Consider the following 288358-nt stretch of genomic DNA (forward strand, 5'->3'; position numbering starts at 1 on the left):
AAGCGATGCAGCATGTGTAAGCACAAGACATTGCGGCCGAGACAAACGAAACTACCGTTGTAAAGCAGAAGTCTCTCACCCACCCGCTGGACAACCGCTCTGTATAGATAGTCCTCTGCCTCTGTATAGATAGTCTGGATTAGATGCCTCTGTATAGGTAGCCAGGATTAGATGGCTCTGAATAGGTAGCAAGGATTAGATGCCTCTGTATAGGGAGCTAAGATTAGATGCCTCTGTATAGGTAGCCAGGATTAGATGCCTCTGTATAGACAGTCAGGATTAGATGCTTCTGTATAGGTAGTCAGGATTAGATGCCTCTGTACATATAGTCCGGATTAGATGTCTCTGTATAGGTAGCCAAGATTAGATGCCTCTGTATAGTCAGGATTAGATGCCTCTGTGTAGGGAGCTAGGATTAGATGCCTCTGTATAGGGAGTCCGGATTAGATGCCTCTGTATAGGGAGCTAGGATTAGATGCCTCTGTATAGATAGTCAGGATTAGGTGCCTCTGTATAGGTAGCCAGGATTACATGCCTCTGTAGAGGTAGCCAGGATTAGATGCCTCTGTATAGGTAGCCAGGATTAGATGCCACTGTATAGATAGTCAGGATTAGATGCTTCTGTATAGGTAGTCAGGATTAGATGCCTCTGTATAGATAGTCAGGATTAGATGCCTCTTTATAGGTAGCCAGGATTAGATGCCTCTGTATAGCCCAGATTAGATGCCTCTGCACAGGTAGCTAGGATTAGATGCTTCTGTATAGATAGTTAGCAATAGGTACCTCAGTATATATAGTCAGGATTAGATGCCTCTGTATAGATCAGGCATGGGCAAACTTGACCCTCCAGCTGTTAAGGAACTACAAGTCCCACAATGCCTTTGCCTTTATGAGTCATGACTGTGGCTGTCACACTTCTGCAATGCATTGTGGGATTTGAAGTTCCCTTAACTGCTGGAGGGCCAAGTTTGCCCATGCCTGGTATCAGAGGCGTTACTAGGGTTGGTGGCACCCGGTGCGAAAACTTGTGGTGTCCAGATCACAACTCAACCGCAGTTGTTGAATCAGTTAGAACTGAGTATGGAATATGCCACCATGAAGCATTTACAAAAGCAAGCGATGCAGCATGTGTAAGCACAAGACATTGCGGCCGAGACAAACGAAACTACCGTTGTAAAGCAGAAGTCTCTCACCCACCCGCTGGACAACCGCTCTGTATAGATAGTCCTCTGCCTCTGTATAGATAGTCTGGATTAGATGCCTCTGTATAGGTAGCCAGGATTAGATGGCTCTGAATAGGTAGCAAGGATTAGATGCCTCTGTATAGGGAGCTAAGATTAGATGCCTCTGTATAGGTAGCCAGGATTAGATGCCTCTGTATAGACAGTCAGGATTAGATGCTTCTGTACATATAGTCCGGATTAGATGTCTCTGTATAGGTAGCCAAGATTAGATGCCTCTGTATAGTCAGGATTAGATGCCTCTGTGTAGGGAGCTAGGATTAGATGCCTCTGTATAGGGAGTCCGGATTAGATGCCTCTGTATAGGGAGCTAAGATTAGATGCCTCTGTATAGGTAGCCAGGATTAGATGCCTCTGTATAGACAGTCAGGATTAGATGCTTCTGTATAGGTAGTCAGGATTAGATGCCTCTGTACATATAGTCCGGATTAGATGTCTCTGTATAGGTAGCCAAGATTAGATGCCTCTGTATAGTCAGGATTAGATGCCTCTGTGTAGGGAGCTAGGATTAGATGCCTCTGTATAGGGAGTCCGGATTAGATGCCTCTGTATAGGGAGCTAGGATTAGATGCCTCTGTATAGATAGTCAGGATTAGGTGCCTCTGTATAGGTAGCCAGGATTACATGCCTCTGTAGAGGTAGCCAGGATTAGATGCCTCTGTATAGGTAGCCAGGATTACATGCCTCTGTAGAGGTAGCCAGGATTAGATGCCTCTGTATAGGTAGCCAGGATTAGATGCCACTGTATAGATAGTCAGGATTAGATGCTTCTGTATAGGTAGTCAGGATTAGATGCCTCTGTATAGATAGTCAGGATTAGATGTCTCTGTATAGGTAGCCAGGATTAGATGCCTCTGTATAGTCAGGATTAGATGCCTCTGTATAGATAGTCAGGATTAGGTGCCTCTGTATAGGTAGCCAGGATTACATGCCTCTGTAGAGGTAGCCAGGATTAGATGCCTCTGTATAGGTAGCCAGGATTAGATACCTCTGTATAGTCAGGATTAGATGCCTCTGTATAGATAGTCAGGATTAGATTCCTCTTTATAGGTAGCCAGGATTAGATTCCTCTTTATAGGTAGCCAGGATTAGATGCCTCTGTACAGATAGCCCAGATTAGATGCCTCTGCACAGGTAGCTAGGATTAGATGCTTCTGTATAGATAGTTAGCAATAGGTACCTCAGTATATATAGTCAGGATTAGATGCCTCTGTATAGATCAGGCATGGGCAAACTTGACCCTCCAGCTGTTAAGGAACTACAAGTCCCACAATGCATTTGCCTTTATGAGTCATGACTGTGGCTGTCACACTTCTGCAATGCATTGTGGGATTTGAAGTTCCCTTAACAGCTGGAGGGCCAAGTTTGCCCATGCCTGGTATCAGAGGCGTTACTAGGGTTGGTGGCACCCGGTGCGAAAACTTGTGGTGTCCAGATCACAACTCAAGTTGTTGAATCAGTTAGAAATGAGTATGGAATATGCCACCATGAAGCGTGTACAAAAGCAAGCGATGCAGCATGTGTAAGCACAAGACATTGCGGCCGAGACAAATGAAGCTACTGTTGTAAAGCAGACGTCGCTCACCCTTCCGCTGGACAACCGCTCTGTATAGATAGTCCTCTGCCTCTGTATAGATAGTCTGGATTAGATGCCTCTGTATAGGTAGCCAGGATTAGATGGCTCTGTATAGGTAGTCAGGATTAGATGCCTCTGTATAGGTAGCAAGGATTAGATGCCTCTGTATAGGGAGCTAGGATTAGATGCCTCTGTATAGATAGTCAGGATTAGGTGCCTCTGTATAGGTAGCCAGGATTAGATGCCTCCGTATAGGTAGCCAGGATTAGATGCCTTTGTATAGATAGTATGGATTAGATGTATCTGTATAGGTAGCCAGGATTAGATAACACTGTATAGATAGTCAGGATTAGATGCTTCTGTATAGGTAGTCAGGATTAGATGCCTCTGTATAGGTAGTCAGGATTAGATGCCTCTGTATAGATAGTATGGATTAGATGTCTCTGTATAGGTAGCCAGGATTAGATGCCTCTGTATAGTCAGGATTAGATGCCTCTGTATAGGTAGCCAGGATTAGATGCCTCTATATATATATATATAGTCAGGATTAGATGCCTCTGTATAGATAGTCTGGATTAGATGCCTCTGTATAGGTAGCCAGGATTAGATGGCTCTGTATAGGTAGCAAGGATTAGATGGCTCTGTATAGGTAGTCAGGATTAGATGCCTCTTTATAAGTAGCCAGGATTAGATGCTTCTGTACAAATAGCCCAGATTAGATGCCTCTGTATAGGTAGCTAGGATTAGATGCTTCTGTATAGGTAATTGAAAAAGGTAAGGGGAAAAAATAACACTCTAATGAGCGTGTATGTCCAACAAACCCACTGTGTTGTCACTTTATTAGTGCATTAGAAAAAGTTAAAGTGCATAGTCAGACGAACATCTAGTAAAATATCTGACAGATTTGTCAAAATATTAAAAACAATATGGTCGGCCCATGCTGTAATGCTATTCACACACCATCTACAACTACCTGCCAGGAATGGTCCGCTGGACTACACCTACTAGCTATGAGCAACAGTTCAGAGAGCAGGTATCCCTGGTTGCAATTCCCAGATATTCATTTGGTAATAGCATCAAGCACAATTCATGTTGGAAAAGCAATGATGCTTGGCGCCTAAACTGATGCTCTCATTCCTCAAACAATTGCCATTGCAATAATTCCGGCAGTGTCCGCACTATTCCAGCAGAGTGTCCAGATCACAACTCAATCGCAGTTGTTGAATCAGTTAGAACTCTTGAGTATGGAATATGCCACCATGAAGCGTGTACAAAAGCAAGCGATGCAGCATATGTAAGCACAAGACATTGCGGCCCAGAGACAAACAAAGCTACCGTTGTACAGCAGAAGTCTCTCACCCATCCGCTGGACAACCACTTCCTATCTGGTCTCAAGATGCTGCTAAATCCATAACACAGGGCTTCAGCTCAGAGCCGTATAGATAGTCTGGATTAGATGGCTCTGTATAGGTAGTCTGGATTAGATGCCTCTGTATAGGTAGTCAGGATTTGATGCCTCTGTATAGGTAGTCAGGATTTGATGCCTGTGTATAGGTAGTCAGGATTTGATGCCTCTGTATAGGTAGTCAGGATTTGATGTCACTGTATAGGTAGTCAGAATTAGATGCCTCTGTATAGATAGTCCGGATTAGATGCCTCTGTATAGGTAGTCAGGATTAGATGCCTCTGTATACATAGTCCGGATTAGATGGCTCTGTATATGTAGCCAGGATTAGATGGCTCTGTATAGGTAGTCAGGATTAGATACCTCTGTATTGATAGTCAGAATTAGATGCCTCTGTATAGATAGTCCGGATTAGATGCCTCTGTATAGGTAGCCAGGATTAGATGCCTCTGTATAGGTAGCCAGGATTAGATACCTCTGTATAGGTAGCCAGGATTAGATACCTCTGTATAGATAGTCAGGATTAGATGCCTCTGTATAGGTAGCCAGGATTAGATGCCTCTGTATAGGTAGCCAGGATTAGATACCTCTGTATAGATAGTCAGGATTAGATGCCTCTGTATAGGTAGCCAGGATTAGATGCCTCTGTATAGGTAGTCAGGATTAGATGCCTCTGTATAGATAGTCTGGATTAGATGCCTCTGTATAGGTAGCCAGGATTAGATGCCTCTATATATATATATATATAGTCAGGATTAGATGCTTCTGTATAGATAGTCAGGATTAGATGCCTCTGTATAGGTAGCCAGGATTAGATGCCTCTATATATATATATATATATATATATGTCCAACAAACCCACTGTGTTGTCACTTTATTAGTGCATTAGAAAAAGTTAAAGTGCATAGTCAGACGAACATCTAGTAAAATATTTGACAGATTTGTCAAAATATTAAAAACAATATGGTCGGCCCATGCTGTAATGCCATTCACACACCATCTACAACTACCTGCCAGGAATGGTCCGCTGGACTACACCTACTAGCTATGAGCAACAGTTCAGAGAGCAGGTATCCCTGGTTGCAATTCCCAGATATTAATTTGGTAATAGCATCAAGCACAATTCATGTTGGAAAAGCAATGATGCTTGGCGCCTTAAACTGATGCTCTCATTCCTCAAACAATTGCCATTGCAATAATTCCGGCAGTGTCCGCACTATTCCAGCAGAGTGTCCAGATCACAACTCAATCGCAGTTGTTGAATCAGTTAGAACTCTTGAGTATGGAATATGCCACCATGAAGCGTGTATAAAAGCAAGCGATGCAGCATGTATAAACACAAGACATTGCGGCCCAGAGACAAACAAAGCTACCGTTGTACAGCAGAAGTCTCTCACCCATCCGCTGGACAACCACTTCATATCTGGTCTCAAGATGCTGCTAAATCCATAACACAGGGCTTCAGCTCAGAGTCATATAGATAGTCAGGATTAGATGGCTCTGTATAGGTAGTCAGGATTTGATGCCTCTGTATAGGTAGTCAGGATTTGATGCCTCTGTATAGGTAGTCAGGATTTGATGCCTCTGTATAGGTAGTCAGGATTTGATGCCTCTGTATAGGTAGTCAGGATTTGATGCCTCTGTATAGGTAGTCAGGATTTGATGCCTCTGTATAGGTAGTCAGGATTTGATGCCTCTGTATAGGTAGTCAGGATTTGATGCCTCTGTATAGGTAGTCAGGATTTGATGCCTCTGTATAGGTAGTCAGGATTTGATGCCTCTGTATAGGTAGTCAGGATTTGATGCCTCTGTATAGGTAATCAGGATTTGATGCCTCTGTATAGGTAGTAAGGATTAGATGCCTATGTATAGATAGTCCGGATTAGATGCCTCTGTATAGGTAGCCAGGATTAGATGCCTCTGTATAGGTAGTCAGGATTAGATGCCTCTGTATACATAATCCGGATTAGATGGCTCTGTATACAGTGGAGGAAATAATTATTTGACCCCTCACTGATTTTGTAAGTTTGTCCAATGACAAAGAAATGAAAAGTCTCAGAACAGTATCATTTCAATGGTAGGTTTATTTTAACAGTGGCAGATAGCACATCAAAAGGAAAATCGAAAAAATAACCTTAAATAAAAGATAGCAACTGATTTGCATTTCATTGAGTGAAATAAGTTTTTGAACCCTCTAACAATAAAAGACTTAATACTTAGTGGAAAAACCCTTGTTTGCAAGCACAGAGGTCAAACGTTTCTTGTAATTGATGACCAAGTTTGCACACATTTTAGGAGGAATGTTGGTCCACTCCTCTTTGCAGATCATCTCTAAATCCCTAAGGTTTCGAGGCTGTCTCTGTGCAACTCTGAGCTTGAGCTCCCTCCATAGGTTTTCTATTGGATTAAGGTCCGAAGACTGACTAGGCCACTCCATGACCTTAATGTGCTTCTTCTTGAGCCACTCCTTTGTTGCCTTTGCTGTATGTTTTGGGTCATTGTCGTGCTGGAACACCCATCCACGACCCATTTTCAGTTTCCTGGCAGAGGGAAGAAGGTTGTCGTTCAGGTTTTTACGATACATGGCTCCGTCCATTTTCCCGTTAATGCGATTAAGTTGTCCTGTGCCCTTAGCAGAAAAACACCCCCAAAGCAAAATGTTTCCACCCCCATGCTTGACGGTGGGGACGGTGTTTTGGGGGTCATAGGCAGCATTTTTCTTCCTCCAAACACAGCGAGTTGAGTTAATGCCAAAGAGCTCTATTTTGGTCTCTTTAGACCACAGCACCTTCTCCCAGTCACTCACAGAATCATTCAGGTGTTCATTGGCAAACTTCAGACGGGCCTGCACATGTGCCTTCTTGAGCAGGGGGACCTTGCGAGCGCTGCAGGATTTTAATCCATTGCGGTGTAATGTGTTTCCAATGGTTTTCTTGGTGACTGTGGTCCCTGCTAATTTGAGGTCATTCACTAACTCCTCCCGTGTAGTTCTAGGATGCTTTTTCACCTTTCTCAGAACCATTGACACCCCACGAGGTGAGATCTTGTGTGGAGCCCCAGAGCGAGGTCGATTGATGGTCATTTTGTGCTCCTTCCATTTTCGAACAATCGCACCAACAGTTGTCACCTTCTCTCCCAGCTTCTTGCTAATGGTTTTGTAGCCCATTCCAGCCTTGTGCAGGTCTACAATTTTGTCTCTGACATCCTTGGACAGCTCTTTGGTCTTTCCCATGTTGGAGAGTTTGGAGTCTGCTTGATTGATTGATTCTGTGGACAGGTGTCTTTTATACAGGTGACTAGTTAAGACAGGTGTCCTTAATGAGGGTGACTAATTGAGTAGAAGTGTCTAACCACTCTGTGGGAGCCAGAACTCTTAATGGTCCGGATTAGATGCCTCTATATAGGTAGCCAAGATTAGATGCCTCTGTTTAGATAATCAGTATTAGATGCCTCAGTATAGGTAGCCAGGATTAGATGCCTCTGTATAGATAGTCCGGATTAGATGCCTCTGTATAGCTAGTCAGGATTAGATGCCTCCGTATAGATAGTTAGGATTAGATGCCTCTGTATAGGTAGCCAGGATTAGATGCCTCTGTATAGAAAGTCAGGATTAGATGCCTCTGTATAGAAAGTCAGGATTAGATGCCTCTGTATAGATAGTCAGGATTAGATGCCTCTGTATAGATCAGGGGTGTCAAACTCAAATAGACGGAGGGCGGAAATTTAAAACTTAGACCAGGTCGAGGGCCAACAGTCATATTTAACCCCCCCCCCCCTTTTCCATTTGGAATGATCGCACAGACCTGACAGTGTACCGCATGTTATAGCTATGGTGAGACAATAAGAAAAAAAAAACACCCTCAGTATAAGTAGGTAGCCAGGTACAGCTGGAGTGTATAGGAAGCCAGGTATAGGTGCCCCCAGTATAGTTTATTCAGGCATAGGTGCCCCATGTATAGGTTAGCCAGGTAAGTACTCCCAGTTCAGGTAGACATAGGTGCATCCAGTATAGTTTAGCTAGGTAGGTGCAACCCGTATAGGTTAGTAAGGCATAGGTGCCCCCAGTATAGGTTAGCTAAGTAGGTGCCCCCAGTATGGGTTAGTCAGGTAGGTGGCCCAGTATAAGTAGACCAGCATAGGTGCACCCAGTATAGGATAGCTAGGTAGTTGTCCCCAATACAGATTAGCTAGGTAGGTAGGTACCTCCAGTATAGATTAGCTAGGTAGGTTTCCCCAGTATAGATTAGCTAGGTAGGTGCGTCCAGTATAGATTAGCTAGGTAGGTTTTCCCAGTATAGGTTAGCTAGGTAGCTGTCCCCAGTATAGATTAGATAGGTAGCTGTCCCCTGTATAGATTAGATAGGTAGCTGACCCCAGTATAGGTTAGATAGGTAGCTGCCCTCTGTATAGGTTAGATAGGTAGCTGTCCCCAGTATAGGTTAGATAGGTAGCTGTCCCCTGTATAGACTAGATAGGTAGCTGTCCCCAGTATAGATTAGCTAGGTAGCTGTCCCCAGTATAGATTAGCTAGGTAGCTGTCCTCCAGTATAGATTAGATAGGCAGCTGTCCCCTGTATACATTAGATAGGCAGCTGTCCCCTGTATAGACTAGATAGGTAGCTGTCCCCAGTATAGATTAGCTAGGTAGCTGCCTCCCAGTATAGATTAGATAGGCAGCTGTCACCTGTATAGATTAGATAGGCAGCTGTCCCCTGTATAGATTAGATAGGCAGCTGTCCCCTGTATAGATTAGATAGGCAGCTGTCCCCTGTATAGATTAGATAGGTAGCTGTCCCTTGTATAGAGTAGATAGGTAGCTGTCCCTGGCCCTGTATATAGAGTAGATAGGTAGCTGTCCCCTAGTATAGATTAGATAGGTAGCTGTCCTCTGTATAAATTAGATAGACAGCTGTCCCCTGTATAGATTAGATAGGCAGCTGTCCCCTGTATAGATTAGATAGGTAGCTGTCCCTTGTATAGAGTAGATGGGTAGCTGTCCCCTGTATAGAGTAGATAGGTAGCTGTCCCCTGTTAGATTAGATAGGTAGCTTTCCCCCAGTATAGATTAGATAGGTAGCTGTCCTCTGTATAAATTAGATAGGTAGCTGTCCCCAGTATAGATTAGATAGGTAGCTGTCCCTTGTATAGAGTAGATAGGTAGCTGTCCCCTGTATAGAGTAGATAGGCAGCTGTCCCCTTTATAGATTAGATAGGCAGCTGACCCCTGTATAGATTAGATAGGTAGCTGTCCCCCAGTATAGATTAGATAGGCAGCTGTCCCCTGTATAGATTAGATAGGCAGCTGTCCCCAGTATAGATTAGCTAGGTAGCTGTCCCCAGTATAGATTAGCTAGGCAGCTGTCCCCTGTATAGATTAGATAGGCAGGTGTCCCCTGTATAGATTAGATAGGCAGGTGTCCCCTGTATAGATTAGATAGGCAGGTGTCCCCTGTATAGATTAGATAGGCAGCTGTCCCCTGTATAGATTAGATAGGCAGGTGTCCCCTGTATAGATTAGATAGGCAGCTGTCCCCTGTATAGATTAGATAGGCAGCTCTCCCCTGTATAGATTAGATAGGCAGCTCTCCCCTGTATAGATTAGATAGGTAGCTCTCCCCTGTATAGATTAGATAGGTAGCTGTCCCCAGTATAGATTAGATAGGCAGCTGTCCCCTGTATAGATTAGATAGGTAGCTGTCCCCCAGTATAGATTAGATAGGTAGCTGTCCCCTGTATAGATTAGATAGGTAGCTGTCCCCAGTATAGATTAGATAGGTAGCTGTCCCCAGTATAGATTAGATAGGTAGCTGTCCCCTGTATAGATTAGATAGGTAGCTGTCCCCTGTATAGATTAGATAGGTAGCTGTCCCCTGTATAGATTAGATAGGTAGCTGTCCCCAGTATAGATTAGATAGGTAGCTGTCCCCTGTATAGATTAGATAGGTAGCTGTCCCCAGTATAGATTAGATAGGCAGCTGTCCCCTTTATAGATTAGATAGGCAGCTGTCCCCTGTATAGATTAGATAGGCAGCTGTCCCCTGTATAGATTAGATAGGCAGCTGTCCCCTGTATAGATTAGATAGGCAGCTGTCCCCTGTATAGATTAGATAGGTAGCTGTCCCTTGTATAGAGTAGATAGGTAGCTGTCCCCAGTATAGATTAGATAGGTAGCTGTCCCCAGTATAGATTAGATAGGCAGCTGTCCCCTGTATAGATTAGATAGGTAGCTGTCCCCAGGTATAGATTAGATAGGTAGCTGTCCCCTGTATAGATTAGATAGGCAGCTGTCCCCAGTATAGATTAGATAGGTAGCTGTCCCCTGTATAGATTAGATAGGTAGCTGTCCCCAGTATAGATTAGATAGGTAGCTGCCCCCAGTATAGATTAGATAGGTAGCTGTCCCCTTTATAGATTAGATAGGTAGCTGTCCCCTGTATAGATTAGATAGGTAGCTGTCCCCAGTATAGATTAGATAGGTAGCTATCCCCTGTATAGATTAGATAGGTAGCTGTCCCCAGTACAGATTAGATAGGTAGCTGTCCCCAGTATAGATTAGATAGGTAGCTGTCCCCAGTATAGATTAAATAGGCAGCTGTCCGCTTTATAGATTAGATAGGCAGCTGTCCCAGTATAGATTAGCTAGGCAGCTGTCGCCTGTATAGATTAGATAGGCAGGTGTCCCCTGTATAGATTAGATAGGCAGGTGTCCCCTGTATAGATTAGATAGGCAGCTGTCCCCTGTATAGATTAGATAGGCAGCTGTCCCCTGTATAGATTAGATAGGCAGGTGTCCCCTGTATAGATTAGATAGGCAGCTCTCCCCTGTATAGATTAGATAGGTAGCTCTCCCCTGTATAGATTAGATAGGTAGCTGTCCCCAGTATAGATTAGATAGGTAGCTGCCCCCTGTATAGATTAGATAGGTAGCTGTCCCCAGTATAGATTAGATAGGTAGCTGTCCCCAGTATAGATTAGATAGGTAGCTGTCCCCTGTATAGATTAGATAGGTAGCTGTCCCCAGTATAGATTAGATAGGTAGCTGTCCCCTGTATATATTAGATAGGTAGCTGTCCCCAGTATAGATTAGATAGGCAGCTGTCCCCTTTATAGATTAGATAGGCAGCTGTCTCCTGTATAGATTAGATAGGTAGCTGTCCCCAGTATAGATTAGTTAGGTAGCTGTCCCCAGTATAGATTAGATAGGCAGCTGTCCCCAGTATAGATGAGATAGGCAGCTGTCCCCTGTATAGATTAGATAGGTAGCTGTCCCCTGTATAGATTAGATAGGCAGCTGTCCCCAGTATAGATTAGATAGGTAGCTGTCCCCTGTATAGATTAGATAGGTAGCTGTCCCCAGTATAGATTAGATAGGTAGCTGTCCCCAGTATAGATTAGATAGGTAGCTGTCCCCTTTATAGATTAGATAGGTAGCTGTCCCCTGTTTAGATTAGATAGGTAGCTGTCCCCAGTATAGATTAGATAGGTAGCTATCCCCTGTATAGATTAGATAGGTAGCTGTCCCCAGTATAGATTAGATAGGTAGCTGTCCCCAGTATAGATTAGATAGGTAGCTGTCCCCAGTGTAGATTAGATAGGCAGCTGTCCCCTTTATAGATTAGATAGGCAGCTGTCCCCAGTATAGATTAGACAGGTAGCTGTCCCCTGTATAGATTAGATAGGAAGGTGACCCCTGTATAGATTAGATAGGTAGCTGTCCCCAGTAGATAAGATAGGTAGCTGTCCCCTGTATAGATTAGATAGGCAGCTGTCCCCTTTATAGATTAGATAGGTAGCTGTCCCCAGCATAGATTAGATAGGCAGCTGTCCCCAGTATAGATTAGACAGGTAGCTGTCCCCTGTATAGATTAGATAGGCAGGTGACCCCTGTATAGATTAGATAGGTAGCTGACCCCAGTAGATAAGATAGGTAGCTGTCCCCTGTATAGATTAGATAGGCAGCTGTCCCCTGTATACATTAGATAGGCAGCTCTCCCCTGTATAGATTAGATAGGTAGCTGTCCCCTGTATAGATTAGATAGGTAGCTGTCCCCAGTATAAATTAGCTAGGTAGCTGTCCCCAGTATAGATTAGATAGGCAGCTGTCCCCAGTATAGATTAGATAGGCAGCTGTCCCCTGTATAGATTAGATAGGCAGCTGTCCCCTGTATAGATTAGATAGGTAGCTGTCCCCTGTATAGATTAGATAGGCAGCTGTCCCCTGTATACATTAGATAGGCAGCTCTCCCCTGTATAGATTAGATAGGTAGCTGTCCCCTGTATAGATTAGATAGGTAGCTGTCCCCAGTATAAATTAGCTAGGTAGCTGTCCCCTAGTATAGATTAGATATGCAGCTGTCCCCTGTATACATTAGATAGGCAGCTCTCCCCTGTATAGATTAGATAGGTAGCTGTCCCCTGTATAGATTAGATAGGTAGCTGTCCCCAGTATAGATTAGATAGGTAGCTGTCCCCAGTATAGATTAGATAGGTAGCTGTCCCCTGTATAGATTAGATAGGTAGCTGTCCCCTGTATAGGTTAGATAGGTAGCTGTCCCCTGTATAGGTTAGATAGGTAGCTGTCCCCTGTATAGATTAGATAGATAGGCAGCTGTCCCCCAGTATAGATTAGATAGGTAGCTATCCCCTGTATAGATTAGATAGATAGGCAGCTGTCCCCCAGTATAGATTAGATAGGTAGCTGTCCCCTGTATAGATTAGATAGATAGGCAGCTGTACACAGTATAGATTAGATAGGTAGCTGTCCCCAAGTATAGATTACATAGGTAGCTTTCCCCCTGTATAGATTAGATAGGTAGCTGTCCCCTGTATAGATTAGATAGGCAGCTGTCCCCTTTATAGATTAGATAGGTAGCTGTCCCCAGTATAAATTAGCTAGGTAGCTGTCCCCTAGTATAGATTAGATAGGCAGCTCTCCCCTGTATAGATTAGATAGGTAGCTGTCCCCTGTATAGATTAGATAGGTAGCTGTCCCCAGTATAGATTAGATAGGTAGCTGTCCCCTGTATAGATTAGATAGGTAGCTGTCCCCAGTATAGATTAGATAGGTAGCTGTCCCCAGTATAGATTAGATAGGTAGCTGTCCCCAGTATAGATTAGATAGGTAGCTGTCCCCAGTATAGATTAGATAGGCAGCTGTCCCCAGTATAGATTAGACAGGTAGCTGTCCCCTGTATAGATTAGATAGGAAGGTGACCCCTGTATAGATTAGATAGGTAGCTGTCCCCAGTAGATAAGATAGGTAGCTGTCCCCTGTATAGATTAGATAGGCAGCTGTCCCCTTTATAGATTAGATAGGTAGCTGTCCCCAGCATAGATTAGATAGGCAGCTGTCCCCAGTATAGATTAGACAGGTAGCTGTCCCCTGTATAGATTAGATAGGCAGGTGACCCCTGTATAGATTAGATAGGTAGCTGACCCCAGTAGATAAGATAGGTAGCTGTCCCCTGTATAGATTAGATAGGCAGCTGTCCCCTGTATACATTAGATAGGCAGCTCTCCCCTGTATAGATTAGATAGGTAGCTGTCCCCTGTATAGATTAGATAGGTAGCTGTCCCCTGTATAGATTAGATAGGTAGCTGTCCCCAGTATAGATTAGATAGGTAGCTGTCCCCAGTATAGATTAGATAGGTAGCTGTCCCCTGTATAGATTAGATAGGTAGCTGTCCCCTGTATAGGTTAGATAGGTAGCTGTCCCCTGTATAGGTTAGATAGGTAGCTGTCCCCTGTATAGATTAGATAGATAGGCAGCTGTCCCCCAGTATAGATTAGATAGGTAGCTATCCCCTGTATAGATTAGATAGATAGGCAGCTGTCCCCCAGTATAGATTAGATAGGTAGCTGTCCCCAGTATAGATTAGATAGGCAGCTGTCCCCTTTATAGATTAGATAGGCAGCTGTCCCCTTTATAGATTAGATAGGCAGGTGACCCCTGTATAGATTAGATAGGTAGCTATCCCCAGTAGATAAGATAGGTAGCTGTCCCCTGTATAGATTAGATAGGCAGCTGTCCCCTTTATAGATTAGATTAGATAGGTAGCTGTCCCCAGTATAAATTAGCTAGGTAGCTGTCCCCTAGTATAGATTAGATAGGCAGCTCTCCCCTGTATAGATTAGATTAGATAGGTAGCTGTCCCCTGTATAGATTAGATAGGTAGCTGTCCCCAGTATAGATTAGATAGGTAGCTGTCCCCTGTATAGATTAGATAGGTAGCTGTCCCCTGTATAGATTAGATAGGTAGCTGTCCCCTGTATAGGTTAGATAGGTAGCTGTCCCCTGTATAGATTAGATAGGTAGCTGTCCCCTGTATAGATTAGATAGATAGGCAGCTGTCCCCCAGTATAGATTAGCTAGGTAGCTGCCCCCCAGTATAGATTAGATAGGCAGCTGTCCCCTGTATAGATTAGATATGCAGCTGTCCCCTGTATAGATTAGATAGGCAGCTCTCCCCTGTATAGATTAGATAGGTAGCTGTCCCCTGTATAGATTAGATAGGTAGCTGTCCCCAGTATAGATTAGATAGGTAGCTGTCCCCAGTATAGATTAGATAGGTAGCTGTCCCCTGTATAGATTAGATAGGTAGCTGTCCCCTGTATAGGTTAGATAGGTAGCTGTCCCCTGTACAGATTAGATAGGTAGCTGTCCCCAGTATAGATTAGATAGGTAGCTGTCCCCTGTATAGATTAGATAGGTAGCTGTCCCCTGTATAGATTAGATAGATAGGTAGCTGTCCCCTGTATAGATTAGATAGATAGGCAGCTGTACACAGTATAGATTAGCTAGGTAGCTGCCCCCCAGTATAGATTAGATAGGCAGCTGTCCCCTGTATAGATTAGATATGCAGCTGTCCCCTGTATAGATTAGATAGGCAGCTCTCCCCTGTATAGATTAGATAGGTAGCTGTCCCCTGTATAGATTAGATAGGTAGCTGTCCCCAGTATAGATTAGATAGGTAGCTGTCCCCAGTATAGATTAGATAGGTAGCTGTCCCCAGTATAAATTAGCTAGGTAGCTGTCCCCTAGTATAGATTAGATAGGCAGCTCTCCCCTGTATAGATTAGATAGGTAGCTGTCCCCTGTATAGATTAGATAGGTAGCTGTCCCCAGTATAGATTAGATAGGTAGCTGTCCCCAGTATAGATTAGATAGGTAGCTGTCCCCTGTATAGATTAGATAGGTAGATGTCCCCTGTATAGGTTAGATAGGTAGCTGTCCCCTGTATAGATTAGATAGGTAGCTGTCCCCAGTATAGATTAGATAGGTAGCTGTCCCCTGTATAGATTAGATAGATAGGCAGCTGTCCCCCAGCATAGATTAGATAGGTAGCTGTCCCCTGTATAGATTAGATAGATAGGTAGCTGTCCCCCAGTATAGATTAGCTAGGTAGCTGCCCCCCAGTATAGATTAGATAGGCAGCTGTCCCCTGTATAGATTAGATATGCAGCTGTCCCCTGTATAGATTAGATAGGCAGCTCTCCCCTGTATAGATTAGATAGGTAGCTGTCCCCTGTATAGATTAGATAGGTAGCTGTCCCCAGTATAGATTAGATAGGTAGCTGTCCCCAGTATAGATTAGATAGGTAGCTGTCCCCTGTATAGATTAGATAGGTAGATGTCCCCTGTATAGGTTAGATAGGTAGCTGTCCCCTGTATAGATTAGATAGGTAGCTGTCCCCAGTATAGATTAGATAGGTAGCTGTCCCCTGTATAGATTAGATAGATAGGCAGCTGTCCCCCAGCATAGATTAGATAGGTAGCTGTCCCCTGTATAGGTTAGATAGGTAGCTGTCCCCTGTATAGATTAGATAGGTAGCTGTCCCCAGTATAGATTAGATAGGTAGCTGTCCCCTGTATAGATTAGATAGATAGGCAGCTGTCCCCCAGTATAGATTAGATAGGTAGCTGTCCCCTGTATAGATTAGATAGATAGGTAGCTGTCCCCTGTATAGATTAGATAGATAGGCAGCTGTACACAGTATAGATTAGATAGGTAGCTGTCCCCAAGTATAGATTACATAGGTAGCTTTCCCCCTGTATAGATTAGGTAGCTGTCCCCCAGTATAGATTAGATAGGTAGCTGTCCCTGTATAGATTAGATAGATAGGCAGCTGTACACAGTATAGATTAGATAGGTAGCTGTCCCCCAGTATAGATTAGATAGGTAGCTTTCCCCCTGTATAGATTAGGTAGCTGTCCCCCAGTATAGATTAGATAGGTAGCTGTCCCCTGTAGGTAGCCAGCCTGCCACCCCTTTTTCCCTGGCCGCCGCTCCATTACCTCCTGGAGTCGGCGGCCCGTCCTGCACAGAAGTCTACTCCCCTGATGCTCTTCGCATGCCCAGCGCCATGGCATGCAGCAGTGATGTGAACACAGCAGAGCGGCTCCGACACAGAAGGCGCGTATACAGGAAGTATTTCCTGTATACGCGATGTTACTGGGGGAGCCGCCCTGCTGTGTTCACATCACTGCTGCATGCCATGGCGCTAGGCATGTGAAGAGCATCAGGGGAATGGACTTCTGTGCAGGACGGGTCTCCGACTCCAGGAGGTAATGGAGCGGCAGCCAGGAAGTAAAACCCCTCATGTCATTAGTTAGGTGGAGCAAGCGAGTGTTTGAGCGTAATCACGCCCTATCACTCATACAAGGAAGGAGGGCAGCGCAAACTTACTGTGGGAGGGGGCGGAGCCGGGAGCATGGCCACGGGCCAAAATCAATGTAAAATCAGGAAAGCACTTGCGGGCCAAGTTTTCTGGCGCTGCGGGCCAAATTTGGCCCACGGGCCAGAGTTTGACACGTGGTATAGATAGTCAGGATTAGATGCCTCTGTATAAATAGTCAGGATTAGATGCCTCAGTATAGATAGTACTAGATGCCTCTGTATAGATAGTCAGTATTAGATGCCGCTGTATAGGTAGTCAGGATCAGTGGGGAAGCAGCAGCAGCTGCTCAGCAGTCATTAGATACTCACTTCGGCCATGCTCCATGCGCTGCAGCTACAATCTTCTTCCTGTTCTTGTGTTCCATCTCACAGCAAGAGCGTCCCCTAGGAAGCACTCTTAATGTGAGATGGAACACAAGAACAGGAAGAAGTTTGTAGCTGCAGCGCATGGGCAAAGTGAGTATCTGATGACTCCCTCAGCGGCAGAAGTTTTATTTTATATTTAAATCTACTTTTTAAGTTTTTACTGTTTCATTGTCTCTGCTCAATAACCCTTCATTGAAGTATGCCAGAGCTAAAGTCTATGAACTGTTGACCCTTTTTAATCTATTTTCTGCTCTCAGAAGCCATTTTCTGTATTATGGCTGTAATTCCTTATCACTGAGGGTTACGCTGTGGTCCCATCCAGTCCCAAGCCAGTCACTTGCATTCCTGATGTTTAACTCTTTCAGGCAGGGAAAGAAAAAAAGGAACACAGCATAGTTATTTGTATATTTGGCGCTGTACATAGACATGTCTACAGTGGCTTGCAAAAGTATTTGGCCCCCTTGAAGTTTTCCACATTTTGTCACATTACTGCCACAAACATGAATCAATTTTATTGGAATTCCACATAAAAGACCATTACAAAGTGGTGTACACGTGAGAAGTGGAACGAAAATCATACATGATTCCAAACATTTTTTACAAATAAATAACTGAAAAGTGGGGTGTGCATAATTATTCAGCCCCCTGAGTCAATACTTTGTAGAACCACCTTTTGCTGCAATTACAGCTGCCAGTCTTTTAGGGTATGTCTCTACCAGCTTTGCACATCTAGAGACTGAAATCCTTGCCCATTCTTCTTTGCAAAACAGCTCCAGCTCAGTCAGATTAGATGGACAGCGTTTGTGAACAGCAGTTTTCAGATCTTGCTACAGATTCTCGATTGGATTTAGATCTGGACTTTGGCTGGGCCATTCTAACACATGGATATGTTTTGTTTTAAACCATTCCATTGTTGCCCTGGCTTTAAGTTTAGGGTCGTTGTCCTGCTGGAAGGTGAACCTATGGACAGATTCCCCCACCTGAGCTGTAGATCTCTGCAGCTCGTCCAGAGTCACCATGGGCCTCTTGATTGCATTTCTGATCAGCGCTCTCCTTGTTTGGCCTGTGAGTTTAGGTGGACGGCCTTGTCTTGGTAGGTTTACAGTTGTGCCATACTCCTTCCATTTCTGAATGATCGCTTGAACAGTGCTCCGTGGGATGTTCAAGGCTTTGGTAATCATTTTGTAGCCTAAGCCTGCTTTAAATTTCTCAATAACCTCAATAAGGTTATTATCCCTGACCTGTCTGGTGTGTTCTTTGGACTTCATGGTGTTGTTGCTCCCAAGATTCTCTTAGACAACCCCTGAGGCCGTCACAGCGCAGCTGTATTTGCACTGACATTAGATTACACACAGGTGCACTCTATTTAGTCATTAGCACTCATCAGGCAATGTCTATGGGCAACTGACTGCACTCAGACCAAAAGGGGCTGAATAATTACGCCCACACCCCACTTTGCAGTTATTGTTTTGTAAAAAATGTTTGGAATCATATAGGATTTTCATCCCACTTCTCACGTGTACAGTACTTTGTATTGGTCTTTCATGTGAAATTCCAATAAAATTGATTCATGTTTCTGGCAGTAATGTGACAAAATGTGGAAAACTTCAAGGGGGGCAAATACTTTTGCAAGTCACTGTATCTCATCATGTCACCTCATGTATCCTTTCAAGGGTACCTGAAGCGAAAAAAGATAATTGAATACTTACCTCAGTAGTGGGAAGCCTCTGGAGAGTTCAGAGTCTTCTCAATCCTCCTTGATCCCACCGATCCAGAACTTATTCGACAAAGGCCTGTGGAGTTATGGAAACAGTACATTTAATTTATAAATACTGTTAAATACCGTTATAAATGTTGATTTATATTAAAATATGAATTACTCCATTAACATAAAAACATTAGTTCAAGGTGGTAATTTAGGAATATATAAACTATATCAGCGCAATCATATAAATAAACTCTGAACAGTTAGAAAATTCTCATTGAGATAAGCTGCCACAGTTCAAAACACTCCAGTTCTGTGTCCTTCCAATAAATAAGATGTATAACTTCGGCGCTAGTCTCAAATTCCTCCACCAATATTGCACCACAAAACAAGTGCGCTTACCAGATTCTATCAGACCTTAATTACAGGGTCTGAAACAGGGCATCATAGGACCAGCGGCCAGTATCTTCCCAGCTGGTCTTCTAATTACTGGGCTAAGATGTCCACGCTCACTCAAATAGTAGTACCCACGGTGGTTGCATGCAAAGAATATATGAGAACTCATCTAAGCGTATCTCTCTTAAAAGCATTTATTTCAATAAAACTCCCAATAAAAAACATTAATGAACAATCACTCACATCAGGGACCTTGTGACAGGGACCCAAAACGATATACAGCATATAAACTCACAGGACGCCGTTCAGCCAAATGTCCGCCTCACCCGACCGGCATGAGTTTTAGAAGGTATAAATATGCCGTTTCAGCCTTTTGCTCTTTTAGCCCCTGATGAAACTTAACAGTGAAACCGGTCGGGTAGAGTTTTATTGAAATAACATATCAGAAAATGCAGCACGTTAGCCAGTATAGAAAATGCAGTGCATACATGTGAAATCTGCGCCGGTAGACTTGGGCGCAGGACACAGCCAGTACATGGCTGATCCTGCTTCTGCACAAGTCCGGGCCATGTTAATTACTATTCCCCCTCCAGGCCACCATGGATGGGGGGGGGGGGGGGGGGGATGATATAATTTGGCTTCCAGCGATTGCTGGAGGCCGAATTCTTGTGTTTTTTAAGCAACTTCAGCTCCGTCTTTTGACGGCCCCAACGTTACTCACTGAGCGCTGTGTGATGTGATTCCTATAATAGTCTATGGTGGCGCCGGCTGCGCTCAAATCTAGCAGCGCTGAAAAGCACTGCTCCGAATGCAGTCCATATATAAAATGCATCACATTGGCCCATATGGAAAATGCAGCACGTTTAGCCCATATAGAAAATGCAGCTTGTTAGCCGATGTAGAAAATGCAGTCCATTAATAAAATGCAGCACGTTAGCCCATGTCGAAAATGCAGCACTTTAGCCCATATAGAAAATGCAGCATGTTAGCCCATGTAGAAAATGCAGTCCATATATAAAATGCAGCACATTGGCCCATATACAATATGCAGTCCATTAATAAAATGCAGCATGTTAGCCCATATAGAAAATAAGCAGGTTAATCCATATAGAAACATCAGCCTATAAATGAATTGCAGCACATTAGCCCATACAGAAAATGAAGCACATTAGCCCATATAGAAAATGCAGTTCATATAGAAAATGCAGCATATCCTACTAATATTATAAAAGGGGAAGTGCGGATGTTTGTTACTTGATCACGCAAAAATGGCTAAAGGAATTTGAATGAAATTTGGCACACACATAGTACATTACCTGAAATAACATATAGGATACTTTTTATCCTCATAACCAAAAAGTGGGCGGAGATAAATACAACATTCACTGGGAAAATGTAAACTGCAGCCATTCTTACACTGTTAATGGAAGGGTTCTCAAACTTTGCCCAATTGGTCACTGTGTGACTGGGATTGATATGCAATAGAAATAATCTGCACTCCTCAATAGTACTGGTGTGCAGCTACCAGGACAAAAAGCATCATACCTTAACCATAAAAAAGAAAAAAGAGGTCTTGGAAATACAGGCTGCACCACCATTCCAAATGTAAACAATCTTTATTGGACACCATGCAAAGAACACATAAAATAATTAAAAAAGTTACAGCTAACAAGCAGCAACTCACCACAATACATCAATTGCGGACCAATGATCAATAAGAAGTGTCTCACCACCTATGTAAACAATCAGCCCTGTAACTGCTTAAATTGTCAAAAATTGGGTTCAATGTTTGAGCCCAATGTAAGGCAATCCCAGACCCCGGTCAAGACCTGAAAATGACATGCTACAGTAATAAGCCCTATAGTGACCAAAGTGCTAAGAAATAAGGATAGATATAATGCTCAAAGAACATGAGTGTTCAGGTAAAAGTGCATGAACAGTGCATATAGGGATCAGTAATGCAAGTCAAAAGTTATTTATGGGGTTGTAGCATACATATACCGATACTGGAGGGTCCTGGAATTGATAGCAGCATTCAGATGAGGGCCAGACGCTCCACACGTGTCGTGGTTAAAGATAACCACTTCCTCAGGAGCAGTGTATCATAAGAAAAGGAGTTGCTTCAAGGGATACTTAAGTCAAAAATGAAAAATGCGAGTGATTCTCCGCGTTCCCAGCCGCTATATCACCCTCTATGCAGCAAAAGCGTATATGTTATACGCTATAGCAACATAGAGGGGGATATAGCAGCTGGGAACGCGGAGAATCACTCGCGTTCCCAGCCTGTCAGCGGCTGTCGCCGAACCCGGAAGTAGCCGCCGGTGGGGACAGGTGGATCGGAGCGAGGCTGTGAGGGCACCATACAGTTTCAGGGGGCTGAGGGATGCCCCAGGTGAGTAAAAATCATTTTTTATTTTTGACTTAAGTATCCCTTTAAGAGCTGGGGACCTTCGTGGATGGAGCGCTCTGATAGGACAAGCTGTCCGAGTGAAGAACGTCATCAGCTGGAGCGCAAATATATCCGCCTTCCAAGCGGTGTTGAAAATGAGTCATGGAGCGCAAGAGTCCACGTGATTCCCTTCCCTGTAGCGCATCCATTATGTCGCTGTGTGCTGGTCTATGCCCATCAATGGCAAGCGCACATGGGTAACCAAGCCCGGCAGCCAGAAGTGCGTCACCGTCAAACGGAAATGCGTCACTTCAGGAAGTGCTATGCCGGCTTGGAACGCAAATAGTTACCAGGGCTGATTACAATGTCCCTAAATTAAAAACAACTGTTTTTTCACAAAGTGTCACTCAATATTAAGGATTAAACAATGTTATATCATGGTACACAAGGGATAATATACATGTAAATAAAGTGATGAACAAATTAATAATATTGAAATTACAGCAGGAAAATCGGCACAAAATGCAGAGCAGAGACATCCCAAGTAAGGGGCATTACTGTTTGACTCAAACAATAAGTAAATGCAAAGCTATATGGATACAGCCAATCAGGTAAGAGGCACTAAGCATAGCGTACATGTCCTACCCAATTCAATGTTTGAAATGTGGTATGCGCCACAAGCATAGTGTCCATTATTTATGTATACTCAGAAAGAGAGAGGAGGGGGATTTTTTGTTGTTTGGTTGCCAAGAGGGAGGTAACAAGACACAAACAATGTTAAGTAAAGTGCATGCTTCAAAAGACACCAACAGGGGGAACTTCCTCAATCAATGTGATTGGGTATCATTCATAAATGTTGTCGGTAATGAGAATCAGTGCGGGAAAACACAGCTGTCGGTATTTTAGACTTCTGGGTGGTCATTCATAAAAATGTTGCCTGTTGCGATACAAGTGCAGAGATTTTCCGAAGAAGGCTGTCGGTAGGCTTGCGGAAACAGAGAAGCTGCCTGAGTCCCTCCGTGTGCTGCTCTCTCTGCTGCTGCTTGGGAGGTCTGTCCTATTCACTTAACATGCATTCCGCATGCTTATCGTTACTGCAGAGGAAGCGCTAAACCACGTCCGCATACCGCTTGCTCTAATGTTTATGAATGGACATTTTGTTACTTTTTCTAGATAAATCTATATAATCACCGCACAAGGCGGAAATGTATCGCTCTGCACGGGAATGTCAGCTTTCATGCAGAAAGAGCCTTTATGAAAGGAGATTTTGCCAAGTGGTCAGTAAGGTCAGCTTTTTTCAGCATTTCCGCACACGGAAATGCTTTATGAATGATACCCAATGTCGGGTCAGGGAGAAGTAAGAGTGGGCTCTGGGGGGTGGGAGAGGTTAGTGTGAGTGGTGGGGGAATGGAGAGGTCAGTGTGGTTGTCAGTCAGGGAAGGGATAGGTTAGTGTGGATTGTGGGGGGTGGGAGAGGTTAGTGTGGGGGGTGGGAGAGGGAGAGGTCAGTGTGGGTGCTGGTGGGAGGGAAAGGTCAGTGTGGGTGATGGTGAGGTTAAGGTGGGTGGAGGAAGAGGTCAGTGTGTGTGTGTGTGGCGGGGGGGGAGAGGTGATGGGTCAGTGTAGGTGAATGGTGGAGGGTGAGGTCAGTGTGGGTGTGGGGGGTGGATGAGGGAGAAGTTACTGTGGGTTCGGGGGGGGGGGGGAGGGTCAGTGTTGGTGATTGGTGGAGGGAGAGGTCAGTGTGTGGGGAGCGGGGGGGATGAGGGAGAAGTTACTGTGGGTTCTGGGGGGGGAATCAGTGTGGGTTGATTGGTGGAGGGAGAGGTCAGTGTGGGTGGGTGAGGAAGAAGTTACTGTGGGTGCTGGGGGAAGAGGTCAGTGTGGGTGTGTGGATGAAGGAGAAGTTACTGTGGGTGCTGGGGGGGGGGGGAGGAGGGGTCAGTGAGGGTGATTGGGGGGGGGATCAGTGTGGGTGCTGCTTTGGGGGGTGCATATTCTCACCTGCTCCCAAATTCCTGTCAGGGCTGCCTCTCCAAAGTGTTCCAGATTGGGGGGCGGAGCTTCTCGGCGCCGGGGGCGGAGCTTTCGGCGCCGGGGGCGTGGCTTCTTGCAGCCTTCTTTGCTGTAAAAAAGGCATGGGGGGGGGATGTGCCAGAGCCCCTCCCCTCTGCACGTGAGGAGCCGCATCTGAACCTCCAGTGCCGACTGCCGACAACTCCAGGGTCACGTGACAGCCTCTGTGCTTCTTCAATCACACTACACTGCTCATAGCTCCCCATCACCGCCCCCTGGAGGCCCCAAATAACATTACACGTGTCTGCCAGAGACCCCTCGTCCACCCCCAGCAGCGATCTCCCCTCTCTGCCCCCTCTCACCATCGCAATCTGCCTCCGAACAGCTGTCTCCCCGCCGCTAGCGCTGTGACCGCCAGGGGGCGCCCATGGATCGGGGGATTTCCACATGAAAGCGGCGGCATTCCTCCGGGATTCCTGTTCGGTTCTTGGGTGGGGAGTCCGGAGATGTAGATATGTGGGTGGTCCCGGGTTTTGGGGTCGCCGATCGCCTGAAATCCCCGCAAAGAGGCGGAAGAAGAAGCACAAGTGTGGCGCAGCGGCGCGCGGGGTCTGTGTCTGTTCTCAACGTGGTCCGCTCTGTGGCTTTAAAAGGAAGCTCCGGTGCGGGAGCGAGGCATTCGTCTGGAGACCGCCGAGCCGAGCAGCGCTGATCGCAGCTCCGATGCCGCAAACCGAAGGAAGGAATGTTTGAGTAATTAATTATTTAAACAACAATCATAGTCACATAAGAATTTCAATACAGCAATTATGGTAATGAAAGATATAGTAAATATAATCAAATCCCTAGTACAGAATACATTATCAATTACATGCAAATAGTCCTGACATGCTGTAAATTGTCTTTCCAAATGAAAACTTGACTGATCAGTTACAGCTGTTTTTTTCCCCACCTGATGACCTCACAATACTCAGCTGGGTACAAATAAAGGATGCTGGGATTACCTAATGACCTCACAATACTCAGATGGGTATAGAGGATGCTGGGATTACCTAATGACCTCACAGTACTCCGCTGGTTATACATAGAGGATGCATATAGGAGGAATAAGTATATGGAATAGAGAACATACAGGCTTGGTGAACACTTAGCAGAAACGCTAACGTTGCAGAACAAACGCTGCGTTTTTGTCGCTAATGGAAGCCGATGAGCCGCAGGAAAAAATGCATATAAAAACGCATATGTGTTTACAAACATGCATTTTTAAAATGCATGTTTTTTGCATAATATTAAAAAACGCACATAATGAAAGTCAATGGGAACGCAATGGTATGCAATTTTTATGTTTGCGTTTTACATGCGTTTTTATTTTAAAAAGTTGTTTTTTGATGCATTTCCGCTTCCTAGGGATTAGCATAAAACGCAATTGAAAAGGGCATACAAAACGCATATGGGTTTTGTATATGCGAAACACATGCATAAAAACGCACACAAACACGTGAAAAACGCATCTGCAAGGGAAAACCGCAAACGTACTAAAAACACACAAAAAAACCCCACACATGACAGAAAAGGCAACCTTTCACGCTCTGTTATGTGTGCACCCAGCCCCAGTCAGTTTTAAAGGAAAGGTTCAGGCTGGGGATTAAAAAAATAAAAATAAATTTCCACTTACCTGGGGCTTCCTCCAGCCCGTGGCAGGCCGTAGGTGCCCTCGCCGCCGCTCCGCAGGCTCCCGGTGGTCTCTGGTGCCCGACCCGACCTGGCCAGGCCGGCTGCCAGGTCGGGCTCTTCTGCGCTCCATTTCCTGGGACTTCTGCGTCCCATGCCGGCGCGCTGACGTCATCGGACGTCCGCCGGGCTGTACTGCGCATGCGCAGAACTACTGCGCATGCGCAGTACAGCCCGGCGGACGTCCGATGACGTCAGCGCGCCGGCGTGGGACGCAGAAGTCCCAGGAAATGGAGCGCAGAAGAGCCCGACCTGGCAGCCGGCCTGGTCGGGTCGGGCACTGGAGACCACCGGGAGCCTGCGGAGCGGCGGCGAGGGCACCTCCTGCCTGCCACGGGCTGGAGGAAGCCCCAGGTAAGTGGAAATTTATTTTTATTTTTTTAATCCCCTCCCTGAACCTTCCCTTTAAGCACTGAGTATGAGCTGAGTGTAAAGGTGGCCATACACTTATAGATTTGCAGCAATAGCAATAGATTTGCAAATCGCAATAGACTTCAATGGGGATGCGAACTTTGAAAACAAGAAACATTTATGCTGCCCAAAAAAGTGACGGAAAAGATGTTTCAAGGGGTCTAACACCTGGAGGGGGGCATGGATGGGTGAGATAGACACCTAAAGCCCAGGGGAAAAATCTGGATTTGACGCAAAGCAGCGTTTTAAGGGCAGAAATCACATTGAATGCTAAATTGCAGGCCTAAAGTGCTCTCAAACATCTTGCATGTGTATAAATCAATCAGGGAGTGTTATTAGAGTACTGCTTCACACTGACACACCAAACTCACTGTGTAACGCACCGCAAACAGCTGTTTGCGTAGTGACGGCCGTGCTGGACTGGTGCGCACCATGGCGTGAGTGCAGGCCATGGCGGTGTTTAAGCCCATACGGTCGCCGGGCTGTGGTAGCTCAATGATAGAACAACAGTGACTGTCCAGCTGATCAAATTGGTCTGTCCACAATGGAGCAACGACCTTATTATCTTCTTGTATGTAGGTAGGCATAGGTAGGAGTCCCAGTACAGGTAGGTAGGTGTCCCAGTATAGGTAGGTAGGTAGAAATAGGTATGTGCCCCAGTAGTTAGCTAGGCATAGGTAGGAGTCGCAGTATAGGTAGGTAGGCATACGAGGTGTCCCAGTATAGGTAGATAGGCATAGGTAGGTGTCCCAGTATAGGTAGGTAGGTGCCCCAGTAGTTAGCTAGGCATAGGTAGGAGTCCCAGTATAGGTAGGTAGGTGTCCCAGTATAGGTAGGCATAGGTAGGTGTCCCAGTATAGGTAGATAGGCATAGGTAGGTGCCCCAGTAGTTATCTAAGCATAGGTAGGTGTCCCAGTATAGGTAGATAGGCATAGCTAGGTGCCCCAGTAGTTAGCTAGGCATAGGTAGGAATCCCATTATAGGTGGGTAGGCATAGGTAGGTGTCCCAGTAGTTAGCTAGGCATAGGTAGGAGTCCCAGTGTAGGTAGGTAGGCATAGGTAGGAGTCCCGGTATAGGTAGGTAGGCATAGGTAGGTGTCCCGGTATAGGTAGGTAGGCATAGGTAGGTGCCCTAGTATAGGTAGGTTGGTAGGCATAGGTAGGTGTCCCCATATAGGCAAGTAGGTGCCCCAGTAGTTAGGTAGGTGTCCCAGTATAGATAGTTAGGCAGGGCCTGGCTGGCACAGTAATAGCAATTACCAAGGTCCAGGTGCAACAGATAGGGCTGTATAATGCAGTGTCAGTGGGCAACACACACAAAAAAAAACACAGCAGGAGAACATTAGCTCTCAAAAGAGCTTTTGAGGGGTGCTATTTTAGCAATAACAATCAGCCAGGAGCAAGTTAACAAGCCTACAAGAGCCTAACTAATCTTTCACTATGAGAGTCTGCCAGCAGCTGTCCCTTCACTAATTACTGCAGGTACACGAATGAGTGTAATGGCCAGTGCTGCCTGCCTTTTATAAGGGGGAGAGTGGCTCCAGGAGAGAGTGTAGCCTAATTGGCTACAATGTGCCTGCTGACTGTGATGTAGAGGGTCAAAGTTGACCATAATGGTGCACTATTGGGCGAACTGAACTTCCACAAAAGTTCGCCTTTGCTGGCAAACGCGAACCACCGAAAGTTCGCCTGGAACAGTTTGCCGGCGAACCGTTCGGGCCATCTCTACTACCTATCTTACCTATATTGCAGGTACCTACCAATCTAACCTATACTGGGGTCAGCTTCCTATCTAACCTATATTGCTGGTACCTACCTATCTAACCTAACTGGGTGCAGCTACCTATCTCACCTATATTGCAGGTACCTACCAGTCTGAAGAAACCAGACGCCGGGTGAAACGCGTCACGTGAGGCTGCGATCATGTGACGGATCGCTGTGTACGGCCTCGCTCTCTCCCCCCGGCATCCTAGTTCCTGCTTCAAAACGCCCAAAACGGCAGAAGTAGCCGGTGCACATAAACGGACGGCGGCAGACGAGTGGCACGCTAGGGAACCTGGCATATGGATGTTGCTAATGCCGGAAGTACCCACCATTATAGCGTAATACGCTTATACAAAAGGACAGGTGAGTCCCGGCGAGTGCCGGTCTGCTTAGAAAATATGCTGGGTATGTTATGCATATAAAAAGTGGAGCTAAAGTAAGAGGCTGAAGTCTATTCATCATATGCTATCCATGACATATGGCACATGACCCGGATACCTATAGAGAACATCACAAGGATTAATAGCATCCTGAGTTTACATAAAGGGGGCCCCCAAACAAATACGCTATTGGTAACTGTTGTTTATGCTTGAATAATTGGAGTGCACTCCAAATTCATCTAGCGCTAGGCCTAACATCCTCTATGGGAACTGCAGCCATTTTTATGGTTTTAAATGGGGGAGGAGGGAGTTTGTTCACACTATGCTTTCGGAATACAAAAATATTTTTGATACGTTGTAACCTATACTGGGGGCACCTACCTTTCTAACCTGTACTAGAGGTACCTACCTATCTAACCTGTACTGGAGGTACCTACCTATCTAACCTGCACTGAGGGCACCTACCTATCTAGCCTTTACTGGGGGCAGCTACCTATCTTACCTATACTGGGGGCACCAACCTATCTAGCCTATACTGCGGGCACCTACCTATCTAGCCTATACTGTGGGCACCTACCTATCTAGCCTATACTGGCGGCACCTACCTAGCTAGCCTATACTGGGGGCAACTATTCTGGCTACCTATATTGGAGCCACCCACCTAGCTAACCTGTACTGGGGGCACCTACCTATCTAACCTATAGCGGCGACACCTGCCTATCTAACCTATGCCGGGACAACTATACTGCATACCTATACTGGAGGCACATACCTGGCTAACCTATACTGTAGGGACCTATAGCTGGATACCTATACTGGGGCACCTATGCCTGGCTACCTATACTGGGGGGACTTATAGCTGGCTACCTATACTGAGTGCAACTAGACCTTGCTAACCTATACTGCGGGCACCTATACCTGGCTCCACGTGGAGGGGGGGCACTTTTCACACCCCCGCCCTGGGTGTATTTTTGCCTAGAAACTGCCCTGGTCAGGATTACCTGATGACCTCACAATACTCAGCTGGGTATAGAGAGGATGCTGGGAGCCTCTGGCACACGCCCTCTTAGGTGGTGCTTTTCACTGCTGTTCTACTATGGATGCACATTGGGGAAGAGGACGGAAAGGAAAGCAGATCCTGGCCACTCTGCAGTACTGGAGGCCGGGTTTTGGATTCTGCAGAGAATACATCCTGTAAGACAGTCCTGCAGCTCTACAAATGGGAGAGGTACCCAAGTGTCATTTCTCACCATTTGACTGACCGAGCGTGACTGTATACCGCCCTGAAACATGGTCACACTTGATAGTAATCTGGTGTTAGAATTTATAGGCTGACAGGGTGGCAACAATTCTCCAGTTCATGCAACAGCTATGAATTGCTGCTATGAATTATTACTCTGTGCTAGTATATGGTCCTTAAAATTCATCACACTTGATAGATACATTTTCCAACAAGCATACACACTCCAACTTAGGCCACTCCCACATCAGCCTCTGGCCAAGTTGTGCTCCTCACTAGGAAACCTAAAACCACATCACCTCTTGGTATACATGTTGTTTACTACCCCATCCCCCCAATTCCCATAGATTGTAAGCTCACAAGGACAAGGCTCTCTCAACATGTTGTGTCTTGAAATGTGTTATACGTTTTATTCATCATGTAACATTTGTCACTGTAATTACTTTTTTTACCAAGTCTGAATTTTGAGCCAGTGCGTTTATATTTGGGATATACATTTTTCTGTATTACAATACACCCCATGTTTTTACTTACTTTGTATCGTGCACAGTCATTTGTTGGTGCTTGGAGTGCTTTTGGTGGGGAGTGTTTCTGCTCTTTGCTGATAAGCGGTATTCAGCAAAGCAATGTGGTAAATCCTTGCAGTGCCTGCGGTGTGCATATGACGCAAAGGTACACTGCGTGCAACATTGCGGTGGCAGTTACAATGCCATTCACATTCTCTGGAATGAGACTCGAAAAACGCAATCACTGCAGCATGGAGCCACAATTGCTTGGTAAAAATGCAATCACACTCCATAGGCGATTGTGGTTTGCCTTTTGCGATCCCAATGTTGAACCAGGCCTAAGGTGGACCAACTGGATCCCAATTATTTATCAGGTGGTCGTCGTGTTTCCAGACTTTACACTTGAAGGTGTAAGAGTGTTACCCATGATGACCATCTATCCCCCTTATCCCTCTTCAAAACTGCCATCCCCTATACCTCTCTTACTCCCTTACCCCAACCTGCCCTAAGAGTCTACCTTGCCATGGTGGGCCGGCTTACAATCCTATTGGCCAAAATGCGATTTACTTTTAGCCAATTGGATTAGCCAGAGTACTCTGCCCAAAAAAAAAATATATAATAAACCATCTTAGAGGGAGATCAACTTATTAGAGGCCTTTTGTATTAGGCACGTTACGATTCAAAAATTGTATCGTGCCCATTTTGCCAATAGCAACAGCACGGCGATGAACATGTAAATTGCATTGCCGGGTTTTTGTTAGTGCAATTGGTATTTTCCAGAATTACGATTGTTGGCCTGCATCATTTTTGTTTTATTTGCGCTTCTATGCTTTGTAACTTTTTGGTGAGGATTGGTATGGCTGTGTGGAGGAGGAGGCCATAAGTAGAAATTGAGGGTATATTTAAATCATTTTAAATATGCCCCTGAGTTCTACACTGCAGGTTGCAACAATTTGTAATCCCTAATCAAATTCTCTCTAGGGCCAGTTCACACTTGGTGTGCTTTTGTTGGGGCGCGTTTTTGCTCTTTGCTACATATGCACACCGCAGGCACTGCAAGGATTTACCACAGTGCTTTGTTGAATACTGGCTATCAGCAAAGGTGCACTGCATGCAACATGTTGGTGGCAGTTAGAATGCAATTCTCATTCTCTGGAATGAGACTCGAAAAATGCAATCACTGCAACATGGAGCCACATTTGCTTGGTAAAATAGCAATCACATTCCATAGGCGATTGTAATTTGCCTTTTGCGATCCCAGTGTTGAACATGGCAAGAAGAAAGCCATTGTTAACAGAAAAGCATAAGAAGTCCCATATGCAAATTGCCACAAGCCATGTGGGGGACACATGTGGAAGAAGTTGCTCTGGTCAGATGAGACCAAAACGAAACATTTTGGTCAAAATGCAAAACACTATGTGTGGCGGAAAACTAACACTGCACATCACTCTGAACACACCATCCCCACTGCCAAATATGGTGGTGGCAGTACCATGATCTGGGGGTGCTTCTCTTCAGCAGGGACATGGAAGCTGGTCAGTGTTGATGGGAAGATGGATGGAGCCAAATACAGGGCAATCTTGGAAGAAAACCTCTTGGAGTCTGCAAAAGACTTGAGACTGGGGCGGAGGTTCCCCTTCCAGCAGGAAGGGCTGCTGAATAATTACGCACACCCCACTTTGCAGTTATTTATTTGTAAAAAAATGTTTGGAATCATGTACTGTATGATTTTTGTTCCACTTCTCACGTGTACACCACTTTGTGTTTTCACGTGGAATTCCAATAAAATTGATTCATGTTTGTGGCAGTAATATGACAAAACGTGGAAAACTTCAAGGGGGCCAAATACTTTTGCAAACCACTGTATATGCACACACAAGTGTGTGTACCCCGGGTGGGCATAGAGTTAATTATGCGCATAGATCTTCCTGATGGTATATTGCCAATGTGTAAAATAGGGGATAAATCTGATTATCTTTCTCCTGCTGTATGTTGGCAGAGAGAGGAGAAAGATTGTCTCCTATGCTGCGGGTGTGGGGTGGGTAATATAAGGGGGGGTGGGTAATACAGGGGGGGGTGGGTAATATAAGGGGGGGTGGGTGGGTATTTGGGTTCACAGAGGGGAAGGATCTGGGAGGGGGGCCGGGCTGGACTAGTATTGTAGTATAGAGGAGCGTGGGGTCATATAGAGTGTATTTATATCATCACCTTGACCAGGCGCCTCTTAACCCTACCAAACCTAGTATTACAAATGTGCAGCTGTCACACACACAGGTACCTTGAACAGGTATGCAGTGACTAGTATTACAAATGTGCAGCTGTCACACACACAGGTACCATGAACAGGTATGCAGTGACTGCTATATATAACACTGCGTGCTGCTGTCACTCAGGTGCAGTAAACATGAACAGTTATGCAGTGACTGGTATTACAAATATGCAGCTGTCCCACACAGGTGCAGTGAAAAGGTAGTCACTGAATGTGCTGGGCCTTGCACAGTATAGCAATTAGGGTTGCAACGGTATGAAATTCCACGGTATAAAAACCGTCAAAAAAAATACCACGGTATACGGTATTGTACAATTATTTGGACCTGGTGCTCGCAGGATAGGTAGCCAGGGACAGGTGTAGTCAGTAGTAGGTGCTCGGAGGATAGGTAGCCAGGGTTAGGTGTAGCTAGTAGTAGGTGCTCGCAGGATAGGTAGCCAGGGACAGGTGTAGTCAGTAGTAGGTGCTCGCAGGATAGGTAGCCAGGGTTAAGTGTAGCCAGTAGTAGGTGCTCGCAGCATAGGTAGCCAGAGATAGGTGTAGTCAGTAGTAGGTGCTCGCAGGATAGGTAGCCAGGGTTAGGTGTAGCCAGTAGTAGGTGCTCGCAGCATAGGTAGCCAGGGACAGGTGTAGTCAGTAGTAGGTGCTCGCAGGATAGGTAGCCAGGGTTAAGTGTAGCCAGTAGTAGGTGCTCGCAGCATAGGTAGCCAGGGACAGGTGTAGTCAGTAGTAGGTGCTCGCAGGATGGGTAGCCAGGGTTAGGTGTAGCCAGTAGTAGGTGCTCGCAGGATAGGTAGCCAGAGACAGGTATAGTCAGTAGTAGGTGCTCGCAGGATAGGTAGCCAGGGACAGGGTGTAGCCAGTAGTAGGTGCTTGCAGGATAGGTAGCCAGGGTTAAGTGTAGCCAGCAGTAGGTGCTCGCAGCATAGGTAGCCAGGGATGGGTGTAGTCAGTAGAAGGTGCTCGCAGCATAGGTAGCCAGAGATAGGTGTAGCCAGAAACAGGTGGCTGCAGCACAGAGAGCCGGGGGAGGGAGAGGGGACGCAGCAGCAGGGATAAATACTCACATGCCGGCAGCCAGGTCTTTCACCGATGTACGGGCTTTCATTGTACTTCATGTTCTTGCATCATCTTGTAATAGCACCCAGGGGGCGCTGTTTCAAGGAAATGTGATGCAAGAACAGGAAGTACAATGAAGCCCAGGTACATCGTGAAGGACGGAGCTGGCTTCTCGCAAGTGAGTATTTGTATCCCTGCCGCTATTCGTGGGCTCATCGCTGCGTCGCATCCCCGCCGCTACGTTGCCCCGCCCTCCCGGTCGCCCCACCCCCTAAAACCGATAAACCAGAGATTGTGCACGGTATGGTTACCGTGCACAATCATACCGCGATATATCTTAATACCGGTATATCGCGGCAACCCTAATAGCAATTACCAAGGGCTAGCTGCGACTGACAGGGCTGTACATGCAAGTGTCAGTGGGCCACACACACAAAAAAAAATCACATCAAAAGAACATTAGCTCTCAAAAGAGCTGTTTTGGGGTGCTTCTTAGCAATAAGTATCAGCAAGGAGCAAGCTAACAAGCCTAACAGCCTAACTAAGCTTTCCCTATGTCTACAGCAGATACCTCTCCCTTCTCTAATTACTGCAGCCACGCCGAGTGAAATAATGGCCGACGCAGCTGCCTTATATAAGGGGGGGGGGGGGGGGGCTCCAGGAAGGAGTGTAGCCTTATTGGCTGCCCTGTGTCTGCTGACTGTGATGTTGAGGGTCAAAGTTGAGCCTAATGATGTAGTATAGGGGGCGGGTCAAACTCGCATAAAGTTCACGGTTCGCCGCGAACGCGAACCACCCAAGTTTGTGTGAATAAGTTCGTGTTCTAACAGTTCGGGCCATCTCTAGTCTTGACTACGCAGAGTAAATTCGCAGAGCGCTTCCGGCCACGTGTTTAAGGAGGTGTGCTACCGAGCCAACGCCTGCTCACCACTGCCGCAACCACTGCCGGTTCATTTACCTTCATATTAACATTTTAAATTTAGTAATATATCAATTTAAAGAATGGGAATAAAGTTTAGAGTCAGTCAAACACATTTTTTAGTAAAGAAATATGTATATGTACATGGAAAGAGGGACAAAGTCCTAAAAGAGGGACAAATGAGGTAGACAGAGGGACCGAGGGACAGGGCTCCCAACTGTCCCTCCAAAAGAGGGACAGTTGCAGGGAAGTACTGGGACCTTTTGGCCTGGGGGAAAAACAAACTAGAGGCCCATTATCATGGCAGCCCCAGCCCAAATGACGTCACACACGCACCCCACGTCGTATATGCCAGTAGTCACGTGGAGCGCCAATGCGGAAATACAGCAAGGACACTCTAGGGACAGTGTGATGGGTAAAGTACAGGCACCGGGGGCACATAATACATTTTGAGGAACGGCCAGGGTTTACGTCATGTCTTAGATTCGTGGTTATCGCACGCCGTGATTATCGTACCTGACAACCACATTGGCCCAAAATTTCCCAACATATCAGATCGATACATTCAACCAATTTCCACCAACATTTTTTTTTTCCGATTTGATAATATCAAACAGTTGATCGTCTGTCAAGTCAACAGATGTATGGCCACTTTAATTCCCCAAGGCTCATTCCTCCCTCCCTCCCACACTTATGTCCTTCCTCTCACCAAAATCTCTACTAATCCCTCCCTCAAACAAGCCCCTCTTCCATCTCGGGTGTCCCCTCCTCCTTTACCAGACCACCATCTCCCTCAGTCAGGTAACATCTTTACTGACCTCCCTCCTGGCACCATGTTCCCTGCCTCGGTAATGCTAATTTCCAAAGTTTCAGTACCCCTCCTTCCATCACTTTTTTTCACTCCCCTCCTCCCCCCCAACATTCATGCCTTGCTTACCTGCTTTTTATTGCTGGTCAGTGTAGTGCATCTCTGCCTGCCCACGACCCACTTTACTATAGTATAAAACCCTACAGGCCACATCCATACTCAGTACTGACAGGTGGAAAAGTCATTATGATTCGATCATAGTGAAAGAATCTGTCAGTAACAATTGATTTATGTATGGCCAGCTTTAGGTTATGGTTTCTAATAACAAGAATATAAAGAGAAGACAAAGCAGGTCATTTTGGTGCACGGCGCTCAGCACCGGTTACCCAAACCAGGAGCCCCATAGCAGCAATAATAAGCTGCGCGGGGCACGAAAGGGTAATTCGGGGCTCAGGTGATCAGCGTACCCCAAATTACACCTCCTTCCGAGTTACAATGACTCAGAGGGGGAATAGTATTTAAGCTGCCTGGTGTTCTGATTCCCGTGGCCCGAACGTTTTTTTGTGCATAATTTTTTTTTTGATCATGTAGCTAGTCTAGCGCTAGCTACATGATTCCCCCCTCCCTGCTTCCTCCCTCCCACCCCTCCAATCACCGCCGCCACGAAGACCCATCCGGAAATCCCGTTCTGAACGGGATTACCTTCAGGGCTTCCCCCGTCGCCATGGCGATGAACAGAGTGACGTCATCGACGTTGTGACGTCACAGGGAGTCCCGATCCACCCTTCAGCGCTGCCTGGCACTGATTGGCCAGGCAGCGTACGGGGTCTTGGGGGGGCGGGGCCTGTATCGCGGCGGATCGGCGGCGAGCGGGTAGGACACGCAGCAAGCAAAGTGCTTGCTGCGTGTTTTTTTTAAAAAAAAATATTCAAATCGGCCCAGCGGGGCCTGAGCGGTAACCTCCGGTGTCTCTGGACGAGCTCAGCTCGTCCAGAACGCTAGGGAGCAGCACCAGTGAGTTTAGTGGCAACAGGAAGAGCCGTCATTCAGCGCTCGGTGCCCAACTCACCCGCAGCGTACAAATACTAAGGGCTCAGATACACTATATGCACTTTTCTGAGCACTTTTAGCTTTTTTAAAAACACTCCCATTGATTTACATTAAAATCATGGTAAAATTGCAATCGCTGTAAAATCACTCAGAAATGCGCATATCAGGGGCGTAACTAGAATCCCCGGGCCCCCCTGCAAGAATTTTGATTCACAAAAGAGTGCTAACTGTTAGCACGCCCATTTTCGTGCAAAATCGTAATCGTTTGCACGTGGAAACGATAACGATTTTGCATGAAAAATTCACGTTTGCAAGCAAAAATTCACGATCGCGCGCAAACGGCCGTGCTAACAGTTAGCACTCTTTTGTGCATCAAGCCCTATCTGTATTGCAGTCCCACATCAGACAGAGACTACTTGCCTGTAATAGGACTCCTGTCCCTGCCAGTCTCACACGCAAGTCAGAAAGCAGCCCTCTTGGAGTCTAGGGACTGTCAAAAACTTTTCAACTTGTTTAACACCTTATCCACACATGCAGTCATAACAATGGGGAGAGACCAGACAGATTTTTGACCATGGACCCTCCAGGCAAGTTCTGCATCATGCTGTGTATATTTACCAGCTTGCCTGGCCTCTAATTGCACTTTTATCAGCTAGTCTCTATGGTGGGTACATACAAGCAACAAATGTAGCTGGTCGCTAGCACAAGGGAGCATGTGCGCGACAGATCGGCGCCAGGTCCCTTCGCATACACATGGCGGAAGAGGGATTAGTGATGCGACAGAAGCTGTCGCTGACGTTCCTCCCCCCCCACCCCCCTGCCGAAAGCTCCGTGTATTGCCTATGGGTTGCTGTCACTAGTCCGCATACACACGCGGACTAGCGGCAAAGTTGCGGCGGCGCCAATCGCCCGGCGACAGCTCTGAGTAGCGACGGTTCGGGGCGCGCGCACCATACACACGGGCGACCTGTCACCACAACACGTGGGGAGCTATGCTATTCTCTATCTATTTTAAACTTCAAATCCATGGTGAATCTATCATTCTGAGTGAAGGTGGATATGGTGTGGCAAGAGGGAGGCCAGCAGGAGGGATGCCAGCTGCAGGCCCATAGAAGCTTTATATAGACCCTGTAATTAAGGTCTATGGATTTCTGGTAAATGTATCTATGATCTTAGTGGTGTTTTTGGTGGAGGATCTCAAGAGTCAGACAGATCAGAAGGGCTGCCAGGCAACTGGTATTTAAAAAATAATAATATGGCATCCTCCATATTCTTCTCACTTCAGGTGTCCTTTTAAAGGGAAGGTTCACGCAGGAGCTAAAAAAAATAAAAATCCACATTCACTTACCTGGGGCTTCCTCCAGCCCGTGGTAGGCAGGACGTGCCCTCGCCACGGCTCCGCAGGCTCCCAGTCTTCTCCGGTGGCGCACCCAACCTGGCCTTGCCCGGTTGCCAGGTAGGGCTCTTCTGCGCTCCAAAATGCGCCTCACGGGGGCGCGCTGACGTCATCGGACGTCCTCCAGGCTGTACTAAGCAGGCGCAGACCTACTGCGCCTGCGCAGTACAGCCCAGAGGACGTCCAATGACATCAGCGCGCACCAGTGACACGCACATTGGAGCGCAGAAGAGCCCGACCTCGCAGCCGGGCCTGGCCAGGTTGGGTGCGCCACCGAAGACCGGGAGCCTGCGGAGCCGCTGCGAGGGCATGTCCTGCCTGCCACGGGCTGGAGGAAGCCCCAGGTAAGTGGATTTGGATTTTTATTTTTTTTTAGCTCCTGTGTGAACCTTCCCTTTAAAGAGAATGTCCAAGAAAGATAAAAAAATGAGTTTCACTTACCTGGGGCTTCTACTAGCCCAATGCAGCCATCCTGTGCCCTCCTAGTCACTCACTGCTGCTCCAGTCCCCCGCTAGCAGCTTGCTGACCTCGGAGGTCGGCGGGACGCATTGCGTACATTTTTACGCATTCCCGCTAGTGCAGGAACATTAACACATACATTTTTACGCATTACTGGTCCAATGCGTAAAAATTTACGCATTGGACCAGTAACGCGTAAAAATGTATGTGTTAATGTTCCTGCACTAGCGGGAATGCGTAAAAATGTACGCAATGTGTCCCGCCGACCTCCGAGGTCGGCAAGCTGCTAGCGGGGGACTGGAGCAGCAGTTAGTGACTACGAGGGCACAGGATGGCTGCATTGGGCTAGTAGAAGCCCCAGGTAAGTGAAACTCATTTTTTTATTTTGCTTGAACCTTCCCTTTAAGCTTTGCATGATTTACATCTATTCCTAAATTATTAGTGACCGTGTAGCGCTACGGATATGAAGAATGCCATATTTATTTACATTAAAGTAAGGGTTGGTTGGTTTACACTTGCTTAAAGAGCATACCCATTCGGGAACATTTTTTTAAGCTCCGCTTGGCGCAGGGCACGGATCCTAATGGTAAAAACAGGATCCGTCTCAACTTGTTAAACATATCCGTTTGGCTCGTTGTACTAAGCCAGTGATCTGCAAACTTGGCTCACCAGCTGTTAAAGGGCAACTGTAGCGAGAGGTATATGGAGGCTGCCTTATTTATTTCCTTTGAAACAATACCAGTTTCCTTGACAACTCTGCTGCTCTATTTGGCTGCAGTCATGTTTAAATTGGGCCAGAAACGAGCATTCAGCTAATCTTGTCAGGTTTGACAGAAACAACTGATCTGCTGCATGCTTGTTCAGGGTCTATGGCTAAAAGTATTAGAGGCAGAGGATCAGCAGGGAAGCCAGGCAACTAGAATTTATTAAAAGGAAGTAAATATGGCAGCTTCTATATACCTTCAACTACAGTTCTCCTGTAGTTCTAGTTTAAGGAACTACAAATCCTACAATGCATTGCAGAAGTCTGACAGCCACACTCATGATTCATAAAGGCAAATGCATTGTTGGACTTGTAGTTCCTTAACAGCAGGAGAGCCAAGTTTGCGTTCCTCTTAGCCCAGTGATCTGCAGAGTCTGAACTTGGCACATTTAACTGGACGGGAAAATGTATGCTATGAAATTGGGTTGAAATGGTAGGAAATTCCATGGTATGATAACAGTCTAAAAAATTGCCACTGTATTAGGGTATCATACAATTATTTGGACCCCGGGCCCCTCCACCCCAGTGTGGGGTGCCCCACTCCCTTGGCATACATATGATTAAGCTGCACCGAGATTTGGGGCACCGGTTAAAACTGTAAAAAGGCTCACCCTGCTCCTGCAAAAGTCCTGGTGGTGTTAGAGATAGGTGTAGCCAGTAATAGGTGGCCTCAGCATAGGTAGCCAGTAGTAGGTGGCCGCAGCATAGGTAGCCAGGGATAGGTGTAGCCAGCGATAGGTGGCCGCAGCATAGGTAGCCAAAGATAGGTGTAGCCAGCAGTAGGTGGCCGCAGCATAGGTAGCCAGGAATAGGTGTAGCCAGTAGTAGGTGGGCACAGCATAGGTAGCTAGAGATAGGTGTAGCCAGTAATAGGTGGCCGTAGCATAGGTAGCCAGTAGTTGATGGCTGCAGCATAGATAGCCATGGGTAGGTGTAGCCAGTAGTAGGTGGCAGCAGCATAGATAGCCAGGGATAGTTGTAGCCAGTAGTAGGTGGCCACAGCATAGATAGCCAGGGATAGGTGTAGCCAGTAATAGGTGGCCGCAGCATAGGTAGCCAGGGATAGTTGTACCCAGTAGTAGGTGGCCACAGCATAGGTAGCTAGGAATAGGTGTAGCCAGTAATAGGTGGCCGTAGCATAGGTAGCCAGTAGTAGGTGGCCGCATCATAGATTGCCAGGGATAGGTGTAGCCAGTAGTAGGTGGCCGCAGCATAGGTAGCCAAAGATAGGTGTAGCCAGCAGTAGGTGGCCGCAGCATAGGTAGCCAGGAATAGGTGTAGCCAGTAGTAGGTGGGCACAGCATAGGTAGCTAGAGATAGGTGTAGCCAGTAATAGGTGGCCGCAGCATAGGTAGCCAGTAGTAGGTGGCTGCAGCATAGATAGCCAGGGATAGTTGTACCCAGTAGTAGGTGGCCACAGCATAGGTAGCTAGGAATAGGTGTAGCCAGTAATAGGTGGCCGTAGCATAGGTAGCCAGTAGTAGGTGGCGGCATCATAGATTGCCAGGGATAGGTGTAGCCAGTAGTAGGTGGCCACAGCATAGGTAGCTACGATAGGTGTAGCCAGTAGTATGTGGCTGCAGCATAGGTAGCCAGGGATAGGTGTAGCCAGTAGTAGGTGGCCACAGCATCGGTAGCTAGGGATAGGTGTAGCCAGAAGTACGTGGCTGCAGCATAGGTAGCCAGGGATAGGTGTAGCCATTAGGTGGCCGCAGCATAAGGTAGCCAGGGATAGGTGTAGCCAGTAGGGGGCCGCAGCATAGGTAGCCAGGATAGGTGCCCGCAGTATAGAGAGTTGGGGGGGGGGGGGTCGCAGCAGCGGGGGTACAAATACTCACTTGCGGGTCCTGCACACATGTACTGGTTTAATTCTTCTTCCTGTTCTCGCGTTTCATCTCCTTGTAACAGCACCCAAGGGGCGCTGTTTCAGGAAAATGGAACCCAAGAACAGGAAGAAAAAGCCAGTACACGTGTGCAGCACCCGGCCGGCAAGTGAGTAGTATGTGCCTGTTTGTTTATATGCCCGCCACTTAGTCGCATCCCCACTACAACATACCAGTCATACCAGTATACTGCGGAAACCCTACAATGAAAGCCTATCTTATTAGGCTAGCTGCTGTGTCCGCTTCACCCATTTCGTAATACCAGGGGCGCCATCACAAATTTTGGGCCCCCTCATACATCATCAGGCCTGGGCCCCCCTCCCTGGGCCACCCACGGGTTGCTGTGCCTGCCCACTAGCCACCCCACCCCCATGTCCGTGCAAGAAGTACACTGTTGCAAAAAATGTGCATGGCTCCGACACTGAAGAAAGCGGCATGCACAGCGTGATGTGGCAAAAAGTGGGCATGGCCATGGGATGTTGTGGGTGGAGCCAAATACTAGCAAAATACAGGTAGTCTCCAGTTAATAAATGAGATAGGGACTTGTAGCTCCAGTCTCATCTTTTATCCATTCTCTTTTGTCCCCCTCTTTTCTTCCTGTGCCTCTTTTGTCCCCCTCTGTCTCACCTCAGTTTGCCTCTTTTGGGTCCCTCTGTGTGACCTCATGTTCCAGACTCATCTCTTTTCTCCCTGTGCCTCTTTTGTCCGCCTCTGTTCTCCCTGTGCCTCTTTTGTCCGCCTCTGTTCTCCCTGTGCCTCTTTCTGCCTCAGCTCTTCCCCCTGCCCTAGCCATGTATAGGTGCCCCCACTATAGGTATCCAGGCATAGGTGTCCCCAGTATAAGTAGCCAGCTATAGGTGGTGCCCCAGTATAGGTAGCCAGGTATAGGTTCCCCCAGTATAGGTATCCAGGCATTGGTGCCCCCAGTATAGGTAGCCAGCTATAGGTGGTGCCCCAGTATAAGTAGCCAGCTATAGATGGTACCCCAGTATAGGTAGTCTCGTGTTGACGTCCCTGGTGTAGGTAGACTGGTATAGCTGGGGCCCCATTATAGGCCAGCAAGATACAGGTGCCCCAGTATATGTATTCAACTATAGATGATGCCCCGGTATAGATAGCCTGGTATAGTTGCCCCAGTATAGGTAGCCTGGTATGGGTGGTGCACCAGTATAGGTTAGCCAGGTATAGGTGCCCTCAGTATAAGTAGGAAGCTATAGGTGTCACAGTATAAGTAGCCAAGTATAGGTGGTGCCCCAGTATAGGTAGTCAGGTACAGGTGGTGCACTCAGTATAGGTAGCTAAGTATAGGTGGTTCCCCAAATATAGGTAGCCAGGTATAGGTGGTGCCCCAGTATAGATAGCTAGGTATAGGTGGTTCCAGCCCAGTATAGGTAGCCTGTAGCCAGATATAGGTGGTTCCCCAGTATAGAAAGTTTGCTGTAGCGGGCTCACTCATCTGCTCCCCACGTTCAAGCGCTGATGCCACTCTTCTCTCAGTGCTGGAACGCGGTGTGCTGGTTAGTTAGCCACAGGCCCGCAGCCAGCACATGCGGGCCTTCCAGCGCTTGGGGGGGGCAGGGCCCCCAGAAGCCCTGGGCCCCTCACTGCAGTGTCAGTTGCCCCCCCCCACCCCCTGATGGCTGCCCTGCGTAATACTCTGGTCCCGCCACCGCTTGGTCCCTCCTATACAGCCTGGTGGCCGGCATAAGCATGGGAATCTTCATCGGGCTGTAGAAGACCAATGGGAATCCTAAGCAACAGAGAGAACTCTCATTGGTTCATGGAGGACCACTGAAAATTCTCTGTTGCTAGGGAGAATTGGCCTAATGCAGCCTATGGAGAGCCCCATACTCCTGCCGGCCACCAGACTGAATATGGATGGACCGATTGGCTTCGGGACAGGTGAGCGGCACTGCGGACTTGATTGATGAAGGAGCGGACAAGGAAATTTGTTGCAAGCGGATGCAAAACGGGCGGGAAGCAACCACTGGCCCTAATGTGTCGTAATGCGCTAATGGTCCTAATTAGCTATTCACTTTTGTATACTACTTTGACTTATGTTGATCTGGGCTACGGTATTTGAGCCGTTCGTATTTAAATGCTTTAGTTTTATGCAACTGTGTCAAATAAGTGAAATTGAGAATTAATTTAAATAATGAATGAGGTTAAATGTCATCAGTGACCATACACCCATACTGTAAATCTGGTACAGCATTTTGACCAATGCAGGGCATTTATTGGGATCGATTCTCTAAAGCGTGATAACAGCTATCACAGCAGTTATCACGTGAGCTGCCGTGCACAAAGGTTTGCACGCGAACACCATTACTTCGCGTGATAAGCAAAGGTTTGCGTGCAATCACGAGCGCTTTTCATGTGAAAAGCAAATGTGATCGCACACAAACCTTCACTTATCACGCGAAGTAAAGCTTGCACCTGGCGTCTCGCGTGATAACTGCTGTGATAGCAGTTATCCTGCTTTAGAGAACCAAGCCCCTTACTGTATGTGAAGTACTCCTCCCATGTGCAGCGTTTACAGAAAAGATTGAATCATGACACATCACTTTCAAATCCGGTGTGCAGAAGTATTGAACAGACAAAATAAAGAGCATCTGCTCCACTTGTCACAAAATGATTGCATCAATCACATGGACAGTAAAAGACCAATTTACATTTTAATAAGACTTTATTATATGTGCTGTTTCCTCCTCAGTATAGTTATCTTTTATACATAGTGCTGTGAAAAGTATTTGCCTGTTCTTAATGTACATTTTTTTTCCAAATTGAACGGTTCTTAATCTATTAAACATGCAGTACGTAAAGGGTGTCTTAAGTTCACAAATAAAGTTATTAAAGCCCTAGTTTAGGCTTGATTTGAATACACATGGCACATCATTTTTCTTGTTTTATGTTTTTATTGAAGTACAGTTTCAAGTACAACAGTTGGATAAGTTAGCACAGAAAAGTGTAAAATCTATAGCGTCCCAGTTGTTACACTATTATTGATTTATAAAGTGCCAACATATTCAGTGGCGCTGTACAAAGTAAGAAACAAACGGGGTACAAAATACTACAGACAATGGTATACACCAATATACAAACTACAGAGTTGGTACAAAGTACAGAATTGGTAATTACAGTGACAAAATTAATCTGAATAAATGAGTAACAAAATCCAAAAGGGTGAGAGAGTCCTGCCCTTCCAAGCTTATAATCTAAAGGGGGGGGGGGGGAGGGAATCAAGAGATGCGGTAGTATACAATAATCATACCTAGAGGCAGTGTGTTTTAGGTTATCTTGTAGGAAGTACAAAAGGTGAAATGGCCTAAGGTAGAGCATATGCTTGACGGAAAAAAGTGAGTTTTGAGAGAGAGTGTTTAAAGTAAAGCAGAGACGTCACATTCTATAGATTAGATACTTACCCAGGGCTTCCTCCAGCCCCATAAGGTCGTCTGAGGCCCTTGCCATCCTCCCGCAGTCTGCCATTCAGCAGCTTTCAGCCCCGGTAACTGTCTCAGTCGCATCAGTCCTGGTCTACTACGCATATATGGGAGGTCCGCGCATGCGCAGAAGACCCAGACTGGACCCAAATGAGCCAGCCTCTAAATCCCTCACTTAAGTTGTCCTTTAACCACCCTGGCGTTCTATTAAATCCGCCAGGGTGGCGGCGGAGCACTTTTTTTAAAAAAATGTTTTTTAAATCATGTAGCTAGCCTAGCGCTAGCTACATGACAGCCGCTGGGCAGCGGCATCCCCCCACCCCTTCCGATCGCCTCCGGCGATCAGAGAAAACAGGAAATCCCGTTCAGAACGGGATTTCCTGTTTGGCTTCCCCCGTCGCCATGGCGATGATCGGGATGAAGTCATGGCGACTGGGGGAGTCCCGATCCACCCCATAGCGCAGCCTGGCGTTGATCGGCCAGGCTGCGCAAGGGGTCTCAGAGGAGGGGGGTGGTGTCGCCCTCTAACGCGGCACGAGCGGCGGCGATTGGTTTGTACACGCAGCTAGCAAAGTGCTAGCTGCGTGTAACAAAGCAAACCGTGTGAAAAATCAGCCCACCAGGGCCTGAGCAATCCACCGCGCCGGTCATGGACGAGCTGAGCTCATCCATACCGCTAAGGTGGTTAATTAGGTTATTTGTGGACATGTTGATGTCATTTGTGATCACGTAATTGCAAATTTTTATTTTGAGAATATAGTTACATAATATAGCTGTTTAACCCTCCTGGCGGTTTGGCAAAATCCGCCAGGGGGCAGCAAATAGGTTTTTTTTTTATTTTATTTTTTTCATGTAGCGCGACGAGGTCTCGCTACATGATAGCCGCTGCTCAGCGGCATCCCCCCAGCCCCTCCGATCGCCGCCGATCGGAGATCAGGAGATCCTGTTCAGGCTCAGCGGGGCCTGAGCGGTGCCTCCCGGGCTTACCGCCAGGGAGGTTAAAGTAAACCTAAAGCGAAAATAAAAAAAAAGTTTAACTTACCTGTGGCTTCAACCGGCCCCCTGCAGCCGCCGTGTGCCCGCACTGCGATTATGTGATGCTCCAGTCACCCGCATGCACCTCTTTCAGTCAGACAACCTAGCGAGTCAGTGGCCCCTGCGCATGCCCGGTGCCAGCCGCTCACATCCTCGATAGCGCTCCGTTGCCGGGAGCGTTCTGTGCATAAGAAGTATAGATTTTCCCGCGCTACACATGTGCAGAGAGTTCCCGTCCACGGGGGTGCGATAAGGAGGTGCGTAGACCGGGACTGTGCATCCAGCTGAAAGAGGGGGCTGTGGGTGACTGGAGCATGGCAGGATCACAGCATGAGCACAGGACAGCTGCAGGGGCTGGCAGAAGCCCCAGGGAAGTGAAGCCCTTTTCCACAGGCGGTTGAACTGTGCGCTCAGTGAGCAGTTACCAGGCAGCTAGTAAGCAGTTGCTAGGCAGCAGCACACAGCGGCATGCAGTTGTGAGAGTTTGACAGCCTTTTCACAGCCTATCAGCTGCTCGTAGAAAAGGGCCCTTAAATGGGCTCTGAACTCTTGCACAGGACAGAAGGAAAACGGAGAGAAATGCACCCTGTATGTATTTAGAGAGTTTAGCCTGTCTAATTCCCCTTCATTTGTGTATAATCACAAGAGGTAATCTGATCTCTCCCCTGTGTCACATGACTGCCAATTAGCAGAGATTGCAGATAAGCCCATTTGAAAGCCCTGGATGTTAAAGCCCCATACACATGCTGAACAGTGGTCTTTTATGCAGCACTGCATAAAAAAACCGCTGTTGAGCGTGCATATGAGGCTTAACAATATGTCTGCCTCCATGAATCAGGAAGTAGAAACAATGCAGATTTATTCTAAGATTTGTATCAGCTGTAAGAAAAATGTTTTTATGTTTAAAGGTTTTTATGCTGTTGTGTATCTTTTAGAGCAGAGAGGACTTCTGGGTTCAGGTCCGCTTTAATCACCTGATTTGGAAGACACACTGATGTTATTCAGGGGACATGCTGCCTGTCATTTAAAGTGACACTTAAAGGGATACTTAAGTCAAAAATAAAAAATGATTTTTACTCACCTGGGGCATCCCTCAGCCCCCTGAAGCTGTATGGTGCCCTCGCAGCCTCGCTCCGACCCTCCTGTCCCCGCCCGCGGCTACTTCCGGGCTCGGCGACAGCCGCCGACAGGCTGGGACCGCGAGTGATTTTCCGCGTTCCCAGCCGCTATATCACCCTCTATGCTGCTATAGCGTATAACTACAGCCAGATGAAGATATTTATACATAATTATTATTAAAAATGAAGCACTTTTTTTTATTACATTATTTTCACTGGAGTACCTCTTTAAGTGAAGAGGTAAACAAATGTATATATCCTCCTACTCCTAAAAAAATGACTTAGATATCCCAGTTTTATTTTAAAAACTTTAAAAAAAAGCAGAATTATTGTTTTGTCTCAGCTGACTGTAACAGTCTGTCTCTGTGTCTCAAGGTGTGTACATACGCACTACCACTGGCAACGACAGGTCCACCGAATCCTCCCGCTGGGCGGATCTTCAGCCAACAGTATCGTTCAGAAACAGCCTCATCAGTCTGCCTGAAAGACTGTACACACGCACTACTGTCGCTGGAACGTCCGCCCAGCAGGAAGGTCCGGTGGACCCGTCGTTACCGGTGGTAGTGCATGTGTACGCACCTTCAGAGTTCTAGAATACAGCATATGAACTATTGCATTTTTTTATAGCTATCCTCTCCTGGCAGAGGACTGGGCTTCCTAGAGTAAAGTAGTTTATGGCTGTAAATCCTTATCAGTAGTCTCACTGGGTCCTGACTGGAAAAAAACCTGTTAAGGTTCCCATACATCATGAGATCATGGGCAGATTCGACAAAGACAAATTTAACTCTAATCAAATCTGATTAGAGATAAATGTGTCTGTCCATTGAAGCTGCCCATATACTGCAGGCCAATTCCCGTACGATTTCAGCATTAAATCTTAAAGGACTACTGTAGGGGAGTAGGCAGAAAGAGAGTTGAGCCTACCTGGGGCTTCTGATGGTCCCCCGCAGACGTCCTGTGCCCACGCAGCCACTCACCAATGCTCTGGGCCCCGCCTCCGGTTCACTTCCAGAATTTACGACTTTAAAGTCAGAAAACCACTGCGCCTGCGCAGTCCCGTCCTGGCTCCCGCCACCGAGAGTGTACTGCACAGATGCAGGCAGTACTGGGCCTCCGCATTACACTCCCGGTGAGGTCAGCAGGAGCGAGGATGCGGCCACACAGGCGCAGTGGTTTGGAGTGAACCAGCGGCGGGGACTGGAGCATCGGTGAGTGGCTGTGCAGTCACAGGATGTCTGCGGTGGACAATTAGAAGCCCCAGGTAAGTTCAACGTTTTGTCCCCTACCCCCCTACAGCAGTACTTTTAAGGGAATTGTCTGTAACAAGCCACCCCCCCCCCCTCCGCATGATGCCTGTAACCCCCGGGAGGCTCTCCATACACGCAACTGGTGCATAACGTCTAACAGAGGCCACATGGAAGGTTACGTACACCGCGCAGAGGCTGCTACAGGACAGGTAACGTATAATACAATATAATAACATTTCCATAGCGCTTTTCTCCCATATGACTCAAAGCGCTTAGGCTCTCTCAGACTCAGTAAGGCCTCTTGCACACTGCAAGTGATTTCGATTCAGATTCCGCTTTTTAATCCGTTTTTACATCCGATTCCGATTTGCAGTGTGCAGGGAGAAAACGGAATCGGATGTAAAAACTGATTAAAAAGCGGAATCTGAATCGGAATCACTTGCAGTGTGCAAGAGGCCTAATTGGTAGTAGGATGAAGTTTTCACACAACAAAAGTTATATTTCTGTAAATACCAAACTGAACAGGTGGGTTTTCAGTCTGGATTTAAACACGTCCAGGGTTATTGATATATAAAGCGCCAGCATACTTTGTGGTGCTACCTAGGAGATGCTACCTAAGGGCTGGTTCACACTGAGACTTGCTGTGCATTACATTGTAACATAATGCTCCTATACCTACATGACTGGTGGCATAGCCAAAGCTATAATACACCTGGGCACCTTCTTATAGGCTCTGATGTATACTTCTACTGCTTAATGAATTGTATGCACCTGACTTATGAAGTGTTGTGTATTGCAGCTGATTTATTACACAAATGCAATATAAAGTAGAGTAATTATGCCGCCGAGAGCAACCAATCAGGGATTAACTATCAAATAAAATAGAAATTCTGACTGATTGCTCAGGACAACTGCAACACTTTTGCATCAGTTTTCCTTGTGCTGGTCTTGACAAATCAGGCCCACTGAGTACTTACACAGTATTGAAACTGTACAGTTTAGAAGATAGTTCCGCGTACCTGAGACTGCGGGATAGAGAACATTCATACATACCTGGGGCTTCCTCCAGCCCTCTTAAACGTGATTGCTTCCTCTCCGCCATCCTACGTCTTCTGGATCCTCTGTAAGTGCTTCCGTAAGTACGGCCAGTTGCGCATGTGCAGTGCGGTTGTGCGTGCTCCTCCATTGCACTCTCGTGGCTGAGAGTGTTCTGCGACTGCATGGTACTGCACAGGCACAGAACGCTCCCAGCTATATGAGCGCAATAGGGGTGTGTGCGCGGCCAAACTTATGGGAGCCTTCACGGTAAATTCAAAAGGCGGAGGATGGCAGCGAGGATCAGGCCGAAGGGGGCTGGAGAAGGCCCCAGGTATGTATGAATTTCTTCTATCCCCCATCTCAGGGACCCTTTAAGGCCAATTTGACATACAGGCCTTGATTCACTAAAGCTACCGCGGACAAACAGTCCCAGTTAATATTAGCACGAGGTCCCATCAGCGTAGCGTGCGTTCTCAACTTATGTGCAATGCTTTTAACTTCTGCACGATGTGCTTGTAGCACAACCGACAGAATAACTCATTATCTTTTTTATGTCATGAATACGCTTCTATTTGTGGTACTGCGATACTAGCGGAGTATCGCAGTCGCACTACAAGCACATCGCGCAGCAGTTAGAAGCATCTCGCGTTAGTTAAGCGCACACACTTTGCTGACAGGACTGCGCGTAGCACCTGTGTGCTAATAACCCGCGCTGTTTGTGGGCAGTAGCTTTAGTGAATCAAGGCCATTGTTCAGTGCAGTCATCCTGCAGCAGGAGAGCTCAGGGTGCACCATTTCCCCAGGTATATTACACTGCGGCAAAGTGCCTCAACAGGGTAATATGTGTAGTGCTTCCCCCGCGCAGTGATGTACTTCCTGCTGGACAGTACATTTTTATAAAGTGTCAGTGATGCCATTACATGTACGGTATGCTGCAGCAACTGCACACACGCCATTTCACTCATCCTTTAGCAATACTTACTGTGATCTGATATGACCCAGATAAATGTTGCAGAACTGTTAAAAACCCAGTAGCGGTTAGGTTCTGAACACATGGTACGTGTACCCCCGGGTGTACAGTATAAGAATTTGTGAGGCTTAAAAATGATAATATACAAATACATCTGAACAAGTATTAATAGTGAATTAAAAATCATCAAGCAATGCCAGAAACAGTCTTATGGCTCATACACATGAGGCCACCGCTGTGGCAAGAGCCATAATAAAAAAAAATAAAAAATTAAAAAAAAAGCCAGTGACAGCTCGTCGCCAGGTCCCTCTGTGCAACAGCCATACACACGGCGCACAGAGGGACACAGATTCAGCGGAAGCTGTCGCCGAAGGTTCCTCCTCCCCGCTGTCCCCCCCACCGGAAGCTCCATGCATTGTGTATGGAGTTGCTGTCGCTAGTCCGCATACACACGGCGGACTAGCGACAGTTGCGTCGAAGTTGCGGCGACAGGGGTCGCCAGGCGATTGGCCAAGTCAATCGCCTAGCGACAGCTCTGACAAGCGACGGTTCGTGGTGCGCGCCTTATACACACGGGCGACCTGTCGCCGCAACACACGCGTGCCACGTGGTTACAGCGACAGTTGTAGCCCGTGTGTATGAGGCTTTAGACTGGGAGAATGATAGAAAAGTATTATTTCACAACTATGGAGTACTCCTAGTAAATATATCTTTTTTCATTTAATTGTTCCAGTGCTGAAAACCAAAAATATATGTAATATTGGAGATGTTCCTGAATGCACAGTTTTAACGAATGTTTAGGCTGGTTTCACAGTGGGACGTTAAATTCCCACGTTACAGCAGCCAGTAACGCAGCCTAACTCACAGCACTGTAAAATCAATGTGCTGTTTAAGTGCACACCTTGTGTTAGGGTATAACGCTGCACATTAAATGAAAGTACAGCATGCTGTACGTTATTCCCGTTAGACTGCTTACACATGATCAGTGACTAGCCACATGGCTAATTAATATTCACTGCACTGTGGTGACTCCTGGTGGGACTTGTAGTGTTGCCCAGATCATGAACGAATAGTTCATTTGATCCGGATCTTTTTTTGTGAGTCGAATCATCCGGATCATCACAATGAAAGATTCGGTTCACAGTGGATGTCTGTCTGGAAGAAACACTAACATACAGAATGTACAGTGCAGGGAAAGTCCTGTCCTGCTAGTCATTTCACCCAGTCTACCTCCCTAGTAAAATGATTCGGTTCAAAGATCCGGATCTTTTCAATGATTCGATTCGAATGATCCGAATCCTTAAAAAGATCTGGACTTCCCCATCACTATCCTGGAGCGGCTGCTTTGAGAGCCACATAACGCGGCTCAATCTGACGTCCAACTTTAACACCACCACGCGTTGCGTTAGGGGCACGTTATGCGACCTTAACATCCCCTAAAACGCAACGTCTTGGTGGAAGAGAGGCCTTAGTATTAACTATGCAGCAGAAAAAAAAAAAAAAAAGGAAAGCAGCCCCCAAAGTAAAAAGTGTTTTTCTCTTTTTCACAATATATGCAGCCATGTGCTGCCAGATACTAGAATGAGGTAGCTATACACCCCACAATACCAGAATACAGCAGCCATACATCCCAGACATTACAATTGAGCAGCTTTGTTTCCCAGTCCCCAGACACCAAAATTAACTAGCCATGTGCCCCCGGGTATCAGAATGAAGGAACTATGTGCCCCAGATGCAGTATTTAGGTATCCACATACCCACCTGATACCACATCTAAGTAGCCAAGTTCGGTAGTCACGTGCCTTAGAAGTAAGAAGTCATTTGCCCCTTGAGAATGAAGTTCTTCCAGTCATTGCAAAGTAAACAGCAGGCGGAGTGTGCTGGACTTGTTCAGTCGTGTTTGAACCTCCCAATATTTCCAGCTGTAATGAGATGACACAACATAATTATTTCCCATTGGCATGTTGAAATCAATGTTACATGCTGGCAGCATTGCCATGGTGCAGTGACTGGACAGGAAGAAAGATGAATGCACTGGCAAGGCAGGTGCATTCTGGGAGCATTGCCATGGTGCAGTGACTGGACAGGAGAAGGATGAAGGTGCTGGCAGGGCAGGTGCATGGTGCTTGAAAGTGGACCAATCAAATTCCACCTTCATGAGATTGGATTGGCCCATTTTCAAGCTGCATACATTTACAATTGATTCACACTTTGCATAATCCTACATCAACTAGCAATTATTGCACCTCATTGACCATCCCTAGTCTACATTGAAGACTATTTCCAGCTATGTGCTTCATTAGGACCCACACCTTCATTTTTAACCTGAATCCATACTTAGGCCTGGTGCACACCAGAGGAGTTTTTCTGAGCGGTTTGAGTTTTTAAATCTGCTGCTAATGTTATCCTATGTGTCTGTGCACACTGGAGCAATGAGGTTTTGTAAAAAACCCCATAGCATTACATTGGGAAGAGCTTTTGAAATCTCTAAAACAGGGGTCCCCAACCTGTGGTCCGCGGCCCACTGCTGGTCCGCGGGACGTTTGCAGTTGGGCCGCGGGACAGTCCTCTTGCCCCCCGCCCGTCCCCCACCCCCCGCGGCCGCCACTGCTGTTACGTTAGCCGGCGGCCACTTATTCCCCTCTCATGTCCGGGCCGGCGTGTAGTGATGCACAGCAGCGCGCCCCACGGCTGCTGTGAGGAGGAGGAGACAGAGGCAAGAGAGAGAGCGGTTCCCATAGTAACGGCGATACACATCGCCGCTACAGGAAGCCGCTCTCTCTTCTGCTCCCTGCCACTTCCTCACAGCAGCCGTGGGGCGCGCTGCTGTGCATCACTTCACGCCGGCCCGGACATGAGAGGCGAATAAGCGGCCGCTGGCTAAGGTAACAGCAGCGGCGGCCGCGGGGGGCCTGTCGGGGACTAACTATTACTGGGCACTGTACTAGCTATACTGGGTACTATACTAGCTATACTGGGGCTATACTGGGTACTATACTAGCTATACTGGGGCTATACTGGGTACTATACTAGCTATACTGGGGCTATACTGGGTACTATACTAGCTATACTGGGGCTATACTGGGTACTATACTAGCTATACTGGGTACAATACTAGCTATACTGGGGCTATACTGGGCACTGTACTAGCTATACTGGGGCTATACTGGGACTATACTACCTATACTGGGGCTATACTAGTTATACTGGGTACTATACTAGCTATACTGGGTACAATACTAGCTATACTGGGCACTGTACTAGCTATACTGGGGCTATACTGGGTACTATACTAGCTATACTGGGCACTGTACGGGCTATACTGGGTACTATACTAGCTATACTGGGGCTATACTAGCTATACTGGGCACTTTACTAGCTATACTGGGGCACTACCTACCCATACTGGGACTATACTAGCTACACTGGCCACTATACTAGCTATACTGGGACACTATACTAGCTATACAGGGGTAACTATACTAGCCATACTGAGGCAACTATGCCAGCTATGCCGCCAACCCCCCACCGCACAACACTATCCACCAGGACGCACGCACGCACTCCGTCCGCCCCCACCGCACGACACTGTCCACCAGGACGCACGCACTCAGACCGCCCCCCCCCCCCCCCCCCCCCCCCAGCGGGCCCCGAACAAAAATTCGGACAAAAAGTGGTCCCCGGGCCGGAAAAGGTTGGGGACCCCTGCTCTAAAAGCTCTTCCCAATGTAATGCTATGGGGTTTTTTACAAAACCTCATTGCTCCAGTGTGCACAGACACATAGGAGAACATTAGCAGCAGATATAAAAACTCAAAATGCTCAGAAAAACTCCTCTGGTGTGCACCAGGCCTTAAAGTGAACCTTAAGCCAGAAAAAAAAAAAAAAAAAAAAAAAAGAGTTTTACTCACCTGGGGCTTCTACCAGCCCCCTGCAGCTGTCCTGTGCCCTCGCAGTCACTCACTAATCCTCTGGTCCCCTGCTGCCAGCTAGTTTCGTTTTTGCCGACAGGCCCGTCAGGACTGGCCACGCATAGCTTTTTCCGCATTCCCGACTGTAATTAGCGCTATTGCGGACCGCAACGCGTACAAAAATACGCGTTGCCGCATATCTATGCATGCGTAATGCGGCAACGCGTATTTTTGTACGTGTTGCGGTCCGCAATAGCACTAATTACAGTCGGGAATGCGGAAAAAGCTACGCGTGGCCAGTCCTGACGGGCCTGTCGGCAAAAACGAAACTAGTTGGCAGCGGGGGACCAGAGGATTAGTGAGTGGCTGCGAGGGCACAGGACTGCTGCAGGGGGTTGGTAGAAGCCCCAGGTGAGTAAAATTCATTTTTTTTTTCCGGCTTAAATGTCTCTTTAAGCCGAAACACTGTTCCCCCTCTGTCCCCGTGCCCCCTTTAACTGCAGTGTCCCCCTCTGTGCCACCTGATGCATGTCGAGGTGCATCCCATGGAGTCGCATATAAGCATGGTGGTGGTGGTGGTGAAATGAGATGGATTTTGGCTGACAGGTAACACCATCGCATGTCAAATGTGACGTGTGTGGCGTTCACAAACGCTTCCATCCAGCTGCATGTAATTGCAACCAAATGGCACTTGTATCCAGCAGCCAGGAGGCTGAACTGTGCGACAAATGAGAACTTCAGCCGCCTGTGAAAAACAGGCCTAATAAGGGTGCATACACACATCCAATTTCACCAAACTCGCCAGCTTCCATCCCCCTCCCTTTTTCTCATCTTCTCTTGGGCTCTGGTATTCTTTAAACAGAATATCCCCAGCCAGAGGCGTCCCAGCCACCAGGCAAGGGCAAACGGTGGCCTGGAGCGCCGGGTGGGGGAGGGGCACGGCCACGGGTGGGGGATGAGGGAAAGTGCCCACCTTCCCCCGCCAGACTGTGCGACCCCTGTGGTGAACTGGCTGCAGCGTCTACTAGACTCCGCACCAGTTCATCCCCGCAGCTCACTGTTACAGCTTGCATAGTCTTCCGGCAGGCAGAGCAGGGCTACGGGAAGATGGCGTCTGAAGCCATGTACTGGAGACTGTGGCCCATATGCAATTCACTTTTTCTCCCAAGTTTTCTCCTAGGTGATATTTTCACAACTTGTCATAACATGCGTTTTAAGCCACCAGCAAGCAAGAAAATAACCAAAATAAATTTGATATTGCTTTTTCAACAACTTTTAGGTACTTTTTCAATTTTAAAATGCTGAAAATGTAATTTTAAAAGAAGTTGAAAATTATCTCCTAGGAGAAAACTCAGGTGAAAAAGTGAATTGCATACAGCCCTGTGTCTCCAGTACAGGGCTTCGGACGCCATCTTCTTGTAGCCCTGCTCATCAGCGCGGAACTTTCGGAGGCTGGCTGCGCTGCTGCAGGAAGATAGTCGGGGGAGCTTCGCCCAGGGAGAGGAGTCTTCTACAGGTGAGTAAATGCTTTTCTTTTTACAGGTAATTATACATTTTTAGTGAAACGCTGCCCACATTAGGATAATTTTCTGGTGAACGCTGGCCACATTACGATTATTTTCTGGTGAACACTGGCCACATTACGGTTATTTTCTGGTGAACGCTGTCCACAGACGATTATTTTCTGGTAAACGCTGGCCACATTACGATTATTTTCTGGTGAATGCTGGCCACATTACGGTTATTTTCTGGTGAACGCTGGCCACAGACGATTTTCTGGTAAACGCTGGCCACATTACGATTATTTTCTGGTGAACGCTGGCCACATTATGATCATTTTCTGGTGAACGCTGGCCACATTATGATCATTATGATTATTTTATGGTGAATCATTGCTGCGTTATGATTATTTTATGGTGAAAGATTGGGGGGGGGGGGGGGCGCCACAGGTTTTCTCGCCTGGAGTGACAAAATGGCTAGAGACGCCCCTGTCCCCAGCATATCACGCCTTGCTAAGAAGAATTGCTGATATCTTATGGCTCAGCAGCTATACAAATGGAATCTGAGGGCTGCTTTGTGGTACAGCTGAAGCAGCATTGATAACTGGGGAACAGGGAAAATAAAAGCCCAGTAGAGATGGAGGTGAGCTCAGAGTTAGATAGCCCTCCTATAAGCTGAAGTGGACTGTGTTATCAGTGTAAGGCTAGTCCAGCAGAATGAGAAGTCCCCAGTAACAGCATAAACGTATTGTACACCTAGTTGCAGAAACAAATATAAAGCTGTGCTTCCCATTTACAAAGACAGGCAATATACTGTATGCTATGCCTAGTATATAGCATCGATTACTGTAGTACGCAATGTTATCGTATACATTACATATAGGAGAGCGAGATTCACAACTCTACGTCACCAGCGCGAGGCATCTACAGCAGCAGCGGCGGCACGGGACACAGACATCCGCGGACACAGCACGCTCGAGCGATTCCCAGCCGGAGGAGTCTCCGCTCTGCACAGCTGAGGAGGAAGAGAGTCCGCTCTCTGGAAGCATCACACTGAGCAGCCAGGATCCAGGAGTCCGTATGTAAGCCGGCAGCATTGTTTTCGGAGCTCCCTCTTGTGGCCGGTACTGTAAAATGTCCATTGCACTTGTGTGTGGAGCTCCCCCGTGTGGCCGCTATAGAATATCTTTATGTAATTAGATGCGGTTAGGAGCCAGTTCTATGGGAGGGCTGCGAGAACCTGTGTGTGTGTGTGTGTGTGTGTATTGGTGGTCTCTGTAATGCCGTAGTTAGGCTCCTGGAAGGGACAGGACTGCTGGAAGGGACAGGGCTGCTGGAAATGGATGCAGGTGGCTAGGCTGCTGGAAGGGGCAAGGCTGCTAGAAATGGATGCAGGTGGCTAGGCTGCTGGAAGGGACAGGGCTGCTGTAAATGGATACAGGTGGCTGCAGACTGAGCTGCACGTGATCAGGGGCTGGTGCACATGGCAGGCTACTTAGGTAAACACAGTGCAATAGCGGGTTTACTCATCAAAGCAAGGTGACTGCTGGGTACATCAGTGACTGCAGGATAGGCCTGTGTTGGTGGGGTGGGTCACTGCGGGGAAGAAGTACTGTCCACAGCAGGCTGCCTGTGCTGCTCATACCAACCCCCGACGCTACAGGTGATAGGAGCCTCCCAAGCTTCCTGATTCTGCCTCTGTAGTATGGCTGCAGGGCCCTACCACTGAGCAGACAGGTGTGCTCTCCCCGCCAGCCAGCAGCTCATACTGGTACTACTTTATCTAATCTACTATATGGTAACATGATGCATGTGGGTGGCGCAGTATCAGTCAGTGCCAGTGCAGAGATGGTGCCCATAGCAACCGCATCAGTCAGTGCTAGTGCAGAGATGCTGCCCATAGCAACCGCATCAGTTATATCAGTGAGTGCAGAGATGCTGCCTATAGCAACCGCATCACTTATATCAGTCAGTGCAGAGATGCTGCCTATAGCAACCACATCAGTTATATCAGTCAGTGCAGAGATGCTGCCTATGGCAACCGCATCACTTATATCAGTCAGTGCAGGGGAAAGCATGAAAGTGGAACTACATTTTCAAAATCCATTTTTAAAGAGAACCCGAGGCAGAATTATTAAATCTTAATAGGATCTGCATTTTCCTGTAGCTTGTCAATGATCGTTCTCCTCCATTACAGGCTCCCCCCGCCGCTCTCCCCGCCTTCGCTAGCTTCCTCCAATCGGAAGCTAAGCACTTACTTTGGCACAAGCTCTGTGTACCCTTGGGCCTGATTCATCAAGCTGCACTCCTTAGCAGCGCAGCTTAATGTGAAGGAGCGGCCGCTTTGCCTACCGCGCATAACTAACTGCAGGTGGTCCTGTAAAGTAACGTTATCGCAATACTTCACTTGCAGCTGCTACTATGTTAACTTACATAGTTACAACTATGTAAATGAACATAGTAGCGGCCGCAAGTGAAGTATCGGTGTAACACTACTTTACAGGACCACCTGCAGTTCAAGTTATGCACTTTTCTATGTAAGCAAAGTAAAATACAAAAAAACCTCACGCGCAAAATGTAAACGCTAATGCAAATAAAACGCACTCAAAATGCTAATAAAACGCATTAACACATATGCAGCAAAACGCAACCTTTCACGCATCGCCTAGTGTGTTCCCAACCCTCAATGAGATCTTTGGACAGTGCTAATCCTATTAGAGGGTGAATGGTTAATTGAAAATTAGGTGTGTGCACAAAGCTCGGATTTTGGCAATGTTTTTGGATCGCCGGCGATTTAAAAGAAAAAACTGTTTGCCAATGTATTTAAATAGTGGAGAACCCACTAGTGCGATTGCGATTAGGGTTAATCACAATCGCATGACATGCAGCATTTTGGGCACCCAATGCCATGTATAGAAACAGTTTTCAAAAAGCAATTTTGCAGTGATTTGGGGGCTGAGCGCTTTGAATTTTAAATAAAGCTAATTATACTTACCGGGTGTCTCGATGTCCGGCTTCTTCCCATAGCCCCGCCCCCTAGCAGAAGAGGTCACAGAAGCTTCTCTGATTGGTCCTAGAGAAACACCTATGACCTCTTCCATTAGGGGGCAGGGCTACAGACGAAAACCTCTCATTTAAAATTACAAATGCTCGCCCCCAAATCTCTACAAAATTGACTTTCAAAGTGATTTTGCAGTGTTTCTATACTTAGCGTTGAACGCAAACACACTCAAAATGCTGCATGCCCTGCGATTGCGAGTAACCCTACTCACAATCGCACTAGTGGGTTCAGCCCTATTTAGATACATTGGCAAAGTTTTTGGGAATCGCTGGCGATTGTCAATGATCCCAAAACACTGCCAAAAATGCCATAGCGGGTCCCAGCCCTTAGGGTCACTTTATGGCTGGGTTTACACTGGCAGCTGATCACAATTGACACGCTTTAACTGATCAGTTGTTCTGTGCTCTCTCTTCCAGATGCTGTGCATTTTCATGCACTTTTGTATGGACAAATGCATTGCATGCAGCAGTTATAATGCATATATGTAAGCTAAACCTTAAAGAGAACCTGAACTGAAAATAAAAAGTCATTATAAACATACACAGGTCATACTTACAGTACCTCCCATGAGGTCTACTCATCAATCTCTTTCTCCTCTCCTGCGTGACGTCCTGTTTGTCCACTGTGATCGATGGAATTCTCCGTCCTCCATTTTGAAAATGGCCATTACCCCATAACAGCTTCCTTGTCAGCACACTGTTAAACTGTTATATTGCCCACTTGAGCCATAGGGAAACATGGACATTACCTTACACATTTAGTTGTAACTGACAGCAGCTGATATATAATTGACAGCAACTGGTATATTTCATTTCTGACTTAATCTTGTCAGAACTGGAAGGGATCACTGTAAAAAGAAAATGGTGAGATTCTGAGAGGAACTGACGGTGAGGTAAGTATGTAATATTCATTTGCAGCTACATCATGTGTTTATTTTAAATAATTTTACTCAGTTCAGGTTCCCTTTAAGCCAGGTACACACTTTCAATTATGATTGGTCAATCACTGACCAATTTTACCATCTCGGTGTAGAAATGAGAGATTACCTATGCAATCTGTTCATAGAATTCAATATCTGTTGAAACTCATACTACATGGAGGTGATAAATTTGGTCAGTGATTGGCCAATCAAAATTTAAAGTGTTTACTGGGCTTTAGGGAAAGATGGAAAATACCTTCACCTGCGCTGGACATCAGCTGTACATTGCGATATAGCTGAAAGCAGCTGATTCTGTGCAAACCAGGGACCCTGAACAGTCATTAAAAATGAAATTGGTACTTAAGTGGGGCTTCCACCAGCCCAGTGTAGGCTGCGAGGTCCCCCGGCGTCCTCCTGGCTCCTCTCCCGGTCCTGCTGGCAGCTCCATTAACGGCGACTTTCGGGCTGAAAGTGGTCCGTATACTCCCAGGAAGTCCACACTCCACGTCATCATGACGGCCAGCATGACAGTCCTATGCATGCGCGGTTTCTAACTCTGAGCTTCGCATGCGCAGGACTGAAACGCCAGCTGGTGTGATGACACGGAGTGTCTACTTCCTGGAAGTATACGGACTGCTTTCAGCCCGAAAGTCGTCGTTAACGGAGCCACCAGCGAGACCGGGAGAGGAGCCAGGGGACCTCGCAGCCTATGGTGGGCTGAAGGAAGCCCACCCACCATCATTTTTTAACGACTGCTCAGAGTCCCTTTAAATAAAAGCTTTTCACAAGGCGCTACTGCATGTATTTTTTATGGCCCAGTACATACAAATGTGCATAAAAATGCACAGCAACTAAGGGTTGCTAACAAGAGCGCAGAACAACTGATCAATTAAGATGCATTATCTGCCGGCAGTGTAACTCTACAGCTCCCATATTTGTTTAGCTTCTGCAAAGTTCAGGTTCAGCCTCACAATCCCAGAGCCGGCATTTCCATATGGGAAAGCTGAGGGCCCCTGAGCCCGCTGCCACACTATTACACTATTGGATGCATTGCAAGCCTCTCTATGGAAGAGGAAATTGCTCCATAGCGAGGCTTGCAACGCGTCCATTCGGACGCTTGCACCTCATTGAAACGCTGAACGAAGAGCAGCATTAGGGGTAATTAACTCTGCCGCATCTAGCCGCTCAGCTGCGGTAATTAGAGCTAATTTGAATCACGCGTAACCACCGTGGTTACTCGTGATTAATCCGTGGAGAGCAAGGCTGGTGTCTGAGTCAAAACCCTGGAACAAGCATATGGCTAATTCAGTAAAACCTGTGTCAGCTGAATCAGAGTATCTGATCTGCTGCATGCTTGTTCAGGGTCTATGCCTTAATGTATTAAAGACACAGGATCAAGAGGACTGCTAGGCAACTGTTATTGTTTAAAAGGAAATAAATATGGCAGCCTATACCTCTCAATTCAGGTTCTTGGGGGACATCATGCAGCCTAATTAAAGGAAAACTGCAGTAAGAGGGAAATGGAGGCTGCTATATTTATTTATTTCCTTTTAACCTCCTGGGCGATACAATAATATCTTACTTAAAAACACACTTCGCGCTGATATGGGGTTGGTTCAAATCACACTCTTCCAATAACTGTTTTGCCGGTTCGCCACCTCTTTAAAAAAATTTGAATTATATTAAATAAGAGGCTGGCGCTCACGATCTTTCACAGTACACAGCTGAATACTCAATGTGTTCCCCTACATGAATAATACACAATAAGCAATATGCATGAAGTAATTCACTACATTAAAGTCCACACAGTTCCACTGGATGAAAAAAGTCATTTAAGCTCAACACACACCATACAATCTTGGTTGTACAGATTTACCAAAACTATGTAGTATAAGGGCCAACAGATTGAAAATACATTGAATGATTGATTGGATAAGCTCTTATACTACATGAAAGTGGTAAGATTGAACAACCAAGATTGTATGGTGTGTGTTGAGCCTTATTCACATCTACACTGGACTTCTTCCTGCTCCACCAGTAATCACATCAGGCACATAGATAGAGATAGCCTTCACCACACCCCAGTGAGATAACACTCACCGTGTGCTAAGACCCACTGTCAGGTCAGATGCCGCCTTTGGGACCGTTACAGGTCGTCCCCCACCACTCACGATCGATTCCCCTTCACTTCCGGTGTTCCAATTCTTCTTTATATGCACCTCAATAAAAACGCCTCAACATAGCGTAATACTGTATTTTTAATAAAACCGTATAAAACACAATTGCACTTACAATCTTCTTGATATGTCTATGGCACGGAGTTTTTCCACACGGGCTCCCCCCCTGTATTGTTGGCCGGCTGGCATGCACGGCCATTCACAGCTAAGGATTCCTGACCGCTGCGCGCTCGGTCTCCATGTCCTCCTCGCCCGGGATCACGCCTACCACGTTTGTATGAAGTGTAGCGTCTTCCGCATCTAGGCCTCGCCTGACATGTTTCGTCACAATTGACTCAATTGGGAGCTGCGGAGCGGGGTTTGTACCATGCATATGCAATAGGACTCTTATGTGGGGTAGCCGGCCATGAATGTGGGGGCTATGCTGAGTGAGGTCTGTGCGCTGAATGGCATGCACTCAACTCCACAGTACAGGATAGAACGGGGTCCCGGGGAATCCCTATGCACTAAAAGGCAGTGTGATCTAAGAGAACTATGGTAGGAGGCAGGCATATAGGATACTTACGGCGGAGGAGTAAGCATGTCAAGGAGGGGGCGAAGCTGGGTATTCAAATAGCGTCTTCATGGCATCTAGCCCCAGCTTCTGATGAGTCAATTGTGACGAAACATGTCAGGCGGGGCCTAGATGCAGAAGACGCTACGCTTCATACAAACGTAGTAGGCGTCGTGATCCCGGGCGAGGAGGACACGGAGACCGAGCGCGCGGCGGTCAGGAATCCTTAGCTGTGAAGGGACGTGCATGCCAGCCGGCCAACAATACGGGGGGGAGCCCGTGTGGAAAAACTCCGTGCCATAGACATATCAAGAAGATTGTAAGTGCAATAGTGTTTTATACGGTTTTATTAAAAATACAGTATTACGCTATGTTGAGGCGTTTTGTTGAGGTGCATATAAAGAAGAATTGGAACACCGGAAGTGAAGGGGAATCGATCGTGAGTGGTGGGGGACGACCTGTAACTGTCCCAAAGGCGGCATCTGACCTGACAGTGGGTCTTAGCACACGGTGAGTGTTATCTCACTGGGGTGTGGTGACGGCTATCTCTATCTATGTGCCTGATGTGATTACTGTTGGAGCAGGAAGAAGTCCAGTGTGTAGATGTGAATAAGAGACTTTTTTCATCCAGTGGAACTGTGTGGACTTTAATGTAGTGAATTACTTCATGCATATTGCTTATTGTGTATTATTCATGTAGGGGAACACATTGAGTATTCAGCTGTGTACTGTGAAAGATCATGAACGCCAGCCTCTTATTTAATATGATACAATAATATCGCCAGGGGGCGGCGCAGCACATTTTTTTTTATTACGATTTTTTTTAATCATGTAGCTAGCCTAGCGCTAGCTACATGATAGCCGCTGTGCAGCGGCATCCCCACACCCCCTCCGATCACCTCCGGCGATCAAAGCAAACAGGAAATCCCGTTCAGAATGGGATTTCCTTTTTGACTTCCCCCGTCGCCATGCCGACGATCGGGGTGACGTCATCGATGTCAACGACATCGTGACGTCAGAGGGAGTCCCGATCCACCCCTCAGCGCTGCCTGGCACTGATTGGTCAGCCTGCGCACGGGGTCTGGGGGGGGGGGGGGGCGGCACGGCGGGTAGCGGCGTATCAGTGCGGAGCGGTGGTGATCGGTATATACATGCAGCTAGCAAAGTGCTAGCAGCATGCAACAAAAAAAAATTATGCAAATAGGCCCACCAGGGCCTGAGAAATGATCTGTGGCGGCTTACCCCGAGCTCAGCTCGGGATTATCGCCCAGAGAGTTAAGCAATACCAGTTGCCTGGCTGTCCTGCTGATCCTCTGCCTCTAATACTTTTAGCCATAGACCCTGAGCAAGCATGCAGTAGATCAGGTATTTCTGACATTATTGTCAGGTCTGACAGATTGGCTGCATGCGTGTTTCTGAGTTAATTCAGACACTACTGCAGCCAAATAGACCAGCAGGGCTGCCAGACAACTGGTATTGTTTAAAGAGAACCCGAGGTGGGTTTGAAGAATTTTATCTGCATACAGAGGCTGGATCTGCCTATACAGCCCAGCCTCTGTTGCTATCCCAACCCCCCCTAAGGTCCCCCTGCACTCTGCAATCCCTCATAAATCACAGCCACGCTGCTGACAAACAGCTTGTCAGAGCTGGCTGTGTTTATCTCTATAGTGTCAGTCTGCTGCTCTCCCCGCCTCCTGCAGAACTCCAGTCCCCGCCTGCATCCCTTCCCTCCCTGCTAATTGGAGGGAAGGGACGGGGGCAGGGACCGAAGCTATGCAGGAGGCGGGGGAGCAGCTGAGACTGACACTACAGATGGCTGTGATTTATGAGGGATTGCAGAGTGCAGGGGGACCTTAGTGGGGTTTGGGATAGCAACAGAGGCTGGGCTGTATAGGCAGATCCAGCCTCTGTATGCAGATAACATTCTTTAAACACACCTCGGGTTCTCTTTAAAGGATACCACAGCTGAACAAACAGAAAGATCCAGTGTGTAGGGGGTTAAAATTACATACTGTGACCTCCTCCTGCCCCCTCCGTCTGCTGCCGTTCGTGGAAGACTCATGCCGGTGTCCCAGCGACTTGCTTGACCCTTGACCTGGATATAAATCTTCGTCTCTTCACTTCTGGTGGCGCATAGCTATGGGCTCAGAAGCACGCTGTCCCCTGCGTCTACTCTGGGCTGCGTGTGCGCTCCATTACACCAAGTTTCACATGATTAATCAGACTGAAGGCGGAGCTAAGCTCCGCCTACTGAGCAGGAGATGCGCGTGCAGCCTGCGCGCGATCTCCTGCAAGACAGAGCCCCAGGACTTTACGAAAAATCGGCGTTAGGCGGTCCTGGGGCTGCCGCCACGGCCACGCCCCTCAGCGTGACGCGGTCGGGAAGAGGTTAAGAATCTTTTTAAGGAAGATTACAAGTTTTGATTAATAGAGCGCAAGACAGAAGGCTGAAATCAAAAGACGGAAGAAAGAAGACAAAACAAAGAAGGCTAAAGGCGGAAGACAGAAGACTGAAGGTGGAAGACAGAAGTCGGAAGATGGAAGATGCAAGATGTAAGACTGAAGGCGGAAGACGCAAGATGGAAGACGCAAGACGGAAGACTGAAGGCGGAAGACGCAAGATGCAAGATGGACGACTGAAGGCGGAAGACACAAGACGGAAGACGCAAAATGGAAGACGCAAGACGCAAAATGGAAGACGGAAGACGGAAGACTGAAGGTGGAAGACGGAAGATGCAAGACGGAAGACAGAGGATGGGAAACTGAAGGCGGAAGACAGAAGACTAAAGGCGGAAGGCTGAAGGCGGAAGACGCAAGACGCTAGACGGAAGACTGAAGGCGGAAGACGCTAGACGGAAGACTGAAGGCGGTAGATGCAAGACGGAAGACTGAAGGCAGAAGATGCAAGACGGAAGATGGAAGACGGAAGACTGAAGGCGGAAGACGCAAGACGGAAGATGGATGACGGAAGATGGAAGACGGAAGATGGAAGGCGGAAGACGCAAGGCGGAAGACGCAAGACGTAAGGCGCAAGACGGAAGATGGAAGACGGAAGATGCAAGGCGGAAGACGCAAGACGTAAGGCGCAAGACGGAAGATGGATGACGGAAGATGGAAGACGGAAGATGGAAGGCGGAAGACGCAAGGCGGAAGACGCAAGACGGAAGGCGCAAGACGGAAGATGGATGACGTAAGATGGAAGACGGAAGACTGAAGAAAGGAAGACGGAAGAGGAAGATGGAAGAGGAAGACGGAAGAGGAAGACGGAAGAGGAAGACAGAAGACGCAAGACAGAAGAGGAAGCAGAAGACATAAGACGGAAGACGCAAGACAGAAGATGCAAAACGGAAGACGGAAGAGGAAGACGGAAGAAGAAGACGGAAGATGGAAGACGGAAGACTGAAGGAAGATGGAAGAGGAAGATGGAAGAGGAAGACGGAAGACGGAAGAGGAAGACGGAAGAGGAAGACGGAAGAGGAAGACAGAAGACGGAAGAGGAAGACGCAAGACGGAAGACGCAAGCCGGAAGATGGAAGAGGAAGACGGAAGATGGAAGAGGAAGATGGAAGACGCAAGATGGAAGAGGAAGAGAAAGACGGAAGAGGAAGACTGAAGACGCAAGACGGAAGAGGAAGACGGAAGACAGAAGATGCAAGATGGAAGATGAAGACGGAAGACGCAAGATGGAAGAGGAAGACGGAAGAGGAAGACGGAAGACGGAAGAGGAAGCAGAAGACGCAAGACGGAAGAGGAAGACGCAAGACGGAAGAGGAAGACGCAAGACAGAAGATGCAAGACGGAAAAGGAAGACGGAAGAGGAAGACGGAAGAGGAAGAGGAAGATGCAAGATGGAAGACGGAAGAGGAAGACGCAAGACGGAAGTGGAAGACGGAAGACGGAAGAGGAAGACGGAAGAGGAAGACGGAAGACGCAAGATGGAAGAGGACGAGAAAGACGGAAGAGGAAGACGGAAGACGCAAGACTGAAGAGGAAGATGGAAGACAGAAGATGCAAGACGGAAGATGGAAGACGAAGACGGAAGAGAAAGACGGAAGATGCAAGACGGAAGACGCAAGACGGAAGAGGAAGATGGAAGAGGAAGACGGAAGACGCAAGACGCAAGACAGAAGAGGAAGACGGAAGAGGAAGATAAAAGAGGAAGCTGGAAGACGGAAGAGGATGACGGAAGACATAAGACGCAAGACGGAAGAGGAAGATGGAAGAGGAAGACGCAAGACGCAAGACGCAAGACGGAAGAGGAAGATGGAAGAGGAAGACGGAAGACGCAAGACAGAAGACGCAAGACGGAAGAAGCAAGACGGAAGAGGAAGATGGAAGAGGAAGATGGAAGACGCAAGACGGAAGAGGAAGACAGAAGACGCAAGACGGAAGAGGAAGATGGAAGACGCAAGACGGAAGACGCAAGACGGAAGAGGAAGACGGAAGAGGAAGACGGAAGAGGAAGACGGAAGAGGAAGACGGAAGAGGAAGACGCAAGATGGAAGAGGAAGACGGAAGAGGAAGACGGAAGAGGAAGACGCAAGACGGAAAACGGAAGACGGAAGAGGAAGACGGAAGAGGAAGACGCAAGACGGAAAACGGAAGACGGAAGAGGAAGACGGAAGAGGAAGACGGAAGAGGAAGATGGAAGAGGAAGACGCAAGACGGAAGATGGAAAATGGAAGAGGAAGACTGAAGAGGAAGATGCAAGACGGAAGGCGGAAGAGGACGAGAAAGACGGAAGAGGAAGACGCAAGACCGAAGAGGAAGAGGAAGACGGAAGACAGAAGACGCAAGACGGAAGAGGAAGACGGAAGACGCAAGACGGAAGAGGAAGAAAGAAGACGCAAGACGGAAGAGGAAGACGCAAGACGGAAGAGGAAGACGGAAGACGCAAGACGGAAGAGGAAAGACGCAAGACGGGAAGAGGAAGACGCAAGACGGAAGAGGAAGACGCAAGACGGAAGAGGAAGACAGAAGACGCAAGACGGAAGAGGAAGACGCAAGACGGAAGAGGAAGACAGAAGACGCAAGACGGAAGAGGAAGACAGAAGACGCAAGACGGAAGATGGAAGACGCAAGACGGAAGATGGAAGACGCAAGACGGAAGAGGAAGACGCAAGACGGAAGAGGAAGACAGAAGATGCAAGACGGAAGAGGAAGACGCAAGACGGAAGAGGAAGACAGAAGACGCAAGACGGAAGAGGAAGACGCAAGACGGAAGAGGAAGACAGAAGACGCAAGACGGAAGAGGAAGACGCAAGACGGAAGAGGAAGACGGAAGACGCAAGACGGAAGAGGAAGACGGAAGACGCAAGACGGAAGAGGAAGACAGAAGATGCAAGACGGAAGAGGAAGACGCAAGACGGAAGAGGAAGACGGAAGACGTAAGACGGAAGAGGAAGACGCAAGACGGAAGAGTAAGACGCAAGACGGAAGACGCAAGACGGAAGACGCAAGACGCAAGACGGAAGAGGAAGACGCAAGACGGAAGAGGAAGACGCAAGACGGAAGACGCAAGACGCAAGATGGAAGAGGAAGACGCAAGACGGAAGAGGAAGACGCAAGATGGAAGAGGAAGACGGAAGAGGAAGACGGAAGACGCAAGATGGAAGAGGAAGACGGAAGACGCAAGACGCAAGATGGAAGAGGAAGACACAAGACGGAAGAGGAAGACTGAAGACGCAAGATGAAAGAGGAAGACGGAAGACGCAAGACGGAAGACAGAAGACGGAAGAGGAAGACAGAAGACGGAAGAGGAAGACGGAAGAGGAAGACGGAAGAGGAAGCAGAAGACGGAAGAGGAAGACGGAAGAGGAAGACGGAAGAGGAAGACGCAAGACGGAAGTGGAAGACGGAAGAGGAAGACGGAAGAGTAAGACGGAAGACGCAAGATGGAAGAGGAAGAGAAAGACGGAAGAGGAAGAGGAAGACGCAAGACGGAAGACGGAAGAGGGAGACGGAAGTGGAAGACGGAAGAGGAAGACGGAAGACGCAAGATGGAAGAGGAAGAGAAAGACGGAAGAGGAAGACGGAAGATGCAAGACTGAAGAGGAAGATGGAAGACGCAAGACGGAAGAGGAAGACAGAAGACGCAAGACGGAAGAGGAAGACGAAAGACGGAAGAGGAAGACGCAAGACGCAAGATGGAAGAGGAAGATGCAAGACGGAAGAAGAAGACGCAAGATGGAAGAGGAAGACGGAAGACGGAAGAGGAAGACGCAAGACGGAAGACGCAAGACGGAAGAGGAAGACGGAAGAGGAAGCAGAAGACGGAAGACGGAAAAGGAAGACGGAAGAGGAAAACGGAAGAGGAAGACGGAAGAGGAAGACGCAAGACGGAAGAGGAAGACGCAAGACGGAAGTGGAAGACGGAAGAGGAAGACGGAAGAGGAAGATGGAAGACGCAAGATGGAAGAGGAACAGAAAGACGGAAGAGGAAGACGGAAGACGGAAGAGGAAGACGGAAGAGGAAGACGCAAGACGGAAGACGGAAGAGGAAGACGCAAGACGGAAGTGGAAGACGAAAGACAGAAGAGGAAGGCGGAAGAGGAAGATGGAAGACGCAAGATGGAAGAGGAAGAGAAAGACGGAAGAGGAAGACGGAAGACGCAAGACTGAAGAGGAAGATGGAAAACAGAAGACGCAAGACGGAAGACGGAAGAGGAAGACGGAAGAGGAAGACGCAAGACGGAAGAGGAAGATGGAAGAGGAAGACGGAAGACGCAAGATGGAAGACGGAAGAGGAAGACGCAAGACGGAAGTGGAAGACGGAAGAGGAAAACGGAAGACGCAAGATGGAAGAGGAAGAGAAAGACGGAAGAGGAAGACGGAAGAGGAAGACGGAAGAGGAAGACACAAGACGGAAGACGGAAGAGGAAGATGCAAGATGGAAGACGGAAGAGGAAGACGAAAGAGGAAGACGGAAGACGCAAGATGGAAGAGGGAGAGAAAGACGGAAGAGGAAGACGGAAGACGCAAGACTGAAGAGGAAGACAAAAGACGGAAGAGGAAGACGGAAGACAGAAGACGGAAGAGGAAGACGCAAGACGGAAGAGGAAGACAAAAGACGGAAGAGGAAGACGCAAGACGGAAGACGCAAGACGGAAGAGGAAGACGGAAGAGGAAGCAGAAGACGGAAGACGGAAAAGGAAGACGGAAGACGGAAGAGGAAAACGGAAGAGGAAGACGGAAGAGGAAGACGCAAGACGGAAGAGGAAGACGCAAGACGGAAGTGGAAGACGGAAGAGGAAGACGGAAGAGGAAGATGGAAGACGCAAGATGGAAGAGGAACAGAAAGACGGAAGAGGAAGACGGAAGACGGAAGAGGAAGACGGAAGAGGAAGACGCAAGACGGAAGACGGAAGAGGAAGACGCAAGACGGAAGTGGAAGACGAAAGACAGAAGAGGAAGGCGGAAGAGGAAGATGGAAGACGCAAGATGGAAGAGGAAGAGAAAGACGGAAGAGGAAGATGGAAGACGCAAGACTGAAGAGGAAGATGGAAAACAGAAGACGCAAGACGGAAGAGGAAGACGGAAGAGGAAGACGCAAGACGGAAGAGGAAGATGGAAGAGGAAGACGGAAGACGCAAGATGGAAGACGGAAGAGGAAGACGCAAGACGGAAGTGGAAGACGGAAGAGGAAAACGGAAGACGCAAGATGGAAGAGGAAGAGAAAGACGGAAGAGGAAGACGGAAGAGGAAGACGGAAGAGGAAGACACAAGACGGAAGACGGAAGAGGAAGATGCAAGATGGAAGACGGAAGAGGAAGACGAAAGAGGAAGACGGAAGACGCAAGATGGAAGAGGGAGAGAAAGACGGAAGAGGAAGACGGAAGACGCAAGACTGAAGAGGAAGATGGAAGACAGAAGACGCAAGACGGAAGACGGAAGAGGAAGACGGAAGATGGAAGAGGAAGATGGAAGAGCAAGACGGAAGAGGAAGACGGAAGACGCAAGACGGAAGAGGAAGACGGAAGAGGAAGATGGAAGAGGAACACGCAAGACGGAAGAGGAAGACGGAAGAGGAAGATGGAAGACGCAAGACGGAAGAGGAAGACGGAAGACAGAAGACGCAAGACGGAAAAGGAAGACGGAAGACGCAAGACGGAAGAGGAAGACGCAAGACGGAAGACGGAAGACGGAAGAGGAAGACGGAAGAGGAAGACGCAAGACGGAAGAGGAAGACGCAAGACGGAAGAGGAAGACGGAAGAGGAAGACGCAAGATGGAAGAGGAAGACGGAAGACGCAAGACGGAAGACAGAAGACAGAAGACGGAAGAGGAAGACGCAAGACGGAAGACGCAAGACTGAAGACGCAAGACGGAAGAGGAAGACGGAAAAGGAAGCAGAAGACGCAAGACTGAAGAGGAAGACGCAAGATGGAAGAGAAAGACGGAAGAGGAAGACGGAAGATGGAAGACGCAAGACGGAAGTCGATAGACGCAAGACGGAAGACGCAAGACGGAAGAGGAATATGGAAGAGGAAGATGGAAGAGGAACGCGCAAGACGGAAGAGGAAGACGGAAGAGGAAGATGGAAGACGAGGGACGGAAGACGGAAGACGGAAAACAGAAGACGCAAGACCGAGGAGGAAGACGGAAGACGGAAGAGGAAGACGCAAGACGGAAGACGCAAGACGGAAGACGGAAGAGGAAGACGGAAGACGGAAGAGGAAGACGGAAGACGCAAGACGGAAGAGGAAGACGGAAGAGGAAGACGGAAGAGGAAGACGGAAGATGGAAGACGCAAGACGGAAGAGGAAGACGGAAGAGGAAGACGGAAGAGGAAGACGGAAGATGGAAGACGCAAGACGGAAGACGGAAGAGGAAGAAGGAAGACGGAAGACACAAGACGGAAGACGCAAGACGGAAGAGGAAGACAGAAGATGGAAGAGGAAGACGGAAGAGGAAGGCGGAAGACGCAAGACGGAAGACGGAAGAGGAAGACGCAAGACGAAGACGCAAGACGGAAGACACAAGACGGAAGAGGAAGACAGAAGAGGAAGACGGATTGAGAAGACGGAAGAGGAAGACGGAAGACGCAAGACGGAAGAGGAAGACGAAAGAGGAAGACGCAAGACGGAAGACACAAGACGGAAGAGGAAGACGGAAGGAGGAAGACGGAAGACGCAAGACGGAAGAGGAAGACGGAAGAGGAAGATGCAAGACGGAAGACGGAAGAGGAAGACGGAAGAGGAAGACGCAAGACGGAAAATGGAAGAGGAAGACGGAAGATGAAGACTGAAGAGGAAGACGCAAGATGGAAGACGGAAGAGGACAAGAAAGACGGAAGCGGAAGACTGAAGACGCAAGACGGAAGAGGAAGATGGAAGAGGAAGACGGAAGACAGAAGACGCAAGACGGAAGACGGAAGACAGAAGAGGAAGACGCAAGATGGAAGAGGAAGACGCAATACGGAAGAGGAAGACGGAAGACAGAAGACTAAAGAGGAAGACGCAAGACGGAAGACGCAAGATAGAAGAGGAAGGCGGAAGACGCAAGACGGAAGAGAAAGACGGAAGAGGAAGACGCAAGACGGAAGAGGAAGACAGAAGACGTAAGAGGAAGACACAAGACGGAAGACACAAGACAGAAGACACAAGACGGAAGACGGAAGAGAAAGACGGAAGACGGAAGACACAAGACGGAAGAGGAAGACGGAAGAGGAAGAAGCAAGACGGAAGACGGAAGAGGAAGACGGAAGAGGAAGAAGCAAGACGGAAGACGGAAGAGGAAGACGGAAGAGGAAGAAGCAAGACGGAAGACGGAAGAGGAAGACGGAAGACAGAAGATGGAAGATGAAGACAGAAGATGGAAGATGAAGACGCAAGACGGAAAACGCAAGAGGAAGACGGAAGACGGAAGAGGAAGATGAAAGACGCAAGACGGAAGAGGAAGACGGAAGAGGAAGACGGAAGAGGAAGACGGAAGACAGAAGACGCAAGACGGAAGACAGAAGAGGAAGACGCAAGACGCAAGATGGAAGAGGAAGACGCAATACGGAAGAGGAAGACAGAAGACTAAAGAGGAAGACGCAAGACGGAAGACGCAAGATAGAAGAGGAAGACGGAAGACGCAAGACGGAAGAGAAAGACGGAAGAGGAAGACGGAAGACGCAAGACGGAAGATCAAGACAGAAGACGTAAGAGGAAGACACAAGACGGAAGACACAAGACGGAAGACACAAGACGGAAGACGGAAGAGAAAGACGGAAGACACAAGACGGAAGAGGAAGACGGAAGACAGAAGACTAAAGAGGAAGACGCAAGACGGAAGACGCAAGATAGAAGAGGAAGGCGGAAGACGCAAGACGGAAGAGAAAGACGGAAGAGGAAGACGGAAGACGCAAGACGGAAGAGGAAGATAGAAGACATAAGAGGAAGACACAAGACGGAAGACACAAGACAGAAGACACAAGACGGAAGACGGAAGAGAAAGACGGAAGACGGAAGACACAAGACGGAAGAGGAAGACGCAAGACGGAAGAGTAAGACGGAACAGTAAGACGGAAGAGGAAGACGGAAGAGGAAGACGGAAGAGGAAGACGGAAGACGCAAGACGGAAGAGGAAGACGGAAGAGGAAGACGCAAGACGGAAGACGGAAGAGGAAGACGGAAGAGGAAGAAGCAAGACGGAAGACGGAAGACGGAAGAGGAAGAAGCAAGACGGAAGACGGAAGACGGAAGACGGAAGACAGAAGATGGAAGATGAAGACGCAAGACGGAAGACGGAAAACGCAAGAGGAAGAGGGAAGACGGAAGAGGAAGATGAAAGACGCAAGATGGAAGAGGAAGATGGAAGAGGAAGACGGAAGACAGAAGACGCAAGACGGAAGAGGAAGACGGAAGACAGAAGACGCAAGACAGAAGACGCAAGACGGAAGAGGAAGACGGAAGACGCAAGACGGAAGACGCAAGACGGAAGAGGAAGACGGAAGAGGAAGACGCAAGACGGAAGACGCAAGACGGAAGACGGAAGAGGAAGGCGGAAGACGCAAGACGGAAGAGGAAGACGGAAGAGGAAGACACAAGACGAAGACGCAAGACGGAAGACACAAGACGGAAGACAGAAGAGGAAGACAGAAGAGGAAGACGGAAGACGCAAGACGGAAGAGGAAGACGGAAGAGGAAGACGGAAGACGGAAGAGGAAGACGAAAGAGGAAGACGAAAGAGGAAGATGCAAGACGGAAGACACAAGACGGAAGACGGAAGAGGAAGACGGAAGAGGAAGACGGAAGAGGAAGACGGAAGACGCAAGACGGAAGAGGAAGACGGAAGAGGAAGACAGAAGAGCAAGACGCAAGATGGAAGAGGAAGACGCAATACGGAAGAGGAAGACGGAAGACAGAAGACTAAAGAGGAAGACGCAAGACGGAAGACGCAAGATAGAAGAGGAAGACGGAAGACACAAGACGGAAGAGAAAGACGGAAGAGGAAGACGGAAGACGCAAGACGGAAGAGGAAGACACAAGACGGAAGACACAAGACGGAAGACACAAGACGGAAGACGGAAGAGGAAGACGGAAGACACAAGACGGAAGACGGAAGAGGAAGACGGAAGAGGAAGACGGAAGAGGAAGACGCAAGACGGAAGAGGGAAGAGGAAGACGGAAGAGGAAGACGCAAGACGGAAGAGGAAGACGGAAGAGGAAGACGGAAGACGGAAGAGGAAGACAGAAGAGGAAGACGCAAGACGGAAGAGGAAGAAGCAAGACGGAAGACGGAAGAGGAAGACGGAAGACGGAAAACGGAAGAGGAAGCCGGAAGACGGAAGAGGAAGATGAAAGACGCAAGATGGAAGAGGAAGATGGAAGAGGAAGACGGAAGAGGAAGATGGAAGAGGAAGACGGAAGACAGAAGACGCAAGATGGAAGAGGAAGACGGAAGACGAAGACGGAAGAGGAAGATGGAAGAGGAAGACGGAAGACAGAAGACGCAAGACGGAAGATGGAAGAGGAAGACAGAAGACGCAAGACGGAAGATGGAAGAGGAAGACGGAAGACGGAAGACGGAAGACGCAAGACGCAAGACGCAAGACTGAAGAGGAAGACGGAAGACGGAAGAGGAAGACGGAAGAGGAAGACGGAAGACGCAAGACGGAAGAGGAAGACAGAAGACGGAAGAGGAAGACACAAGACGGAAGACACAAGACGGAAGACGGAAGAGGAAGACGGAAGACACAAGACGGAAGACGAAAGACGCAAGACGGAAGACGGAAGAGGAAGACGGAAGAGGAAGACGGAAGAGGAAGACGCAAGACGGAAGACACAAGACGGAAGACGCAAGACGCAAGACGGAAGATGAAGACGGAAGAGGAAGACGGAAGAGGAAGACGGAAGAGGAAGACGCAAGACGGAAGACGGAAGAGGAAGACGGAAGAGGAAGAAGCAAGACGGAAGACGGAAGAGGAAGACGGAAGAGGAAGACGGAAGAGGAAGACGGAAGAGGAAGACGGAAGAGGAAGACGGAAGACAGAAGACGGAAGATAAAGACGCAAGACGGAAAACGGAAGAGGAAGACGGAAGACGCAAGAGGAAGACGGAAGACGGAAGACGGAAGATGAAAGACGCAAGATGGAAGAGGAAGATGGAAGAGGAAGACGGAAGACAGAAGACGCAAGACGGAAGAGGAAGATGGAAGAGGAAGATGGAAGACGCAAGACGGAAGATGGAAGAGGAAGACGGAAGACGCAAGACGCAAGACGGAAGATGGAAGAGGAAGACGGAAGAGGAAGATAGAAGACGTAAGAGGAAGACACAAGACGGAAGACACAAGACAGAAGACACAAGACGGAAGACGGAAGAGAAAGACGGAAGACGGAAGACACAAGACGGAAGAGGAAGACGCAAGACGGAAGAGTAAGACGGAACAGTAAGACGGAAGAGGAAGACGGAAGAGGAAGACGGAAGAGGAAGACGGAAGACGCAAGACGGAAGAGGAAGACGGAAGAGGAAGACGCAAGACGGAAGACGGAAGAGGAAGACGGAAGAGGAAGAAGCAAGACGGAAGACGGAAGACGGAAGAGGAAGAAGCAAGACGGAAGATGGAAGAGGAAGACGGAAGAGGAAGATAGAAGACGTAAGAGGAAGACACAAGACGGAAGACACAAGACAGAAGACACAAGACGGAAGACGGAAGAGAAAGACGGAAGACGGAAGACACAAGACGGAAGAGGAAGACGCAAGACGGAAGAGTAAGACGGAACAGTAAGACGGAAGAGGAAGACGGAAGAGGAAGACGGAAGACGCAAGACGGAAGAGGAAGACGAAAGAGGAAGACGCAAGACGGAAGACGGAAGAGGAAGACGGAAGAGGAAGAAGCAAGACGGAAGACGGAAGACGGAAGAGGAAGAAGCAAGACGGAAGACGGAAGACGGAAGAGGAAGACGGAAGACAGAAGATGGAAGATGAAGACGCAAGACGGAAGACGGAAAACGCAAGAGGAAGAGGGAAGACGGAAGAGGAAGATGAAAGACGCAAGATGGAAGAGGAAGATGGAAGAGGAAGACGGAAGACAGAAGACGCAAGACGGAAGAGGAAGACGGAAGACAGAAGACGCAAGACAGAAGACGCAAGACGGAAGAGGAAGACGGAAGACGCAAGACGGAAGACGCAAGACGGAAGAGGAAGACGGAAGAGGAAGACGCAAGACGGAAGACGCAAGACGGAAGACGGAAGAGGAAGGCGGAAGACGCAAGACGGAAGAGGAAGACGGAAGAGGAAGACACAAGACGAAGACGCAAGACGGAAGACACAAGACGGAAGACAGAAGAGGAAGACAGAAGAGGAAGACGGAAGACGCAAGACGGAAGAGGAAGACGGAAGAGGAAGACGGAAGAGGAAGACGAAAGAGGAAGACGAAAGAGGAAGACGCAAGACGGAAGACACAAGACGGAAGACGGAAGAGGAAGACGGAAGAGGAAGACGGAAGAGGAAGACGGAAGAGGAAGACGGAAGACGCAAGACGGAAGAGGAAGACGGAAGAGGAAGACAGAAGAGCAAGACGCAAGATGGAAGAGGAAGACGCAATACGGAAGAGGAAGACGGAAGACAGAAGACTAAAGAGGAAGACGCAAGACGGAAGACGCAAGATAGAAGAGGAAGACGGAAGACACAAGACGGAAGAGAAAGACGGAAGAGGAAGACGGAAGACGCAAGACGGAAGAGGAAGACACAAGACGGAAGACACAAGACGGAAGACGGAAGAGGAAGACGGAAGACACAAGACGGAAGACGGAAGAGGAAGACGGAAGAGGAAGACGGAAGAGGAAGACGCAAGACGGAAGAGGGAAGAGGAAGACGGAAGAGGAAGACGCAAGACGGAAGAGGAAGACGGAAGAGGAAGACGGAAGACGGAAGAGGAAGACAGAAGAGGAAGACGCAAGACGGAAGAGGAAGAAGCAAGACGGAAGACGGAAGAGGAAGACGGAAGACGGAAGACGGAAAACGGAAGAGGAAGCCGGAAGACGGAAGAGGAAGATGAAAGACGCAAGATGGAAGAGGAAGATGGAAGAGGAAGACGGAAGAGGAAGATGGAAGAGGAAGACGGAAGACAGAAGACGCAAGATGGAAGAGGAAGACGGAAGACGAAGACGGAAGAGGAAGATGGAAGAGGAAGACGGAAGACAGAAGACGCAAGACGGAAGATGGAAGAGGAAGACGGAAGACGGAAGACAGAAGACGCAAGACGGAAGATGGAAGAGGAAGACGGAAGACGGAAGACGCAAGACGCAAGACGCAAGACTGAAGAGGAAGACGGAAGACGGAAGAGGAAGACGGAAGAGGAAGACGGAAGACGCAAGACGGAAGAGGAAGACAGAAGACGGAAGAGGAAGACACAAGACGGAAGACACAAGACGGAAGACGGAAGAGGAAGACGGAAGACACAAGACGGAAGACGGAAGAGGAAGACGGAAGAGGAAGACGGAAGAGGAAGACGCAAGACGGAAGACACAAGACGGAAGACGCAAGACGCAAGACGGAAGATGAAGACGGAAGAGGAAGACGGAAGAGGAAGACGGAAGAGGAAGACGCAAGACGGAAGACGGAAGAGGAAGACGGAAGAGGAAGAAGCAAGACGGAAGACGGAAGAGGAAGACGGAAGAGGAAGACGGAAGAGGAAGACGGAAGACAGAAGACGGAAGATAAAGACGCAAGACGGAAAACGGAAGAGGAAGACGGAAGACGCAAGAGGAAGACGGAAGACGGAAGACGGAAGATGAAAGACGCAAGATGGAAGAGGAAGATGGAAGAGGAAGACGGAAGACAGAAGACGCAAGACGGAAGAGGAAGATGGAAGAGGAAGATGGAAGACGCAAGACGGAAGATGGAAGAGGAAGACGGAAGACGCAAGACGCAAGACGGAAGATGGAAGAGGAAGACGGAAGAGGAAGATGGAAGAGGAAGACGCAAGACGGAAGATGGAAGATGGAAGAGGAAGACGGAAGACGGAAGAGGAAGATGGAAGACGGAAGACGCAAGACGGAAGATGGAAGACGCAAGACGCAAGACGGAAGATGGAAGATGAAGACGGAAGACGGAAGAGGAAGATGGAAGAGGAAGACGGAAGACGCAAGACGGAAGATGGAAGAGGAAGACGCAAGACGCAAGACGGAAGATGGAAGAGGAAGACGGAAGACGCAAGACGCAAGACGGAAGATGGAAGAGGAAGACGCAAGACGCAAGACGGAAGATGGAAGAGGAAGACGGAAGACGGAAGACAGAAGACGGAAGACGGAAGAGGAAGACGCAAGACGCAAGACGGAAGAGGAAGACGGAAGAGGAAGACGGAATCGGAAGACGCAAGACGGAAGAGGAAGATGGAAGAGGAAGACGGAAGACGGAAGAGGAAGATGGAAGACGGAAGACGCAAGACGGAAGATGGAAGAGGAAGACGGAAGACGCAAGACGCAAGACGGAAGATGGAAGAGGAAGACGGAAGACGGAAGAGGAAGATGGAAGAGGAAGACGGAAGACGCAAGACGGAAGATGGAAGACGGAAGACGCAAGACGGAAGATGGAAGAGGAAGACGGAAGACGCAAGACGCAAGACGGAAGATGGAAGAGGAAGACGGAAGACGGAAGAGGAAGATGGAAGAGGAAGACGGAAGACGCAAGACGGAAGATGGAAGAGGAAGACGGAAGACGCAAGACGGAAGATGGAAGAGGAAGACGCAAGACGCAAGACGGAAGATGGAAGAGGAAGACGGAAGACGGAAGAGGAAGATGGAAGAGGAAGACGGAAGACGCAAGACGGAAGATGGAAGAGGAAGACGGAAGACAGAAGACGCAAGACGGAAGAGGAAGACGCAAGACGGAAGACGCAAGACGGAAGAGGAAGACAGAAGAGGAAGACGGATTAGGAAGACGGAAGAGGAAGACGAAAGAGGAAGACGAAAGAGGAAGACGCAAGACGGAAGACACAAGACGGAAGACGGAAGAGGAAGATGGAAGAGGAAGACGGAAGAGGAAGACGGAAGACGCAAGACGGAAGAGGAAGACGGAAGAGGAAGATGCAAGATGGAAGACGGAAGAGGAAGACGGAAGAGGAAGACACAAGACGGAAAATGGAAGAGGAAGACGGAAGATGAAGACTGAAGAGGAAGACGCAAGATGGAAGACGGAAGACGACAAGAAAGACGGAAGAGGAAGACTGAAGACGGAAGACGCAAGACGGAAGATGGAAGACAGAAGACGCAAGACGGAAGAGGAAGACGGAAGAGGAAGACGGAAGAGGAAGACGGAAGACGCAAGACGGAAGAGGAAGACAGAAGACGGAAGAGGAAGACACAAGACGGAAGACACAAGACGGAAGACACAAGACGGAAGACGGAAGAGGAAGACGGAAGACACAAGACGGAAGACAGAAGACGCAAGACGGAAGAGGAAGACGGAAGACAGAAGAGGAAGACGCAAGACGCAAGATGGAAGAGGAAGACGGAAGACAGAAGACTAAAGAGGAAGACGCAAGACGGAAGACGCAAGATAGAAGAGGAAGACGGAAGACGCAAGACGGAAGAGAAAGACGGAAGAGGAAGACGCAAGACGGAAGAGAAAGACAGAAGACGGAAGAGGAAGACACAAGACGGAAGACGGAAGAGAAAGATGGAAGACGAAAGACACAAGACGGAAGACGGAAGAGGAAGACGGAAGAGTAAGATGGAAGAGGAAGACGGAAGACGGAAGAGGAAGACGGAAGAGGAAGACGCAAGATGGAAGACGCAAGACGGAAGAGGAAGACAGAAGAGGAAGACGGAAGAGGAAGACGCAAGACGGAAGACGGAAGAGGAAGACGGAAGAGGAAAAAGGAAGACGGAAGAGGAAGACGGAAGACAGAAGATGAAGACGGAAGACGGAAAACGGAAGAGGAAGACGGAAGACGCAAGAGGAAGACGGAAGACGGAAGAGGAAGATGAAAGACGCAAGACGTAAGAGGAAGATGGAAGAGGAAGACGGAAGACAGAAGACGCAAGACGGAAGATGGAAGAGGAAGACGCAAGACGGAAGAGGAAGATGGGAGAGGAAGACGGAAGACAGAAGACGCAAGACGGAAGAGGAAGACGGAAGTCGCAAGACGGAAGAGGAAGACGGAAGTCGCAAGACGGAAGAGGAAGACGGAAGTCGCAAGACGGAAGAGGAAGACAGAAGTCGCAAGACGGAAGAGGAAGACGGAAGTCGCAAGACGGAAGAGGAAGAAGGAAGTCGCAAGACGGAAGAGGAAGACGGAAGAGGAAGACGCAAGACGGAAGACAGAAGACGGAAGAGGAAGACGCAAGACGGAAGACGGAAAATGGAAGAGGAAGACGGAAGAGAAAGACTGAAGAGGAAGACGCAAGACGGAAGACGGAAGAGGACGAGAAAGACGGAAGAGGAAGACGCAAGACCGAAGAGGCAAGATGGAAGAGGAAGACGGAAGACAGAAGACGCAAGACGGAAGAGGAAGATGGAAGACGCAAGACGGAAGAGGAAGACGGAAGACGCAAGACGCAAGACGGAAGAGGAAGACGCAAGACGGAAGACGGAAGACGCAAGATGGAAGAGGAAGACGTAAGATGGAAGAGGAAGACGCAAGACAGAAGAGGAAGACGGAAGACAGAAGACTAAAGAGGAAGACGCAAGACGGAAGACGCAAAATGAAAGAGGAAGACGGAAGACGCAAGACAGAAGACGGAAGAGGAAGACGCAAGACGGAAGACACAAGACGGAAGAGAAAGACGGAAGACGGAAGACGGAAGAGGAAGACAGAAGACAGAAAAGAAAGACGCAAGACGGAAGACACAAGACGGAAGAGAAAGACGGAAGACAGAAGACGGAAGACGGAAGAGGAAGACGGAAGAGGAAGACGGAAGAGGAAGACAGAAGAGGAAGACGCAAGACGGAAGACGCAAGACGGAAGATGCAAGACGGAAGAGGAAGATGGAAGACGGAAGACGCAAGACGGAAGATGCAAGACGGAAGAGGAAGATGGAAGACGGAAGACGCAAGACGGAAGACGCAAGACTGAAGACGGAAGACGCAAGAGGAAGACGGAAGAGGAAGACGGAAGACGCAAGACGGAAGAGGAAGACGCAAGACGGAAGACGCAAGACGGAAGACGCAAGACGGAAGACGGAAGAGGAAGACGGAAGAGGAAGACGGAAGACGCAAGACGGAAGAGGAAGACGGAAGAGGAAGATGCAAGACGGAAGACGGAAGAGGAAGACGGAAGAGGAAGACGGAAAATGGAAGAGGAAGACGGAAGATGAAGAATGAAGAGGAAGATGCAAGACGGAAGACGGAAGAGGACTAGAAAGACGGAAGAGGAAGACTGAAGACGCAAGACGGAAGAAGAAGATGGAAGAGGAAGACGGAAGACAGAAGACGCAAGACGGAAGAGGAAGACGGAAGACAGAAGACAGAAGAGGAAGACGCAAGATGGAAGAGGAAGACGCAATACGGAAGAGGAAGACAGAAGACTAAAGAGGAAGACGCAAGATGGAAGACGCAAGATAGAAGAGGAAGACGGAAGACGCAAGACGGAAGACAGAAGACGGAAGAGGAAGATGCAAGACGGAAGACAAAAGAGGAAGACAGAAGACACAAGACGGAAGAGGAAGACGGAAGACGCAAGACGGAAGAGGAAGACAGAAGGTGGAAGAGGAAGACACAAGACGGAAGACACAAGACGGAAGACGGAAGAGAAAGACGGAAGACGGAAGACACAAGACGGAAGAGGAAGACGGAAGAGGAAGACGGAAGAGGAAGATGGAAGAGGAAGACGGAAGAGTAAGACGGAAAAGGAAGACGGAAGAGGAAGACGGAAGACGCAAGACGGAAGATGAAGACGGAAGAGGAAGACGCAAGACGGAAGACGGAAGAGGAAGACCGAAGAGGAAGAAGCAAGACGGAAGACGGAAGAGGAAGACGGAAGACGGAAGAGGAAGACAGAAGACGGAAGAGGAAGACGCAAGACGGAAGACAGAAGACGGAAGAGGAAGACGCAAGACGGAAGACGGAAAATGGAAGAGGAAGACGGAAGAGGAAGACGGAAGACGCAAGACGGAAGATGGAAGAGGAAGACGGAAGACAGAAGACGGAAAATGGAAGAGGAAGACGGAAGAGGAAGATGGAAGACGCAAGACAGAAGATGGAAGAGGAAGACGGAAGAGGAAGACGGAAGACGGAAGATGGAAGAGGAAGACGGAAGAGGAAGACGGAAGACGGAAGATGGAAGAGGAAGACGGAAGACAGAAGACGGAAGAGGAAGACGGAAGACGCAAGACGGAAGAGGAAGACGGAAGAGATAGACGGAAGACAGAAGACAGAAGAGGAAGACGCAAGAGGGAAGTCGCAAGACGGAAGACGCAAGAAGGAAGAGGAAGATGCAAGACGGAAGAGGAAGACGGAAGACAGAAGACGGAAGAGGAAGACGCAAGACGGAAGACGCAAGATGGAAGAGGAAGACGGAAGACACAAGATGGAAGACGGAAGAGGAAGACGGAAGACGGAAGAGGAAGACGGAAGACACAAGACGGAAGAGAAAGACGGAAGACACAAGACGGAAGACGGAAGAGGAAGACAGAAGAGGAATACGGAAGACGCAAGACAGAAGACGGAAGACGGAGGAGGAAGACGGAAGAGGAAGACGCAAGACTGAAGAGGAAGCAGAAGACATAAGACGGAAGAGGAAGACACAAGACGGAAGATGAAGAGGAAGACGGAAGAGGAAGACGGAAGACGCAAGACGGAAGAGGAAGACGGAAGAGAAAGCAAAAGACATAAGACGGAAGAGGAAGACGTAAGACAGAAGATGCAAGACGGAAGACGGAAGACGGAAGAGGAAGATGGAAGAGGTAGACGGAAGACGGAAGACAGAAGACAGAAGACAGAAGACAGAAGACAGAAGACAGAAGACAGAAGACAGAAGACGGAAGACGGAAGACGGAAAACGGAAGACGGAAGACGGAAGACGGAGGAGGAAGACGGAAGACGCAAGACGGAAGAGGAAGACGGAAAACGCAAGACGGAAGAGGAAGACGAAAGACTCAAGACGGAAGATGCAAGACTGAAGAGGAAGACGGAAGATGGAAGAGGAAGACGGAAGATGGAAGAGGAAGACGGAACACGGAAGAGAAAGACGGAAGACGGAAGTGGAAGACGGAAGACGAAAGAGGAAGACGGAAGACACAAGACGGAAGACGAAGACGAAAAATGCAAGACGGAAGACGAAGACGCAAGATGGAAGACGGAAGAGGAAGTAGCAAGACGGAAGACGCAAGATGCAAGACGCAAGACGGAAGACGGAAGATGGAAGACGCAAGACGGAAGTGGAAGACGGAAGACGAAAGAGGAAGATGGAAGAGGAAGACGGAAGACGGAAGACAGAAGAGGAAGACGAAAGGCGCAAGACGGAAGACACAAGACTGAAGAGGAAGACGGAAGACGCAAGACGGAAGAGGAAGACGGAAGTGGAAGACGGAAGGCGGAAGAGGAAGACGCAAGACGGAAGAGGAAGATGGAAGAGGAAGACGCAAGACGGAAAAAGGAAAGCGGAAAAGGAAGACGGAAGAGGAAGACGCAAGACACAAGACGGAAGACACATGAGAGAATAGGAAGACGGAAGATGGAAGAGGAAGACGGAAGACGCAACACGGAAGACGGAAGAAGAAGATGGAAGACGGAAGACGGAAGACGGAAGATTAAGACAGAAGAGGAAGACGCAAGACGGAAGACGAAGACGGAAGAGGCAAGACGGAAGACGCAAGACGGACGATGGAAGACTAAGAAGCAAGACGGAAGACGCAAGATGGAATACGAAGACGGAAGACGCAAGACGGAAGAGGAAGACGAAAGACGCAAGACGGAAGATGCAAGACTGAAGAAGAAGACGGAAGATGGAATAGGAAGACGCAAGACGGAAGAGGAAGACTGAAGACGGAAGTGGAAGATGGAAGATACAAGACGGAGAAGGAAGACGGAAAACGCAAGACAGAAGAGGAAGATGGAAGACACAAGACGGAGGAGGAAGACGGAAAACGCAAGACGGAAGAGGAAGACACAAGATGGAAGACGGAAAAGGAAGTAGCAAGACGAAAGACGCAAGATGGAATAGGAAGATGGAAGACGCAAGACGGAAGACGCAAGATGGAAGAGGAAGACGCAAGATGGAAGATGGAAGACGGAAGAGGAAGACGGAAGTTGGAAGAGGAAGACGGAAAACGCAAGACGGAAGAGGAAGACGCAAGACAGAAGAGGAAGACGGAAGACGCAAGACGGAAGACGGAAGAGGAAGATGGAAGACGCAAGATGGAAAAGGAAGACGAAAGAGGAAGACGCAAGATGGAAGAGGAAGACGGAAGAGAAAGACGCAAGAGGAAGACGGAAGACGGAAGAGGAAGACGCAAAACGGAAGATGCAAGACGGTAGATGCAAGATGGAATACGAAGACGGAAGACGCAACACGGAAGACGTAATTGCAAATTCCTACAGTAAATCCTACAGTAAATCTTGCTCACAAACTCACTAAACATCCCCAGTTGTAAGTCTTTTGCTAAATCATTTTAGGATTTGAGTCCAATGCGAGAGACAATGCCATATAGATGACCACCACAGTGGAGCGTCGGAACTGCTGCTTTGTAAATCAGAATGTCGCATTGCAAAGCAAAAGCATGTTGACCTGCATGCAAATTTATTTCTCATTTATAGCAGGGCCGGCCACAGACTTTTTGTCACCTGAAGCAATACATTGTAAGGACCCCCCCCCACACACACACACACAGATGTCTGTGCAAAGCCGGACCAGACAGGAGAGACACATCGGGCTGTACATTGCAGGCACTGGCACTCGCTTACCTCCCTCTGCGTCCAAGACAGCATCTCCTCCCTGCTGGCTTGCAGCATCTGATTCCCAGGATGCCAGGTATGTGCTGCACGTCACCTCATCCACCCGCCTCCAGCAGATTAGCGATGGGTTCACCAGTCCCACATGAAGTCCTGCCTCCTCTCTAACTACAGCGGTGCCTCATGTGACCCGACCTGTAGCCATGGATACTTGACTCTGGATGGAGATCCCATCGCTGGAACGCTAAGAGCAGGTGAGTGAAGCGGCGCTGCGCACCCAGGGAGGGGGAGACGGGGAGCGTGAGGAGGGGAGACATTTGGTGAGGGGCCACCCTCTAATTGTTGCCTCCCTGAAGCCCGCGTATCACATTGCTTCATGGAAGGACAGCCCCTGATTTGTAGGCAGCTTGGAACTGTGCCAATCAATTTCAGCATTAGGTGCATTTGGTTTAATTCAAGCTGCATAACATTTTTGCATGCAAGCCAGATTTTTTTGCCAACATATTTGCCATCTCTCCTGTCTGCTATAATGAGTTGAAGTCGGTAATAGTTTATTGTAACTGATGTCATTGCAAGAAGATGTACCTTGGTTCTTAGGCCTCTTGCACACTGCAAGTGATTCCGATTCAGATTCCGCTTTTTAATCAGTTTTTACATCCGATTCCGATTTGCAGTTTGCTCCCTGCACACTGCAAATCGGAATCTGAATCGGATGTAAAAACTGATTAAAAAGCGGAATCTGAATCGGAATCACTTGCAGTGTGCAAGAGGCCTTAAAGAGAGAGTTGCCTGGCAGTTCCCATGATCCTGTGTCTCTAATACTTTAAGGCTAGGAGCACACTAGGCAGTGCAAAAAACCATGTGTTGTTTACATTTTGTTTCTACAGTTTAGCGTGCGTTTATGTATGCAATTGCATTTTTCATGCATTTTTAGTGCATTTCCCTTTTTCAATGGAGTAAATGACAGCATCATATTTAATAAGAAACGCATCAAAAATGCATGTAAAACACAGTCCTGTGCGTCTACACTGAAATACCTTATGTGCTTTTTCCATGCATTTGTAAAATGAAGATATATGCATTTTTTAATGCCGCCCCTAGACTTTAATTGTGGGCAAAAAAAAGCATGGGTTTTCCGCAACGCTAGCGATTCTGTCCACCGTGATCCTAGCCTGAGGCTGTGTTCACACTGAGACGTTTTCCTGTATTACTTGTATATCAGGAAAGCAACAGAATGGAATGGTAGTATTGCACATTATGGCCACAAAGCGTTGCATACAGTCAATGAGAAGTGTACTACACTGTACCTGTTAACCTGCATGCAGTGCATTACCATACCACAACCCTATTATCGTCTGTTAACGGCGCATAGGTGGTGCATTGCAGCACAGTAAGCCCCATTATAAAATGGCTGCTACACCACAACACACCACTGTACACGTGGCCTGAGCCATATACCTTGAACAAGCATGCTGTAACAAACTTATCTGGTGTGGTCTCTGGAGGCTGTTTTGATAGCGTGGAGCAGCTGGAGGAAGCTTCCTCTTCCTCTTTGGTCAGTCGCATCCCCGGCTCACCTGTAGACGTAAATTAGCATGTTCGCATCCCTGGCTCCCCTGTAGATGTGGGTCAGCGTGATGTTTCTGGAAGTCTCTAGAAGGACGCGCACAGCTCAGACCTGCCTTTATAGGTTAAGGAGGCGTGTCTGAGGTGTCAGCTGATTCCTGCGGTCAGATTACACTTGCTGCAGGGATGTTGCTGATTGGTGTAACGATTGGTGTCAGCAAAACAGATTTTCTGATTATTGGTGATCACCAATAATACAGATTCTATACCTGAATATGTAGTGATCTGCAGAATCACCAATAATGCTAGTATAGCCAGACACAGGACAATCAATGTGAGATAGTGTTTGGTGCAACAGTAATGAGTAAGAGGAGATCTCCCGAAGAGTGGGTGACTCAGACAGTGCAGCAGCCAATGATCACCTGAGGAGCAGGTGATTCAGACTGTACTGCAGCCAGTGGACACCTGAGGAGCAGGGACCACTGACTGTGCTGCAAAGGATGTTCACCTGAGGAGCAGGCGATTAAGACTATACTGCAGCCAGTGGACACCTGAGGAGCAGGGACCACTGACTGTGCTGCAAAGGCTGATCGCCTGAGGAGCAGGCGATTAAGACTATACTGCAGCCAGTGGACACCTGAGGAGCAGGGACCACTGACTGTGCTGCAAAGGATGATCACCTGAGGAGCAGGTGATTAAGACTCTACTGCAGCTAGTGGACACCTAAGGAGCAGGTGTTACAGACAGTGCTGCAGCTGAGCTTCACCTGAGGAGTAGGTGAAAGCTACTACAGATCCCTCACCAGTGACTAGGCCCAGGAAGGTCAGACAAGCAGAGTAGGCAACGTACGGACAGATAAAGTACAAAGACAGAAGGCTGATTCAATGTCACGTTCAGGCAGAGTCGGCAACAGGAATCAGATGGGCAGAGGTACAGAGTCGACAAGCAGGAGAATAGTCAAAGGAAGCAGAAGGTCATAACAGATAATACAATGCAATTAGTACTTTAAGCTATCAACAGAATTTGGCTAAGTGTGGATCCCCAGCTCCAGCTGGTTCTAGTACACTTTAGGATCTGACTAGGGTCTGAGCGCTAACACGTTAGCATTCGCAACAGCAGACACGGGGCAACTGACAGACTAGTACTATATATACAGAGATGCCCCGCAGCGCCGCCCCCATCACTCAGCCAATCCAAAGTACCGTTGGAGTCAGCTGACTTGGCAGATAAGCTGACTCCCCTTCTATTCGCATAAAGATCCTGTCGCCTGGCGTGTGCGTAGCCCTCAATCTATGTGCAATAGAAGGACCAGGCAGAGCAGCAGCATGTAACTGCGCGGCAGAGGCCGCCGGCTGATACGCGGAGATAGCCGCCATGCCGCCTGCCTCTGTGGCGGTATCTCCGCTATCCATTACAATTGGTCTGATTTTCCTGGGGGCTTGGTCTGTGCTCTATTCCTGCTAGATAAAACCCGGGCATTCAGTTACTCGCTGTCCGTTATAGCTATTAGGTCACTAAGCACTGGACCTTGCTTTGCAACTCAGTCTAGTTAAAGTTCTGCTGAGATTATTATTATTATTTTTTGTATTTATAAAGCACCAACATATTACACAGCGCTGGACATTAATTTAGGCTACAGACAATATTTAGGGGTGACATACAGCAATAAGACAATACGCATAGATGTCAAACCGGTCCTACAAGGGCCAAGGTCCTCACACATTTTTGACACAGCTCAAATGAATTGATGGGTTCAAATCAGGAAAGGTGTGGTCTATCAGGTAGAACACATTCCTCTCTTTCTCAGTCCATCCTAAACACTGGCACGGATCTGGCCCTCCAGGCCTGGAGTTTGACACATGTGCAATACAGGAATAAAAGAAAACCAGATCACACAGCACAGTATGAGTACAAGGTTATGCTTAGTCAGTTACTGGATGAGAGCATGGAGATTAGGCAAGTTAGGTTCACTCAAATGCATAGCATGGGTTTACAGTAATGGAGGTGCATGATCAGGTAGGACACAAAAGGAGGTGGACCCTGCCCAAAGGCTTACAATCTAGAGGGAGAGGTAGGGGACCAGAGTTCAGCTGTGGGTTTAGAGCAATTGTGAAGGGTGGAAGGCCAGAGTGAAAAAGTGAGTTTTGAGGGCCTTCTTGAAGGTGTTGAAGGAGGGGGCTGCCCTAATGGGTGGAGGTAGGGAGCTCCATAGTGTTGGAGCGGCTCTTGAGAAATCCTGGAGGCATGCATGGGACTGGGTGATGCGGGGGACGGTCATGCGAAGTTCATTGGAGGAGCGGAGTGAGCGGCTTGGTGTGTATCTCTGAGTAAGATCAGAAATGTAGGTTGGACAGGTTTTGTGGATGGATTTGTAGGTCAGACACAATATCTTGAATCTGATTCTGGACTGGATAGGAAGCCAGTGGAGGGATTCACGGAGGGGAGCCACCCTGGTGGAGCGATAGGAGGAGTGGATAATTCTGGCTGCCGCATTCATGATGGACTGCAGTGGGGCTATTCGGGTCATACAGAGACCAGACAGAAGGGCACTGCAGTAGTCGAGGCGGGAAATTATGAGGGCATGGATGAGAAGTTTGGTGGTGGCAGTGGTCAGGAAAGGGCGAATCTTACAGATGTTACGAAGGTGGAAGTTGCAGGACTTTGTGAGGTTTTGGATGTGGGGAGTGAAGGAGAGTGTGGAGTCCAGGGTGACACCCAGACAGTGGGCTTGAGAGGTAAGGTGAATGATAGTGTGGTTAACAGTGACTTGCACATCTGGGAGGTCCAGGGATGACCGGGTGGGAAGATCATAAATTCTGTTTTGTCTAGATTTAGTTTCAGGAACCTAGCGGACATCCAGGAGGAGATGGCAGATAGGCAGGAGGAGACCTTTTCCATGGTAGTGGTGGATATGTCAGGGGTGTGGAGGTAGATTTGGGTGTCATCTGCATACAGATGATAGTTAAAACCCATGGAGGAGATAACCTTGCCAATGAAGGATGTGTATAGGGAGAACAGTAGAGGGTCCAGGGTCGAGCCTTGGGGGACTCCCACTGAGAGGTGTTTGGGGGTGGACGAGGACTCATTGAAGGGGGTCGTGAAGGAGTGGTTGGAGAGGTAGGATGAAAGCCAGGTCAGGGCGAGATCGTGAATGCCCATGGACTGGAGGGACTGGAGGAGTAGGGGATGATCTACTGTATCAAAAGCTGCTGAAAGGTCAAGGAGGAGGAGACTGGAGTATTTACCTTCAGCTTTAGCTAAGGCAAGGTCATTGACCACTTTGGTGAAAGCAGTTTTTGGTTGAGTGGGCAGGCCGAAATTCAGATTGCAGTGGGTCTAGTAGTGAGTTGGCATTGAGGTACTGGGTCAGGCGTTTGCCTCAAAACTACTTGAGCGTCTGGTTCACAAAGGGGAGGAGGGAGATTGGGCGGTAGTTGGAGGGTAGCGAGGGGTCAAGGGAGGGTTTCTTGAGCAGGGGCAGTACTGTGGCCTGCTTGAAGTCTGAGGGGAAGGTGCCTGTGGATAGGGAGAGGTCAAACAGGGTAGTGAGGACTGGGGTCAAATCCGTGAAGTGAGGCAGAAGTAGATCAGAAGGGATAGTGTCAAGGGGGGAGGTAGTGGTATGGGAAGTCTGCAGTAGGTGGTTGACTTCCTCAATGGTAGTAGGAGTGAAGGATGTGAGGGGAGGAGGAGTTGGTTGTGAGCCGGTGGGAGATGAAGATTGGAGAATTCCTGATGGATGTAGACTATTTTGTTGGTGAAGTGGGTGGCTAAATCTGTAGCAGAGAGGGAGGAAACTGAAGGTGGGGGTGGGTTTAAGCAGGGAGTTGAAGGTGCCAAAAAGATGCCGGGGATTGGAAGCTTGTGCTCCGATGAGCTTGGTAAAGTATTCCTGCTTCGCATGAGCAAGGGCAGTGTGGAACTGCAGCAGGTTAGTCTTGTACTGTAGAAAATCCTGGTTTAGTCGAGTTTACCTCCATTTTCATTCATTGGCACATGTTTCCCTCTGGAGGTTGCGAGTATAGGTAGTGCGCCAGGGCTGGGGGTTAGGGGGTTCGGTTACGGCGGAATGTTGGCGGAGCAGCTTTCTCTAGGGTTGATGAGAGAGTTTGGTGATACTGAGCTGCAGCAAGTTTAGGACAGGTTAGGGTGGGGAGAGTGGAGGAGAGGGCATGGAGGGAGTCAGCAAGGACGCCAGGGTTGAGCTTGCGTAGGTCTCGCTTCCATCGACCAGGTGGGTGGGCGGGTAGTTTGGAGGTGCCTTCCGTGAGGAGGTTGAAGGTGAGAAGGTAATGGTCTGAGGGTGGAAATGGTGCGATGTCGAAGCCTGCACTGGTGGTGGATTTAGTGAATATAAGGTAAAGAGTGTGACCTGCAGTGTGAGTGGGGGCGTTGGTGTGTTGTACTAGGCCATGTGAGTTGGCTATGGTGAGTAGCCGGATCACAACAGAGTTCTTGGGTTCATTGATGGGAATATTGAAATCCCCGAGGATGATGGTGGGGAGGTCAGAGGAGAGGATGTGTGGGAGCCAGGAGGCAAGGTTGTCAAGAAATTGTCGTGTGGAGCCCGGAGGGCGGTATAAGACTGCAACAATGGTTGGGAGGGGATTGTAGATACGGATAGTGTGGGCCTCAAATGATGTGAATTGTAGGGAGGGGGGTGGAGTGAGGACACGGAAGGTGCAGGATGGGAAGAGGAGCAGACCTACCCCTCCCCCAGTCCTGTTGTCTGGTCTGGGGGTGTGACTGAAGTGAAGCCCCCCTTAGGAGAGGGCAGCCTCTGCAGCACAGTCAGAGGGGGTGAGCCATGTCTCAGGGAGTGCGAGGATGGTGAAGGATTTGGAGAGGAAGAGGTCGTGGACCGCTGTAAGTTTATTGCGGACGGATCTGGCATTCCAGAGACCGCAGAGTAGGGGGGAGTATGTTGTGAGTGGGATAGATGGAAATAAGGTTGGGGCGACCATGGATGTTGAAGTTATTTGTGGACAGAGAGCTGTGAAGCAGGTCAGCAGGGGATGCTTGGCTGTGTCCCAGGGTTAGGGGATATATCACCAGCTGCAAGTAAGAGTAGGAGAGAGAGAGTAAGCAAATGTAAATGAGATTTAAATGTTTGTGCGGTTTTTGAGCTGCTGGAGGGAGAGAGAGATTTCAAGAGAGCTAACAGTTTATGTAAAGCTGAATAAGGCGAGGAAAGCAGAGCAGGTGAAATGAATATAGAGTGTGGTACACTGGGAGGATGCATGTTGCAATGCAACTTGTAGAGGTTTGCAAAAAAATTGCAGTAAACATGGTAAGTGTCAATGATTATCAGCAGGAAATTTCCAACCCCTAAACAGTTTATATGAGTATGCAGTTAGTGCAAGCAAACCTGAGTACATAAAGAGTCTACTTGGCTGTGCAACATATGTCCAGCAGTGGCATTTTGAGCAACAGCATTGGAGGCAGTTGTGGATGCAGAGTAGTAGTATTCAGCAGTGTCCTGTGGCAGTTGAATCCTGTTTAAATTCCTGGTAAATTCCTGGTAAATTCTTGGTAAATTGTTACAAAGCACTTTGTAATAAATGGCACTAAGGAATTAAATGGCACCAAATGACCTAGGCCACAAGTGACCTTCTTGCAGCATTTAAATAGGTATGATAGCTGCCATGGCTGAAATGGAAGTGATTCTCAATTAGAAATTGGGAAAACAGTTCAGCTGGGGATGGGAGTGGCTACCAAAAACAGCCCTACTGCAATAAATAATTGGTGGTCACTGGGCTGGAACACAAGGATTCACAGGATGTAATGAGATAGATATATATGCAGGGTTTGTGATATATATCTAACGTTAGTTGGTATTGTATATTGTATTATTGTGATTGTACTGTGTGTATGACCCTGCAAGCCCTCCACTTTGATTAAAGTCTCATCCCGTGTGCTACTGTCACCTGATACTCGATATTGACCTCGGCTAGCCTAACGACCCTATCTCTGCCTTATCCTTAACTGTATCTCAACCATCTGACCTAAGTGTATGACTTCGGCCTGAATAACGTTTTCGCACCTGTCTTAGCCTACTGTACTTTAGACATCTGATTACCAGTGTATGATCCTAGCCTGTTATGGACCTTGCTCTGCCTCATGTCTGTGTACCACATATCTCTGACTTCACGTGTATGACCTCAGTTGACGATCTGAACTCGATTATTGTATATTCAGTGTACACTCCATAGCCTGCATCACGGCCAGCGTTACACATGCAGATGTGGTGCTCTGACTGAAATCTGTCTGGATAAGCTACTTGAATCAGGTGTGTGATTCGGATACCATTGCAGCCATAGAGATCAGCAGGACAGCCAGGCAACTGGTATTGCTTAAAAAGGAAATAAATATGGAAACCTCGCTTTAGGTTCCCTTTAAAAAAGGAGTCTATAGCATAACGAAAACAAAAAAAAAAATAGGTATATACACCTGAGGAGGTCTTATAGAGCCTTCCCGTTACTCTCCTCATCCAATCGTTCCTCCGCAGGCTCCCCTGTTAGTCTCTAGTAGTGTTGGGCGAACATCTAGATGTTCGGGTTCAGGCCGAACAGGCCGAACATGGCCGCGATGTTCGGGTGTTCGACCCGAACTCCGAACATAATGGAAGTCAATGGGGACCCGAACTTTTGTGGTTTGTAAAGCCTCCTTACATGCTACATACCCCAAATTTACAGGGTATGTGAACCTTGGAAGTGGGTACAAGAGGAAAAAAAAATTAGCAAAAAGAGCTTATAGTTTTTGAGAAAATCGATTTTAAAGTTTCAAAGGGAAAACTGTCTTTTAAATGCGGGAAATGTCTGTTTTCTTTGCACAGGTAACATGTTTTTTGTCGGCATGCAGTCATAAATGTAATACATATAAGAGGTTCCAGGAAAAGGGACCAGTAACGCTAACCCAGCAGCAGCACACGTGATGGAACAGGAGGAGGCGCAGGAGGAGAAGGCCACGCTTTGTGAGACACAACAACCCCGGCCTTGCATGAGGGCAAGAAGCGTGCGGATAGCATGCTTTGTACCGCCATGCAGTCATAAATGTAATAAAGATAAGAGGTTCCATAAACAGGGACCGGCAACGCTAACCCAGCAGCAGCAGCAGCAGCAGCAGCACACGTGATGGAACAGGAGGAGGCGCAGGAGGAGAAGGCCACGCTTTGTGAGACACAACAACCCAGGCCTTGCATGAGGGCAAGAAGCGTGCGGATAGCATGCTTTGTACCGCCACGCAGTCATAAATGTAATAAAGATAAGTGGTTCAATAAACAGGGACCACGCGGCAACGCTAACCCAGCAGCAGCAGACGTGATGGAACAGGAGCAGGCGCAGGAGGAGAAGGCCACGGTTTTTGAGACACAACAACCCAGGCCTTGCATGAGGACAAAAAGCGTGCGGATATAGCAGCAATGCTTTTTGCCGCCATGCAGTCATAAATGTAATACAGATGAGAGGTTCAATAAACAGGGACCGGAAACGCTACACCATCCCAGATGTTCATTGGTCATGTTACTTGGTTGGGGTCCTGGAGTGTTGCGTAGTCATTTCCAATCCAGGATTGATTCATTTTAATTTGAGTCAGACGGTCTGCATTTTCTGTAGAGAGGCGGATACGCCGATCTGTGACGATGCCTCCGGCAGCACTGAAACAGCGTTCCGACATAACACTGGCTGCCGGGCAAGCCAGCACCTCTATTGCGTACATTGCCAGTTCGTGCCAGGTGTCTAGCTTCGATATCCAATAGTTGAAGGGTGCAGATGGATGGTTCGACACAGCTACGTCATCTGACATGTAGTCCTTGACCATCTTCTCCAGGCGATCGGTGTTGGAGGTGGATCTGCACGCTTGCTGTTCAGTGGGCTGCTGCTGCATGGGTGTCAGAAAATTTTCCCACTCCAAGGACACTGCCGATACCGTTCCCTTTTGGGTACTAGCTGCGGCTTGCGTTGTTTGCTGCCCTCCTGGTCGTCCTGGGTTTGCGGAAGTCAGTCTGTCTGCGTACAACTGGCTAGAGGAGGGGGAGGATGTCAATCTCCTCTCTAAAGTCTCCACAAGGGCCTGCTGGTATTCTTCCATTTTGACCTGTCTGACTCTTTCTTCAAGCAGTTTTGGAACATTGTGTTTGTACCGTGGATCCAGAAGGGTATAAACCCAGTAATTGGTGTTGTCCAGAATGCGCACAATGCGTGGGTCACGTTCAATGCAGTCTAGCATGAATTGAGCCATGTGTGCCAGAGTCCTACCAGAATCCTCATCATCCTCTTGTGAGCGTTGTGATAGTTGTTGTGATGCATCATAGTCGTCACCTTCCTCCTGGTCTGCTTCTGCTGACCATTCGCGTTGAATTGTGGAAGTCCAACGTGCACCGCTCTGGCCCTCGTCAGTGGTGGCATGAAATTCCTGCTCCAACTCCAGCTGTTCCTCCTCCTCTTCTTCGTCATAGCTGCTAGGGCCAGCGTTCCCTGAGGCGGATGGCCTGATGTTGGTACCATCACGCTGATCGTTTTCTCCTTCAGATTCCCCCAGTTGCATCATGACAGCTGTTTCCTTGATTTTTAACATCGACCTCTTCAGTAAACACAGCAGTGGTATGGTAATGCTGACTGAAGAGTTGTCACTGCTCACAAGCAACGTGGATTGCTCAAAATTTTGGAGGACTTGGCAGAGGTCCAACATGTTGGCCCAATCGGATCCACAGAAGCTTGGCAGCTGGCCGGATGCGCCTCGGTACTGCGCCGTCATGTACTGGACCACTGCACTCTTCTGCTCGCAAAAGCGGGCTAGCATGTGCAGCGTAGAATTCCAGCGCGTAGGGACATCACACAGCAAGCGATGGTGGGGGAGATTGAAGCGCTCCTGCATCTTGGCGAGTGCCCCCGAAGCAGTACTGGAATTTCTACAATGTTTGGCCACTCGACACACCTTCAACAGAAGATCGTCCACGCCTGGGTATGTCCTCAGGAACCGCTGAACTACTAGTTCATCACATGCGCCAGGCAAGGGATGTGTGTCAGCTTAGCCAACCTTAAAGCGCGAATGAGATTACTCCCATTATCACACACAACCATGCCCGGTTTCAGGTCCAGCGGTGCCAGCCACAAATCCGTCTGTTCCTTTATTCCCCTCCAAATTTCCTCCCCTGTGTGCTGCTTATCCCCAAGGCAGATTAGCTTCAGCAACGCTTGCTGACGCATGCCAACAGCTGTGCTGCACTGCTTCCACGATCCTACTGCTGCTGGGTTAGCGTTTCCAGATGAGGTACAGCTTTGAGATGCGTTGGAGGAGAAGGAGTCAGAGAGGTAGGTGCTGCTGTTATCCAGTGGGAGGGACGGCGGTGCAGCTGTTTGTGGCGTGGGCAACACCCGTGCCGTAGCAGGTGAGGAATCGCTGCCAGGCTCCACAAGGTTCACCCAGTGCGCGGTAAGGGAGATGTATCGACCCTGGCCGAACGCACTCGTCCAGGTGTCAGTGGTGAGGTGAACCTTGCAGGCAACGGCATTCTTCAAGCTTCGGGTTATTTTGCTGACCACGTGCTCATGCAACTCAGGCACTGCAGAGCGCGCAAAGTGGTAGCGGCTGGGAACCACGTAACGTGGGATGGCCACTGACATCATGCCCTTGAAGCTGTTTGTCTCCACCACTCGATATGGCAGCATTTCGCAGGCCAGAAGCTTGGCTATGCTGGCTGTTACTGCCACGGCCCGGGGGTCATTTGCTGGCAATTTCCTCTTGCGCTCAAACATCTCCGACACAGACAACTGAACCGTAGCGCTGCACACGGAAGGGCTGTTGGTTGTTGTGTTTGATGAACACTGGGAGACCTCAAGAGCACTACTCCGGAAAGTGACAGTGTCAGCGTCGTCTGATGTTTGTGAATGTTGTGAACCACGCAATGGCTGGGCTACTGCTGCTGCTGAGGCGGGTCTGGTGGTGAGTCTGGTGAACCCAAGGGAGGCAGTGTTGTTGCTGGTACCCTGTCCTGACGCGTTTGCCCACAGAGTGGGATGTTTGGATAGCATGTGACGGCTCATGCTGGTGGTGGAGAGGTTGTTAATACTTTTCCCCCTGCTCAGGCGGGTCTTGCACACCTTGCAAATCGCCATGGTAACATCCTCAGTGCAGTCTTCAAAGAAAGCCCAGACTTTGGAGCACCTGCCTCCTTGCTGGCGATTTCTGTTTGCTCCTCTTTTGCCTCTCACTTGAACTTCCACGCTTGTGGTGCCTGAAATTGCGCGCCGCCTACCTTGTGGCACAAGGCGAACTCGTGCAGCAGTGGGTTCTTCAACAGACTCATCTGTGCTGCTGCTACGACGGCGATGTTCTCGTTCACAAACAAAATCTGGGTCTCTGTCCACATTGTCCATACCCTCCTCTTCCATCTCCTCAAACTCGTCATATGTCATTGTGGGCCGCCGCCGTGGAGTAGAGCTCCCCACAACAACCTCTGCGCAGCACACTCCAACGTCGTCTTCCAGATCTTGTCGGCCGACCTCCTGCAATTGCAACCCCTCCTGCCCAAATTGCTCTGGGATTTGGGTTTCCGAGTCCTCCTCGGACTCGCCTTGTATTTCAGTGCGCGGTGCATTTCCCACAGTTAACGGTTGTGAATCCAGGAACAACATTTCTGGCTGTTCCTCCATTGACCTTTGAAAGGTGGAAGTTTGTTGGGCTGGGAATAGCTCCTGCGAATACCCCATTGTGTCCTGAGGTAATTCATCGGACTGGTTATCTGGCAGTTGTGTGCGTGGTGTCGCTGCCGGTTGTGTCAGCTTTGTGCCCACTGGCTCCTTGTAACTGGTTGAGGACTCGGACCTCGTGCGTGATGTGCTGGTGCTGCTTAACCCACTGCTGGACGCTTGAGAGGTCATCCAAGTAATTATCTGGTCCTGTTCTTTTGGATTTGTGAGGGTTGTTGTCCTGGACAACATGGGAGGTATTGAGTGGGTTTTCTTGGGTGCTCCCCTGTGGCCTGTACGTGAACCGTCAGGGGAAACACCTCTTCCCTTGCCCCTCCCTCTTTCACCGGATTTCTTCCTCATTTCACTTATCCTTACAGTACACGCTGACTGGCAGCAGTACAATGGCAGTACAGAAATGCTATACAGTACCACTATTCCCAGCAGCGACACAGAGCACAATGCTATACAGTGACGGGTGAGCGGTGTACCACTATTCCCAGCAGCGACACAGAGCACAATGCTATACAGTGACGGGTGAGCGGTGTACTACTATTCCCAGCAGACACAGAACAGTAAACAGAATGCTATATAGTGTGGCTGAGCGAGCGGTGTACCACTATTCCCAGCAGACACAGAACAGTAAACAGAATGCTATATAGTGTGGCTGAGCGAGCAGTGTACCACTATTCCCAGCAGACACAGAACAGTAAACAGAATGCTATATAGTGTGGCTGAGCGAGCGGTGTACCACTATTCCCAGCAGACACAGAACAGTGAACAGAATGCTATATAATGTGGCTGAGCGAGGTACACAGAGTGGAAGTAAACAGAATGCTATATAGTGTGGCTGAGCGAGTGGTGTACCACTATTCCCAGCAGACACAGAACAGTGAACAGAATGCTATATAATGTGGCTGAGCGAGGTACACAGAGTGGCAGTAAACAGAATGCTATATAGTGTGGCTGAGCGAGCGGTGTACCACTATTCCCAGCAGACACAGAACAGTAAACAGAATGCTATATAGTGTGGCTGAGCGAGCGGTGTACCACTATTCCCAGCAGACACAGAACAGTGAACAGAATGCTATATAGTGTGGCTGAGCGAGCGGTGTACCACTATTCCCAGCAGACACAGAACAGTAAACAGAATGCTATATAGTGTGGCTGAGCGAGCGGTGTACCACTATTCCCAGCAGACACAGAACAGTGAACAGAATGCTATATAGTGTGGCTGAGCGAGCGGTGTACCACTATTCCCAGCAGACACAGAACAGTAAACAGAATGCTATAGTGTGGCTGAGCGAGCGGTGTACCACTATTCCCAGCAGACACAGAACAGTAAACAGAATGCTATATAGTGTGGCTGAGCGAGCGGTGTACTACTATTCCCAGCAGACACAGAACAGTAAACAGAATGCTATATAGTGTGGCTGAGCGAGCGGTGTACCACTATTCCCAGCAGACACAGAACAGTAAACAGAATGCTATATAGTGTGGCTGAGCGAGCGGTGTACCACTATTCCCAGCAGACACAGAACAGTGAACAGAATGCTATATAGTGTGGCTGAGCGAGCGGTGTACCACTATTCCCAGCAGACACAGAACAGTAAACAGAATGCTATAGTGTGGCTGAGCGAGCGGTGTACCACTATTCCCAGCAGACACAGAACAGTAAACAGAATGCTATATAGTGTGGCTGAGCGAGCGGTGTACCACTATTCCCAGCAGACACAGAACAGTAAACAGAATGCTATATAGTGTGGCTGAGCGAGCGGTGTACCACTATTCCCAGCAGACACAGAACAGTAAACAGAATGCTATATAGTGTGGCTGAGCGAGCGGTGTACCACTATTCCCAGCAGACACAGAACAGTGAACAGAATGCTATATAATGTGGCTGAGCGAGGTACACAGAGTGGCAGTAAACAGAATGCTATATAGTGTGGCTGAGCGAGCGGTGTACTACTGTTCCAAGCAGCGACACAATGACAGGGGGGACCCTGGCTAGCGTGGCTGGAGCGCGAACTACCCTGCCTGCCTACCCAAAGCTAAACCCACAGACAAATGGCGGAGATATGACGTGGTTCGGGTATTTATTTACCCGAACCACGTGACAGTTCGGCCAATCAGAGCGCGTTCGGGTCCGAACCACGTGACCCGTTCGGCCAATCACAGCGCTAGCCGAACGTTCGGGGAACGTTCGGCCATGCGCTCTTAGTTCGGCCATGTGGCCGAACTCGAACATCACCCGAACAGGGTGATGTTCTGCAGAACCCGAACAGTGGCGAACACTGTTCGCCCAACACTAGTCTCTAGCCCATGACAAATGGGAGACTGCTTTCTTCTGCTGTGGGTAAGCTTCGGAAGTCTTTAGGAGCACTTGGGCTCCAGAAGATGGGCCACACTACATACGAGCGAGCACCACCTCTCGCATGTGTGCAATACAGAGCCGCACGTCTTTGAAAGTACTCGGGCTCCTGAAGACTCTCAAAACCTCCCACGGTGGAGATTTAAACAGAGGGGCCTGCGGGGAAACACGGAGATGAGCGGAAAGGCTCTATAAGACCCAGAGCGGTTTTATTTTAATTATGCTTCAGATTCACCTTAATTCATAGCATCAACGAACATATGGACAATACTCCAATTAAAACCAACCTTGTCAATCACATGGTAATCTACATAATCCTAAAGACAGGAACTCAAACCCAGACAACCTAATACGGCTCAAGGCAAAAACTAGAATTTGGAGTGAAGAAATATAACCCCATAACTTTTAAACTCTCATCTAGATCATCTGCACTGGACAATGTAAAGCAGGGCCCAAGTATGATTTTATTAGACTCATTATTGAATGCCACCAACAAGGTACATTGCCTCAATTCACTAACCTTAACTCCTGTCTTTAATAACTCTTCTGAGCTGTTTTACAGTTATCACCATGGTGATATAATTGTGATAACTGTAAAACAGCTCAGAAGAGTTATTAAAGACAGGAGTTAAGCTTAGTGAATTGAGGCCAATATTGTCTTTAAAACATTTGATTCATGGTTTTTATTTCTGTTTTTAAAATGTGTTTTTTTTTTTACATCTTATTAAATTTTCTTTTATTAGAAATAAACGAGACATTTTGTTTATTTTTACTAGCAATGTGAGCAGAGGTGGTACATCGCATGTTTAAGCATAAAAATAAAAAGTCCTCAAATTGTAATACCAAATAAAACGCTGAAATGGCAGCAATTTTCTCATAGAAAAGGATTTATTAAAACATTATTTGATGAAGCGAACATTTGTAATCAATTAATTGACTGATTTGATTGTACTATTTATTCAGTCATTTTGTGGTACAGTTGGATAGTACAGTGCATGGCCAGAGTTCCCATTCGGATTTTGGCTCCCCTCCCTGTCACAGTCTGTAGGTTTCTGTGCAGTGTGAGCACTCATAACATCGACTACAATAGTCATCTCCACTGCTTAGGCAGGGAACACACTTGCAGGGCCATTTTCCCCATCAATTTCTGGGTCTCCGTTGGCTTTTAAGTTTGCATTTTCTGCTAACATTTTGCCGCTATTGCTCTCTCTTATTCTGCGTTTCTGGCAAAATATACTGTATGCAAATGTGCACATCGTGCAGGGAAAAGCAGAAAGATGTGATATTTAAAAATGCATGGAAAAATGCAAAACACGATGACCGTTTCCCGAACAAGACTAAGGACTTCAATAGCCTGTGGAATTGTGTGCGTTTTGCCTTCTGGGCACATGCACAATTGCATCTAGTGTGTTCCCTGCCTTAGAGAGAAATATTATAGGGCCAGACTTCCCAACCCTGTCCTCAAGGCCCACCAACAGTCCATGTTTTGAGGGAAATAGCAAATATTCACAAGTGAGATATTTAGTGCCTCAGCAGAGCTGATTAAATACTTCTGTGTGTATTTCCACAAAACATGCACTGCTGGTGGTACTTGAGGAAAGGGTTGGGGAACACCGTTAAGGTACAAGAGGAAGCTTTAACTGGTTGTAACGTCACATGGTTAGAACTTCAGTGGCCCGGGCCACCAGCAAAAGCCTTACGGTAGGACCCCCACCCCGCACCGTGGCCAGATTCCCCTTCCTTGTAAAGTGCAGTTATATTTACCTAGTCCACGCTGAATCTGGTCTACTCTTCCTCTGTGCTGTATACTGCCCCTGGAGGCTCATGATGGCATGCCATGCATTAGGCGTCTGAGGATCTCAGCATAAAGCATGCAGAAGCCCGAAGGAAGGAAACCAGAGGAAAAAAGGAGCACATTGCACTCTCGTGGCAGGGGGACAGGAGCACGATAGGGGAAGCGCGCTGGGGAGCGCATGCCCGATGAAGGGCTGAATTGCCAGTGTCCGGAGCCACCCAGGGAGATTGTGAGGGATGAGTGGCCTCAAGGATGCCCCAGGTAAATATGGAACATGAGACGCTTCTCATCTCAGGTTCTTTTTAAGCGAGGAGCACCAAGCACCTTCCTTTAGCACCTGTGTGAAACGGCCTTTAATGTGAAAATGCTAAACAAATATTAACTGTTTTCAACAGCACTTTGGTCCATTACGGGTGGAGCTAGGATTCAGTGGGGCCCCGGCTTGCGCAGCAGTAACAGCTGTCTATTGGCTTTACTGATGACGGGATGATGGGGATTACAAAGTACCGTGCAGATTGCCAGAGAGGCGTAGAGATGTCCTATACACCTGATGTGCATTCAGACCCTGTCTGGCTGCCAGATCCAGTGAGTCGGGTATCGAAGGGGGGAGCTCGTGATTAAATGAGACCCTTTGTACCTGCATAAAGTAACTGATTTATGAGCGCTTGATACCCTACATACTTTACTCACTTTGGTCTTATAGTCTTCCCTTTATCTCTTAATTCAGAAGTAATGAATCGGGATGATACCAATTACCCTGGACTTGTCTGCACAACAGGTGAATTTTAGTGGATCATGTATTATATTATCAAACATGAGGTGTGATCTGCATCTCTGAGGATCCATATAAGTAATCTTCATGGAAATCGGCCATTCTCTTCAGACTGAAGTCCCTCAGAGTGGGAATGAAAGGACTCTGGTTTCAAAATCTCCACCAATTCTTTAGGCATCTTTGTTCCTAGCAAAATAAATAAGTGACAAAAAGTAAATGGTGGTGTAACAGACAACCAAGCCTTTTTTAAGGAAATATACCATATGCGGTTGCAAAATATATATAGGGGCCATCCAAATAGGTGCTGTAGCTAAGATAAGGGTCTAGAAAAAGAATGATGAATCCCCACATCCAAAATCATAGAACTTTAAAGAGGGATTCGGGTTGTCACAACATCTTATATTATGGATGGGCGGGAATTGCAGTTGGTGGGGTGGGCAGTTAGGGTTAGGCATCACTTGGGTGGTCGATTAGGCATTTTGTGGCGGGGGACAGGTTAGGGATCGGTAGAGTGACAGCTTGCTTAAGAACAAGGTTAGGTGAAAATGACTGATCTTTTAATATCCAAATTAAGTAGTGGATTATTGGAATATTTTTCCAATATTTCAATAGCAGCTTTCTCTGGCCCCCTAATTACCCCAGTGCTCTTTAACATATGCAAAAAAAAAATCCATTGTGTAGATATGACCCCACCTCCCGTGTTTTCCCTTGTTGCTATTCTCCAGTCAAGTCTGCCATTAGTTTCAGAAGAAAAAACAGACATGTTTGTGATGGGTGTATTCCAGCGCTTAATAAGGCTTTGTGGTTGAAAGGACCTGATTGGCAGTTTCTTAGGGATGGTCGGCAATGGCAATTTCCAATTCCAGGGAAAATCGGATTACTGAAAATGCAGATTACACATTTCAGAGGAAAGTCTTTTTGTCATTTTGTTAATAAAGTTGGTTAATTATAATACTTGAGTATTGGACCAATCAGAGAATGCAATCGGAATATCAAACATTTTAGGCCAATCAAATTATTTTATGAAATATTAGGTAGTATCCAAGTCTTGTGTCACATCTGAAATAACAGTTGTAATATGATTTTCGCTGAAAGAATTCTCCATTCTTTAATTGGTCCAATGCTTCTTAGTTCTGTAATTGGGCTAAAATTACAAGTTGCGGTAATGCAGCATTCCTGCAGAAATCCTCCTCTCTCTATAGTACCGGTTGGTTACAGTTACCTCAGATGACAGTTTTGCAGTGCTATGGCCATGATGTCATCTCCTTGTTGACGCAGATGTAAAGCCATGTTACAAAGGGGATGGCAAGAAGTAGCCTGAGTGCTCAAAAATGCTGCCTGTAAGAAACGGTAAGCTACACAGGAATGAAAAACGATCAGATATTATTTGGTGCACTGTGCTGTTGGTCTGCAAATGACCCAGTTGTCTCTTGTCCTATTCTCCTCAGTTGTCTTTGTTTCGGGTTTTACATGTAGACAGACAGATAGACATAGACATAGATATATATTTATTACTTAAAGGAAACCAGAGGGGAAAATAAACTGATAACATATGATGAATGCATGAAATGTTTTGACCTGCAATTACAAGCTGATCAGACAAGACATATCTGACACTGATGAGAGGACATATTAACATGCTGAGTGTGGGAAATATTCCGACCAGCAAATTTCAGCAGGTCAAATGTGAAATATCTGACACTGGAGGACACATGTTAATATGCTGAGTGTGGGAAATATTTTTACCTGCAATAAGAAGCTGATCAGCCATGAATTATAGGACACTGGTCAGAGGACATATTGATATGTTAAGTGCGGGAATGGTTTTAACCAGCAAATATCCGCTTGTCAACGCTGAAACATCTGACACTGTTGAGAAGACATTGAAATGCTGAGTGTGGGAAATTATTAGACCAGCAAATAGCTTGTCAGCTGAAATAACTGACACTGGTGAGAGGACATATTGATATGCTGAGTGTGGGAAATGTTTTAACCTGCAATAGTAAGCTGATCAGACATGAAATATCTAACAACGCTGAGAAGACATATTGATTTGCTGATTATGGGAAATGTTTTAACCTCCAATAATCAGCTAGTAAGAGCTGAAATAGCTGTAAGAAGCATATTGATATGCTGAGTGTGGGAAATGTTTTGACCAGCAATAATAAAACTGAACAGACATAAAATATCTGACACTTGTGAGAGGACATATTGAAACGCCCAGTATGGGAAATGTTTTGTCCTGCAAATAATAGATTTGTCAGAGCTGAATTATCTGACCCTGGTGAGAATACATTGATATGCTGTGTGGCTAATGGTTTTGACCAGCAATATTAAGCTGATCAGACATGAAATAGCATATCTATATGTCCTCTCGCTATTGTTAGATAAGTATGGGAAATTTTTTGACCTGCATTAATAAGCTGATCCGCCATGAAATATCTGACACTGGTAAAAATACATTGATATGCTGAGTGTGGGAAATGTTTTACCTGCAAAAATCAGCTGATCAGACATGAAATATGCGACACTGGTTTGTCGGAGCACCCTGGGATGTCCGCTTACTGCCAGGGCACCCTGGGATGTCCGCTTACTGCCAGGGCACCCTGGGATGTCCGCTTATTGTCAGAGACATAAGATTTGCCCAAAAAATATCTGCGTTCCATTGTAAGTTTTCAAATGGGCAAACAATGATGTGGGCTATATATAAAAGCCCACTGTAATGCCCACTCTGTCCTTCTCCTCCAAGTCCAGTTCTGATCACACACTACAGAAAAAAAAGGAGGGCTCCAATAGGGTATTACCGTTTATTTTCACAATTCAGGCATCTAGTAAGTGCTTTTCATCTTTTTTTTTTTTTTATGAAGACAGTTCGCTTATCAATGCAACGGAATGGCGGAGATGTCCTGCACAGTTTGTCTGCCCGGTGCCGTGGCCTGCCGTTACCAGCTTCCGATGGTGGGTATGCTGGATCAAAGATGCCTCACGTCATATTTCAGTGTCCTTCCATCTTTGTCAGGTCCTTTGTCACTTTCCGGACGGACAAACGCCGCAGAACATCTTTTGCCATTGCGCATTGAAAGGCAAATTATCTGACATTTTCTAAGTACTTTAAATATATTTAAATATACTGTATATTTAACAAATAATGAATAAAAGGTAATGCCCTGTTGGAATCCTCCTCCACTTGTTTCTCCCAATTGTAAAGCTGAATACTCCCCTGGCGACGCAGGAAGATGGATCCCTGCCTTCCTTGTTGGTAATTGGATCTGGACCATGCCCCTCTTCACGCACGAATGTGGCCATACAGCGCCTGTGCGAGATTGACCAATCCTGAGCGATAAGGCACTCTTGCATGGGCTCCGTGCTACGGCACAGACAGGCCACATGCAGGAAGAGGAGTGCGGCTCTGATCAGCTGAAGAGTCCGCATGCGGCAACAGGGGACCAGAGGACAGTAAGGAAAGCTTCATTAGGATCCAGAGGCTTCCCACTTCTTAGTGCTTAAAGTGGATCCGAGGCAAACTTTTACGGATTTCATTTTTGTGCCCCCTACATATAGTTTCTGGGACTTTCTTCCCCCAAAAGCTTATTTTTATTATATGAAATACTATTTAAACTAATAAAACTACTAGAGCCCCGCCCCCAGTTCTTTCAGCGCCTCGGCGCTCCATGGGGCTGAGCTTTAGCGAGGAGGCACGTCACATACTTATTTGCATTTGCCTGCACCACTGTGCACCGATTGGGAGAGACGCACCGGGCTGCAGTGGAGGCAGGAAGCCGCTGTCAGGGGGCCATGAGCAGCGCACACTAGGATCCAGGCGGGCGGCCGATTCCCCTGTAACTGATTCAATTCCCCACCGCCAGCCACTACTCTGACCGCATAGCAAAGCTACCCGATGCGCAGTTATGACAGGACAGCGGGTCGCCTATTAGCACGCATACAGGAAGCCCTGTATGCATGCTGATAGGCGACCCGCTGTCCTGTCATAACGGCGCATCGGGTCGCTTTGCTATGCGGTCAGAGGTCAGAGTAGCGGCTGGTGGTGGGAGATTGAGCCAGTTACAGGGGAATCGGCCGCTCGCCTGGATCCTAGTGTGCACTGCTCATGGCTCCCTGACAGCGGGAGATTGCAACAGTAACGGTGAAGCGGCCACCGAAGTTAAGTATATCGTCGGCCCCTAGGGAAGAACTATACTAACCGTATACTGACCGGGGCAACAGTACTATCTTCACTGGGGCTACTCTGCTGTATATACTGCTAGTCGCCCCATGCACTGCAAAAAACACACGCGCCCCCCCCTATATACAGTGATTTCAGAGGGGGCGGAGAGGGGAGTGGCTGAGGGGGTGGAGATTTGCCTGTGTTGCTGATAACAAGCAAAACATGGCCGCTCTCATTGTATCACAGGAAGAAATAAATCCTATACGGTTGAAGCTGTTTGCAGCTAGATTTGCTGTGTAAAACATCTAAACTTTAGATAGGATATATAGACAAGTCACTTGCTATAGTAATTTTTAATTAAAGAGAACCAGAGATGAAGCACCCTCTTGTATTTTACCTTATAAATCAGTGGGAACACAGTAAACACCTAATCTGCTCTTTGTTTCAATGTTTAATCTGACTGTTATCACCTCTGATAAGAATTCCCGACTGAGCACTCAGTCTAGCTTTGCTACGGAAAGATTATAGCTGAGTCTGACTTCTCTGGTGTCTTTTCAAGCCCAAGCCTGCCCCCTTGTGGCTCTGCTATAATGACTCAGCTATAATTATTCCCTGCAAAGCCAGACTGAATGCGCAGTCCGGGATTCTTATCACAGCTGATAACAGACACTTTTAGCAGTGAGGATGAAACAGAGAGCATGGTGTTTTCTCTAATGTTCTTACTGATATATATGGTAAAATACACAATGGGTGCTTCGTCTCTGGTTCCCTTTAAGTAGGTTTTTATAATACATTTTGGCCTCAGGTTCTCTTTAAACATCATCATCAACATGTCCACCTGATGACCTCACCTTGTCATGACTGTAGGAAATCAGACCAGATAATATGTAGAAGGAAGGAGGCATGATGACGCAGGACACAAAGATAAGGAGAACAATGCTCTTGGTGAGCGCTCAGATAAGATGACCCGCCACTCCAGATCTAAAGCTGGGTCTACACAGAGCGATCCGGATCGACTCTTCCGCATCCCCGCTCGTCCGTCGGATTCGATACCCACTCATCCCCGCCGACGCCGCTCATCTTCCCCTCGATTCTCCGCTCGCGGGGAATTGGCTGCGGCGAGAGCGGACCTGTCGGATCTTATCAATGAAGCCGCTGATAAGACACATCGTGCCGTGTAGACCCGGCATAACAGTGACAACACTAGGGAGGATCGGTGGCTGAAATACACAAGCCAGATTCTTGGCATAGGCAGCCCCCACCGGCCAAATTAGGCGAGAACCATCTGGTGTGTGAATAAGGCTTTATGCTGACAACTGGTGGATGAAAATCTAATGTGTGCTAGCATAAAAGAAAGGGATTACACACTGCTTACAATCTCATATTCTATCGATAAATCATCCAAAATGCTTTAGAAGCTCATCTGTGGACAATGCGGTAAAGAGCTAAATGTAGGCGTTTTACATTGAATCGGTTGATGGAATAATACAGGCTTTACTCCTTTGACTGCAGTCATAACTTGGCAGACACTCGTCATGAGCTGCACTAGGGGTGACAGATCTGAGAATCAGATAGTATAGGAATGAAGAGTGAATGAAGTAGTGCAGTGAAGGCAACACAGAGGAAATGAACAGGTGGCAGGAGTGTGAAGTGATACTGAGCGCTCAATACAAGCATCTGAGAATGTCGCTCCTACGTACCCCTTATCAAAGAACGTAGTGTGCCCGACCTGGGAGAACTTTGTTCCGCTGCTTAGTATGTGGTTTGTGCTGCTGCTGTTCATGCTTCCTGGGATGCAAGACTTGCACAATGCCTGGTCCTTGGCAAAGTTCCTGCATGCAGCAAGCTTGGATTCTAAGGCCTGCAGAGGAGACAACAGAGCCAGTTAGAGGGAGTGACTGATCTCACACAACCTTACAGATGCCAAGCCTGATATAGCCGCATCATTTTATAAGACCTCATAGATCAGTCCATCCACAGCTTAATACCTTGCCATGCTTCCTGACAGAATGGCACCAAGTGTGAATATAGCGTGTGAAAAGTACCCAATTAGAAAATTCCTAAATGAACCGTGCCTTAGAGAGCTTATAAAAAAAAAAAACCTCACCTAGATCACTATTTAATTTTATCCAGAAATGCTGCCATGTTTTGCCAGGAACCCATCCTGAAAATTAGCCTTCTGACCTACCAGCAGGTTTACTTGTACCCTGTAAGCAGGAAGTTACTCCACCCATGCCTCACAGTGACGTAGCTCCCCACCCACCTTCCTCGTCAGGGCAGGTATGGGCGGAGCAACATTCTGTTTCCGGGGAACAGCTTAACTGCCTCCCTGCAGTCAGGTCAGAGGTTTATTTTCTAAATGGTCTTCTGGCAAAATTGGCATTCCAGGATGACTTAGGACAGCTTAAAGGACTTACGAGGTGAAAATCATAAAGAAGAAAAAGAAAAAAAAAAAAAAAAGAGAAATACCTATTGTTTTCTATCATCCTTAGGGAGCACACGAGACAGCCGGGAACAAAAACAGAGCTGGAGGAGGACTTAGAGCTGCACAGTCGCACTTGCGGCTATGAGAACTGTGCAGATGTGGCAGGACTTGGTGGCCATCTTAATTGAGGCAGCTGAGGACGACCCGAGGGATCGGGCCGGGACCCAGCCGCAGCCTAGGAATTACAATACAGACACAGCGGAATGAGATGAGGGGGGGGGGGGGGGCGCGGATCGAACACTTAATTCAGCGCAGGAGACTTGGGTGCAGCTGGCGCCGCCATAGGCCGTAATAGGTATTACGGATATAGCAGCGCACAGGTAGTAACTTCAGAAGACGGAGCTGAAGTTACTTTTAAGACAATAATTTGGCTTCCAGCAGTTGCTGAAAGCCGAATTATTTCATTCCCCACCATCCATGGCGGCCTGGAGGGGGAATAGTATTTAATACGGCCAGGAACTTGTGCAACAGCAGGATCAGCCATCTATCGGCTGTATCCTGCGCCCAAGTGTCCTTCGCAGATACCTCTCATACGCGCGCGGATTGCGTCCCCTAAGGATGATAAAAAACAATAGGTATTTAACTTTTTTATGATTATTGCCTTGTCCTGAAATGAGAGGTATATGGAAGCTGCCATATTTATTTCCTTTTAAACAATACCAGTTGCCTTGCTGATCTATGTGGCTGCAGTAGTGTCCAGAAACAAACATGCAACAAATCTTGTCAGATCTGACAATGTCAGAAACACCTGATCTGCCACATGCTTGTTCAGGGGCTATGGCTAAAAGTATTAGGAGGCAGGACAACCGGTATTGTTTAAAAGGAAATAACTTACTTTCTATATGTTTAAAGATGGGGAAGTTGACCCATATGTGAGCGAGGTTTAGTTTACAGTATAAATGCAAATGCTTGTCCATTATGCTGCTGTAAAAGGACACCCCCGATCACAACAGTGAATAAGGTCTGGAGAAAGGATCAGAAGTGCATTGCCATTGCAAAGCATTACGTGCATTTCACATTGTGTAAAATCATATGCGATTTTAACGCTGATCGGCAGCCGCAAGGTGGCTCCCCCAGGACTGCCTAACGCTGATTGGTGTCAAGTCCTGGGGGAGGAGATTAGCAGGGATTACATGCATATTCCTGGTTCAATTATGGAGCTCCACTCTGTAGAAAGCCTGCTAGCCCGTGATCGCGGCTAGCAGGCTGTTAGAAGGAAAAAAACGTTTTTCTTTATACAGCACTGCGATCCATCAGTGGCTAAGCCATATGACCGCACATGTAAACACTCCGAGGCATGATGTCACTTTCACAAGGTGAAGGGTTTCTCACTGAGTAGTTAACTTCACAGCCATATAAAAAGGACTACTACTGCTGCTGGCTGTAAATATAGATGTACACGAATTAAATGGTTTGTAAAAAAAAAAAAAAAGGTTGCATAAAGCTAGAGCTATTTGCAGAGAATATGCACAGCTGTTCTGACCGCTCCAATGATTGTTTATGACATTTTATTACAGCAGAAGCTGCTGTGTTTACCAGATTGAAAAAAAAAATTACGTCCATCAATTTGAACCCTTTGAGTCTCCCTGCCCATTAGAGTGCACTATACCCTGCATCAGCCTCACCTTACAGATCAGACTGTGACCCCTTCTCAAAGTCTCCCTTCTCACCTCTGAGGGCATTCATTTTTAGGGGATTCCACCTCCTGGCCACACAGTCCACATAGCCAAAAAACCACCAACCACTTTGGTACTGATCAGTACAGACCCATCCACAAATACCTTCCCATATAGCCACGCTGTATTCCAAGAGCCTCTGTGCTGCTACAGCACTGGTGCGAGTACTCTCCCCACCAACACCAGGCAAATCCTCCCCTCTCTAACCTTACCCTCAACGCGCGAGGATACATTGCCATGTGAAAAGCAGGCCACTGTGGTGATACCTAATATTAGTACAGTGTATTGATGGTCAAGGAGATGCAAATCATTTCCAGTTGATGCGGGACTATGCCAATTTTGCATGCAAATGTATGCAGCTAGAAAATGAACCAACTGGATTTTACCTCAGCAGGATTTGATTGGTTCATGTTCAAGCTGCATAAATTTACACAATGCTGCATCACCTCGAAATTTGCATCTCATTGACCATCCCTAGCACAGTGTTCCTTATTAACCCTTTAGCAGCCCCATGTGAGTTATTTTGTGTACTAAAGCTTGGGACAGGGCTGCTGCAACCGGCTATATATGGGTTGCCTCCCCCAGCAAAGCAGCAAAGGGAGCACAATATTAACCTAAACTACAAGCAGGTTTGGCTCTCGTCTCCAACCACCGAGTGGCGCTGTAATGTTGACATCATCCTTTACATCCAGATCACGATATGATGTGATCGGTACCCGAAGGAGGCTTTCAGTGTTACAGCGCCACTCGGTGGTGGAAGAGGAGAGCTGATCCTGAATCCAGATCAAGTAAATATCATGTGCCGCTCTGCATTACGCTGTGGGAGTCTCAAACCAATGTGGCGCTGCAACGCACGTAATAATAATAATAATAATTAAAAAAAAAAAAACAGCAGTGTAAGGGTTAAAGGATTTGTATATTAGTCTAGTTCTCCCAATTCAGGGAGGCCCTGCCCAAAATGAGTATAGAGTTTTAACCTCCCTGGCGGTCTATTAAAACCGCCAGGGGGCAGCGCAGCGCTTAACATTTTTTTTCTTAAATCATTTAGCTAGCCTAGCGCTAGCTACATGATAACTGCTGTGCAGCGGCATCCCCCCGCCCCTTCTGATCACCTTCGGCGATCAGAGCAAACAGGATGTCACGTTCAGAACGGGATTTCCTGTTTGGCTTCCCCCGTCGCCATGGCGACGATCGGGATGACATCATCCACGTCATGGCGTCGGAGGGAGTCCCGATCCACCCCTCAGCGCTGCCTGGCACTGACTGGCCAGGCTGCGCAAGGTATGCGATCATATAGTACACGCAGCTAGCAAAGTGCTAGCTGCGTGGAACAAAAAAAGATTTGTACAAATTGGCCAAACAGGGCCTGAGAAATCCTCTGCGGCGGCTTAGCGCAGCTCAGCACAGGCTTACCGCCAGGGAGGTTAAATAAAGGTGGTCCAACCTAGAACTACCATAGAATTGATAATAGAGACCCTGATCAGTAGGAGTATATAGTGTAGCTATTAAAGTTCATCTGTAACAGGAAAAAAAACAAACAAAAAACAGCCCATATGGGGTACTTACCTCGAGAAGGGGAAGCCTTAGGATCCTAATGAGACTTTCCCCATCCTCTGTAGCCCTGGGGATCCAGTGCTGGCTCCCCCAAAAATGAGCTCGACAAGCACTACGCAGGCACAGCAGCACACGGCAATATTTACCATCAGGGCTCCAGCGCAGCGCAGTAGAGGCTCTCTGTTTGGGCTCTGGCAGAAAAAGCCGAACCCGATCGGGTCTGCTCTACTGTGCAGGCAAAGAAAGGCAACTCACACCTGTGCAGTAGAGCAGGCCTGATGGGGCTTGGCTATTTCTCCTGGAACCCAATCAGAAAGCTTCCACTGCCCCTGCACTGGAAGCCAAAAAGGTAAAAATATTGCTGCGCATGGAGTTCGGGGGCATTCTGTGCTGGATCAGGCAGAAAAGGACTGAGGGGTAAGCATCATAAGAATCCAGAGGGTTTCCCTTCCCGAGGTAAGTACTCCATTTTTTTTTCAACCAATAGTACCATACAATGAATTTAACAAGACATAGACAGGGCTCAGCAACCAATACAATGCAACGTACTAACCAAGACATGGACAGGGCTCAGCAACTAATATCACGCAATGTACTGGCCAAGACATGGACAGGACTCAACAACCAAAAGTATAATGCAACATACTAACCAAGACAGGGACAGGGCTCATCAACCAGTAGTTACACACAATGCACTAACCTAGACATGACTCAGCAACCAATAGTACCACACACCGTACTAACCAAGATTATGGACAGGACTCAGCAACCAATAGCACAAAAGCAATGTACTAACCAAGACATTGACAGGACTCAGAAACCAATAGTACCACACAAGGTAGTAACCAAGACATAGGAAGGGCTCCACAACCAATAGTACCACACAACATTTTACACCAGTTTAATACAGTGAGCGGCATTTGGTCTGAGCACTGACAAGCTGACCACCCAACCCTTCAACCTCTGCAGCAATGCTGCCAGCACTCATATGTTTATTTGCAAAAGACAAACTCTGGATTTGACATTGAGGACATGCACGCAACTACTTACGTCAACCATGTCGGGGCCTGTTCTAAGTGGAACTTTTCTTCTTAAACTGCTGTATGGTGTTGGCCAGAGAAAGCGCAAAAGCTGCCCATGCCCAGCGTACTCAAAATGCAGGAAGTAACTGACGTCACTTCTGCATTTGCAGTAAACTAGACGCGAGTAGCGTGTACCTCTCTGGCTTGGCTGTTGCCCAGGATTCTGAGGTCTATTACTATGAGTGAAAGAGTGGGGCTCAGGCAGCAGCGGTGGGGACTGAAGCACAGCGATCAGTGGTGGTGGTGGGCACAGCGCGCGTGTCCTCAGAGACCACATGCTGCCTCAGGCACCTGTGCCATGGGTTCGCCATCACTGCTATAGGCACTAGTGTATAGTCTTATCAGGATAGGAGGGGGCCCTCCATAAACTGTTCCCACAACGTTGGGAGCAGGAAAGTGTCCGAGTAGCTAAGATAAAAGGCCATGTCTGGCGAACTGCAAGGCAAACTTGCAGGCACACCAAATTTGCTGTGCACTCTCTGGGTGCCCCGAGGGCTCTGCACAGCAATTTTGGGCCCACTGGCACCAACAGAATGGAAGTTGCTTAAAGTGCCCTGCCCACCCAAAAATGGACATCGGTGCCCAATGCTGAACTCTGGGGGCCAGGGGCCCCAAGCTTGGCATGCAGGTGGTCCCCTACCTGGTGAAGACACATGCCATGTTTGGGGCCCCTGGCCCTAAGTATGCCTGAAGCTGTTTTGGGTTATTTTGAAAAAAGTATACAGTTTCGGGTCTTATTTTGAACCCAATATCTCCGGCTCTGGAGGAGTCAGAAACACCAAATTTGGAGTGCATGTAGAACATGCTTTGATCTAGGCACTGGCATTAAAAGCTAAGCTCTGAGCCCTGGGGTTCAAGACCAACAAATGCCCAAACTTGGACAATCCAAAACAAACAATTTTCTTTAAATTTTTTAGGCTGCAGTATCTCCAATTATGGGGGGCTGCCGTGACCCCACCTGTACGCATGTGTAGCCCCCAAAGTTTAATAACTAAATATAAATATGGCCTCCCAAAGAGGGGGCACCCAGGCACAAAATTCAATAAAATGTGGGGGCATATCTCCAGCTCTGGGGGTGCCAGTGACCCCAAATTTGGAGTGCAAGAAGGTGAATATGCCTTCTACATACATGCCAAATGTCAACAGCCTGGAATGTTCCTAACAGAAAAGGCCCCTAACCCATAATTCCTTTTTTGGGGTGCGGTATCTTTAGTTCTTGGGGGCTAGCATCACCCCGATTATGCCCACGTGTAGCCTTGATCCTCTGCTACACACACCTGAAATTTGGGGTCTCTGGGGTGAAGGGCCCCAGAGATACAGTCTCCCAAAGATGTGGAACCTGGACCAGAGAACGTGCTCCATTATTTATGTATTGTATTTATAAAACGCCAACATATTACACAGCGCTGGACATTAGTTTAGGTTACAGACAATATTCAGGGGTGACATACAGCAATGACAATACAGGAATGCAAGAAAAACCAGATCACGCAGCACAGTATGAGTACAAGGTAATGCTTAGTCACTGGATGGGAGCATGGGGAAAGGCAAGTGGAGTTCACTCAAATGCATAGCATGGGTGGGGTGCAAAGTAATGGAGGTGCATGATCAGGTAGGACACAAAAGGAGGAGGACCCTGCCCAAAGGTTTACAATCTAGAGGGAGAGGTAGGGACACAGAAGGTAGGGGACTAGAGGGGACTAGAGTTCAGCACTATTGAGGGGTGGTAGGCCAGAGTGAAAAGGTGAGTTTTGAAAGTCTTCTTGAAGATGTTGAAGTAGGGGCTGCCCGAATGGGTGGAGGTAGGAAGTTCCATGGTGTTGGAGCAGCTCATGAGAAGTGCTGGAGGCCTGCATGGGACTGGGTGATGCTGGGGGCGGCCAGGCAAAGTTCATTAAAGAAGCGGAGCGAGCAATTAGGTGTGTACCTCTGAGTAAGATCGGAAATCTAGGTTGGACAGGTTTTGTGGACAGATTTGTAGGTCAGACACAGTATCTTGAATCTGATTCTGGACTGGATAGGAAGCCAGTGGAGGGATTCACAGAGGAGAGCAACCGTGGTGGAGCGATGGGAGGAGTGGATAATTCTGGCTGCCCCATTCATGATGGACTGCAGCGGGCAATTCGGGTCATAGGGAGACCAGACAGAAGGGCATTGCAGTAGTCAAGGCGGGAAATTATGAGGGCATGGATGAGGAGTTTGGTGGTGGCAGAAGTCAGGAAAGGGTGGATCTTGCACTCTCCTTCACTCCCCACATCCAAAAACTCACAGAGTCCAGGGTGACACCCAGACAGCAGGCTTGAGAGGTAGGGTGAATGGTAGTACGGCTAACAGTGACATGCACATCTGGGAGGTTCAGCGATGGCCGGGGTGGGAAGATCATAAATTCCATTTTGTCCAGATTTAGTTTAAGGAACTTAACAGACATCCAGGAGGAGACCTTGTCCATGGTAGTGGTGGATAGGTCAGGGGTGTGGAGGTAGATCTGGGTGTCATCTGCATACAGATAATAGTTAAAACCCATGTAGGAGATAACCTTGCCAACGGAAGAGGTGTATAGGGAGAACAGTAGGGGGTCTAAGGACCGAGCCTTGGGCGACTCCCACCGAGAGGTGGTTGGGGGTGGATGATAAATCATTGAAGGAGGTCGTGAAGGAGCGGTTGGACAGGTAGGATGAGAGCAAGGCCAGGGTGAGGTCATTAATGCCCATGGACTGGAGAGACTGGAAAAGTAGGGGATGGTCTGGGGGTGTGACTGATGTGAAGCCCCCATAGGAGAGAGCAGCCTCTGCGACAGAGTCAGATGGGGTGAGCCATGTCTCAGTGGGGGTGAGTGTTTGACAGTGATCCACGACCTCTTTCTCTCCAAGTTTATTGTGGACGGATCTGGTATTCCAGAGACCACAGGGTAGGGGGAGCATGTGTTTGTGGGTGGGATGGATGGAAATAAGGTTGGGGCGAGGATGGATGTTGACGTTATTTGTGGACAGAGGGCTGTGAAGTGTGTGAAGCAAGTGAGCAGGGGATGTTTGCCTGGCAGCAGGTTTTGAACCGGGGGTTAGGCGATATATCACCAGCTGCAAGTAAGAGCAGGAGGGAGAGAGTACGCAAATGTGAATGAGATTTAAATGTTTGGAAGTTTTTTGAGCTGCGGGGGGGAGCGAGAGATTTAAAGAGAGCTAACCGGTCATGAGAAGCTGAGCAAGGCAAGGAAAGCAGAACAGGGGAAAGGAGTATGGAGTGTGGTGCATGTAGCAATACAGCTTGTAGATGTTTGCAGACAGACAGAACATATGAAAAAGTGCAGTAAACATGGTAAATGTGTATGATTATAACGAGAAAATTTCCAACTACTAAGCAGTTTATATGGGTATAGAGATGGCCCGAACGGTTTGCGGCGAACTTCCGGGGTTCGCGATCGCGGAGAACCGCGAACTTTTCTGGAAGTTCGGTTCGCCCCCATAATGCACCATTAGGGTCTACTTTGACCCTCTACATCACAGTCAGTAGGCACATTGTAGCCAATCAGGCTACACACACTCCTGGAGCCACTCCCCCTTCTAAAAGGTAGGCACCATCCGCCATTACACTCACTCGTGTTCCTGCAGTAATTAGAGAAGGGACAGCTGCTGAAGACTCTCATAGGGAAAGATTAGTTAGGCTCTTTTAGGCTTGTTAGCTTGCTCCTTGCCGATTTCTTATTGCTAAAATAGCACCCCACAACAGCTCTTTTGAGAGCTAATCTTGTTCTTGTGAGCTATTTTTTTTTTTGTGTCCCACTGACACTTGTGTTGCATAGACAGCCTTGCTAATTCATACTGTGTGTGTGCCACTGCCAGCCAGGCCCAGCACATTCAGTGACTACCTGTGTGTGTTAGACAGGTGCACACATTGTAATACTCTCTACTGCATATACCTACCTGTTGTGTTCAGTGAACCCACATACCTTTGTGAGTGCACGCAGTGTGATATACACCTACCTACGTGACTGCACGCAGTGTGATATACCACTCCGTGCATACCTGTTAACTGCACATTGTATTAGTCAAGTAAGTGCATACCTTTCACTTCATCCCCCCAGATATGGACAAAACAGGTAGAGGAAGAGGTAGAGGCAGACCTAGAGGAAGGCCACCCGGCAGGTCTGTGCGAGGTCATGTTGATGCGATTTCATGCGGCCCCGGCCCAAAGTACAGTGCTCAGAAGAAGGCACGTGCCATCAACTCCCAAGATTGTCAGGACGTGGTTGACCATTTAACACAAAACACCTCATCTTCCGCAACCACCAGCGCTACTACAAGCACCACATCCGCTGCATTTGACACTTCGCAGGAGTTATTTGGTGGTGAAATCACTGATTCACAGCCACTACTGCAACAACAAGATGAAGGCGCTAAGCAAGTTACACCACCTCATATGTGTGAGTTAGGTGACAGTATGGACGAAATGTGTGAGGAGGAGGAGGATGATGATGAAGTACCTGCTGTTGGTGCAGTTTTAGAGGTATCAGGCAAGCGAAGCTGGGCAGGATGATTATGATGATACGGATCCCACATGGGTTCCTAAGAGGCTTGACCTGTGGCCAGAGCTGGCCCAATTTGCCATCCAACTTTTGTCTTGCCCTGCCTCAAGTGTCCTGTCAGAAAGGACCTTCAGCACAGCTGGAGCCATTGTCACTGAGAAGAGAAGTCGCCTAAGTCACAAAAGTGTTCAGTACCTGACCTTTATCAAAATGAATGAGGCATGGATCCCGGAAGACTAAGTCAGTCCCCACACATAGCATCTCTGCCAGCAGGCCGCTTGCCTTCTCCGCCACCACCAACAGGGTCCAGGACTCCGGCGGATTCCTGAATTTTTAAGGCCGCTGCTAATTTTTCTGATGCGTGTACATGCCTGCCTAATTTTTCTGGCTGCACTGCAGCTGCAACAACAAAACAAAAAGGCATGTACATGTGTCCATTCCCCTTCGTGATCATTACCTTGCCGCGGTGAAGGGGCTTGCGTATCACAATGAAGCAATGACCGCAGGCTATATGAGTGTCTCGGGGGTGGCACACCAAAGATAAGGTCGTTGCTTCATTGTGGGCACACCAAATTTGATCAGCTGGACAGTCACTGTTCTGTCATTCAGCTACCTCAGCCCGATGACCATATGGGCTTGAAAACTGCCACAGCCTGCACTCTCGCCATGGTGCGCATCAGTCTAGCATGGTCGTAACTACGCAAACAGCTGTTTGCGGTGCGTTACACAGTGAGTTTGGTGTGTCAGTGTGAAGCAGTACTCGAATTACACTCCGATTGATGTATACACATGCAAGATGTTTGAGAGCACTTTAGGCCTGCAATTTAGCATTCAATGTGATTTCTGCCCTTAAAACAATGCTTTGCGTCAAATCCAGATTTTTCCCCGGGACTTTTGGCGTGTATCCCACTTTGCCATGCCTCCCTCCAGGTGTTAGACCCCTTGAAACATCTTTTCCATCACTTTTGTGGCCATCATAATTTTTTCTAGTTTTCAAAGTTTGCTTCCCCATTGAAGTCTATTGTGGTTCGCGAAAGTTCGAACGAACCGAACTTTCGCAGGAGGTTCGCGAACCGAAAAGTGGAGGTTCAGGCCATCTCTATATGGGTATGCAGGTAGTGCAAGCAAACCTGTGTAAATAAAGAAGCAGATTCTACTTGGCCGTGCAACATAGAACAATCAGCTGCAATGACTCTTGGAACTTCTGATGGGTTGAGGACTTCGATGGTACCTCAAAGCTAATTTACTGCAAGATTCACATGCAGCCATCTCTAGTAATTATAGAGATTTGACCGCAAAAGGAAAACACCCAATGATCACAAAATGTGTTGAGCTGTTGACTGCCTTTACACACAAGTAAACTTAAATGCCACCCTGTTTTTAATTCAAAGTTTTTTTATATTTTAATTGGCAGTGGCTGGATAGTGTAATGGTTAAGGGCTCTGCCTCTGACACTGGGTTCAAATCTCAGCTCTGCCTGTTCAGTAAGCCAGCACCTATTTCAGTAAGGAGTTTCTTGGGCAAGGCTCCTTAACCACTTCCCGACCGCCGTATTGACAATTGGCGGCCGGGAAGTGGACCCCGCAAGGACCGCCGTATTGACAAATGGCGGCGGTCCTTGTAGGGGCATGGGCGGAGCGATCGCGTCATCCGTGACGCGGTCCTCCGCCGGCGCCTGTCTCCGCTCACCTGCCGCAACATCCCGCCGGCCATACGGAAGCGCCGGCGGGATGTTAACCCGACGATCGCCGCATACAAAGTGTATAATACACTTTGTAATGTTTACAAAGTGTATTATACAGGCTGCCTCCTGCCCTGGTGGTCCCAGTGTCCGAGGGACCACCAGGGCAGGCTGCAGCCACCCTAGTCTGCACCAAGCACACTGATTTCCCCCCCCCTGCCCCCTGATCGCCCACAGCACCCCTCAGACCCTCCCCCCCCGCCCACCCCCAAGACCACTGTTTGCACCCAATCACCCATCAATCACTCCCTGTCACTATCTGTCAACGCTATTTTTTTTTATCCCCCCCCCCTGCCCCCGGCTCCCTCCTGATCACCCCCCCACCCCTCAGATTCTCCCCAGACCCCCCCCCACCCATATACTGTATGCATCTTTCCCCCTGATCACCTGTCAATCACCCATCAATCAGCCCCTAACCTGCCCCTTGCGGGCAATCTGATCACCCACCCACACCAATAGATCGCCCGCAGATCCGACATCAGATCACCTCCCAAGTGCAGTGCTTACATCTGTTCTCTCCTCCAAACACCCACTAATTACCCATCAATCACCCCGTCACTGCTACCCATCAGATTAGACCCCTATCTGCCCCTAGGGCATTCAATCACCCGCCCATACCCTCAGAACGCCCTCAGACCCCAGCCCTGATCACCTCGCCAGTGCATTGCTTGCATCTATTCCCCCCTCTAATCACACCTTGAGACACCCATCAATCACCTCCTGTCACCCCCTAGCACACCTACCCATCAGATCAGGCCCTAATTTGCCCCATGTGGGCTCCTGATCACTCGGTCAAACCCTCAGATCCCCCTCAGACCCCCTTCCGATCACCTCCCCAGTGCATTGATTGCATCTATTTTCCCCTCTAACCACCCCCTGAGACACCCATCAATCACCTCCTGTCACCCCCTAGCACTCCTATCCATCAGATCAGGCCCAATACAACCTGTCATCTAAAAGGCCACCCTGCTTATGACCGGTTCCACAAAATTCGCTCCCTCATAGACCACGTGTCATCAAAATTTTCAGATGCTTATACCCCTGAAAAGTCATTTTGAGACATTTGGTTTCCAGACTACTCACGGTTTTGGGCCCGTAAAATGCCAGGGCGGTATAGGAACCCCAAAAGTGACCCCATTTTAGAAAAAAAAAAAAAAACACCCCAAGGTATTCTGTTAGGTGTATGACGAGTTCATAGAAGATTTTATTTTTTGTCAACAGTTAGCGGAAATTGATTTTTATTGTTTTTTTTTCACAAAGTGTCATTTTTCACTAACTTGTGACAAAAAATAAAATCTTCTATGAACTCACCATACTCCTAACGGAATACCTTGGGGTGTCTTCTTTCTAAAATGGGGTCACTTGTGGGGTTCCTATACTGCCCTGGCATTTTAGGGGCCCTAAACCGTGAGGAGTAGTCTACAAAACAAATGCCTCAATATGACCTGTGAATAGGACGTTGGGCCCCTTAGTGCACCTAGGCTGCAAAAAAGTGTCACATGTGGCATCGCCGTACTCAGGAGAAGTAGTATAATGTGTTTTGGGGTGTATTTGTACACATACCCATGCTGAGTGGGAGAAATCTCTCGCTAAATGGACAATTGTGTGTAAAAAAAAAAAAAATCAAAAGATTGCCATTTCCAGAGATATTTCTCCCACCCAGCATGGGTATGTGTAAAAATACACCCCAAAACACATTATACTACTTCTCCTGAGTACGGCGGTACCACATGTGTGGCACTTTTTTTACACCCTAAGTGCGCTAAGGGGCCCAAAGTCCAATGAGTACCTTTAGGATTTCACAGGTCATTTTGCGACATTGTTGGTTTCAAGACTACTCCTCACGGTTATAGAAGATTTTATTTTTTGTCACAAGTTAGCGGAAAGTGACACTGTGAAAAAAAACAATACAAATCAATTTCCGCTAACTTGTGACAAAAATAAAATCTTCTATGAACTCACCATACTCCTAACGGAATACCTTGGGGTGTCTTCTTTCTAAAATGGGGTCATTTGCAGAGTTCCTATACTGCCCTGGCATTTTAGGGTCCCTAAACCGTGAGGAGTAGTCTGGAAATCAAATTCCGCAAAATGACCTGTGAAATCCTAAAGGTACTCATTGGACTTTGGGCCCCTTAGCACAGTTAGGGTGCAAGTGCCACACATGTGGTATCGCCGTACTCGGGAGAAGTAGTACAATGTGTTTTGGTGTGTATTTTTACACATACCCATGCTGGGTGGGAGAAATCTCTCTGTAAATGGACAATTGTGTGTAAATCAAAAAATTGTCATTTACAGAGATATTTCTCCCACCCAGCATGGGTATGTGTAAAAATACACCTCAAAACACATTGTACTCCTTCTCCTGAGTACGGCAATACCACGTGTGGCACTTTTTTGCAGCCGAACTGCGCTAAGGGGTCCAAAGTCCAATGAGCACCTTTAGGCTTTACAGGGGTGCTTACAATTAGGCAACCCCCAAAATGCCAGGACAGTAAACACATCCCACAAATGACCCCATTTTGGAAAGTAGACACTTCAAGGTATTCAGAGAGGGGCATGGTGAGTCCGTGGCAGATTTCATTTTTTTTTGTCGCAAGTTAGAAGAAATGGAAACTTTTTTTTTTTTTTTGTTTTTTTTTTTGTCACAAAGTGTCATTTTCCGCTTACTTGTGACAAAAAATAATTTCTATGAACTCACTATGCCTCTCAGTGAATACTTTGGGATGTCTTCTTTCCAAAATGGGGTCATTTGGGGGGGTATTTATACTATCCTGGAATTCTAGCCCCTCATGAAACATGACAGGGGGTCAGAAAAGTCATAGATGCTTGAAAATGGCAAAATTCACTTTTTGCACCATAGTTTGTAAATGCGATAACTTTTACGCAAACCAATAAATATAGGCTGAATGGGGTTTTTTTCATCAAAAACATGTTTGTCCACATTTTTCGCGCTGCATGTATACAGAAATTTTACTTTATTTGAAAAATGTCAGCACAGAAAGTAAAAAAAACAAACATTTTTTTGCAAAAATGCATGTCTTTTTTGATGAATATAATAAAAAGTAAAAATTGCAGCAGCAATCAAATAGCACCAAAAGAAAGCTTTATTAGTGACAAGAAAAGGAGCCAAAATTCATTTAGGTGGTAAGTTGCATGAGCAAGCAATAAACCATGAAAGCTGCAGTGGTCTGAATGGAAAAAAAGTGCCTGGTCCTTAAGGGGGTTAAAGCCCACGGTCCTCAAGTGGTTAACACTGCTACTGCCTACTGAGTGCGCTCTAGTGGCTGCCTCGCAAGCACTTTGAGTCCGACAGGAGAAAGGCGCTATACAAATACTGCAATTATTAATTATATAACAATCATTTAATGCACATGCATTGATGTTGGATAAGGCGGCAAGGCTCACAGTCCCTACTTCATCCCAAAGGTGCTCTCTGTGGGGTTAAGATCAGGACTTCATGCAGGCCAGTCATCCATGTCTTTATGGACCATGCTACAGGCACTAGTGCATAGACCTATCAGAATAGGAAGGGGCCCATCCCAAACTGTTCCCACAATGTTCGGAGCAGGAGACTGTCCAACATGTGGTGCTAAGTAGTCTGGGAGAAAAGGCCATATCTGGCAAACCGTAAGTCACAGCCACACCAAATTTACTGTGCACTCTCTGGGTGCCGCGAGGGCCCCGCACAGGAATTTGGCTACCGCAGGCACCAACAGAATGGAAGTTACTGAAAGTGCCCAGATTTTTAGGGCTGCATAGCCTGGCTGGACAAATTGCTGGTACAGTATCCATGGCTCCTTAAAAATTGCAGCAGTTACTGAATAGAGGCAGCCACTCGCTTCCTGTGAGTGGCTCAGATACCTCCGGGGGTGGGACTTGCAACACGTGCCTTGAAGCACCAGACTGAAGAGAGCAGCAGACCATGGGTGTCACACTGACATATGATACATGCACCGCCCACTGTTTACTATATCCAGAGACAGCATCATGTAGGGGCCAAAAAACAGGTTTACTGTAACAGAAGTTTTATTATATCAGTTTACTATACCAGGCGTTGCTCCCATTGACTTATAATGGAGATTGGCCGGGACCTGGGGAGGTAGTTTACTATACCCGAATTATAACAAGATTATGCTGTAATAAAAGAATCCACTGAAAACCACGTGTGGAAAACACAATTGTAAAATGAAGAAAATGCATGAAAAACCTAAAATCCCAACAACACGTGCACTCCCTGCCTTGCTCGTGCACCGATACAATAATCTAAATTTTTTCCCCATGTAGCCGCATCAAAGCAAGAAAAATCCTTTTAGCCGTAAACTGTAACTCAAAGCGAAATGTTTCAATTTTAGCCCTTAATATTGATCAAAATACGTGATTTATAGTTTCACTTTTACGTTTTGTCTAATTGAAATCCCCAGTTTAGATAAACAGATTTATGAGATCCTTGACAACCGATGGAAGTTCCATGAAAAGTTCACAAAACTGCCAGCCATGACTTCGCTCATCTCTAATCAAATTATTATTTACTGTGTGCGCAATGTATGCTGCGTATTCCTGTGACCACAAGGACATTGCAAACTGGGCTTATTTTTGGGGTTGAGCTTATATTGCGACCTTTCTAAAAAAAAAATCATGCATCTTATTGTCAGGTCTTAAAGTGAACCTGAGGTGAGAGTGATATGGAGGCTGCCACATTTGTTTCTTGTTAATCAGTGCCAGTTGCCTGGCAGCCCTGCTGAGCTATGTGGCTGCAGTAGTGTCTGAATCACACCAGGAAGGAGCATACAGCTAATCTTGTCAGATCTGACAATCATATCAAACACCTGATCTGCTGCATGCTTGTTCAGGTTCTGTGGCTAAAAGCATTAAAGGGGAACTGAAGAGAGAGGTATATGGAGGCTGCCATGTTTATTTCCTTTTAAGCAATACCAGTTGCCTGGCAGCCCTGCTGATCCTCTGCCTCTAATACTATTAGCCATAGCCCCTGAACAAGCATGCAGCAGATCAGGTGTTTCAGACTTTAAAGTCAGATCTGACAAGACTAGCTGCATGCTTGTTCCTGGTGTTATTCAGATACTACTGCAGAGAAATAGACCAGCAGGGCTGCCAGGCAACTAGTATTGATTAAAAGGAAATAAATATGGCAGCCTCTGTATACCTCTCTCTTCAGTTCCCCTTTAAAGGCAGAGGATCAGCAGGACAGGCAACTGGTATTGCTTAAAGAGACTCAGTAACAAACAAACAAACAAAAAAAAGTCCCCTGGGGGTACTCACCTCAGTAGGGGGGGGGGAAGCCTCAGGGTCCCAATGAGGCTTCCCCCTTTGCTGTAGCAGCAGGCAGTCCAGCGCTGGCTCCCCCGAAGTGTCCCGGAATCCTCCCCCGACAAATGCCAATTTATTTACCTTTCCTGGCTCCAGTGGGGGCGCTGTTGCGGCAAACTGTACGGAGATAGGTGGAAATACCCGATGTGCAGTATTTCCTTTCTTCTGCCCTGTGAACACGCTCCTCCATCTTTCCTAGTCACGCCCACTCGCTCCCATCCTGCAGGCATCTGCGCGCTTCACAGCCCTCTGCAGTAGGGAAGACGGAGGAGCACGTTCACAGGACAGAAGAAAGGAAATACTGCACATGCACGGGGCAGTATTTCCATACTGGACACTCTGGTCGGGAGCTGCAATGGGGGTTTGAAACGGGGGAAATGGAGCCACGCAGCTTGAAACAGAGGGAGCGGTGAGTAAAGTATGACACCATCCCACCTACACAACAACGTTTTTTAATAACAGGACGTTGGGCTCCAGAATCCTTTAAAAGGAAATATGGCAGCCTCCATATCACTCTAGAAAATTAGTAAAAATGCACGTGCTCAACCACAAGTAATGCACCCACACACTGCAATGCTTGCAGGAATGACGGCTACCAAAACACCATTTAAGTACTATGCAAATAAAGGTGCCATCACTCTGCGATACGCAAAAATACAAAAAGCGAACTTTATTGGGAATTCAGTATCACAATGTCCAAAATACACATATAAAACCATTTAAAATGAAAGGTAGAGCGCTCCACATAAACCAGTACACAGCACATACCATACACTCACTCCCCTTGCCGGTACCAGCATTCACACACTCAGTGTCACTCAGGCACATCTGCTGTGGAGTGCCTGCACGAAAATGCCTGTTTACTACCAAGCCATACAGGTACTGTCTCACCAGGTCCCAAGGGATTGTTGCCGCATAAATCTTCTACTGGGACATCCAGGACTTCACTCCTGCGGACAACTTGCCCTGCTGGATGTAACACGGGGTAAATAGGGTCTGGCAATGTCTCTATAGTCCAAGAGAGATCCGCAGATCCATCCGTGTTCACACGGTCCACAATGGCAACAGACAAGCCATATGCTGTAAGGGGAGTGCTCCACCAGACTTCCACTGGGTGTAGCCCCGCCCACTGACACGTTGCACCCGCCCTCTGCGAGCTTCAACTGGGTGTGTCTCCATATCACTCACCTCGTGTTCACTTTAAGGTACCCATACATTACTCGAGTTTCCATCAAGTAATCAACTACAGTGTGGTTGATGGAAAGTCGATTTACTAGGTCCCCACACACTACAAGCAAGATCTTATATGATTCTCCTTCACTAATCAAGCTGAACCATGTGTTGCCTCCTTGCTCCAATACCAAAAATCCTATTTATGTATTGAAATCATGTGAACGTTAGCAGATTCCATTGCGGTCGACCAATATTTTCCATCTTGCCCGATTGAGTTGATTTGACAATACATCGGTCAAATTCCATCAATCAAGCAGAATGGAAAATAATCTATTCTCCTCTGATTCGATAAAATGATTGAATGGTTGATCAAGCAGGAACATTGAGTGGTGTATGGGCAACAAATCACCAGAAATCACAATTACTGTCTACATCAGTTATAAATGAGGACGATACCATTTATTGGCTAACTTAAAAAGGAAAAAAATAATAACTGTGTTCCTGCAATAAATTCTGAAGAAGGCTGATCAGCCAATGTCTAAAGGTGGCCATACACCTATAGAATTGCAGCAGATTCGACCATCAGATAGATTTCTGTCAGATGCCTATCAGGTCAAATCTGACAGGAATGTATCTGATGTGTGCCACACAGTAGGAATCAAATTTCAATAGATTTCAGAATTAAATCTATTGAAATCCGATTAAAATGCAGTGTTGCACCATTCGATTCAATGCAACCCTCTGGGCCATCGATCGGCTGCCAATACAGTGCTGCCCATAATTATTCATACCCCTGGCAAATTTTGACAAAGTTACTTTTGGAAAATGACATAGGTTTCTCCCAAAAGAGAAGATGATGTGCAAGAAGCATTATTGTGGAGGGGAAAAAAATAAAAATTCTCAGCTTTTATTTACATTTAAGCAAAAAGTGTCCAGTCCAAAAATATTCATACCCTTTACAAATTGTCACAGACTGTGGGGAAATCCAAAGTTCAGTACCATTCCAAATAGTCCAAGCTGTTCTAAAGCTTCCTAATTACCCTGATTAATTGGGAACAGCTGTTTTAACCCTCCTGGCGGTTAATTTTTTTTGCCACTTAGGCAAAAATCCTTTTTTTTTAATTTTTTTTTTTTTGTTTCATGTAAAGCTACCAGAGTGGTAGCTACATGAAACACCACTAGAGGGCGCATGTGTCCCTCTAGTGCGATCGTCGCCGGCATCAAAAGCAAACAGGGGAACGCGTATATAACGCGCTCCCCTGTGTGGCTTCTCCTGTCGCCATGGCGACGATCGGAATGACGTCATGGACGTCAGCCGACGTCCTGACGTCAGACGTCTCCGATCCAGCCCATAGCGCTGCCCGGAACTCATTGGTCCGGGCAGCGCAGGGCTCTGGTGGGGGGGCCCTCTTGTGCCGCTGCGTGCGGGCGATCGCCGCAGAGTGGCGGCGATCGAGCTGTACGCGCGGCTAGCAAAGTGCTAGCTGCGCGTACAGCAGTTTAAAGTGTGCAAATCGCCCCACCAGGGGCTGAGATATCTTCCTGCGCGGCATAGCCCGAGCTCAGCTCGGGCTTACCGCCAGGAAGGTTAATCAACTCAACAGGTGAAAAAAAGCAGCTCTCTGCAGTTGGTTTGTGGAAAGTCATAACTAAGACTAAGGAACTCAGTAAGGACCTGCAGCTACAAGCTACAAGGCCATTTCTAAAGGTTTTCAAGTTCCAGTGGCTACAGTGCAAAGTAGTATTAAAAAGATGTTCTGCACTGTAGAAAATCTCAGAGGACGTGGTCGGAAGCCAAAAGTGACACCTGTGCTGTCCAGGATAGTGAGAGAGGTCAAAAAAAAATCCAAGGATCACCACCAGAGCCATCCTGGGGAATCTGGGCACTTCTGGTAGCAATGTCTCAAGGCAGACAATCCAACAGACACTGCACACTGCTGGGTTCCACAGATGCAGACCAAGGAGGACGCCACTTCTCCAGATAAGGCACACAAAAGCTCGCTTGGCCTTTGCAAATGCTCATCTGGACAAAGAAAAGACTTCTGGTCTTCTGTGTTATGGTCTGATGAAACAAAAATTAAATTGTTAGGTCACAATGATGTTTCCTTCATTTGGCATAACAAAAGAATCCTTCAACCCAAAGAACACCATCCCCACTGGCAAACATGGTGGTGGGAACCTAATGCTTTGGGGGTGTTTTTCAGCCAATGGACCAGGGAACCTAATCACAGTAAACGGCACCATGAAAAAAAACAATTACATGAGGATTCTCAACGACAACATCAGACAGTCTGCAGATAAACTTAATGACCCAAAACACAAAGCAAAAGTGCTGAAGAGATGGTTAGCAGACAACAACATTAACGTTTTGAAGTGGCCCAGCCACAGTCCTGACTTGAATCTAATTGAGAATCTGTGGAGGGAGCTAAAGATCAGGGTGATGGCAAGAAGACCCTCCAACCTGAAAGATTTGGAGCGAATTGCTAAAGATGAATGGGCAAAAATACCTGTGGAGACATGCAAAAAGCTGGTCTGCAATTATAGGAAGCGTTTAATTGCTGTATTAGCCAATGGAGGCTTTTCTATTGCTTATTGAGAAGGGTATGAATAATTTTGGACTGGACACTTTTTGCTCAAATGTGAATAAAAGCTGAGAAACTATCCCCCCCCCCCCCCCCCCCACACACACACAATAATGCCTCTTGTACATTGTCTTATCTTTTGGGAGACATCTATATCTTTTTGCATCAAAAAAATGACTTGCTGGTTGAATAAAAGTAACTTTAAGTCAACATTTGTCAGGGGTATGAATAATTATGGGCCGCACTGTAATTAGAATCATTCTGATTCAAATCTTCTTGCTTTTACTGCTGGCTGACATGGTACGATACTCTACAGTCTATATCAGTGTCACCGGCCTTCAGAGAGCTTTCCCAGGCCAGGGTTTGTCTGACTTACCTTAGAAATGATAAAGAGGAATTTGAAGGCCAGGTGGAAGAGATCAGGCGAGGAGGATTTATCCTGTATAATAATTTCCAGCAGTAACTCCAACATCCACTCTGCAAAACAAAGCAGGACTATTATCACTGCACTGAGCCGATGAGAGCTCTGGAGCCTCCTAGTGGTAAAACATGAGTAATGCACCTATCAGCACACTGCTATGCAGGACTGCAGACACACAAAAACACCCAACTACTTGTGAGTAGAGTTGTAGCGAACGGTTCGCCGGCGAACGGTTCCAGGCGAACTTTGGGGGTTCGCGTTCGCCTGCACCAGGCGAACTTTTGCGGAAGTTCGATTCGCCCCATAATGCACTATGAGGGTCAACTTTGACCCTCTGCATCACAGTCAGCAGGCACATTGTAGCCATTCAGGCTATACTAAGCCCTGGAGCCCCACCCCCCCTTATATAAGGCAGGCTCCGGCGGCCATTAGCCTCACTCGTGTGCCTGCTAGAGACAGACTAGGGACAGCTGCTGCAGACTTGTTCTTCTAGGGACAGATTAGTTAGGTTCTTGGCTGCTTAGCTTGTTCCTGGCTGATTATTATTGCTTTTATAGCACCCCTCAACAGCTCTTTTCAGAGCTCATCCTGTACTTTTTTTTCTGTGTGTCAAACTGACACTTTTGTTGCATGCACAGCCTTGCTAATTCATAGTGTGTGTGCCACTGCCAGCAGCCCAGCACATTTAGTGACTACCTGTGTGTGTGACAGGGAGCTGCACATTGTACTACCCAGTACTGCATATACCCAGTACCTGTTGTGTTTACCTAACCCACCTCATCACTGCATATACCTAGCTTTGTGTTGAGTAAACCCACCTCACTGCATATACCTAGCATCCCCCCGAGATGGACAAAATGGACAAACCAGGTAGAGGAAGAGGTAGAGGCAGACCCAGAGGTAGGCCACCAGGCACCGGCAGGTCTGTGCGAGGTGGTGTAGCTGTGATTTCGTGCGGACCTGTCCCAAAATACAGTGCTCAGAAGAAGGCACGTGTCATCACTTCCCAAAATTGTGAGGACGTGGTTAAGTATTTAACACAGAACAACTCATCTCCCACAGCCACCAGCACTACAACAAGCACCACATCTGCTGCATTTGACACTTCGCAGGAGTTATTTGGTGGTGGTGGTGAAATCACTGATTCACAGCTACTACTGCAACAACAAGAAGAAGGCGCAGGTACACCACCTCATACGTCTGAGTTCGGTGGTGATAGTATGGACGTAACGTGTGAGGAGGGGGATGATGAACTACCTAAAGTTGGTGCAGTTGAGGTGGTGTCTGAGGAAAGCGAAGCTGGGCAGGAGGATGATGATGATGATTATACGGATGCCACGTATGTTCCCGGTAGAGGAGGTGACCAGGGGGACAGTTCAGAGGGGGAGTCAGAGAGGAGTAGGAGGAGACGAATCCATGATAGAAGCAGAGGGAGCTCGTCCTCAGAAACAGCTGGGGGCAGTGTCCGGTGCCATGTAGCGCCAGCCAGCCAGCATGCCCCTCAACGTCAGCTGCTGATGCCACCGTAGTGCCATCACCCCAGGGGGGCTCAGCGGTTTGGAAATTTTTTACATGTGTGCCTCAGATCGGAGCAAAGCCATCTGTTGTCTCTGCCAGCAAAAATTGAGCCGTGGAAAGGCCGACTCTCACGTAGGGACAAGTGCCTTACGAAGGCACCTGGAGAGAAGGCACAAACAGCTATGGCAAGAACACCTGTGGTAAAGCAGCACACAAAAGACAAGCCACCCTCCTTCTCTTCCTACTTCAGGTGCATCGTCTTCATCCGCTTTCTCCCTTGCACCTTCACAGCCACCCTCCTCCACACCACCTCTTCCTTTCAGTGGTTCCTTCTCCTCTGTCCACAGCAGTACCCAGCTGTCCGTGAAGGAAGTATTTGAGCGTAAGAAGCAAATGTCTGCCAGTCACCCTCTTGCCCGGTGTCCGACAGCTGGCGTGGCAGAACTATTAGCTCGCCAGCTATTACCATACAAGCTGGTGGAGTCAGAGGCTTTCCGTAAGTTTGTGGCCATTGGTACACCGCAGTGGAAGATACCAGGCCGCATTTTTCACAAAAGGCCATACCCAAACTGTACCGTGCCGTTGAGAGGCAAGTGGTGTCATCTATTGCGAAGAGCGTTGGGTCAAGGGTCCACCTGACCACGGATGCCTGGTTTGCCAAGCACGGGGCAGGGCCACTACATTACATACACAGCCCATTGGGTCAACCTGGTGACCGATAGCAGCAAGCAGGGAGTACGTGGCTGTGCAGCGGACCGACTTGTCACACCTCCATGGCTTGCAGGCAGGCCTCCAGCCACCTCCTCTCCACCTCTTCACTGTCGTCATCCTCCTCCTCGGCTGGTGCCGCGATCTCCTCTCCAGCTACACAGCCCCAGCACCCCAGGGCCTATGCTGCATGCCAGGTACGACGGTGTCACGCAGTGTTAGACGTCTTGCCTGAAAGCGGAGAGTCACACTGGAGCAGCTCTCCTGGCTGCTCTTAAACAGGTGGAGCAATGGCTGACCCCGCACAAGCTTGAGATCGGCAACGTGGTGTGTGACAACGGCATCAATCTCATTTCTGCTTTGAATTTGGAAAAGCTGACACACATACCCTGCATGGCACATGTGCTGAATCTGGTCGTGCAAAGATTTGTGTCCAAGTACCCAAGCTTAGAGGATGTCCTGAAGCAGGCCAGGAAGTTGTGTGGGCATTTCAGGCGCTCTTACAAGGCCATGGCACGCTTTGCGGACATTCAGCGTAGAAACAACTTGCCGGTGAGACGCACAATTTGCGATAGCCCGACTTGCTGGAATTCCACCCTGCTGATGTTCTCTCGCTTGCTAGACCAGGAGAAAGCCGTCACCCAGTACCTGTATCATTACAGTGCAAGGACACAATCTGGGAGGATGGGGATGTTGTGGCCCAACAACTGGACACTGATGCGAAATGCATGCAGGGTCATGGAGCCCTTTGAGGAGGTGACCAAAAAGGTGAGTCGCGCTGAGGGCACCATCAGCGACTTGATCCCCTACGCCTACTTCCTGGAGCGTGCCGTGCGTAGAGTGGTGGATACAGCTGTGGAGGAGCGTGAACGAGAACAGTTACGGCAGCAGGAGTCGTGGGAGCGATTTACATCCGAACCCGATGTTTCCACAACACCTGAGGCAGCACAGAGGGGGGGGAGGAGGAGGAGGAGGAAGAGGAGGAGTCATGTGGGGAAGGAGAGGAGTCAGACTCTGATGTTGATGAAGAAGGCGTTTCTGGTGAGGAGGAAGAGGCGGCGGAAGAAGAACAACCGCGGCAGCCGTCACAGGGGGCTTCTGCTGCTCCACGTTCCCGTGGTATTGTTCGTGGCTGGGGGAAGGAAGAGGAGTTGCGTCCCGTCACTTAGGAAGAGCAAGAGGAGATGGAGAGTACGTTTGCATCCAGCTGATGTCCTCTTTCATGGTTGTCCAGCCTGTTGAGGGACCCCCGTATCAAAAAACTCAAGGCGAATGACCTGTACTGGGTGGCCACGCTACTAGACCCTCGGTACAGGCACAAAGTGGCGGACCTGTTACCAACTCAACAGAAGGCGGAAAGGATGCAGCACTTGCAGAACAAACTGTTGATGATGCTATACAATGCATTTAAGGGTGATGTGGCTGCACAACGCAATCAAGGTACCACTGGCAGTAACCCTCCTCCTCCCAAGTCCATGCAGGCAAGGACAGGACGCTCCAGTGATCTCAGGGTGATGTCGGACATGCGGACATTCTTTAGTCCAACTCCTCGCCATAGTCCTTCCGGATCCACCCTCCACCAACGCCTGGATCGGCAGGTAGCCGACTACCTGGCCTTGAGTGTGGATGTAGACACTGCGAAAAGCGACGATGAACCCTTGGAATACTGGTTGCGTAGGCTTGACCTGTGGCCAGAGCTGTCCCAATTTGCCATACAACTTCTCTCTTGCCCTGCCGCAAGCGTCCTGTCAGAAAGGACCTTCTGTGCAGCTGGCGGCATAGTCACTGAGAAGAGCAGTCGCCTAAATCACAACAGTGTTCAGTACCTTACCTTTATCAAAATGAATGAGGAATGGATCACGGAGGGCTACTGCACGACAGAAGACTAATGCTACGTACACACATGCGACAACGATCGTTCGTTGAGAACGACGAACGAACTTTTAATTGATGAAAGAACGACCTAAGTAAAGTTAGTTTTAAAATGTGTGTAACGATCTGATCGTTAGAACGAACGTTACATCACGTAAAGCAACTATTGCGCCTGCGCATAAAAATGAGTAGTTTCACAGAGAAATAGTGAAATGCGCATGTCAAGCCTAGTACGAACGACCGTTTCCAACGATGTACTACTTTTGCAAACGATCGTCGTTGGTTAAAATCCGCCGAGACAGAACTTTCTTTTGTAGCGATTTGGCTCGTTCGTCGTTTGCCTTAATAGTCGGTGGTTCATTTTTGTAACGCCACTGCCTACACTCTGGCCACGGTGCGCACCAGTCTAGCACGGCCGTCACTACGCAAACAGCTGTTTGCGGTGCGTTACCCAGTGAGTTTGGTGTGTCAGTGTGAAGCAGAACTCTAATTAATCTCCCTGATTGATGTATACCAATGCAAGATGTTTGAATGCACTTTAGGCCTGCAATTTAGCATTCAATGGGCCTGATTCACAAAGCGGTGCTAACAGTTAGCACGCTGGTGAAAAGCCCTTTATCACACCTAAACTCTGTTTAGGCATGATACGTTTAGGCATGATAAGTTTAGGTGTGATAAGTTTTTAGGCGTGATAAGTTTAAGCACCAACTGGGTTAGCACCGCAGTGCACAGCTGATCGAAAGTTTTGCGCTAGCAAAGTCTTGTGCACTTTGCATAGAGTTTAATGGCGCTGCTTTGCTTGCGGGACTTTGCGCGCGATCTAAACTTATGCCTAAACTGAGTTAAAATGGTTATCACGCCTAAAGTCTTTAACTGGGTTATCACCACTTTGTGAATCGAGCCCAATGTGATTTAAGCCCTTAAAACGCTGCTTTGCGTCAAATCCAGATTTTTCCCCGGGACTTTTGGCATGTATCCCACTCCGCCATGCCCCCCTCCAGGTGTTAGACCCCTTGAAACATCTTTTCCATCACTTTTGTGGCCAGCATAATGTTTTCTATTTTTCAAAGTTCGCATCTCCATTGAAGTCTATTGCGGTTCGCAAACTTTTCCGCGAACCGAACCTTCCGCGAAGGAGGTTCTCAGAGAGCAAACGGTCAGGACCATGGCCCTGACATTACACTGTGGGAGGGGTTTCACCACAATATCAGCCATACAGACTCCCCTGATGATGTATTAGAGAAAAGGCAAAGATTTCTCATAGGAAAGGGGGTATCAGCTACTGACTGGAATGGAGTTCATTCCTTGGTTAACGTTCCTCTTTAAAGAGACTCTGAAGAGAGTCTAAATTCACGTTTTTAAACTGCTATTTATGTTAAGCACTATAGCTAGTGCTAAAAGGCTGCATCCCCACGGCAAAACGAGGGGTTTATACCCCCCAAATCACAGGGCAAAATCCACAACTTTCGTGGTTGTGGATTTTGCTGCTCCTGGAGGCAGAGCTTTGAGCTGCAGCTCTGCCTCCATTCACGTCTATCAGCCCGCGGATCTCCACCTCCCCTCAGTCCCTCTCAGTGAAGGAAGATTGAGAGGGGCGGGAGAGGCGGCAATCAGTGGGGATTGACGTGTGAAGCTACAGCCCTAAGCTCTGCCTCACGCAGGAAGTGCTCCTCGCAATTAGACAAGGGGATTGGGGGTATAAACCCCTTGTTTTGCCACAGGGATGCAGCGTTTAAGCACTAGCTATAGTGCTTAACAAACATCAGTTAAAAACACGGATTTAGACTCGCTTCAGAGTCTTTAAGTGACAAGACAATGTACAGTTCTGCGCAAGGTGTTGGAGCTACATACATACTAAATAGTAATAATAAAAACTTTATACCTGAATTGGTTTACTTTTGATTACACGCAAATTATAATAGGCGTCAGAGTCAGAAATAGATTCAAAATTTAAACGCTGTTATGATCTGAACCCATAACTCGGTAGCCATGACCCTGATCTGAACCCACGACTCGGTATAGCCATGACCCTGATCTGTACCCACGACTCGGTAGCCATGACCCTGATCTGAACCCACGACTCGGTAGCCATGACCCTGATCTGAACCCACGACTCGGTAGCCATGACCATGATCTGAACCCACGACTCGGTAGCCATGACCATGATCTGAACCCACGACTCGGTAGCCATGACCCTGATCTGAACCCACGACTCGGTAGCCATGACCCTGATCTGAACCCACGACTCGGTAGCCATGACCCTGATCTGAACCCACGACTCAACAGCATGACTGATCTGAGCCATTGACTGGAGCCCTGACCCTGATCGGAGACCATGAACCTGATCTGAACCTATCACTTTGAAGCCAAGATCCTGATATAGCGGCCTCCGACAGGTTCACAAAGGGATCTGTTTACAAAGTGAAGTGTCGACTGGCTCCACACGGTTATTAACAGCAGCAACATTTCTCACCATTGTCTATTGTTATGAAAATAACGTACCTAGATGTGGATCCAGAAGGTGGGGCTGCTCCTGAGAATTGTCCATAATAACTATAAAGAAAGAAGAGAAGATGGTGAGACTCAGACAAGGGACATACAGGCTTCTCTTCTCCTACCCCTGCCTAATCCCAAAGCACAGAGTTCAATGTATTACCCCAGCAATCCCCCCTCCACCTCTACCCCCAGATTCTGGATCAGCAGGACTCACTATGTCCCGCAGTCACACACATATGGATCTAGTGGTTCTCTCACCTATAAACCTCTGTGCGCACACCTCTCTGCTCATACAGGACATCTGCAGGTTCACAATCAGGTCTCGTGCCTCTTTGTGCTCCGTAATAGATCCCAAGATGTTACCACTCGATACAATCTCCGGACTGCCATCTTCCTCTCGCTCAGCGCTGTCTGCCGCCATAGTGATGATTCTGCACTAGAGGCGCTCACGGCTCCCACCTAAACACGCAGAACTAGGCTTTCCTGAGCCTCCATTATGTTGCTAGTTACAGCTAAATGACCTCTGTATGAGCACAGCACCATCGCAGGAATAAAATGTGTTTTTTTAAAGGACACCCGAGGTGACATGATGAGATAGACATGTGTATGTACAGTACCAAGCACACAAATAACTGGGCTATGTTCCTTTTTTACTTTCTCTGTCTGAAAGAGTTAATCAGGTATGCAAGTGACAGTTTCTGTCTGGCTTGGGACCGGGTCGGACTATAGCGTAACCCTCACTGTTAAGGAATTACAGCCATAAACCACTTTCCTGGCAGAAAATGGCTTCTGAGAGCAGAAGAGATTTTTTTTTGGGGGGGGGGGGGGGGGGGAGAGAGAAAGGATAGATTAAATTGTTTAGCTCATTTTTTTCACATTGATGTCCTTAAAAGTCAGAAAAATGACATTCTGCAGCAGCATTCAGAATGTCATTGCTCTGGGGCTTGCTATACTTAGTCCAGAGCAGAGAATGGGATTGAGATGTGTGGCGCTCTGTTCGTCAAATATCAAGAGGATATGGCCTGGACCATTTCCGAGGATACTCGAGTCTAATGGAAGTTAGGAAAGGCAAGTAATTTATGTTAATTAAAGCACTTTTCCGTGGTTGCAGTTTTATTGAATTTTAACTCTTTGTGGAAATGTTCAGAGTGTGGGAAATATTTTAATGATAAAGAAAACCTTGTCAAACAAGAGATAACTCATACTGGTGAGAAACCACATTCATGTGCTGAGTGTGGGAAATGTTTTGTTTATATATCACTTCTTGTCAGGCCTGAGACCTCACACTAGTGAGAATCACTTATTCATCTGCTGAGTGGGGGAAATGGTTTTGTACAGAAATCAGTTCTTCTCAGCACATGGATAGGGCTTCTCACAAGTGGGAGGTCTCATGTATGAATGTGGGAAATGTTGTGGGAGTAAATCAAATTTTCTCATGCATAAGAAATCTCTCACTGGTAAAAAGCCCTATTCATGTTGTGAGTATGGGAAATGTTTTGCCCCAAAATCAGACCTTGTCACACACTCAGATCACACACTGGTGAGACGTCCTATCCATGTGCCGAGTGTGGGAAATGTTTTGCACAGAAATAAGACCTTGCCAAATATAAGAGCACATGGATAGGGCTTCCCACTAGTGTGCGATTTCTGTGCAAAACATTAAACCACATACACACACACTACATTAATTGACACACACACACACACACACGAATAGAGCTTCTAAACAGAGTGTGAGTGTGAGTGTGTGTGTATGGCAGGGGGGAGGAATCTCTTATGAACAACAAAAGCTGATTTTGAAACAGCATTTCCCACACTCAGATCACACACTGCTGAGAAGCCCTATCCATGTGCTGAGTGTGGGAAATGCTTTGTTTCAAAATCAGCTCTACATGTTCATAAGAGATCCCACACTGGCAAGAAGCCATATTCATGTGCTGGGTGTGGTAAGAGGTTTTTTTTCTGAAATCCCAGCTTCACACAGATTTCACACTGGTAAAAAGCACCATTCATGTACTGAATGTGGCAAATGTTTGCTGTGTAAGTCACTGCTTAGAAGACACTTGTGTTCAATGTGGGAAATTTATTGGCTGTAAGTATTCTTACACACTTTTCTCAGAAGGAAGCAGATTTAAATCCTTAGGACTCTTTCATGCTACTAAGTGTATTGGTTAGTAAAGTGGTATAGTCCCTGAATGGAGGTGACATGATGGGATAAACATGGATACATACAGTGCTGTCCATAATTATTCATACCCCTGACAAATTTTGACTTAAAGTTACTTTCATTCAACCAGCAAGTAATTTTTTGACAGGAAAGGACATAGGTGTCTCCAAAAAGATAAGATGGCGATGTACTAGAAGCTTTGTTGTGGGAAAAAACATCTCAGCTTTACATTTGTCCAGTCCAAAATTATTCATACCCTTCTCAATAATCAATAGAAAAGCCTTCATTGACTATTACAGCAAACATTTTCTATAAGTGCAGACCAGCCTTTTGCATGTCTCCACAGGTATGTTTGCCCATTGATCATCTTTAGCAATAAGCTCCAAATCTTTCAGGTTGGAGGGTCTTGCAATCATTCTGATCTTTAGCTCCCTACACAGATTCTCAATTGGATTCAAGTCAGGACTCTGCCTGGGCCACTCCAAAACATGAATGTTATCTGTTAATCATTTCTTCACCACTTTTGCTGTGTGTTTTGGGTCATTGTCATGGACTGAAATGCCCAAGGCCAAGTTTCTCTGCAGACTGCCTGATATGGTCGTTGAGAATTCTCATGCATTTCTCTTTTTATGGTGCTGTTTACTGTGATTAGGTTCCCTGATCCATTGGCTAAACAACACCCCCAAAGCATTAGGTTCCAACCACCATGTTTGCTTAACAGTGGGGATGGTCTTTGTGTTGAAGGCTTCTCCTTTTTGATGCTAAATGAAAGAACCAAATTGTGACTGAACGACTGAATTTTTTGTTTCATCTGACCATAACACAGAAGACCAGAAGTCTTCATCTTTGTCCAGATGAGCATTTGCAAAGGCCAAGCAAGCTTTTCTGTGCCTTATCTGGAGGAGAAGTAGCATCCTCCTTGGTCTGCATCTGTGGAAGCCAGCAGTGTGCAGTGTCCTTTGGATTGTCTGCCTTGAGACATTGCCACCAGCAGAGCCCAGATTGACCAGGATGGCCTTGGTGGTGATCCTTGGATTGTTTATCACCATTCTATCCTCCTGGTCACCACAGGCGTCACTTTTGGCTTCCGACCACATCCTCTGAGATTTTCTGGAACATCTTGTATGTTTTAATAATACTTTGCACTGTAGCCACTGGAACTTGAAAACATTTAGAAATGGCCTTGTAGCTCTTGTGAACAGCCACAATGTGCAGCCGCAGGTCCTCACTGAGCTCCTTTGTCTTAGCCATGACTGTCCACAAACCAACTGCAGAGAGCCACTGTTTTCACCTGTTGAGTAGATTACACGGTGGCGTAGTGGGGGTAGCACAGTGGCGTAGTGGTTAGCTCTCTCGCCTTGCAGCGCTGGGTCCCTGGTTCGAATCCCAGCCAGGGCACTATCTGCAAAGAGTTTGTATGTTCTCTCCATGTCTGTGTGGGTTTCCTCCGGGCACTCCGGTTTCCTCCCACATTCCAAAATACATATACACACATATACATATATAGTTATAGACTGTACAGCGCTGCGCAATATGTCGGCGCTATATAAATACTAAATAATAATAATAATATTATTATTATAATTATTATTATCAACAACAACAACAACAACAGCTGTTGCAAATGCTTTAACCAGTTGAGGACCACAGGCTTTAACCCCCCTCGTGACCAGGCAATTTTTCACAATTCTGCACTCTGCAGCTTTAACAGCTCACTACAGGGCCATACAACTTAGCACACAAATGAATCTTACATCCATTTTTTCACACGAATAGGCCTTTCTTTTGATGGTCTCTGATAGGTCTCTCATAGGCATCAAAACACAGGGGAGCGGTGATTATCATTCTATTGAATGGGACTCACATTACAGTAAAAATGAACCACAAAAATTGATTCACGATTTCTGCTCCCAGTCCCATAGTGAACTAGCCCTTACAGAGCTGGCCGCTGCTGCCATGCGTTTCAGTGAGTCAGGCTGTAATTAATACTAATTTGCTAATATGACCGTGCCGTACTAACTGTCAACAATGTGACGGACTTTGGCCCGCTGGAGCATGGTTAGAGGCGATTTGTAGAACTGAGAGATTGAGAGGTGAGAACCAATGGTGACATGCAGTGGAGACTGGGAAGCAAAGGTTTCGTTTAAAGAGACACACAGCACAAAATAGCCTTTTTTATGGACTGCCTCTCTACTCTACAGCACTCCAAGAGTTCAGAAAGCAAACTGCAGGTGTTCACATTCTTTTAGAATGCTTAAAAACCAACTCAAAATGCGGAGGCCTGGGGCCCCGACGCAGCGGACCGCGGGACGGGTCCTGCAAGGGGCCTCCAGGCCGGAGGCCTGGGGCCCCGACGCAGCGGACCGCGGGACGGGTCCTGCAAGGGGCCTCCAGGCCGGAGGCCTGGGGCCCCGACGCAGCGGACCGCGGGACGGGTCCTGCAAGGGGCCTCCAGGCCGGAGGCCTGGGGCCCCGACGCAGCGGACCGCGGGACGGGTCCTGCAAGGGGCCTCCAGGCCGGAGGCCTGGGGCCCCGACGCAGCGGACCGCGGGACGGGTCCTGCAAGGGGCCTCCAGGCCGGAGGCCTGGGGCCCCGACGCAGCGGACCGCGGGACGGGTCCTGCAAGGGGCCTCCAGGCCGGAGGCCTGGGGCCCCGACGCAGCGGACCGCGGGACGGGTCCTGCAAGGGGCCTCCAGGCCGGAGGCCTGGGGCCCCGACGCAGCGGACCGCGGGACGGGTCCTGCAAGGGGCCTCCAGGCCGGAGGCCTGGGGCCCCGACGCAGCGGACCGCGGGACGGGTCCTGCAAGGGGCCTCCAGGCCATGCTGTTAATTGTCTTAGCTAGAACCCCAAACGTGTTGTGTTGTGTTGTGTTGTGTTGTGTTGTGTTGTGTTGTGTTGTGTTGTGTTGTGTTGTGTTGTGTTGTGTTGTGTTGTGTTGTGTTGTGTTGTGTTGTGTTGTGTTGTGTTGTGTTGTGTTGTGTTGTGTTGTGTTGTGTTGTGTTGTGTTGTGTTGTGTTGTGTTGTGTTGTGTTGTGTTGTGTTGTGTTGTGTTGTGTTGTGTTGTGTTGTGTTGTGTTGTGTTGTGTTGTGTTGTGTTGTGTTGTGTCCAAAAACCAAACCTCTCTGGTGTGCACCAGCTCACTTTCATTAGCCAAGCGGTTTCCCCCTGCAAGAGTTGTAAAAACGCTTCAGAACCGCTCTGGTGTGCACCAGGTGTTATTCAGACACCACTGCAGCCATATAGATCAGCAGGGCTACCAAGCAACTGGTATTGGCCTCCATATCCTTCTTACTTCAGCTGCCCTTTAAGACTCACCTTGTGTATCCTGTTAAAACATAATATTAATGGAGGGGAAGCTCCATTGCACATTACATGCAGTGTGACATTTGGTGCAGTTAAAAGTATGCTTCAGTGTAAAACGTATCTGTCACAATGCCTTAGTGTGAGTAGCCTTGAGGCAGGGGACACAACTGGTTTCATGTGCGTTTTCTGAAAGACTTCTGAGGAACTTGGTAATCAATGGATAGTACACAAAGCATTTTTCACAAGTAGCGAAAAAAAACCAAAAAAAAAAACCCTGCAGTATGATTCTGAACTTTTTTTTTAACAATTACATTAGTGGCTGTGAGAGGGAGAAAAAAAATCCTGCATAAAAAAAAACACACATGACATGCAGAAAAACCACACAGGAAAAACTGAAAGACAAGTGTGCCCCTTTCCTTAAATTGTACCAGAGACTAACAAATAGAGCAAATCTATACTTACCCTGGCTTTCCCCCAACCAAACCAAAATACATGTCAAATTTTGCACTGGAAACATTCCTACCCCAATTGGATGGGGTGTAACTAGGAGACAAAAAAGAAAAAAAACCTCAAAATGGGAACATTGGCTAGCAAGTCTTTAAAAAGGTGACCAATAATGGTATAATTTGGGAGAGAAAACACTTTTTCAGTTTCCACATGACAAATGCCACAGTTTGGCCCTTACCTGATTACAATGATACCTTATTTCACTATTAGCTGGGCATGCTGGAAACCATTACCCCCAGCCTGCATGTCAGTAGTGATCAGATGCTATTGCTAGGGCAACAGGTCAGGGGCCCCAGTGCTGTACAGATGCATCACTAGGTAATGGCAAAGCAATGCATCTGTACAGCACTGGGCCTCAAAACTATTGCCTTAGCAATAACGACTCATCCCTACAGGCAGCAGTCATTAAAGGTTTAATAACAAATATAGATATTACAAGGGGTAAAACAAAAAACAAACTGCACCAACTCAAAATAATTTGCATCTGAATGACCACTCCTAATTAGCAGCTCTGCCAAGCAACTGGTATTAACAAAAAAAAAAAAAAAACACAATGTATATATATATTTTTTTATATTTATTTTTCTTAATAATCCTTACTTCATGTTCTCTTTAATTATGTACACCTTTCATGTAAAAGTCTTTCATGCTAGTTCACATCTGATATTGTGTTCCCATTCCTACAGCAAACAGAAAAGCAGTGCCACACAGGACCCCCACGCTGCGTCACATACAGTCAATGAAAAGTATGCTTCACTGTCACAGCATGCATTTTGCGCCATGGGCTATGCTGCCACACATTATTATACCACAACACACTGCATGTCACATGGTGCATTACAGAGTGGCCATTACAAACACAAAAAATAAAAGTTTCAACATGCTCCCTGGGTTACCCTTGATTTGATATACAGACCAAAGTTGGGGTCAAATGAGTAAATGTATTGCAATCACAACAATCAGCCCCACCCCATAGACTTCAATACAAGAGGAGGAAAAAAATAAATAAATAAAAATAAATAAACACCACCACAAACAACCCCACACACCTTACAAAATCAAATTACAGAATGTTGCCTGCTCATCCCTATGCAAGCCTGGAACATCTACAACCAATAGAAAGCGGATCACATATCTACACACACACCTCTAATACTGACCTGTGGTTATCCACCATGTATACTTGATAACCTACCCCCTCCAAAAAAATACCAAGAACTTACACCCAAGCCTTCCGGAATGCACTTCACACCAGGCTGATGGTCTGTGGTCAGAAAACAGCTTACAGGCTGAGCTAAGGAGCCCACCTACCAGTGTGCAGGGGGCAGGAACTCCCACAATGCAGTAGTAGGGATGGGCAATGAGATGCAAATACTACCAAGTTAATGCAGAATCATGCAAATATATGCAGCTTGGAAATGGGACAAATTAATTCTGCCAAGGTGATGGGCCATTTTCAAGCGTCATACATTTGTGTGTAAAACTTGCATAATCCTGCACCAGCTGGGAATGATTTGCTTATCATTGATGATCCCTAGTCAGGGGCTCTACAACAAACTGGCTAGATTTTATTGTTCCAATCCTAAGCAGCAAACATTGCATACAATTAGAATAAAATTGACATCAGGGAATGGTTACCATTTCATTGACCAGGGGAGTTGTTAGGGACCTGGGAGATCAGGAGCCCCTCTGCAGCAGGTTACCACAAAAGAGCAGCAGTTGTGTTCCCACACAAATACCATAAACGGCCAGAATTTTACAATAACAGGCAGAGTTCCTGTGTTGGCCAGGGTGCTGGCCTGGCCTGGCAGTCATGTGAGCTGGGTTGGCTGGTGGGGATGCTCTGCTGGCATAACGAGCTGGTGGTACTGAGCTGAATTGCTTAAAGGGAACCAGAGAGGAATGTTGTTAAAAAAAAAATAGAACAGGCTTTTATACATCCCTGGGGCTTCTTCTAGCCCCATAAGCCTGGATCGCTCCCACGCCACCATTCTCCGCTTCCTGTATCGGCGGTACCGGGTCCCATCACTTTTGGCGGACGCGGCCAATTGTCCACATCACAGGGGCTCCCTCCATACCGGTACGCATGAGGCTGCGCAGTAAGCAGCCTCATGCGTACGTATATGGAGGGAGCCCCGTGTGATGCGGACAATTGGCCGACTGGCAGCAATGATGGTACCCGGTACCGGCGGATCCAGGCAGCAGAGGACAGCGGCGTGGGAGCGATCCGTGCGTATGGGGCGGGAGGAAGCCCCAGGTATGTATAAAAGCTCCTCCCCCCCCCCGTCTCTGGTTCCCTTTAACAGCCTGGTGATGCTGACTGTATTGTGCCAGCCGAGTGACCAGCTGACCTGGGGATGCTATGCTGGGTGACCTGCTGTGCTGCAGGATGGCTGGCTGTTACAGACTGGGCCTGCAGCTCCTTGAGGCCTCTTTCAGACAGGCGTTTCATTCACTGCCTGTCAGCTGCTCTACGGCACCAGCTGGGCACCTGTTAGTGCCTCTGCTGTCTGAAAGAGGCCTAAAGGAAACCAAAGAACTACAAGCATTTATGCTTACCTGAGTACTTCCTCCAGGGGGCCTGTAGGCTGCAACAAGAGATATGGGGGCTGCAAAACGTAATTTCCCTTAAACAATATCATTTGTTTTGCTATACAGCTGATTTGGTTGCAGTAGTGACTGAATCACACCAGAAACAAACATCAGATAATCTTGTCAGAAGTGACAATGTCAGAAGCACCTGATATGCTACATGCTTGTTCAGGGTCAATAGCTAAAAAGATTACAGGCAGATGATAAGCAGGATAGCCAAGAAACTGGTATTGTTTAAAGGGAACCTAAACTGAGAAGGATATAGATTTTTTCTTTTAAAATAATACCAGTTGCCCAACTCTCCTGACGATCCTGTGTATCCAATACTGTTAGCCACAGCCCCTCAACAACCATGCAGATCAGGTGTTCTGACTGAAGTCAGACTGGATTAGCTGCTTGCTTGTTTCTGGTGTGATTAAGCCACTACTGCAGTCAAAGAGATCAGTAGGACTGCCAGGCAACTGGTATTGTTTAAAAGGAAACATTCATATCCCTCTCAGTTGAGTTTCCCTTTAAAAGCAAGTGGGTGAGCTCAGCTACTTACCGTGAGGACAACTGCGGCACGAGGCCGGCTTCTGCAGCTGTACATAGTGGAGGAGGAGGCATGAGGCCGGCTTCAGCTGCTGCTGGAGGAGGCATGAGGCCGGCTTCAGCTGCTGCTGGAGGAGGCATGAGGCCGGCTTCAGCTGCTGCTGGAGGAGGCATGAGGCCGGCTTCAGCTGCTGCTGGAGGAGGCATGAGGCCGGCTTCAGCTGCTGCTGGAGGAGGCATGAGGCCGGCTTCAGCTGCTGCTGGAGGAGGCATGAGGCCGGCTTCTGCTGCTGCTGCAGGAGGCATGAGGCCGGCTTCTGCTGCTGCTGCAGGAGGCATGAGGCCGGCTTCTGCTGCTGCTGCAGGAGGCATGAGGCCGGCTTCTGCTGCTGCTGCAGGAGGCATGAGGCCGGCTTCTGCTGCTGCTGCAGGAGGCATGAGGCCGGCTTCTGCTGCTGCTGCAGGAGGCATGAGGCCGGCTTCTGCTGCTGCTGCTGCAGGAGGCATGAGGCCGGCTTCTGCTGCTGCTGCTGCAGGAGGCATGAGGCCGGCTTCTGCTGCTGCTGCTGCAGGAGGCATGAGGCCGGCTTCTGCTGCTGCAGGAGGCATGAGGCCGGCTTCTGCTGCTGCAGGAGGCATGAGGCCGGCTTCTGCTGCTGCTGCTGCAGGAGGCATGAGGCCGGCTTCTGCTGCTGCTGCTGCAGGAGGCATGAGGCCGGCTTCTGCTGCTGCTGCTGCAGGAGGCATGAGGCCGGCTTCTGCTGCTGCTGCTGCAGGAGGCATGAGGCCGGCTTCTGCTGCTGCTGCTGCAGGGGGCATGAGGCCGGCTTCTGCTGCTGCTGCTGCAGGAGGCATGAGGCCGGCTTCTGCTGCTGCTGCTGCAGGGGGCATGAGGCCGGCTTCTGCTGCTGCAGGAGCCATGAGGCCGGCTTCTGCTGCAGGAGCCATGAGGCCGGCTTCTGCTGCAGGAGCCATGAGGCCGGCTTCTGCTGCAGGAGCCATGAGGCCGGCTTCTGCTGCAGGAGCCATGAGGCCGGCTTCTGCTGCAGGAGCCATGAGGCCGGCTTCTGCTGCAGGAGCCATGAGGCCGGCTTCTGCTGCAGGAGCCATGAGGCCGGCTTCTGCTGCAGGAGCCATGAGGCCGGCTTCTGCTGCAGGAGCCATGAGGCCGGCTTCTGCTGCAGGAGCCATGAGGCCGGCTTCTGCTGCTGGAGGAGGAGGCATGAGGCTGGCTTCTGCTGGAGGAGGAGGCACGAGGCTGGCTGCTGCTGTTGGAGGACTCATAGGATGACAGGCAGGCTGTGAGCACTACACGCCAGACTATATCAGCTGATCCCCATGCACACTACAGAAGTACTACTCAAACCTCCCACCTTTTCACATCAAATCCACGCCCCCTGCCAGTGATTGGCCAGGGGGCGATGGGGTTTCGTGTGACAGACTCAGCCTCAGCCCATAAGGATAGCTGCAGGCTGAGCTAGATGATGATGTAAGCACCAAACCCCGCCCACAACACATTGCCAACCATGTCAATTAACAAACTTTCTATAAATAGTGTTACTTTTTTGTGTCCGGGATTTCAGTATAAATTCCTGCTGAGCCTGCAGACAAGAGTCCCGCCCCTCAGCTCTGCTAAACCAATCAGCGCAGCTTAGCCTCAGCCTTTGTTCCCCCCCCCCTGCCTTGGCCAATGATGTCGCCAGTTTCTTTTTCCCCTCCGTCTTGGCCCCGCCCCCACATAGACAATCTCCTGCAAGCAGCCAGAGAGAAGTGAACGACAAGTGTGTGAAACATGAGGATGTGATGTGAGTGACTGGCATGCACAGGGTCAGGGCTGGATTTCTAGGAAGCCAACATAGGACGGTGGCGCCTGGGGTGGGAAATTGCTAAGGACGGATGGGGAGCTGCACACGTTGCCACAGACACACTGCAGCCCGTCCTGAGACAGGAACACAGGAGAGAGTTTGCTGAGCTGATGCAAGCCTGCAGCGGCTGGACGGAGGCCGCAGGGCGACATCTCCCTGCAAGTTTAGGATTAGAGATGGGAAGTTCGGATCTTTTCAATGATCCGGATGATTCGAATCGGATCTTTGATCCGAATCTCGGATCATTTTACTACCGGAAGCATTCGGGGGTGAAATGAACAGCAGGACAGGTCTGTGGACAGGAGAAGGGGAGGGGGGTGGACACACAGAGAAGGGGAGAAGATGGACAGAGGGCAGGGAGTGGACAGAGAAGGGAGGAGGGACGAGCAGAGAGCAGAAATGTTTGCACGTAATACCCACATGCTGAAGTCATATGCTTTACATATATTTCACCTATATGTTCATCTGTACACTTTGAAAGAAAAGGTCGCACATTGAAAGAAAGCATTCCCCAAAGATAAGTGCAGCTGTTTAGTGCCGAGTGCAGGAGGATTATATTGCCTTTCAATCACACTGTCTGCAAAGTTACTGAGCTGTGCTGAGCCAAAAGCTTCCAATGTGTTCACTGTGCAGCACTACGGAACAGCCAGCCTATAATGAGCAGCACGTTATAGCCAGTATGTGTGCTCTACACACATCTGGCAGTGGCACCCATGTCCCCTCTACCTGTCCCTGCAAGGCTGGCTCCCCTGAGTCCCCTCCAACAGAGCGATCCATCTCTGCTCTGCTTCCAGGACCCCGCTGCTACCCGCTGGGAGGGGGCGTGTCGCTCCTGGCCCCGCCCCTTTTGCGATCCGAATCACTCATTTTGATGATTCGGATGATCGACTCATAAAATAGATTCGGATCAAAGATCCGAATCGTTCATGATCCGGACAACACTATTTAGGATGCTCTCTCCCCTCTCTACCACCGGGATAGCATAGTAACCCCTTCACTGGACAGTGGAGAGGGCCCTTCAGTGCAGCCTCTCCTGTGCAAATAAGAGAGGAGATATCACGCTGCCTGGAGGAGCAGATGTGCCTGCTGGGAATACCTTCTGCTGCTTTACAGCCCGAGTATGTGGTGACCTGGGTCCCCTTCTGGTTGAATAGGCTTGTTCGGTGCACAAGGGCGGTGTACCGACGAAATAACCTACCCGTCGAATCAGCTTACATTCACTATCAAACGTATAGCAGGAGGGTTAGGGCGGCCGTGGGTGAGCACATTTGTACTGGGTATGTGACAATGGGCAGAAAACGAGCGGAAGGAGCGGCCGAGGTGACGAGCGGGGACATGCAGGGATGCGCCGGGATCGAGCCAGCGGCTCAATCCGGCGCAACTATCTAACCATGTATTCTCAGCATCAGTTCTACTCGGCATGCATGATCGATCCTTTGTTGCACATGCCCAGTACAGACATACTCAGCCACGGCCATGGTTGCACAGTGAAGAAACATTGGACCAAAGAGGGGCCCACCACTGGAATGGTGCACAAACATTTCTGGAGTGACACACCTTGCCCGAGTGTTGGGTGCTGAACCTGGGTGCTAAGCCATGTCACCCAAATGTCAATAGTTGCAAATGAATTTAGCTCAGCACACCATCATCACAACGCAGTTTTTAATTTTATTTTATTGCATAAGTCAGCACAAGCTTGTGCGCGCCTGAAAACGCCATAAATCACCCCTAATCCCTTACGGCAAAATCCATGACTTTCTAGGTCGTGGATGTTGCTGCCCTAAGGAAGCAGAGCTTTCAGCTGCAGCTCTGCCTCCATGCGCGTCAATCCGCGCATATCTCTGCCGAGGCGGCGATCAGCGCTGATGGACGCGCATGGAGGCAGAGCTGCAGCTGGAAGTTCTTCCTCTATGCGGAGGGAGCCCCGTGATGTCCCCAAGGTAATTTGGGCTGATTTATGGCGTTTTCAGCCGCGGGGATGCAGCGTTTTAGGAGGGGCAATTAGGTTAAAGAGGTTTTTATAGTAAAAACCTTGTTTTTAGTAGACTTCAGATTCTCTTTAACCTCTTGACGACCAGCTAACGCCGATCGGCGTAAACTGGTCGTCTGCGGGTTACCATGGAAACGGCCGCTCGATTGAGCGGCCTTTCCATGTCAGTTCACGGAGGGTGTCTCCATGAACAGCCGGAGAGCCGCCGATCGCGGCTCGCCGGCAAAATGTAAACACGCGGGGAAGAAATCGCCGCTGTTTACATCATACGGCGCTGCTGCGCAGCAGCGCCGTAAGGCAGATCGGCGATCCCCGGCCTCCGATTGGCCGGGGATCGCTGACATCTGATAGGCGGAAGCTTCGGAGTTCCGTCCTGCGCATTACGGAGAGAGGGAGGGAGGTAAGGAGGCAGAGGGCGGAAATGGCTGCGGAGGGGGGCTTTGAGGAGCCCCCCACCCCCCGCAAAACGCAGATGGCCGGCGACGATCAGACCCCCCCGGCAGGACATCCCCCTAGTGGGGAAAAAAGGGGGGAAGTCTGATCGCCCTGGCATAATACTGATCTGTGCTGCGGGCTGGAGAGCCCACGCAGCACAGATCAGCCAATACAGCCCTGGTCGGCAAGTGGTTAAAAAGACAGTTGTGAGCTAAAAAAAAAAAGCGATCTGCATGGAGGAGGCTGGAGGAAGCCCCAGGTATGAATAAAACTCCCATGTGTGCTTGCATGTGGAATAATATGCGCTTTTTTTTTTTTTTTTTTTTAGCTGCTAATGTAATTGAAAGCAAAAACACACACAGTGCTGCACTCTGCTGTCAGTTATTTTCTGCATCTGGAAAACATGTTTAAAGTGTACCTGATACTGGGGAGGGGGAAAGATTCATACATACCTGAGGCTTCCTCACTGTCCTCCCGGGACACCTCGATCTGCTGCTAGGGTCCTCTGAAGTTCAGCTTTGCATTCACCGCCATTGCACTCCTAACTCCAGGAGCGTTCTGCACCTGTACAGTAGTACTGCGCAGGCACTGTATGCTCTTGGTGACAGGAGCATGATGGGGGCGGGAACGTGGCCGAGCCGCGCATGTGCAAAGGCCATAGCGGCAGTAGGAGGCAGGCCAGGAGGACGGCAAAGGAGCCAAGGGGCTGGAGGAGGCTCCAGGTATGTATGACTTTTTTTCCCCCACCACTGTCATGTTCCCTTTAAAGTGGACCTGAATTCTTGCACTTGACGGAAGAAAAACATATAGAAACTAGGCCTAAGGCCTGTTTACAGACGGGCGCTAGGCTCTTTCTGAATAAGCCGCCCGCCCCCCTGTCCCTGTCCTCCTCCTCCTGTTGGCTACACATGCGCAGTAGCCAGAAAACACGGACAGGAGGAGGAGGATGCAAGGACGGTTAGGGTTTATTATATAGGATGCACCCTGTATGTATTTAGAGAGTTTAGCCTGACTTATTACCCCTCATTTGTGTCTACTCACAAATTGTAATTTGATCTATCCCCTGTGTCACCTGACTGCCATGGCAGATAAGATCATTTGAAAGCACAGGATAATTACATGTCTGCTTCCATGAAAGCAGGAAGTAGAAACAGATTTATTGCAGGATGTGTATCAGCTGTAACAAAGAAATGTTTTTCTTTAAAAGTTATGCTGTTGTACATCGTTTAGAGCATAGAGGAAGTTCTGAGTTCAGGTCAGCTTTACAGGCACCCTTATCAGACGCCGCGGGTATGCATAGAAGCATACCCACGGCCATTTGGTTAAGAGGAGACACTCACTGGCCCCTTAAAGAGACTCTGAAGTCTCTAAAAAAACGTATTTTTATTTAAGAATTATGATTAATACCTTAGCCCTAACTAAACCGCCTCATCCCCGCCGCTTTAAACTATCTAAATCCCCCCTAACGTGCCCTCCCTCTCCCCTGCAAAATCCACGACTTTCTTGGTCGTGGATTGCCAGCATTAGCTTCCGTGTGAGGCAGGGGTATGAGCTGCAGCCCTCCCTCACACGCGTCTGTCAGCGGCGGATCTCCGCCTCTCCCCCGCCCCTCTCAGTGAAGGAAGACTGAGAGGGGAGGGGGAGAGGCAGCGATCCGCCGCTGACAGACGCGTGTGAGGCAGGGCTGCAGCTCATAGCCCTGCCTCACATGGAAGCGCTTCCCGGATTGCCCCCCGGGGAGTTCGGGGGGATTTAGTTAGGACTAAAATATTAAAAACATTTATTCAATAAATATACATGGTTTTTTTTGAGACTTCAGAGTCTCTTTGAGGTGTGTACACACGTACTATTGTAACACGAGTCCGTCAGACCTTCCCGCTGGGCGGACCACAGATCCACTCAGCACTTACAAATGACAACAAATTTGTTTTATCAATATTTGGGCTCCTCCTTCCCCCTTGTGTTTCTTTGTCACAGCTGATACAAATTCTACAATAAATCTTCAGTGTTTCTACTTCCTGCTTTCATGGAAGCGGAAATATTGTTAACATTCTGTGCTTTCAAATGACCTTATCTGCAGTGACAGTCAGCTGACCCAGGGGAGAGATCAAATTACAGTTATGATTAGACACAGATGAGGGGGAATTAGAGAAGCTTACCTCTCTAAATACACACAGGGTGCATTTCTCTGTTTTATTTCTGTCCTGTTCAAGAGTTCTGGTCCACTTTAACCACTTGAGGACCACAGTGCTAAACCCCCCTAAAGACCAGGCCATTTTTTACTAAAAGGGCCACTGCAGCTTTAAGGGCTCGCTTCAAGGCCACACAACACAGCACACAAGTGATTCCCCCACCCCCTTTTTCTCCCCACCAACAGAGCTCTGTTGGTGGGGTCTGATCGCCCCTCAGATGTTTATTTTTTTTAACAAATATTTATTTTTAATAAAAAGGTGTATTTTTCTTTAATTTTTCCAACCTTCCCTCCCTCCCCCGGCCAGCCTATCACAGCGATTGGCTGTGATAGGCTTCAGCCTATAACTGCCCATCGCTCCTGTGTCCCACAGAGGGACAGTTGTTTCACACGGCTGTCCCCACTGCAGCGCTGCTCGAGGACTGAAGGCTGGGCGGAGCTCCGCCTTCCAAGCGGAGATGCATGGTTGTTAGGTAGTTAAACAATACTAGTTGCCTGGCAGTCCTGCTGATCCCTTTTGCTGCAGTAGTGTCTGAATCACACACCTGCAACAAGCATGTGGATAATCCAGTCAGAAAGACCTGATCTGCATGCTTGTTCAGGGTCTATGACTAAAAATATTAGATGCAGATGACCAGCAGGACAGCCCGGCAAATGGAAATAGGGAAATATTTTAAATGTTGCAATAACCGTGACAAATGGGCAAATAAAATGTGTGGCTTTTATCTACAGTAGAACGTTTTATTTTATGACTAGAATGGCCGAAAACTGAAATATTTATTTTCCACTTTTTTATTATTATTCCCATTAAAATGCATTTAGAATAAAATAATTCTTAGCATAATGTACCACTCAAGATGTAGATGATTTGTTGTGATAAGTAGTGATTAAGTTATTGGTGAAAGAAAGGGAGGAGCGCTGAAAGGTGAAAATTTCTCTGGCCCTAAAGGGGAAACACCCCGCAGTGGTCAAGTGGTTAAACACGTCCTTAACCCATTCAGGTTCCGTCGTTTTCACGTGAGAAATGTTCACCTCCCATTCATTAGCCTATAACTTTATCACTACTTATCACAATGCACTGATCTATATCTTATTTTTTTCCGCCACCAATTAGGCTTTCTTTGGGGAGTACATTTTGCTAAGAGCCACTTTACTGTAAATGCATTTTAACAAGAAGAATAAGAAAAAAATGGAAAAATTCATTATTTCTCAGTTTTCAGCCATTATAGTTTTAAAATAATACATGCCTCCATAATTAAAACTCGCATATTGTATTTGTCCATATGTCCCGGTTATTACACCGTTAAAATTATGTCCCTATCACAATATTTTATTTGGAAATAAAGGTGCATTTTTTCTATTTTGCATCTATCACTATTTACAAGTTTCAAATAAAAAAAAATAGAAATATTTCATCTTTACATTGATATTTAAAAAGTTTAGACCCTTAGGTAAATATTTACTTTTTTTTTTTTTTTTTTTTATACTAAACATTTTATTTGGATACTTTTGGGAGGGTGGGAGGTAAACAATAGATTTATAATGTAAATGTGTGTTAATTCTTTTTTTTTTTTTTTTTCAGGTGTAGTATTACTTTTTGGCCACAAGATGGCAGCCATGAGTTTGTTTACATGACGTCACTCTAAGCGTAGCACGCGCTTAGAGTGACGCATCGGGAAGGAGACGGCCAGAAAAAGCTCAGCTTCCGAGAGAAGCTGTCGCTTTTTCAGCGGGGGAGAGGAATCAATGATCGGGCTCCGTAGCCCGATACATTGATTCCTTGGCTACCGAATCCGCGGCCGGGAGTGCACGTGCACGCACACAATCGGCTGCGGGGGCGCGCTGTATCGCGCATGGTTCCTGGACGTAGAAACTACGTCCAGGAACCAAAATAGGTTAAACAAAGCACTCCACTCTGGCCAAGAAGAGGATGTTTTTAATGCCAGAGAGGGTAGATCAGGCCTGAAGCCGCTATTATCTGTGTGAATAGGGAGATTCAAACAGACAAAAGGCCAGGATCCAATCAGCCGTCACTTGGTTGAGTGATAAATATTACAGCAGTTCTTTTATATTGTAACAGCTTAATACTTGTATTAATTGCTCCTCCAGCTTTCATGAAAAACACAACGTGACCTTAAAGTGTACCCGAAGCAATAGCGCATACTTACCTAAGAAGGGTGAATCCTCTGGATCCAATAGAGCAATAATTTGCAAATTCTGACCCGGGGTCCACATATGGCCCGCCGAGCCATTTCTGGTGTCTCCCAAAGCTCTTTGCAGTTGTTAATTCCTTTTTTTTTTGTTTGTTTTGTTTTTCAAACTCAGATGCATTTTTGATATGGGAAGTTTATCAGCTTATGGTCTAGTCGCTTGGACGCCCAAACCAGCGCTGAAAAATGCTTTCATCATTGTTTGAGCCATACATAGTTGAAACTTTATTTCACTATATTTATGTCTATGCGTGCTTCAAAAACCATAAACTCCCCCCTTCCCTTACGCAACCCTCCCCATTCCAGAATTAACCATGTCTTACCATATCCTGTATCCCCTATATCTTAAATGAAAGGGAGGTGTAATAACCTGTTGTTCTTGCAACCGAGTATGTATACACATTCAGAAACTCTTACATTCAACCAAGCATACCCTTCCTTAACCCATAACCCATCCATATTAACCTGGCCCAACCCACCTGACCACCCCACTTTTCCACTCTTACCCCCACTCGTGTTATACAGCGTAGCCCCTAACCCATCTTATTATATGTATACTTATTGCTTATCCATATAATTTTTTGTAATTGACAGCCAGGTATCCCTATAGGATCTGACCCACTGAGTACAATCTAAGTCAGGTGTGTGATCTGCTGTGTCGCCGTTGATTTCACTGCCACACAACCGATCCATTCTGCTCAACCAGTCATCGAGATGGGGGGGAGTCGAGTCTTTCCATTTTTCTACTATCATTCTTTTTGCGACTTTTGTTCCTAGCTCTTTAATAACAGCACTTTCTTTACTATCGCCTGCTTCAGATATGCCAAAAATAGCTTCACTTGGAGAAAGTTTAAAGCCCCCTTCTAGCAGGTTTTTACAAAAGCTTATTATACTATCCCAAAAGGTCTTTGATATGGGACATGCCCACCACATGTGCAATTCGGACCCGTCCTCCTGCCCACACCTCCAGCACAATTCTCTTTGTTTGGAAAATTTTTGTATACGTTCCGGGGTAATGTACCATCTAGCAATGGTCTTGTACTGGGTAAGCTGGAGATCAATATCCGGGATCATCCAATTTTTATGCCAAATCGTGAGCCATTTACTTTTAAGCGAAGGGCCGAGGTCTCTTTCCCATTTTGTACAATAGTGTGGAGTAAAATTTTGCCTTTCTCCTTGGCAAATAAGTCTATTAAGTTTGGATAAAGCTTTGTCCATTTTTTTATTAAGGAGAATATGTTTTTCAAAAATATTTGGGTCGTTCCTTAATCTGACAAACTTGAATTTTAATTTATGTATAAAACTTCTCGCTTGCATTGTACACCAAGTCTCCTTTTGCCTACGATTGTTTAATATGCCAGGTATCACTAATGCAGGGTTTCCCCAGAGATTGATAATGCGCGTATCGGGGCTTTTCGTGTTTCTGGAAAACCAGGACCTCACCAAGCCAGGCATGAAATCTGGATTCTCCCTTAAAGTGGTAAGTGGGGATGGGCCTGTGTCTTTGTGCCATTTTGAGACGAACCAAAAAAGAGTTTTTACTGTTGGTTTAATCAAAGGGTGATCCGTAGTGGAGTAAACTTTATAGATGTTTACTGGAATCCACGAGAAAATTAAATCTAAGTTACATTCGTCCTTTTCTAAGATAGACCAAGCTTTACCAGATCCAATGGGGGAAGATTCTATCTTCCAGTCCAAGACCCTTGCCAAGTGTGCACTTCTATAGTAATTTATAATGTTTGGTGCGGCTAGGCCTCCCTCCTCTTTCTGCCTAGAAATAAGTTTATAACTAATTCTACGTCTGGATTTACTCCAGATAAAATTTTGAAAAATTTTATGCCAGTTTTGGAACCATGAGTTGGGGTTAGCCACTGGCAGGCTCCGCAAGAGAAAAATAAGTTTTGGTAAAACCAGCATTTTTAATATGCTGATCCTACCGATGACATTAAAACAGGGTCGATCCCATGATTGGAGTTTACCCTTGTGCTCTTTAACAGTCTTAGAAAAGTTAGCCGTGAACAGGTCGTTAGGGTCTCTAGTGAGGGTAATACCAAGATATTTAATTGCTTGATCACTCCATCTAAATTTACTGTGTGTTTTAATAGCATTCACGGTGTCATGTGAACAACCCAAATTCAGGATTATAGTTTTAACCTGGTTAATCTTAAAATTAGAGTGTAACGAGAATACCTCGAGAAGTTTCTCACACCTGGCGATGGATTGGATTGGTTTGATCAAAGTTAGTAATAAATCATCGGCGTAGGCAAGTATTTTAATCTCCTCCGTCTTTGTTTTAACTCTTTTAACCATGTTGTCATTCTGAATTAGTTGTATAAATGCTTCTAAACTAAAATTGAAGAGCCATGAAGACAATGGGCAACCTTGCCTAACCCCATTCTTAATATTGAAAGTATTGGATACGGATCCGTTTATATTGACGCCTGCACTTTGATTGATATATAATTTCTTTATTCTGTTTATAAAGTTCCGGCCCAAACCCAATCTTTCCAATATAGCAAAGACAAATTCCCTTGATAGACGGTCAAATGCCTTTTCTGCATCTACTGCAACCATAACTGCTTCTATTTTTCTCTTTTTACAAGTATGGATCAGATTTGTTGCAGCGTAGATATTGTCTTGAATTTGGCTATTTTTGACAAAGCCCGATTGTTGTTTGCCCAGAATTCTATCGGCAACCCTGGTCAGTCTATTTGCCAATATTTTTGCATAGATTTTCACATCACAATTTAATAGTGAAATTGGCCTAAAGTTTGCACAGTCTAAATTTGATTTCCCTTCTTTAGGGATTAGTGTTAGTATAGCTTGGTTAGATTCTTTTGAGAAGGTAGCAGTTCCTTCTTTGTTATTGACCAAGTTGCAGAAAAGAGGGGCCAAAATATGAGCAAAGTGCTGATAGAATTCTATGCAGTAACCGTCAGGGCCCGGGCTTTTCCCCTTCTGAAGCTTAGACACTGTTTCCAGAAATTCACTTTCAGTCACTGGTGTTTCGAGCATTTCGCGGTCACTGTTATCTAAGACAGGTAGGTTAATATTTTCTAAATATTCTCTTGTGTTTGTGGGTTTTGGTATGTCAGTATTGTATATACCTTCAAAGAAACTAGAGAATATCTTACCTATGGTTTCGGTGTCCTGAACAATGCTTCCATCTTGATTTTTTATTTGGTGAATGAAGTTATTTCTTTGTTTTTTGTTGAGTAGGTCTGATAGTATTTTACCTGGTTTGTTCTTCCCGTGTATGAACTGTTTTTTTAAATTTTTGTACTCCTGTGAACATTTGTTATCAAGCAACTGATTTAGTTCTGTCTTAATCTTTGTGAGCTTAAGCAAAGTTTTAGATGAGGGCCAGATTTTATGTTCTGCTTCTTCTGATTGTAGGTGGGCCAGAAGCTCAACAATCCTTTTCTGTTTTGCCTTTTTTTTCCTATTACTTACCAGAATCAGAACTCCTCTAGATACACATTTTAAAGTGTCCCAGAGGATCAATGGTGACGTTACAGACGTCAAATTGAATTTAATAAATTCATTTAATGACTCAGCTATCTGACGTCTGGTGTCTTCTTCCTCTAGTAACGTTTTATCTAGTCTCCAGACTTTTTTCTGAGGTGATTTAAGGCCTAAATAGATTGTCATAATTACGGGGGCATGGTCTGAAAAAGTAATATGGCCAATTGAGATGTCAGAAACTGAAGTGATAAGATTTTCAGGGACTAGGAAGTAGTCTAGCCTGGAATAGTTTTGATGTACGCTAGAGAAAAAAGTGTAGTCTTTTTCGTCTAGATTTTTAATTCTCCATATATCGACAAGTTTTAAGGTCTTGAGTTCATTTTTGAGATTAACAATGTCACGTTTGGGAATACATGATAGCCCTTTGGAGGTATCATATTTGGGATCAATCGTGAGGTTAAAATCCCCACCAATAACGGTTAAACCAACTGCTTTATCTTTGACTTTATTGAGGAAGTTAGTCAAAAAGGCCACTTGACCTTTGTTGGGGGTATACACATCAGCTAATGTTATTTGTCTGCCATTAACCGTCCCCAACACTATCAGTTCCCTGGCTTCTTTATCTTTGTATACGCGATTTATACAGAAGTCCATCCCAGATCTTATTGCAATCGCAACTCCGCATGTTTTTTTTTGCTCATTGAAGTTAATGATCCATTCTTTATATCTTTTGTCAAAGAATCTCGGGGTTTTTCCCTTTTGAAAATGTGTTTCTTGAATAAAGGCTATGTCAATTTTATTCTTTATTAATTCATCAATAATTCTTCTACGTTTACATCCGGAGTTGGCACCTTTAACATTAAGTGTAAGAATTCTTAATTTATCAGTCATATTAAAGGTTTATTTATTAAGGCCAGAAGAGAAGGGAGTACACTCTGTACAGGTTGCGCAAGATGGAGCAGAAGGGCGGGACCGCGTCGACAGATCAGGTCAGAATAAGCAACAACACACTCGTACATACCATTCAAAGACTCACATCCATTCAACCTTTCGACAAACAAGCCAGTCTTGTCCGGGTTGACAACTAAGAGTTGCCGTAGAGTACCGGACTTTCCCGTTCCAATATTGATTGACATCAACTGGAACAGAGCCCCGCTTATCAGGGAAGATGCCTACAATTCCTCCTATTTGGTAATATGTTTAGAGCGGTGAGGGAAAGTGCAAAAAGGAGAGAAGGGAGAACAAACATAAAAAAAAATAAATTTAAAACGCATAATGCAGTTGTTAATTCCATGTGGCCCACAGGCTGTAGCTGCGGTGCCGCATGCAGGGGTGTACTTAGCGGCAATAAGCAAAAATGAGTTAAATTTTGCTAGTTCGGCCCCCTAGCACTCTCAAGAACAGCGATATGGCCCTAGGCCTCAAAAGTTTGGACACTCCTGCTGTAGAGGCTTCCCATTGCATCCTCCAGTCCCCTGTTGCCAAACGCAGGCTCTCGGAAGAGGGCTTTATGGTAGGAACATCAGGCCTGCGCACCTCTTCAGGCATAAGTGGGGGTGTACTGCGCCTATTGTTGCAGTACGGCCACAGTCAAGCTAGAAGAGGAGGGCAGCCCAAATGTTAAGGAGGGTCCCGGCGAGCTGCGGCTGGAGCCAAGAGGATCCGGGAAGCCTCTATAGGATTCAGAGACTTTCCTCTTCCTCACTTTAAAGTGTCAATATACTTAAAGTGGAACTGCACTCTTACGCAGGGCAGAATGAAAACAGAGAAGAATGCACCCTGAGTGTTATTAGAGAAAAGAGCCCGCCTAATTTCCCCTCATTCAAGTGATCATAAGTGTAATTTCATCTCTCAGCTGTGTCAGCCCAGGAATTCGTCAATCTCCACAGACACTGCTAATATGTAAACACGGGATGTTAACCCTTTCTCCGCTTCCTTAAAAGCATGAAGTAGACACACTGCAGATTTATTGTAGGACCTCCGTAAGCTGTAATAAAGAATTGTTTTTCTTTAAAGGTTATTATGTTGTTGATTATCTTTTAGAGCAGAGAGGAAGTTCTGAGTGCAGGTCCGCTTTAAGTGTGTTTAACCACTTAAGGACTGTAGGCTTACACCCCCCTAGTGACCAGGCTATTTTTTTACAAATTAGGCCACTGCAGCTTTAAGGCCTTGCTGCAGGGCCGGACAACTCAGCTCACAAGTGATTTTCACCTGCCCCCGCCTTTTCTGCCCAGTAACAAAGATTTCTGTTGGTGGGCTCTGATCGCTGCCAGCATGTTTATTTTTTTTTTTATTTGTTTATACATTTTTTTTTATAAATGTTCCTATTTTTTTTACCCCCCCCCTCCCCCCGCCAGCCAGTGGCAGCGCTGCCGTACATCGCAGCGCTGCAACATGTAAATAGATGGCGGTTTTGCCGTCTAACAGTCTCCTAGCGGCGATCTCATCGGCGCATGTGATCCCCTGCAATTTCCGCCCCCAGGACTTCATGCCAATTGGCGTTGAGCGGTCCTGGGGCTGCCGCTGCGTTCACGCCAATTGACGTGGAGCAGTCAGCAAAAAGTTAAAATTAGCTGCATATCCTAGCTTGTAAAGGTGTGAGATGGGGTCTGCATGGATGGTTCTTGTTTTCCCAGCATATCCCACAGATGTTCTGTTGGAATTTCAAAACCAAAGACCAAGTCACCATCTTCCATTGCTCTATGGTCCAGTTCTGACTCATGTGCCCATGGTAGGTGCTTTCAGTGGCCTACTGGGATCTTCCTCATAGGCAGCCCCATATTCAGCAAGCTGCAATGTCAGGATACTGTTGGCTCATGACCAGTTATACGTTTTTCAGCAGTCCGTGCTGCAGTGGTGGGATAAGGCCACAGGGGCTAGCTTCATTTCCCCACAAACCTTGTCAAGCCCTGGGCAGCCATGGCATGTTATCCGTTGACCAGCTGTCTTTCCTTGGACCACTTTTCATAGGCATCAACCAGTGGATACCAGGAACACCTTGCAAGACCTGCTGTGTTGGAGTTGCTGTGGCCCGGTCATGCTCTGGGGGTGCTTCTCTTCAGCAGGGACAGGGAAGCTGGTCAGAGTTCATGGGAAAATGGATGGAGCCAAATACAGGGCAATCTTGGAAGAAAACTTCTTGGAGTCTGCAAAAGACTTGAGACTGGGGCGGAGGTTCACCTTCCAGCAGGACAACGACCCTAAACAAAGCCAGGGCAACAATGGAATGGTTTAAAACAAAACATAGCTATGTGTTAGAATGGCCCAGTCAAAGTCCAGATCTAAATCCAAACGAGAATCTGTGGCAAGATCTGAAAACTGCTGTTCACAAACGCTGTCCATCTAATCTGACTGAGCTGGAGCTGTTTTGCAAAGAAGAATGGGCAAGGATTTCAGTCTCTAGATGTGCAAAGCTTGTAGAGACATACCCTAAAAGACTGGCAGCTGTAATTGCAGCAAAAGGTGGTTCTACAAAGTATTGATTCAGGGGTCCGAATAATTACGTATACCCCCCACTTTGCAGTTATTTGTAAAAAATGTTTGGAATGATGTATGATTTTCGATCCACTTCTCACATATACACCACTTTGTATTGGTCTTTCATGTGGAATTCCAATAAAATTGATGCATGTTTGTGGCAGTAATGTGACAAAATGTGGAAAACTTCAAGGGGGCCGAATACTTTTGCAACCCACTGTATACTGGGCACATATACCCCTGGCTACATATACTGGGCACATATACCCCTGGCTACATATACTGGGCACATATACCCCTGGCTACATATACTGGGGACATATACCCCCTGGCTACATATACTGGGGACATATACCCCTGGCTACATATACTGGGACATATACCCCTGACTACATATACTGGGCACATATACCTCTGGCTACATATACTGGGGACTACTATACTCATGGCTACTTATACTGGGGACACCTATAGACCTGGCTACCTATGCAGGGGTACCTATTTTGGGGGAACTGCTGTCAGATTATCTGCATTTTTGTGGAACCGCTGTTATGTATTTTGGGAAACAGCTGCCAGATTATGTGTATGTTAGGGGAACGGCTGCTGCCAGATTACGTGTATTTTGGGGAACATCTGCCAGATTATGTGTATGTTAGGGGAACAGCTGCTGCCAGATTCAGCGTATTTTGGGGAAATGCTGCCAGATTGTGTATGTTTGGGGGACCACTGCTGCCAGATTATATGTATTTTGGGTGTTACGTGCATTTTGGGTGATCCGCTGCCAGGTTTTGCATATTTTGGGGAACTGCTTCCAAATTATGTGTATGTTGGGGGAACTGCTGCTGCCACATTGTCTATTTTGGGGGAACCACTGCCATATTATCTGTATTTTGGAGGAACTTCTACCAGATTATGTGTCTTTTTGGTGAAATGCTGTCAGATTACATCTATTTTGGGGGGATACACTACGGCAGAGCTCAAACTTCCCCGGCAGACCTTTTACATCACTGCTAAGGTCATGTATATTTGGCCCCACCCATGACCACGCCCACATCATGCTTAACCACGCCCATTTTTGGCGCTACGCGTGGGTTTTCCAGGTGAGCCCACTCACCTCTTTTCCCAGGACTAGACTCCTGTGTGTAATGCTGGGTGCACACAATACTATTTCCTGTTAGAGCGACAGGTAATCTGAAGGGGAGCTACATTATGTGGTGTACATGTCCAAACTACTCACCATTGATAACGGGAATGAGTTTTCAGATCATTACTACATAAAATAGATCCTGTAATTGATCTGGAGCAGATCGGATAAGTCTGGTATAATCGGTGCGACATCTCGATCTGATAGGAAGTGTGTCCCTAGCATTTCATGTTGGCTTTGTGTCTGTAACCCATCTTGACACATATTTTATTTATTCTGTTCTCTCTTTTCCTCCTAGCTGAGAGCGCCACCTTGTGTCTTGTAAAAAATGCTGTGAAGACCTTTGTGGATCTGGGAGTGAGTGTAAATTTTTTTCTACTAGTGTTGTAAAGATAGAAATGCACACAAAGGCCTGGTGCACACCAAAAACCGCACGCAGATCCGCAAAACGCTAGCGTTTTTAGCTGCGTTTTTTCTTCTTATGTTTTTGTGCGGTTTTTGGTACAGCAGATTACAGATATTGTTACAGTAAAGCTGTTACTAAACAGCTTCTGTAACAAAAATCACCTGGCAAACCGCTCTGATGTAGCATTTTTCAGAGCGGTTTGCGTTTTTCCTATACTTTACACTGAGGCAGAAACGCCTCCGCAATCCAAAATCTGCAGCAGCCCGGGAGTATGCGTTTCTGCAAAACGCCTCCCGCTCTGGTGTGCACCACCCCCATTGAAATGCATTACCCTAGCATTTCCACATCCGCAATCGGATCAAATTAAAGTTTTCAAGAAATGGTATATCTGTACCGCTCTAAAATATTCCCTGGGTGGGAATGCAGTGTGGGAGCAAACACTAGGGTCAACTTTGACCCTCTACATCACAGTCAGCAGGCACATTGTAGCCACTCCCTTTTGGAGTGGCACGCTTTGTGGACATTCAGCGGTGAAACAACTTGCCAGTGAGATGCTTGATATGTGATAGCCTGACTCGCTGGAATTCGACCCTGGTCATGCTCTCTTGCCTGCTAGAACAGGAGAAAGCCGTCACCCAGTACCTGTACAATTACAGTAAAAGGACACAATCTGGGGAGATGGGGATGTTCTGGCCCAACAACTGGACACTGATGCGAAATGCATGCAGGTTCATCCGGCCGTTTGAGGAGGTGACCAACCTGGTGAGTCACAGTGAAGGCACCATCAGCAACTTGATCCCGTACGCTTACTTCCTGGAGCGTGCCGTGCGTAGGGTGGTGGATAAAGCTGTGGTGGAGCGTGAACAGGAACAGTTACGGGAGGAGCAGTTGTGGGAGCAATTTTCATCAAAACAAGATATTTCCTCAACGCCTGCGGCAGCACAGGGGGTTGAGGAAGAAGAGTCGTGTGGGGAAGAGGAGTCAGACTCGGATGATGAGGAAGGTGTATCTTTGGAGGAGGAGGTGTCGGCAGAAGAACAACCGCAGCAGGAGTCGCAGGGGGCTTGTGCTGCTCGACGTTCCCGTGGTATTGTTCGTGGCTGGGGGGAGGAGGAAGACTTTATACAAGTCCAAAGGTGTTAGCGCTTCTACGGTATCCCGGGGTGACGTTTCACACAACTCTCTCTCCTCTGTCCCTCTGCAAGGTTCCAGGAGGAGGAGGACTTACCTGATGTCACTGAGGAAGAGCAGGAGGAGATGGATAGTACGTCTGGATCCAACTTTGTGCAGATGGCATCTTTCATGCTGTCCAGCCTATTGATGGACCCCCGTATAAAAAAACCTCAAGGGGAATGAACTGTACTGGGTGGCCACAATACTAGACCCTCGGTATAGGCACAAAGTGGCGGACATGTTACCAACTCACCTGAAGGCAGAAAGGATGCAGCACATGCAGAACAAGCTGGCAACTATGCTTTACAATGCGTTTAAGGGTGATGTTGCAGCACAACGCAATAAAGGTACCACTGCCAGTAATCATCCTCCCATGTCCACGCAGGCAAGGACCGGGCGCTCCAGCAATCTCATGGTGATGTTGGACATGTGGACATTCTTTAGTCCAACGCCTCGCCTTAGCCCTTCCGGATCCACCCTCCACCAACGCCTGGACCGGCAAGTAGCCGACTACCTGGCCTTAAGTGTGGATCTAGACACTGTGAGCAGCGGAGAACCCTTGGACTACTGGGTGCACAGGCTAGACCTGTGGCCAGAGCTGTCCCAATTTTCCATCCAACTTCTGTCTTGCCTCAAGCATCCTGTCAGAAAGGACCTTCAGCACAGCTGGAGGCATTGTCACTGAGAAGAGAAGTCACCTAAGTCACAAAAGTGTTCAGTACCTCACCTTTATCAAAATGAATGAGGCATGGATGCCGGAGGGCTACTGTCCGCCCGAAGACTAAGTCAGTCCCCACACACAGCATCTCTGCCTGCACGCCGTGTGACTGCCTGCCCCAAGACTAAGTCACTCCCCACACAGCACCTCTGCCCACAGGCCGCTTGACTGCCTTCTCCGCCACCACCAACAGGGTCCAGGACTCCAGGTGGATTCCTGAATTTTTAAGGCTGCTGCTAGCAGCGGCCGCTAGAATACTTTTTCTGGTGCGTGTACATGCCTGCCTAATTTTTCTGGCTGCACTGCAGCTGCAACAACAAAACAAAAGGCATGAACATGTGCCCATTCCCCTTCATGATCATTACCTTGCCGCGGTGAAGGGGCTTGCATATCACAATGAAGCAATGACCGCCAGCTATAGGAGTGTCTCGAGGGGTGGCACACCAACGACAATAAGGTCGTTACTTCATTGTGGACAGACCAAATTTGATCAGCTGGACAGTCACTGTTCTGTCATTACAGCTACCTCAGCCCGGCGACCATATGGGCTGGAAAGCCGTCATCACCTGTACTCTTGTCATGGTGCGCACCAGTCCAGCACGGCCGTCACTACACAAACAGCTGTTTGCAGTCAGTGCATACCTTTCACTTGAATGGATGGCAGACTTGCCCTCCATAACAGATTCTCGTTAAAGGTAGTACAGTCTATCAGTGTCATACAGCAGGGTCTCGGAAGTCGTCCTGTATTGTTATTTTTGGTCACTACCTCGGGACGTGCATGCCATGGCAGTGCTAGGAATGGTCCGCTGGACTTCACCTACTAGGTTTGAGCAACAGTTCAGAGAGCAGGTATCCCTGGTCGCAATCCCCAGATATTCATTTGAATGTTAATAGCATCAAGCACAATTCATGATGCAAAAACAATGATGCTTTGCGCCTTAAACTGATACTTTAATTCCTCAAACAATTCATAACGCAATAATTCCAGCAGTGTCCGCACTATTCCAGGGGAGTGTCCAGATCACAACTCAATCGCAGTTGTTGAATCAGTTAGAACTCTTGAGTATGGAATATGCCACCATGAAGCATGTACAAAAGCATGCGATGCAGCATATGTAAGCACAAGACATTGCAGCCCAGAGACAAACGGAGCTATTGTTGTAAAGCAGAAGTCTCTCACCCATCTGCAGTGAGCACTGGGTGGATGACACACGGTGGACCTCCGTATGCAGCTACACGCTGATGCAGGTGGCATGGACGTCATTGTCACGTGGTACCCGGAAGGAAACGCCTCTGTATAGGTAGCCAGGATTAGATGCCTCTGTATAGGTAGCCAAGAATAGGTAACTCAGTATATATAGCCAGGATTAGATGCCTCTGTATAGATAGTCAGGAATGGGTACCTCCGTATACATAGCTAGGATTAGATGCCTCTGTATAGCTAGTCAGGAATAGGTAACTTAGTATACATAGCCAGGATTAGATTTCTCTGTCTAGTCAGGAATAGGTACCTCAGTATAGATAGTCAGGATTAGATGCCTCTTTATAGGTAGCCAGGATTAGATGCCTAAGTATAGATAGTCAGGATTAGATGCCTCTGTATAGATAGTGAGGCCCATTTCCACTTGTGCGGTGTGAAAAAATTCGCATGCGGTTGTATGCAAATTTTAATGCGAATTCGCATGAATAACGCTGTATGCGAATTTAACCATGGCAGTGCCTGTGTGTTTTTCAATTGATTCCATGCGAATTTGTGTGCGATTTCGCATGGATATTCGCATACACCCGTATAGCGGCATGCAAATTCTGATGGCTTTGCCATGCAAATTTTTGACGCGGACGAAAATGCTCAGAAATCCTGACAAGTGGAAACAGTCCCATCCACTTGTATGGGCTATGCGAATTGGCTTGCGGCAAACGCATGCAAATTCGCGATAGTGGAAATGGGCCCTTAGGAATAGGTACCTCAGTATACATAGCCAGGATTAGATGCTTCTGTATAGATCAGGCATGGGCAAACTTGGCCCTCCAGCTGTTAAGGAACTACAAGTCCCACAATGCCTTTGCCTTTATGAGTCATGACTGTGGCTGTCACACTTCTGCAATGCATTGTGGGATTTGAAGTTCCCTTAACTGCTGGAGGGCCAAGTTTGCCCATGCCTGGTATCAGAGGCGTTACTAGGGTTGGTGGCACCCGGTGCGAAAACTTGTGGTGTCCAGATCACAACTCAACCGCAGTTGTTGAATCAGTTAGAACTGAGTATGGAATATGCCACCATGAAGCATTTACAAAAGCAAGCGATGCAGCATGTGTAAGCACAAGACATTGCGGCCGAGACAAACGAAACTACCGTTGTAAAGCAGAAGTCTCTCACCCACCCGCTGGACAACCGCTCTGTATAGATAGTCCTCTGCCTCTGTATAGATAGTCTGGATTAGATGCCTCTGTATAGGTAGCCAGGATTAGATGGCTCTGAATAGGTAGCAAGGATTAGATGCCTCTGTATAGGGAGCTAAGATTAGATGCCTCTGTATAGGTAGCCAGGATTAGATGCCTCTGTATAGACAGTCAGGATTAGATGCTTCTGTATAGGTAGTCAGGATTAGATGCCTCTGTACATATAGTCCGGATTAGATGTCTCTGTATAGGTAGCCAAGATTAGATGCCTCTGTATAGTCAGGATTAGATGCCTCTGTGTAGGGAGCTAGGATTAGATGCCTCTGTATAGGGAGTCCGGATTAGATGCCTCTGTATAGGGAGCTAGGATTAGATGCCTCTGTATAGATAGTCAGGATTAGGTGCCTCTGTATAGGTAGCCAGGATTACATGCCTCTGTAGAGGTAGCCAGGATTAGATGCCTCTGTATAGGTAGCCAGGATTAGATGCCACTGTATAGATAGTCAGGATTAGATGCTTCTGTATAGGTAGTCAGGATTAGATGCCTCTGTATAGATAGTCCGGATTAGATGTCTCTGTATAGGTAGCCAGGATTAGATGCCTCTGTATAGTCAGGATTAGATGCCTCTGTATAGATAGTCAGGATTAGATGCCTCTGTATAGATAGTCTGGATTAGAGGACTCTGTATAGGTAGCCAGGATAAGGATTAGATGCCTCTGTATAGATAGTCCGGATTAGATGTCTCTGTATAGGTAGCCAGGATTACCGTACTTTTCGCCGTATAAGACGCACTTTTTCTCCCCAAAAAATGGGGAGAAAAAGTCCCTGCGTCTTATACGGCAAAGGCAGGGAATCCCCGACTTACGAACGCCCGCCGATATGAAACGCGACCCGCCGGCACATCGGGAATTCCCTGCCTGTGTGTGTACACTGTGCCTGCTGACATGTGCCGCTGCCCTCTCCCCATAGCTGCTCTAAGTGTCCAGCCGCATGTCCCCTGCTAGCGTATAGGCTGCCCGATCCCCCGTGTTCCTCATCTTCCTCCCCCTGGCGATTGCTGGCCCCCCCGGGTGTTAATCTGTAGCGGGCTTACCTCTCCGCTAGTGTATAGGCTGCCCGATCCCCCGTGTTCCTCATCTTCCTCCCCCTGGCGATTGCTGCCCCCCCCCGGGTGTTAATCTGTAGCGGGCTTACCTCTCCGCTAGTGTATAGGATGCCCGATCCCACCGTTTTCCCCATCTTCCTCCTCCTGCCGATTGCTGGCCCCCCCGGGTGTTAATCTGTAGCGGGCTTCCCTTTCCGCCATGCCCGTTAGGATTGGAGACCTGCCTCACAGCCGCGCATCTTGCTCTAGTGATCGTCATGGGGAGGAAGATGAGGAACACGGGGGATCGGGCATCCTATACACTAGTGGGGGACATGCGGCTGGACACTTAGAGCAGCTATGAGGAGAGGGCAGCGGCACATACAGGTATCAGCAGGCACAGTATACACACACAAGTGGAGGACACAGAAGACAAATGAGACAGGTATGGGGGTCACATAGAGGACACATAGGGCAGGTATGGGGGTCACATGGGGAAGGCATGGGTGACACAGAGGACACATGGGGCAGGCATAGGGGACACAGAGGACACATGGGGCAGGCATAGGGGACACAGAGGACACATGGGAACACAGAGGACACTTAGGGCAGACATGGGGAACACAATGGTGGGGACACAGGAGGACACCATTTGGGGGAGAACATGTACAAGACGCTCCTGGAATATAGGTGGACCAGGTTTAGGTTTTATTTTTTTTCTCTGGTTTTTTCCCTCTAAACCTGGGTGCGTCTTATATTCCGGAGCGTCTTATACGGCGCGAAATACGGTAGATGCCTCTGTATAGTCAGGATTAGATGCCTCTGTATAGATAGTCAGGATTAGGTGCCTCTGTATAGGTAGCCAGGATTACATGCCTCTGTAGAGGTAGCCAGGATTAGATGCCTCTGTATAGGTAGCCAGGATTAGATGCCACTGTATAGATAGTCAGGATTAGATGCTTCTGTATAGGTAGTCAGGATTAGATGCCTCTGTATAGATAGTCCGGATTAGATGTCTCTGTATAGGTAGCCAGGATTAGATGCCTCTGTATAGTCAGGATTAGATGCCTCTGTATAGATAGCACGTAAAAGGGAAAGAGGCGCCCTGATGTAATAAAAGCATCTAAAATCAGCTTAAAAGTGCCAAATAGAAAAGATCATCTAGCATAGGGAGCCTCTCCCAGAGGCTCCCTATGCTAGATGATCTTTTCTATTTGGCACTTTTACTGGCCTGATGAAGCGGGCTGAGACCCGCGAAACGCGTTGCCTGTGCTAATAAAAATCCCTTGTATTAACTACAGAGGTTTCGTCATTGAGGTAAGCTACCTCATATCACTTTTCGATTTTAAGCTGATTTTAGATGCTTTTATTACATCAGGGCGCCTCTTTCCCTTTTACGTGCTAAGTATACCCCCGAACACATCCTGTCCGAGGGGAGGTGGCAGACCACCAGTGGAGTCCCCACAGTGGACTCTGTCCCCTTTTTTCCACTAAGAGAGCGACCATCCTTCCGGTTCTGGCTAGGACCACCCCGAGTGGAGTCGGGTTTATTGTCTCCACCTGCTTCCTGTGGTTGGTTGCCCCAAGCAACCTCCCTTTGTGAGTAGTGCTTTTAATTTATTTTCTTTTATTGTGGTCATTGACATATTGCACTACTGGGCTCCCGTTTTTTGTCTCCTGTGACTTTTTCTACAGGGTGTTCATCCACCCCTACTACAATTGCTCTGTATAGATAGTCAGGATTAGATGCCTCTGTATAGATAGTCTGGATTAGATGACTCTGTATAGGTAGCCAGGATAAGGATTAGATGCCTCTGTATAGATAGTCCGGATTAGATGTCTCTGTATAGGTAGCCAGGATAAGGATTAGATGCCTCTGTATAGATAGTCCGGATTAGATGTCTCTGTATAGGTAGCCAGGATTAGATACCTCTGTATAGTCAGGATTAGATGCCTCTGTATAGATAGTCAGGATTAGATTCCTCTTTATAGGTAGCCAGGATTAGATTCCTCTTTATAGGTAGCCAGGATTAGATTCCTCTTTATAGGTAGCCAGGATTAGATGCCTCTGTACAGATAGCCCAGATTAGATGCCTCTGCACAGGTAGCCAGGATTAGATGCTTCTGTATAGATAGTTAGCAATAGGTACCTCAGTATATATAGTCAGGATTAGATGCCTCTGTATAGATCAGGCATTGGCAAACTTGACCCTCCAGCTGTTAAGGAACTACAAGTCCCACAATGCATTTGCCTTTATGAGTCATGACTGTGGCTGTCACACTTCTGCAATGCATTGTGGGATTTGAAGTTCCCTTAACAGCTGGAGGGCCAAGTTTGCCCATGCCTGGTATCAGAGGCGTTACTAGGGTTGGTGGCACCCGGTGCGAAAACTTGTGGTGTCCAGATCACAACTCAAGTTGTTGAATCAGTTAGAAATGAGTATGGAATATGCCACCATGAAGCGTGTACAAAAGCAAGCGATGCAGCATGTGTAAGCACAAGACATTGCGGCCCAGAGACAAATGAAGCTACTGTTGTAAAGCAGACGTCGCTCACCCTTCCGCTGGACAACCGCTCTGTATAGATAGTCCTCTGCCTCTGTATAGATAGTCTGGATTAGATGCCTCTGTATAGGTAGCCAGGATTAGATGGCTCTGTATAGGTAGTCAGGATTAGATGCCTCTGTATAGGTAGCAAGGATTAGATGCCTCTGTATAGGGAGCTAGGATTAGATGCCTCTGTATAGATAGTCAGGATTAGGTGCCTCTGTATAGGTAGCCAGGATTAGATGCCTCCGTATAGGTAGCCAGGATTAGATGCCTCTGTATAGATAGTCAGGATTAGATGCCTCTGTATAGATAGTCAGGATTAGATGCCTCTGTATAGATAGTCAGGATTAGATGCCTCTGTATAGATAGTCAGGATTAGATGCTTCTGTATAGGTAGCCGAGATTAGATGCCTCTGTATAGGGAGCTAGGATTACATGCCTCTGTATAGGGAGTCCGGATTAGATGCCTCTGTATAGGGAGCTAGGATTAGATGCCTCTGTATAGATAGTCAGGATTAGGTGCCTCTGTATAGGTAGCCAGGATTAGATGCCTCTGTATAGGTAGCCAGGATTAGATGCCTCTGTATAGATAGTATGGATTAGATGTATCTGTATAGGTAGCCAGGGTTAGATAACACTGTATAGATAGTCAGGATTAGATGCTTCTGTATAGGTAGTCAGGATTAGATGCCTCTGTATAGGTAGTCAGGATTAGATGCCTCTGTATAGATAGTATGGATTAGATGTCTCTGTATAGGTAGCCAGGATTAGATGCCTCTGTATAGTCAGGATTAGATGCCTCTGTATAGGTAGCCAGGATTAGATGCCTCTATATATATATATATATAGTCAGGATTAGATGCCTCTGTATAGATAGTCTGGATTAGATGCCTCTGTATAGGTAGCCAGGATTAGATGGCTCTGTATAGGTAGCAAGGATTAGATGGCTCTGTATAGGTAGCAAGGATTAGATGGCTCTGTATAAGTAGCCAGGATTAGATGCTTCTGTACAAATAGCCCAGATTAGATGCCTCTGTATAGGTAGCTAGGATTAGATGCTTCTGTATAGGTAATTGAAAAAGGTAAGGGGAAAAAATAACACTCTAATGAGCGTGTATGTCCAACAAACCCACTGTGTTGTCACTTTTTCTAATGGACTAATAAAGTGACAAGTGCATAGTCAGACGAACATCTAGTAAAATATCTGACAGATTTGTCAAAATATTAAAAACAATATGGTCGGCCCATGCTGTAATGCTATTCACACACCATCTACAACTACCTGCCAGGAATGGTCCGCTGGACTACACCTACTAGCTATGAGCAACAGTTCAGAGAGCAGGTATCCCTGGTTGCAATTCCCAGATATTAATTTGGTAATAGCATCAAGCACAATTCATGTTGGAAAAGCAATGATGCTTGGCGCCTTAAACTGATGCTCTCATTCCTTAAATAATTGCCATTGCAATAATTCCGGCAGTGTCCGCACTATTCCAGCAGAGTGTCCAGATCACAACTCAATCGCAGTTGTTGAATCAGTTAGAACTGAGTATGGAATATGCCACCATGAAGCGTGTACAAAAGCAAGCGATGCAGCATATGTAAGCACAAGACATTGCGGCCCAGAGACAAACAAAGCTACCGTTGTACAGCAGAAGTCTCTCACCCATCCGCTGGACAACCACTTCCTATCTGGTCTCAAGATGCTGCTAAATCCATAACACAGGGCTTCAGCTCAGAGCCGTATAGATAGTCTGGATTAGATGGCTCTGTATAGGTAGTCTGGATTAGATGCCTCTGTATAGGTAGTCAGGATTTGATGCCTCTGTATAGGTAGTCAGGATTTGATGCCTCTGTATAGGTAGTCAGGATTAGATGCCTCTGTATAGATAGTCCGGATTAGATGCCTCTGTATAGGTAGTCAGGATTAGATGCCTCTGTATACATAGTCCGGATTAGATGGCTCTGTATATGTAGCCAGGATTAGATGGCTCTGTATAGGTAGTCAGGATTAGATACCTCTGTATTGATAGTCAGAATTAGATGCCTCTGTATAGATAGTCCGGATTAGATGCCTCTGTATAGGTAGCCAGGATTAGATGCCTCTGTATAGGTAGCCAGGATTAGATACCTCTGTATAGGTAGCCAGGATTAGATACCTCTGTATAGATAGTTAGGATTAGATGCCTCTGTATAGGTAGCCAGGATTAGATACCTCTGTATAGATAGTCAGGATTAGATGCCTCTGTATAGCTAGCCAGGATTAGATGCCTCTGTATAGGTAGTCAGGATTAGATGCCTCTGTATAGATAGTCTGGATTAGATGCCTCTGTATAGGTAGCCAGGATTAGATGCCTCTATATATATATATATATATATATATATATATATATATATATATATATATATATATAGTCAGGATTAGATGCTTCTGTATAGATAGTCAGGATTAGATGCCTCTGTATAGGTAGCCAGGATTAGATGCCTCTATATATATATATATATATATATATATATGTCCAACAAACCCACTGTGTTGTCACTTTATTAGTGCATTAGAAAAAGTTCAAGTGCATAGTCAGACGAATATCTAGTAAAATATTTGACAGATTTGTCAAAATATTAAAAACAATATGGTCGGCCCATGCTGTAATGCCATTCACACACCATCTACAACTACCTGCCAGGAATGGTCCGCTGGACTACACCTACTAGCTATGAGCAACAGTTCAGAGAGCAGGTATCCCTGGTTGCAATTCCCAGATATTAATTTGGTAATAGCATCAAGCACAATTCATGTTGGAAAAGCAATGATGCTTGGCGCCTTAAACTGATGCTCTCATTCCTCAAACAATTGCCATTGCAATAATTCCGGCAGTGTCCGCACTATTCCAGCAGAGTGTCCAGATCACAACTCAATCGCAGTTGTTGAATCAGTTAGAACTCTTGAGTATGGAATATGCCACCATGAAGCGTGTATAAAAGCAAGCGATGCAGCATGTATAAACACAAGACATTGTGGCCCAGAGACAAACAAAGCTACCGTTGTACAGCAGAAGTCTCTCACCCATCCGCTGGACAACCACTTCCTATCTGGTCTCAAGATGCTGCTAAATCCATAACACAGGGCTTCAGCTCAGAGTCGTATAGATAGTCTGGATTAGATGGCTCTGTATAGGTAGTCAGGATTAGATGCCTCTGTATAGGTAGTCAGGATTAGATGCCTCTGTATAGGTAGTCAGGATTTGATGCCTCTGTATAGGTAGTCAGGATTTGATGCCTCTGTATAGGTAGTCAGGATTTGATGCCTCTGTATAGGTAGTCAGGATTTGATGCCTCTGTATAGGTAGTCGGGATTTGATGCCTCTGTATAGGTAGTCAGGATTTGATGCCTCTGTATAGGTAGTCAGGATTTGATGCCTCTGTATAGGTAGTCAGGATTTGATGCCTCTGTATAGGTAGTCAGGATTTGATGCCTCTGTATAGGTAGTAAGGATTAGATGCCTATGTATAGATAGTCCGGATTAGATGCCTCTGTATAGGTAGCCAGGATTAGATGCCTCTGTATAGGTAGTCAGGATTAGATGCCTCTGTATACATAATCCGGATTAGATGGCTCTGTATAGGTAGCCAGGATTAGATGGCTCTGTATAGGTAGTCAGGATTAGATGCCTCTGTATTGATAGTCAGAATTAGATGCCTCTGTATAGATTGTCCGGATTAGATGCCTCTGTATAGGTAGTCCGGATTAGATGCCGCTGTATAGGTAGCCAGGATTAGATGCCTCTGTATAGGTAGCCAGGATTAGATGCCTCTGTATAGGTAGTCAGGATCAGATGCCTCTGTATAGGTAGTCCAGGTTAGATGCCTCTGTATAGGTAGTCCGGGTTAGATACCTCTGTATAGATAGTCAGGATTAGATGCCTCAGTATACAGTAGATAGTCAGAATTAGATGCCTCTGTATAGATAGTCAGGATTAGATGCCTCTGTATAGAAAGTCAGTATTAGATGCCTCTGTATAGAAAGTCAGGATTAGATGCCTCTGTATAGAAAGTCAGGATTAGATGCCTCTGTATAGATAGTCCGGGTTAGATGCCTCTGTATAGATAGTCCGGATTAGATGCCTCTATATAGGTAGCCAAGATTAGATGCCTCTGTTTAGATAATCAGTATTAGATGCCTCAGTATAGGTAGCCAGGATTAGATGCCTCTGTATAGATAGTCCGGATTAGATTCCTCTGTATAGCTAGTCAGGATTAGATGCCTCCGTATAGAAAGTCAGTATTAGATGCCTCTGTATAGAAAGTCAGGATTAGATGCCTCTGTATAGAAAGTCAGGATTAGATGCCTCTGTATAGATAGTCCGGGTTAGATGCCTCTGTATAGATAGTCCGGATTAGATGCCTCTATATAGGTAGCCAAGATTAGATGCCTCTGTTTAGATAATCAGTATTAGATGCCTCTGTATAGGTAGCCAGGATTAGATGCCTCTGTATAGAAAGTCAGGATTAGATGCCTCTGTATAGAAAGTCAGGATTAGATGCCTCTGTATAGATAGTCAGGATTAGATGCCTCTGTATAGATCAGGGGTGTCAAACTCAAATAGACGGAGGGCGGAAATTTAAAACTTAGACCAGGTCGAGGGCCAACAGTCATATTTAAACCCCCCCCCCCCCTTTTCCATTTGGAATGATCGCACAGACCTGACAGTGTACCGCATGTTATAGCTATGGTGAGACAATAAGAAAAAAAAAACACCCTCAGTATAAGTAGGTAGCCAGGTACAGCTGGAGTGTATAGGAAGCCAGGTATAGGTGCCCCCAGTATAGTTTATTCAGGCATAGGTGCCCCATGTATAGGTTAGCCAGGTAAGTACTCCCAGTTCAGGTAGACATAGGTGCATCCAGTATAGTTTAGCTAGGTAGGTGCAACCCGTATAGGTTAGTAAGGCATAGGTGCCCCCAGTATAGGTTAGCTAAGTAGGTGCCCCCAGTATGGGTTAGTCAGGTAGGTGGCCCAGTATAAGTAGACCAGCATAGGTGCACCCAGTATAGGATAGCTAGGTAGTTGTCCCCAATACAGATTAGCTAGGTAGGTAGGTACCTCCAGTATAGATTAGCTAGGTAGGTTTCCCCAGTATAGATTAGCTAGGTAGGTGCGTCCAGTATAGATTAGCTAGGTAGGTTTTCCCAGTATAGGTTAGCTAGGTAGCTGTCCCCAGTATAGATTAGATAGGTAGCTGTCCCCTGTATAGATTAGATAGGTAGCTGACCTCTGTATAGGTTAGATAGGTAGCTGCCCTCTGTATAGGTTAGATAGGTAGCTGTCCCCAGTATAGGTTAGATAGGTAGCTGTCCCCTGTATAGACTAGATAGGTAGCTGTCCCCAGTATAGATTAGCTAGGTAGCTGTCCTCCAGTATAGATTAGATAGGCAGCTGTCCCCTGTATACATTAGATAGGCAGCTGTCCCCTGTATAGACTAGATAGGTAGCTGTCCCCAGTATAGATTAGCTAGGTAGCTGCCTCCCAGTATAGATTAGATAGGCAGCTGTCCCCTGTATAGATTAGATAGGCAGCTGTCCCCTGTATAGATTAGATAGGCAGCTGTCCCCTGTATAGATTAGATAGGTAGCTGTCCCCCAGTATAGATTAGATAGGTAGCTGTCCCCTGTATAGATTAGATAGGTAGCTGTCCCCAGTATAGATTAGATAGGTAGCTGTCCCCAGTATAGATTAGATAGGTAGCTGCCCCCTGTATAGATTAGATAGGTAGCTGTCCCCTGTATAGATTAGATAGGTAGCTGTCCCCTGTATAGATTAGATAGGTAGCTGTCCCCAGTATAGATTAGATAGGTAGCTGTCCCCTGTATAGATTAGATAGGTAGCTGTCCCCAGCATAGATTAGATAGGCAGCTGTCCCCTTTATAGATTAGATAGGCAGCTGTCCCCTGTATAGATTAGATAGGCAGCTGTCCCCTGTATAGATTAGATAGGTAGCTGTCCCTTGTATAGAGTAGATAGGTAGCTGTTCCCAGTATAGATTAGATAGGTAGCTGTCCCCAGTATAGATTAGATAGGCAGCTGTCCCCTGTATAGATTAGATAGGTAGCTGTCCCCAGGTATAGATTAGATAGGTAGCTGCCCCCTGTATAGATTAGATAGGCAGCTGTCCCCAGTATAGATTAGATAGGTAGCTGCCCCCAGTATAGATTAGATAGGTAGCTGTCCCCTTTATAGATTAGATAGGTAGCTGTCCCCTGTATAGATTAGATAGGTAGCTGTCCCCAGTATAGATTAGATAGGTAGCTATCCCCTGTATAGATTAGATAGGTAGCTGTCCCCAGTATAGATTAGATAGGTAGCTGCCCCCAGTATAGATTAGATAGGTAGCTGTCCCCTTTATAGATTAGATAGGTAGCTGTCCCCTGTATAGATTAGATAGGTAGCTGTCCCCAGTATAGATTAGATAGGTAGCTATCCCCTGTATAGATTAGATAGGTAGCTGTCCCCAGTATAGATTAGATAGGTAGCTGTCCCCAGTATAGATTAGATAGGTAGCTGTCCCCAGTATAGATTAAATAGGCAGCTGTCCGCTTTATAGATTAGATAGGCAGCTGTCCCCTGTATAGATTAGATAGGCAGGAGTCCCCTGTATAGATTAGATAGGCAGGAGTCCCCAGTATAGATTAGATAGGTAGCTGTCCCAGTATAGATTAGCTAGGCAGCTGTCCCCTCTATAGATTAGATAGGCAGGTGTCCCCTGTATAGATTAGATAGGCAGGAGTCCCCTGTATAGATTAGATAGGCAGGTGTCCCCTGTATAGATTAGATAGGCAGCTGTCCCCTGTATAGATTAGATAGGCAGCTGTCCCCTGTATAGATTAGATAGGCAGGTGTCCCCTGTATAGATTAGATAGGCAGCTCTCCCCGGTATAGATTAGATAGGTAGCTCTCCCCTGTATAGATTAGATAGGTAGCTGTCCCCAGTATAGATTAGATAGGTAGCTGCCCCCTGTATAGATTAGATAGGTAGCTGTCCCCAGTATAGATTAGATAGGTAGCTGTCCCCAGTATAGATTAGATAGGTAGCTGTCCCCTGTATAGATTAGATAGGTAGCTGTCCCCAGTATAGATTAGATAGGTAGCTGTCCCCTGTATATATTAGATAGGTAGCTGTCCCTAGTATAGATTAGATAGGCAGCTGTCCCCTTTATAGATTAGATAGGCAGCTGTCTCCTGTATAGATTAGATAGGTAGCAGTCCCCAGTATAGATTAGATAGGCAGCTGTCCCCTGTATAGATTAGATAGGTAGCTGCCCCCTGTATAGATTAGATAGGCAGCTGTCCCCAGTATAGATTAGATAGGTAGCTGTCCCCTGTATAGATTAGATAGGTAGCTGTCCCCAGTATAGATTAGATAGGTAGCTGTCCCCAGTATAGATTAGATAGGTAGCTGTCCCCTTTATAGATTAGATAGGTAGCTGTCCCCTGTTTAGATTAGATAGGTAGCTGTCCCCAGTATAGATTAGATAGGTAGCTATCCCCTGTATAGATTAGATAGGTAGCTGTCCCCAGTATAGATTAGATAGGTAGCTGTCCCCAGTGTAGATTAGATAGGCAGCTGTCCCCTTTATAGATTAGATAGGCAGCTGTCCCCAGTATAGATTAGACAGGTAGCTGTCCCCTGTATAGATTAGATAGGAAGGTGACCCCTGTATAGATTAGATAGGTAGCTGTCCCCAGTAGATAAGATAGGTAGCTGTCCCCTGTATAGATTAGATAGGCAGCTGTCCCCTTTATAGATTAGATAGGTAGCTGTCCCCAGTATAAATTAGCTAGGTAGCTGTCCCCTAGTATAGATTAGATATGCAGCTGTCCCCTGTATACATTAGATAGGCAGCTCTCCCCTGTATAGATTAGATAGGTAGCTGTCCCCTGTATAGATTAGATAGGTAGCTGTCCCCAGTATAGATTAGATAGGTAGCTGTCCCCAGTATAGATTAGATAGGTAGCTGTCCCCTGTATAGATTAGATAGGTAGCTGTCCCCTGTATAGGTTAGATAGGTAGCTGTCCCCTGTATAGGTTAGATAGGTAGCTGTCCCCTGTATAGATTAGATAGATAGGCAGCTGTACACAGTATAGATTAGATAGGTAGCTGTCCCCAAGTATAGATTACATAGGTAGCTTTCCCCCTGTATAGATTAGATAGGTAGCTGTCCCCAGTATAGATTAGATAGGCAGCTGTCCCCAGTATAGATTAGATAGGCAGCTGTCCCCTTTATAGATTAGATAGGCAGCTGTCCCCTGTATAGATTAGATAGGCAGGTGACCCCTGTATAGATTAGATAGGTAGCTATCCCCAGTAGATAAGATAGGTAGCTGTCCCCTGTATAGATTAGATAGGCAGCTGTCCCCTTTATAGATTAGATAGGTAGCTGTCCCCAGTATAAATTAGCTAGGTAGCTGTCCCCTAGTATAGATTAGATAGGCAGCTCTCCCCTGTATAGATTAGATAGGTAGCTGTCCCCTGTATAGATTAGATAGGTAGCTGTCCCCAGTATAGATTAGATAGGTAGCTGTCCCCAGTATAGATTAGATAGGTAGCTGTCCCCTGTATAGATTAGATAGGTAGATGTCCCCTGTATAGGTTAGATAGGTAGCTGTCCCCTGTATAGATTAGATAGGTAGCTGTCCCCAGTATAGATTAGATAGGTAGCTGTCCCCTGTATAGATTAGATAGATAGGCAGCTGTCCCCCAGCATAGATTAGATAGGTAGCTGTCCCCTGTATAGATTAGATAGATAGGTAGCTGTCCCCCAGTATAGATTAGCTAGGTAGCTGCCCCCCAGTATAGATTAGATAGGCAGCTGTCCCCTGTATAGATTAGATATGCAGCTGTCCCCTGTATAGATTAGATAGGCAGCTCTCCCCTGTATAGATTAGATAGGTAGCTGTCCCCTGTATAGATTAGATAGGTAGCTGTCCCCAGTATAGATTAGATAGGTAGCTGTCCCCAGTATAGATTAGATAGGTAGCTGTCCCCTGTATAGATTAGATAGGTAGATGTCCCCTGTATAGGTTAGATAGGTAGCTGTCCCCTGTATAGATTAGATAGGTAGCTGTCCCCAGTATAGATTAGATAGGTAGCTGTCCCCTGTATAGATTAGATAGATAGGCAGCTGTCCCCCAGCATAGATTAGATAGGTAGCTGTCCCCTGTATAGGTTAGATAGGTAGCTGTCCCCTGTATAGATTAGATAGGTAGCTGTCCCCAGTATAGATTAGATAGGTAGCTGTCCCCTGTATAGATTAGATAGATAGGCAGCTGTCCCCCAGTATAGATTAGATAGGTAGCTGTCCCCTGTATAGATTAGATAGATAGGTAGCTGTCCCCTGTATAGATTAGATAGATAGGCAGCTGTACACAGTATAGATTAGATAGGTAGCTGTCCCCAAGTATAGATTACATAGGTAGCTTTCCCCCTGTATAGATTAGGTAGCTGTCCCCCAGTATAGATTAGATAGGTAGCTGTCCCTGTATAGATTAGATAGATAGGCAGCTGTACACAGTATAGATTAGATAGGTAGCTGTCCCCCAGTATAGATTAGATAGGTAGCTTTCCCCCTGTATAGATTAGGTAGCTGTCCCCCAGTATAGATTAGATAGGTAGCTGTCCCCTGTAGGTAGCCAGCCTGCCACCCCTTTTTCCCTGGCCGCCGCTCCATTACCTCCTGGAGTCGGCGGCCCGTCCTGCACAGAAGTCTACTCCCCTGATGCTCTTCGCATGCCCAGCGCCATGGCATGCAGCAGTGATGTGAACACAGCAGAGCGGCTCCGACACAGAAGGCGCGTATACAGGAAGTATTTCCTGTATACGCGATGTTACTGGGGGAGCCGCCCTGCTGTGTTCACATCACTGCTGCATGCCATGGCGCTAGGCATGTGAAGAGCATCAGGGGAATGGACTTCTGTGCAGGACGGGTCTCCGACTCCAGGAGGTAATGGAGCGGCAGCCAGGAAGTAAAACCCCTCATGTCATTAGTTAGGTGGAGCAAGCGAGTGTTTGAGCGTAATCACGCCCTATCACTCATACAAGGAAGGAGGGCAGCGCAAACTTACTGTGGGAGGGGGCGGAGCCGGGAGCATGGCCACGGGCCAAAATCAATGTAAAATCAGGAAAGCACTTGCGGGCCAAGTTTTCTGGCGCTGCGGGCCAAATTTGGCCCACGGGCCAGAGTTTGACACGTGGTATAGATAGTCAGGATTAGATGCCTCTGTATAAATAGTCAGGATTAGATGCCTCAGTATAGATAGTACTAGATGCCTCTGTATAGATAGTCAGTATTAGATGCCGCTGTATAGGTAGTCAGGATCAGTGGGGAAGCAGCAGCAGCTGCTCAGCAGTCATTAGATACTCACTTCGGCCATGCTCCATGCGCTGCAGCTACAATCTTCTTCCTGTTCTTGTGTTCCATCTCACAGCAAGAGCGTCCCCTAGGAAGCACTCTTAATGTGAGATGGAACACAAGAACAGGAAGAAGTTTGTAGCTGCAGCGCATGGGCAAAGTGAGTATCTGATGACTCCCTCAGCGGCAGAAGTTTTATTTTATATTTAAATCTACTTTTTAAGTTTTTACTGTTTCATTGTCTCTGCTCAATAACCCTTCATTGAAGTATGCCAGAGCTAAAGTCTATGAACTGTTGACCCTTTTTAATCTATTTTCTGCTCTCAGAAGCCATTTTCTGTATTATGGCTGTAATTCCTTATCACTGAGGGTTACGCTGTGGTCCCATCCAGTCCCAAGCCAGTCACTTGCATTCCTGATGTTTAACTCTTTCAGGCAGGGAAAGAAAAAAAGGAACACAGCATAGTTATTTGTATATTTGGCGCTGTACATAGACATGTCTACAGTGGCTTGCAAAAGTATTTGGCCCCCTTGAAGTTTTCCACATTTTGTCACATTACTGCCACAAACATGAATCAATTTTATTGGAATTCCACATAAAAGACCATTACAAAGTGGTGTACACGTGAGAAGTGGAACGAAAATCATACATGATTCCAAACATTTTTTACAAATAAATAACTGAAAAGTGGGGTGTGCATAATTATTCAGCCCCCTGAGTCAATACTTTGTAGAACCACCTTTTGCTGCAATTACAGCTGCCAGTCTTTTAGGGTATGTCTCTACCAGCTTTGCACATCTAGAGACTGAAATCCTTGCCCATTCTTCTTTGCAAAACAGCTCCAGCTCAGTCAGATTAGATGGACAGCGTTTGTGAACAGCAGTTTTCAGATCTTGCTACAGATTCTCGATTGGATTTAGATCTGGACTTTGGCTGGGCCATTCTAACACATGGATATGTTTTGTTTTAAACCATTCCATTGTTGCCCTGGCTTTAAGTTTAGGGTCGTTGTCCTGCTGGAAGGTGAACCTATGGACAGATTCCCCCACCTGAGCTGTAGATCTCTGCAGCTCGTCCAGAGTCACCATGGGCCTCTTGATTGCATTTCTGATCAGCGCTCTCCTTGTTTGGCCTGTGAGTTTAGGTGGACGGCCTTGTCTTGGTAGGTTTACAGTTGTGCCATACTCCTTCCATTTCTGAATGATCGCTTGAACAGTGCTCCGTGGGATGTTCAAGGCTTTGGTAATCATTTTGTAGCCTAAGCCTGCTTTAAATTTCTCAATAACCTCAATAAGGTTATTATCCCTGACCTGTCTGGTGTGTTCTTTGGACTTCATGGTGTTGTTGCTCCCAAGATTCTCTTAGACAACCCCTGAGGCCGTCACAGCGCAGCTGTATTTGCACTGACATTAGATTACACACAGGTGCACTCTATTTAGTCATTAGCACTCATCAGGCAATGTCTATGGGCAACTGACTGCACTCAGACCAAAAGGGGCTGAATAATTACGCCCACACCCCACTTTGCAGTTATTGTTTTGTAAAAAATGTTTGGAATCATATAGGATTTTCATCCCACTTCTCACGTGTACAGTACTTTGTATTGGTCTTTCATGTGAAATTCCAATAAAATTGATTCATGTTTCTGGCAGTAATGTGACAAAATGTGGAAAACTTCAAGGGGGGCAAATACTTTTGCAAGTCACTGTATCTCATCATGTCACCTCATGTATCCTTTCAAGGGTACCTGAAGCGAAAAAAGATAATTGAATACTTACCTCAGTAGTGGGAAGCCTCTGGAGAGTTCAGAGTCTTCTCAATCCTCCTTGATCCCACCGATCCAGAACTTATTCGACAAAGGCCTGTGGAGTTATGGAAACAGTACATTTAATTTATAAATACTGTTAAATACCGTTATAAATGTTGATTTATATTAAAATATGAATTACTCCATTAACATAAAAACATTAGTTCAAGGTGGTAATTTAGGAATATATAAACTATATCAGCGCAATCATATAAATAAACTCTGAACAGTTAGAAAATTCTCATTGAGATAAGCTGCCACAGTTCAAAACACTCCAGTTCTGTGTCCTTCCAATAAATAAGATGTATAACTTCGGCGCTAGTCTCAAATTCCTCCACCAATATTGCACCACAAAACAAGTGCGCTTACCAGATTCTATCAGACCTTAATTACAGGGTCTGAAACAGGGCATCATAGGACCAGCGGCCAGTATCTTCCCAGCTGGTCTTCTAATTACTGGGCTAAGATGTCCACGCTCACTCAAATAGTAGTACCCACGGTGGTTGCATGCAAAGAATATATGAGAACTCATCTAAGCGTATCTCTCTTAAAAGCATTTATTTCAATAAAACTCCCAATAAAAAACATTAATGAACAATCACTCACATCAGGGACCTTGTGACAGGGACCCAAAACGATATACAGCATATAAACTCACAGGACGCCGTTCAGCCAAATGTCCGCCTCACCCGACCGGCATGAGTTTTAGAAGGTATAAATATGCCGTTTCAGCCTTTTGCTCTTTTAGCCCCTGATGAAACTTAACAGTGAAACCGGTCGGGTAGAGTTTTATTGAAATAACATATCAGAAAATGCAGCACGTTAGCCAGTATAGAAAATGCAGTGCATACATGTGAAATCTGCGCCGGTAGACTTGGGCGCAGGACACAGCCAGTACATGGCTGATCCTGCTTCTGCACAAGTCCGGGCCATGTTAATTACTATTCCCCCTCCAGGCCACCATGGATGGGGGGGGGGGGGGGGGATGATATAATTTGGCTTCCAGCGATTGCTGGAGGCCGAATTCTTGTGTTTTTTAAGCAACTTCAGCTCCGTCTTTTGACGGCCCCAACGTTACTCACTGAGCGCTGTGTGATGTGATTCCTATAATAGTCTATGGTGGCGCCGGCTGCGCTCAAATCTAGCAGCGCTGAAAAGCACTGCTCCGAATGCAGTCCATATATAAAATGCATCACATTGGCCCATATGGAAAATGCAGCACGTTTAGCCCATATAGAAAATGCAGCTTGTTAGCCGATGTAGAAAATGCAGTCCATTAATAAAATGCAGCACGTTAGCCCATGTCGAAAATGCAGCACTTTAGCCCATATAGAAAATGCAGCATGTTAGCCCATGTAGAAAATGCAGTCCATATATAAAATGCAGCACATTGGCCCATATACAATATGCAGTCCATTAATAAAATGCAGCATGTTAGCCCATATAGAAAATAAGCAGGTTAATCCATATAGAAACATCAGCCTATAAATGAATTGCAGCACATTAGCCCATACAGAAAATGAAGCACATTAGCCCATATAGAAAATGCAGTTCATATAGAAAATGCAGCATATCCTACTAATATTATAAAAGGGGAAGTGCGGATGTTTGTTACTTGATCACGCAAAAATGGCTAAAGGAATTTGAATGAAATTTGGCACACACATAGTACATTACCTGAAATAACATATAGGATACTTTTTATCCTCATAACCAAAAAGTGGGCGGAGATAAATACAACATTCACTGGGAAAATGTAAACTGCAGCCATTCTTACACTGTTAATGGAAGGGTTCTCAAACTTTGCCCAATTGGTCACTGTGTGACTGGGATTGATATGCAATAGAAATAATCTGCACTCCTCAATAGTACTGGTGTGCAGCTACCAGGACAAAAAGCATCATACCTTAACCATAAAAAAGAAAAAAGAGGTCTTGGAAATACAGGCTGCACCACCATTCCAAATGTAAACAATCTTTATTGGACACCATGCAAAGAACACATAAAATAATTAAAAAAGTTACAGCTAACAAGCAGCAACTCACCACAATACATCAATTGCGGACCAATGATCAATAAGAAGTGTCTCACCACCTATGTAAACAATCAGCCCTGTAACTGCTTAAATTGTCAAAAATTGGGTTCAATGTTTGAGCCCAATGTAAGGCAATCCCAGACCCCGGTCAAGACCTGAAAATGACATGCTACAGTAATAAGCCCTATAGTGACCAAAGTGCTAAGAAATAAGGATAGATATAATGCTCAAAGAACATGAGTGTTCAGGTAAAAGTGCATGAACAGTGCATATAGGGATCAGTAATGCAAGTCAAAAGTTATTTATGGGGTTGTAGCATACATATACCGATACTGGAGGGTCCTGGAATTGATAGCAGCATTCAGATGAGGGCCAGACGCTCCACACGTGTCGTGGTTAAAGATAACCACTTCCTCAGGAGCAGTGTATCATAAGAAAAGGAGTTGCTTCAAGGGATACTTAAGTCAAAAATGAAAAATGCGAGTGATTCTCCGCGTTCCCAGCCGCTATATCACCCTCTATGCAGCAAAAGCGTATATGTTATACGCTATAGCAACATAGAGGGGGATATAGCAGCTGGGAACGCGGAGAATCACTCGCGTTCCCAGCCTGTCAGCGGCTGTCGCCGAACCCGGAAGTAGCCGCCGGTGGGGACAGGTGGATCGGAGCGAGGCTGTGAGGGCACCATACAGTTTCAGGGGGCTGAGGGATGCCCCAGGTGAGTAAAAATCATTTTTTATTTTTGACTTAAGTATCCCTTTAAGAGCTGGGGACCTTCGTGGATGGAGCGCTCTGATAGGACAAGCTGTCCGAGTGAAGAACGTCATCAGCTGGAGCGCAAATATATCCGCCTTCCAAGCGGTGTTGAAAATGAGTCATGGAGCGCAAGAGTCCACGTGATTCCCTTTCCTGTAGCGCATCCATTATGTCGCTGTGTGCTGGTCTATGCCCATCAATGGCAAGCGCACATGGGTAACCAAGCCCGGCAGCCAGAAGTGCGTCACCGTCAAACGGAAATGCGTCACTTCAGGAAGTGCTATGCCGGCTTGGAACGCAAATAGTTACCAGGGCTGATTACAATGTCCCTAAATTAAAAACAACTGTTTTTTCACAAAGTGTCACTCAATATTAAGGATTAAACAATGTTATATCATGGTACACAAGGGATAATATACATGTAAATAAAGTGATGAACAAATTAATAATATTGAAATTACAGCAGGAAAATCGGCACAAAATGCAGAGCAGAGACATCCCAAGTAAGGGGCATTACTGTTTGACTCAAACAATAAGTAAATGCAAAGCTATATGGATACAGCCAATCAGGTAAGAGGCACTAAGCATAGCGTACATGTCCTACCCAATTCAATGTTTGAAATGTGGTATGCGCCACAAGCATAGTGTCCATTATTTATGTATACTCAGAAAGAGAGAGGAGGGGGATTTTTTGTTGTTTGGTTGCCAAGAGGGAGGTAACAAGACACAAACAATGTTAAGTAAAGTGCATGCTTCAAAAGACACCAACAGGGGGAACTTCCTCAATCAATGTGATTGGGTATCATTCATAAATGTTGTCGGTAATGAGAATCAGTGCGGGAAAACACAGCTGTCGGTATTTTAGACTTCTGGGTGGTCATTCATAAAAATGTTGCCTGTTGCGATACAAGTGCAGAGATTTTCCGAAGAAGGCTGTCGGTAGGCTTGCGGAAACAGAGAAGCTGCCTGAGTCCCTCCGTGTGCTGCTCTCTCTGCTGCTGCTTGGGAGGTCTGTCCTATTCACTTAACATGCATTCCGCATGCTTATCGTTACTGCAGAGGAAGCGCTAAACCACGTCCGCATACCGCTTGCTCTAATGTTTATGAATGGACATTTTGTTACTTTTTCTAGATAAATCTATATAATCACCGCACAAGGCGGAAATGTATCGCTCTGCACGGGAATGTCAGCTTTCATGCAGAAAGAGCCTTTATGAAAGGAGATTTTGCCAAGTGGTCAGTAAGGTCAGCTTTTTTCAGCATTTCCGCACACGGAAATGCTTTATGAATGATACCCAATGTCGGGTCAGGGAGAAGTAAGAGTGGGCTCTGGGGGGTGGGAGAGGTTAGTGTGAGTGGTGGGGGAATGGAGAGGTCAGTGTGGTTGTCAGTCAGGGAAGGGATAGGTTAGTGTGGATTGTGGGGGGTGGGAGAGGTTAGTGTGGGGGGTGGGAGAGGGAGAGGTCAGTGTGGGTGCTGGTGGGAGGGAAAGGTCAGTGTGGGTGATGGTGAGGTTAAGGTGGGTGGAGGAAGAGGTCAGTGTGTGTGTGTGTGGCGGGGGGGGAGAGGTGATGGGTCAGTGTAGGTGAATGGTGGAGGGTGAGGTCAGTGTGGGTGTGGGGGGTGGATGAGGGAGAAGTTACTGTGGGTTCGGGGGGGGGGGGGGGGGAGGGTCAGTGTTGGTGATTGGTGGAGGGAGAGGTCAGTGTGTGGGGAGCGGGGGGGATGAGGGAGAAGTTACTGTGGGTTCTGGGGGGGGAATCAGTGTGGGTTGATTGGTGGAGGGAGAGGTCAGTGTGGGTGGGTGAGGAAGAAGTTACTGTGGGTGCTGGGGGAAGAGGTCAGTGTGGGTGTGTGGATGAAGGAGAAGTTACTGTGGGTGCTGGGGGGGGGGGGGAGGAGGGGTCAGTGAGGGTGATTGGGGGGGGGATCAGTGTGGGTGCTGCTTTGGGGGATGCATATTCTCACCTGCTCCCAAATTCCTGTCAGGGCTGCCTCTCCAAAGTGTTCCAGATTGGGGGGCGGAGCTTCTCGGCGCCGGGGGCGGAGCTTTCGGCGCCGGGGGCGTGGCTTCTTGCAGCCTTCTTTGCTGTAAAAAAGGCATGGGGGGGGGATGTGCCAGAGCCCCTCCCCTCTGCACGTGAGGAGCCGCATCTGAACCTCCAGTGCCGACTGCCGACAACTCCAGGGTCACGTGACAGCCTCTGTGCTTCTTCAATCACACTACACTGCTCATAGCTCCCCATCACCGCCCCCTGGAGGCCCCAAATAACATTACACGTGTCTGCCAGAGACCCCTCGTCCACCCCCAGCAGCGATCTCCCCTCTCTGCCCCCTCTCACCATCGCAATCTGCCTCCGAACAGCTGTCTCCCCGCCGCTAGCGCTGTGACCGCCAGGGGGCGCCCATGGATCGGGGGATTTCCACATGAAAGCGGCGGCATTCCTCCGGGATTCCTGTTCGGTTCTTGGGTGGGGAGTCCGGAGATGTAGATATGTGGGTGGTCCCGGGTTTTGGGGTCGCCGATCGCCTGAAATCCCCGCAAAGAGGCGGAAGAAGAAGCACAAGTGTGGCGCAGCGGCGCGCGGGGTCTGTGTCTGTTCTCAACGTGGTCCGCTCTGTGGCTTTAAAAGGAAGCTCCGGTGCGGGAGCGAGGCAATTCCGTCTGGAGACCGCCGAGCCGAGCAGCGCTGATCGCAGCTCCGATGCCGCAAACCGAAGGAAGGAATGTTTGAGTAATTAATTATTTAAACAACAATCATAGTCACATAAGAATTTCAATACAGCAATTATGGTAATGAAAGATATAGTAAATATAATCAAATCCCTAGTACAGAATACATTATCAATTACATGCAAATAGTCCTGACATGCTGTAAATTGTCTTTCCAAATGAAAACTTGACTGATCAGTTACAGCTGTTTTTTTCCCCACCTGATGACCTCACAATACTCAGCTGGGTACAAATAAAGGATGCTGGGATTACCTAATGACCTCACAATACTCAGATGGGTATAGAGGATGCTGGGATTACCTAATGACCTCACAGTACTCCGCTGGTTATACATAGAGGATGCATATAGGAGGAATAAGTATATGGAATAGAGAACATACAGGCTAGGTGAACACTTAGCAGAAACGCTAACGTTGCAGAACAAACGCTGCGTTTTTGTCGCTAATGGAAGCCGATGAGCCGCAGGAAAAAATGCATATAAAAACGCATATGTGTTTACAAACATGCATTTTTAAAATGCATGTTTTTTGCATAATATTAAAAAACGCACATAATGAAAGTCAATGGGAACGCAATGGTATGCAATTTTTATGTTTGCGTTTTACATGCGTTTTTATTTTAAAAAGTTGTTTTTTGATGCATTTCCGCTTCCTAGGGATTAGCATAAAACGCAATTGAAAAGGGCATACAAAACGCATATGGGTTTTGTATATGCGAAACACATGCATAAAAACGCACACAAACACGTGAAAAACGCATCTGCAAGGGAAAACCGCAAACGTACTAAAAACACACAAAAAAAACCCACACATGACAGAAAAGGCAACCTTTCACGCTCTGTTATGTGTGCACCCAGCCCCAGTCAGTTTTAAAGGGAAGGTTCAGGGAGGGGATTAAAAAAATAAAAATAAATTTCCACTTACCTGGGGCTTCCTCCAGCCCGTGGCAGGCCGGAGGTGCCCTCGCCGCCGCTCCGCAGGCTCCCGGTGGTCTCCGGTGCCCGACCCGACCTGGCCAGGCCGGCTGCCAGGTCGGGCTCTTCTGCGCTCCATTTCCTGGGACTTTTGCGTCCCACGCCGGCGCGCTGACGTCATCGGACGTCCGCCGGGCTGTACTGCGCATGCGCAGAACTACTGCGCATGCGCAGTACAGCCCGGCGGACGTCCGATGACATCAGCGCGCCGGCGTGGGACGCAGAAGTCCCAGGAAATGGAGCGCAGAAGAGCCCGACCTGGCAGCCGGCCTGGTCGGGTCGGGCACTGGAGACCACCGGGATCCTGCGGAGCGGCGGCGAGGGCACCTCCTGCCTGCCACGGGCTGGAGGAAGCCCCAGGTAAGTGGAAATTTATTTTTATTTTTTTAATCCCCTCCCTGAACCTTCCCTTTAAGCACTGAGTATGAGCTGAGTGTAAAGGTGGCCATACACTTATAGATTTGCAGCAATAGCAATAGATTTGCAAATCGCAATAGACTTCAATGGGGATGCGAGCTTTGAAAACAAGAAACATTTATGCTGCCCAAAAAAGTGACGGAAAAGATGTTTCAAGGGGTCTAACACCTGGAGGGGGGCATGGATGGGTGAGATAGACACCTAAAGCCCAGGGGAAAAATCTGGATTTGACGCAAAGCAGCGTTTTAAGGGCAGAAATCACATTGAATGCTAAATTGCAGGCCTAAAGTGCTCTCAAACATCTTGCATGTGTATACATCAATCAGGGAGTGTTATTAGAGTACTGCTTCACACTGACACACCAAACTCACTGTGTAACGCACCGCAAACAGCTGTTTGCGTAGTGACGGCCGTGCTGGACTGGTGCGCACCATGGCGTGAGTGCAGGCCATGGCGGTGTTTAAGCCCATACGGTCGCCGGGCTGTGGTAGCTCAATGATAGAACAACAGTGACTGTCCAGCTGATCAAATTGGTCTGTCCACAATGGAGCAACGACCTTATTATCTTCTTGTATGTAGGTAGGCATAGGTAGGAGTCCCAGTACAGGTAGGTAGGTGTCCCAGTATAGGTAGGTAGGTAGAAATAGGTATGTGCCCCAGTAGTTAGCTAGGCATAGGTAGGAGTCGCAGTATAGGTAGGTAGGCATACAAGGTGTCCCAGTATAGGTAGATAGGCATAGGTAGGTGCCCCAGTATAGGTAGGTAGGCATAGGTAGGTGCCCCAGTAGTTAGCTAGGCATAGGTAGGAGTCCCAGTATAGGTAGGTAGGTGTCCCAGTATAGGTAGGCATAGGTAGGTGTCCCAGTATAGGTAGATAGGCATAGGTAGGTGCCCCAGTAGTTATCTAAGCATAGGTAGGTGTCCCAGTATAGGTAGATAGGCATAGCTAGGTGCCCCAGTAGTTAGCTAGGCATAGGTAGGAGTCCCAGTATAGGTGGGTAGGCATAGGTAGGTGTCCCAGTAGTTAGCTAGGCATAGGTAGGAGTCCCAGTGTAGGTAGGTAGGCATAGGTAGGAGTCCCGGTATAGGTAGGTAGGCATAGGTAGGTGTCCCGGCATAGGTAGGTGCCCTAGTATAGGTAGGTTGGTAGGCATAGGTAGGTGTCCCCATATAGGCAAGTAGGTGCCCCAGTAGTTAGGTAGGTGTCCCAGTATAGATAGTTAGGCAGGGCCTGGCTGGCACAGTAATAGCAATTACCAAGGTCCAGGTGCAACAGATAGGGCTGTATAATGCAGTGTCAGTGGGCAACACACACAAAAAAAAACACAGCAGGAGAACATTAGCTCTCAAAAGAGCTTTTGAGGGGTGCTATTTTAGCAATAACAATCAGCCAGGAGCAAGTTAACAAGCCTACAAGAGCCTAACTAATCTTTCACTATGAGAGTCTGCCAGCAGCTGTCCCTTCACTAATTACTGCAGGTACACGAATGAGTGTAATGGCCAGTGCTGCCTGCCTTTTATAAGGGGGAGAGTGGCTCCAGGAGAGAGTGTAGCCTAATTGGCTACAATGTGCCTGCTGACTGTGATGTAGAGGGTCAAAGTTGACCATAATGGTGCACTATTGGGCGAACTGAACTTCCACAAAAGTTCGCCTTTGCTGGCAAACGCGAACCACCGAAAGTTCGCCTGGAACCGTTTGCCGGCGAACCGTTCGAGCCATCTCTACTACCTATCTTACCTATATTGCAGGTACCTACCTATCTAACCTATACTGGGGTCAGCTTCCTATCTAACCTATATTGCTGGTACCTACCTATCTAACCTAACTGGGTGCAGCTACCTATCTAACCTATATTGCAGGTACCTACCAGTCTGAAGAAACCAGACGCCGGGTGAAACGCGTCACGTGAGGCTGCGATCATGTGACGGATCGCTGTGTACGGCCTCGCTCTCTCCCCCCGGCATCCTAGTTCCTGCTTCAAAACGCCCAAAACGGTAGAAGTAGCCGGTGCACATAAACGGACGGCGGCAGACGAGTGGCACGCTAGGGAACCTGGCATATGGATGTTGCTAATGCCGGAAGTACCCACCATTATAGCGTAATACGCTTATACAAAAGGACAGGTGAGTCCCGGCGAGTGCCGGTCTGCTTAGAAAATATGCTGGGTATGTTCTGCATATAAAAAGTGGAGCTAAAGTAAGAGGCTGAAGTCTATTCATCATATGCTATCCATGACATATGGCACATGACCCGGATACCTATAGAGAACATCACAAGGATTAATAGCATCCTGAGTTTACATAAAGGGGGCCCCCAAACAAATACGCTATTGGTAACTGTTGTTTATGCTTGAATAATTGGAGTGCACTCCAAATTCATCTAGCGCTAGGCCTAACATCCTCTATGGGAACTGCAGCCATTTTTATGGTTTTAAATGGGGGAGGAGGGAGTTTGTTCACACTATGCTTTCGGAATACAAAAATATTTTTGATACGTTGTAACCTATACTGGGGGCACCTACCTTTCTAACCTGTACTAGAGGTACCTAGCTATCTAACCTGTACTGGAGGTACCTACCTATCTAACCTACACTGAGGGCACCTACCTATCTAGCCTTTACTGGGGGCAGCTACCTATGTTACCTATACTGGGGGCACCAACCTATCTAGCCTATACTGCGGGCACCTACCTATCTAGCCTATACTGTGGGCACCTACCTATCTAGCCTATACTGGCGGCACCTACCTAGCTAGCCTATACTGGGGGCAACTATTCTGGCTACCTATATTGGAGCCACCCACCTAACTAACCTGTACTGGGGGCACCTACCTATCTAACCTATAGCGGCGACACCTGCCTATCTAACCTATGCCGGGACAACTATACTGCATACCTATACTGGAGGCACATACCTGGCTAACCTATACTGTAGGGACCTATAGCTGGCTACCTATACTGGGGCACCTATGCCTGGCTACCTATACTGGGGGGACTTATAGCTGGCTACCTATACTGAGTGCAACTAGACCTTGCTAACCTATACTGCGGGCACCTATACCTGGCTCCACGTGGAGGGGGGGCACTTTTCACACCCCCGCCCTGGGTGTATTTTTGCCTAGAAACTGCCCTGGTCAGGATTACCTGATGACCTCACACTACTCAGCTGGGTATAGAGAGGATGCTGGGAGCCTCTGGCACACGCCCTCTTAGGTGGTGCTTTTCACTGCTGTTCTACTATGGATGCACATTGGGGAAGAGGACGGAAAGGAAAGCAGATCCTGGCCACTCTGCAGTACTGGAGGCCGGGTGTCGGATTCTGCAGAGAATACATCCTGTAAGACAGTCCTGCAGCTCTACAAATGGGAGAGGTACCCAAGTGTCATTTCTCACCACCATTTGACTGACCGAGCGTGACTGTATACCGCCCTGAAACATGGTCACACTTGATAGTAATCTGGTGTTAGAATTAATAGGATGACAGGGTGGCAACAATTCTCCAGTTCATGCAACAGCTATGAATTGCTGCTACAAATTATTACTCTGTGCTAGTATATGGTCCTTAAAATTCATCACACTTGATAGATACATTTTCCAACAAGCATACACACTCCAACTTAGGCCACTCCCACATCAGCCTCTGGCCAAGTTGTGCTCCTCACTAGGAAACCTAAAACCACATCACCTCTTGGTATACATGTTTACTACCCCATCCCCCAATTCCCATAGATTGTAAGCTCACAAGGACAAGGCTCTCTCAACATGTTGCGTCTTGAAATGTGTTATACGTTTTATTCATCATGTAACATTTGTCACTGTAATTACTTTTTTTTACCAAGTCTGAATTTTGAGCCAGTGCGTTTATATTTGGGATATACTTTTTTCTGTATTACAATACACCCCATGTTTTTACTTAATTTGTATCGTGCACAGTCATTTGTTGGAACTTGGAGTGCTTTTGGTGGGGAGTGTTTCTGCTCTTTGCTGATAACCGGTATTCAGCAAAGCAATGTGGTAAATCCTTGCAGTGCCTGCGGTATGCATATGTCGCAAAGGTACACTGCGTGCAACATTGCGGTGGCAGTTACGATGCCATTCACATTCTCTGGAATGAGACTCGAAAAACGCAATCACTGCAGCATGGAGCCACAATTACTTGGTAAAAATGCAATCACACTCCATAGGCGATTGTGGTTTGCCTTTTGCGATCCCAATGTTGAACCAGGCCTAAGGGGGACCAACTGGATCCCAATTATTTATCAGGTGGTCGTCGTGTTTCCAGACTTTACACTTGAAGGTGTAAGAGTGTTACCCATGATGACCATCTATCCCCCTTATCCCTCTTCAAAACTGCCATCCCCTATACCTCTCTTACTCCCTTACCCCAACCTGCCCTAAGAGTCTACCTTGCCATGGTGGGCCGGCTTACAATCCTATTGGCCAAAATGCGATTTACTTTTAGCCAATTGGATTAGCCAAAGTACTCTGCCCCAAAAAAATATAATAAACCATCTTAGAGGGAGATCAACTAATTAGAGGCCTTTTGTATTAGGCACGTTATGATTCAAAAATTGTATCGTGCCCATTTTGCCAATAGCAACAGCACGGCGATGAACATGTAAATTGCATTGCCGGGTTTTTGTTAGTGCAATTGGTATTTTCTAGATTTACGATTGTTGGCCTGCATCATTTTTGTTTTATTTGCGCTTCTATGCTTTGTAACATTTTGGTGAGGATTGGTATGGCTGTGGGGAGGAGGAGGCCATAAGTAGAACTTGGGGGTATATTTAAATCATTTTAAATATGCCCCTGAGTTCTACACTGCAGGTTGCAACAATTTGTAATCCCTAATCAAATTCTCTCTAGGGCCAGTTCACACTTGGTGTGCTTTTGTTGGGGCGCGTTTTTGCTCCGCGTTTTTGCTCTTTGCTGATAGCCGGTATTCAACAAAGCACTGTGGTAAATCCTTGCAGTGCCTGCGGTGTGCATATGTAGCAAAGGTGCACTGCATGCAACATGTTGGTGGCAGTTAGAATGCAATTCTCATTCTCTGGAATGAGACTCGAAAAATGCAATCACTGCAACATGGAGCCACATTTACTTGGTAAAAATGCAATCACATTCCATAGGCGATTGTAATTTGCCTTTTGCGATCCCAGTGTTGAACATGGCAAGAAGAAAGCCATTGTTAACAGAAAAGCATAAGAAGTCCCATATGCAAATTGCCACAAGCCATGTGTGGGACACAGCAAACATGTGGAAGAAGGTGCTCTGATCAGATGGGACCAAAACGAAACATTTTAGTCAAAATGCAAAACACTATGTGTGGCGGCGGAAAACTAACACTGCACATCACTCTGAACACACCATCCCCACTGCCAAATATGGTGGTGGCAGTATCATGATCTGGGGGTGCTTCTCTTCAGCAGGGACAGGGAAGCTGGTCAGTGTTGATGGGAAGATGGATGGAGCCAAATACAGGGCAATCTTGGAAGAAAACCTCTTGGAGTCTGCAAAAGACTTGATACTGGGGAGGAGGTTCACCTTCCAGCAGGAAGGGCTGCTGAATAATTACGCACACCCCACTTTGCAGTTATTTATTTGTAAAAAATGTTTGGAATCATATACTGTATGATTTTTGTTCCACTTCTCACGTGTACACCACTTTGTGTTTTCACGTGGAATTCCAATAAAATTGATTCATGTTTGTGGCAGTAATATGACAAAATGTGGAAAACTTCAAGGGGGCCAAATACTTTTGCAAACCACTGTATATGCACACACAAGTGTGTGTACCCCGGGTGGGCATAGAGTTAATTATGCGCATAGATCTTCCTGATGGTATATTGCCAATGTGTAAAATAGGGGATAAATCTGATTATCTTTCTCCTGCTGTATGTTGGCATAGAGAGGAGAAAGATTGTCTCCTATGCTGTGGGTGTGGGGTGGGTAATATAAGGGGGGGTGGATGGGTATTTGGGTTCACAGAGGGGGAAGGATCTGGGAGGGGGGCCGGGCTGGACTAGTATTGTAGTATAGAGGAGCGTGAGGTCATATAGAGTGTATTTATATCATCACCATGTCCAGGCGCCTCTTAACCCTACCGAACCTAGTATTACAAATGTGCAGCTGTCACACACACAGGTACCGTGAACAGGTATGCAGTGACTAGTATTACAAATGTGCAGCTGTCACACACACAGGTACCATGAACAGGTATGCAGTGACTGCTATATATAACACTGCGTGCTGCTGTCACTCAGGTGTAGTAAACATGAACAGTTATGCAGTGACTGGTATTACAAATATGCAGCTGTCCCACACAGGTGCAGTGAAAAGGTAGTCACTGAATGTGCTGGGCCTTGCACAGTATAGCAATTAGGGTTGCAACGGTATGAAATTCCACGGTATGAAAACCGTCAAAAAAAATACCACTGTATTACGGTATACGGTATTGTACAATTATTTGGACCTGGTGCTCGCAGGATAGGTAGCCAGGGACAGGTGTAGTCAGTAGTAGGTGCTCGGAGGATAGGTAGCCAGGGTTAGGTGTAGCTAGTAGTAGGTGCTCGCAGGATAGGTAGCCAGGGACAGGTGTAGTCAGTAGTAGGTGCTCGCAGGATAGGTAGCCAGGGTTAAGTGTAGCCAGTAGTAGGTGCTCGCAGCATAGGTAGCCAGAGATAGGTGTAGTCAGTAGTAGGTGCTCGCAGGATAGGTAGCCAGGGACAGGTGTAGTCAGTAGTAGGTGCTCGCAGGATGGGTAGCCAGGGTTAGGTGTAGCCAGTAGTAGGTGCTCGCAGGATAGGTAGCCAGGGACAGGTGTAGTCAGTAGTAGGTGCTCGCAGGATAGGTAGCCAGGGACAGGGTGTAGCCAGTAGTAGGTGCTCGCAGGATAGGTAGCCAGGGACAGGTGTAGTCAGTAGTAGGTGCTCGCAGGATGGGTAGCCAGGGTTAGGTGTAGCCAGTAGTAGGTGCTCGCAGGATGGGTAGCCAGGGTTAGGTGTAGCCAGTAGTAGGTGCTCGCAGGATAGGTAGCCAGGGACAGGTGTAGTCAGTAGTAGGTGCTCGCAGGATAGGTAGCCAGGGACAGGGTGTAGCCAGTAGTAGGTGCTCGCAGGATAGGTAGCCAGGGACAGGTGTAGTCAGTAGTAGGTGCTCGCAGGATGGGTAGCCAGGGTTAGGTGTAGCCAGTAGTAGGTGCTCGCAGGATGGGTAGCCAGGGTTAGGTGTAGCCAGTAGTAGGTGCTCGCAGGATAGGTAGCCAGGGACAGGTATAGTCAGTAGTAGGTGCTCGCAGGATAGGTAGCCAGGGACAGATGTAGCCAGTAGTAGGTGCTCGCAGGATAGGTAGCCAGGGTTAAGTGTAGCCGGCAGTAGATGCTCGCAGCATAGGTAGCCAGGGATGGGTGTAGTCAGTAGAAGGTGCTCGCAGCATAGGTAGCCAGAGATAAGTGTAGCCAGAAACAGGTGGCTGCAGCACAGAGAGCCGCGGGAGGGAGAGGGGACGCAGCAGCAGGGATAAATACTCACATGCCGGCAGCCAGGTCTTTCACCGATGTACGGGCTTTCATTGTACTTCATGTTCTTGCATCATCTTGTAATAGCACCCAGGGGGCGCTGTTTCAAGGAAATGTGATGCAAGAACAGGAAGTACAATGAAGCCCAGGTACATCGTGAAGGACGGAGCTGGCTTCTCGCAAGTGAGTATTTGTATCCCTGCCGCTATTCGTGGGCTCGTCGCTGCGTCGCATCCCCGCCGCTACTTTGCCCCGCCCTCCCGGTCGCCCCACCCCCTAAAACCGATAAACCAGAGATTGTGCACGGTATGGTTACCGTGCACAATCATACCGCGATATATCTTAATACCGGTATATCGCGGCAACCCTAATAGCAATTACCAAGGGCTAGCTGCGACTGACAGAGCTGTACATGCAAGTGTCAGTGGGCCACACACACAAAAAAAAAAATCACATCAAAAGAACATTAGCTCTCAAAAGAGCTGTTTTGGGGTGCTTCTTAGCAATAAGTATCAGCAAGGAGCAAGCTAACAAGCCTAACAGCCTAACTAAGCTTTCCCTATGTCTACAGCAGGTACCTCTCCTTTCTCTAATTACTGGAGCCACGCCGAGTGAAATAATGGCCGACACAGCTGCCTTATATAAGGGGGAGGGGGGGGCTCCAGGAAGGAGTGTAGCCTCATTGGCTGCCCTGTGTCTGCTGACTGTGATGTTGAGGGTCAAAGTTGAGCCTAATGACGTAGTATAGGGGGCGGGTCAAACTCACATAAAGTTCACGGTTCGCGCGAACGCGAACCACCCAAGTTTGAGTGAATAAGTTCGTGTTCTAACCGTTCAGGCCATCTCTAGTCTTGACTACGCAAAGTAAATTCGCAGAGCGCTTCCGGCCACGTGTTTAAGGAGGTGTGCTACCGAGCCAACGCCTGCTCACCACTGCCGCAACCACTGCCGGTTCATTTACCTTCATATTAACATTTTAAATTTAGTAATATATCAATTTAAAGAATGGGAATAAAGTTTAGAGTCAGTCAAACACATTTTTTAGTAAAGAAATATGTATATGTACATGGAAAGAGGGACAAAGTCCTGAAAGAGGGACAAATGAGGTAGAAAGAGGGACCGAGGGACAGGGCTCCCAAAGAGGCACTGTCCCTCCAAAAGAGAGACAGTTGCAGGGGAGTACTGGAACCTTTTGGCCTGGGGGAAAAACAAACTAGAGGCCCATTATCATGGCAGCCCCAGCCCAAATGACGTCACACACGCACCCCACGTCGTATATGCCAGTAGTCATGTGGAGTGCCAATGCGGAAATACAGCAAGGACACTCTAGGGACAGTGTGATGGGTAAAGTACAGGCACCGGGGGCACATAATACATTTTGAGGAACGGCCAGGGTTTACGTCATGTCTTAGATTCGTGGTTATCGCACGCCGTGATTATCGTACCTGACAACCACATTGGCCCAAAATTTCCCAACATATCAGATTGATACATTCAACAAATTTCCACCAACATTTTTTTTTCCGATTTGATAATATCAAACAGTTGATCATCTGTCAAGTCAACAGATGTATGGCCACTTTAATTCCCCAAGGCTCATTCCTCCCTCCCCCCCACACTTATGTCCTTCCTCTCACCAAAATCTCTACTAATCCCTCAAACAAGCCCCTCTTCCATCTCGGGTGTCCCCTCCTCCTTTACCAGACCACCATCTCCCTCAGTCAGGTAACATCTTTACTGACCTCCCTCCTGGCACCATGTTCCCTGCCTCGCTAATGCTAATTTCCAAAGTTTCAGTACCCCTCCTTTCATCACTTTTTTTTTTACTACCCCCCCCCCCCCCCCCCCCCAACATTCATGCCTTGCTTACCTGCTTTTATTGGTGGTCAGTGTAGTGCATCTCTGCCTGCCCACGACCCACTTTACTATAGTATAAAACCCTACAGGCCACATCCATACTCAGTACTGACAGGTGGAAAAGTCATTATGATTCGATCATAGTGAAAGAATCTGTCAGTAACAATTGATTTATGTATAGCCAGCTTTAGGTTATGGTTTCTAATAACAAGAATACAAAGAGAAGGCAAAGCAGGTGGTTTTGGTGCACGGCGCTCAGCACCGGTTACCCAAACCAGGAGCCCCATAGCAGCAATAATAAGCTGCGCGGGGCACGAAAGGGAAATTCGGGGCTCAGGTGATCAGCGTACCCCAAATTACACCTCCTTCCGAGTTACAGTGACTCAGAGGGGGAATAGTATTTAAGCTGCCTGGTGTTCTGATTCCCGTGGCCCGAACGTTTTTTTTTGTGCATATTTTTTTTTTGATCATGTAGCTAGTCTAGCGCTAGCTACATGATTCCCCCCTCCCTGCTTCCTCCCTCCCACCCCTCCAATCACCGCCGCCGCGAAGACCCATCCGGAAATCCCGTTCTGAACGGGATTACCTTCAGGGCTTCCCCCGTCGCCATGGCGACGATCGGAGTGACGTCATCGACGTTGTGACGTCACAGGGAGTCCCAATCCACCCTTCAGCGCTGCCTGGCACTGATTGGCCAGGCAGCGTACGGGGTCTTGGGGGGGGCGGGGCCTGTATCGCGGCGGATCGGCGGCGAGCGGGTAGGACACGCAGCAAGCAAAGTGCTTGCTGCGTGTTTAAAAAAAAAAAATATTCAAATCGGCCCAGCGGGGCCTGAGCGGTGACCTCCGGTGTCTCTGGACGAGCTCAGCTCGTCCAAAACGCTAGGGAGCACCACCAGGGAGTTTAGTGGCAACAGGAAGAGCCGTCATTCAGCGCTCCCGGTGCCCAAGTCACCCGCAGCGTACAAATACTAAGGGCTCAGATACACTATATGCGCTTTTCTTAGCACTTTTAGCTTTTTTAAAAACGCTCCCATTGATTTACATTAAAATCATGGTAAAATTGCAATCGCTGTAAAATCACTCAGAAATGCGCATATCAGGGGCGTAACTAGAATCCCCAGGCCCCCCTGCAAGAATTTTGATTCACAAAAGAGTGCTAACTGTTAGCACGCCCATTTTAATGCAAAATCGTAATCGTTTGCACGGAGAAACGATAACGATTTCGCGTGAAAAATTCACGTTTGCAAGCAAAAATTAACGATCGCGCGCAAACGGCCGTGCTAACAGTTAGCACTCTTTTGTGAATCAAGCCCTATCTGTATTGCAGTCCCACATCAGACAGAGACTACTTGCCTGTAATAGGACTCCTGTCCCTGCCAGTCTCACACGCAAGTCAGAAAGCAGCCCTCTTGGAGTCTAGGGACTGTCAAAAACTTTTCAACATGTTTAACACCTTATCCACACATGCAGTCATAACAATGGGGAGAGACCAGACAGATTTTTGACCATGGACCCTCCAGGCAAGTTCTGCATCATGCTGTGCATATTTACCAGCTTGCCTGGCCTCTAATTGCACTTTTATCAGCTAGTCTCTATGGTGGGTACACACAAGCTACAAATGTAGCTGGTCGCTAGCACACGGGAGCATGTGCGCGACAGATCGTCGCCAGGTCCCTTCGCATACACACGGCGGAAGAGGGATTAGTGATGGGACAAGCTGTCGCCGACGTTCCTCCCCCCCCCCCCCCCCCCCCCCCCGCCGAAAGCTCCGTGTATTGCCTATGGGTTGCTGTCACTAGTCCGCATACACACGCAGACTAGCGGCAAAGTTGCGGCGGCGCCAATCACCTGGCGACAGCTCTGAGTAGCGATGGTTCGGGGCGCGCGCACCATACACACGGGCGACCTGTCACCGCAACACACGGGGAGCTATGCTATTCTTTATCTATTTTAAACTTCAAATCCATGGTGAATCTATCATTCTGAGTGAAGGTGGATATGGTGTGGCAGGCCAGCAGGAGGGATGCCAGCTGCAGGCCCATAGAAGCTATATATAGACCCTGTAATTAAGGTCTATGGATTTCTGGTAAATGTATCTATGATCTTAGTGGTGTTTTTGGTGGAAGATCTCAAGAGTCAGTGCTGAAGTGTTTGACTACTGCAGTCAAACAGATCAGAAGGGCTGCCAGGCAACTGGTATTTAAAAAATAATATGGCATCCTCCATATTCTTTTCACTTCAGGTGTCCTTTTAAAGGGAAGGTTCACGCAGAAGCTAAAAAAATAAAAATCCACATTCACTTACCTGGGGCTTCCTCCAGCCCGTGGTAGGCAGGACGTGCCCTCGCCGCGGCTCCGCAGGCTCCCAGTCTTCTCCGATGGCGCACCCAACCTGGCCTTGCCCGGTCGGGCTCTTCTGCGCTCCAAAATGCGCCTCACGGGGGCGCGCTGACGTCATCGGACGTCCTCCAGGCTGTACTGAGCAGGCGCAGACCTACTGCGCCTGCGCAGTACAGCCCAGAGGACGTCCGATGACATCAGCGTGCACCAGTGACACGCACATTGGAGCGCAGAAGAGCCCGACCTCGCAGCCGGGCCTGGCCAGGTTGGGTGCGCCACCGAAGACCGGGAGCCTGCGGAGCCGCGGCGAGGGCACGTCCTGCCTGCCACGGGCTGGAGGAAGCCCCAGGTAAGTGGATTTGGATTTTTATTTTTTTTAGCTCCTGTGTGAACCTTCCCTTTAAGCTTTGCATGATTTACATCTATTCCTAAATTATTAGTGACCGTGTAGCGCTACGGATATGAAGAATGCCATATTTATTTACATTAAAGTAAGGGTTGGTTGGTTTACACATGCTTAAAGAGCATACCCATTCGGGAACATTTTTTTAAGCTCCGCTTGGCGCAGGGCACGGATCCTAATGGTAAAAACAGGATCCGTCTCAACTTGTTAAACGTATCCGTTTGGCTCGTTGTACTAAGCCAGTGATCTGCAAACTTGGATTACCAGCTGTTAAAGGGCAACTGTAGCGAGAGGTATATGGAGGCTGCCTTATTTATTTCCTTTTAAACAATACCAGTTTCCTGGCAACTCTGCTGCTCTATTTGGCTGCAGTCATGTCTAAATTGGGCCAGAAACAAGCATGCAGCTAATCTTGTCAGGTTTGACAGAAACAACTGATCTGCTGCATACTTGTTCAGGGTCTATGGCTAAAAGTATTAGAGGCAGAGGATCAGCAGGGAAGCCAGGCAACTAGAATTTATTAAAAGGAAGTAAATATGGCAGCTTCTATATACCTTCAACTACAGTTCTCCTGTAGTTGTAGTTTAAGGAACTACAAATCCCACAATGCATTGCAGAAGTCTGACAGCCACACTCATGATTCATAAGGGCAAATGCATTGTTGGACTTGTAGTTCCTTAACAGCAGGAGAGCCAAGTTTGCGTTGCTCTTAGCCCAGTGATCTGCAGAGTCCAAACTTGGCACATTTAACTGGACGGGAAAATGTATGCTATGAAATTGGGTTGAAATGGTAGGAAATTCCATGGTATAACAGTCTAAAAAATTGCCACTGTATTATGGTATTATACAATTATTTGGACCCCGGGCCCCTCCACCCCAGTGTGGGGTGCCCCACTCCCTCGGCATACATATGATTAAGCTGCACCGAGATTTGGGGCACCGGTTAAAACTGTAAAAAGGCTCACCCTGCTCCTGCAAAAGTCCTGGTGGTGTTAGAGATAGGTGTAGCCAGTAATAGGTGGCCTCAGCATAGGTAGCCAGGGATAGGTGTAGCCAGGGATAGGTGGCCGCAGCATAGGTAGCCAAAGATAGGTGTAGCCAGCAGTAGGTGGCCGCAGCATAGGTAACCAGGAATAGTGTGTAGCCAGTAATAGGTGGCCGCAGCATAGGTAGCCAGGGATAGGTGTAGCCAGTAGTAGGTGGCCACAGCATAGGTAGCTAGAGATAGGTGTAGCCAGTAATAGGTGGCCGTAGCATAGGTAGCCAGTAGTAGATGGCCGCAGCATAGATAGCCATGGGTAGGTGTAGCCAGTAGTAGGTGGCCACAGCATAGATAGCCATGGGTAGGTGTAGCCAGTAGTAGGTGGCCACAGCATAGATAGCCAGGGATAGTTGTAGCCAGTAGTAGGTGGCCACAGCATAGATAGCCAGGGATAGGTGTAGCCAGTAATAGGTGGCCGTAGCATAGGTAGCCAGTAGTAGGTGGCGGCATCATAGATTGCCAGGGATAGGTGTAGCCAGTAGTAGGTGGCCACAGCATAGGTAGCTACGATAGGTGTAGCCAGTAGTATGTGGCTGCAGCATAGGTAGCCAGGGATAGGTGTAGCCAGTAGTAGGTGGCCACAGCATCGGTAGCTAGGGATAGGTGTAGCCAGAAGTACGTGGCTGCAGCATAGGTAGCCAGGGATAGGTGTAGCCAGTAATAGGTGGCCGTAGCATAGGTAGCCAGTAGTAGGTGGCGGCATCATAGATTGCCAGGGATAGGTGTAGCCAGTAGTAGGTGGCCACAGCATAGGTAGCTACGATAGGTGTAGCCAGTAGTATGTGGCTGCAGCATAGGTAGCCAGGGATAGGTGTAGCCAGTAGTAGGTGGCCACAGCATCGGTAGCTAGGGATAGGTGTAGCCAGTAGTACGTGGCTGCAGCATAGGTAGCCAGGGATAGGTGTAGCCATTAGGTGGCCGCAGCATAAGGTAGCCAGGGATAGGTGTAGCCAGTAGGGGGCCGCAGCATAGGTAGCCAGGATAGGTGCCCGCAGTATAGAGAGTTGGGGGGGTCGCAGCAGCGGGGGTACAAATACTCACTTGCGGGTCCTGCACACATGTACTGGTTTAATTCTTCTTCCTGTTCTCGCGTTTCATCTCCTTGTAACAGCACCCAAGGGGCGCTGTTTCAGGAAAATGGAACCCAAGAACAGGAAGAAAAAGCCAGTACACTTGTGCAGCACCCGGCCGGCAAGTGAGTAGTATGTGCCTGTTTGTTTATATGCCCGCCACTTAGTCGCATCCCCACTACAACATACCAGTCATACCAGTATACTGCGGAAACTCTACAATGAAAGCCTATCTTATTAGGCTAGCTGCTGTGTCCGCTTCACCCATTTCGTAATACCAGGGGCGCCATCACAAATTTTGGGCGCCCTCATACATCATCAGGCCTGGGCCCCCCTCCCTGGGCCACCCACGGGTTGCTGTGCCTGGCCACTAGCCACCCCACCCCCGTGTCCGTGCAAGAAGTACACTGTTGCAAAAAATGTGCATGGCTCCAACACTGAAGAAAGCGGCATGCACAGCGTGATGTGGCAAAAAGTGGGCATGGCCATAGGATGTTGTGGGTGGAGCCAAATACTAGCAAAAGGTTTGCGTGCAATCACGAGCGCTTTTCATGTGAAAAGCGAACGTGATCGCACACAAACCTTCACTTATCACGCGAAGTAAAGCTTGCACCTGGCGGCTCGCGTGATAACTGCTGTGATAGCAGTTATCCTGCTTTAGAGAACCGAGCCCCTTACTGTATGTAAAGTACTCCTCCCATGTGCAGCGTTTACAGAAAAGATTGAATCATGACACATCACTTTCAAATCCGGTGTGCAGAAGTATTGAACAGACAAAATAAAGAGCATCTGCTCCACTTGTCACAAAATGATTGCATCAATCACATGGACAGTAAAAGACCAATTTACATTTTAATAAGACTTTATTATATGTGCTGTTTCCTCCTCAGTATAGTTATCTTTTATACATAGTGCTGTGAAAAGTATTTGCCTGTTCTAAATGTACATTTTTTTTCCAAACTGAACGGTTCTTAATCTATTAAACATGCAGTACATAAAGGGTCTCTTATGTTCACAAATAAAGTTATTAAAGCCCTAGTTTAGGCTTGATTTGAATACACATGGCACATCATTTTTCTTGTTTTATGTTTTTATTAAAGTACAGTTTCAAGTACAACAGTTGGATAAGTTAGCACAGAAAAGTGTAAAATCTATAGCGTCCCAGTTGTTACACTATTATTGATTTATAAAGCGCCAACATATTCAGTGGTGCTGTACAAAGTAAGAAACAAACGGGGTACAAAATACTACAGACAATGGTATACACCAATATACAAACTACAGAGTTGGTACAAAGTACAGAATTGGTAATTACAGTGACAAAATTAATCTGAATAAATGAGTAACAAAATCCAAAAGGGTGAGAGAGCCCTGCCCTTCCAAGCTTATAATCTAAAGGAATAAGGGGGAACGGGATTTCCTGTTTGGCTTCCCCCGTCGCCATGGCGATGATCGGGATGAAGTCATGGCGACTGGGGGAGTCCCGATCCACCCCATAGCGCAGCCTGGCGTTGATCGGCCAGGCTGCGCAAGGGGTCTCAGAGGGGGGGGATGGTGTCTCCCTCTAAACGCGGCACGGAGCAGCGGCGATTGGTTTGTACACGCAGCTAGCAAAGTGCTAGCTGCGTGTAACAAAGCAAACCGTGTGAAAAATCAGCCCACCAGGGCCTGAGCAATCCACCGCGCCGGTCATGGACGAGCTGAGCTCATCCATACCGCTAAGGTGGTTAATTAGGTTATTTGTGGACATGTTGCCGAGTGATGTCATTTGTGATCACGTAATTGCAAATTTTTATTTTGAGAATATAGTTACATAATATAGCTGTTTAAAGTAAACCTAAAGCGAAAATAAAAAAAAGTTTAACTTACCTGTGGCTTCTTCAACAAGCCCCCTGCAGCCGCCGTGTGCCCGCACTGTGATTGTGCGATGCTCCAGTCACCCGCATGCACCTCTTTCAGTCAGACAACCTAGCGAGTCAGTGGCCCCTGCGCATGCCCGGTGCCGGCCGCTCACATCCTCGATAGCGCTCCATTGCCGGGAGCATTCTGTGCATAAGAAGTATAGATTTTCCCGCACTACACATGTGCAGAGAGTTCCCGTCCACGGGGGTGCGATAAGGAGGTGCGTAGACCGGAGCTGTGCATCCAGCTGAAAGAGGGGCGCTGTGGGTGACTGGAGCATGGCAGGATCACGGCATGAGCACAGGACAGCTGCAGGGGCTGGCTGAAGCCCCAGGGAAGTGAAACTGTTTTTTTGCCTTAGGTTTTCTTTAGGGCCCTTTTCCACAGGCGGTTGAACTGTGCGCTCAGTGAGCAGTTACCAGGCAGCTAGTAAGCAGTTGCTAGGCAGCAGCACACAGCGGCATGCAGTTGTGAGAGTTTGACAGCCTTTTCACAGCCTATCAGCTGCTCGTAGAAAAGGGCCCTTAAATGGGCCCTGAACTCTTGCACAGGACAGAAGGAAAACGGAGAGAAATGCACCCTGTATGTATTTAGAGAGTTTAGCCTGTCTAATTCCCCCTCATTTGTGTATAATCACAAGAGGTAATCTGATCTCTCCCCTGTGTCACATGACTGCCTATTAGCAGAGATTGCAGATAAGCCCATTTGAAAGCCCTGGATGTTAAAGCCCCATACACATGCTGAACAGTGGTCTTTTATGCAGCACTGCATAAAAAACCCGCTGTTGAGCGTGCATATGAGGCTTAACAATATGTCTGCCTCCATGAATCAGGAAATAGAAACAATGCAGATTTATTCTAAGATTTGTATCAGCTGTAAGAAATGTTTTTAGGTTTAAAGGTTATTATGCTGTTGTGTATCTTTTAAGGTGGGTACACACGTCAGATAAAAGTCTTTGGAAAATGAAAGATCACAGACAAATTTTACCCCCTTTCATGTAGTATGAGAGCCATACCTACACAGTCTATTCTATGGAGCTGAACTCCCCATCAGACAGAAATCTTTGCAAGATGCTGCACACACAGATGCTGTACACATGCAACAGATTAGTATCTGCAAAAGATCAATCCCTGCAAAAGATCTATTCCTGCAAAATGCCTTCATAGTCTATGATATCTGCAGATCTCATACACACCTTGTTTAATGGACAATTATCTGTAGATCAGATCCACCAGGTTGGATCTTCAGATCGGCAGATAATTGATCTGCAGATGAATGTCTGTTAAACAAGGTGTGTATGAGGATCTGCAGATATCAGACTATGAATGCATTTTGCAGGAATGGATCTTTTGCAGGGATTGATCTTTTGCAGATACTGATCTGTTGCATGTGTACAGCATCTTTGTGTGCAGCATCTTGCAAAGATTTTTATCTGATGGGGAGTTCAGCTCCATAGAATAGACTGTGTAGAGTATGGCTCTCATACTACATGAAAGGGGGTAAAATTGGTCTGTGATCTTTCATTTTCCAAAGACTTATCTGACGTGTGTACGCACCTTTAGAGCAGAGAGGACTTTTGGGTTCAGGTCCGCTTTAATCACCTGATTTGGAAGACATACTGATGTTATTCAGGGGACATGCTGCCTGTCATTTAAAGTGACACTTAAAGGGATACTTAAGTGCAAAATAAAAATGATTTTTACTCACCTGGGGCATCCCTCAGCCCCCTGAAGCTGTATGGTGCCCTCGCAGCCTCGCTCCGATCCTCCTGTCCCCGCCGGCGGCTACTTCCGGGTTCAGCGACAGCCGCCGACAGGCTGGGACCGCGAGTGATTTTCTGCGTTCCCAGCCGCTAGATCACCCTCTATGCTGCTATAGCGTATAACATATACGCTATAGCAGTATAGAGGGCGATATAGCGGCTGGGAACACGGAGAATCACTTGCGTTCCCAGCCTGCCGGCGGCTGTCGCCGAACCCAGAAGTAGCCGCCGGTGGGGACAGGAGGATCGGAGCAAGGCTGCGAGGGCACCATACAGCTTCAGGGGGCTGAGGGATGCCCCAGGTGAGTAAAAATCATTTTTTTTTATTTTTGACTTAAGTATCCCTTTAAGGAGAAACTGTGACCAAAAATTGAATATCATCCCAATCAGTAGCTGATACCCCTTTTCCCATGAGAAATCTTTCCCTTTTCACAAGCGGATCATCAGTGGGCTCTGTATGGCTGATATTGTGATGAAACCCCTCCCACAGGAAACTGAGGACCATGGTCCTGGCAGTTTCCTGTCTGTGAACCTGGCTGCAATGTGGTAAATACCTGTTTACAGCTGTTTCCAACTGCCAAAAAAAGCAAACCGCAGCTACTCCCAGTGGCATCACCTGCCAGCAGTAAAAATGTAACCATGTGATAAAATGTCAAAATGTGAATCAGGGAGAGGAAAGATTTTACAATGGGCAAACACTGAATGACTGACTGATATTTATACATAATTATTGTAAAAATGAAGCACTTTTTTTTTATTACATTATTTTCACTGGAGTTCCTCTTTAAGTGAAGAGGTAAACAAATGTATATATCCTCCTACTCCTAAAAAAAATGACTTAGATATCCCAGTTTTATTTTAAAAACTTTAAAAAAGCAGAATTATTGTTTTGTCTCAGCTGACTGTAACAGTCTGTCTCTGTGTCTCAAGGTGTGTACATACGCACTACCGCTGGCAACGACGGGTCCACCGAATCCTCCCGCTGGGCGGATGTTCAGCCGACAGTATCGTTCAGAAACAGCCTCATCAGTCTGCCTGAAAGACTGTACACACGCACTACTGTCGCTGGAACGTCCGCCCAGCGGAAGGGTCCGGCGGACCCGTCGTTACCGGTGGTAGTGCATGTGTACGCACCTTCAGAGTTCTAGAATACAGCATATGAACTATTGCCCTTTTTTATAGCTATCCTCTCCTGGCAGAGAACTCGGCTTCCTAGAGTAAAGTAGTTTATGGCTGTAATTCCTTATCAGTAGTCTCACTGGGTCCTGATTGGAAAAAAACCTGTTAAGGTTCCCATACAATAGGAGATCATGGGCAGATTCGACAAAGACAAATTTAACTCTAATCAAATCGGATTACAGATAAATTTGTCTGTTCATTGAAGCTGCCCATATACTGCAGGCCAATTCCCGTCCGATTTCAGCATGAAATCTTAAAGGACTACTGTACGGGAGTAGGCAGAAAGAGAGTTGAACTTACCTGGGGCTTCTGATGGTCCCCCGCAGACGTCCTGTGCCCACGCAGCCACTCACCAATGCTCTGGGCTCCGTCTCCGGTTCACTTCCAGAATTTACGACTTTAAAGTTAGAAAACCACTGCGCCTGCGCAGTCCCGTCCTGGCTCCCGCCACCGAGAGTGCACTGCACAGATGCAGACAGTACTGGGCCTCCGCATTACACTCCCGGTGAGGTCAGCAGGAGCGAGGATGCGGCCACGCAGGCGCAGTGGCTTTCCGACTTTAAAGTTGCAAATTCTGGAAGTGAACCGGCGGCGGGGACCGGAGCATCGGTGAGTGGCTGTGCAGTCACAGGATGTCTGCGGTGGACCATTAGAAGCCCCAGGTAAGTTCAACGTTCTGTCCCCTACAGTAGTCCTTTTAATGGAATAGTCTGTGCCCGCCGCTGCCCCCCTAATATATAAATGTGCCCCCCCCAGTGTGTGCATTTATACATTACCCATCCTGTAGCAGCCTCCGCGCGATGTCTGTAACCCCCGAGAGTTCTCCATACACACAACTGGTGCATAACGTCTAACAGAGGCCACATGGAAGGTTACGTACACCGCGCAGAGGCTGCTACAGGACAGGTAACGTATAATACAATATAATAACATTTCCATAGCGCTTTTCTCCCATAGGACTCAAAGCGCTTAGGCTCTCTCAGATTCAGTAATTGGAAGTAGGATGAAGCATTCACACAACAAAAGTTATATTTCTGCAAATGCCAAACTGAACAGGTGGGTTTTCAGTCTGGATTTAAACACGTCCAGGGTTATTGATTTATAAAGCGCCAGCATACTTTGTGGTGCTACCTAGGAGATGCTACCTAAGGGCTGGTTCACACTGAGACTTGCAGTGCATTACATTGTAACATAATGCTCCTATACCTACATGACTGGTGGCATAGCCAAAGCTATAATACACCTGGGCACCTTCTTATAGGCTCTGATGTATACTTCTACTGCTTAATGAATTGTATGCACCTGACTTATGAAGTGTTGTGTATTGCGGCTGATTTATTACACAAATGCGATATAAAGTAGAGTAATTATGCCGCCGAGAGCAACCAATCAGGGATTAACTATCAAATAAAATAGAAGTTCTGACTAATTGCTCAGGACAACTGCAACACTTTTGCATCAGTTTTCCTTGTGCTGGTCTTGACAAATCAGGCCCACTGAGTACTTACACAGTATTGAAACTGTACAGTTTAGAAGATAGTTCCTTAAAGCGTACCTGAGACCGCGGGATAGAGAAAATTAATACATACCTGGGGCTTCCTCCAGCCCTCTTAAACGTGATTGCTTCCTCTCCGCCATCCTACATCTTCTGGATCCTCTGTAAGTGCTTCCGTAAGTACGGCCAGTTGCGCATGTGCAGTGCGGTTGCGCGTGCTCCCCCATTGCACTCTCGTGGCTGAGAGTGTTCTGCGACTGCATAGTACTGCACAGGCACAGAACGCTCCCAGCTATATGAGCGCAATAGGGGTGTGTGCACGGCCAAACTTATAGGAGCCTTCACGGTAAATCCACAAGGCGGAGGATGGCAGCGAGGGACGGATCAGGCCGAAGGGGGCTAGAGAAGGCCCCAGGTATGTATGAATTTCTTCTATCCCCCATCTCAGGGACCCTTTAAGGCCAACTTGACATACAGGCCTTGATTCACTAAAGCTACCGCGGACAAACAGTCCCAGTTAATATTAGCACGAGGTCCCGTCAGCGTAGCGTGCGTTCTCAACTTATGTGCAATGCTTTTAACCTCCTGAGCGATAATCCCGAGCTGAGCTCGGGGTATATCGCGCAGGAGGATTTCTCAGGCCCTGGTGGGCCGATTTGCATAATTTTTTTTTTGTTACACGCAGCTAGCACTTTGCTAGCTGCGTGTAACTTCCGATCGCCGCCGCTCGCCGTGCCGTGCAGTCCCCCCCCCCTCCCCGACCCCTTGCGCAGCCTGGCCAATCAGTGCCAGGCAGCGCTGAGGAGTGGATCTGGACTCCCTCCGACATCACGACGTCCATGACGTCGGTGACGTCATCCCGCCCCGTCGCCATGGCGACCGGGGAAGCCCAGCAGGAAATCCCGTTCTGAACGGGATTTCCTGCTTACTCTGATCGCCGAAGGCGATCGGAGTGGGTGGGGGGATGCCGCTGCGCAGCGGCTATCATGTAGCGAGCCCTGGGCTCGCTACAGGATTTAAAAAATAAAACATTTAAAAAAATAGTGCTGCGCCACCTCCTGGGCGATATAATTGTATCGCTCAGAGGGTTAACTTCTGCACAATGTGCTTGTAGCACAACCGCCATAATCCACTGTAGCAGCCGCACTGGCGGAGTATCGCAGTCGCACTACAAGCACATCGCGCAGCAGTTAGAAGCATCTCACGTAAGTTAAGCGCACACGCTTTGCTGACAGGACTGCGCGTAGCACCTGTGTGCTAATAACCTGCGCTGTTTGTGGGCAGTAGCTTTAGTGAATCAAGGCCATTGTGCAGTGCAGTCATCCTGCAGCAGGAGAGCTCAGGGTGCACCATTTCCCCAGGTATATTACACTGCGGCAAAGTGCACCAACAGGGTAATATGTGTAGTGTTTCCCCTGCGCAGTGATGTACTTCCTGCTGGACAGGAAGTACCTCACTGAAATGTCATAGCTCTGCCTATGTGCCGCACCGCTGCTGCAATCGGATTCACACTTACCGCGTCACCATAGACTTGCACTGTTGCGTAATCCATGCGGTAAGCACGGATCATGCGGCAATGCACTGCAGAGTTTGCGGCAGCCTTGTGTCAATTTAGCTACTTCTGTCGCACTGCATCGTGTCGCTATAGTGTGCAAGTCCCCATAGACTTACATTGCTCTTGTGTGGCGGTCAGGAGCCTCGCCCAGCTCTCCTCAATAAGCTCCCTCACACCTCCACCCAGCTTCTACCTTCCCTTTTCTACATCTGGTTGCGGTGCCTGCGCTCTGCTCTCACGGTGCTTGTGAGCTCCTTGTTTCCTTCACTTCCCTCACTGCTGCCCACACTCTTCACTATTCGTGTCCCTTTTGGATCCTTGGTTTGTTTTCTTGCCATTTATATTTCACTTATACTTTTGGGATTCATTCTCATCCTATATATATTCTTAGCACATTGCACTTTATATGGAAGTTGCTGGCATAAATTATGCATATACAGCATTATTATTATTTAGTATTTATATAGCGCCGACATCTTCCGCATCGCTGTACATAGAAGTGTGTGTGTGTGTGTGTGTGTGTTTAACTGTCCCTCGGAGGAGCTCACTATCTAGTCCCTACCATAGACATATGTCTATGTATGTAGTGTATGTATTGTAGTCTAGGACCAATTTAGGGGGAAGCCAATTAACTTATCTGTATTTTTCGGGATGTGGGAGGAAAACAGAGTGCCCGGAGGAAACCCACACAGACACGGGGAGAACATACAAGCTCCTTGTTGACCTGGCTGGGATTCAAACCGGGGACCCAGCGCTGCAAGGCAAGAACGCTAACCACTACGCCACCGTGCTGCCCATTGCATTGTACTTTCAATAGGGTTTGAACCATATGTTGGCTACCATGGAGTCATAGGACCATGTATCACATTTATCTGTATTTATTGGAATGATCAATATTATCATTATTTGTTGATACTCGTTTTCAGTGCTACTTTTCATGTACCTGGCTTTTAGGTGTTTATGTGCTTTTGTTTGTATTAATAAAGACCGATTCGTGTTCTAATTAGATATTCGTGAGTGGTGCGGTACTTTTTAGGATCATCTTGTCCTTTAGGGCCCGTTTCCACTAGTGCGGTGCGATTTCTTTGCGAAAAATGCATAAATTAATTTGCATGCACTTGCAAATTCGTATGCGTTTTCGCGTATTTTTGTAAGTATGTAAGTCGTGCTCAAGAAAGGGGTAGATTTCCCTAGCATCTCTTGCAAAGCACCTCATTCCCAGAATCATTACCATGTGGATTGGTTAGTGAGGAGGTTGGGGGGGGGGGGGGGGGGTAGTCCCTCTCACAGGTCACTATTCCTGCTGGCCTCTAACCATCATGGCTGGGCAGGGCCCTACTTAGCATCTCTAGTGGTGCTAGGCATTTTTTTTTTCCTATTTGAGCAAAAAATAAGGGTGGAAGATAATCAGAAATTATAATAATGGTTGAGGTTGCAGTGATGTTTTGTCATATAGCAGTCTTGTAACTGTAGCCATATACAGTACATTTTTATAAAGTGTCGGTGATGCCATTACATGTACAGTATGCTGCAGCAACTGCACACACGCCATTTCATTCATCCTTTAGCAATACTTACTGTGATCTGATATGACCCAGATAAATATTGCAGAACTTTTAAGAACCCAGCAGCTGTTAGGTTCTGAACACGTGGTACGTGTACCCCCGGGTGTACAGTATAAGAATTTGTGAGGCTTAAAAATAATAATATACAAATACATCTGAACAAGTATTAATAGTGAATTAGGCTGGTTTCACAGTGGGACATTAAATTCCCATGTTACAGCAGCCAGTAACGCAGCCTAACTCACAGCACTGTAAAATCAATGTGCTGTTTAAGTGCACACCTTGCGTTAGGGTATAACGCTGCACATTAAATGAGAGTACAGCATGCTGTACGTTATTCCCGTTAGACTGCTTGCACATGATCAGTGACTAGCCACATGGCTAATTAATATTCACTGCACTGTGGTGACTCCTGGTGGGACTTGTAGTGTTGTCCGGATCATGAACGAATAGTTCATTTGATCCGGATCTTTGTGAGTCGAATCATCCGGATCATTACAATGAAAGATTCGGTTCACAGTGGATGTCTGTCTGGAAGAAACAGGAACATACAGAATGTACAGTGCAGGGAAAGTCCTGTCCTGCTAGTCATTTCACCCCCAGTCTGCTTCCCTAGTAAAATGATTCAGTTCAAAGATCTGGATCTTTTCAATGATCCGATTTGAATGATCCGAATCCTTAAAAAGATCTGGACTTCCCATCACTATCCTGGAGCGGCTGCTTTGAGAGCCACATAACGCGGCTCAATCTGACGTCCAACTTCAACACCACCACGCGTTGCGTTAGGGGCACGTTATGCGACCTTAACGTCTCCTAAAACGCAACGTCTTGGTGGGAGAGAGGCCTTAGTATTAACTATGCAGCAGAAGAAAAAAAAAAAAAAAAAAAAAAAAGGAAAGCAGCCCCCAAAGTAAAAAGTGTTTTTCTCTTTTTCACAATATATGCAGCCATGTGCTGCCAGATACTAGAATGAGGTAGCTATACACCCCACAATACCAGAATACAGCAGCCATACATCCCAGACATTACAATTGAGCAGCTTTGTTTCCCAGTCCCCAGACACCAAAATTAACTAGCCATGTGCCCCCGGGTATCAGAATGAAGGAACTATGTGCCTCAGATGCAGTATTTAGGTATCCACCTACCCACCTGATACCACATCTAAGTAGCCGAGTTCGGTAGTCACGTGCCTTAGAAGTAAGAAGTCATTTGCCCCTTGAGAATGAAGTTCTTCCAGTCATTGCAAAGTAAACAGCAGGCGGAGTGTGCTGGACTTGTTCAGTCATGTGTTTGAGCCTCCCAATATTTCCAGCTGTAATGAGATGACACAACAGAATTATTTCCCATTGGCATGTTGAAATCAATGTTATATGCTGGCAGCATTGCCATGGTGCAGTGACTGGACAGGAAGAAAGATGAATGCACTGGCAAGGCAGGTGCATTCTGGGAGCATTGCCATGGTGCAGTGACTGGACAGGAGAAGGATGAATGTGCTGGCAGGGCAGGTGCATGGTGCTTGAAAGTGGACCAATCAAATTCCACCTTCATGAGATTGGATTGGCCCATTTTCAAGCTGCATACATTTACAATTGATTCACACTTTGCATAAGCCTACATCAACTAGCAATTATTGCACCTCATTGACCATACCTAGTCTACATTGCAGACTATTTCCAGCTATGTGCTTCATTAGGACCCACACCTTCATTTTTAACCTGAACCCCTACTTAAGTCGAAACAATGTTCCCCCTCTGTCCCGTGCCCCCTTTAAAGAGACACTGAAGCGGAAAAAAAAAGGATGATATTATGATTTGTATGTGTAGTACAGCTAAGAAAAAAAACATTAAGATCAGATACATCAGTCTAAAGGTAGCCATACACTGGTCGATGTGCCATTAGATCGACCAGCTGACAGATCCCTATCTGATCGAATCTGATCAGAGAGGGATCGTATGGCTGCCTTTACTGCAAACAGATTGTGAATCGATTTCAGCCTGAAACCGATTCACCATCTGCTGAGCTGCTCCTGCCGCCTGTCCCCCCCCCCCGTATACATTACCTGATGCTGGCTCCGGGTCCTCTTCTCCGCATTGCACGGCTCTGTTCCGGCTCCATCCCGGCGCTTCCTGTGTTACTCCGTGACCAGGAAGTTCAAATAGAGCGCCCTCTATTAGAACTTCCTGGTCACTGCAGTGACACAGGAAGCGCCGGGATGGATGGAGCCGGAACAGAGCCGTGCAGCACGGAGAAGACGCCCGGGAGCCAGCCTCAGGTAATGTATACCTGATCGGATCGGCCGCCGCTAGCGACGCGCACTTTACCCGCGGGCGATCGAGGGTAATTTCCCGCACGGCGCGATCGACGGACCGATCCGATTCCGGGAGGGAATCGGATCGGCGGCTGTGTTTACCGCGAACGATTGGCAGCAGATTCGATCCCGGGATCGAATCTGCTGTCGAAACGGCCGGGAATCGAGCCAGTGTATGGCCAGCTTAATTGTTTCCAGTACAGGAAGAGTTGAGAAACTCCAGTTGTTATCTCTATGCAAAAAAGCTATTAAGCTCTCCGACTAACTTAGTCCTGGAGAGGGTTGTTATCTGACTTTTATTATCTCAACTGTAATTGAACTGTTTACTTTTCCTCTGCTAGAGGAGAGTTCATTACTTCACAGACTGCTCTGAAAGACTCATTTTGAATGCTGAGTGTTGTGTAATCTGCACATATTATAGAATAATGCAATGTTAGAAAAAACACTATATACCTGAAAATAAAAATATGAGAATATTTTCTTTGCTGCTAATCTTCTAGTAATTATTCATAGTACACAACCAATTCATTATATCATATATTTTTTTTCGCTTCAGTGTCTCTTTAACCGCAGTGTCCCCCTCTGTGCCACCTACTGCATGTCGAGGTGCACCCCATGGAGTCGCATATAAGCATGGTGGTGGTGGTGAAATGAGATGGATTTTGGCTGACAGGTAACACCATCGCATGTCAAATGTGACACATGTGGCATTCAAACGCTTCCATCCAGCTGCATGTAATTGCAACCAAATGGCACTTGTATCCAGCAGCCAGGAGGCTGAACTGTGCGACAAATGAGAACTTCAGCCGCCTGTGAAAAACAGGCCTAATAAGGGTGCATACACACATCCAATTTCACCAAACTCGCCAGCTTCCATCCCCCTCCGTTTCTCATCTTCTCTTGGGCTCTGGTATTCTTTAAACAGAATATCCCCAGCCAGAGGCGTCCCAGCCACCAGGCGAGGGCAAACGGTGGCCTGGAGCGCCGGGTGGGGGGATGAGGGGAAGTACCCACCTTCCCCCCCCCCCCCCAGACTGTGCGACCCCTGTGGTGAACTGGCTGCGGCGTCTACTAGACTCCGCACCAGTTCATCCCCGCAGCTCACTGTTACAGCCTGCATAGTCTTCTTCCGGCAGGCAGAGCAGGGCTACGGGAAGATGGTGTCTGAAGCCATGTACTGGAGACTATTTGTGTCTCCAGTACAGGGCTTCGGACGCCATCTTCTTGTAGCCCTGCTCTGCCTGTCAGCACGGTACTTTCGGAGGCTGGCTGCGCTGCTGCAGGAAGATAGTTGGGGGAGCTTCGCCCAGGGAGAGGAGTCTTCTACAGGTGAGTAAATGCTTTTCTTTTTACAGGTAATTATACATTTTTAGTGAAACGCTGCCCACATTAGGATAATTTTCTGGTGAACGCTGGCCACATTACAATTATTTTCTGGTGAACGCTGGCCACATTACGATTATTTTCTGGTGAACGCTGGCCACATTACGATTATTTTCTGGTGAACGCTGGCCACATTACGGTTATTTTCTGGTGAACGCTGGCCACATTACGGTTATTTTCTGGTGAACGCTGGCCACATTACGGTTATTTTCTGGTGAACGCTGGCCACATTACGGTTATTTTCTGGTGAACGCTGGCCACATTACGGTTATTTTCTGGTGAACGCTGGCCACATTACGATTATTTTCTGGTGAACGCTGGCCACAGACGATTATTTTCTGGTGAACGCTGGCCACAGACGATTATTTTCTGGTGACCACTGGCCACAGACGATTATTTTCTGGTGAATCATTGCAGCGTTATGATTATTTTATGGTGAAAGATGGGGGGAGGGGGGCACCACAGGTTTTCTCGCCTGGAGTGACAAAATGGCTAGAGACGCGCCTGTCCCCAGCATATCACGCCTTGCTAAGAAGAATTGCTGATATCTTATGGCTCAGCAGCTATACAAATGGGATCTGAGGGCTGCTTTGTGGTACAGCTGAAGCAGCATTGATAACTGGGGAACAGGGAAAATAAAAGCCCAGTAGAGATGGAGGTGAGCTCAGAGTTAGATAGCCCTCCTATAAGCTGAAGTGGACTGTGTTATCAGTGTAAGGATAGTCCAGCAGAATGAGAAGCCCCCAGTAACAGCATAAATGTATTGTACACCTAGTTGCAGAAACAAATATAAAGCTGTGCTTCCCATTTACAAAGACAGACAATATACTGTATGCTATGCCTAGTATATAGCATAGATTACTGTAGTACGCAATGTTATCGTATACATTACATATAGGAGAGCGAGATTCACAACTCTACGTCACCAGCGCGAGGCATCTACAGCAGCAGCGGCGGCACGGGACACAGACATCCGCGGACACAGCACGCTCGAGCGATTCCCAGCCGGAGGAGTCTCCTCTCTGCACAGCTGAGGAGGAAGAGAGTCCGCTCTCTGGAAGCATCACACTGAGCAGCCAGGATCCAGGAGCCCGTATGTAAGCCGGCAGCATTGTTTTCGGAGCTCCCTCTTGTGGCCGGTACTGTAAAATGTCCATTGCACTTGTGTGGAGCTCCCCGTGTGGCCGCTATAGAATATCTTGATGTAAATAGGTGCGATTAGGAGCCAGTTCTATGGGAGGGCTGCGAGAACCTGTGTGTGTGTATATTGGTGGTCTCTGTAATGCCGTAGTTAGGCTCCTGGAAGGGACAGGGCTGCTGGAAGGGACAAGGCTGCTGGAAGGGACAGGGCTGCTGGAAGGGACAGGGCTGCTAGAAATGGATGCAGGTGGCTAGGCTGCTGGAAGGGACAGGGCTGCTGTAATGGATGCAGGTGGCTGCAGACTGAGCTGCACGTGATCAGGGGCGCTGCTGCTGCACATGGCAGGCTACTTAGGTAAACACAGTGCAATAGCGGGTTTACTCATCAAAGCAAGGTGACTGCTGGGTACATCAGTGGCTGCAGGGTAGGCCTGTGTTGGTGGGGTGGGTCACTGCGGGGAAGAAGTACTGTCCACAGCAGGCTGCCTGTGCTGCTCATACCAACCCCCGACGCTACAGGTGATAGGAGCCTCCCAAGCTTCCTGATTCTGCCTCTGTAGTATGGCTGCAGGGCCCTCCCACTGAGCAGACAGGTGTGCTCTCCGCGCCAGCCAGCAGCTCATACTGGTACTACTTCATCTAATCTACTATATGGTAACATGATGCATGTGGGTGGCGCAGTATCAGTCAGTGCCAGTGCAGAGATGGTGCCCATAGCAACCGCATCACTCAGTGCTAGTGCAGAGATGCTGCCCATAGCAACCGCATCAGTTATATCAGTCAGTGCAGAGATGCTGCCCATAGCAACCGCATCAATTATATCAGTCAGTGCAGAGATGCTGCCTATAGCAACCGCGTCACTTATATCAGTCAGTGCAGGGGAAAGCATGAAAGTGGAACTACATTTTCAAAATCCATTTTTAAAGAGAACCCGAGGCAGAATTATTAAATCCTAATAGGACCTGCATTTTCCTGTAGCTTGTCAATGATCGTTCTCCTCCATTACAGGCTCCCCCCGCCGCTCTCCCCGCCTTCGCTAGCTTCCTCCAATCGGAAGCTAAGCACTTACTTTGGCACAAGCTCTGTGTACCCTTGGGCCTGATTCATCAAGCTGCACTCCTTAGCAGCGCAGCTTAATGTGAAGGAGCGCCCGATTTGCCTACCGCGCATAACTAACTGCAGGTGGTCCTGTGAAGTAACGTTATCGCAATACTTCACTTGCAGCTGCTACTATGTTAACTTACATAGTTACAACTATGTAAATGAACATAGTAGCGGCCGCAAGTGAAGTATCGCGGTAACACTACTTCACAGGACCACCTGCAGTTCAAGTTATGCACTTTTCTATGTAAGCAAAGTAAAATGCAAAAAAACCTCACGCGCAAAATGTAAACGCTAATGCAAATAAAACGCACTCAAAATGCTAATAAAATGCATTAACACATATGAAGCAAAACGCAACCTTTCACGCATCGCCTAGTGTGTTCCCAACCCTCAATGAGATCTTTGGACAGTGCTAATCCTATTAGAGGGTGAATGGTTAATTGAAAATTAGGTGTGTGCACAAAGCTCGGATTTTGGCAATGTTTTTGGATCGCCGGCGATTTAAAAGAAAAAACTGTTTGCCAATGTATTTAAATAGTGGAGAACCCACTAGTGCGATTGCGATTAGGGTTAATCACAATCACATGACATGCAGCATTTTGGGCACCCAATGCCATGTATAGAAACAGTTTTCAAAAAGCAATTTTGCAGTGATTTGGGGGCTGAGCGCTTTGAATTTTAAATAAAGCTAATTATACTTACCGGGTGTCTCGATGTCCGGCTTCTTCCCATAGCCCCGCCCCCTAGCAGAAGAGGTCACAGAAGCTTCTCTGATTGGTCCTAGAGAAACACCTATGACCTTTTCCATTAGGGGGCAGGGCTACAGACGAAAACCTCTCATTTAAAATTACAAATGCTCGCCCCCAAATCTCTACAAAATTGACTTTCAAAGTGATTTTGCAGTGTTTCTATACTTAGCGTTGAACGCAAACACACTCAAAATGCTGCATGCCCTGCGATTGCGAGTAACCCTACTCACAATCGCACTAGTGGGTTCAGCCCTATTTAGATACATTGGCAAAGTTTTTGGGAATCGCTGGCGATTGTCAATGATCCCAAAACACTGCCAAAAATGCCATAGCGGGTCCCAGCCCTTAGGGTCACTTTATGGCTGGGTTTACACTGGCAGCTGATCACAATTGACACGCTTTAACTGATCAGTTGTTCTGTGCTCTCTCTTCCAGATGCTGTGCATTTTCATGCACTTTTGTATGGACAAATGCATTGCATGCAGCAGTTATAATGCATATATGTAAGCTAAACCTTAAAGAGAACCTGAACTGAAAATAAAAAGTCATTATAAACATACACAGGTCATACTTACAGTACCTCCCATGAGGTCTACTCATCAATCTCTTTCTCCTCTCCTGCGTGACGTCCTGTTTGTCCACTGTGATCGATGGAATTCTCCGTCCTCCATTTTGAAAATGGCCATTACCCCATAACAGCTTCCTTGTCAGCACACTGTTAAACTGTTATATTGCCCACTTGAGCCATAGGGAAACATGGACATTACCTTACACATTTAGTTGTAACTGACAGCAGCTGATATATAATTGACAGCAACTGGTATATTTCATTTCTGACTTAATCTTGTCAGAACTGGAAGGGATCACTGTAAAAAGAAAATGGTGAGCTTCTGAGAGGAACTGACGGTGAGGTAAGTATGTAATATTCATTTGCAGCTACATCATGTGTTTATTTTAAATAATTTTACTCAGTTCAGGTTCCCTTTAAGCCAGGTACACACTTTCAATTATGATTGGTCAATCACTGACCAATTTTACCATCTCGGTGTAGAAATGAGAGATTACCTATGCAATCTGTTCATAGAATTCAATATCTGTTGAAACTCATACTACATGGAGGTGATAAATTTGGTCAGTGATTGGCCAATCAAAATTTAAAGTGTTTACTGGGCTTTAGGGAAAGATGGAAAATACCTTCACCTGCGCTGGACATCAGCTGTACATTGCGATATAGCTGAAAGCAGCTGATTCTGTGCAAACCAGGGACCCTGAACAGTCATTAAAAATGAAATTGGTACTTAAGTGGGGCTTCCACCAGCCCAGTGTAGGCTGCGAGGTCCCCCGGCGTCCTCCTGGCTCCTCTCCCGGTCCTGCTGGCAGCTCCATTAACGGCGACTTTCGGGCTGAAAGTGGTCCGTATACTTCCAGGAAGTCCACACTCCACGTCATCATGACGGCCAGCATGACAGTCCTATGCATGCGCGGTTTCTAACTCTGAGCTTCGCATGCGCAGGACTGAAACGCCAGCCGGTGTGATGACACGGAGTATCTACTTCCTGGAAGTATACGGACTGCTTTCAGCCCGAAAGTCGCCGTTAACGGAGCCACCAGCGAGACCGGGAGAGGAGCCAGGGGACCTCGCAGCCTATGGTGGACTGAAGGAAGCCCACCCACCATCATTTTTTAACGACTGCTCAGAGTCCCTTTAAATAAAAGCTTTTCACAAGGCGCTACTGCATGTATTTTTTATGGCCCAGTACATACAAATCTGCATGAAAATGCACAGCAACTAAGGGTTGCTAACAAGAGAGCAGAACAACTGATTAAGATGCATTATCTGCCGGCAGTGTAACTCTACAGCTCCCATATTTGTTTAGCTTCTGCAAAGTTCAGGTTCAGCCTCACAAACCCAGAGCCGGCATTTCCATATGGGAAAGCTGAGGGCCCCTGAGCCCGCTGCCACACTATTACACTATTGGATGCATTGCAAGCCTCTCTATGGAAGAGGAAATTGCTCCATAGCGAGGCTTGCAACGCGTCCATTCGGACGCTTGCCCCTCATTGAAACGCTGAACGAAGAGCAGCATTAGGGGTAATTAACTCTGCCGCATCTAGCCGCTCAGCTGCGGTAATTAGAGCTAATTTGAATCACGCGTAACCACCGTGGTTACTCGTGATTAATCCGTGGAGAGCAAGGCTGGTGTCTGAGTCAAAACCCTGGAACAAGCATATGGCTAATTCAGTAAAACCTGTGTCAGCTGAATCAGAGTATCTGATCTGCTGCATGCTTGTTCAGGGTCTATGCCTTAATGTATTAAAGACACAGGATCAAGAGGACTGCTAGGCAACGGTTATTGTTTAAAAGGAAATAAATATGGCAGCCTATACCTCTCAATTCAGGTTCTTGGGGGACATCATGCAGCCTAATTAAAGGAAAACTGCAGTAAGAGGGAAATGGAGGCTGCTATATTTATTTATTTCCTTTTAACCTCCTGGGCGATACAATAATATCTTACTTAAAAACACACTTCGCGCTGATATGGGGTTGGTTCAAATCACACTCTTCCAATAACTGTTTTGCCGGTTCGCCACCTCTTTAAAAAAATTTGAATTATATTAAATAAGAGGCTGGCGCTCACGATCTTTCACAGTACACAGCTGAATACTCAATGTGTTCCCCTACATGAATAATACACAATAAGCAATATGCATGAAGTAATTCACTACATTAAAGTCCACACAGTTCCACTGGATGAAAAAAGTCTCTTAAGCTCAACACACACCATACAATCTTGGTTGTACAGATTTACCAAAACTATGTAGTATAAGGGCCAACAGATTGAAAATACATTGAATGATTGATTGGATAAGCTCTTATACTACATGAAAGTGGTAAGATTGAACAACCAAGATTGTATGGTGTGTGTTGAGCCTTATTCACATCTACACTGGACTTCTTCCTGCTCCACCAGTAATCACATCAGGCACATAGATAGAGATAGCCGTCACCACACCCCAGTGAGATAACACTCACCGTGTGCTAAGACCCACTGTCAGGTCAGATGCCGCCTTTGGGACCGTTACAGGTCGTCCCCCACCACTCACGATCGATTCCCCTTCACTTCCGGTGTTCCAATTCTTCTTTATATGCACCTCAATAAAAACGCCTCAACATAGCGTAATACTGTATTTTTAATAAAACCGTATAAAACACAATTGCACTTACAATCTTCTTGATATGTCTATGGCACGGAGTTTTTCCACACGGGCTCCCCCCCTGTATTGTTGGCCGGCTGGCATGCACGGCCCTTCACAGCTAAGGATTCCTGACCGCTGCGCGCTCGGTCTCCATGTCCTCCTCGCCCGGGATCACGCCTACCACGTTTGTATGAAGTGTAGCGTCTTCCGCATCTAGGCCTCGCCTGACATGTTTCGTCACAATTGACTCAATTGGGAGCTGCGGAGCGGGGTTTGTACCATGCATATGCAATAGGACTCTTATGTGGGGTAGCCGGCCATGAATGTGGGGGCTATGCTGAGTGAGGTCTGTGCGCTGAATGGCATGCACTCAACTCCACAGTACAGGATAGAACGGGGTCCCGGGGAATCCCTATGCACTAAAAGGCAGTGTGATCTAAGAGAACTATGGTAGGAGGCAGGCATATAGGATACTTACGGCGGAGGAGTAAGCATGTCAAGGAGGGGGCGAAGCTGGGTATTCAAATAGCGTCTTCATGGCATCTAGCCCCAGCTTCTGATGAGTCAATTGTGACGAAACATGTCAGGCGGGGCCTAGATGCAGAAGACGCTACGCTTCATACAAACGTAGTAGGCGTCGTGATCCCGGGCGAGGAGGACACGGAGACCGAGTGCGCGGCGGTCAGGAATCCTTAGCTGTGAAGGGACGTGCATGCCAGCCGGCCAACAATACGGGGGGGGAGCCCGTGTGGAAAAACTCTGTGCCATAGACATATCAAGAAGATTGTAAGTGCAATAGTGTTTTATACGGTTTTATTAAAAATACAGTATTACGCTATGTTGAGGCGTTTTGTTGAGGTGCATATAAAGAAGAATTGGAACACCGGAAGTGAAGGGGAATCGATCGTGAGTGGTGGGGGACGACCTGTAACTGTCCCAAAGGCGGCATCTGACCTGACAGTGGGTCTTAGCACACGGTGAGTGTTCTCTCACTGGGGTGTGGTGACGGCTATCTCTATCTATGTGCCTGATGTGATTACTGTTGGAGCAGGAAGAAGTCCAGTGTGTAGATGTGAATAAGAGACTTTTTTCATCCAGTGGAACTGTGTGGACTTTAATGTAGTGAATTACTTCATGCATATTGCTTATTGTGTATTATTCATGTAGGGGAACACATTGAGTATTCAGCTGTGTACTGTGAAAGATCATGAACGCCAGCCTCTTATTTAATATGATACAATAATATCGCCAGGGGGCGGCGCAGCACATTTTTTTTTATTACGATTTTTTTTAATCATGTAGCTAGCCTAGCGCTAGCTACATGATAGCCGCTGTGCAGCGGCATCCCCACACCCCCTCCGATCACCTCCGGCGATCAAAGCAAACAGGAAATCCCGTTCAGAATGGGATTTCCTTTTTGACTTCCCCCGTCGCCATGCCGACGATCGGGGTGACGTCATCGATGTCAACGACATCGTGACGTCAGAGGGAGTCCCGATCCACCCCTCAGCGCTGCCTGGCACTGATTGGTCAGCCTGCGCACGGGGTCTGGGGGGGGGGGGCGGCACGGCGGGTAGCGGCGTATCAGTGCGGAGCGGTGGTGATCGGTATATACATGCAGCTAGCAAAGTGCTAGCAGCATGCAACAAAAAAAATTATGCAAATAGGCCCACCAGGGCCTGAGAAATGATCTGTGGCGGCTTACCCCGAGCTCAGCTCGGGATTATCGCCCAGAGAGTTAAGCAATACCAGTTGCCTGGCTGTCCTGCTGATCCTCTGCCTCTAATACTTTTAGCCATAGACCCTGAGCAAGCATGCAGTAGATCAGGTATTTCTGACATTATTGTCAGGTCTGACAGATTGGCTGCATGCGTGTTTCTGAGTTAATTCAGACACTACTGCAGCCAAATAGACCAGCAGGGCTGCCAGACAACTGGTATTGTTTAAAGGATACCACAGCTGAACAAACAGAAAGATCCAGTGTGTAGGGGGTTAAAATTACATACTGTGACCTCCTCCTGCCCCCTCCGTCTGCTGCCGTTCGTGGAAGACTCATGCCGGTGTCCCAGCGACTTGCTTGACCCTTGACCTGGATATAAATCTTCGTCTCTTCACTTCTGGTGGCGCATAGCTATGGGCTCAGAAGCACGCTGTCCCCTGCGTCTACTCTGGGCTGCGTGTGCGCTCCATTACACCAAGTTTCACATGATTAATCAGACTGAAGGCGGAGCTAAGCTCCGCCTACTGAGCAGGAGATGCGCGTGCAGCCTGCGCGCGATCTCCTGCAAGACAGAGCCCCAGGACTTTACGAAAAATCGGCGTTAGGCGGTCCTGGGGCTGCCGCCACGGCCACGCCCCTCAGCGTGACGCGGTCGGGAAGAGGTTAAGAATCTTTTTAAGGAAGATTACAAGTTTTGATTAATAGAGCGCAAGACAGAAGGCTGAAATCAAAAGACGGAAGAAAGAAGACAAAACAAAGAAGGCTAAAGGCGGAAGACAGAAGACTGAAGGTGGAAGACAGAAGTCGGAAGATGGAAGATGCAAGATGTAAGACTGAAGGCGGAAGACGCAAGATGGAAGACGCAAGACGGAAGACTGAAGGCGGAAGACGCAAGATGCAAGATGGACGACTGAAGGCGGAAGACACAAGACGGAAGACGCAAAATGGAAGACGCAAGACGCAAAATGGAAGACGGAAGACTGAAGGCGGAAGACGGAAGACTGAAGGTGGAAGACGGAAGATGCAAGACGGAAGACAGAGGATGGGAAACTGAAGGCGGAAGACAGAAGACTAAAGGCGGAAGACAGAAGGCTGAAGGCGGAAGACGCAAGACGCTAGACGGAAGACTGAAGGCGGAAGACGCTAGACGGAAGACTGAAGGCGGAAGACGCTAGACGAAAGACTGAAGGCGGTAGATGCAAGACGGAAGACTGAAGGCAGAAGATGCAAGACGGAAGATGGAAGACGGAAGACTGAAGGCGGAAGACGCAAGACGGAAGATGGATGACGGAAGATGGAAGACGGAAGGCGGAAGACGCAAGGCGGAAGACGCAAGACGTAAGGCGCAAGACGGAAGATGGAAGACGGAAGATGGAAGGCGGAAGACGCAAGGCGGAAGACGCAAGACGTAAGGCGCAAGACGGAAGATGGATGACGGAAGATGGAAGACGGAAGATGGAAGGCGGAAGACGCAAGGCGGAAGACGCAAGACGGAAGGCGCAAGACGGAAGATGGATGACGTAAGATGGAAGACGGAAGACTGAAGAAAGGAAGACGGAAGAGGAAGACGGAAGAGGAAGACAGAAGACGCAAGACAGAAGAGGAAGCAGAAGACATAAGACGGAAGACGCAAGACAGAAGATGCAAGACGGAAGACGGAAGAGGAAGACGGAAGAGGAAGACGGAAGACGGAAGAAGAAGACGGAAGATGGAAGACGGAAGACTGAAGAAAGGAAGACGGAAGATGGAAGAGGAAGATGGAAGAGGAAGATGGAAGAGGAAGACGGAAGAGGAAGACGGAAGAGGAAGACGGAAGAGGAAGACGGAAGAGGAAGACGGAAGAGGAAGACGGAAGAGGAAGACGGAAGAGGAAGACAGAAGACGGAAGAGGAAGACGCAAGACGGAAGACGCAAGCCGGAAGACGGAAGAGGAAGACGGAAGATGGAAGAGGAAGATGCAAGATGGAAGAGGAAGAGAAAGACGGAAGAGGAAGACTGAAGACGCAAGACGGAAGAGGAAGACGGAAGACGGAAGACAGAAGATGCAAGATGGAAGAGGAAGACGGAAGACGCAAGATGGAAGAGGAAGACGGAAGAGGAAGACGGAAGACGGAAGAGGAAGCAGAAGACGCAAGACGGAAGAGGAAGACGCAAGACAGAAGATGCAAGACGGAAAAGGAAGACGGAAGAGGAAGACGGAAGAGGAAGAGGAAGATGCAAGATGGAAGACGGAAGAGGAAGACGCAAGACGGAAGTGGAAGACGGAAGACGGAAGAGGAAGACGGAAGAGGAAGACGGAAGACGCAAGATGGAAGAGGACGAGAAAGACGGAAGAGGAAGACGGAAGACGCAAGACTGAAGAGGAAGATGGAAGACAGAAGATGCAAGACGGAAGATGGAAGACGAAGACGGAAGAGAAAGACGGAAGACGCAAGACGGAAGACGCAAGACGGAAGAGGAAGATGGAAGAGGAAGACGGAAGACGCAAGACGCAAGACAGAAGAGGAAGACGGAAGAGGAAGATAAAAGAGGAAGCTGGAAGACGGAAGACGGAAGAGGATGACGGAAGACATAAGACGCAAGACGGAAGAGGAAGATGGAAGAGGAAGACGCAAGACGCAAGACGGAAGAGGAAGATGGAAGAGGAAGACGGAAGACGCAAGACAGAAGACGCAAGACGGAAGAAGCAAGACGGAAGAGGAAGATGGAAGAGGAAGATGGAAGACGCAAGACGGAAGAGGAAGACAGAAGACGCAAGACGGAAGAGGAAGATGGAAGACGCAAGACGGAAGACGCAAGACGGAAGAGGAAGACGGAAGAGGAAGACGGAAGAGGAAGACGGAAGAGGAAGACGCAAGATGGAAGAGGAAGACGGAAGAGGAAGACGCAAGACGGAAAACGGAAGACGGAAGAGGAAGACGGAAGAGGAAGACGGAAGGGGAAGACGGAAGAGGGAGACGCAAGACGGAAGAGGAAGACGGAAGAGGAAGACGCAAGACGGAAGAGGAAGATGGAAGAGGAAGATGCAAGACGGAAGATGGAAAATGGAAGAGGAAGACTGAAGAGGAAGATGCAAGACGGAAGGCGGAAGAGGACGAGAAAGACGGAAGAGGAAGACGCAAGACCGAAGAGGAAGATGGAAGAGGAAGACGGAAGACAGAAGACGCAAGACGGAAGAGGAAGACGGAAGACGCAAGACGGAAGAGGAAGACAGAAGACGCAAGACGGAAGAGGAAGACGCAAGACGGAAGAGGAAGACGGAAGACGCAAGACGGAAGAGGAAGACGGAAGACGCAAGACGGGAAGAGGAAGACGGAAGACGCAAGACGGGAAGAGGAAGACGGAAGACGCAAGACGGAAGAGGAAGACGCAAGACGGAAGAGGAAGACAGAAGACGCAAGACGGAAGAGGAAGACGCAAGACGGAAGAGGAAGACAGAAGACGCAAGACGGAAGAGGAAGACAGAAGACGCAAGACGGAAGATGGAAGACGCAAGACGGAAGATGGAAGACGCAAGACGGAAGAGGAAGACGCAAGACGGAAGAGGAAGACAGAAGATGCAAGACGGAAGAGGAAGACGCAAGACGGAAGAGGAAGACAGAAGACGCAAGACGGAAGAGGAAGACGGAAGACGCAAGACGGGAAGAGGAAGACGGAAGACGCAAGACGGAAGAGGAAGACGCAAGACGGAAGAGGAAGACAGAAGACGCAAGACGGAAGAGGAAGACGCAAGACGGAAGAGGAAGACAGAAGACGCAAGACGGAAGAGGAAGACAGAAGACGCAAGACGGAAGAGGAAGACAGAAGACGCAAGACGGAAGAGGAAGATGGAAGACGCAAGACGGAAGAGGAAGACGCAAGACGGAAGAGGAAGACAGAAGATGCAAGACGGAAGAGGAAGACGCAAGACGGAAGAGGAAGACGGAAGACGCAAGACGGAAGACGGAAGACGCAAGACGGAAGAGGAAGACGCAAGACGGAAGACGCAAGACGGAAGAGGAAGACGGAAGACGGAAGAGGAAGACGCAAGACGGAAAAGGAAGACGGAAGACGCAAGACGGAAGAGGAAGACGCAAGACGGAAGACAGAAGACGGAAGAGGAAGAAAGAAGACGGAAGAGGAAGACGGAAGAGGAAGCAGAAGACGGAAGAGGAAGACGGAAGAGGAAGACGGAAGAGGAAGACGCAAGACGGAAGTGGAAGACGGAAGAGGAAGACGGAAGAGTAAGACGGAAGACGCAAGATGGAAGAGGAAGAGGAAGACGCAAGACGGAAGACGGAAGAGGGAGACGGAAGTGGAAGACGGAAGAGGAAGACGGAAGACGCAAGATGGAAGAGGAAGAGAAAGACGGAAGAGGAAGACGGAAGATGCAAGACTGAAGAGGAAGATGGAAGACGCAAGACGGAAGAGGAAGACAGAAGACGCAAGACGGAGGAGGAAGACGAAAGACAGAAGACGGAAGAGGAAGACGCAAGACGCAAGATGGAAGAGGAAGATGCAAGACGGAAGAAGAAGACGCAAGATGGAAGAGGAAGACGGAAGACGCAAGACGGAAGACAGAAGACGGAAGAGGAAGACGCAAGACGGAAGAGGAAGACAAAAGACGGAAGAGGAAGACGCAAGACGGAAGATGCAAGACGGAAGAGGAAGACGGAAGAGGAAGCAGAAGACGGAAGACGGAAAAGGAAGACGGAAGACGGAAGAGGAAAACGGAAGAGGAAGACGGAAGAGGAAGACGCAAGACGGAAGAGGAAGACGGAAGTGGAAGACGGAAGAGGAAGACGGAAGAGGAAGATGGAAGACGCAAGATGGAAGAGGAACAGAAAGACGGAAGAGGAAGACGGAAGAGGAAGACGGAAGAGGAAGACGCAAGACGGAAGACGGAAGAGGAAGACGCAAGACGGAAGTGGAAGACGAAAGACAGAAGAGGAAGGCGGAAGAGGAAGATGGAAGACGCAAGATGGAAGAGGAAGAGAAAGACGGAAGAGGAAGACGGAAGACGCAAGACTGAAGAGGAAGATGGAAAACAGAAGACGCAAGACGGAAGACGGAAGAGGAAGACGGAAGAGGAAGACGCAAGACGGAAGAGGAAGATGGAAGAGGAAGACGGAAGACGCAAGATGGAAGACGGAAGAGGAAGACGCAAGACGGAAGTGGAAGACGGAAGAGGAAAACGGAAGACGCAAGATGGAAGAGGAAGAGAAAGACGGAAGACGGAAGAGGAAGACGGAAGAGGAAGATGGAAGAGGAAGACACAAGACGGAAGACGGAAGAGGAAGATGCAAGATGGAAGAGGAAGACGGAAGACGGAAGAGGAAGACGAAAGAGGAAGATGGAAGACGCAAGATGGAAGAGGGAGAGAAAGACGGAAGAGGAAGACGGAAGACGCAAGACTGAAGAGGAAGATGGAAGACAGAAGACGGAAGACGGAAGAGGAAGACGGAAGAGGAAGATGGAAGAGCAAGACGGAAGAGGAAGACGCAAGATGGAAGACGCAAGACGGAAGAGGAAGACGGAAGACAGAAGACGCAAGACGGAAGAGGAAGACGGAAGAGGAAGATGGAAGACGCAAGACGGAAGAGGAAGACGGAAGAGGAAGATGGAAGACGCAAGACGGAAGAGGAAGACGGAAGACAGAAGACGCAAGACGGAAGAGGAAGACGGAAGAGGAAGATGGAAGACGCAAGACGGAAGAGGAAGACGGAAGAGGAAGATGGAAGACGCAAGACGGAAGAGGAAGACGGAAGACAGAAGACGCAAGACGGAAGACGGAAGACAGAAGACGCAAGACGGAAGAGGAAGACGGAAGACAGAAGACGCAAGACGGAAAAGGAAGACGGAAGACGCAAGACGGAAGACGGAAGAGGAAGACGGAAGACGGAAGAGGAAGACGGAAGAGGAAGACGGAAGAGGAAGACGCAAGACGGAAGAGGAAGACGCAAGACGGAAGACGCAAGACGGAAGAGGAAGACGGAAGAGGAAGACGCAAGAGGAAGACGGAAGACGCAAGATGGAAGAGGAAGACGGAAGAGGAAGACGGAAGAGGAAGACGCAAGACGGAAGAGGAAGACGGAAGACGCAAGATGGAAGAGGAAGACGCAAGACGGAACACAGAAGACGGAAGAGGAAGACGCAAGACGGAAGACGCAAGACGGAAGAGGAAGACGGAAGAGGAAGCAGAAGACGCAAGACTGAAGAGGAAGACGCAAGACGGAAGTGGAAGACGGAAGAGGAAAACGGAAGACGCAAGATGGAAGAGGAAGAGAAAGACGGAAGACGGAAGAGGAAGACGGAAGAGGAAGACGGAAGAGGAAGACACAAGACGGAAGACGGAAGAGGAAGATGCAAGATGGAAGAGGAAGACGGAAGAGGAAGACGAAAGAGGAAGACGGAAGACGCAAGATGGAAGAGGGAGAGAAAGACGGAAGAGGAAGACGGAAGACGCAAGACTGAAGAGGAAGATGGAAGACAGAAGACGCAAGACGGAAGAGGAAGACGGAAGATGGAAGAGGAAGATGGAAGAGCAAGACGGAAGAGGAAGACGGAAGGCGCAAGACGGAAGAGGAAGACGGAAGAGGAAGATGGAAGAGGAACACGCAAGACGGAAGAGGAAGACGGAAGAGGAAGACGGAAGACGCAAGACGGAAGAGGAAGACGCAAGACGGAAGACGGAAGACGGAAGAGGAACACGGAAGAGGAAGACGCAAGACGGAAGACGCAAGACGGAAGACGCAAGACGGAAGAGGAAGACGGAAGAGGAAGACGCAAGATGGAAGAGGAAGACGGAAGACGCAAGACGGAAGACAGAAGACGGAAGAGGAAGACGCAAGACGGAAGACGCAAGACGGAAGAGGAAGACGGAAAAGGAAGCAGAAGACGCAAGACTGAAGAGGAAGACGCAAGAGGAAGACGGAAGAGGAAGACGGAAGATGGAAGACGCAAGACGGAAGTCGATAGACGCAAGACGGAAGACGCAAGACGGAAGAGGAATATGGAAGAGGAAGATGGAAGAGGAACGCGCAAGACGGAAGAGGAAGACGGAAGAGGAAGATGGAAGACGAGGGACGGAAGACGGAAGACGGAAAACAGAAGACGCAAGACGGAAGAGGAAGACGCAAGACGGAAGACGCAAGACGGAAGACGGAAGAGGAAGACGGAAGACGCAAGACGGAAGAGGAAGACGGAAGAGGAAGACGGAAGAGGAAGACGGAAGATGGAAGACGCAAGACGGAAGAGGAAGACGGAAGAGGAAGACGGAAGAGGAAGACGGAAGATGGAAGACGCAAGACGGAAGAGAAAGACGGAAGAGGAAGACGCAAGACGGAAGAGGAAGACAGAAGACGTAAGAGGAAGACACAAGACGGAAGACACAAGACAGAAGACACAAGACGGAAGACGGAAGAGAAAGACGGAAGACGGAAGACACAAGACGGAAGACGGAAGAGGAAGACGGAAGAGGAAGAAGCAAGACGGAAGACGGAAGAGGAAGACGGAAGAGGAAGAAGCAAGACGGAAGACGGAAGAGGAAGACGGAAGAGGAAGAAGCAAGACGGAAGACGGAAGAGGAAGACGGAAGACAGAAGATGGAAGATGAAGACAGAAGATGGAAGATGAAGACGCAAGATGGAAAACGCAAGAGGAAGACGGAAGACGGAAGAGGAAGATGAAAGACGCAAGACGGAAGAGGAAGATGGAAGAGGAAGACGGAAGAGGAAGACGGAAGAGGAAGATGGAAGACAGAAGACGCAAGACGGAAGAGGAAGATGGAAGAGGAAGACGGAAGAGGAAGACGGAAGATGGAAGACAGAAGACGCAAGACGGAAGAGGAAGACGGAAGACAGAAGAGGAAGACGCAAGACGCAAGATGGAAGAGGAAGACGCAATACGGAAGAGGAAGACGGAAGACAGAAGACTAAAGAGGAAGACGCAAGACGGAAGACGCAAGATAGAAGAGGAAGACGGAAGACGCAAGACGGAAGAGAAAGACGGAAGAGGAAGACGGAAGACGCAAGACGGAAGAGGAAGACAGAAGACGTAAGAGGAAGACACAAGACGGAAGACACAAGACGGAAGACACAAGACGGAAGACGGAAGAGAAAGACGGAAGACACAAGACGGAAGAGGAAGACGGAAGACAGAAGACTAAAGAGGAAGACGCAAGACGGAAGACGCAAGATAGAAGAGGAAGGCGGAAGACGCAAGACGGAAGAGAAAGACGGAAGAGGAAGACGGAAGACGCAAGACGGAAGAGGAAGACAGAAGACGTAAGAGGAAGACACAAGACGGAAGACACAAGACAGAAGACACAAGACGGAAGACGGAAGAGAAAGACGGAAGACGGAAGACACAAGACGGAAGAGGAAGACGCAAGACGGAAGAGTAAGACGGAAGAGTAAGACGGAAGAGTAAGACGGAAGAGGAAGACGGAAGAGGAAGACGGAAGAGGAAGACGGAAGACGCAAGACGGAAGAGGAAGACGGAAGAGGAAGACGCAAGACGGAAGAGGAAGACGGAAGAGGAAGAAGCAAGACGGAAGACGGAAGACGGAAGAGGAAGACGGAAGACGGAAGACACAAGACGGAAGAGGAAGACGCAAGACGGAAGAGTAAGACGGAAGAGGAAGACGGAAGAGGAAGACAGAAGACGCAAGACGGAAGAGGAAGACGGAAGAGGAAGACGCAAGACGGAAGAGGAAGACGGAAGAGGAAGAAGCAAGACGGAAGACGGAAGACGGAAGAGGAAGACGGAAGACAGAAGATGGAAGATGAAGACGCAAGACGGAAGACGGAAAACGCAAGAGGAAGAGGGAAGACGGAAGAGGAAGATGAAAGACGCAAGATGGAAGAGGAAGATGGAAGAGGAAGACGGAAGACAGAAGACGCAAGACGGAAGAGGAAGACGGAAGACAGAAGACGCAAGACAGAAGACGCAAGACGGAAGAGGAAGACGGAAGACAGAAGACGCAAGACGGAAGAGGAAGACGGAAGACAGAAGACGCAAGACAGAAGACGCAAGACGGAAGAGGAAGACGGAAGAGGAAGACACAAGACGAAGACGCAAGACGGAAGACACAAGACGGAAGACAGAAGAGGAAGACAGAAGAGGAAGACGGAAGACGCAAGACGGAAGAGGAAGACGGAAGAGGAAGACGGAAGATGAAGACGAAAGAGGAAGACGAAAGAGGAAGATGCAAGACGGAAGACACAAGACGGAAGACGGAAGAGGAAGACGGAAGAGGAAGACGGAAGACGCAAGACGGAAGAGGAAGACGGAAGAGGAAGACGGAAGAGCAAGACGCAAGATGGAAGAGGAAGACGCAATACGGAAGAGGAAGACGGAAGACAGAAGACTAAAGAGGAAGACGCAAGACGGAAGACGCAAGATAGAAGAGGAAGACGGAAGACACAAGACGGAAGAGAAAGACGGAAGAGGAAGACGGAAGACGCAAGACGGAAGAGGAAGACACAAGACGGAAGACACAAGACGGAAGACACAAGACGGAAGACGGAAGAGGAAGACGGAAGACACAAGACGGAAGACGGAAGAGGAAGACGGAAGAGGAAGACGGAAGAGGAAGACGCAAGACGGAAGAGGAAGACGGAAGAGGAAGACAGAAGAGGAAGACGCAAGACGGAAGAGGAAGACGGAAGACGGAAGAGGAAGACAGAAGAGGAAGACGCAAGACGGAAGAGGAAGAAGCAAGACGGAAGACGGAAGACGGAAGACAGAAGACGGAAAACGGAAGAGGAAGCCGGAAGACGGAAGAGGAAGATGAAAGACGCAAGATGGAAGAGGAAGATGGAAGAGGAAGATGGAAGAGGAAGACGGAAGAGGAAGATGGAAGAGGAAGACGGAAGACAGAAGACGCAAGATGGAAGAGGAAGACGGAAGACGAAGACGGAAGAGGAAGATGGAAGAGGAAGACGGAAGACAGAAGACGGAAGACGGAAGACGGAAGACAGAAGACGCAAGACGGAAGATGGAAGAGGAAGACGGAAGACGGAAGACGCAAGACGGAAGAGGAAGACGGAAGACGGAAGAGGAAGACGGAAGAGGAAGACGGAAGACGCAAGACGGAAGAGGAAGACAGAAGACGGAAGAGGAAGACACAAGACGGAAGACACAAGACGGAAGACGGAAGAGGAAGACGGAAGACACAAGACGAAAGACGCAAGACGGAAGACGGAAGAGGAAGACGGAAGAGGAAGACGCAAGACGGAAGACGCAAGACGGAAGACGCAAGACGCAAGACGCAAGACGGAAGATGAAGACGGAAGAGGAAGACGGAAGAGGAAGACGGAAGAGGAAGACGCAAGACGGAAGACACAAGACGGAAGAGGAAGACGGAAGACACAAGACGGAAGACGAAAGACGCAAGACGGAAGACGGAAGAGGAAGACGGAAGAGGAAGACGGAAGAGGAAGACGGAAGAGGAAGACGGAAGACGGAAGACGGAAGATGAAGACGAAAGAGGAAGATGGAAGACGCAAGATGGAAGAGGGAGAGAAAGACGGAAGAGGAAGACGGAAGACGCAAGACTGAAGAGGAAGATGGAAGACAGAAGACGGAAGAGGAAGACGGAAGAGGAAGATGGAAGAGCAAGACGGAAGAGGAAGACGCAAGACGGAAGAGGAAGACGGAAGAGGAAGATGGAAGAGGAACACGCAAGACGGAAGAGGAAGACGGAAGACAGAAGACGCAAGACGGAAGAGGAAGACGGAAGAGGAAGATGGAAGACGCAAGACGGAAGAGGAAGACGGAAGAGGAAGATGGAAGACGCAAGACGGAAGAGGAAGACGGAAGACAGAAGACGCAAGACGGAAGACGGAAGACAGAAGACGCAAGACGGAAGAGGAAGACGGAAGACAGAAGACGCAAGACGGAAAAGGAAGACGGAAGACGCAAGACGGAAGACGGAAGAGGAAGACGGAAGAGGAAGACGGAAGAGGAAAACGCAAGACGGAAGAGGAAGACGCAAGACGGAAGACACAAGACGGAAGAGGAAGACGCAAGACGCAAGAGGAAGACGGAAGACGCAAGATGGAAGAGGAAGACGGAAGAGGAAGACGGAAGAGGAAGACGCAAGACGGAAGAGGAAGACGGAAGACGCAAGATGGAAGAGGAAGACGCAAGACGCAAGACGGAACACAGAAGACGGAAGAGGAAGACGCAAGACGGAAGACGCAAGACGGAAGACGCAAGACGGAAGAGGAAGACGGAAGAGGAAGCAGAAGACGCAAGACTGAAGAGGAAGACGCAAGACGGAAGTGGAAGACGGAAGAGGAAAACGGAAGACGCAAGATGGAAGAGGAAGAGAAAGACGGAAGACGGAAGAGGAAGACGGAAGAGGAATACACAAGACGGAAGACGGAAGAGGAAGATGCAAGATGGAAGAGGAAGACGGAAGAGGAAGACGAAAGAGGAAGACGGAAGACGCAAGATGGAAGAGGGAGAGAAAGACGGAAGAGGAAGACGGAAGACGCAAGACTGAAGAGGAAGATGGAAGACAGAAGACGCAAGACGGAAGAGGAAGACGGAAGATGGAAGAGGAAGATGGAAGAGCAAGACGGAAGAGGAAGACGGAAGACGCAAGACGGAAGAGGAAGACGGAAGAGGAAGATGGAAGAGGAACACGCAAGACGGAAGAGGAAGACGGAAGAGGAAGACGCAAGACGGAAGAGGAAGACGCAAGACGGAAGACGGAAGACGGAAGAGGAACACGGAAGAGGAAGACGCAAGACGGAAGAGGAAGACGCAAGACGGAAGACGCAAGACGGAAGAGGAAGACGGAAGAGGAAGACGCAAGATGGAAGAGGAAGACGGAAGACGCAAGACGGAAGACAGAAGACGGAAGAGGAAGACGCAAGACGGAAGACGCAAGACGGAAGAGGAAGACGGAAAAGGAAGCAGAAGACGCAAGACTGAAGAGGAAGACGCAAGAGGAAGACGGAAGAGGAAGACGGAAGATGGAAGACGCAAGACGGAAGTCGATAGACGCAAGACGGAAGACGCAAGACGGAAGAGGAATATGGAAGAGGAAGATGGAAGAGGAACGCGCAAGACGGAAGAGGAAGACGGAAGAGGAAGATGGAAGACGAGGGACGGAAGACGGAAGACGGAAAACAGAAGACGCAAGACGGAAGAGGAAGACGCAAGACGGAAGACGCAAGACGGAAGACGGAAGAGGAAGACGGAAGACGGAAGAGGAAGACGGAAGACGCAAGACGGAAGAGGAAGACGGAAGAGGAAGACGGAAGATGGAAGACGCAAGAGGAAGACGGAAGAGGAAGACGGAAGAGGAAGACGGAAGATGGAAGACGCAAGACGGAAGAGGAAGAAGGAAGACGGAAGACACAAGACGGAAGACGCAAGATGGAAGAGGAAGACGGAAGAGGAAGACGGAAGATGGAAGACAGAAGACGCAAGACGGAAGAGGAAGACGGAAGACAGAAGAGGAAGACGCAAGACGCAAGATGGAAGAGGAAGACGCAATACGGAAGAGGAAGACGGAAGACAGAAGACTAAAGAGGAAGACGCAAGACGGAAGACGCAAGATAGAAGAGGAAGACGGAAGACGCAAGACGGAAGAGAAAGACGGAAGAGGAAGACGGAAGACGCAAGACGGAAGAGGAAGACAGAAGACGTAAGAGGAAGACACAAGACGGAAGACACAAGACGGAAGACACAAGACGGAAGACGGAAGAGAAAGACGGAAGACACAAGACGGAAGAGGAAGACGGAAGACAGAAGACTAAAGAGGAAGACGCAAGACGGAAGACGCAAGATAGAAGAGGAAGGCGGAAGACGCAAGACGGAAGAGAAAGACGGAAGAGGAAGACGGAAGACGCAAGACGGAAGAGGAAGACAGAAGACGTAAGAGGAAGACACAAGACGGAAGACACAAGACAGAAGACACAAGACGGAAGACGGAAGAGAAAGACGGAAGACGGAAGACACAAGACGGAAGAGGAAGACGCAAGACGGAAGAGTAAGACGGAAGAGGAAGACGGAAGAGGAAGACGGAAGAGGAAGACGGAAGAGGAAGACGGAAGACGCAAGACGGAAGAGGAAGACGGAAGAGGAAGACGCAAGACGGAAGAGGAAGACGGAAGAGGAAGAAGCAAGACGGAAGACGGAAGACGGAAGACGGAAGAGGAAGACGGAAGACGGAAGACACAAGACGGAAGAGGAAGACGCAAGACGGAAGAGGAAGACGGAAGAGGAAGACGGAAGAGGAAGACGGAAGAGGAAGACGGAAGACGCAAGACGGAAGAGGAAGACGGAAGAGGAAGACGCAAGACGGAAGAGGAAGACGGAAGAGGAAGAAGCAAGACGGAAGACGGAAGACGGAAGACGGAAGAGGAAGACGGAAGAGGAAGACGCAAGACGGAAGAGGAAGACGGAAGAGGAAGAAGCAAGACGGAAGACGGAAGACGGAAGAGGAAGACGGAAGACAGAAGATGGAAGATGAAGACGCAAGACGGAAGACGGAAAACGCAAGAGGAAGAGGGAAGACGGAAGAGGAAGATGAAAGACGCAAGATGGAAGAGGAAGATGGAAGAGGAAGACGGAAGACAGAAGACGCAAGACGGAAGAGGAAGACGGAAGACAGAAGACGCAAGACAGAAGACGCAAGACGGAAGAGGAAGACGGAAGACAGAAGACGCAAGACGGAAGAGGAAGACGGAAGACAGAAGACGCAAGACAGAAGACGCAAGACGGAAGAGGAAGACGGAAGAGGAAGACACAAGACGAAGACGCAAGACGGAAGACACAAGACGGAAGACAGAAGAGGAAGACAGAAGAGGAAGACGGAAGACGCAAGACGGAAGAGGAAGACGGAAGAGGAAGACGGAAGATGAAGACGAAAGAGGAAGACGAAAGAGGAAGATGCAAGACGGAAGACACAAGACGGAAGACGGAAGAGGAAGACGGAAGAGGAAGACGGAAGACGCAAGACGGAAGAGGAAGACGGAAGAGGAAGACGGAAGAGCAAGACGCAAGATGGAAGAGGAAGACGCAATACGGAAGAGGAAGACGGAAGACAGAAGACTAAAGAGGAAGACGCAAGACGGAAGACGCAAGATAGAAGAGGAAGACGGAAGACACAAGACGGAAGAGAAAGACGGAAGAGGAAGACGGAAGACGCAAGACGGAAGAGGAAGACACAAGACGGAAGACACAAGACGGAAGACACAAGACGGAAGACGGAAGAGGAAGACGGAAGACACAAGACGGAAGACGGAAGAGGAAGACGGAAGAGGAAGACGGAAGAGGAAGACGCAAGACGGAAGAGGAAGACGGAAGAGGAAGACGGAAGAGGAAGACAGAAGAGGAAGACGCAAGACGGAAGAGGAAGACGGAAGACGGAAGAGGAAGACAGAAGAGGAAGACGCAAGACGGAAGAGGAAGAAGCAAGACGGAAGACGGAAGACGGAAGACAGAAGACGGAAAACGGAAGAGGAAGCCGGAAGACGGAAGAGGAAGATGAAAGACGCAAGATGGAAGAGGAAGATGGAAGAGGAAGACGGAAGAGGAAGATGGAAGAGGAAGACGGAAGACAGAAGACGCAAGATGGAAGAGGAAGACGGAAGACGAAGACGGAAGAGGAAGATGGAAGAGGAAGACGGAAGACAGAAGACGGAAGACGGAAGACGGAAGACAGAAGACGCAAGACGGAAGATGGAAGAGGAAGACGGAAGACGGAAGACGCAAGACGGAAGAGGAAGACGGAAGACGGAAGAGGAAGACGGAAGAGGAAGACGGAAGACGCAAGACGGAAGAGGAAGACAGAAGACGGAAGAGGAAGACACAAGACGGAAGACACAAGACGGAAGACGGAAGAGGAAGACGGAAGACACAAGACGAAAGACGCAAGACGGAAGAGGAAGACGGAAGAGGAAGACGGAAGAGGAAGACGCAAGACGGAAGACGCAAGACGGAAGACGCAAGACGCAAGACGCAAGACGGAAGATGAAGACGGAAGAGGAAGACGGAAGAGGAAGACGGAAGAGGAAGACGCAAGACGGAAGACACAAGACGGAAGAGGAAGACGGAAGACGGAAGACGAAAGACGCAAGACGGAAGACGGAAGAGGAAGACGGAAGAGGAAGACGGAAGAGGAAGACGGAAGAGGAAGACGGAAGAGGAAGACGGAAGACGGAAGACGGAAGATGAAGACGAAAGAGGAAGATGGAAGACGCAAGATGGAAGAGGGAGAGAAAGACGGAAGAGGAAGACGGAAGACGCAAGACTGAAGAGGAAGATGGAAGACAGAAGACGGAAGAGGAAGACGGAAGAGGAAGATGGAAGAGCAAGACGGAAGAGGAAGACGCAAGACGGAAGAGGAAGACGGAAGAGGAAGATGGAAGAGGAACACGCAAGACGGAAGAGGAAGACGGAAGAGGAAGATGGAAGACGCAAGACGGAAGAGGAAGACGGAAGACAGAAGACGCAAGACGGAAGAGGAAGACGGAAGAGGAAGATGGAAGACGCAAGACGGAAGAGGAAGACGGAAGAGGAAGATGGAAGACGCAAGACGGAAGAGGAAGACGGAAGACAGAAGACGCAAGACGGAAGACGGAAGACAGAAGACGCAAGACGGAAGAGGAAGACGGAAGACAGAAGACGCAAGACGGAAAAGGAAGACGGAAGACGCAAGACGGAAGACGGAAGAGGAAGACGGAAGACGGAAGAGGAAGACGGAAGAGGAAGACGCAAGAGGAAGACGCAAGACGGAAGAGGAAGACGCAAGACGGAAGACACAAGACGGAAGAGGAAGACGGAAGAGGAAGACGCAAGACGCAAGAGGAAGACGGAAGACGGAAGACGCAAGATGGAAGAGGAAGACGGAAGAGGAAGACGGAAGAGGAAGACGCAAGACGGAAGAGGAAGACGGAAGACGCAAGATGGAAGAGGAAGACGCAAGACGCAAGACGGAACACAGAAGACGGAAGAGGAAGACGCAAGACGGAAGACGCAAGACGGAAGACGCAAGACGGAAGACGCAAGACGGAAGACGCAAGACGGAAGAGGAAGACGGAAGAGGAAGCAGAAGACGCAAGACTGAAGAGGAAGACGCAAGACGGAAGTGGAAGACGGAAGAGGAAAACGGAAGACGCAAGATGGAAGAGGAAGAGAAAGACGGAAGACGGAAGAGGAAGACGGAAGAGGAAGACGGAAGAGGAAGACACAAGACGGAAGACGGAAGAGGAAGATGCAAGATGGAAGAGGAAGACGGAAGAGGAAGACGAAAGAGGAAGACGGAAGACGCAAGATGGAAGAGGGAGAGAAAGACGGAAGAGGAAGACGGAAGACGCAAGACTGAAGAGGAAGATGGAAGACAGAAGACGCAAGACGGAAGATGGAAGAGGAAGATGGAAGAGCAAGACGGAAGAGGAAGACGGAAGACGCAAGACGGAAGAGGAAGACGGAAGAGGAAGATGGAAGAGGAACACGCAAGACGGAAGAGGAAGACGGAAGAGGAAGACGGAAGACGCAAGACGGAAGAGGAAGACGCAAGACGGAAGACGGAAGACGGAAGAGGAACACGGAAGAGGAAGACGCAAGACGGAAGACGCAAGACGGAAGACGCAAGACGGAAGAGGAAGACGGAAGAGGAAGACGCAAGATGGAAGAGGAAGACGGAAGACGCAAGACGGAAGACAGAAGACGGAAGAGGAAGACGCAAGACGGAAGACGCAAGACGGAAGAGGAAGACGGAAAAGGAAGCAGAAGACGCAAGACTGAAGAGGAAGACGCAAGAGGAAGACGGAAGAGGAAGACGGAAGATGGAAGACGCAAGACGGAAGTCGATAGACGCAAGACGGAAGACGCAAGACGGAAGAGGAATATGGAAGAGGAAGATGGAAGAGGAACGCGCAAGACGGAAGAGGAAGACGGAAGAGGAAGATGGAAGACGAGGGACGGAAGACGGAAGACGGAAAACAGAAGACGCAAGACGGAAGAGGAAGACGCAAGACGGAAGACGCAAGACGGAAGACGGAAGAGGAAGACGGAAGACGCAAGACGGAAGAGGAAGACGGAAGAGGAAGACGGAAGAGGAAGACGGAAGATGGAAGACGCAAGACGGAAGAGGAAGACGGAAGAGGAAGACGGAAGAGGAAGACGGAAGATGGAAGACGCAAGACGGAAGAGGAAGAAGGAAGACAGAAGACACAAGACGGAAGACGCAAGATGGAAGAGGAAGACGGAAGAGGAAGACGCAAGACGGAAGACGCAAGACAGAAGACGGAAGAGGAAGACGGAAGAGGAAGGCGGAAGACGCAAGACGGAAGACGGAAGAGGAAGACGCAAGACGGAAGACACAAGACGGAAGAGGAAGACAGAAGAGGAAGACGGATTAAGAAGACGGAAGAGGAAGACGGAAGACGCAAGACGGAAGAGGAAGACGAAAGAGGAAGACGCAAGACGGAAGACACAAGACGGAAGAGGAAGACGGAAGGAGGAAGACGGAAGACGCAAGACGGAAGAGGAAGACGGAAGAGGAAGATGCAAGACGGAAGACGGAAGAGGAAGACGGAAGAGGAAGACGCAAGACGGAAAATGGAAGAGGAAGACGGAAGATGAAGACTGAAGAGGAAGACGCAAGATGGAAGACGGAAGAGGACAAGAAAGACGGAAGAGGAAGACTGAAGACGCAAGACGGAAGATGGAAGAGGAAGACGGAAGACAGAAGACGCAAGACGGAAGATGGAAGAGGAAGACGCAATACGGAAGAGGAAGACGGAAGACAGAAGACGCAAGACGCAAGATGGAAGAGGAAGACGCAATACGGAAGAGGAAGACGGAAGACAGAAGACGCAAGATAGAAGAGGAAGACGCAAGACGGAAGAGAAAGACGGAAGACGCAAGACGGAAGAGGAAGACAGAAGACGTAAGAGGAAGACACAAGACGGAAGACACAAGACGGAAGACGGAAGAGAAAGACGGAAGACACAAGACGGAAGACGGAAGAGGAAGACGGAAGACAGAAGACTAAAGAGGAAGACGCAAGACGGAAGACGCAAGATAGAAGAGGAAGGCGGAAGACGCAAGACGGAAGAGAAAGACGGAAGAGGAAGACGCAAGACGGAAGAGGAAGACAGAAGACGTAAGAGGAAGACACAAGACGGAAGACACAAGACAGAAGACACAAGACGGAAGACGGAAGAGAAAGACGGAAGACGGAAGACACAAGACGGAAGACGGAAGAGGAAGACGGAAGAGGAAGAAGCAAGACGGAAGACGGAAGAGGAAGACGGAAGAGGAAGAAGCAAGACGGAAGACGGAAGAGGAAGACGGAAGAGGAAGAAGCAAGACGGAAGACGGAAGAGGAAGACGGAAGACAGAAGATGGAAGATGAAGACAGAAGATGGAAGATGAAGACGCAAGATGGAAAACGCAAGAGGAAGACGGAAGACGGAAGAGGAAGATGAAAGACGCAAGACGGAAGAGGAAGATGGAAGAGGAAGACGGAAGAGGAAGACGGAAGAGGAAGATGGAAGACAGAAGACGCAAGACGGAAGAGGAAGATGGAAGAGGAAGACGGAAGAGGAAGACGGAAGATGGAAGACAGAAGACGCAAGACGGAAGAGGAAGACGGAAGACAGAAGAGGAAGACGCAAGACGCAAGATGGAAGAGGAAGACGCAATACGGAAGAGGAAGACGGAAGACAGAAGACTAAAGAGGAAGACGCAAGACGGAAGACGCAAGATAGAAGAGGAAGACGGAAGACGCAAGACGGAAGAGAAAGACGGAAGAGGAAGACGGAAGACGCAAGACGGAAGAGGAAGACAGAAGACGTAAGAGGAAGACACAAGACGGAAGACACAAGACGGAAGACGGAAGAGAAAGACGGAAGACACAAGACGGAAGAGGAAGACGGAAGACAGAAGACTAAAGAGGAAGACGCAAGACGGAAGACGCAAGATAGAAGAGGAAGGCGGAAGACGCAAGACGGAAGAGAAAGACGGAAGAGGAAGACGGAAGACGCAAGACGGAAGAGGAAGACAGAAGACGTAAGAGGAAGACACAAGACGGAAGACACAAGACAGAAGACACAAGACGGAAGACGGAAGAGAAAGACGGAAGACGGAAGACACAAGACGGAAGAGGAAGACGCAAGACGGAAGAGTAAGACGGAAGAGTAAGACGGAAGAGGAAGACGGAAGAGGAAGACGGAAGAGGAAGACGGAAGACGCAAGACGGAAGAGGAAGATGGAAGAGGAAGACGCAAGACGGAAGAGGAAGACGGAAGAGGAAGAAGCAAGACGGAAGACGGAAGACGGAAGACGGAAGAGGAAGACGGAAGACGGAAGACACAAGACGGAAGAGGAAGACGCAAGACGGAAGAGTAAGACGGAAGAGTAAGACGGAAGAGGAAGACGGAAGAGGAAGACGGAAGACGCAAGACGGAAGAGGAAGACGGAAGAGGAAGACGCAAGACGGAAGAGGAAGACGGAAGAGGAAGACGCAAGACGGAAGAGGAAGACGGAAGAGGAAGAAGCAAGACGGAAGACGGAAGACGGAAGACGGAAGAGGAAGACGGAAGATGGAAGACAGAAGACGCAAGACGGAAGAGGAAGACGGAAGACAGAAGAGGAAGACGCAAGACGCAAGATGGAAGAGGAAGACGCAATACGGAAGAGGAAGACGGAAGACAGAAGACTAAAGAGGAAGACGCAAGACGGAAGACGCAAGATAGAAGAGGAAGACGGAAGACGCAAGACGGAAGAGAAAGACGGAAGAGGAAGACGGAAGACGCAAGACGGAAGACAGAAGACGTAAGAGGAAGACACAAGACGGAAGACACAAGACGGAAGACGGAAGAGAAAGACGGAAGACACAAGACGGAAGACGGAAGAGGAAGACGGAAGAGGAAGACGGAAGACGGAAGACGGAAGAGGAAGACAGAAGATGGAAGATGAAGACGCAAGACGGAAGACGGAAAACGCAAGAGGAAGAGGGAAGACGGAAGAGGAAGATGAAAGACGCAAGATGGAAGAGGAAGATGGAAGAGGAAGACGGAAGACAGAAGACGCAAGACGGAAGAGGAAGACGGAAGACAGAAGACGCAAGACAGAAGACGCAAGACGGAAGAGGAAGACGGAAGACAGAAGACGCAAGACGGAAGAGGAAGACGGAAGACAGAAGACGCAAGACAGAAGACGCAAGACGGAAGAGGAAGACGGAAGAGGAAGACACAAGACGAAGACGCAAGACGGAAGACACAAGACGGAAGACAGAAGAGGAAGACAGAAGAGGAAGACGGAAGACGCAAGACGGAAGAGGAAGACGGAAGAGGAAGACGGAAGATGAAGACGAAAGAGGAAGACGAAAGAGGAAGATGCAAGACGGAAGACACAAGACGGAAGACGGAAGAGGAAGACGGAAGAGGAAGACGGAAGAGGAAGACGGAAGAGGAAGACGCAAGACGGAAGAGGAAGACGGAAGAGGAAGACGGAAGAGCAAGACGCAAGATGGAAGAGGAAGACGCAATACGGAAGAGGAAGACGGAAGACAGAAGACTAAAGAGGAAGACGCAAGACGGAAGACGCAAGATAGAAGAGGAAGACGGAAGACACAAGACGGAAGAGAAAGACGGAAGAGGAAGACGGAAGACGCAAGACGGAAGAGGAAGACACAAGACGGAAGACACAAGACGGAAGACACAAGACGGAAGACGGAAGAGGAAGACGGAAGACACAAGACGGAAGACGGAAGAGGAAGACGGAAGAGGAAGACGGAAGAGGAAGACGCAAGACGGAAGAGGAAGACGGAAGAGGAAGACGGAAGAGGAAGACAGAAGAGGAAGACGCAAGACGGAAGAGGAAGAAGCAAGACGGAAGACGGAAGACGGAAGACAGAAGACGGAAAACGGAAGAGGAAGCCGGAAGACGGAAGAGGAAGATGAAAGACGCAAGATGGAAGAGGAAGATGGAAGAGGAAGACGGAAGAGGAAGATGGAAGAGGAAGACGGAAGACAGAAGACGCAAGATGGAAGAGGAAGACGGAAGACGAAGACGGAAGAGGAAGATGAAAGAGGAAGACGGAAGACAGAAGACGCAAGATGGAAGAGGAAGACGGAAGACGAAGACGGAAGAGGAAGATGGAAGAGGAAGACGGAAGACAGAAGACAGAAGACGGAAGACGGAAGACGGAAGACAGAAGACGCAAGACGGAAGATGGAAGAGGAAGACGGAAGACGCAAGACGCAAGACGGAAGAGGAAGACGGAAGACGGAAGAGGAAGACGGAAGACGGAAGAGGAAGACACAAGACGGAAGAGGAAGACGGAAGACACAAGACGAAAGACGCAAGACGGAAGACGGAAGAGGAAGACGGAAGAGGAAGACGGAAGAGGAAGACGCAAGACGGAAGACGCAAGACGCAAGACGCAAGACGGAAGACGCAAGACGCAAGACGCAAGACGGAAGAGGAAGACGGAAGAGGAAGACGGAAGAGGAAGACGCAAGACGGAAGACACAAGACGGAAGAGGAAGACGGAAGACACAAGACGGAAGACGAAAGACGCAAGACGGAAGACGGAAGAGGAAGACGGAAGAGGAAGACGGAAGAGGAAGACGGAAGAGGAAGACGGAAGAGGAAGACGGAAGAGGAAGACGGAAGACGGAAGACGGAAGATGAAGACGAAAGAGGAAGATGGAAGACGCAAGATGGAAGAGGGAGAGAAAGACGGAAGAGGAAGACGGAAGACGCAAGACTGAAGAGGAAGATGGAAGACAGAAGACGGAAGAGGAAGACGGAAGAGGAAGATGGAAGAGCAAGACGGAAGAGGAAGACGCAAGACGGAAGAGGAAGACGGAAGAGGAAGATGGAAGAGGAACACGCAAGACGGAAGAGGAAGACGGAAGAGGAAGATGGAAGACGCAAGACGGAAGAGGAAGACGGAAGACAGAAGACGCAAGACGGAAGAGGAAGACGGAAGAGGAAGATGGAAGACGCAAGACGGAAGAGGAAGACGGAAGAGGAAGATGGAAGACGCAAGACGGAAGAGGAAGACGGAAGACAGAAGACAGAAGACGCAAGACGGAAGACGGAAGACGGAAGACGGAAGAGGAAGACGGAAGACAGAAGACGCAAGACGGAAGACGGAAGACGGAAGACAGAAGACGCAAGACGGAAGAGGAAGACGGAAGACAGAAGACGCAAGACGGAAGACGGAAGACAGAAGACGCAAGACGGAAGAGGAAGACGGAAGACAGAAGACGCAAGACGGAAAAGGAAGACGGAAGACGCAAGACGGAAGACGGAAGAGGAAGACGCAAGATGGAAGAGGAAGACGGAAGAGGAAGACGGAAGAGGAAGACGCAAGACGGAAGAGGAAGACGGAAGACGCAAGATGGAAGAGGAAGACGCAAGACGCAAGACGGAACACAGAAGACGGAAGAGGAAGACGCAAGACGGAAGACGCAAGACGGAAGACGCAAGACGGAAGAGGAAGACGGAAGAGGAAGCAGAAGACGCAAGACTGAAGAGGAAGACGCAAGACGGAAGTGGAAGACGGAAGAGGAAAACGGAAGACGCAAGATGGAAGAGGAAGAGAAAGACGGAAGACGGAAGAGGAAGACGGAAGAGGAAGACGGAAGAGGAAGACACAAGACGGAAGACGGAAGAGGAAGATGCAAGATGGAAGAGGAAGACGGAAGAGGAAGACGAAAGAGGAAGACGGAAGACGCAAGATGGAAGAGGGAGAGAAAGATGGAAGAGGAAGACGGAAGACGCAAGACTGAAGAGGAAGATGGAAGACAGAAGACGCAAGACGGAAGAGGAAGACGGAAGATGGAAGAGGAAGATGGAAGAGCAAGACGGAAGAGGAAGACGGAAGACGCAAGACGGAAGAGGAAGACGGAAGAGGAAGATGGAAGAGGAACACGCAAGACGGAAGAGGAAGACGGAAGACGCAAGACGGAAGACGGAAGACGGAAGAGGAACACGGAAGAGGAAGACGCAAGACGGAAGAGGAAGACGCAAGACGGAAGACGCAAGACGGAAGAGGAAGACGGAAGAGGAAGACGCAAGATGGAAGAGGAAGACGGAAGACGCAAGACGGAAGACAGAAGACGGAAGAGGAAGACGCAAGACGGAAGACGCAAGACGGAAGAGGAAGACGGAAAAGGAAGCAGAAGACGCAAGACTGAAGAGGAAGACGCAAGACGGAAGAGGAAGACGGAAGAGGAAGACGGAAGATGGAAGACGCAAGACGGAAGTCGATAGACGCAAGACGGAAGACGCAAGACGGAAGAGGAATATGGAAGAGGAAGATGGAAGAGGAACGCGCAAGACGGAAGAGGAAGACGGAAGAGGAAGATGGAAGACGAGGGACGGAAGACGGAAGACGGAAAACAGAAGACGCAAGACGGAAAACAGAAGACGCAAGACGGAAGAGGAAGACGCAAGACGGAAGACGCAAGACGGAAGACGGAAGAGGAAGACGGAAGACGGAAGAGGAAGACGCAAGACGGAAGAGGAAGACGGAAGAGGAAGACGGAAGATGGAAGACGCAAGACGGAAGAGGAAGACGGAAGAGGAAGACGGAAGAGGAAGACGGAAGATGGAAGACGCAAGACGGAAGAGGAAGAAGGAAGACGGAAGACACAAGACGGAAGACGCAAGATGGAAGAGGAAGACGGAAGAGGAAGACGCAAGACGGAAGACGCAAGACAAAAGACGGAAGAGGAAGACGGAAGAGGAAGGCGGAAGACGCAAGACGGAAGACGGAAGAGGAAGACGCAAGACGGAAGACACAAGACGGAAGAGGAAGACAGAAGAGGAAGACGGATTAAGAAGACGGAAGAGGAAGACGGAAGACGCAAGACGGAAGAGGAAGACGAAAGAGGAAGACGCAAGACGGAAGACACAAGACGGAAGAGGAAGACGGAAGGAGGAAGACGGAAGACGCAAGACGGAAGAGGAAGACGGAAGAGGAAGATGCAAGACGGAAGACGGAAGAGGAAGACGGAAGAGGAAGACGCAAGACGGAAAATGGAAGAGGAAGACGGAAGATGAAGACTGAAGAGGAAGACGCAAGATGGAAGACGGAAGAGGACAAGAAAGACGGAAGAGGAAGACTGAAGACGCAAGACGGAAGAGGAAGATGGAAGAGGAAGACGGAAGACAGAAGACGCAAGACGGAAGAGGAAGACGGAAGACAGAAGAGGAAGACGCAAGACGCAAGATGGAAGAGGAAGACGCAATACGGAAGAGGAAGACGGAAGACAGAAGACGCAAGATAGAAGAGGAAGACGCAAGACGGAAGAGAAAGACGGAAGACGCAAGACGGAAGAGGAAGACAGAAGACGTAAGAGGAAGACACAAGACGGAAGACACAAGACGGAAGACGGAAGACGGAAGAGAAAGACGGAAGACACAAGACGGAAGACGGAAGAGGAAGACGGAAGACAGAAGACTAAAGAGGAAGACGCAAGACGGAAGACGCAAGATAGAAGAGGAAGGCGGAAGACGCAAGACGGAAGAGAAAGACGGAAGAGGAAGACGCAAGACGGAAGAGGAAGACAGAAGACGTAAGAGGAAGACACAAGACGGAAGACACAAGACAGAAGACACAAGACGGAAGACGGAAGAGAAAGACGGAAGACGGAAGACACAAGACGGAAGACGGAAGAGGAAGACGGAAGAGGAAGAAGCAAGACGGAAGACGGAAGAGGAAGACGGAAGAGGAAGAAGCAAGACGGAAGACGGAAGAGGAAGACGGAAGAGGAAGAAGCAAGACGGAAGACGGAAGAGGAAGACGGAAGACAGAAGATGGAAGATGAAGACAGAAGATGGAAGATGAAGACGCAAGACGGAAAACGCAAGAGGAAGACGGAAGACGGAAGAGGAAGATGAAAGACGCAAGACGGAAGAGGAAGATGGAAGAGGAAGACGGAAGAGGAAGACGGAAGAGGAAGATGGAAGACAGAAGACGCAAGACGGAAGAGGAAGATGGAAGAGGAAGACGGAAGAGGAAGACGGAAGATGGAAGACAGAAGACGCAAGACGGAAGAGGAAGACGGAAGACAGAAGAGGAAGACGCAAGACGCAAGATGGAAGAGGAAGACGCAATACGGAAGAGGAAGACGGAAGACAGAAGACTAAAGAGGAAGACGCAAGATGTAAGACGCAAGATAGAAGAGGAAGACGGAAGACGCAAGACGGAAGAGAAAGACGGAAGAGGAAGACGGAAGACGCAAGACGGAAGAGGAAGACAGAAGACGTAAGAGGAAGACACAAGACGGAAGACACAAGACGGAAGACACAAGACGGAAGACGGAAGAGAAAGACGGAAGACACAAGACGGAAGAGGAAGACGGAAGACAGAAGACTAAAGAGGAAGACGCAAGACGGAAGACGCAAGATAGAAGAGGAAGGCGGAAGACGCAAGACGGAAGAGAAAGACGGAAGAGGAAGACGGAAGACGCAAGACGGAAGAGGAAGACAGAAGACGTAAGAGGAAGACACAAGACGGAAGACACAAGACAGAAGACACAAGACGGAAGACGGAAGAGAAAGACGGAAGACGGAAGACACAAGACGGAAGACGGAAGAGAAAGACGGAAGACGGAAGACACAAGACGGAAGAGGAAGACGCAAGACGGAAGAGGAAGACGGAAGAGGAAGACGGAAGAGGAAGACGGAAGAGGAAGACGGAAGAGGAAGACGGAAGACGCAAGACGGAAGAGGAAGACGGAAGAGGAAGACGCAAGACGGAAGAGGAAGAAGCAAGACGGAAGACGGAAGACGGAAGACGGAAGAGGAAGACGGAAGACGGAAGACACAAGACGGAAGAGGAAGACGCAAGACGGAAGAGTAAGACGGAAGAGGAAGACGGAAGAGGAAGACGGAAGAGGAAGACGGAAGAGGAAGACGGAAGAGGAAGACGGAAGACGCAAGACGGAAGAGGAAGACGGAAGAGGAAGACGCAAGACGGAAGAGGAAGACGGAAGAGGAAGAAGCAAGACGGAAGACGGAAGAGGAAGACGGAAGACAGAAGATGGAAGATGAAGACGCAAGACGGAAGACGGAAAACACAAGAGGAAGAGGGAAGACGGAAGAGGAAGATGAAAGACCCAAAATGGAAGAGGAAGATGGAAGAGGAAGACGGAAGACAGAAGACGCAAGACGGAAGAGGAAGACGGAAGACAGAAGACGCAAGACAGAAGACGCAAGACGGAAGAGGAAGACGGAAGACAGAAGACGCAAGACGGAAGAGGAAGACGGAAGACAGAAGACGCAAGACAGAAGACGCAAGACGGAAGAGGAAGACGGAAGAGGAAGACACAAGACGAAGACGCAAGACGGAAGACACAAGACGGAAGACAGAAGAGGAAGACAGAAGAGGAAGACGGAAGACGCAAGACGGAAGAGGAAGACGGAAGAGGAAGACGGAAGATGAAGACGAAAGAGGAAGACGAAAGAGGAAGATGCAAGACGGAAGACACAAGACGGAAGACGGAAGAGGAAGACGGAAGAGGAAGACGGAAGAGGAAGACGGAAGAGGAAGACGGAAGACGCAAGACGGAAGAGGAAGACGGAAGAGGAAGACGGAAGAGCAAGACGCAAGATGGAAGAGGAAGACGCAATACGGAAGAGGAAGACGGAAGACAGAAGACTAAAGAGGAAGACGCAAGACGGAAGACGCAAGATAGAAGAGGAAGACGGAAGACACAAGACGGAAGAGAAAGACGGAAGAGGAAGACGGAAGACGCAAGACGGAAGAGGAAGACACAAGACGGAAGACACAAGACGGAAGACACAAGACGGAAGACGGAAGAGGAAGACGGAAGACACAAGACGGAAGACGGAAGAGGAAGACGGAAGAGGAAGACGGAAGAGGAAGACGCAAGACGGAAGAGGAAGACGGAAGAGGAAGACGGAAGAGGAAGACAGAAGAGGAAGACGCAAGACGGAAGAGGAAGACGGAAGACGGAAGAGGAAGACAGAAGAGGAAGACGCAAGACGGAAGAGGAAGAAGCAAGACGGAAGACGGAAGACAGAAGACGGAAAACGGAAGAGGAAGCCGGAAGACGGAAGAGAAAGATGAAAGACGCAAGATGGAAGAGGAAGATGGAAGAGGAAGACGGAAGAGGAAGATGGAAGAGGAAGACGGAAGACAGAAGACGCAAGATGGAAGAGGAAGACGGAAGACGAAGACGGAAGAGGAAGATGGAAGAGGAAGACGGAAGACAGAAGACGGAAGACGGAAGACGGAAGACGGAAGACGGAAGACAGAAGACGCAAGACGGAAGATGGAAGAGGAAGACGGAAGACGCAAGACGGAAGAGGAAGACGGAAGACGGAAGAGGAAGACGGAAGAGGAAGACGGAAGACGCAAGACGGAAGAGGAAGACAGAAGACGGAAGAGGAAGACACAAGACGGAAGACACAAGACGGAAGACGGAAGAGGAAGACGGAAGACACAAGACGAAAGACGCAAGACGGAAGACGGAAGAGGAAGACGGAAGAGGAAGACGGAAGAGGAAGACGCAAGACGGAAGACGCAAGACGGAAGACGCAAGACGCAAGACGGAAGATGAAGACGGAAGAGGAAGACGGAAGAGGAAGACGGAAGAGGAAGACGCAAGACGGAAGACACAAGACGGAAGAGGAAGACGGAAGACACAAGACGGAAGACGAAAGACGCAAGACGGAAGACGGAAGAGGAAGACGGAAGAGGAAGACGGAAGAGGAAGACGGAAGAGGAAGACGGAAGACGGAAGACGGAAGATGAAGACGAAAGAGGAAGATGGAAGACGCAAGATGGAAGAGGGAGAGAAAGACGGAAGAGGAAGACGGAAGACGCAAGACTGAAGAGGAAGATGGAAGACAGAAGACGGAAGAGGAAGACGGAAGAGGAAGATGGAAGAGCAAGACGGAAGAGGAAGACGCAAGACGGAAGAGGAAGACGGAAGAGGAAGATGGAAGAGGAACACGCAAGACGGAAGAGCAAGATAGAAGAGGAAGGCGGAAGACGCAAGACGGAAGAGAAAGACGGAAGAGGAAGACGCAAGACGGAAGAGGAAGACAGAAGACGTAAGAGGAAGACACAAGACGGAAGACACAAGACAGAAGACACAAGACGGAAGACGGAAGAGAAAGACGGAAGACGGAAGACACAAGACGGAAGACGGAAGAGGAAGACGGAAGAGGAAGAAGCAAGACGGAAGACGGAAGAGGAAGACGGAAGAGGAAGAAGCAAGACGGAAGACGGAAGAGGAAGACGGAAGAGGAAGAAGCAAGACGGAAGACGGAAGAGGAAGACGGAAGACAGAAGATGGAAGATGAAGACAGAAGATGGAAGATGAAGACGCAAGACGGAAAACGCAAGAGGAAGACGGAAGACGGAAGAGGAAGATGAAAGACGCAAGACGGAAGAGGAAGATGGAAGAGGAAGACGGAAGAGGAAGACGGAAGAGGAAGATGGAAGACAGAAGACGCAAGACGGAAGAGGAAGATGGAAGAGGAAGACGGAAGAGGAAGACGGAAGATGGAAGACAGAAGACGCAAGACGGAAGAGGAAGACGGAAGACAGAAGAGGAAGACGCAAGACGCAAGATGGAAGAGGAAGACGCAATACGGAAGAGGAAGACGGAAGACAGAAGACTAAAGAGGAAGACGCAAGATGTAAGACGCAAGATAGAAGAGGAAGACGGAAGACGCAAGACGGAAGAGAAAGACGGAAGAGGAAGACGGAAGACGCAAGACGGAAGAGGAAGACAGAAGACGTAAGAGGAAGACACAAGACGGAAGACACAAGACGGAAGACACAAGACGGAAGACGGAAGAGAAAGACGGAAGACACAAGACGGAAGAGGAAGACGGAAGACAGAAGACTAAAGAGGAAGACGCAAGACGGAAGACGCAAGATAGAAGAGGAAGGCGGAAGACGCAAGACGGAAGAGAAAGACGGAAGAGGAAGACGGAAGACGCAAGACGGAAGAGGAAGACAGAAGACGTAAGAGGAAGACACAAGACGGAAGACACAAGACAGAAGACACAAGACGGAAGACGGAAGAGAAAGACGGAAGACGGAAGACACAAGACGGAAGACGGAAGAGAAAGACGGAAGACGGAAGACACAAGACGGAAGAGGAAGACGCAAGACGGAAGAGGAAGACGGAAGAGGAAGACAGAAGAGGAAGACGGAAGAGGAAGACGGAAGAGGAAGACGGAAGACGCAAGACGGAAGAGGAAGACGGAAGAGGAAGACGGAAGAGGAAGACGCAAGACGGAAGAGGAAGAAGCAAGACGGAAGACGGAAGACGGAAGACGGAAGAGGAAGACGGAAGACGGAAGACACAAGACGGAAGAGGAAGACGCAAGACGGAAGAGTAAGACGGAAGAGGAAGACGGAAGAGGAAGACGGAAGAGGAAGACGGAAGAGGAAGACGGAAGAGGAAGACGGAAGACGCAAGACGGAAGAGGAAGACGGAAGAGGAAGACGCAAGACGGAAGAGGAAGACGGAAGAGGAAGAAGCAAGACGGAAGACGGAAGAGGAAGACGGAAGACAGAAGATGGAAGATGAAGACGCAAGACGGAAGACGGAAAACACAAGAGGAAGAGGGAAGACGGAAGAGGAAGATGAAAGACCCAAAATGGAAGAGGAAGATGGAAGAGGAAGACGGAAGACAGAAGACGCAAGACGGAAGAGGAAGACGGAAGACAGAAGACGCAAGACAGAAGACGCAAGACGGAAGAGGAAGACGGAAGACAGAAGACGCAAGACGGAAGAGGAAGACGGAAGACAGAAGACGCAAGACAGAAGACGCAAGACGGAAGAGGAAGACGGAAGAGGAAGACACAAGACGAAGACGCAAGACGGAAGACACAAGACGGAAGACAGAAGAGGAAGACAGAAGAGGAAGACGGAAGACGCAAGACGGAAGAGGAAGACGGAAGAGGAAGACGGAAGATGAAGACGAAAGAGGAAGACGAAAGAGGAAGATGCAAGACGGAAGACACAAGACGGAAGACGGAAGAGGAAGACGGAAGAGGAAGACGGAAGAGGAAGACGGAAGACGCAAGACGGAAGAGGAAGACGGAAGAGGAAGACGGAAGAGCAAGACGCAAGATGGAAGAGGAAGACGCAATACGGAAGAGGAAGACGGAAGACAGAAGACTAAAGAGGAAGACGCAAGACGGAAGACGCAAGATAGAAGAGGAAGACGGAAGACACAAGACGGAAGAGAAAGACGGAAGAGGAAGACGGAAGACGCAAGACGGAAGAGGAAGACACAAGACGGAAGACACAAGACGGAAGACACAAGACGGAAGACGGAAGAGGAAGACGGAAGACACAAGACGGAAGACGGAAGAGGAAGACGGAAGAGGAAGACGGAAGAGGAAGACGCAAGACGGAAGAGGAAGACGGAAGAGGAAGACGGAAGAGGAAGACAGAAGAGGAAGACGCAAGACGGAAGAGGAAGACGGAAGACGGAAGAGGAAGACAGAAGAGGAAGACGCAAGACGGAAGAGGAAGAAGCAAGACGGAAGACGGAAGACGGAAGACAGAAGACGGAAAACGGAAGAGGAAGCCGGAAGACGGAAGAGGAAGATGAAAGACGCAAGATGGAAGAGGAAGATGGAAGAGGAAGACGGAAGAGGAAGATGGAAGAGGAAGACGGAAGACAGAAGACGCAAGATGGAAGAGGAAGACGGAAGACGAAGACGGAAGAGGAAGATGGAAGAGGAAGACGGAAGACAGAAGACGGAAGACGGAAGACGGAAGACGGAAGACGGAAGACAGAAGACGCAAGACGGAAGATGGAAGAGGAAGACGGAAGACGCAAGACGGAAGAGGAAGACGGAAGACGGAAGAGGAAGACGGAAGAGGAAGACGGAAGACGCAAGACGGAAGAGGAAGACAGAAGACGGAAGAGGAAGACACAAGACGGAAGACACAAGACGGAAGACGGAAGAGGAAGACGGAAGACACAAGACGAAAGACGCAAGACGGAAGACGGAAGAGGAAGACGGAAGAGGAAGACGGAAGAGGAAGACGCAAGACGGAAGACGCAAGACGGAAGACGCAAGACGCAAGACGGAAGATGAAGACGGAAGAGGAAGACGGAAGAGGAAGACGGAAGAGGAAGACGCAAGACGGAAGACACAAGACGGAAGAGGAAGACGGAAGACACAAGACGGAAGACGAAAGACGCAAGACGGAAGACGGAAGAGGAAGACGGAAGAGGAAGACGGAAGAGGAAGACGGAAGAGGAAGACGGAAGACGGAAGACGGAAGACGGAAGATGAAGACGAAAGAGGAAGATGGAAGACGCAAGATGGAAGAGGGAGAGAAAGACGGAAGAGGAAGACGGAAGACGCAAGACTGAAGAGGAAGATGGAAGACAGAAGACGGAAGAGGAAGACGGAAGAGGAAGATGGAAGAGCAAGACGGAAGAGGAAGACGCAAGACGGAAGAGGAAGACGGAAGAGGAAGATGGAAGAGGAACACGCAAGACGGAAGAGGAAGACGGAAGAGGAAGATGGAAGACGCAAGACGGAAGAGGAAGACGGAAGACAGAAGACGCAAGACGGAAGAGGAAGACGGAAGAGGAAGATGGAAGACGCAAGACGGAAGAGGAAGACGGAAGAGGAAGATGGAAGACGCAAGACGGAAGAGGAAGACGGAAGACAGAAGACGCAAGACGGAAGACGGAAGACAGAAGACGCAAGACGGAAGAGGAAGACGGAAGACAGAAGACGCAAGACGGAAAAGGAAGACGGAAGACGCAAGACGGAAGACGGAAGAGGAAGACGGAAGACGGAAGAGGAAGACGGAAGAGGAAGACGGAAGAGGAAGACGCAAGACGGAAGAGGAAGACGCAAGACGGAAGACACAAGACGGAAGAGGAAGACGGAAGAGGAAGACGCAAGACGCAAGAGGAAGACGGAAGACGGAAGACGCAAGATGGAAGAGGAAGACGGAAGAGGAAGACGGAAGAGGAAGACGCAAGACGGAAGAGGAAGACGGAAGACGCAAGATGGAAGAGGAAGACGCAAGACGGAACACAGAAGACGGAAGAGGAAGACGCAAGACGGAAGACGCAAGACGGAAGACGCAAGACGGAAGAGGAAGACGGAAGAGGAAGCAGAAGACGCAAGACTGAAGAGGAAGACGCAAGACGGAAGTGGAAGACGGAAGAGGAAAACGGAAGACGCAAGATGGAAGAGGAAGAGAAAGACGGAAGACGGAAGAGGAAGACGGAAGAGGAAGACGGAAGAGGAAGACACAAGACGGAAGACGGAAGAGGAAGATGCAAGATGGAAGAGGAAGACGGAAGAGGAAGACGAAAGAGGAAGACGGAAGACGCAAGATGGAAGAGGGAGAGAAAGACGGAAGAGGAAGACGGAAGACGCAAGACTGAAGAGGAAGATGGAAGACAGAAGACGCAAGACGGAAGAGGAAGACGGAAGATGGAAGAGGAAGATGGAAGAGCAAGACGGAAGAGGAAGACGGAAGACGCAAGACGGAAGAGGAAGACGGAAGATGGAAGAGGAACACGCAAGACGGAAGAGGAAGACGGAAGAGGAAGACGGAAGACGCAAGACGGAAGAGGAAGACGCAAGACGGAAGACGGAAGACGGAAGAGGAACACGGAAGAGGAAGACGCAAGACGGAAGAGGAAGACGCAAGACGGAAGACGCAAGACGGAAGAGGAAGACGGAAAAGGAAGCAGAAGACGCAAGACTGAAGAGGAAGACGCAAGACGGAAGAGGAAGACGGAAGAGGAAGACGGAAGATGGAAGACGCAAGACGGAAGTCGATAGACGCAAGACGGAAGACGCAAGACGGAAGAGGAATATGGAAGAGGAAGATGGAAGAGGAACGCGCAAGACGGAAGAGGAAGACGGAAGAGGAAGATGGAAGACGAGGGACGGAAGACGGAAGACGGAAAACAGAAGACGCAAGACGGAAGAGGAAGACGCAAGACGGAAGACGGAAGACGGAAGACGGAAGAGGAAGACGGAAGACGGAAGAGGAAGACGCAAGACGGAAGAGGAAGACGGAAGAGGAAGACGGAAGATGGAAGACGCAAGACGGAAGAGGAAGACGGAAGAGGAAGACGGAAGAGGAAGACGGAAGATGGAAGACGCAAGACGGAAGAGGAAGAAGGAAGACGGAAGACACAAGACGGAAGACGCAAGATGGAAGAGGAAGACGGAAGAGGAAGACGCAAGACGGAAGACGCAAGACAGAAGACGGAAGAGGAAGACGGAAGAGGAAGGCGGAAGACGCAAGACGGAAGACGGAAGAGGAAGACGCAAGACGGAAGACACAAGACGGAAGAGGAAGACAGAAGAGGAAGACGGATTAAGAAGACGGAAGAGGAAGACGGAAGACGCAAGACGGAAGAGGAAGACGAAAGAGGAAGACGCAAGACGGAAGACACAAGACGGAAGAGGAAGACGGAAGGAGGAAGACGGAAGACGCAAGACGGAAGAGGAAGACGGAAGAGGAAGATGCAAGACGGAAGACGGAAGAGGAAGAGGGAAGAGGAAGACACAAGACGGAAGACGCAAGATGGAAGAGGAAGACGGAAGAGGAAGACGCAAGACGGAAGACGCAAGACAGAAGACGGAAGAGGAAGACGGAAGAGGAAGGCGGAAGACGCAAGACGGAAGACGGAAGAGGAAGACGCAAGACGGAAGACACAAGACGGAAGAGGAAGACAGAAGAGGAAGACGGATTAAGAAGACGGAAGAGGAAGACGGAAGACGCAAGACGGAAGAGGAAGACGAAAGAGGAAGACGCAAGACGGAAGACACAAGACGGAAGAGGAAGACGGAAGGAGGAAGACGGAAGACGCAAGACGGAAGAGGAAGACGGAAGAGGAAGATGCAAGACGGAAGACGGAAGAGGAAGAGGGAAGATGAAGACTGAAGAGGAAGACGCAAGATGGAAGACGGAAGAGGACAAGAAAGACAGAAGAGGAAGACTGAAGACGCAAGACGGAAGAGGAAGATGGAAGAGGAAGACGGAAGACAGAAGACGCAAGACGGAAGAGGAAGACGGAAGACAGAAGAGGAAGACGCAAGACGCAAGATGGAAGAGGAAGACGCAATACGGAAGAGGAAGACGGAAGACAGAAGACGCAAGATAGAAGAGGAAGACGCAAGACGGAAGAGAAAGACGGAAGACGCAAGACGGAAGAGGAAGACAGAAGATGTAAGAGGAAGACACAAGACGGAAGACACAAGACGGAAGACGGAAGACGGAAGAGAAAGACGGAAGACACAAGACGGAAGACGGAAGAGGAAGACGGAAGACAGAAGACTAAAGAGGAAGACGCAAGACGGAAGACGCAAGATAGAAGAGGAAGGCGGAAGACGCAAGACGGAAGAGAAAGACGGAAGAGGAAGACGCAAGACGGAAGAGGAAGACAGAAGACGTAAGAGGAAGACACAAGACGGAAGACACAAGACAGAAGACACAAGACGGAAGACGGAAGAGAAAGACGGAAGACGGAAGACACAAGACGGAAGACGGAAGAGGAAGACGGAAGAGGAAGAAGCAAGACGGAAGACGGAAGAGGAAGACGGAAGAGGAAGAAGCAAGACGGAAGACGGAAGAGGAAGACGGAAGAGGAAGAAGCAAGACGGAAGACGGAAGAGGAAGACGGAAGACAGAAGATGGAAGATGAAGACAGAAGATGGAAGATGAAGACGCAAGACGGAAAACGCAAGAGGAAGACGGAAGACGGAAGAGGAAGATGAAAGACGCAAGACGGAAGAGGAAGATGGAAGAGGAAGACGGAAGAGGAAGATGGAAGACAGAAGACGCAAGACGGAAGAGGAAGATGGAAGAGGAAGACGGAAGAGGAAGACGGAAGATGGAAGACAGAAGACGCAAGACGGAAGAGGAAGACGGAAGACGCAAGACGCAAGATGGAAGAGGAAGACGCAATACGGAAGAGGAAGACGGAAGACAGAAGACTAAAGAGGAAGACGCAAGACGGAAGACGCAAGATAGAAGAGGAAGACGGAAGACGCAAGACGGAAGAGAAAGACGGAAGAGGAAGACGGAAGACGCAAGACGGAAGACAGAAGACGTAAGAGGAAGACACAAGACGGAAGACACAAGACGGAAGACACAAGACGGAAGACGGAAGAGAAAGACGGAAGACACAAGACGGAAGAGGAAGACGGAAGACAGAAGACTAAAGAGGAAGACGCAAGACGGAAGACGCAAGATAGAAGAGGAAGGCGGAAGACGCAAGACGGAAGAGAAAGACGGAAGAGGAAGACGGAAGACGCAAGACGGAAGAGGAAGACAGAAGACGTAAGAGGAAGACACAAGACGGAAGACACAAGACAGAAGACACAAGACGGAAGACGGAAGAGAAAGACGGAAGACGGAAGACACAAGACGGAAGAGGAAGACGCAAGACGGAAGAGGAAGACGGAAGAGGAAGACGGAAGAGGAAGACGGAAGAGGAAGACGGAAGACGCAAGACGGAAGAGGAAGACGGAAGAGGAAGACGCAAGACGGAAGAGGAAGACGGAAGAGGAAGAAGCAAGACGGAAGACGGAAGATGGAAGACGGAAGAGGAAGACGGAAGACGGAAGACACAAGACGGAAGAGGAAGACGCAAGACGGAAGAGTAAGACGGAAGAGGAAGACGGAAGAGGAAGACGGAAGAGGAAGACGGAAGAGGAAGACGGAAGACGCAAGACGGAAGAGGAAGACGGAAGAGGAAGACGCAAGACGGAAGAGGAAGACGGAAGAGGAAGAAGCAAGACGGAAGACGGAAGACGGAAGAGGAAGACGGAAGACAGAAGATGGAAGATGAAGACGCAAGACGGAAGACGGAAAACGCAAGAGGAAGAGGGAAGACGGAAGAGGAAGATGAAAGACGCAAGATGGAAGAGGAAGATGGAAGAGGAAGACGGAAGACAGAAGACGCAAGACGGAAGAGGAAGACGGAAGACAGAAGACGCAAGACAGAAGACGCAAGACGGAAGAGGAAGACGGAAGACAGAAGAGGAAGACGCAAGACGCAAGATGGAAGAGGAAGACGCAATACGGAAGAGGAAGACGGAAGACAGAAGACGCAAGATAGAAGAGGAAGACGCAAGACGGAAGAGGAAGACAGAAGATGTAAGAGGAAGACACAAGACGGAAGACACAAGACGGAAGACGGAAGACGGAAGAGAAAGACGGAAGACACAAGACGGAAGACGGAAGAGGAAGACGGAAGACAGAAGACTAAAGAGGAAGACGCAAGACGGAAGACGCAAGAAAGAAGAGGAAGGCGGAAGACGCAAGACGGAAGAGAAAGACGGAAGAGGAAGACGCAAGACGGAAGAGGAAGACAGAAGACGTAAGAGGAAGACACAAGACGGAAGACACAAGACAGAAGACACAAGACGGAAGACGGAAGAGAAAGACGGAAGACGGAAGACACAAGACGGAAGACGGAAGAGGAAGACGGAAGAGGAAGAAGCAAGACGGAAGACGGAAGAGGAAGACGGAAGAGGAAGAAGCAAGACGGAAGACGGAAGAGGAAGACGGAAGAGGAAGAAGCAAGACGGAAGACGGAAGAGGAAGACGGAAGACAGAAGATGGAAGATGAAGACAGAAGATGGAAGATGAAGACGCAAGACGGAAAACGCAAGAGGAAGACGGAAGACGGAAGAGGAAGATGAAAGACGCAAGACGGAAGAGGAAGATGGAAGAGGAAGACGGAAGAGGAAGACGGAAGAGGAAGATGGAAGACAGAAGACGCAAGACGGAAGAGGAAGATGGAAGAGGAAGACGGAAGAGGAAGACGGAAGATGGAAGACAGAAGACGCAAGACGGAAGAGGAAGACGGAAGACGCAAGACGCAAGATGGAAGAGGAAGACGCAATACGGAAGAGGAAGACGGAAGACAGAAGACTAAAGAGGAAGACGCAAGACGGAAGACGCAAGATAGAAGAGGAAGACGGAAGACGCAAGACGGAAGAGAAAGACGGAAGAGGAAGACGGAAGACGCAAGACGGAAGAGGAAGACAGAAGACGTAAGAGGAAGACACAAGACGGAAGACACAAGACGGAAGACACAAGACGGAAGACGGAAGAGAAAGACGGAAGACACAAGACGGAAGAGGAAGACGGAAGACAGAAGACTAAAGAGGAAGACGCAAGACGGAAGACGCAAGATAGAAGAGGAAGGCGGAAGACGCAAGACGGAAGAGAAAGACGGAAGAGGAAGACGGAAGACGCAAGACGGAAGAGGAAGACAGAAGACGTAAGAGGAAGACACAAGACGGAAGACACAAGACAGAAGACACAAGACGGAAGACGGAAGAGAAAGACGGAAGACGGAAGACACAAGACGGAAGAGGAAGACGCAAGACGGAAGAGGAAGACGGAAGAGGAAGACGGAAGAGGAAGACGGAAGAGGAAGACGGAAGACGCAAGACGGAAGAGGAAGACGGAAGAGGAAGACGCAAGACGGAAGAGGAAGACGGAAGAGGAAGAAGCAAGACGGAAGACGGAAGACGGAAGACGGAAGAGGAAGACGGAAGACGGAAGACACAAGACGGAAGAGGAAGACGCAAGACGGAAGAGTAAGACGGAAGAGGAAGACGGAAGAGGAAGACGGAAGAGGAAGACGGAAGAGGAAGACGGAAGACGCAAGACGGAAGAGGAAGACGGAAGAGGAAGACGCAAGACGGAAGAGGAAGACGGAAGAGGAAGAAGCAAGACGGAAGACGGAAGACGGAAGAGGAAGACGGAAGACAGAAGATGGAAGATGAAGACGCAAGACGGAAGACGGAAAACGCAAGAGGAAGAGGGAAGACGGAAGAGGAAGATGAAAGACGCAAGATGGAAGAGGAAGATGGAAGAGGAAGACGGAAGACAGAAGATGCAAGACGGAAGAGGAAGACGGAAGACAGAAGACGCAAGACAGAAGACGCAAGACGGAAGAGGAAGACGGAAGAGGAAGACGCAAGACGGAAGACGCAAGACGGAAGACGGAAGAGGAAGGCGGAAGACGCAAGACGGAAGAGGAAGACGGAAGAGGAAGACACAAGACGAAGACGCAAGACGGAAGACACAAGACGGAAGACAGAAGAGGAAGACAGAAGAGGAAGACGGAAGACGCAAGACGGAAGAGGAAGACGGAAGAGGAAGACGGAAGATGAAGACGAAAGAGGAAGACGAAAGAGGAAGATGCAAGACGGAAGACACAAGACGGAAGACGGAAGAGGAAGACGGAAGAGGAAGACGGAAGAGGAAGACGGAAGACGCAAGACGGAAGAGGAAGACGGAAGAGGAAGACGGAAGAGCAGGACGCAAGATGGAAGAGGAAGACGCAATACGGAAGAGGAAGACGGAAGACAGAAGACTAAAGAGGAAGACGCAAGACGGAAGACGCAAGATAGAAGAGGAAGACGGAAGACACAAGACGGAAGAGAAAGACGGAAGAGGAAGACGGAAGACGCAAGACGGAAGAGGAAGACACAAGACGGAAGACACAAGACGGAAGACACAAGACGGAAGACGGAAGAGGAAGACGGAAGACACAAGACGGAAGACGGAAGAGGAAGACGGAAGAGGAAGACGCAAGACGGAAGAGGAAGACGGAAGAGGAAGACGGAAGAGGAAGACAGAAGAGGAAGACGCAAGACGGAAGAGGAAGACGGAAGACGGAAGAGGAAGACAGAAGAGGAAGACGCAAGACGGAAGAGGAAGAAGCAAGACGGAAGACGGAAGACGGAAGACAGAAGACGGAAAACGGAAGAGGAAGCCGGAAGACGGAAGAGGAAGATGAAAGACGCAAGATGGAAGAGGAAGATGGAAGAGGAAGACGGAAGAGGAAGATGGAAGAGGAAGACGGAAGACAGAAGACGCAAGATGGAAGAGGAAGACGGAAGACGAAGACGGAAGAGGAAGATGGAAGAGGAAGACGGAAGACAGAAGACAGAAGACGGAAGACGGAAGACAGAAGACGCAAGACGGAAGATGGAAGAGGAAGACGGAAGACGGAAGACGGAAGACGCAAGACGCAAGACGGAAGAGGAAGACGGAAGACGGAAGAGGAAGACGGAAGAGGAAGACGGAAGACGCAAGACGGAAGAGGAAGACAGAAGACGGAAGAGGAAGACACAAGACGGAAGACACAAGACGGAAGACGGAAGAGGAAGACGGAAGACGAAAGACGCAAGACGGAAGACGGAAGAGGAAGACGGAAGAGGAAGACGCAAGACGGAAGACGCAAGACGGAAGACGCAAGACGCAAGACGGAAGATGAAGACGGAAGAGGAAGACGGAAGAGGAAGACGGAAGAGGAAGACGCAAGACGGAAGACACAAGACGGAAGACGGAAGAGGAAGACGGAAGACACAAGACGGAAGACGAAAGACGCAAGACGGAAGACGGAAGAGGAAGACGGAAGAGGAAGACGGAAGAGGAAGACGGAAGAGGAAGACGGAAGAGGAAGACGGAAGACGGAAGATGAAGACGCAAGACGGAAAACGGAAGAGGAAGACGGAAGACGCAAGAGGAAGACGGAAGACGGAAGACGGAAGATGAAAGACGCAAGATGGAAGAGGAAGATGGAAGAGGAAGACGGAAGACAGAAGACGCAAGACGGAAGAGGAAGATGGAAGAGGAAGATGGAAGACGCAAGACGGAAGATGGAAGAGGAAGACGGAAGACGCAAGACGCAAGACGGAAGATGGAAGAGGAAGACGGAAGACGGAAGAGGAAGATGGAAGAGGAAGACGCAAGACGGAAGATGGAAGAGGAAGACGGAAGACGCAAGACGGAAGATGGAAGAGGAAGACGGAAGACGGAAGAGGAAGATGGAAGAGGAAGACGGAAGACGCAAGACGGAAGATGGAAGAGGAAGACGGAAGACGCAAGACGGAAGATGGAAGAGGAAGACGGAAGACGGAAGAGGAAGATGGAAGAGGAAGACGCAAGACGGAAGATGGAAGAGGAAGACGCAAGACGCAAGACGGAAGATGGAAGAGGAAGACGGAAGACGCAAGACACAAGATGGAAGATGGAAGAGGAAGACACAAGACGCAAGACGCAAGACGGAAGATGGAAGAGGAAGACGGAAGACGGAAGATGGAAGAGGAAGACGGAAGACGCAAGACGCAAGATGGAAGATGGAAGACGCAAGACGCAAGACGGAAGATGGAAGAGGAAGACGGAAGACGGAAGACAGAAGACGGAAGAGGAAGACGGAAGACAGAAGACGGAAGAGGAAGACGGAAGAGGAAGACGGAATCGGAAGACGCAAGACGGAAGAGGAAGATGGAAGAGGAAGACGGAAGACGCAAGACGGAAGATGGAAGAGGAAGACGGAAGAGGAAGACGGAAGATGGAAGAGGAAGACGGAAGACGGAAGAGGAAGATGGAAGAGGAAGACGGAAGACGCAAGACGGAAGATGGAAGAGGAAGACGGAAGACGCAAGACGGAAGAGGAAGACGGAAGACGGAAGAGGAAGATGGAAGAGGAAGACGGAAGACGCAAGACGGAAGATGGAAGAGGAAGACGGAAGACGCAAGACGGAAGACGGAAGATGGAAGAGGAAGACGGAAGAGGAAGATGGAAGAGGAAGACGGAAGACGCAAGACGGAAGATGGAAGAGGAAGACGGAAGACGCAAGACGGAAGAGGAAGACGGAAGACGGAAGAGGAAGATGGAAGAGGAAGACGGAAGACGCAAGACGGAAGATGGAAGAGGAAGACGGAAGACGGAAGATGGAAGAGGAAGACGGAAGACGCAAGACGGAAGATGGAAGAGGAAGACGGAAGACAGAAGACGCAAGACGGAAGACGGAAGAGGAAGACGCAAGACGGAAGACGCAAGACGGAAGAGGAAGACAGAAGAGGAAGACGGATTAGGAAGACAGAAGAGGAAGACGAAAGAGGAAGACGAAAGAGGAAGACGCAAGACGGAAGACACAAGACGGAAGACGGAAGAGGAAGATGGAAGAGGAAGACGGAAGAGGAAGACGGAAGACGCAAGACGGAAGAGGAAGACGGAAGAGGAAGATGCAAGATGGAAGACGGAAGAGGAAGACGGAAGAGGAAGACACAAGACGGAAAATGGAAGAGGAAGACGGAAGATGAAGACTGAAGAGGAAGACGCAAGATGGAAGACGGAAGACGACAAGAAAGACGGAAGAGGAAGACTGAAGACGGAAGACGCAAGACGGAAGATGGAAGACAGAAGACGCAAGACGGAAGAGGAAGACGGAAGAGGAAGACGGAAGAGGAAGACGGAAGACGCAAGACGGAAGAGAAAGACAGAAGACGGAAGAGGAAGACACAAGACGGAAGACGGAAGAGAAAGACGGAAGACGAAAGACACAAGACGGAAGAGGAAGACAGAAGAGGAAGACGGAAGAGGAAGACGCAAGACGGAAGACGGAAGAGGAAGACGGAAGAGGAAAAAGGAAGACGGAAGAGGAAGACGGAAGACAGAAGATGAAGACGGAAGACGGAAAACGGAAGAGGAAGACGGAAGACGCAAGAGGAAGACGGAAGACGGAAGAGGAAGATGAAAGACGCAAGACGTAAGAGGAAGATGGAAGAGGAAGACGGAAGACAGAAGACGCAAGACGGAAGATGGAAGAGGAAGACGGAAGACGCAAGACGGAAGAGGAAGATGGGAGAGGAAGACGGAAGACAGAAGACGCAAGACGGAAGAGGAAGACGGAAGTCGCAAGACGGAAGAGGAAGACGGAAGTCGCAAGACGGAAGAGGAAGACGGAAGTCGCAAGACGGAAGAGGAAGACGGAAGAGGAAGACGGAAGTCGCAAGACGGAAGAGGAAGACGGAAGTCGCAAGATGGAAGAGGAAGACGCAAGACGGAAGACAGAAGACGGAAGAGGAAGACACAAGACGGAAGACGGAAAATGGAAGAGGAAGACGGAAGAGAAAGACTGAAGAGGAAGACGCAAGACGGAAGACGGAAGATGGAAGAGGAAGACGGAAGACAGAAGACGCAAGACGGAAGAGGAAGACGGAAGACGCAAGACGCAAGAGGAAGACGGAAGACGCAAGACGGAAGAGGAAGACGGAAGACGGAAGACGCAAGACGGAAGACGCAAGATGGAAGAGGAAGACGCAAGATGGAAGAGGAAGATGCAAGACAGAAGAGGAAGACGGAAGACAGAAGACTAAAGAGGAAGACGCAAGACGGAAGACGCAAAATGAAAGAGGAAGACGGAAGACGGAAGAGGAAGATGAAAGACGCAAGACGTAAGAGGAAGATGGAAGACGGAAGACAGAAGACGCAAGACGGAAGATGGAAGAGGAAGACGGAAGACGCAAGACGGAAGAGGAAGATGGGAGAGGAAGACGCAAGACGGAAGAGGAAGACGGAAGTCGCAAGACGGAAGAGGAAGACGGAAGTCGCAAGACGGAAGAGGAAGACGGAAGTCGCAAGACGGAAGAGGAAGACGGAAGAGGAAGACGGAAGTCGCAAGACGGAAGAGGAAGACGGAAGTCGCAAGACGGAAGAGGAAGACGGAAGAGGAAGACGCAAGACGGAAGACAGAAGACGGAAGAGGAAGACGCAAGACGGAAGACGGAAAATGGAAGAGGAAGACGGAAGAGAAAGACTGAAGAGGAAGACGCAAGACGGAAGACGGAAGAGGACGAGAAAGACGGAAGAGGAAGACGCAAGACCGAAGAGGAAGATGGAAGAGGAAGACGGAAGACAGAAGACGCAAGACGGAAGAGGAAGACGGAAGAGGCAAGACGGAAGAGGAAGACGCAAGACGGAAGAGGAAGACGGAAGACGCAAGACGGAAGACGGAAGACGCAAGACGGAAGACGCAAGATGGAAGAGGAAGACGCAAGATGGAAGAGGAAGACGCAAGACGGAAGAGGAAGACGGAAGACAGAAGACTAAAGAGGAAGACGCAAGACTGAAGACGGAAGACGCAAGAGGAAGACGGAAGAGGAAGACGGAAGACGCAAGACGGAAGAGGAAGACGCAAGACGGAAGACGCAAGACGGAAGACGCAAGACGGAAGACGCAAGACGGAAGACGCAAGACGGAAGACGGAAGAGGAAGACGGCAGAGGAAGACGGAAGACGCAAGACGGAAGAGGAAGACGGAAGAGGAAGATGCAAGACGGAAGACGGAAGAGGAAGACGGAAGAGGAAGACGGAAAATGGAAGAGGAAGACGGAAGATGAAGAATGAAGAGGAAGACGCAAGACGGAAGACGGAAGAGGACTAGAAAGACGGAAGAGGAAGACTGAAGACGCAAGACGGAAGAAGAAGATGGAAGAGGAAGACGGAAGACAGAAGACGCAAGACGGAAGAGGAAGACGGAAGACAGAAGACAGAAGAGGAAGACGCAAGATGGAAGAGGAAGACGCAATACGGAAGAGGAAGACAGAAGACTAAAGAGGAAGACGCAAGATGGAAGACGCAAGATAGAAGAGGAAGACGGAAGACGCAAGACGGAAGACAGAAGACGGAAGAGGAAGATGCAAGACGGAAGACAAAAGAGGAAGACAGAAGACACAAGACGGAAGAGGAAGACGGAAGACGCAAGACGGAAGAGTAAGACGGAAAAGGAAGACGGAAGAGGAAGACGGAAGAGGAAGACGGAAGACGCAAGACGGAAGATGAAGACGGAAGAGGAAGACGCAAGACGGAAGACGGAAGAGGAAGACCGAAGAGGAAGAAGCAAGACGGAAGACGGAAGAGGAAGACGGAAGACGGAAGAGGAAGACAGAAGACGGAAGAGGAAGACGCAAGACGCAAGACGGAAGACGCAAGACGGAAGAGGAAGACGGAAGAGGAAGCAGAAGACGCAAGACTGAAGAGGAAGACGCAAGACGGAAGTGGAAGACGGAAGAGGAAAACGGAAGACGCAAGATGGAAGAGGAAGAGAAAGACGGAAGACGGAAGAGGAAGACGGAAGAGGAAGACGGAAGAGGAAGACACAAGACGGAAGACGGAAGAGGAAGATGCAAGATGGAAGAGGAAGACGGAAGAGGAAGACGAAAGAGGAAGACGGAAGACGCAAGATGGAAGAGGGAGAGAAAGACGGAAGAGGAAGATGGAAGACGCAAGACTGAAGAGGAAGATGGAAGACAGAAGACGCAAGACGGAAGAGGAAGACGGAAGATGGAAGAGGAAGATGGAAGAGCAAGACGGAAGAGAAAGACGGAAGACGCAAGACGGAAGAGGAAGACGGAAGATGGAAGAGGAACACGCAAGACGGAAGAGGAAGACGGAAGAGGAAGACGGAAGACGCAAGACGGAAGAGGAAGACGCAAGACGGAAGACGGAAGACGGAAGAGGAACACGGAAGAGGAAGACGCAAGACGGAAGAGGAAGACGCAAGACGGAAGACGCAAGACGGAAGAGGAAGACGGAAGAGGAAGACGCAAGATGGAAGAGGAAGACGGAAGACGCAAGACGGAAGACAGAAGACGGAAGAGGAAGACGCAAGACGGAAGACGCAAGACGGAAGAGGAAGACGGAAAAGGAAGCAGAAGACGCAAGACTGAAGAGGAAGACGCAAGACGGAAGAGGAAGACGGAAGAGGAAGACGGAAGATGGAAGACGCAAGACGGAAGTCGATAGACGCAAGACGGAAGACGCAAGACGGAAGAGGAATATGGAAGAGGAAGATGGAAGAGGAACGCGCAAGACGGAAGAGGAAGACGGAAGAGGAAGATGGAAGACGAGGGACGGAAGACGGAAGACGGAAAACAGAAGACGCAAGACGGAAGAGGAAGACGCAAGACGGAAGACGGAAGACGGAAGAGGAAGACGGAAGACGGAAGAGGAAGACGCAAGACGGAAGAGGAAGACGGAAGAGGAAGACGGAAGATGGAAGACGCAAGACGGAAGAGGAAGACGGAAGAGGAAGACGGAAGAGGAAGACGGAAGATGGAAGACGCAAGACGGAAGAGGAAGAAGGAAGACGGAAGACACAAGACGGAAGACGCAAGATGGAAGAGGAAGACGGAAGAGGAAGACGCAAGACGGAAGACGCAAGACAGAAGACGGAAGAGGAAGACGGAAGAGGAAGGCGGAAGACGCAAGACGGAAGACGGAAGAGGAAGACGCAAGACGGAAGACACAAGACGGAAGAGGAAGACAGAAGAGGAAGACGGATTAAGAAGACGGAAGAGGAAGACGGAAGACGCAAGACGGAAGAGGAAGACGAAAGAGGAAGACGCAAGACGGAAGACACAAGACGGAAGAGGAAGACGGAAGGAGGAAGACGGAAGACGCAAGACGGAAGAGGAAGACGGAAGAGGAAGATGCAAGACGGAAGACGGAAGAGGAAGACGGAAGAGGAAGACGCAAGACGGAAAATGGAAGAGGAAGACGGAAGATGAAGACTGAAGAGGAAGACGCAAGATGGAAGACGGAAGAGGACAAGAAAGACGGAAGAGGAAGACTGAAGACGCAAGACGGAAGAGGAAGATGGAAGAGGAAGACGGAAGACAGAAGACGCAAGACGGAAGAGGAAGACGGAAGACAGAAGAGGAAGACGCAAGACGCAAGATGGAAGAGGAAGACGCAATACGGAAGAGGAAGACGGAAGACAGAAGACGCAAGATAGAAGAGGAAGACGCAAGACGGAAGAGAAAGACGGAAGACGCAAGACGGAAGAGGAAGACAGAAGATGTAAGAGGAAGACACAAGACGGAAGACACAAGACGGAAGACGGAAGACGGAAGAGAAAGACGGAAGACACAAGACGGAAGACGGAAGAGGAAGACGGAAGACAGAAGACTAAAGAGGAAGACGCAAGACGGAAGACGCAAGATAGAAGAGGAAGGCGGAAGACGCAAGACGGAAGAGAAAGACGGAAGAGGAAGACGCAAGACGGAAGAGGAAGACAGAAGACGTAAGAGGAAGACACAAGACGGAAGACACAAGACAGAAGACACAAGACGGAAGACGGAAGAGAAAGACGGAAGACGGAAGACACAAGACGGAAGACGGAAGAGGAAGACGGAAGAGGAAGAAGCAAGACGGAAGACGGAAGAGGAAGACGGAAGAGGAAGAAGCAAGACGGAAGACGGAAGAGGAAGACGGAAGAGGAAGAAGCAAGACGGAAGACGGAAGAGGAAGACGGAAGACAGAAGATGGAAGATGAAGACAGAAGATGGAAGATGAAGACGCAAGACGGAAAACGCAAGAGGAAGACGGAAGACGGAAGAGGAAGATGAAAGACGCAAGACGGAAGAGGAAGATGGAAGAGGAAGACGGAAGAGGAAGACGGAAGAGGAAGATGGAAGACAGAAGACGCAAGACGGAAGAGGAAGATGGAAGAGGAAGACGGAAGAGGAAGACGGAAGATGGAAGACAGAAGACGCAAGACGGAAGAGGAAGACGGAAGACGCAAGACGCAAGATGGAAGAGGAAGACGCAATACGGAAGAGGAAGACGGAAGACAGAAGACTAAAGAGGAAGACGCAAGACGGAAGACGCAAGATAGAAGAGGAAGACGGAAGACGCAAGACGGAAGAGAAAGACGGAAGAGGAAGACGGAAGACGCAAGACGGAAGAGGAAGACAGAAGACGTAAGAGGAAGACACAAGACGGAAGACACAAGACGGAAGACACAAGACGGAAGATGGAAGAGAAAGACGGAAGACACAAGACGGAAGAGGAAGACGGAAGACAGAAGACTAAAGAGGAAGACGCAAGACGGAAGACGCAAGATAGAAGAGGAAGGCGGAAGACGCAAGACGGAAGAGAAAGACGGAAGAGGAAGACGGAAGACGCAAGACGGAAGAGGAAGACAGAAGACGTAAGAGGAAGACACAAGACGGAAGACACAAGACAGAAGACACAAGACGGAAGACGGAAGAGAAAGACGGAAGACGGAAGACACAAGACGGAAGAGGAAGACGCAAGACGGAAGAGGAAGACGGAAGAGGAAGACGGAAGAGGAAGACGGAAGAGGAAGACGGAAGACGCAAGACGGAAGAGGAAGACGGAAGAGGAAGACGCAAGACGGAAGAGGAAGACGGAAGAGGAAGAAGCAAGACGGAAGACGGAAGACGGAAGACGGAAGAGGAAGACGGAAGACGGAAGACACAAGACGGAAGAGGAAGACGCAAGACGGAAGAGTAAGACGGAAGAGTAAGACGGAAGAGGAAGACGGAAGAGGAAGACGGAAGAGGAAGACGGAAGACGCAAGACGGAAGAGGAAGACGGAAGAGGAAGACGCAAGACGGAAGAGGAAGACGGAAGAGGAAGAAGCAAGACGGAAGACGGAAGACGGAAGAGGAAGACGGAAGACAGAAGATGGAAGATGAAGACGCAAGACGGAAGACGGAAAACGCAAGAGGAAGAGGGAAGACGGAAGAGGAAGATGAAAGACGCAAGATGGAAGAGGAAGATGGAAGAGGAAGACGGAAGACAGAAGACGCAAGACGGAAGAGGAAGACGGAAGACAGAAGACGCAAGACAGAAGACGCAAGACAGAAGACGCAAGACGGAAGAGGAAGACGGAAGACAGAAGAGGAAGACGCAAGACGCAAGATGGAAGAGGAAGACGCAATACGGAAGAGGAAGACGGAAGAGGAAGACGGAAGATGGAAGACGCAAGATGGAAGAGGAAGATGGAAGAGGAAGACGGAAGACAGAAGACGCAAGACGGAAGAGGAAGACGGAAGACAGAAGACGCAAGACAGAAGACGCAAGACGGAAGAGGAAGACGGAAGAGGAAGACGCAAGACGGAAGACGCAAGACGGAAGACGGAAGACGGAAGAGGAAGGCGGAAGACGCAAGACGGAAGAGGAAGACGGAAGAGGAAGACACAAGACGAAGACGCAAGACGGAAGACACAAGACGGAAGACAGAAGAGGAAGACAGAAGAGGAAGACGGAAGACGCAAGACGGAAGAGGAAGACGGAAGAGGAAGACGGAAGATGAAGACGAAAGAGGAAGACGAAAGAGGAAGATGCAAGACGGAAGACACAAGACGGAAGACGGAAGAGGAAGACGGAAGAGGAAGACGGAAGAGGAAGACGGAAGACGCAAGACGGAAGAGGAAGACGGAAGAGGAAGACGGAAGAGCAAGACGCAAGATGGAAGAGGAAGACGCAATACGGAAGAGGAAGACGGAAGACAGAAGACTAAAGAGGAAGACGCAAGACGGAAGACGCAAGATAGAAGAGGAAGACGGAAGACACAAGACGGAAGAGAAAGACGGAAGAGGAAGACGGAAGACGCAAGACGGAAGAGGAAGACACAAGACGGAAGACACAAGACGGAAGACGGAAGACGGAAGAGGAAGACGGAAGACACAAGACGGAAGACGGAAGAGGAAGACGGAAGAGGAAGACGCAAGACGGAAGAGGAAGACGGAAGAGGAAGACGGAAGAGGAAGACAGAAGAGGAAGACGCAAGACGGAAGAGGAAGACGGAAGACGGAAGAGGAAGACAGAAGAGGAAGACGCAAGACGGAAGAGGAAGAAGCAAGACGGAAGACGGAAGACGGAAGACAGAAGACGGAAAACGGAAGAGGAAGCCGGAAGACGGAAGAGGAAGATGAAAGACGCAAGATGGAAGAGGAAGATGGAAGAGGAAGACGGAAGAGGAAGATGGAAGAGGAAGACGGAAGACAGAAGACGCAAGATGGAAGAGGAAGACGGAAGACGAAGACGGAAGAGGAAGATGGAAGAGGAAGACGGAAGACAGAAGACGGAAGACGGAAGACAGAAGACGCAAGACGGAAGATGGAAGAGGAAGACGGAAGACGGAAGACGGAAGACGCAAGACGGAAGAGGAAGACGGAAGACGGAAGAGGAAGACGGAAGAGGAAGACGGAAGACGCAAGACGGAAGAGGAAGACAGAAGACGGAAGAGGAAGACACAAGACGGAAGACACAAGACGGAAGACGGAAGAGGAAGACGGAAGACGAAAGACGCAAGACGGAAGACGGAAGAGGAAGACGGAATAGGAAGACGGAAGAGGAAGACGGAAGAGGAAGACGCAAGACGGAAGACGCAAGACGGAAGACGCAAGACGCAAGACGGAAGATGAAGACGGAAGAGGAAGACGGAAGAGGAAGACGGAAGAGGAAGACGCAAGACGGAAGACACAAGACGGAAGACGGAAGAGGAAGACGGAAGACACAAGACGGAAGACGAAAGACGCAAGACGGAAGACGGAAGAGGAAGACGGAAGAGGAAGACGGAAGAGGAAGACGGAAGAGGAAGACGGAAGAGGAAGACGGAAGACGGAAGATGAAGACGCAAGACGGAAAACGGAAGAGGAAGACGGAAGACGCAAGAGGAAGACGGAAGACGGAAGATGAAAGACGCAAGATGGAAGAGGAAGATGGAAGAGGAAGACGGAAGACAGAAGACGCAAGACGGAAGAGGAAGATGGAAGAGGAAGATGGAAGACGCAAGACGGAAGATGGAAGAGGAAGACGGAAGACGCAAGACGCAAGACGGAAGATGGAAGAGGAAGACGGAAGACGGAAGAGGAAGATGGAAGAGGAAGACGCAAGACGGAAGATGGAAGAGGAAGACGGAAGACGCAAGACGGAAGATGGAAGAGGAAGACGGAAGACGGAAGAGGAAGATGGAAGAGGAAGACGGAAGACGCAAGACGGAAGATGGAAGAGGAAGACGGAAGACGCAAGACGGAAGATGGAAGAGGAAGACGGAAGACGGAAGAGGAAGATGGAAGAGGAAGACGGAAGACGCAAGACGGAAGATGGAAGAGGAAGACGCAAGACGCAAGACGGAAGATGGAAGAGGAAGACGGAAGACGCAAGACACAAGATGGAAGATGGAAGAGGAAGACGCAAGACGCAAGACGCAAGACGGAAGATGGAAGAGGAAGACGGAAGACGGAAGATGGAAGAGGAAGACGGAAGACGCAAGACGCAAGATGGAAGATGGAAGACGCAAGACGCAAGACGGAAGATGGAAGAGGAAGACGGAAGACGGAAGACGGAAGACGGAAGACGGAAGACAGAAGACGGAAGAGGAAGACGGAAGACGGAAGACGGAAGACAGAAGACGGAAGAGGAAGACGGAAGACGGAAGACGGAAGACAGAAGACGGAAGAGGAAGACGGAAGACGCAAGACGGAAGAGGAAGACGGAAGAGGAAGACGGAATCGGAAGACGCAAGACGGAAGAGGAAGATGGAAGAGGAAGACGGAAGACGCAAGACGGAAGATGGAAGAGGAAGACGGAAGAGGAAGACGGAAGATGGAAGAGGAAGACGGAAGACGGAAGAGGAAGATGGAAGAGGAAGACGGAAGACGCAAGACGGAAGATGGAAGAGGAAGACGGAAGACGCAAGACGGAAGAGGAAGACGGAAGACGGAAGAGGAAGATGGAAGAGGAAGACGGAAGACGCAAGACGGAAGATGGAAGAGGAAGACGGAAGACGCAAGACGGAAGACGGAAGATGGAAGAGGAAGACGGAAGAGGAAGATGGAAGAGGAAGACGGAAGACGCAAGACGGAAGATGGAAGAGGAAGACGGAAGACGCAAGACGGAAGACGGAAGATGGAAGAGGAAGACGGAAGACGGAAGAGGAAGATGGAAGAGGAAGACGGAAGACGCAAGACGGAAGATGGAAGAGGAAGACGGAAGACGGAAGAGGAAGATGGAAGAGGAAGACGGAAGACGCAAGACGGAAGATGGAAGAGGAAGACGGAAGACAGAAGACGCAAGACGGAAGACGGAAGAGGAAGACGCAAGACGGAAGACGCAAGACGGAAGAGGAAGACAGAAGAGGAAGACGGATTAGGAAGACGGAAGAGGAAGACGAAAGAGGAAGACGAAAGAGGAAGACGCAAGACGGAAGACACAAGACGGAAGACGGAAGAGGAAGATGGAAGAGGAAGACGGAAGAGGAAGACGGAAGACGCAAGACGGAAGAGGAAGACGGAAGAGGAAGATGCAAGATGGAAGACGGAAGAGGAAGACGGAAGAGGAAGACACAAGACGGAAAATGGAAGAGGAAGACGGAAGATGAAGACTGAAGAGGAAGACGCAAGATGGAAGACGGAAGACGACAAGAAAGACGGAAGAGGAAGACTGAAGACGGAAGACGCAAGACGGAAGATGGAAGACAGAAGACGCAAGACGGAAGAGGAAGACGGAAGAGGAAGACGGAAGAGGAAGACGGAAGACGCAAGACGGAAGAGAAAGACAGAAGACGGAAGAGGAAGACACAAGACGGAAGACGGAAGAGAAAGACGGAAGACGAAAGACACAAGACGGAAGAGGAAGACAGAAGAGGAAGACGGAAGAGGAAGACGCAAGACGGAAGACGGAAGACGGAAGAGGAAAAAGGAAGACGGAAGAGGAAGACGGAAGACAGAAGATGAAGACGGAAGACGGAAAACGGAAGAGGAAGACGGAAGACGCAAGAGGAAGACGGAAGACGGAAGAGGAAGATGAAAGACGCAAGACGTAAGAGGAAGATGGAAGAGGAAGACGGAAGACAGAAGACGCAAGACGGAAGATGGAAGAGGAAGACGGAAGACGCAAGACGGAAGAGGAAGATGGGAGAGGAAGACGGAAGACAGAAGACGCAAGACGGAAGAGGAAGACGGAAGTCGCAAGACGGAAGAGGAAGACGGAAGTCGCAAGACGGAAGAGGAAGACGGAAGTCGCAAGACGGAAGAGGAAGACGGAAGAGGAAGACGGAAGTCGCAAGACGGAAGAGGAAGACGGAAGTCGCAAGATGGAAGAGGAAGACGCAAGACGGAAGACAGAAGACGGAAGAGGAAGACGCAAGACGGAAGACGGAAAATGGAAGAGGAAGACGGAAGAGAAAGACTGAAGAGGAAGACGCAAGACGGAAGACGGAAGAGGACGAGAAAGACGGAAGAGGAAGACGCAAGACCGAAGAGGAAGATGGAAGAGGAAGACGGAAGACAGAAGACGCAAGACGGAAGAGGAAGACGGAAGACGCAAGACGGAAGAGGAAGACGGAAGACGGAAGAGGAAGACGGAAGACGGAAGACGCAAGACGGAAGACGCAAGACGCAAGATGGAAGAGGAAGACGCAAGATGGAAGAGGAAGACGCAAGACAGAAGAGGAAGACGGAAGACAGAAGACTAAAGAGGAAGACGCAAGACGGAAGACGCAAAATGAAAGAGGAAGACGGAAGACGGAAGAGGAAGATGAAAGACGCAAGACGTAAGAGGAAGATGGAAGACGGAAGACAGAAGACGCAAGACGGAAGATGGAAGAGGAAGACGGAAGACGCAAGACGGAAGAGGAAGATGGGAGAGGAAGACGCAAGACGGAAGAGGAAGACGGAAGTCGCAAGACGGAAGAGGAAGACGGAAGTCGCAAGACGGAAGAGGAAGACGGAAGTCGCAAGACGGAAGAGGAAGACGGAAGAGGAAGACGGAAGTCGCAAGACGGAAGAGGAAGACGGAAGTCGCAAGACGGAAGAGGAAGACGGAAGAGGAAGACGCAAGACGGAAGACAGAAGACGGAAGAGGAAGACGCAAGACGGAAGACGGAAAATGGAAGAGGAAGACGGAAGAGAAAGACTGAAGAGGAAGACGCAAGACGGAAGACGGAAGAGGACGAGAAAGACGGAAGAGGAAGACGCAAGACCGAAGAGGAAGATGGAAGAGGAAGACGGAAGACAGAAGACGCAAGACGGAAGAGGAAGACGGAAGACGCAAGACGGAAGAGGAAGACGCAAGACGGAAGAGGAAGACGGAAGACGCAAGACGGAAGACGGAAGACGCAAGACGGAAGACGCAAGATGGAAGAGGAAGACGCAAGATGGAAGAGGAAGACGCAAGACGGAAGAGGAAGACGGAAGACAGAAGACTAAAGAGGAAGACGCAAGACTGAAGACGGAAGACGCAAGAGGAAGACGGAAGAGGAAGACGGAAGACGCAAGACGGAAGAGGAAGACGCAAGACGGAAGACGCAAGACGGAAGACGCAAGACGGAAGACGCAAGACGGAAGACGGAAGAGGAAGACGGCAGAGGAAGACGGAAGACGCAAGACGGAAGAGGAAGACGGAAGAGGAAGATGCAAGACGGAAGACGGAAGAGGAAGACGGAAGAGGAAGACGGAAAATGGAAGAGGAAGACGGAAGATGAAGAATGAAGCGGAAGACGCAAGACGGAAGACGGAAGAGGGCTAGAAAGACGGAAGAGGAAGACTGAAGACGCAAGACGGAAGAAGAAGATGGAAGAGGAAGACGGAAGACAGAAGACGCAAGACGGAAGAGGAAGACGGAAGACAGAAGACAGAAGAGGAAGACGCAAGATGGAAGAGGAAGACGCAATACGGAAGAGGAAGACAGAAGACTAAAGAGGAAGACGCAAGATGGAAGACGCAAGATAGAAGAGGAAGACGGAAGACGCAAGACGGAAGACAGAAGACGGAAGAGGAAGATGCAAGACGGAAGACAAAAGAGGAAGACAGAAGACACAAGACGGAAGAGGAAGACGGAAGACGCAAGACGGAAGAGGAAGACAGAAGGTGGAAGAGGAAGACACAAGACAGAAGAGGAAGACGGAAGAGGAAGACGGAAGAGGAAGACGGAAGAGTAAGACGGAAAAGGAAGACGGAAGAGGAAGACGGAAGAGGAAGACGGAAGACGCAAGACGGAAGATGAAGACGGAAGAGGAAGACGGAAGAGGAAGACGCAAGACGGAAGACGGAAGAGGAAGACCGAAGAGGAAGAAGCAAGACGGAAGACGGAAGAGGAAGACGGAAGACGGAAGAGGAAGACAGAAGACGGAAGAGGAAGACGCAAGACGGAAGACAGAAGACGGAAGACGGAAAATGGAAGAGGAAGACGGAAGAGGAAGACGGAAGACGCAAGACGGAAGATGGAAGAGGAAGACGGAAGACAGAAGACGGAAAATGGAAGAGGAAGACGGAAGAGGAAGACGGAAGACGCAAGACGGAAGATGGAAGAGGAAGACGGAAGAGGAAGACGGAAGACGGAAGATGGAAGAGGAAGACGGAAGAGGAAGACGGAAGACGGAAGATGGAAGACGGAAGACGGAAGAGGAAGACGGAAGACGGAAGATGGAAGAGGAAGACGGAAGAGGAAGACGGAAGACGGAAGATGGAAGACGGAAGACAGAAGACGCAAGACGGAAGATGGAAGAGGAAGACGGAAGAGGAAGACGGAAGAGGAAGACGGAAGAGATAGACGGAAGACAGAAGACAGAAGAGGAAGACGCAAGAGGGAAGTCGCAAGACGGAAGACGCAAGAAGGAAGAGGAAGATGCAAGACGGAAGAGGAAGACGGAAGACAGAAGACGGAAGAGGAAGACGCAAGACGGAAGACGCAAGATGGAAGACGGAAGACACAAGATGGAAGACGGAAGAGGAAGACGGAAGACGGAAGAGGAAGACGGAAGACACAAGACGGAAGAGAAAGACGGAAGATGGAAGAGGAAGACAGAAGAGGAATACGGAAGACGCAAGACAGAAGACGGAAGACGGAAGAGGAAGACGGAAGAGGAAGACGCAAGACTGAAGAGGAAGCAGAAGACATAAGACGGAAGAGGAAGACACAAGACGGAAGATGAAGAGGAAGACGGAAGAGGAAGACGGAAGACGCAAGACGGAAGAGGAAGACGGAAGAGGAAGCAAAAGACATAAGACGGAAGAGGAAGACGTAAGACAGAAGATGCAAGACGGAAGACGGAAGACGGAAGAGGAAGATGGAAGAGGTAGACGGAAGACGGAAGACAGAAGACAGAAGACAGAAGACAGAAGACAGAAGACGGAAGACGGAAGACGGAAGACGGAAAACGGAAGACGGAGGAGGAAGACGGAAGACGCAAGACGGAAGAGGAAGACGGAAAACGCAAGACGGAAGAGGAAGACGAAAGACTCAAGACGGAAGATGCAAGACTGAAGAGGAAGACGGAAGATGGAAGAGGAAGACGGAAGATGGAAGAGGAAGACGGAACACGGAAGAGAAAGACGGAAGACGGAAGTGGAAGACGGAAGACGAAAGAGGAAGACGGAAGACACAAGACGGAAGACGAAGACGAAAAATGCAAGACGGAAGACGAAGACGCAAGATGGAAGACGGAAGAGGAAGTAGCAAGACGGAAGACGCAAGATGCAAGACGCAAGACGGAAGACGGAAGATGGAAGACGCAAGACGGAAGTGGAAGACGGAAGACGAAAGAGGAAGATGGAAGAGGAAGACGGAAGACGGAAGACAGAAGAGGAAGACGAAAGGCGCAAGACGGAAGACACAAGACTGAAGAGGAAGACGGAAGACGAAGACGGAAGGCGGAAGAGGAAGACGCAAGACGGAAGAGGAAGATGGAAGAGGAAGACGCAAGACGGAAAAGGAAAGCGGAAAAGGAAGACGGAAGAGGAAGACGCAAGACACAAGACGGAAGACACATGAGAGAATAGGAAGACGGAAGATGGAAGAGGAAGACGGAAGACGCAACACGGAAGACGGAAGAAGAAGATGGAAGACGGAAGACGGAAGATTAAGACAGAAGAGGAAGACGCAAGACGGAAGACGAAGACGGAAGAGGCAAGACGGAAGACGCAAGACGGACGATGGAAGACTAAGAAGCAAGACGGAAGACGCAAGATGGAATACGAAGACGGAAGACGCAAGACGGAAGAGGAAGACGAAAGACGCAAGACGGAAGATGCAAGACTGAAGAGGAAGACGGAAGATGGAATAGGAAGACGCAAGACGGAAGAGGAAGACTGAAGACGGAAGTGGAAGATGGAAGATACAAGACAGAGAAGGAAGACGGAAAACGCAAGACAGAAGAGGAAGATGGAAGACACAAGACGGAGGAGGAAGACGGAAAACGCAAGACGGAAGAGGAAGACACAAGATGGAAGACGGAAAAGGAAGTAGCAAGACGAAAGACGCAAGATGGAATAGGAAGATGGAAGACGCAAGACGGAAGACGCAAGATGGAAGAGGAAGACGCAAGATGGAAGATGGAAGACGGAAGAGGAAGACGGAAGTTGGAAGAGGAAGACGGAAAACGCAAGACGGAAGAGGAAGACGCAAGACAGAAGAGGAAGACGGAAGACGCAAGACGGAAGACGGAAGAGGAAGATGGAAGACGCAAGATGGAAAAGGAAGACGAAAGAGGAAGACGCAAGATGGAAGAGGAAGACGGAAGAGGAAGACGCAAGAGGAAGACGGAAGACGGAAGAGGAAGACGCAAAACGGAAGATGCAAGACGGTAGATGCAAGATGGAATACGAAGACGGAAGACGCAACACGGAAGACGTAATTGCAAATTCCTACAGTAAATCCTACAGTAAATCTTGCTCACAAACTCACTAAACATCCCCAGTTGTAAGTCTTTTGCTAAATCATTTTAGGATTTGAGTCCAATGCGAGAGACAATGCCATATAGATGACCACCACAGTGGAGCGTCGGAACTGCTGCTTTGTAAATCAGAATGTCGCATTGCAAAGCAAAAGCATGTTGACCTGCATGCAAATTTATTTCTCATTTATAGCAGGGCCGGCCACAGACTTTTTGTCACCTGAAGCAATACATTGTAAGGACCCCCCCACACACACACACACACAGATGTCTGTGCAAAGCCGGACCAGACAGGAGAGACACATCGGGCTGTACATTGCAGGCACTGGCACTCGCTTACCTCCCTCTGCGTCCAAGACAGCATCTCCTCCCTGCTGGCTTGCAGCATCTGATTCCCAGGATGCCAGGTATGTGCTGCACGTCACCTCATCCACCCGCCTCCAGCAGATTAGCGATGGGTTCACCAGTCCCACATGAAGTCCTGCCTCCTCTCTAACTACAGCGGTGCCTCATGTGACCCGACCTGTAGCCATGGATACTTGACTCTGGATGGAGATCCCATCGCTGGAACGCTAAGAGCAGGTGAGTGAAGCGGCGCTGCGCACCCAGGGAGGGGAAGACGGGGAGCGTGAGGAGGGGAGACATTTGGTGAGGGGCCACCCTCTAATTGTTGCCTCCCTGAAGCCCGCGTATCACATTGCTTCATGGAAGGACAGCCCCTGATTTGTAGGCAGCTTGGAACTGTGCCAATCAATTTCAGCATTAGGTGCATTTGGTTTAATTCAAGCTGCATAACATTTTTGCATGCAAGCCAGATTTTTTTGCCAACATATTTGCCATCTCTCCTGTCTGCTATAATGAGTTGAAGTCGGTAATAGTTTATTGTAACTGATGTCATTGCAAGAAGATGTACCTTGGTTCTTAGGCCTCTTGCACACTGCAAGTGATTCCGATTCAGATTCCGCTTTTTAATCAGTTTTTACATCCGATTCCGATTTGCAGTTTGCTCCCTGCACACTGCAAATCGGAATCTGAATCGGATGTAAAAACTGATTAAAAAGCGGAATCTGAATCGGAATCACTTGCAGTGTGCAAGAGGCCTTAAAGAGAGAGTTGCCTGGCAGTTCCCATGATCCTGTGTCTCTAATACTTTAAGGCTAGGAGCACACTAGGCAGTGCAAAAAACCATGTGTTGTTTACATTTTGTTTCTACAGTTTAGCGTGCGTTTATGTATGCAATTGCATTTTTCATGCATTTTTAGTGCATTTCCCTTTTTCAATGGAGTAAATGACAGCATCATATTTAATAAGAAACGCATCAAAAATGCATGTAAAACACAGTCCTGTGCGTCTACACTGAAATACCTTATGTGCTTTTTCCATGCATTTGTAAAATGAAGATATATGCATTTTTTAATGCCGCCCCTAGACTTTAATTGTGGGCAAAAAAAAGCATGGGTTTTCCGCAACGCTAGCGATTCTGTCCACCGTGATCCTAGCCTGAGGCTGTGTTCACACTGAGACGTTCTCCTGTATTACTTGTATATCAGGAAAGCAACAGAATGGAATGGTAGTATTGCACATTATGGCCACAAAGCGTTGCATACAGTCAATGAGAAGTGTACTACACTGTACCTGTTAACCTGCATGCAGTGCATTACCATACCACAACCCTATTATCGTCTGTTAACGGCGCATAGGTGGTGCATTGCAGCACAGTAAGCCCCATTATAAAATGGCTGCTACACCACAACACACCACTGTACACGTGGCCTGAGCCATATACCTTGAACAAGCATGCTGTAACAAACTTATCTGGTGTGGTCTCTGGAGGCTGTTTTGATAGCGTGGAGCAGCTGGAGGAAGCTTCCTCTTCCTCTTTGGTCAGTCGCATCCCCGGCTCACCTGTAGACGTAAATTAGCATGTTCGCATCCCTGGCTCCCCTGTAGATGTGGGTCAGCGTGATGTTTCTGGAAGTCTCTAGAAGGACGCGCACAGCTCAGACCTGCCTTTATAGGTTAAGGAGGCGTGTCTGAGGTGTCAGCTGATTCCTGCGGTCAGATTACACTTGCTGCAGGGATGTTGCTGATTGGTGTAACGATTGGTGTCAGCAAAACAGATTTTCTGATTATTGGTGATCACCAATAATACAGATTCTATACCTGATTATGTAGTGATCTGCAGAATCACCAATAATGCTAGTATAGCCAGACACAGGACAATCAATGTGAGATAGTGTTTGGTGCAACAGTAATGAGTAAGAGGAGATCTCCCGAAGAGTGGGTGACTCAGACAGTGCAGCAGCCAATGATCACCTGAGGAGCAGGTGATTCAGACTGTACTGCAGCCAGTGGACACCTGAGGAGCAGGGACCACTGACTGTGCTGCAAAGGATGTTCACCTGAGGAGCAGGCGATTAAGACTATACTGCAGCCAGTGGACACCTGAGGAGCAGGGACCACTGACTGTGCTGCAAAGGCTGATGGCCTGAGGAGCAGGCGATTAAGACTATACTGCATCCAGTGGACACCTGAGGAGCAGGGACCACTGACTGTGCTGCAAAGGATGATCACCTGAGGAGCAGGTGATTAAGACTCTACTGCAGCTAGTGGACACCTAAGGAGCAGGTGTTACAGACAGTGCTGCAGCTGAGCTTCACCTGAGGAGTAGGTGAAAGCTACTACAGATCCCTCACCAGTGACTAGGCCCAGGAAGGTCAGACAAGCAGAGTAGGCAACGTACGGACAGATAAAGTACAAAGACAGAAGGCTGATTCAATGTCACGTTCAGGCAGAGTCGGCAACAGGAATCAGATGGGCAGAGGTACAGAGTCGACAAGCAGGAGAATAGTCAAAGGAAGCAGAAGGTCATAACAGATAATACAATGCAATTAGTACTTTAAGCTATCAACAGAATTTGGCTAAGTGTGGATCCCCAGCTCCAGCTGGTTCTAGTACACTTTAGGATCTGACTAGGGTCTGAGCGCTAACACGTTAGCATTCGCAACAGCAGACACGGGGCAACTGACAGACTAGTACTATATATACAGAGATGCCCCGCAGCGCTGCCCCCATCACTCAGCCAATCCAAAGTACCGTTGGAGTCAGCTGACTTGGCAGATAAGCTGACTCCCCTTCTATTCGCATAAAGATCCTGTCGCCTGGCGTGTGCGTAGCCCTCAATCTATGTGCAATAGAAGGACCAGGCAGAGCAGCAGCATGTAACTGCGCGGCAGAGGCCGCCGGCTGATACGCGGAGATAGCCGCCATGCCGCCTGCCTCTGTGGCGGTATCTCCGGTATCCATTACAATTGGTCTGATTTTCCTGGGGGCTTGGTCTGTGCTCTATTCCTGCTAGATAAAACCTGGGCATTCAGTTACTCGCTGTCCGTTATAGCTATTAGGTCACTAAGCACTGGACCTTGCTTTGCAACTCAGTCTAGTTAAAGTTCTGCTGAGATTATTATTATTATTTTTTGTATTTATAAAGCACCAACATATTACACAGCGCTGGACATTAATTTAGGCTACAGACAATATTTAGGGGTGACATACAGCAATAAGACAATATGCATAGATGTCAAACCGGTCCTACAAGGGCCAAGGTCCTCACACATTTTTGACACAGCTCAAATGAATTGATGGGTTCAAATCAGGAAAGGTGTGGTCTATCAGGTAGAACACATTCCTCTCTTTCTCAGTCCATCCTAAACACTGGCACGGATCTGGCCCTCCAGGCCTGGAGTTTGACACATGTGCAATACAGGAATAAAAGAAAACCAGATCACACAGCACAGTATGAGTACAAGGTTATGCTTAGTCAGTTACTGGATGAGAGCATGGAGATTAGGCAAGTTAGGTTCACTCAAATGCATAGCATGGGTTTACAGTAATGGAGGTGCATGATCAGGTAGGACACAAAAGGAGGTGGACCCTGCCCAAAGGCTTACAATCTAGAGGGAGAGGTAGGGGACCAGAGTTCAGCTGTGGGTTTAGAGCAATTGTGAAGGGTGGAAGGCCAGAGTGAAAAAGTGAGTTTTGAGGGCCTTCTTGAAGGTGTTGAAGGAGGGGGCTGCCCTAATGGGTGGAGGTAGGGAGCTCCATAGTGTTGGAGCGGCTCTTGAGAAATCCTGGAGGCATGCATGGGACTGGGTGATGCGGGGGACGGTCATGCGAAGTTCATTGGAGGAGCGGAGTGAGCGGCTTGGTGTGTATCTCTGAGTAAGATCAGAAATGTAGGTTGGACAGGTTTTGTGGATGGATTTGTAGGTCAGACACAATATCTTGAATCTGATTCTGGACTGGATAGGAAGCCAGTGGAGGGATTCACGGAGGGGAGCCACCCTGGTGGAGCGATAGGAGGAGTGGATAATTCTGGCTGCCGCATTCATGATGGACTGCAGTGGGGCTATTCGGGTCATACAGAGACCAGACAGAAGGGCACTGCAGTAGTCGAGGCGGGAAATTATGAGGGCATGGATGAGAAGTTTGGTGGTGGCAGTGGTCAGGAAAGGGCGAATCTTACAGATGTTACGAAGGTGGAAGTTGCAGGACTTTGTGAGGTTTTGGATGTGGGGAGTGAAGGAGAGTGTGGAGTCCAGGGTGACACCCAGACAGTGGGCTTGAGAGGTAAGGTGAATGATAGTGTGGTTAACAGTGACTTGCACATCTGGGAGGTCCAGGGATGACCGGGTGGGAAGATCATAAATTCTGTTTAGTCTAGATTTAGTTTCAGGAACCTAGCGGACATCCAGGAGGAGATGGCAGATAGGCAGGAGGAGACCTTTTCCATGGTAGTGGTGGATATGTCAGGGGTGTGGAGGTAGATTTGGGTGTCATCTGCATACAGATGATAGTTAAAACCCATGGAGGAGATAACCTTGCCAATGAAGGATGTGTATAGGGAGAACAGTAGAGGGTCCAGGGTCGAGCCTTGGGGGACTCCCACTGAGAGGTGTTTGGGGGTGGACGAGGACTCATTGAAGGGGGTCGTGAAGGAGCGGTTGGAGAGGTAGGATGAAAGCCAGGTCAGGGCGAGATCGTGAATGCCCATGGACTGGAGGGACTGGAGGAGTAGGGGATGATCTACTGTATCAAAAGCTGCTGAAAGGTCAAGGAGGAGGAGACTGGAGTATTTACCTTCAGCTTTAGCTAAGGCAAGGTCATTGACCACTTTGGTGAAAGCAGTTTTTGGTTGAGTGGGCAGGCCGAAATTCAGATTGCAGTGGGTCTAGTAGTGAGTTGGCATTGAGGTACTGGGTCAGGCGTTTGCCTCAAAACTACTTGAGCGTCTGGTTCACAAAGGGGAGGAGGGAGATTGGGCGGTAGTTGGAGGGTAGCGAGGGGTCGAGGGAGGGTTTCTTGAGCAGGGGCAGTACTGTGGCCTGCTTGAAGTCTGAGGGGAAGGTGCCTGTGGATAGGGAGAGGTCAAACAGGGTAGTGAGGACTGGTGTCAAATCCGTGAAGTGAGGCAGAAGTAGATCAGAAGGGATAGTGTCAAGGGGGGAGGTAGTGGTATGGGAAGTCTGCAGTAGGTGGTTGACTTCCACAATGGTAGTAGGAGTGAAGGATGTGAGGGGAGGATAGGGTGGAGGAGGAGTTGGTTGTGAGCCGGTGGGAGATGAAGATTGGAGAATTCCTGATGGATGTAGACTATTTTGTTGGTGAAGTGGGTGGCTAAATCTGTAGCAGAGAGGGAGGAAACTGAAGGTGGGGGTGGGTTTAAGCAGGGAGTTGAAGGTGCCAAAAAGATGCCGGGGATTGGAAGCTTGTGCTCCGATGAGCTTGGTAAAGTATTCCTGCTTCGCATGAGCAAGGGCAGTGTGGAACTGCAGCAGGTTAGTCTTGTACTGTAGAAAATCCTGGTTTAGTCGAGTTTACCTCCATTTTCATTCATTGGCACATGTTTCCCTCTGGAGGTTGCGAGTATAGGTAGTGCGCCAGGGCTGGGGGTTAGGGGGTTCGGTTACGGCGGAATGTTGGCGGAGCAGCTTTCTCTAGGGTTGATGAGAGAGTTTGGTGATACTGAGCTGCAGCAAGTTTAGGACAGGTTAGGGTGGGGAGAGTGGAGGAGAGGGCATGGAGGGAGTCAGCAAGGACGCCAGGGTTGAGCTTGCGTAGGTCTCGCTTCCATCGACCAGGTGGGTGGGCGGGTAGTTTGGAGGTGCCTTCCGTGAGGAGGTTGAAGGTGAGAAGGTAATGGTCTGAGGGTGGAAATGGTGCGATGTCGAAGCCTGCACTGGTGGTGGATTTAGTGAATATAAGGTAAAGAGTGTGACCTGCAGTGTGAGTGGGGGCGTTGGTGTGTTGTACTAGGCCATGTGAGTTGGCTATGGTGAGTAGCCGGATCACAACAGAGTTCTTGGGTTCATTGATGGGAATATTGAAATCCCCGAGGATGATGGTGGGGAGGTCAGAGGAGAGGATGTGTGGGAGCCAGGAGGCAAGGTTGTCAAGAAATTGTCGTGTGGAGCCCGGAGGGCGGTATAAGACTGCAACAATGGTTGGGAGGGGATTGTAGATACGGATAGTGTGGGCCTCAAATGATGTGAATTGTAGGGAGGGGGGTGGAGTGAGGACACGGAAGGTGCAGGATGGGAAGAGGAGCAGACCTACCCCTCCCCCAGTCCTGTTGTCTGGTCTGGGGGTGTGACTGAAGTGAAGCCCCCCTTAGGAGAGGGCAGCCTCTGCAGCACAGTCAGAGGGGGTGAGCCATGTCTCAGGGAGTGCGAGGATGGTGAAGGATTTGGAGAGGAAGAGGTCGTGGACCGCTGTAAGTTTATTGCGGACGGATCTGGCATTCCAGAAACCGCAGAGTAGGGGGAGTATGTTGTGAGTGGGATAGATGGAAATAAGGTTGGGGCGACCATGGATGTTGAAGTTTTTTGTGGACAGAGAGCTGTGAAGCAGGTCAGCAGGGGATGCTTGGCTGTGTCCCAGGGTTAGGGGATATATCACCAGCTGCAAGTAAGAGTAGGAGAGAGAGAGTAAGCAAATGTAAATGAGATTTAAATGTTTGTGCGGTTTTTGAGCTGCTGGAGGGAGAGAGAGATTTCAAGAGAGCTTACAGCTTATGTAAAGCTGAATAAGGCGAGGAAAGCAGAGCAGGTGAAATGAATATAGAGTGTGGTACACTGGGAGGATGCATGTTGCAATGCAACTTGTAGAGGTTTGCAAAAAAATTGCAGTAAACATGGTAAGTGTCAATGATTATCAGCAGGAAATTTCCAACCCCTAAACAGTTTATATGAGTATGCAGTTAGTGCAAGCAAACCTGAGTACATAAAGAGTCTACTTGGCTGTGCAACATATGTCCAGCAGTGGCATTTTGAGCAACAGCATTGGAGGCAGTTGTGGATGCAGAGTAGTAGTATTCAGCAGTGTCCTGTGGCAGTTGAATCCTGTTTAAATTCCTGGTAAATTCCTGGTAAATTCTTGGTAAATTGTTACAAAGCACTTTGTAATAAATGGCACTAAGGAATTAACCAGCCGGGCGGTATGGACGAGCTCAGCTCGTCCATCACCGCCGGAGGCTGCCGCTCAGGCCCTGCTGGGCCGATTTTCTTCAAATAAAGAGCAGCACACGCAGCCGGCACTTTGCCAGCCGCGTGTGCTGCCTGATCGCCGCCGCTCTGCGGCGATCCGCCAAGAGCAGCGGCGAAAGAGGGTCCCCCCAGCCGCCTGAGCCCAGCGTAGCCGGAACAAAAAGTTCTGGCCAGCGCTAAGGGCTGGATCGGAGGCGGCTGACGGCAGGACGTCGGCTGACGTCCATGACGTCACTCCGCTCGTCGCTATGGCGACGATGTAAGCAAAACAAGGAAGGCCGCTCATTGCGGCCTTCCTTGTTTATTCTGGGCGCCGGAGGCGATCAGAAGAACGTCTCCGGAGCGCCCTCTAGTGGGCTTTCATGCAGCCAACTTTCAGTTGGCTGCATGAAATTGTTTTTTTTTAATTTAAAAAAAACCCTCCCGCAGCCGCCCTGGCGATCTTAATAGAACGCCAGAGTGGTTAAATGGCACCAAATGACCTAGGCCACAAGTGACCTTCTTGCAGCATTTAAATAGGTATGATAGCTGCCATGGCTGAAATGGAAGTGATTCTCAATTAGAAATTGGGAAAACAGTTCAGCTGGGGATGGGAGTGGCTACCAAAAACAGCCCTACTGCAATAAATAATTGGTGGTCACTGGGCTGGAACACAAGGATTCACAGGATGTAATGAGATAGATATATATGCAGGGTTTGTGATATATATCTAACGTTAGTTGGTATTGTATATTGTATTATTGTGATTGTACTGTGTGTATGACCCTGCAAGCCCTCCACTTTGATTAAAGTCTCATCCCGTGTGCTACTGTCACCTGATACTCGATATTGACCTCGGCTAGCCTAACGACCCTATCTCTGCCTTATCCTTAACTGTATCTCAACCATCTGACCTAAGTGTATGACTTCGGCCTGAATAACGTTTTCGCACCTGTCTTAGCCTACTGTACTTTAGACATCTGATTACCAGTGTATGATCCTAGCCTGTTATGGACCTTGCTCTGCCTCATGTCTGTGTACCACATATCTCTGACTTCACGTGTATGACCTCAGTTGACGATCTGAACTCGATTATTGTATATTCAGTGTACACTCCATAGCCTGCATCACGGCCAGCGTTACACATGCAGATGTGGTGCTCTGACTGAAATCTGTCTGGATAAGCTACTTGAATCAGGTGTGTGATTCGGATACCATTGCAGCCATAGAGATCAGCAGGACAGCCAGGCAACTGGTATTGCTTAAAAAGGAAATAAATATGGAAACCTCGCTTTAGGTTCCCTTTAAAAAGGGAGTCTATAGCATAACGAAAACAAAAAAAAAATAGGTATATACACCTGAGGAGGTCTTATAGAGCCTTCCCGTTACTCTCCTCATCCAATCGTTCCTCCGCAGGCTCCCCTGTTAGTCTCTAGTAGTGTTGGGCGAACATCTAGATGTTCGGGTTCAGGCCAAACAGGCCGAACATGGCCGCGATGTTCGGGTGTTCGACCCGAACTCCGAACATAATGGAAGTCAATGGGGACCCGAACTTTTGTGGTTTGTAAAGCCTCCTTACATGCTACATACCCCAAATTTACAGGGTATGTGAACCTTGGAAGTGGGTACAAGAGGAAAAAAAAAATTAGCAAAAAGAGCTTATAGTTTTTGAGAAAATCGATTTTAAAGTTTCAAAGGGAAAACTGTCTTTTAAATGCGGGAAAT

General features: G+C 48.3%; 1 protein-coding gene and 1 pseudogene across 2 annotated transcripts; one reads left to right on the forward strand and one right to left on the reverse strand.

The window, feature by feature from the left end:
* Positions 1 to 100507: 100507 nt before the first annotated feature.
* LOC137533986 (nuclear distribution protein nudE-like 1-B) lies at positions 100508 to 215928 on the reverse strand. 2 transcript variants are annotated; one of them, XM_068255313.1, is made up of 7 exons: positions 215827 to 215928; positions 212393 to 212555; positions 180614 to 180697; positions 134219 to 134269; positions 127574 to 127674; positions 106755 to 106915; positions 100508 to 101075 (listed from the first exon to the last, which is right to left on the reverse strand). In XM_068255313.1, exons 4-7 carry the CDS (start codon positions 134262 to 134264, stop codon positions 101060 to 101062), a joined length of 324 nt encoding a protein of 107 aa, XP_068111414.1. In that variant the 5' UTR covers positions 134265 to 134269; positions 180614 to 180697; positions 212393 to 212555; positions 215827 to 215928; the 3' UTR covers positions 100508 to 101059. The 2 variants fall into 2 exon arrangements, with proteins under 2 accessions (XP_068111414.1, XP_068111413.1); XM_068255312.1 differs by lacking the exon at positions 100508 to 101075 and adding an exon at positions 102677 to 102758.
* Positions 215929 to 251420: 35492 nt separating this feature from the next.
* LOC137536690 (uncharacterized) lies at positions 251421 to 254715 on the forward strand (annotated as a pseudogene).
* Positions 254716 to 288358: the final 33643 nt, after the last annotated feature.

Source organism: Hyperolius riggenbachi, chromosome 10, assembly GCF_040937935.1.
Source record: "Hyperolius riggenbachi isolate aHypRig1 chromosome 10, aHypRig1.pri, whole genome shotgun sequence".
Classification (NCBI taxonomy): Eukaryota; Metazoa; Chordata; class Amphibia; order Anura; family Hyperoliidae; genus Hyperolius; species Hyperolius riggenbachi.

Bases quoted from the DNA above. Each gene is read 5' to 3' on its own strand.
- LOC137533986 (XM_068255312.1), bottom strand. From the start codon at position 134,264: ATGGACAATTCTCAGGAGCAGCCCCACCTTCTGGATCCACATCTAG. The intron at 127,675-134,218 runs GTACGTTATTTT...TTTGTTTTGCAG, and splicing joins CCTTCTGGATCCACATCTAG to AGTGGATGTTGGAGTTACTG. The intron at 102,759-106,754 runs GTACGTAGGAGC...TCTTCTCAACAG, and splicing joins ACTACGTTCTTTGATAAGGG to TGTCAGATGTTTCAGCGTTG.